The 281,909-nt window shown below is 51.8% G+C and overlaps 6 protein-coding genes across 23 annotated transcripts; 3 read left to right on the top strand and 3 right to left on the bottom strand.

Annotated features, from left to right (window-relative positions):
• Window positions 1–2,803: 2,803 nt before the first annotated feature.
• On the top strand, window positions 2,804–32,639 carry Hip1r (huntingtin interacting protein 1 related). The gene is made up of 32 exons (XM_051161494.1): window positions 2,804–3,013; window positions 19,094–19,157; window positions 19,396–19,538; window positions 19,701–19,757; window positions 20,757–20,837; window positions 21,320–21,396; window positions 21,670–21,731; window positions 24,590–24,730; window positions 25,316–25,373; window positions 25,463–25,538; window positions 25,657–25,797; window positions 25,931–25,992; window positions 26,163–26,235; window positions 26,309–26,492; window positions 26,582–26,670; window positions 26,750–26,866; window positions 26,961–27,062; window positions 27,312–27,506; window positions 28,405–28,552; window positions 28,681–28,767; window positions 29,123–29,230; window positions 29,409–29,545; window positions 29,721–29,831; window positions 29,960–30,018; window positions 30,195–30,225; window positions 30,310–30,372; window positions 30,552–30,652; window positions 30,876–30,981; window positions 31,081–31,204; window positions 31,287–31,348; window positions 31,436–31,642; window positions 31,761–32,639. Exons 1-32 carry the CDS (start codon window positions 2,921–2,923, stop codon window positions 31,806–31,808), a joined length of 3,207 nt encoding a protein of 1,068 aa, XP_051017451.1. The 5' UTR covers window positions 2,804–2,920; the 3' UTR covers window positions 31,809–32,639.
• A 2,686-nt stretch (window positions 32,640–35,325) lies between these two features.
• Window positions 35,326–63,669, bottom strand: Vps37b (VPS37B subunit of ESCRT-I). Its single transcript, XM_051161482.1, has 4 exons — window positions 63,528–63,669; window positions 40,116–40,287; window positions 37,663–37,745; window positions 35,326–36,745 (listed from the first exon to the last, which is right to left on the bottom strand). Exons 1-4 carry the CDS (start codon window positions 63,636–63,638, stop codon window positions 36,254–36,256), a joined length of 858 nt encoding a protein of 285 aa, XP_051017439.1. The 5' UTR covers window positions 63,639–63,669; the 3' UTR covers window positions 35,326–36,253.
• A 29,552-nt stretch (window positions 63,670–93,221) lies between these two features.
• Window positions 93,222–142,410, bottom strand: Abcb9 (ATP binding cassette subfamily B member 9). Of its 3 annotated transcripts, XM_051161472.1 has the most exons (12): window positions 128,145–128,292; window positions 122,255–122,929; window positions 117,077–117,191; window positions 116,481–116,611; window positions 115,353–115,558; window positions 114,183–114,380; window positions 112,808–112,936; window positions 110,923–111,111; window positions 109,824–109,997; window positions 106,848–107,007; window positions 105,197–105,333; window positions 93,222–94,506 (listed from the first exon to the last, which is right to left on the bottom strand). In XM_051161472.1, the coding sequence occupies exons 2-12, from the start codon at window positions 122,841–122,843 to the stop codon at window positions 94,246–94,248; spliced, it is 2,289 nt and encodes a 762-aa protein (XP_051017429.1). In that variant the 5' UTR covers window positions 122,844–122,929; window positions 128,145–128,292; the 3' UTR covers window positions 93,222–94,245. The 3 variants fall into 3 exon arrangements, with proteins under 3 accessions (XP_051017429.1, XP_051017427.1, XP_051017426.1); XM_051161470.1 differs by lacking the exons at window positions 93,222–94,506; window positions 105,197–105,333 and having other exon boundaries at window positions 106,628–107,007; window positions 116,481–116,560; XM_051161469.1 differs by lacking the exons at window positions 93,222–94,506; window positions 105,197–105,333; window positions 128,145–128,292 and adding an exon at window positions 142,263–142,410 and having other exon boundaries at window positions 106,629–107,007.
• A 445-nt stretch (window positions 142,411–142,855) lies between these two features.
• On the top strand, window positions 142,856–145,513 carry Ogfod2 (2-oxoglutarate and iron dependent oxygenase domain containing 2). Of its 3 annotated transcripts, XM_051161478.1 has the most exons (7): window positions 142,916–143,079; window positions 143,400–143,456; window positions 143,816–143,929; window positions 144,031–144,130; window positions 144,562–144,689; window positions 144,899–145,156; window positions 145,226–145,513. In XM_051161478.1, exons 1-7 carry the CDS (start codon window positions 142,951–142,953, stop codon window positions 145,487–145,489), a joined length of 1,050 nt encoding a protein of 349 aa, XP_051017435.1. In that variant the 5' UTR covers window positions 142,916–142,950; the 3' UTR covers window positions 145,490–145,513. The 3 variants fall into 3 exon arrangements, with proteins under 3 accessions (XP_051017436.1, XP_051017435.1, XP_051017437.1); XM_051161479.1 differs by lacking the exon at window positions 145,226–145,513 and having other exon boundaries at window positions 142,856–143,079; window positions 144,990–145,160; XM_051161480.1 differs by lacking the exons at window positions 142,916–143,079; window positions 143,400–143,456; window positions 143,816–143,929; window positions 144,562–144,689 and having other exon boundaries at window positions 144,032–144,130.
• A 1,360-nt stretch (window positions 145,514–146,873) lies between these two features.
• Window positions 146,874–148,629, top strand: Arl6ip4 (ADP ribosylation factor like GTPase 6 interacting protein 4). Of its 3 annotated transcripts, XM_051161486.1 has the most exons (6): window positions 146,874–146,895; window positions 147,013–147,186; window positions 147,493–147,765; window positions 147,842–147,959; window positions 148,383–148,452; window positions 148,542–148,629. In XM_051161486.1, exons 2-6 carry the CDS (start codon window positions 147,024–147,026, stop codon window positions 148,596–148,598), a joined length of 681 nt encoding a protein of 226 aa, XP_051017443.1. In that variant the 5' UTR covers window positions 146,874–146,895; window positions 147,013–147,023; the 3' UTR covers window positions 148,599–148,629. The 3 variants fall into 3 exon arrangements, with proteins under 3 accessions (XP_051017443.1, XP_051017444.1, XP_051017442.1); XM_051161487.1 differs by having other exon boundaries at window positions 146,878–147,177; XM_051161485.1 differs by having other exon boundaries at window positions 146,878–147,186; window positions 148,542–148,628.
• A 2,285-nt stretch (window positions 148,630–150,914) lies between these two features.
• Pitpnm2 (phosphatidylinositol transfer protein membrane associated 2) lies at window positions 150,915–280,603 on the bottom strand. Of its 12 annotated transcripts, none has more exons than XM_051161452.1 (27): window positions 280,533–280,603; window positions 248,696–248,797; window positions 185,478–185,654; window positions 173,819–174,033; window positions 172,287–172,408; window positions 170,722–170,949; window positions 167,692–167,994; window positions 166,708–166,803; window positions 164,568–164,684; window positions 164,368–164,438; window positions 161,849–162,096; window positions 161,273–161,462; window positions 161,020–161,139; window positions 159,966–160,210; window positions 159,386–159,564; window positions 157,811–157,981; window positions 157,144–157,293; window positions 156,062–156,226; window positions 155,564–155,725; window positions 154,669–154,817; window positions 154,222–154,338; window positions 153,776–153,892; window positions 153,523–153,671; window positions 153,244–153,393; window positions 152,463–152,646; window positions 152,252–152,380; window positions 150,915–152,163 (listed from the first exon to the last, which is right to left on the bottom strand). In XM_051161452.1, exons 3-27 carry the CDS (start codon window positions 185,553–185,555, stop codon window positions 151,840–151,842), a joined length of 4,179 nt encoding a protein of 1,392 aa, XP_051017409.1. In that variant the 5' UTR covers window positions 185,556–185,654; window positions 248,696–248,797; window positions 280,533–280,603; the 3' UTR covers window positions 150,915–151,839. The 12 variants fall into 12 exon arrangements, with proteins under 12 accessions (XP_051017409.1, XP_051017414.1, XP_051017416.1 ...); XM_051161457.1 differs by having other exon boundaries at window positions 164,568–164,669; XM_051161459.1 differs by lacking the exon at window positions 155,564–155,725.
• Window positions 280,604–281,909: the final 1,306 nt, after the last annotated feature.

Here is a 281,909-nt window from a genome sequence, read left to right as displayed (position 1 = left end):
TGGGATGTGTGGGTCAGGGTGGAGGAATCAGAGAGGCTTCCCTAGAGACAAAGCATCTAAACTAAGAGCTGCAAGGTAGGCAAACAGGAAGAGAATTCCAGGTATAGTGACAGCATATGCAAAGTCCCTGGGGCTCTGGGAGAAGCATGATGCATGTGCAGACTTGATAGTCCAGGATGGCGCAAGATGAAACTGCAGAGGGGCTGGGTGGATCTTATCTGTGTGTCAGGTGAGGCAGTGCCTATTACAGCATATGGTGTTTTTTCAGTGAGTCCCAAAAAACTTTGCTGTCTTCCTGAGTTCTCCCAGATGGGGCCTAATTTGTATTCCTTGGAGGCATATTAAACAGCTATTACAATTTACCAAAAGGGCATCCTTACTGTAGTGATGAGGAGGATCTCACCCAGCTAGTGACAGCCAGCCAAGGACCAGGCCCCTCCCTGAAGATGTCTGGAGATGAGGTGATGGATTTTGCATCTTTGTATCCCTTGAAATGTCCTTTATTTATTTATTTATTTTTGGTTTTTTGTGACAGGGTTTCTCTGTGTAGCCTTGGCTGTCCTAGACTCACTTTTGTAGACCAGGCTGGCCTTGAACTCACAGCAATCCACCTGCCTCTGCCTCCCGAGTGCTGGGATTAAAGGCGTGCGCCACCACTGCCCAGCGAAATGTCCACTTATAAACATAAGCCAACAGTGAAGTGTTCCCTCTGTTCTCTACTCTGTGGGGCTGATTTATTCTTTTAAAACCTTCATTTTATACTCCAACCTTTTTTTAGTCGCTGTGTAAACCAGGCTGGCCTCATAGTCATAGAGGATATGAATTCTGCTGGAATTAAAGGCGTGTGCTACCATATTTGCCTTCACACTCATTTTTAAAAATTAAATGTTATGTGTTTATTTTGTGTATGTGTTCATATGCATGCCACAGCTCAGAAATAAGGGTCAGAGGACAACATACAGGAATCATTTCTTTCTACCATGTTGGTCCTGAGCATTAAACTCAGGACATCAGTCACACTTGGCAGTGAGTATCTTTACTTACCCAGATTGTTGGCCCGCACACCATTGGCATGTACCAGGTGCTCTGCCAGGCATGGAGAACTGAAACACAAGGCAGCCTTGACCCCAGCAACTCGAAAGCTCGTGATCGGCAACAAGTCAGTGCTGTGTTTATCAAGGTGCACTGACTTGACACCCTGCAGACCCTCGACCACATCCTGAAGGCATCACTTGCCAGTCATGTGAACCTGGGCTCTAAGCTTTTTTTCTTCGATGGTTTGTAAAAATACCACCAAAACTTAAAGATTAACGGAGACTGAATGCTGAACACCATGCCTAGCACAGTAATAGCCTCTATTTACTAAAGAAAATGGGGACATTTGATAATGACAGGCCACTGTAGCAGATGTTCTAGACCCAGGGGGGGGCTGTGGCCTCTTGTGTATGTATGAAAATCACAGGACAACTGGCTGTGCCCCATGTGAGGAAAAAAACTATGAGGAAACAGCTGGCACAGAGCAAAGCAGCCCCTGTGTGTGTGTGTGTGTGTGTGTGTGTGTGTGTGTGTGTGTGTGTCCGTGGCTATTTAGTGAATTGCTGAGGATTAGGAACAAGATAATATATATAAAGGGTTTAGCCCTGTACCTGACAAATAAGTAAACATCAGCTGCTGTTGTCACTCTATTGTTATTTTGGCAAAGAAGCTTTTCAGTGATTGGTATTAAATAAAGCATGGTTAATCCCCAGCACAGGAGAGGCAGAGGCAGGCTAATCGCTGTGAGTCCAGGACAGCCTGGGCTACACAGAGAAGCCCTGTCTCGAAAAAACAAAACAAGGGGCTGGAGAGATGGCTCAGCAGTTAAGAACACTGACTGCTCTTCCAAAGGACCTGGGGTTCAATTCCCAGCACCCACATGGCAGCTCACAACTGTCTGTAACTTCAAGATCTGACACCCTCACACAGACATACATGCAGGCAAAACACCAATGCACATACAATAAAATATTTAAAAAAAAAAAAAAAAAAAAAACCTACGTTAATCTTTTAGTAGTGAAAGAGAGCCTTGTCCAAACTCTGAAATGTTCAGTGGATGTCAGCAGAGTGAGGAACGAGCAATGGCAAAGAAAGGGTCCCTTTGGGTCCTCAGAGGGCTCCTGTCAGGTGTCTAACTCAGGGTAGCGTTTCTTATGACAGGTAGTTGATACTTCATCCCAGAAAGCAAGGGGTTAGAGAGGCGTGTCTGGGCTCACCACCACCACCACAACAACAAAAAGCCGGTTGTGTGACTACAGGCCAGACTCCAGAAGACTCAGTTTGCTCTGGTTCCCCCCACCGCGGCCCCCGCGGGTGTAGAGGGAGCACCAATGTGAGGAAGGAGAGGGACTAAGGGGTATTTGTTCATGCATTTGGTCTGTCAGAATTAGAGGTCGGGCGGGGTGTGTTCCGGAGTCCTGGGGAGCTGGAAGTGTGCAAGACACAGGGGCAGGTGTGCAAGGGGGCATTCCCAGCAAGTCCTGGGGGACCAGAGGGTGCTGGGTAGGGCGTCTCAGGGGACTAGAGGGGTGCAGGGCAGAACATCCTGTGTGACAGAGGGCTGCATGACACGGTGTCCCAGGTGTCCTAGGGGACCAGGTTGGATGTAGGCCAGAGGGTACTGGGAGTCCTAGGGTTGATCTGGGGATGCAGGGGGTGGGGCAGCCAGGAGTCTTGGGGGCCCGGCAGGGGCAGGGGGCGGAGCCTGCGGAGCAAGGAAGGGCGGGGCGCCGGTTGGACAGCCCGAGTGACTGGCGGGAGGGGCGGCGGCTCCTCCCCGCGCGGCGCGGCCCGGCCCGGCCCGCGACCTCCGGGTGCCTAGGCTCGGGCCCGGCGGTGACGCCTCATTCGCTCGGAGCTGGGCCGGGATACGGTCGGCGACAGCATGAACAGCATCAAGAACGTGCCGGCGCGGGTGCTGAGCCGCAGGCCGGGCCACAGCCTGGAGGCCGAGCGCGAGCAGTTCGACAAGACGCAGGCGAGCGCGGGCGCGGGCGCGGGCTGGGTGGGCGGCGGCGGCGCGGGGTGCTCGGCCCTGCGTGGACTGCTGCGGGCTCCGAGGCCCCGGGCGGCGCAGGTGACCGGAAGCCGCGCAGCAGCCCGGCTGGGCTCGGGGATGCGGACGCTGCCCAGGTGCGCGGGGCCCGGGGTGCCCTCAGCGCCCTGTCTCCTTCCCCGGGAAGCTCCTGGCTCCCTTTGCTCCTGAGCTGTTTCTACCGCCGCACAGTATCCTATTATCTGCTGGGGGAAAAGTTTCACGTATGTCGCTAGACTTGTTTGCCTGCGCGGGGGCCCACTTATAAATAGGCTGCCACCCCCTCGTTAAACACCGGCGCCTGACAGACGGAAACTTCCCAGGCTCCTTGCTGCGCTCCCACGCGCCGCTTTCCCAGGAGAGGAACCGACCTGAGAAGGTGGCGTGGAAAATTAAATAATGGCCCCGGCGCGCATCTATTCATGCATGGGTTCTGGTGACCCACTCTCTGTGCAGGTGTTGCTTTGTCTGTCTTTTGTTTTTTCGTTGTTTTTAGACAGGGTCTCATGTAGCCCACACTAGACTTGAACGCCTAAATCTCCCGCTTCCACATCCCATGTTAAAGACATCCACCAACACGTCTGGCTCCCTCTTTTTTGTTCTGTTCTTAAGCCTTGGGTGGACTCACGGGGTGGAAGGACGAAGGGTGTCACTACTTATTTGCTAGTCCAAGTCAGCCAAGACCGAAATGGCTGCGGTTTTTTTTTTTTTTTTTTTTTTAAGCTTTAGTAATAAAGGAAGCCAAAGACTCCTCCCACCTGTGTCTAAAGCAGGTTAGTGACATTTGCATTTGTGGGTGCCACTGGCGAGTTCCTTCCCCCTTGGTCAGACCAGAGAGCAAGGACTCCTGCGGTTGCTTTCAAAACAAGTTAGCACAAGCAATCTACACTGGCTTTCGTTTTTGAAAGAAGAGTTAACGTGAGATCTAACCTTTGTGCTTCTGATGGACAGTGATAAGCTTCAGGACATGAGGGCCCCCGTGCACGCCAAGTGCCAGTACCAACCTGGCTGCAAATGATTAATTTATCCGTGTGATCTCCATCTGGCCCAGCCTGCATCGCCCACCATTAAAAACAAACATGGCGTTTGATGTGAAGTCATTAATACATAATTAATTGTGCTAGTAAACTCGCAGAGCCTAGGAGACACACTGTTGGCCCGGGGGACCTGAGTGTTGTCAAGAGCTTGATTTGTACAGTGAGTTTTAGATATTCTTCCCCCCCCCCCCCCCCGCGCGCCCCCTGCTTTTAAGCAGGTGCAGAGAAAGCTCTGATTGCTGCAGGAAGAGATGGGGGAGGAGATGGGATTTTAAAGGTCAAGTTCATTGATCTTCCGCTTACGTGATTATGTCAAGGGGAACCCTTCCTGAATGTCAGGGGGACAGGCTCCTTTAGAGGACCACGAGTGTTGAAGTAAGGTGGTTATTTTGACTTGCTTTGCCCATTTTAAAAACTCTTACTATGGTTATTTATGTATTGCGTTTGTGTGCACACGTGAGTGCCACAGCCTTTTCTGTGGAAGTCAGAGGACAGCTTACAGGAGTTCTCTCGCCTTTCACCACGTGGGCTCCAGGAATCAAACTCCCGGGTGTCAGGCCGATCAGCAAGCCCCCTTAGCTGCCGAGCCGCCTTGCCCGCCCTCCTTGAATTTTTGAGGGATTTAAAGCGGTTGGTTCATGAAGCATAACTTTGTACTGAGGACTCTCCTAGGGCGCAACCCACTCCTGAGCAACTTTTTCATAGAAGGGAGAGTTCTGAGTCTTGAGTTTTGAGTACACCTTATTTTATAGTGACTTGGTGAGGGATGTAAGAACGAGGATTTGTAAGTAGTTAATATTTAATTAGATCATTCCCAGAAATATCTAGCATGCTGCCAGCCAGACTCCTTGCGAAAAAGGCCTAGGGAGTTCTGGTTTACCGCTTCCGTGTCTCCTTTGGATAGAAAATAGCACACCCAGTCCTGGGACCTGCTTCCCTTCGGAACACAGCGCTTGTCTTGACGTTGATGGTGGCGGGGTGGTGGCCATGGGGTAGCTAGTTTCGATTCGAAGTCCTCAGCAGCCTGCCAGCCTCTCCTCCCGGCTCCTGGGGCCAGGAGGAAGAGGAATGCTTACATGTTTGCTCTGTGGACAGGCCACGCCCTGTTTTGCACAGAGCTCTGTGGTTACCTCTCAGGAGTGTGGAGGGAGGCAGCCATCCTCCTGGCAGCTGGCGCTTGAATTACGAGCTTTCTGACCCTAGTGGTGTGTCTCAGAGACACTCTGTTCTGCCCCATTACCTTAGTCCTTTCGTTGATAAGGGCCCCTTTCCAAATGATTATAAAATGCTACACGGCTCGTTGTGCCTGTGTTCTGAGTGCCATACCTTTAAAAAGACACTTTGAATCCATGGAGCATACTTGTGCACAGGGTAGACCTAGTCTCTCCTCAAGTGTTCCCGGTGGCGGGCAGGCTACCTGACTGCGTACAGAGCCTGCTCTTTCTGTGTTTCTGCAAGAGTACATTGTGAGATGCTGTGAGGTAGGTCGAAGTCATGTCCCAGCAAAGATGACCGCAGCCTAACTAAATGTTATTTTTGTAACTCAGGTTGTAGATGGAATCAAGTTGCTCATCCACTGGCCTTGACGTGGGAGCTGATTGTGAGTCACCAGGTGGGCCTTGTATAACAAGAATCCCCAAGGGTAGACGAGGGAAACGAACAGGAGAGGCAGGTGGTCACAGTGACGTGTGGTGGAACTCAACTGGCTACAGGTGGCTGAGGAACAATGGCGCCCTTTATAAACTGGAGAAGGCAAGGAGAGAGATTTTTGCCCTATAACCTACAGAAGGCAACACAGGCCTGCTGATGCTGGCCTGCTGATGCTGGCCTGCTGATGCTGGCCTGCTGATGCTGGCTTTTAGCACCCTGATACCCATCCTAGCGGCTGGGAATGTAGATCAGTGGATGCATGAACCCCCGAGTTTGATCCCCAGCAGCACATAACTCCATCATGGTGGTACACGCCTGTAATCCCACTATTTGGGATGCCGAGCAAGAGAATTAGAAGTTCATAAAGTCAGGGCTGGAGAGATGGCTCAGAGGTTAAGAGCACTGACTGCTCTTCCAAAGGTCCTGAGTTCAATTCCCAGCAACCACATGGTGGCTCACAGCCATCTATAATGTGATCTGATGCCCTGGAGGTGTATATGCAGGCAGAGCACTGTTTAATAAAATCAATCAATCAATCTTTGGGGGGGGGGGGAAGGAAGTTCAAAGTCATCCTTAGCTGTATGGCCAGCATGGGCTGTAAAAACATTTCAGACTTCCAGCCTGTGGAGCTGTAACATGTATCAGTGCTGGTTTGGTTTGTTTTGTTTTTTTTTTGAGACAAGGTTTCTCTGTGTAGCCTTGGCTGTCCCAGACTCACTTTGCAGACCATGCTGGCCTTGAACTCACAGCTATCTGATCCGACTGCCTCTGCCTCCCGGAGTGCTGGGATTAAAGGCGTGCGCTACCATGTCCCGCTATCAGTGCTGTTTTAAGGCACTAAAATTGTAACTATTGGTTACAGCAGCCAGGAGGGACCTAATACATGCTGCACAGTAAGCATAAGCAATACCTAGCAATAGTAGGGTCTCGGCAAATAGTTGGCTAACTGTTCTTTACTCCACCCACAAAGTTCGAAATCTGGGGCCTCCATGAAAGATGCAAGCCAAGCACACGATGCAGCTGGAAGCCGTGAACACAGTGATCGCATTTTCCTTTCTGAGGGAAAACACAGTTGCCCTTTACGTTTGCTTCTCCGAGCCATGGGTTTACCCACAGCATATGGAGACAGAGGGAGGGGCCTTTTCTCAGGTCAGAATGAGAGAAACCCTTTAATCATAGAGCAGGGTTAAACCCAGGGCAACATTGACTTGGGAGGAGAAAGGGTGAGGGGTTGAGGCGTGAGGCGCTCCCTCCTACGGGAAGCCAGGTACTGAGGCAGCAGCAGATGGATATAGTTCTTACCTTGGGCTTTCCAGGTCAGTGTCGCATCTCCTCAGCAGCCCCCTGCTCCCCCACCCCCACCCCAGAGACCAAAATCTTGTAAAGATTAATATTTATTGACAAATCCTGGCTTCTGGGTGCTGAGTAGATGCGGAAGAGGGGCCACATGCATAATACAGCTTAGGTCATCTACTGGCTTCTAGAAAAAGTAAGCAGGCAGGAGAAGTTAATTTGGACTGTACCGTTGACTGTACACATCCTTGACTAAACCCCTCTTAACACTGGAATGCTGTTAAGTATGAATGGGGTATTTTCTCATTTTGCTTGTCCCATGGAGCAAGGCTCAGCCTTGGGGGCCATTTAGCAGCTGCCCTTGGACAGTGCAGGTGTGAGAAGTGACCAGACCTCAGTGATGGCAAATGGGGGTGGGGGGTTGATTTGATTGAGGCAGAGCGCCAGGTGTTGGTTTTGTGTAGAGCAGGTGATTCTCAGAACCTTATCACAAGAGGCCACCCACAGGAGCAAGCAGGTGTCTGGGAACCCTCTCTGCTGGCTTGAAAGCTGTCCTCCAGTTCTGGGGTCCTTTCAGGTCCCGAGCTATACTCAGGGCTCTCACTCAGCCCAGGACTGCTCATAGCTTAGGGTGTGTCCCAGCCAAGCTCTGCAGCACAGTGCTTACATGTAAGAAGCCCCCCTTTGATTCCAAGCACTGCAGAAGGGGGAAGAGTGTAATTATAACATGTTACTACATGCTTTCACGCTCAAAATAGTTACAGTAGTAGGAAAGGAAAAACCCATCCCCAGAGTTGGAGAAGAGCCCTAACCGACATGGTGGGTAGCCAACACCACCACCCCATCCCCTCATCTGGGGGCTGGCTGAGGCCTTGAGGGCTGAGAGTGGTCCATCCTCCGTCTACTGTGTCCCCAGGAGCAGGCATATGCCTGTGTCACAACAGCTAACTGAATGAGAGGAGACAAAGTCAAGGCCCCTGTCAGAAAGGCTGGGCTTACACACTTCAGAAGTCAGTCTTTTTTTTTTTTTTTTTTTTTTTTTTTTTTTTTGAGACAGGGTCTCTCTGTGTTAGCCTTGACTATCCTGGACTTGGTTTTGTAGACCAGGCTGGCCTCGAACTCCCAGCAGTCCGCCTGCCTCTGCCTCCCGAGTGCTGGGATTAAAGGCCTGCACCACCACGCCCGGCCCTCAGAAGCCATTCTTTTTTTTTTCTTTTTTAAAGATTTATTTATTATGTATATAGTGCGCATCAGATCACATTACAGATGGTTGTGAGCCACCATGTGGTTGCTTTGCTGGGGATTGAACTCAGGACCCCTGGAAGAGCAGACAGTGCTCTTATCCACTGAGCCATCTCTCCAGCCCTCAGAAGCCATTCTTAAGGACCCATGTAGTGCTACTGGGTGGGTCAGGGCCTGACTTCCAAGTTACCAGAATTTCAAAGTCTTCTATCCCAGGCAGAGCAGTTTAGGGGCCACTTGTTGCCAAGGCTGGGGTAGGACTGAGCTGCCCATTTTTTCTCCTCCTTCCTGCCTTTGCTTCTGTGCACCCCCGGGACACACTGACTACATCTCTTGACCTAGCCCTGAAGAATTGGGGTATTCAGTAGAAGGGAAAAGGTCACCTAGTACACGCCCTGGGGAGGAGGGGTGCCAGCTATGGCCAAGTGTACCTGGTCAGGCCTGGTTGTGTCATGTTGCTGCTCTGTGCCTCAGTTTCCCACCCCACCCCCTTTTTCTAGACAGGGTTTCTCTGTGTAGCCCTGGCTGTCCTGGAACTCACTCTGTAGGCCAGGCTGGCCTCCAACTCAAAGATCCGCCTGCCTCTGTCTCCCAAGTGCTGAGATTAAAGGCATGTGCCCCCATTTCTAAGAGAGTAATAATAACGTGACTTTGGGCCCAGTGGAGTGGCTGTAGGTATTTATTTGCAGGGGTGCAGCAGATTTGTTAGCAGTTAGGCTGTGTACAGAAAAGAACTGAAGGAGACAGAAAGCGTCCCTGTGTCCTGAGTATAGCCAGCTATGAGCAGGACAGCTGAGCTGCTGGACAGTGGACCTAAGAGCTGGCTGGGGCATCTGGAGCAAGGCTCATCGCGCACCATCCCTTCAGGAGTGAGCATCAGGTTGCACCTTCCAAACACCACCCAGCTCCAGCTCTCTGGTGATGCTCTCTGCCCTAGGGACTCCAGGGAGTATGGGGTAGAGGCAGCTTGGTACCCCACAGACCTGCCCCCTTTCTGAATGGGGAAGAAGCTCCTCCATGCCCCAGCTCGGAGGCCAGCGTCCAGACGCTGCTGTGTGCCGAGCCTGTGAATGAAACCCAGCCGGCCACTTGATCCCGGCAGCTGGTTCCCAGCCGTGAGTGGAAACCCTGTGGGGTGGAGTGAAGGCCTGATTGGCAAGGAGCAGGGAAACTCATCTGGGTAACCTGAGATGCCTGGCCAGCGTGGAACTGTTTGCCAGCCAGGCTATCCTGGTCAGCCTTGCCCCTGCCCCTTCTCTACCTGGGAGCCCCTAGTTACTTCAGGGCTGACTGGATTGTCACTCGGTCTATGGTGACATCTGTCTTCCTCTGCCCAGCCTTCTCTTTCCTCCATGTCGCTGCTCCTGATGGCATAATGCCCACTTCCTTCAGCTCTAAGTGGCCTGACGGAAATTATAAAGCGGTTCTCAGCCTCCCTAACGCTGCGACCCTTTAATACAGTCCCTCATGGTTGTGGTGACACCCCCTCCTCAAGCCATAAAATGTATTTCATTGCTACTTCATAACTGTAACTTTGCTAGTTATGAGCCGTAATGTAAATGTCTGATGAGACCCCCATAAAAGGGTCATTTGACCCCCCAAGAGGGTTGTGGCCCACAGGTTGAGAACCTTTGTTTTAGAGGGACCACTCTCAGTTTGAACTGTTGAAACAGTAGACCCCCAAGAGATGGGGATGTCCCGGGAAGTTCTCGCTGAAGGAAGGAAAAGGCTGGGAGCAGGAAGGGGAGCTTGTCTCCTCTGAGATGTTTCACAGTTCTAAGAGCTGTCGGACCACCTCGCAAGATGAGGGTGGAGCCCAGTCAGCAGGCGTCAGTGGTGGCCATCCTGATTGGGTCTGCTGAGATGGCCCTGGCCCTCCACACAAACTTCAGTCTGACTGCAGGACCCTGAAGGTGGACTTGAGGAGGTCACTAGGTTGTCGTCCTTCCTTCCAGTGTGGCCACATTGGACATGCCTCTTTTTTTTCTGCTTTCCACTATTAATTTGACTGTTTCAGTCGGCTTCCAGAGGATGGGTGGGGAACAAGTTGAGTGACACCGTCATATGACTGCCAACCTGCAGGGCAGGAAGAAGTGGGCAGTGTGGGGTTGGGCACATGTTTCTGTGTAAGGTCAGCTGCTGTTCGGATACACCCACCCGCTGTGCCTGACATTCTCAGCTGACAACTGTGTGCCCTCCTTAGGGCCACACTGATAGCCTCATGGTAAGGACAGCCTTGGGAAGCAGCAAGCCTCAACCCAGTCTGCACTCTGGCTGTCTCTGTCCCGGCCTGGCTGGCCCAGAGCACCACACTGAACTGAAAGAACCATGGAAGTCTTCAGCCCTGGCAGGCGGGACTTCTTGCTAAATAAACATAAGCCTCAAATGGCAATAGGTTCGTCTGCCTGGGTGTGACTCAGGCCTCTGGCTTGTGGGACAGACAGGTCTGCGATGACAAAATCACCCAGCTGCCTTCCTGTCCATCTACGTTCTGGCACAACAGAGGTGACTCAAGACCACGTCCCAGTCCACCCACAAAGTCTGGAGCTGGGAGCCGGGCGTGGTGGCACACGCCTGTAATCCCAGCACTCGGGAGGCAGAGGCAGGCGGATCGCTGTGAGTTCGAGGCCAGCCTGGTCTACAAAGTGACTCTAGGACAGCCAAGGCTACACAGAGAGACCTTGTCTCGAAAAGAAAAACAAAAACAAAACAAAACAAAAAAAAGTCTGGAGCTGGGGTGGCAGTGGGTTGGGCTGTGAACTTGTCAGTAGTGCCCACTGGGAAAGAATCCCAGGACTTCTGTGCTGCCCTCTGAGGTATGGACTATTACAGACTAGCAGCTCGCCTCCTTTAATGGTGGAATGACAGGGAGGCCAGGACCGAAGGGACAGGAGCCTGGAATGAAGAGAGATGCATCGAATGGACCAGGGCCAGCCGCTTGCTGACTTCCTGTCTGTTGAAATGGTCCTGCCTCAAACCTCTTCGCTGCTTTGCATGTGGCCCCATCTTAGCCTCCCCAGCTACAGAACTCCTGTGTTTGTGGTCATCAATGGCCTTTGAGGTAGCGAAAGTGTTTGAATGAGAGCGCTCTGTCCTCCAAACCAGTCTTTGGAATCACAGAGCAAAATAACTCAGCGCCCTGCCAACAGCCCTGAGCCTGGGCCCTTGGAGGAACCTGCCTGTCCCTGCCAACTGCTGCTCAGCCTCGTGATAACCACACAAGGAGGCCTAAGTTGATTCATTTCAGGCATGATTTCAAAAATAGAAATTGTTTTATAGCTACCTTAATAAATAACTCTAGTGGCTCGGTTATTAGTCAAGGAAAGACACCGCCTTGAGGTTACCCAGTGCTCATGTCTGAAAGAGCTCTTGTGTCTCAAGTGGTCCCTCTCACATGTGGCCAATAAAGATTTATTGGCTGTCCTAGAGAATCCACAGAGGGGAAGATGTATGGCCAGTCCTCAGTGTCTACGAGATTGGGTCCAGGACCTCTGAAAATAATGGGGTGTGAGGGACGTGGTGATACACACCTTTAATCCTAGCCTTCAGGAGGCAGCTTTCTTTTGAGTTCCTGGCCAGCCTGGTCTACGTAATGAGCTCCAGGCTAGCCAGGCCCTACACAGTGAGACCCTGTCTCCAAACAAACATAATCAGAATCCATGGGTGTCCAGGCCCCTTGTGTAAATGGTGCGGGACTCGCACGTGCTTTACACCAGCCACTCACGTGTTTTAAACCATGTACCCCACACAACACAAAGTGCACGTACATGAGTTGTCGTCCTGTATTGCTGAGGGAACAGCAGAGACAAAGCCTGCGCATGCGGAGTCCAAGGGCAGATTTTTCTCCTTGAATATTTCCGTTGGCATTTGGTCGAATCTATGAGTGTGAAACTCACGCACGGAGGTGGGCTGCCTATGTGTTCAAGGAGTTGGAAGACAGAGTATAAGTGATAAACTAACACGACACTTTCAGATGACACATGCTATAGGTGAAATAAACAAGACACAGCCAGATACTTGATGCACAGCTTTAGTCCCAGCAATGGGCGGGGGGGGGGGGGGGAGAGAAGCAGGTGGATCTCTGTGAGTTCCAGGCCAGTCAGAGTCAGACTCCATCCCAAATACAAAAACAGAAAAATCCAGCAAGTCTCACAGCTAGAGGTAGCTTCTCTATCAGGGTTACCATGAGCAGGCCACACATAGGCTCGCTGAGCACCGGGAGGCAGCTGAAGGGAGGATGGCAGAGCTGCACTTGACAGAGGTACTCTGTGCTGAGTTGGTTTTCCTTTCCTTTTGCTGGGGATGGAGCCCAGGCCTTCATGCATGCTAGGCACAAGCCCTGTCTGTACATCACCTAAGCCTGAGCAAAGTCAGGGTCTGGGAGGTCTCTAAAGCAGTGGCTTCCAGTGTGTTGGGGACACCAGCTGAGGGCTCTGAAGTGCTCTGGGTGTGGGCTCCTGGAAAAGAAGGCAGTGAATCAAGTTCACGTTTAGCCTGTGCCCACTGGGCTGTAGGTTGCAGAACACAGTGCCGACACTGCGGGCACTATCTCTGGAGCCCCTCAGACACCTGGCCAACCCAACCACAACTCCTGGGCTCCTCTGCTCATGTGCTGGCTGTCCACAGCTTCGTGAGCCCCCTGTTGCTGGGACACAGGTGCTGCTGTGGTCTGCGTGTGCGGCCTTAGAGCTGATGGGAGGGACATCATTGAATGTCCTGCCTCCCACCCAGGGCATCTCCACTCCCATGTGCTCGTGTAGGAAGTGTCCCCCTACCTCTGCTGAAACAGGACCCTCTAGGACACCTCCTGGGAGTCCCTGGTGCAGGGCTGTTGGCAGCTCTGTTCCTCCCATGAGCCAGTTCTTCCAACCTGCTTTGGGGTATCTGTCCTAAGCTTTGACCCCTGGCTCTTCATGGGATCATCATTTTTTTTTCTCTCTCTCTCTGAATTAGAAGAACGTAGTTGTCATGGATAAGCAGGGAAGGTACATGAGGACATGGGCTCCCGTGGGCTGTGGTGAGGCCTTCTCAGAGGGCCAACCTAGACACTGAATGGAGGTTGCTATGGGGATCCAAGGTCAGGAGGTGAAGGCCAGGTCCAGCTTCAGAGAACAGCGCCAAGGCCTGAGACTGGGGGAGGATTGCTGTGTCTCTGACTCCATCTGTCTACCTGCCCACCCAGCCTAGCCAGCCCTATATCACCCATGACTTAAACAGTTCCACAGTCGAGAATCCGTGTCCCAGTTTGCAGTCGGGTCAGGTCCACTGTGTTTGGGGACTCTGGGAAGCTTGATTTCCATCTGGGCTAGAAGGACGCCTACATGGAAACTTACTCCTCAACTGTCCCTTCAGAGAACTGGAGGGGCTGCCTAGGTCAATCTCCAGAGCCTAAGGGCCTGGGGGTGAGTCCTGCCAACCACTTACAGCTGAGGGATGGTGGGCAGGCATCTGTCTCCACGTTGCACGTGGCACATGGCACACGGCCACATGAGGATCCTGTTGTGAGATGTGGCTGCCTGGGTAGAGTGACACAGTTAGCATGTTTTGTGCTAATGACCTTGGGCAAGTGGCCAACTCCTAAAGGCTCAGTGTCCTTATCTGCCCACTCTTGGGGTTCCTCCTGGAAACCTGGTGGGGTCCCCTGGCCAAGCACTTGATACAAGGATGACCACAGTAAAACTGACGGGACCGTTGTGTCACTGGGACCCGGTTGCTGGCCTGTATGGCAGCCCTGAGCTGCTTCTTAGCCTCTGCCCCTCTGAGGGTCAGTCTTTCCTGGTGCTGACCCTGCCCTTCAGTGACTGGTGGCCTCTGGGGGCACAGGTTTGGACTTGCTGCATTTTTTACAGTGGGCCATATGCTAGTAGCTGGTCACCTGCCCAGCTGCCTTCTGTGGGCCCCCTAGCAGTTTTCAGACATCTCACAGTTGCCATGGAATCTGTTATTATACCTGCTCTGTTTCCTCAATGACTGAGAAGGTCTCTTTCACTTTATTAAGAAATGAGGAGACAGGGCCAAGCATGGTGGTACACACCTTTAATCCCAGCACTTGAGAGACAGAGACAGGCAACTCTCTGTGAGTTTAAAGATGGCCTGGTCTGTACAGTGGCCAGCCAGGCCCACATCTGAGACCCTGTCTCAACGAACGAATGAATGAGGTGGGGAAGACGGCTCGCATTGCTGGGCTCCCCAAGTACACCATTCTAATTTACCTCTCAGTTGTGTGGAAATGGGCTCCTCTTGGCTTTCTGAGGAGTCAGGCGGGACTTGGGGTGTGATAAGCACCCAGACACCCGTTGTCCCTGTGACTGCTTTCTCCAGCTCTGGGTTGGCATCCTGATCTTGGGTTGTCTTTACCTGAGTTCTCTCCAGAGCGGTTGACCCCAGGAGCTCCTCTGCCTTTGCCTGAGTGGAGCTGATGCACTCCTCATGTGCCAGGATGCTAGAAGGATGTTCTCAGGGCTGGGGAGTCCCTCTGTCTCCCCTTCACCGTGTGGTTTCCCACCTGCTAGGTGAGTGTGAGGGTGACATGGTTTCAGAGCCCCATGTGCCTCTGAGGTCAGACCATGCCATATTCTCACCTCAGAGAAGAGCCATGTAGCAGAGTCTGTTAGATATTCCACACACAGCGAGGTTCCGAAGTGCCCCTAAGGCCACTCTCCCCTCCACGTGGAAGCCCAGGGGAGGTGGGCGGGTGTCACCCCTGCCTGCCTCCTGCTGCCTGGGAGGATGAGGGAGGGCCAGGAACACCCACAGACTCGCACTGTGTGAGCACTGGGCCTCCTTGTGTGGCGCCAGCCACCCCACACATCTGCCCACCAGGCACACAACGGGCCTGTGTTCCCGGGAGCCAGACTGTGCCTGCACAGGACGCCTAGCTGACACGGTCCTACCCCTTGTGGCCAGCTCAGGGATGGGTGGCACCCAGGTCCTCCACAGAAGACCCTGCCATATTCCCTCATAGGCTGTGTTCCTCGGTGCCACATGACCTCCTTACAGAATTGTGTACTGTTAGGGTGGGGGCAGCGCGGGCACGTACGTGTGTACACACACACACACACACACACACACACACACACACACACACACACACACACGCAGCCACACAGGCAGGACTCCTGCCACATGCCATGAGATGCCATGAGAAGGCATATCAGATGGACATATGGAGAACCATAAATCAAACTTAGAGCCGAGGGCAGCCTGTTGTGTGGTGAACACCTTTAATCCCAGCAGAGGCAGGAACAGCTGCTCTGCTTTTGAAGCCAACCTGGTTTTTATAGTAAGTTTCGGGACAGACAGCTGTGTAGAGAGATCCTGTCTAAACCCGACAACAAGAAGGGCTCAGCAGGGACTGTTGCTCCTTGTGGCTCAGGTCTGCTGGTGAGGAGGGAGGGCTGGGTGTGTTCACACAGTGGGGACTCGAGAAAGCATCAGCGCTGTCAGACGTGGTGATGCACACTTGTAACCCCAGATCTTGGATCGAGAATTCAAGTTCAAGCCGGGTAGTGGTGGTGCACGCCTTTAATCCCAGCACTTGGGAGGCAGAGACAGATGGATCTCTTTGAGTTTGAGGCCAGCCTGGACTACAGAGGGAGTTCCAGGACAGCCAGAGCTGTTATCCGGAGAAAACCTGTCTTAAAAAAAAAAGAATTCAAGTTCAAGGATGGTGGCGCACTCCTTTAATCCCAGCACTCAGGAGGTAGAGGCAGGCAGATCTTTGTGAGTTCAAGGCCAGCCTGGCCTACACAGCAAGTCCAGGACAACCAAGGCTACACAGAGAAACCCTGTCTTGAAAAAAAAAAAATCAAGTTCAGCCTCAATTACATAGTAAGTTTGAACTAAGCTATATGAGACCAAAAAAATAAAGGGGGGGGGGCTTCAGGTTTGGAGAGTTATTGAGATAGCTCAGCTGGTAAGGATGAGGCCAACAATCCTGACTTCCTGAGTTTTGTGGAAGGAGAGATGGGACTGATTTCCTCACGTTGTCCTGACTTCTTCACACATACACACAGATTAGTGCAAGGAGGTTTTTAGGGGTCAGACGGTCAAAGTTTGAACCAGCACCAGCTCTTGTGTCATGTTGAACCTATACCGTCTTGCTTTGTCACCTTTGGGTCGTTATTCTGCTGGCCACAGTGGTCACAGAGACCCCCACAATTTTTAATCATGTGTATGTGTCTGTGCAGGTGATGGTGGGTGCCCGCAGGGGCCAGTGGTCTGACCCTCCTGGGTCTGGGTTACAGGAATTACAGCACCTTGATGTGGGTGCTGAGAATTGAGTTTGGGATCTTTGGAAGAGCAGCCAATGCCTTTTTTTTTTTTTTTTTTTTAAGATTTATTTGTTTATTATTATATATACAGTGTTGTGCCTGCACATCACCAGCAGGCCAGAAGAGGGCATCAGATCACATTGTAGATGCTTGTGAGCCACCATGCGGTCACTGGGAATTGAACTCAGGACCTCTGGAAGAACAGTCTGTGTCCTTAACCTCTGAACCATCTCTCCTGCCCCCATTTTTGTTTGGTTGCTTTTGTTTTTGTTTTAAAGCAAAGAAAAACAGAGGCTTTCCTGTAGGCTGGGAAGGCCTGAGTCTCACATTTCATGATGGCTTCATGGTATCCTCTTTCCTCAGAGGGAAACCCCCGGCCTGCCCATTCCCAGTACTTCCAAGTATCTGAGCCCCTCCCGGGTCCACTTCATCTGGGCCACGAGGGCAGCTTGAGCTCCTCCCTTCTTGCCAGGAAATCTTCTAGGCCAGGTGGCATATTCATCATTACAGCCAGCTCAGGTGTCAGGGCAGTGAAGGTTGTGGCTCCACAGCCCAGAGAGGGGACACTCCTTGCTGTGAGCTTCATTTGCTTGTTCCATGCTCTGGGTGGCCCAGCCCACTTACCACATGACCCCTGCCCGGGGAAAGCTGTACCTGGAAGCTGTGTCACAGTCACTGTAAGAACACAGCGTGGAATCCAGCAGATCTTGCTCTGCCCTTATTACCAGTGTACACAAGACTCCAAATCTCTCTGAACTCCAGTTTTTTTCTAAGTAAGAAAACAGCACAGCAGCCACCTCCCAGGTTGCTTCTGGGAGACAGGTGGCATATGCTGGGGTCTCTGTAATTGTCCCCCTGGCCACTGTTGTGCCAAATATCCCCTCAGTAGAGGTGAAATAGCCTTGGTGTTCAGAGTGGCAGTCTCGCCACAGCTGCTGACAGATGAGACCTGGGAGAGGCCATGGGACGCAGGCTGAGTGCACATAAGAACATGTGGTTGGCTGCCTGAGGCTCTGTGTTTCTTTGGACCCTAGCTCAGTGAGGTGAGAGGGCTCGGTGATAGACCAAGGTCCCCGCATTTCACTGAGTTTCCCAAAATGGACCCTGTGTGTGTGAAAGGGAGTCAGTGTACCCTCGCTGGGCTGTGGGGTGCAGGGTCCAGATCAGGAGCAGCCCGTGCCCAGCCCTGACAGTCCCTAAACCATGCATCTGAGCAGAAAGGGACTCTCAGCCCCACCAGGCCAGCTGCCCTTAAAGGGATATTGAGCCAACCTGCTCAGCATGTGCTGAGGTGTCCACTGTGGGCCTGGGGCATCCACTGTGCACCTGAGGCATCCACTGGGGGCCCAAGGCATCCACTGTGCACCTGAGGCATCCACTGTGGGCCCAGGGCCATCCACTGTGGGCTCAGGGGCATCCACTGGGGGCCTCGGGCATCTACTGTGCACCTGAGGCATCCACTGGGGGCCCAAGGCATCCACTGTGGGACTGAGACATCCTCTATCGGGAAATCGCTTCCACACTGTCTAGCCCTTGTTGGCCTGTTGTGTCTCCAGTTCGTCTGCCTAGTGTGGCTCTTTGGCTCACCTGGGTGAAGACACTTTGTTTGGGTCAGATGTATACCTTGGCCTCTGGATCTGTGCCTGTCAGTCCGTCCCACCCTCCTGCCTGCGACCTGGGGAGCTCTTTCCCATTCACAAACAACAGTCACCTGTGAAGAGAGACTCATCTGAGTTCTTGCCCCTGTCGCTGCCAGTGGAGTCTCAGGAGTAGGCCAGGGATAGATAGTGTTTGCGCTGTGTGTGTGTCCGTCCTGCTGGCTTCCTTCCTCAAGGAAGCCTTCCTGGAAGATGTGGCCAGCAGAGGCAAAAACCACCCTCAGCACCATGGCTGTGGTTTCGGTCAGTGTGAGGCTTCTTCCTTCTCAGGAGGCAACAGCCTGGTGCCAAGCAGCCTAGTACCTTTCCCCTCCCCAATCCTCAGGGGACCACAAGCTGTCTTCAGTGGCATGAGCAGCCAGTGATAGGGCCTGGTTTCTGCGAGGTGCTGGCTGGGAGGTCAGCTGATACCCTTGCTGTGGGCCCTGCCAGACAGGAAGAGAGGATAACACTGTGAGGACAAGGAGTGCTCAGTTGGGCCAAAGGCCATGCATGTCTCTGTTGCTTTCCTTCCCCCTGTGGAGAACTTGAACAGAGGATGCTACATTGGGCCATGCCCTTCGGCACTCTTCCTGGAGTCTGGAGACCTCTGCAGGGAGAGCAATGTGAGGTAGATCAGACGTGCCTCTCTGAACCACAGCTCGGCTCTTCTCCCCACCTCCCTGAGCCTGGAGCTCTCTGTCACTTGTGGCATGGACATCAGCTACGAGTCATGTAAGGGAAGGTTCTTTGGAACATGGCTCAGGGCAGGCATGTTCTTCCTGGTCCTGCACTTGCCGTCCACTGGACCAGGCGGCCCATTCTCCCTTGGGTTGCGTTCAGCAGCCAGCTGCAGACGGGAGTGTAACCCTGCCTCTGTGTTCCGCATAGGCCATCAGCATCAGCAAAGCCATCAACAGCCAGGAGGCCCCCGTGAAGGAGAAGCATGCCCGGCGTATCCTTGTTTCCCTTGGGTCTCGGGGAGGTGTAGGAGACCGTGGGCTGAGCCTGGTCCCGACCCAGTGTGTGCTGAGATTGGGAGGGCGTGACCTAAGGACGCTAGCTGTTGTGACCTGGGGTGGATGAGAACTTAGGAAACTGGGCAAAGTGCCAGGGCCCAGTGAGGGGCTGTCTGCAGAAGACCTAACTGTCCACACTCCAGTCTGTCCTTCACTTGGCCTTGACCCTCTAAGGCATCATTCTGGGCACTCACCATGAGAAGGGGGCCTTCACCTTTTGGTCCTATGCCATTGGCCTGCCGCTGCCCAGCAGCTCCATCCTCAGCTGGAAGTTCTGCCATGTCCTTCACAAAGTCCTCCGAGACGGACACCCCAATGTGAGTAGTGACCACAGCCCTCCGGTCTCACAGGCTCAGCAGGGCACAGCCTGGCTCTGGACTGGCCCTCCCCACCCACTGCCTTCTGCCTTGTCCACGACGCCCTGTGCTGGGAGGGACCGCTCTCAGGCCTCATGTCCTCACCTCCCTTCTTGGCTGCAGGTGCTGCATGACTGCCAGCGCTACAGGAGCAACGTCCGTGAGATCGGCGACCTGTGGGTAGGTGTGAGGATGGCGTCCAGGCGATGTGGCCGAAGCGAGGGCGGCATCTGGGGATGCTCTTTCCTCCCCCTTCTGCAGCTGCTAGAACTGTCGTTGGGGTTCCCATCAGTATGAAGCTGCAGGCTTGCTGTTGGGGTCCAGCGCAGGCTGACTGACTTCCTGCTCCATAAAGCAAACCCATTAGTGCCCCCTCCCACGCTGACAAAGGCTGCAACCCCATGCCTGTGTGAAGAGCAGGGACACCCAGGATCTCCCAGACTTTGACCCTGGGCTTTAGAAGCCAGGTCACAGGTTCGAATTTTTCCATGCATTTGCCAGCAAGTCTCAGACCCAGTAGTCAGGTCCCCAGGGAGCCTGTGTCTGGATCCACTCTTAACATCCTCCGAAGTCAGAAGCCTGGGAGGAAAGAGGGCCCCAGGCCTCATTCTCAAGTTCTCCTGGGACACTTAGCCAAATGGATCTCCTAGAGCAGACCCAGAGGGAGGGCGTTGCCGGTCCAGCACCACTGCACCTCACTTTAATCATGTCCTTTGACGTAAGGAAAACAGTGTTCGGCACAGTGCCCGCTGCAGACGCAGGCTCCAGTGGCGTGGCCACACACCATGGTGTTTTGCAAGAGGGAGCTGGGAGGCAGTGTGTAGGCCAGAATGCGCCTCCCCCAACTGCCACCAGCACTTTAATGAAGTGGCCCCGCTCAGAACTGGCCTGTTGCCCTGGACAACAGGCTCGCTTTGCTTCTCACAAGACTTTCTCCGGCCAGAATGGTGAGGGCTAAGATTAAGGAACGGGGAGGAAAGCTAGAGACAGAGTTTGAGGAGAATGCTGAGGGCCACCAGGGAGTGTTTGTTGAGTGAGCGAGTGACTGATTTGTGGAAGAACGGCCCTTGCTTCTCCTCTTCCCACCTGTTTCTTCCTCTGTCAGGATGCGTGCTCGATCCTTAGGATTCCTAGGCATGCTCTTGACAGTGGCCTCACGCTGGACTCCTGTCCCCACAGGGCCATCTTCGTGACCAGTATGGACACCTGGTGAATATCTACACAAAACTGTTGCTGACCAAAATCTCTTTCCACCTCAAGGTAGTCTTCGCTGAGGAATCCTGGGGCTGAGGGACTGGGGGGCTCGGCCTGGGCCACAGAGGGGGTCTGCACCTGGTTTGCGCATGGTCTGTCCACTTGCTATGGAGGCTAGGAGGCTAGGATGACTGAGAGGTGATCTGCCAGGTCATCTGGGTGTTTACATACATCCAGTGCAGATGCCAGCCCCATCGGTGCTCCAGTGGCTGTGTGTGTGTGTGTGTGTGTGTGTGTGTGTGTGTGCGTGCGTGCGCGTGTGTGTGTGCGTGCGTGCGCGCGCGCGTGTGCGCGCGTGCGGTCCTGGCCAGGTTGCCCCTGCCTCATCCCCAGGCTTTCTATCTGCTGGGGTCTCTGGAACAAAGGGGTTGGGAAACCTTCCTGGCCACTCCCCTTCTCGTGGGAGCTGGCAGGAGCAGGGGTGGGACCAGTACATGGCTGCTGGATGATGCTGCAGCTGAGCTGAGCGGCAGTACCTCTCTCTGCAGCACCCCCAGTTTCCTGCAGGCCTGGAAGTAACAGATGAGGTGCTGGAGAAGGCGGCAGGAACCGATGTTAATAACATGTGAGTCTGTGTGGCCCCAGTTGCCTCCATGCCCCTGAGGGTTTCAAACCCAAGTAGCCACCAGGGCCCATGATGTCAAGTGAAGCCACAGCCTCTTGGGTTGAAGGTCAATGTCCCAGATGGGTCAGACTGTGGGTGAAGGGGTGCGGTGCGGTTTGTTAGGTACTTGGTGTTTCTGCCTGACAGAATGTGCTTCCTGCTCCACGGGGGTTTTGGGGATTAGGTGGGTGTGCCCTGCCTCCTTGTGAATTGCCCCCTCTCTTCTCCTCCTAGTTTCCAGCTCACCGTGGAGATGTTTGACTACATGGACGGTGAACTGAAGCTTTCTGAGTCAGGTGAGTACGTCACTCACGCCAGGCCGCGGAGACACCAGTGGTCAGACTGACGGTCGCACTGTTGTTTTTCCTGGTGGTAGGATGGAGCCTGCACAGGAACTCCCAGTAGAGCACCAGCCACCACCCAGTGCTGTGGTCTTCAGTGCACCTGTTCCTGGGGTTCCTTTCCCTCTAGGGACAGAAAGAGGGCCCCACAGCACCTCAGGAGCACAGGCAAAGGCTTCCCTGGCTTGGGGCCCCGAGTGTATGTCCAGAACATGGCTTATCTATCAGCATCACTCTGGCCCCGCCCCGCCCCCAGGTGGGCGTGGGGAGTGAGCGGTGGACAGGCTCTCTAGGCCCCTGCCTGGCCTCAGCAGCTGAGGCACTCTCCAGGAGAGACTGTAAGTTATATTTCCTACTTTGTGTTCTGAAATGCCTCTGGGTCCTGTCAGACTGTTGAGCCCAAGAACTGGCAGCCGTTGAACAGGAAGTCTCCGAGGTCTCGCCCTCGCGGCCTGGGAGGTGATTGTTCTGGCCTGCACCTTCAAAAGAACTGCTAGTGACTCAGTGTTGTCCGTGGCAAAGCCCAAGGCTAATGTCTTTTTAAGGGAAAAACGGGGAGTTGGGAAGAGGCGGGACAGCTGCTTTGTAGCCAGGGTCTGGGCCTGTGGCTCTGGTGGGTGAGAGGCCAGCTTGGAGCCTGCCAGGACTCAACATGGGTGCAGAGGACAGGTCACCAGGGATGTGGCCCAGCAGTGCAGCAGGACCAAGGCCACCAGGATCTATGTCCTGGCAGAAGAGCTAAACCTCAGAGTACACAGGCCTGGATTTGAGTCACAGACCCTGTGTCCCCTGCACCCGGCTGCTCTTGGCCTAGGAGACAGCCCAAGGGGGCAGGCTGTGGTCCCTACAAGGGAAGCGGAAAGAACCCTGAAGGCCCTCATCCTTGGTAACCTGCCATCTCAGTGGAAAGCCGGCCACAGCATGCTGCCTTCAAAGGGAGCACAAGGCCGTTAAGAGACTGGTGCAGGAGAGTCATGGGTCTAGAGTCTTCAGCTAGAGTGAGTTCAAGGTCAACCTGGGAAACTTAGTGAGTCCCAGCCTGAAAAGTGAAAGGGTGGGGCTGAAGAGATGCCTCAGTTGAGAGAAACACTGGCCTGCCCCCCTGAGACCCCCCCCACCCCCCCCCCCTCACCCAGCAGTCCATTCCCAGAGCTAGCACACTGGCTCACAACCAGCTAACTGCAATCCTCAGGCTTATGGTACCCTCTTCTGGCCTCTAATGGCATTGCAGGCATATGGCGCACAGGGCAAAACACCTATACCTATAAGGAGGGCTGGGCACGTGCCTTTAATACTAGCACTTGAGAGTCAGAGGTAAGTAGATTTCTTAGAGTTTGAGGTCACCCAGGGCTCGGTAAGCCAGGGCTGTAGCTCAGGAGTAGAGAGCTTGCCTAGCATTTAGGGGACCCTGGGAAGGATGGAAGGGAGAGAGGAGAGAGGAAGAACATTCTACCATGGCTGGGAAGATGCAGAGAGTGTTTGGCCTGAAATAAGGCAGACTGCAATCCAGGTTCACTCGCACGTTGGAAATCCAAAGCAGTCCTGGGTGCTTTCCAGCTTAAGACATACCTGGTGTGACTTCCAATTAGGATGGAAGGAGAGGTGAGGGAGGGCACCTCCCACCCCTAGATCCTCCCTGTTACTGCTAAGCCTTGCAAACATGGCCAGAGCAAGGCTCCCTGGGCTGGGGCTTCTGGAACCACTCAAGAGTCTGCCCAGCGTGGGGCCTGGCTGCTCTCCCACTCTGGCTCACTGCCTGCTCTTTGTCAGTCTCTTTCTTCCCCCAGAGAGGATGCTTGCCAGGGGAGGCAGCCTTGTGTTTGTCCTTTGTCCCTCCTTCTCTGGAGTTGTGATACAAGGCCCGATTGTCAGGGTCTCCAGTGCAAGTGGAGGTATCAGGTCACTTGGGGCTTGCAGAGTGGTGACCTGGGACAGACTCTAGCCGGTCTCCACGTCCATAAGATGAGGTTTTAGAGTGACAGTCTTTTTAGAAAGTGTCTATGGGCGTTTTGTCAGCATGTGCATCTGTGCACCATGTGCACCTGGTGCCTGCAGAAGCCAGAAGAGGGCATCAGAACCCCTGGATCCAGGCTTACGGGTAATTGTGCGGCTCCATGTGGGGCTGGGAATGGGACTTAGGCCTTGTAGAGGCGCAGCCAGCGCAGTTTAATGCCTGAGCCGCTTCCCCAGCCCTTGCTGTTGTTTTTTGAGACAAGGTCTCCCCTTGTAGGCTAGTTTTGCCTTGAGCCCAATCCTCCTGCCTCAGCTTCCTGGGCGCTTAGATCATAGGTTTGCACTAACATTCCTGGCTGGAGTGACAGTGTTTTTAAAAACAGAACTTACTACATTTTAATTCATTCTTTGTGCGTGTGTGAGTTCATGCCTGTGCCATGGCACATGTGTGGAGGCCAGAGAGCAACCTGAAGGAGTCACTTCACTCCTTCTGCCGTACAGCTTGTCAGATTTGGTGGCGAGCACTTTTACCCACTGAGCCATCGCTGTGGCCTTTGGTGACAGTCTTAACTCTTCCTTCTCTGAGGGTCGGTGTAAGTTTGGGGTCCTCAGGCGTGGAGCTGGCGCGCCTGTTCCTCCAGCGCCTTGTCCCGGGCCCACCCTGGCACAGGGGCTGCAGTCCCAGCCTAGGACATGGCGTTGAAGGCCAGGATTAGAGTCCCAGCGTCCTTAACCCATCACCATGGTTTTGACAGCACCGTGGACGGCCACTCATTGACCCCAGAGCTGTCACTAAGGTGGCCTGGGGGCGGGGCTGCTCACGCTGGCTTCCACCCACTCCTCCTCCTCCTCCTCCTCAGTGTTCAGGCAGCTCAACACAGCCATCGCGGTGTCCCAGATGTCATCCGGCCAGTGCCGTCTGGCCCCCCTCATCCAGGTCATCCAGGACTGCAGCCACCTGTACCACTACACAGTGAAACTCATGTTCAAGTTGCACTCCTGTGAGTTGCACACGTGTCCCTGGCCGGGCGTGTGAGGCCTCGTACCCGCCATGTTACTGAAAGGAAGGGCTGAAGGATTAGCTGCTAGTTTAGAAAGAATACCTCTGAGCCTCTTTCCTGTTCACATCAATAACGCGTTTCATGGGGGAGGGGAGGAAATCACAATTTCCAAAGTAGAGGGTTTTACATGTTCACGGCTTTCTGCACACCTTGTATAGGAGCAGATAGTGGCCCCTCCCCAGCTCCTATGTGGCCCGCCCTGTTTTCTGGGGAGCAGTAGTGAAAAGGCTGTCACTGTAGTGTTTGGAACCGGTCCTCAGGTCACGTGTGTGGCGGCTCAGGGCAACTTTGACAGTACACAGCTGAGGGGCTGTGGCTGAGGGCATCTCCACCACTGAGTACCGCCTTCACGTCAGAGCTGAAGCGACCCCCTGGGCCTCATCTCCCTTCCCAGCTAGGGTGGGCCAGGCCCCACTGACCCCTCTACTCTCCAGTGCGCCCAGGAATCTTGAGGGGCAGAGAGGGAGAGCACGCCTCAGGACAGCGTGCAGAGAGGAAGTCCTGTTCCCTTGTGCCGTCCCTCAGGTCTCCCAGCAGACACCCTGCAAGGCCACAGGGATCGGTTCCACGAGCAGTTTCACAGGTAGCCCAGAGGGCAGGGCTAAATGGTGGCTGGAAAGAGGGCTGAAGTCACCCGCTCCCCTGTGACCTGTCTCCCCTTTGCACTTGCAGCCTCAAAAACTTCTTCCGCCGAGCCTCGGACATGCTGTATTTCAAGCGCCTCATCCAGATCCCGAGACTGCCTGAGGTGCCCTAACCGCCCCCCCACCCGACCCCCACCAGCCCCGCCTCCTTCCAGGCTCTGGATGACTCCCCCAAAAGGCTTGTGGGGATAGCTGAGCTTCTCCCTCCCGCTGTCCCTACAGGGACCCCCCAATTTCCTACGGGCCTCAGCCCTGGCTGAGCACATCAAGCCTGTGGTGGTGATTCCAGAGGAGGCTCCGGAGGAGGAGGAGCCGGAGAACCTCATTGAGATCAGCAGTGGGCCCCCTGCTGCAGAGCCAGGGGTGAGGCCCCCAGCTGCTGGTCTTCCCATGTCTCACCCCATGAAGAGGGGCCTCCCACCCAAGGCTAAGCAAAATGTGGGGTGACTGGGCCTCCCCCACTTTGGTCAGAGGTCCGTGCTCTCTTCTATGGCAGGTAGTGGCTGACCTTTTTGATCAGACCTTTGGTCCTCCCAATGGCTCTCTGAAGGATGACAGGTGAGTCCCCTGGGGCCAGCTAGAGTGGAGGTGGCCAGACAAAGCCTTCTGTCTGGAAAGGTCAAAGGTGGGAACTACAGCATAATGAGACACCCAAACCCTGAGGGGCCACTAGTGAGATCTGAGATCCCGTGTTGGACACTGTGTGACCTTCTGGCCTCTGTTCCCAGGGACCTCCAGATAGAGAACTTGAAGAGAGAGGTGGAGACCCTTCGTGCTGAGCTGGAGAAGATCAAGATGGAGGTGAGGAGATGTGGCCAAGGGTGGTCTCCACACGGGTGGGCCAGCGCTTCATCCTCCCCTTCCCGCCCTGCAGGCCCAGCGGTACATCTCACAGCTGAAGGGCCAGGTCAACGCCCTGGAGGCGGAGCTGGAGGAGCAGCGGAAGCAGAAGCAGAAGGCCCTGGTGGACAACGAGCAGCTGCGCCACGAGCTGGCCCAGCTGCAGGCCTTGCAGCTGGAGGGCGCCCGCAACCAGGGCCTGCGCGAGGAGGCGGAGAGTGTGTGCCTCTGTGGGGGTGCCCAGCACCAGGGTGAGGGGTGGGTTCCACCCTGCCTGCCCACCCCACTCAGCCTCGCCTCCCTGCAGGGAAGGCCAGTGCCACGGAGGTGCGCTACAGCAAGCTGAAGGAGAAGCACAGCGAGCTCATCAACACGCACGCGGAGCTGCTCAGGAAGGTGGGTGGCCAGCCTCAGGCCGGGTGCCGGGCCGGGCTGGCCGAGGTCCGGAAGCTTGACCCATCCCTCTGCCTCCTAGAATGCAGACACGGCCAAGCAGCTGACAGTGACACAGCAGAGCCAGGAAGAGGTGGCCAGGGTAAAGGAGCAGCTGGCCTTCCAGATGGAACAAGTGAAACGTGAATCTGAGATGAAGGTATGTTCAGTGGGGGGGGGGGAGCAGGGGACACCCCATCCTACCCCACATCCTCCAAGCCCTGCTGCCCTACTGACATGCTGTCCTGTCCTAGATGGAAGAGCAGAGTGACCAGTTGGAAAAACTCAAGCAGGAGCTGGCAGCCAAGACAGGAGAGCTGGCCCGTGCACAGGAGGCCCTGAGCCGCACCGAGCAGGTGCCTGCTAGCCCGGGGTCTGGCCCAGTGCTGGGATCAGGGTGGGACAAGTCATGTCCCCTTGCCTGTGGATTGGGCCATACTTAATGTGGCAGTGGTTCCTCAAGGCAGCCACGTGTAGCCTTGACCCTCAGGAAGAGTGTCTTGGGAGGCAGTGTGATGATAAGACACACTGTGAGGGGTAGGCTGTAAGCACAGGGTACAGCCAGGCAGGGTCGGCACGACTGTTAACACACTTCATGTTCACAGAGTGGGTCAGAGCTGAACTCCCGGCTAGACACACTGACTGCAGAGAAGGACGCACTGAGCGGAGCCGTGCGGCAGCGTGAAGCCGAGCTGCTGGCTGCCCAGAGCCTGGTGCGGGAGAAGGAAGAGGCCCTTAGCCATGAGCAGCAGCGCAGCTCCCAGGAGAAGAACGAGCTTCGGGGGCGGCTGGCAGAAAAGGTACCAGTGGCCTCTGCCTGGCACCTGCTCCCCCTGCGGTGTGAGTCAGCGATCTGTCTGTGCTCAGCCTGACATCCTTTCTGCTGAGATAGTCTCAGCTCTCCTCAGGGATAGCGGCTCCCAGGCCAGTTGTGGCACTCAGGAGGCAGAGGCAGGCAGATTGCTGTGAGTTCGAGGCCAGCCTGGTCTACAAAGTGAGTCCAGGACAGCCAAGATAACATAGAGAAACCCTGTCTCAAAAAAAACAAAAAGAACCGGCTTCCAAGTTCTCCACATTCTTGCCACCACATTTTACTGTCTTCTCATCGCAGCCAGTTGCATGGGTACTAAGCTCTTGATTATTGTTTGGAGACAGGGTGTGTAATCCAGGTTGGCCTCAAACTCAGGGTAGTCCTCCTGTGCTCAGCCTTCTGAGTGCGGGTCGTGTCCTGTTCCTCAGGGTGGTTAATTGTGATTTTGCTTTGCATTTTCTACTTGCCTGATGGTACTGAATACCCATTCTTTAAAAGTTCTGATTATTGTGTTTGAGGATGGAGTCACATGTGTGGAGGTCAGAGAACAACTTGCAGGAACCAGTTTTTCCTAACTCAGGCCGTCAGGTTTGGCAGAAGGCTCCTTGACCTGCTGAGCCATCTTGCCAGCCCGCTGAGCATCTTTTCATGTGCTCAGTGGCCGCTTGAAATAAGCCTGTTCAGGTCCTGGCTGGGTTTCTCACTGAGCTGTTGGTCATCCCTGCCCCGCCTTAGGAGTCATCCAAGCCCTGGGAGTTAGGGAGATGGTCTAAAAGTCTCCACCCTAGCCAGACTAGGACATCCTTCCCTAGAGGGCGTCAGCGAGCCCTGGTCTGCTGTCCACTGGGCCTTGAGGGGGTCTGAAGGTCCCGCCCCCTCTCCATCAGGAGTCTCAGGAGCAGGGGCTTCGGCAGAAGCTGCTGGAAGAGCAGTTTGCGGTGCTGCGAAGCGCGGCTGCTGAGGCGGAGGCCATTCTGCAGGATGCAGTGAGCAAGCTGGACGACCCCCTGCACTTGCGCTGCACCAGCTCCCCAGGTGCGTGCTCCAGGCCACCTTCGCCCTTTCAGCGCTACTCATCCACCCACAATGCTTGCTCCTGTCACCCAGTTCCGAGAAGCAGGTGGCAGCAGGCTGAGGGCGCACACTCTTCCCTGTGCTTGCAGACTACTTGGTGAGCCGAGCCCAGGCAGCCCTGGACACCGTGAGTGCCCTGGAGAAGGGCCACACCCAGTACCTGGCATCTTCTGAAGGTGTGTCCGGCTGGAGGGAGGTACAGTGTACCTGTGGTTCCTGTAGGGTTCCTGCACTAGGGCTGCCTAGTGCGTGGATTCTCAGGTGCCAGGCACCTCCCAGGAAGTCTGTTTGTTGCCCCTCAGTGGCTTGTTCCTGCTAACTATGATTTACAGTGGGCATCTGCAGGACGTGGAGGGAGCAAGGGGCCGGGAGTCACCCGACTCTGCCTGGTAACTGACCTGCGGCCTCCTAGCCATCTCAGCGTCCCTGCTGTCCCTGTCTGTATACTGGGGGCTGGAGCCTTGGCCCAGGCTCACTGAGAAAACGCAAGTATCTCACTGTTCTCACAACCTCGGCCTCATCCACCTGCAGATGCCTCTGCCCTGGTGGCAGCCCTGACCCGCTTCTCCCATCTGGCCGCGGACACCATTGTCAATGGCGGAGCCACTTCCCACCTGGCTCCCACTGACCCTGCTGACCGTAAGTAGATCCCAGTGGCACGGCCTGGCTGTTTCATCTTGTCTCACACAAAGGTCTTCACAGTGTACAGGGGAAAAGACCTTCCCATGGGCAAGCCCTTGGGTCAGGGTTATGTTGGCCCTTATCCAAGACTCTTAAGCAGAGGCTCCCCTCACAGACCTTCCCTTAACCCCGGCAGGCCTGATTGACACGTGCAGGGAGTGTGGAGCCCGGGCCCTGGAGCTCATGGGTCAGCTGCAGGATCGCACAGTGCTCCCGAGGGCACAGCCCAGCCTGATGCGGGGGCCCCTGCAGGGCATTCTTCAGCTGGGCCAGGTGAGGCTGCCGCCAAGTCCCTGACCGTGGGCTGAGGCGGTGCTGGCAGCCTGCAGCTTCAGTAAACGGGGCTGGACCCACACACACCGCCACCCTAGCCTGCTGTCCCCTGTGCGTCCTCCCCTGGGCCTCCATGAGGTTGAATCTACCTGTCTTGACCTTTCCGTCTTCCCAGGACCTGAAGCCTAAGAGCCTGGATGTGCGGCAAGAGGAGCTAGGGGCCATGGTTGACAAGGAGATGGCGGCCACGTCTGCAGCCATTGAGGACGCTGTGCGGAGGATTGAGGTGAGGGCTGAGTGTGTCAGGCCGCCTCCGGTTCCCGCAGGAACTAAAGGGGCTAGAGGCTGCATCCGAGCAGGGACAGATAGCACATTCGTGGGATCTGCTGGCTCATTCTCTGTCACTGGGTGTAGGACATGATGAAGCAGGCCCGCCATGAGAGCTCGGGGGTGAAACTGGAGGTGAATGAGAGGTGAGCATCTCTTGGTTCCCCAAAGCCCCAGATCCATGAGCAGATTCCACCTTCCCCGGGCCCTGGGCGGGCCCTGAGGTTGCACTTACCCCCTGCCCTGCTCTGGCCAAGCCTTGCGTGATGTCACAAGGCCACACCACAGAGCTGTCTTCTCTCTCTTCCCTGATGCTCCTCAGGATCCTCAACTCCTGTACAGACCTGATGAAGGTAAGTGTGGTGCATGTGTGTGGCCCCAGGAAAGGCTCTGTGTCAGGACCACCCCGAGAGTCACACACACCTTGGTCTTGGCAGGCCATCCGGCTCCTTGTGATGACCTCCACCAGCCTGCAGAAGGAAATTGTGGAGAGTGGCAGGGTGAGCCGGAAACAGACATAGCCTCTGAGCCCCTTGACCCATTTGTGCATGGCATGCCCCCCCCCCCCAGTACAGCTTCTGTTGCCACAGCTAGAAGTCCCACGCCCCTCGGGGTGGCCGTGAGCGATCTGAAATGTCTTTGATTGGACCATCTTGTCTTGTGCTTTCATTGCCACTAGGGGGCAGCGTCGCAGCAGGAATTTTATGCCAAGAATTCACGGTGGACTGAAGGCCTCATCTCCGCCTCTAAGGCGGTGGGCTGGGGAGCCACACAGCTGGTGTATGTCGCCCCAGGTGTGGGTGGGGTGGGCAAGGTGCTAAGGTGTGTGTGTGTGTGTGTGTGTGTGTGTGTGTGTGTGAGTGTGTGTGTGTGTGTGTGTGGTGTGTGTGTGTGTGTGGTGTGTGTGTGTGTGTGTGTGTGTGTGTGTGTGTGTGTGTCGGGAGTGTTGCCGTACTGTTTGTGATGCAGAAACACAGACCCTTGACTGGCCCCCACCCCTCAGGGAGTCAGCTGACAAAGTCGTTCTTCATATGGGCAAATACGAAGAACTCATCGTCTGTTCACATGAGATTGCAGCCAGCACTGCCCAGCTGGTGGCGGCCTCGAAGGTGAGCCTGTGCTGACGCCTGCCGCCCCAGGCTTTGTGCCAGGCCTGGGCCCTCACCTGCTGCCTATGGCCAACAAACTTGTGCCCCTGCTCTCTGCAGGTAAAAGCCGACAAGCACAGTCCACACCTGAGCCGCCTGCAGGAGTGTTCCCGCACTGTCAACGAGAGGGCGGCCAGCGTGGTGGCCTCCACCAAATCGGGCCAGGAGCAGATCGAGGACAGAGGCGAGTGCTTGGGTATTAAAGGGGCTTCCCAGAGCTCGTGGCAGGGGTCACTCAGCTACTTACTTCTTCCCCGTGACCACAGACACCATGGACTTCTCTGGCCTGTCCCTCATCAAGCTGAAGAAGCAGGAGATGGAGACCCAGGTGGGTGCCCTCATGCCTGCAGCTGCCGGGGACTGCCCTGCCCTCTGGGACTCATGGGCAGTGCTGAGCTGGCTTCATGGCCTGCAGGTACGAGTCCTGGAGCTGGAGAAGACACTGGAGGCAGAGCGTGTCCGGCTCGGGGAGCTGCGGAAACAGCATTATGTGCTGGCTGGGGTGATGGGGACACCTGGTGAGGAAGAGCCCAGCAGACCCAGCCCAGTTCCCCGAAGTGGGGCCACCAAGAAGCCGCCCTTGGCGCAGAAACCCAACATAGCGCCCAGGCAGGACAGCCAGGTGCAGGGTTAGGGGAGGAGAGCTCGTAGGGTGGGGGGAGGGGAGGGGGATGGCCACACCTGGACAGTAGGTGTGCTTCTGGCCTCATCTACTGAGCCCCTGTCTTTGACCCCTGCAGCTCGACAAAAAGGATGGTGTCTACCCAGCTCAGCTTGTGAACTACTAGGCCCCCTAAGCTGCTCAGCAGGATGGCTGCTGCTCATACCTGGGCCCCGTGTGGCTGTCCGGCAATGGTCAAGAGGTCCTGAGAGGCCTCAGACTCCTGCATCTGGAGCCCAAAGCAGTATCCCCAAGGCCCCAGCCTTCACCTGCCCAAGGGGTCTGGGCCCTGTGGGGATAGTTCATCAAGATGTGTCTATTTATCTTCAGTAGGAACTGCCCAGAGCAGCCGGGACCCAGGAGGCCTGAGCCAGAGCTCTGCAGTGAACATCTGGGATGGTTTGAATATTGCAAGTTATTTCTTTTTTTTTTTCTAAGTCTAGTCAGCACACTGGGAAAAGGCCACATAAGCCAGGAGCCTCTCTGCCTCTCACTCAAAAGCTTGAGGCCATAACTGAACAGAAAGAGGGTCCCTGCTGGCTGCTGGGGACAAAGGGATGACTTGTGGCTCTTGAGAGAAGAGCAGGTGGGCTGTCCTGTGTCATCCTCCCGGGTCCTGGTGCTAGGGCGTCCATACTGGGAGCCCCAGGAGACCAGGCTTTGTGTGGGAGCCTGGCAACAGAGTGGCCTGGGCTGCTCCTGGGCTGTGCCTGTGGGCAGCCTGCCTCAGGTGCTGCCTCTACCCTTGAGTTTCTATTCCATCCCCCCACTTCCTGTTTTCCCTTCTCCTGGCCTGGCTGCTTCCACTAGTGTGGCTGCTTACCCACCCAGTGGGTAGAGTCCAGCCCTCCTAAAGCTGGGCCCTTTCAGCTCGCTAGGGAGCTATTTAAAAAAAAAAAAAAGCAGAAGCCAGGCCCAGGTTTCTGGGGGCTTAGGAAGTCCTGATGGGCCCTCAGAGGAGAGGCCCAGACTTAGAGGCCTAGCCTTGCCTGCCCTCCCCCCCCCCCCCCAGTTTTAATACATTTGTGTTTCTTGAGCCTGAGGGGAGATGGATGGTGGGTGGGTGGGGAGAATATCCAGGCCACCAATAGAGCCAGCAGCTGGACTGGGACAAGTGCCCAGCCTCCCTCCAGCTGCCTGCCCTGTGTCTAGTACTCCCTGTGTTGAGTTCTACTGGCAATAAAACACTGACTGTTGTCACCAGTGCCCTGGTGAAGGCCTCTGCTAGGCTGTTCATTTCTCCAGAGATACACACACTTGTCCAGCCCTGTGAAGGTATCTGCAGTTGACACTGGAACCTGAGGGCACAAAGAGCTGGCAGCGCTGTCACTAGGCACCAGCTTTTCTGTTGATGGCTACAGCAAGGGCCATCCTTTCCTACAGGCTGAACCAGATATTCCCACCCCCGCCCGCTCCCCACCTCCCAAGGCCTCCCTAATTGAGGACACTGCTATTCCAGTCTTTCTTGGGCCTTACCAGTGGTTAATGCCAGCACACACCACATCTGAGACCACGTGTTAACAGTTGACAGCTTCCAGTCTTCCGGGGTCTGAGCTGAGGCGGGTGAGGACTTTGACCTTCATGCCACACACAGGCTTCCAGAGAGCACCATTCAGTTGGCAGCCCCAACAGAGGTGACGCCCAGGGCACTCCTCGTCCCCACACTCGGCATGCATAGGACACAAGATGGTGCATGCTGTTGAGACAGTCAAACTTTCCTTTTCCAGAGAGAGCCAGCTTACCAGGCAGGCCGGGAGTCTGTGTCTGTGGAAGAGCTTTGCAGTCGATCTCCCATCTGATGTAGCATCAGGGCTGAAGTCAACCCCCCGCCCCATCATTCACCACCTCTCCTTGGCTCTACTCATAAGTAAAAAGGGCCCTAGGGAGAGAAAAGGGTCCAGTAGGTCTGAGTTCATAAAGGCTCATAAATCCCAGGGAGTGGTCCTGACCAAAGTCCATCTCTTGGTCAGTATTTAGTATTTAATACAGCTTGCTTTAAATAAATCACTGAGAAAGTGCAACACACTCACCAGGAGGGACTACAAATCTGGCTATAAGCCAGCAGCCATGGTGAAGGGAGCCATCAGATTCTCTTTTTCTAAAGATTGATTTACTTATTTAGTCCATGTGTGCCCTATCTGCATGTACACCTTCCCACCAGAAGAGGGCATCAGACCCCCACTATCGATGGTTGTGAGCCACCATGTGGTTGCTGGGAATTGAACTCAGGACCTCTGGAAGAGCAGACCTCAACCTCTGAGCCATCTCTCCAGCTTCTTTTTCAGGGTGTGTGTCATCAGAGGGCTGTGTACGTAAGGTAAGCGTCCTCCTCAGAGGATGGGACAGCTTGAACAGGGCTGCTCTTGAGTCAAGTTCCTTGTAGAGGCCTTGTGGTCCAGCAACACAGCTCAGCAAAGAGCAACAGAGCCCAGGGCACAGGATACAGTTCAACCAGGGGCAGCGGGCACACGAGATCAGAAACATAGCGTAGGGCAGTAGGCACACAAAGTCACAGAGTAAGTCACACAGGCATGCAGTTCAGCTAGGGGTGGCAAGTACCCAAAGACGCAGGAGCTAAGATACCTCCTCACTGCAACAAGGTGGCACTTGGTGTGGGCGGGGACACTGTTCCTTGAAACAAATGTTAAGTCCTGGAAACGGCCAGTGTCCTAGCTATTCAGTTGCGTAGCCCATGGACAGAGACTAGGGTCAGCGGTGCCCCGAGGTCAACACAGTGGCCCATTGCCAAGGCACAGTCCTGTGGCAGGAACATTTTCGTATTGCTGCTATCTGGCTTAAAACAAACCACAGCTGTTTTCTGAGATGGGCCTGAGTAGCCCTAGTTGGCCTGGGACTTACAGTAATCCTCCTGTCTCTGCCCAGCTAGCATGCCTTATGTTTGTAGCCCCAGTAACAGCCACTGACACTCATCACAAACATCCCCCAGTAAAGCAGTGGCAGGCTGGAAGAGAAAGAAATCCAACAAACTGAAATTAATAATTCTCAATTTATTAAGACGTCTACAGCTTTATAACCCTGGTACCAGATAAGGCCCTGGGCAGTGATCACAAGGTCAGCCTGGTGGCCCCTTCACCACATCATCCAGGAGCTCCCAAGTGGCTGCAGCCCATGACTTGGCTGTGGGCGTTCCTGATGGCAGCTGGTGGCAGAGGTATGAAGGTGGCCCATACAGCTTTTGTCTCTTTACAGAATAGTTCCAGTAGGGTTGAGTCCAAACCCATGAACAGGAGTATAGGACTGGTGGCCCAGGGGGACAGGCTCTCTAGTCAGCTCTGCCCGGTTCCCGCTCTGGCTTGCAGCTAGTTGGCAGTGCGATGGTACGGCTCTTAGTTCTACCAACAGGCACATGGCCACCTTCTTGGAACCCGTGAGGGCGCTGCCCCTCCCCCTGGGGGGGGGGCCCTGGGAACTCTGCGTTTGTGGCACCTGCAGACGAGATCCCAGAGAGGAAGGAGCAGCTGCCGCCAATCCTGTGGGGTGGGCCTTCCCCTTCCATGTCCTCGGTCAACACCTGCAGCACTGCCGGCTAGCCATGGCAGCCAACACTGCCCAAGAACATTCCGGTTAAAGGTGGATGGACCTTCTCTGACCTGTCACAAAGCAACGAGGCCCGCCAAAGCTGTGGGCCTGGCAGGGCAGCGATGGCTGGCACACTGCAGGCATCTGAGTCCTGGCACCAAGTGAAGCTAAGGCACAGCACGGACACTGACGGATGTGACCGTGCACTGCTTGCCTGACAGGAAGCGGCACTCAATAAATCTGCATTTTAAACCAGCTCAAAACAGTATCTGCATTTTTAAAAAGTTTCCCTGAATGGTCTTCAGAATGTCAAAAAGTCTTCTTTTGAAATATAAAACAGGAAAATTACAAGTGTAGTAAAAACACTGAGTATTTTTTTCACAGAAACCATCATGCGGTTTGAGGTGTGAGAAGAGGAATGGGCAGAGTCCAGTCACAGTGGCCTCCCACCCGGGGCACAGCTCCCCTGGCCTCTGACACAGCAGCCAAGTGCAAACTCTGTCCATGGCTTTGAACCGTGAGAGGATCCAGTTTGGCAGGAGCAGGAGGTGACTGATGACCTGCCCTGCACAGACTCAACAAACAGCACAGCTGCCCAGCGTGGCCTGGCCAGTGTAAACCAGCCTCTGCTAGCGCCATGGCAGCTGGTGGGCCAAGACTTGAAAATACATATAATTAACCATGCTTATTAAATAAAGCTGCAACGGGAGGACCACGATTCTAAATCGGAAGGGGGTAGGTTTATCTTTCCAAACACACAAAGTCCATCAACACTAGATACTCAGAGATCACACCCAGAACACAGACCGATGTGATGCATGGGCGTGGCAGCCTGTGGCCTGGCAGGCAGAGCGCCCTTGGTGCATAAAACCTGCTATTACTTACCACAGACCTACAGTTCTAAACTCAGATGGACACACTGGCCCAGGGCACCCCAAGCCCTTGGCACAGATGCTGGACCTCACAGCCTCCGTTCGTCGAGCTCGGCACAGCAGGCAGAGGGTGTCTTGCAGGAGGAGCAGGAGCAGGAGCTCACTGGAGGATGAAGCCTGGCTGGTGTGGAGCCAGCCGTGGAGGGGGCCTCTGGGGCAGGGCTGGCGGGTACGGCGACACCAGCTGTGCGGAGAATCCTTGCTGAGAGGGGAGGCCCACCCTGGGAGGCAGAGGTGGGCACTGTAATCCTGGGTATGGAGAAGCCTGTCCTGAGCCCATGGCCGCAGTGAACGGGGTGGCTATCTGTCCTGTAGACACCGGGGGTGGAGGTGGGGGTATGCGCCGAGGCACCACAGAAGGGAGCCCGGTAGCCTCCAGAGGGGGATAGGGCAGGGAGGTGGCAGGTGATGGCTCAGGCACCCTGGGGGGTAGTGGGACACCAGCCTGTGGGAGTCTCTGTCCCTTCAACACTAGCTCCTGGAGCTTCTCTACTTTGACACGTCGCATGTGTGCCAGCTTCCGCTTGCTCTGGTAGACATCGATAAAGGCATCCAAAGGAAGCTCGCCATCTAGAAACTTCTCTGCCATGTTCTGCAAGAAGCAGGAGAAACCTAGTTAGGCACACTGTTAGGAAGAAGGCCCCCTTCACAGTCCAGACAAAAGGAAAGAGGTTCTCAGCCCCCTGGAGGGCGCCTTCTCCTGGGAATACTCCTTGGTGCCTGACTTCTGTCACAGGCTCAGAGATGCGGACCTTGGTTGGAGGTGTGCCTGGGCCTGGATGATGCTGGCAGGAGCCATCACCAAGCAGAGGCCCAGGAAGATGAGGTGGGTGGTCCTGCTGTTGGTTCCACCCTCTAGAACCACAACAGACAGATGGCAGGCCCAGTAAGGCCTCTCGCCTTACAATGAGGCAGTCCTGAGTTGCCAGCCCTCCCATTCCAGAGAGGAGGCCATTGCCCAGGCCCTTGCCCACTGCTTTCCACCTGGCTGCACCCAGACCAATGACTCACCCTAGACAGGGTAAGCAGCAGAGGACCCTACTTGTGGTTATCAGGACCCACCAAAGCCTAACAGTTAGTCAGACCAGCATAGCCTGACCTAGCAATGTGTAGCCAGCCCTGACTTGCTACTGAGGCACACACTTGACCCTGACTCATTTCCTCCCCTGACAAGGCTCCAGCCAGCCATGTCTGGAAGGCTCAGCAGCAGCCAGCTGCCTCACTGACCACAGCAGATGCCTCAGCCACTGGCGCCCAAGAGGTTAGCTTGCACATTCTTACCCGGGCCAGTGCTGAACTGCCCCCCTGCCCACTGGGCCCCTGCCCGGCACGTTCCCTAGCCAGAGGCCAAAACGCTCACTTGCACCCAGACCTGCGTGCCTGGGAAGTGCCGCCTGTTGGCCAGAGAGCTCCCATGTCCTGGAAAAAGAAGATCCACTGATGAGCCAGGGTGACCTAAGAGCCCAGACATGAAGCCTGAGCTATTCCACTAAGGCTGTCCACCCTTACCTCAGTGTCTTCCTCGATCTTGGCTCCTTCTGCTTGAAGAAGTGCTAACAGAGTCTCCAAGGAAGCGTTGTTAGACTGTTTATCTGGGAAAAGCAAAAAATATGACAGCGTGATGCAGCGCATCATACAGTGATGCCTTCCGGTTTCCTGGTTGGAGAAAGTTGTTTTTAACTAGAAAGACAACAGGAAATGGCTTTCCAGGAAGCTGAAAGTAAAGCCTTAAATACACCAGAGGAATCGCAATGAACAAGTTCTAGGAGGCAGAGCAGGCCAGCATCCCACCTGAGGGCAGCAGGCACCATCTGTCCACTGCTCCCCCACCACATGTGACCGCAACACTGATCACACAGGCTCTCCTCAATACTAAGGGACGAGCGGGGGCTTCACACGTGTAAGGCAGGCGGTCTACCCCTGAGCTGTCTCACAGCCCACCCCGCTCTTGTATTGTATACAATTTCACTCAAGTGGTTGGGTAGCCTGAACCCCAAGACCCACGTCCTACGGCTGCAGCTACAGGCCTTGGTCACCATTCAAAGGAGCATTTCTTACTTTTTCTCTCAACCGCCTTCCCTTATCACCTCCTACTTTTGAACGATAACTTAATCTAGCACACTGAAGCCTTAGGGTATTAGATTAGAACAACAAACATGAGGGGCTGGAGAAATGGCTCAGTGCTTAAGAGCACAGCCCGCTCTTCCAGAGGACCTGGGTTCAGTTCCTACTGCCCACGCCAGGGAACATACATTCACAGACACCAACGTAAAAATCAATCTTAAAACAGACAAACAAAACATCACATAAATAAAACCCTAGTAGAATGGCTAGGTGCAGTGGCGCACGCTTGTAATCCCAGCACTTGGGAGTCAGAGGGAGATGGATCTCTGTGAGTTCGAAGCCAGCCTCGTCTACCAAGCAGCTCAGAATAGCCAGGACTACACAGAGAAACCGTGTCTCAAAAATAAAATAAAATAAAATCTCCCTCTCCCCCCCCAAAAAAACCCCAAAACCCAGTAGTGGCCCATCAGGTCAGACCAGACAGACGTTCTCAGAGGCCCCACCTTGTCCACTTCCCTTGGACGACACTGCCCTGGCTCTGCCTGCCCTGCCCTCCCTCCCTGTCCGAGAGGCATCTGGGATTCCCTTCTTTCTGAAGTTGCCATTCCACCCCAGCCTGTGCTCCGGAGATGGACACTCATTCTTCAACCTAACAACTGTACAAAAACAACAATAAACAGACAAACAAAACCCAATGTTTGTACTTCTTCTCATAGGCACGGTGTCCCTGCCCCTTGGGAGCATGGCCAGGTGTCCTTCAGTCAAAGGATGTGCCATGTACATTAGAAGCTCTTCCAAGGAGGGGCCCTGCCCTAACATGTGAAGTTCTAGCCTTGAACGTTTTCATTACATTCTGGGTGGGTGGGTGCCAGTACTGTACTGAAGTTACAGAGCCCGAGAGAGTCGAGCAAACAGCAGCTATAGACCTCACTAAAGGCGCGGGTTTTGTTTCTAAACATTTTGAGACAGGATCTCTCTATGCAGCTACAAAGTAAGCCCAAGTCCAAGCAGGGGTGTATGAGATATACAACACACACACACACACACACACACACACACACACGCACGCACACACACGCACACACACACACACGCACACACACGCACACACACACACAGTCCCTCCACCTTTGCGTAAAGATGAAGCGTGCTATGGCGTTTCAGCGAAACGGCTCTTGACCATTTACTTTTTTTTTTTTTTTTTTGGTTTTTTCGAGACAGGGTTTCTCTGTGTAGCCTTGACCAATTAATTACTTGAGAGCCAGGCCCACACTGGGGCGTCAGCTGACCACCCAGGTTAGGAAGACAGCCCATCCTTTCCTCTGTGCTCTCTGGAGCAGCTAGAGTCTTGAACTTAGAGTCTCTCTCCTAAACCAGCAGTGTGGCTCACACACACACTATTGCTTGTTACGGCAGTTACCGTACTGGTCTGAAACCTTTTCCTGTCATTTTCCTGGTAGGGCATTGCTTGAACTTCCTTCAGCTTTTTTTGGTTTTCCTTTTTTTAAAAAAAAAAAGATTTATTTATTTATTTTGTATGCAGTGCTCTGCCTGCATGTGTGCCTGCACACCAGAAGAGGGCACCAGATCACATTATAGATGATTGTGAAGCACCATGTGGGTGCTGGGAATTGAACTCAGGACCTCGGGGAGAGCAAGCAGTCAGTGCTCTTAACCTCTGAGCCATCTCCCCAGCCTCTCTTTTTAGTTTTTCAAAACAGGGTTTCTCTGTGTAGCCTTGGCTGTTCTGGAACTCACTCTGTAGACCAGGCTGGCCTCGAACTCACAGAGATCCGCCTGCCTCTGCCTCCTTGGTTCTGGGATTAAAGGCGTGCGCCACCACTACTCAGCCTCCCTTCAACTCTTTACTCTCAAAAGATCACCTGAAAAAAAGTTACCTAGTTTGGTCTTCTTTATCTGATAGGCCTCAAAGAGAACCTGGAGTTCCTGGTATTTTTGGGTCAGGCGAGCTTTCTGAGCATCCAGCTGGGGCTGGTACAAAAGGTTTCCTTCTGCCAGGCTCCGGTTGCTAGCCAGTGTCATCTCTTTGTTAAGCTGAACAGTCTGAGTCTGCAAGAAACACACAGGTTGGTGAGACCACCATTGTGAAGTAACTCTTGTTGTGAAGTGCTGGTGGTGGGAGGGGCACAGGAGGCCACACCCCTCCCTGCTCTCCAGATGGCCCCACGTGCTGGGCAGGCACAGCCAAGCAGAGAGAGACTCCTGCCCCTCCGCCGCCTTCTTGTGGGTGCTCTCCCCATTGACAAAGGGTGAAGCCCGCTTCCCTCCCGATGGTAACACACAGGGCTCTGGCTTCAATGGCTGCACTGTGACTTGAATTCTGCACAGCTGCCGCTTTGCTGGCGAAAGTAAACAGCTGTAAAGGCACAAGGCTGGATTGTTCAAGGCAAGCCCCTGCCATGGCAGAGGAAATCAGAGCCACTTTTATCAGAGAGTGCTCTGTTGGCAGGATGTCAGCATGTGCTTCATAGTTAGCCTCAGATCAAAAGAGCCCGGCCGGGCCCAGAGAGTGAAATATGTTTACAGTGACCGGTTCTCCCAGCTTTCCCACGCCCACCAGCAGCTCTCCTGGGTTGTCCCGTTAGCAAAGCTGATCCAAAAAGAGAGGCACTGCCTACCCAACAACGGCTCCCCTCATTGACTGGAGGCTTTCTGACAGGTACTGAAAGCTGGCTGTGCAGACTTTTGGGTAGGAGGTCTGTGAAAGGATTAAGGACAAAACTTGGCCACAGTGAGTTCAAGGAGGAAAATCCAGAGCCAGACAGGCCTGCCCTCTGGTTCCCTGCTTCCTCACTCGTGACACACTTCCTCGACAGGCCCTGCCGACTGCTACCTTATTTTCTGCATTCTAAGTTCAGCCCCTCCCCCAGAGGGCACCACTGTGTCTCTTCCAGCAGCTCCTCAGCCCCACCCAGCCATTCATCTTCGCTTTAATATTTTCTGCCGCCCCACCCCAACCAGGCTATTTTTGCTGAGACTTCCTTCCTCCCCATACTCTGTAGATAGTCCTCTGCTCCCCCACCTCCTGCCAGACCCACTCACACACAGGGGACACACACAGCAGAGACCAGGGGAACCCCCAGAACAAAGGAAAAGCCCTTGAGCAGTGGATACCTGAGCATGCAGGAGGCATTTGTTTAGCAGATGAACAGGACCTAAAGACCACACTCAGTGGAAACCAACCAGCGAGATCTCAGTCACAAAGCCACTTGAACCCCCAGCTTAACACTGTGAAACACAAGCCAGGTGCATCCCTGAGGTGGGTGGCATGGAGACACCTTCACCTCTCTCTGTTGCTGCAGCAGAGCCTGGCAATGAGGGCTGTCCTTTAAGGAGGGCTCCTGTCCCCATCTACCCCAGAGGCTCCCTGAGCTCTTTGTGGGTTTCGTGTACTGATGGCCACACCAGAGTCTACGATAGCCGTAGAAAAAACAAAACAAAACTGTGTATATCCGTTCTGGTGCTTCTTATGAAACTAAACATGGACATATGGTACTCGACCCAGAAACTGTACTCATGGGCCATTCTTCCAGAGAAACAAAAGCCCTTTCCTGTATACACACATGTGCACACATGCGCGCGCGCGCACACACACACACACATGTGCACACCTACACTTGAATTTCCCGGTAGATCTGTCCATCCAACATAATCTAAACTTGCAGCAGCCCACAGGAGAACTGTCAGCTGTGCCGAGTCCATACCATGGAATACTCCTCGGTGATTAAAAGGGAGAGCACTTCTCATACACGAAAGCGGTCCAACAAGACCCCAGGGAGCCACAAGGAGTAAGAGCCAACCCTGGAGGGCCGGATATCCCACAATCCCATGCATGCAGTACCCTCAGACATCAAGATGGAAAGATGTGGCCTGGCAGGAGGGCTGTGAACAACCAGCTTCTGATTGTGACGGTGTCTCTATTCTTTTTTTTTCTTTTCTTTTTCCTTTTTCTTTGTTTTTCTTTCTTTCTTTTTTTCTTTTTCTTTTCTTTTTTTTTTCTCTTTTTCTTTTCTTTTCTTTTTTTTTGGTTCTTCAAGACATAGTTTTTCTCTGTGTAGCCTTGACTATCCTGGACTCACTTTGTAGACCAGGCTGGCCTTGAACTCACAGTGATCCACCTGCCTCTGCCTCTCAAGCACTGGGATTAAAGGCGTGTGCCACCACTAGGTGGCACCAGGACATGGCTCCTGCTCCCAGGCCTTTGCTCTGTACCATTACTCTTGTTTGTTTGAGACAGGGTATAGCCCTGTGTCCCGCCTAGACTTCCCAAGTGCTGAGACTGAAACACCTCGAACACCACATTCATGAAGCTTGTACATGTCAATACCGGAACTGGAATTCTCTGTTTCATAAGCATTTACTAAAAAGCCACTGCCTTCCAGGCCTAAGGTACGCAGAGAAAACTCAGAAATACAGGAACAACTTCAAGATGGGCATCAGCCGGGCGGTGGTGGCGCACGCCTTTAATCCCAGCACTTGGGAGGCAGAGGCAGGTGGATCTGAGTTCGAGGCCAGCCTGGTCTATAGAATGAGTTCCAGGACAGCCAGGGCTACACAGAGAAACCCTGTCTTGAAGAACAAAACAGTGTCAATGGAACCGTGTCTTCCGTCCTCTCTCTAAAGTCACTCTTGCCCCTTTCCCACCAGCTGGGAACTCAGACTCTGGAGCCAGACCTGTTCTTCGGACTGTTGGTCAGAGGCCTTCCCGACTGCCTATGCAAGCTCACAGGCGCCGCCCACTGTCACTACACTCACTCTCACAACAGTAAGAAATGTCTCTTCTTGCTCACAGTCTGCTATGTCCCATCATAATCCAAGCTATAGAATCATGTCTGGCTCAACAGGCTGCTACGCACAGTGAAACCTGCTCCACCAGCATGCACCCTCCGCCTTAGAAAACAAACCAAAATCATCTGAGGCCAATTCTCAATCAAAGAGCAGGGCTGGGGACCCCGAGTGCTTCTGCAAGGCTCCGGGTTTCATCTCTCCCGTCAAACAACAACAATGCAAAGGGTAACAGAATATGAAGCAGGAAGGAAGGAGGGAGCTGCTGTCAAGAACACAGAGCATTATGCTGCAAAGCCTGCGCTCTCGCCGGGCTCTCTAAGAATGTCACTTGAGTCTAAGCCTACCTCGGGGCATGTGGGGTCACACTCTGTGGGTAGTTTCCAAAGCAGAATGTCCCCACAAGTTCTTAGCAGAAGCAACACAGTAAACTCATGGTCCTGATGCAGGCGTGGGAAAGGTGACATATTCAAGCACTTGCCTCAGCATTGTTAAAGGCGGCTTTACAACAAAGGCTACCCCTCAGAATGCCTCGTAAGGGGGGGCAGGTTTGAAAAGCCAGGTGCCTCAGCAGCAGAGCACCTGCCTAGCATGCATGAAGCTCTAGAACACCCCCACCCCCCATCCAGACCAACCATCTACCAGCTGACAGTCGGGGAGAGGGGGCCAGGCAAAGAAACTTTTCCAAACTCTCAGGGGATCCAGTATGCAGCTAAACTGAGACGCACTGCTTTAGTCTCTCTCTAAAATGCAAATACAAAAATATCCTGTTCCCACAGGGCACAGTCAGGACCACTTGCCCTACATAGCACAAAGTGCTGGAAGGAAACAAAGAGGCTGTGCTGAGAACAAGACAATCATCTGACAGGATCTGTACAGCGCAAAGCCACCCACCAATAAGAGACGACAGACAAACTCCCCGCGACGACAGCCAGGCTGTTAAACTGGCTGTGTTTTTATATAAACCCTTTGGGCAGCAGATGGTATTTATGTGAACAAATGACAGCAAACCCTAAATGGCCACCCAGAGAACCGCCCCACCCTCCAAGAGGGCAACGGCAGCAAGGCCTCGGCTGGGCGCGCTGCGCTGCGCTGCGGGCAGGCACACCTTCTTTCTTAGCTTATGTAACCTTGCCAGAGACTGGGGACAAGATGGAGGGACAGGGAAGCCGGGCAGGGTCGCCATGGCCCACTAACGGATCTGAGAATGCAGAAGGAAGTCAGCAAAGGTCAGGCTTAAAGAGTCCTCAGCCCCATGACAGGCGGGGGGCACACATGCAAACGGAGACCGGCAGTGGCCAGGCCCTTGCTCTTTTCCCACGGGCCATCCTTCTCCTTAACCATAAAGAAAACTTTTCAGGAAATAATTTTTCTGTGGTAAAGAACCATTTTTGTAAATGCTCTCGGTTTCACTTCAGCTTCCTTTTCCTCCCTCCTACGGAGAAATGAGCGGTGCACGACACACTTATCAGGGCCCCATTTGCATGGCTATTTCTGCCGATGAGCTTGATGAAGGCTGTCTAGGCATTGCCCGTAGTTAACATGGGCACCCTAATCTGGTGGAATTAGTTCACTTTCAAACTTTCTACTTTGAACTACCACCTGATTTTTTTAATCACTTGATTCCTTTTAATAGTCATATAATTTTACAGAAAGAGTCATTTCCTTACATTAAAAACCACACCCCTTTGATGTTAATACAAACAGAAGGCAAATACTCTGGGAAAATAAAGTACTTCCCTTTAAAAATGAGAGAGGTGGAAGTGGGGAAGGGGGAAAGGGGGCTGGAGAGGACCTGAGCTCAGATCCCCGCTGCCCATGTAAAACAGGCAGTAACTCCCATGCTGGGAGTGAGAGGCCAGCTGTTCCAGCTGGTAGGTGAGCTTGAGCACGTTAGAGAGAGGGGTGGGGGGAGAGAGACTTTATCGTAAAAGATAAGTTGGAAAACGAAAATGAAGATACCCAGAGTTGACCCCTGGCCTCCACCAATGTGTGTATGCACAGGTGCACATACGTGAGTGCAGGTGCGCGTACACACACACACACACACACACACACACACACACACACACACTCACTCACTCACTCACTGTGTGAAATGAGGCAGAAATGAGGACACCCATTAGAAAATAAGTCCAGCAAGAAAGAAAACAGACGAGGCCCCTCTGCCCACCAACACCCACGATGGAAGATGGGCAGGGGCTCCTTCTGGCTAGGGCCCAGTCACAGGGCTGGGTTTCCAGTGGACACTGTCCAGACCAGTACTTCTCCAATAGGAAGCTCTAAGCCAAGTTGGCCAGGGAGCCGGCTCCCTTGTCTATACTCATAACCACGTCTGTCCCCGCTTCCAAACTGTCTTTCTCATGGAAAACTACTTCTAGCAGTTCCTGACAAACTAAATGGCACTGCTGAACCACGTGAGCAAATCTGAACAAAAAAACGGAAATTCTGTGTGTGTGTGTGTGTGTGTGTGTGTGTGTGTGTGTGTGTGTGTGTGTGTGTGTGTTTAGACCAGGTTAGCCTCAAACTGAGAGATCCTCTGCCTTCCAGCGCTGGGCGTGCACCACCACTGCTGGCAGCTGGAAATTCTTCAGAGCTTTCAGAAGTCTGTCACATGATGCAAGCCCTGCTGAGTCACCTGAAGGTTACAGCCTGACTACCTGTTCCCGTTCTCGGCAGGCCTAGCACATACACATCTTGCTATACTTAGCAAGCAGACACGTGATTGGGCAACAATCAGAAGTCCCACACCTGGCATATCGATACTCGCTTGTTCATGTGTCTCCTAGATCCTGCCCACAGCTCTACCAGGCTTGGCAATGGTACATAGCCCCACCCCAAACTAGATGCCTCACTGCTCAGAGCGCTCTGCTATCTCTTGTACTGATGTGATTCCCAGTTTTGAGGAGCATGGCCACAACCCAGGGAGCCAGGCACAACTAGACGGGGAAGAAGTGACAAACAGGCTCTTTCCTGGCTTCCAGACCCTCCAGAGACCACAGGGACCTCATGCCAGACTTCCAGCCCCTGGACTGTGACGGCAGCCACACACAGGGCACTAGCACCGTGCTAGCATCTTCTACAGTCATCGAGGCCCACCCTCACTCCTGCTCTGTTCCTCAAAGCCTCAACTATGCCTGTGACCTCCCTCTTCTCACCCTGTGGCTCAACAATGCAGACAAAGATGGAAGAGAGCAAAGAGGGGTACTCCTCCTCACAAGGAGCCAGAGCACATCAACCCAGCCCTCTCCCTCCCAAACCTGTCATGAGAGAGGACTCTCAGCACCCCCTTCCCGCCAGGAGTCCCTCCATCCAGTGTGCCTGTGCTTGGCCAGAAGCCTGCAGCTGTCCTATGCAGAGAGGCCGTCTGAGCTCATGCTCACCCTTCTGGTGAGGGCAGAACTGTAAGCCAGGGGTGGTGCGTCTCGTGTGATCCTAGCACTGCAGATACAGGCTGGCAAGTTCAAGGCCAGCCAGAGCTGCAGAGCTAGACCCTGTCTCAAAGCAGCAAAACTACACAAAAGCGCAGAAGAACAGCACCCGCTGCCGCTGAGCACCGGACAGACGCACACAGCAGCCTCATTCCTCGGCCGCTGAGGCCGTTACTGCTCCACTCCTCAAGGGTGGAGCCTTTAATTGTCTAACATAGTTTTGGCAGCAGCATAGACGACAGCCTGTTACCACACAGCAGTTGATGACTGCCTGGCGTCCTGGTTTGCCATAGCAATGAGCCCAGCACTAAATAAAAGGAAAAGAGTAGGATTATGACGGTTATCAAGAGGAGACATGCAGGACGAGGCACCTCAGACAGAAGTGGCGGTGCAAACCTCTCCAGCTGATATGCAGCCCTCCCTACTTATAAGGCTCAGTGGGCACGGAAAGCCGAGTTATCAGATGGCCTGAGGCCATTTTAACCTACCCATTTATTTAAAAAAAGCAAAGCTTCCCGGGGTACCAGCCCTAGACAAAGAGGTAGGCAAACAAGCACTGCTGGGAAAGAGAGAACCAGCCTCCCCCAGGGCGGATACCCTCACTGGCTGTCTGACACAAAGGTTGCCATGAAACCCACACACACCGGACAGAAACATGCATATAGATACTTATACAACAGTAAGCAAAGAAAAAGAGCTGCCAGTGTGGGGGGGGGGGGGCGGGCGGCACGGGACAGATTGGAGGGAGGGAGGGGAAGGGGGAATGAGTAATTTTAATTAAAAGTGTGTTCTTACAAACGATGTGTATTTTTACAAAATCACAAGCAATTGCTCATCCTGGTCAGTCACAGCACGCTTTACCACAGGAACTGGCCGTTCGTTCATTTGGCCATTCCCCCACTCACTCAGGAAACACAGAAAGCACACCTAAGAACCCAACAGAGACCTCCAGAGTCTCATGGTCAAGTTCAGCCATGTGCTCTACAAGTTGGGGGGCCCTGCCCTGGTGCAGGTGGTGCCCAGCATCTCGTCCCTAGTGCTGTGGGCCTGGACACAGACAGCACGGTGCCTCAAGAGGCGGCCTTGAAACAGAGAGGGGGAAATGAAGCTGATGTGATCAGAAAGGCTAAGGAGTTAGTGGCGGCAACGGCAAACCTCACTGTGGTCACCATCTTCACATTTCAGTGTGTGCTATGTGTTGCAGGGTATATGAGCCCATTGTGAACCCCGAGACTGTGAACTGTGAAAACCTGTTTCTTGTTCAGTGCGGTTGAGCCCTAGCACACACGTCTAACCGAGAAGCTCTCTGCACACAGGATTCAATAAGGTTAACCCTGGGTCAAGAGGCGGAGCAAGAAACCAGCCGACAGGAATTAAAGAGTAGGCGTGGGTAAGAGCTTTGAGCTAGCAAACCTTTGGCCTTGGGCTCTTTGGCTTTTCCCTCCTGGGCAGTCAGCTGAGCCAGTGAGCTTTCTGGGCTTTTTCCTCTGAGACGTGAGCTGAGTAGGAAGGTAGCCTGGGTGCTTTCTTTGCCCCTCTGAGCTAGTAGGCTTTCACCCCAGCACCTGGCTCCTGAGTAGTTTCTTTGGTAAAAAGATTTTCATTTCTTTAAGACAGCGGCTATGTGCTGACATCTACTCGGTGTCACGCCCTGCTGTCGTGCCGTTGGGGGTTTTTTCCTGAGTGTGTTTCCTGCCCGGCTTTGCCAAGGAGCAAATGGAGGCAGAAGCTCACCGCCATCCACTTCTGAGCAGCCACCTAGAATTCACAGCCACTTGTGTCTTTTAACTTTTTTGTTATTTCCACACATTAAGCAGCTATAGAGTGTGATGCGGCCACGAGTAACCCTGTCCCAGGTTCTTGTCAACTTCTTTTTTTTTTTTTTTTTTTAAGACAGGGTTTCTCTGTGTAACCTTGGCTGTCCTGGACTTGCTTTGTAGACCAGGCTGGCCTTGAACTCACAGAGATCCGCTTGCCTCTGCCTTCCGAGTGCTGGGATTAAAGGCGTGCGCCACCACGCCCGGCTGGAGGCCATCTACACTGTGTCACCCACAGCCTTCCCTTTTAAAGTACTTTAAGCAGCGTTGTATCATCCACCCTTAAAAACTTGGTGGGCAAACTCTGTAACCTAAGTACAGTGCCACAGTCACGCCCTGCATCCATCCCCTGAAAGTGTTGGCTGAATCTGTAGAACTTTCTGCGTTATTTGATCTCATGAAACATAATTTACGTAGAACATGGTATTTGTTTCTCTCCCCTTTCGCTTTTTAAAAAGACAACTTTTGAACCAAGCATGGTGACTCATACCTGTAATCCCAGCACTCCAAGGCTGAGACAGGAGAATTGCTGAGAGTCTGAGGACAGCCTGAGCTACAGTGTGAGATTTTTTGTTTTAAAAGACCAGAAAAGGCCGGGCGTGGTGTTGCACGCCTTTAATCCCAGCACTTGGGAAGCAGAGGCAGGTTAGTTTGAGGCCAAGGCAGCCAAGGCTACACAGAGAAACCCTGTCTCGAAAAACCACCACCACCAACAACAACAACAACAACAAAAAACAAAACAAACAACCAGAAAAAACTAAAACCAGCCAAACAAAACAACTTCTAGACAAGGGAGTTAAGAGTCTGTATAACGCCCATAAACTGTCCAATTAGTGACCTTTCTTCATAGCATGAGGAGAGCATTTCTTCATTTGCCCGTTGCTCTCTATAACACAAAGATGAAGAGACAAGCCTTAGCTTTTGTTCCACTCTTCCATTCATAGCAAATGGCTGAGACTGCACTGGGACCTTAAATACTATAGAGGCTTGCACACCACGCAAGGAAAGCAGTGGCCTGTGGTCCCCAGCGCATGTGCTCAGCAGGCTAACAGCAACTTCTTTCATCCACTCATCTGAATGTAAATCTCTGATATCACAGGTTTTGTGCTGTTTCTTTTTAATTACGTATATTCCTGTGTGTCTATGTGTGGGTATGTGTGAGTGTGTGCTGGTGTTGGCGCTGGAGTTACACACAGCTGAGGCATTTTTATACTGCATACAGTGTGTGTGTGTGCGCGTGTATGTGCTGAATGAGTCAGAGGACAGCTTTTGCGAGTTGGTTCTCTCTTTAAACTCAGGTGGTCATAAGGCTTGGAGACAGTTACTGTTATCTTCTGAGCCTTCTTCCTGGCCCTGTGGTTACTAGAAAGCTCAAATTCATCTCCCGATCAGAAAGAGCTAACCAATGACAAAAGTCAGTTCCCAACTGACTTAGGGGAGGCCACAGAGGAGGCCTGTGAGCGAGCCTACAGTCCCATAGGTCTGCCGTAGCTCTGGGGAGCCTGCTCCCTTCTATTCTGTTCTCCCTAACAGCTGCAGAGTCAGACTGCTTACACGGTGACAAACGGGAGATCTGGCAGTGCAGAAGTACAGTGGAGAGCTGCAGAACATTATGGAACTGTCCTAAAATACAACCGTCCCGGGGGCTGTGTGAAACCATCTCCAAGACTACAGCCCACTCAGGAAGGAACTCACCAGCTGCTTATCAAAAGCTCTGCCCACTCGGCTGAGAATCGAAGGCTTCCTGGGCGGTGGTGGCGCATGCCTTTAATCCCAGCACTAGGGAGGCAGAGGCAGGTGGATCACTGTGAGTTCGAGGCCAGCCTGGTCTACAAAGCGAGTCCAGGACATCCAAGGCTACACAGAGAAACCCTGTCTTGAAAAACCAAACAAACAAAAGGACCAGAGGTTTCCAATCACTTTTTTTTTTTTTTTTAAATAAAGATAGCTTCTTTTGGGGATGGAAGTGTCTTTCTCAGAAGGCACACGTAGTGGCCTCTAACCTCAGTCCCGTCTGCATGGAGCTGGCCGTGTGGTTAAGGATCACGATGAAACAGAAACACAGAAACACAAAAAGGGAGGCTTGAAAATAATCGGACCAGTCACAAAGAAATAAAGTCAACTCTGAGACACACGCTTGCCAGTGTCCTAGTTCCGGCGGGATGACAGGCACACTAGGGCTTAGCGTTTCCTAGATGATTTATTTCCTAATAGTCATATAAAATTAAGCAAGCTCTTGACACTTGGAATAACTTGGATATGGTGTGAGGAGCTAGGAAGTGGACAGGTCTGAGTGCCTCTGATCGCTAGTACCCGCTTTGAGATGTGACCAGACCAGAGCTGCTGGCTTTATGGTAACTCTGGACCCTAGGTGAGGCAGGCAGGCGGGAGAGAGGATGGGGAGGCAGGATGGACACACAATGCAGGATGGACGCAATGCTAACAGCCCCTTTCCCTTGTCTCCTAAAAGCAGGGTGTGTGTGTGTGTGTACACACACACACACGTACATACAGGTTCACCACATTCCCAGACCACTGAATCCTAACCTCTGACCTCTGCTGCTACGCCTGGGAATTTTGCACTACACACAATTAGAAACAGTTAGCCATTGATTAACTAGGCAGGTTAGGTAAAGCTCCCTCACACTAAGCAAGCTGGTTGTCTTGTTTTCCTTCAGACGGCTTTCACTAGGTAGTCCAGGCTAGCCTCGTATTCATAGTCCTACCTCCCATGTGCACTGGCTAACCATTTTAAAGGCAAGAATGTGCCCATTTATTTTCCCCTGAGACAACGATCTGTCTTTGTGTGTGTGTGGGTGCATGTGTGTGTATGCACAAGTGTGTGGAAGCCAGAGGACGGAGTTAACTCTTCAGGGTCGTCATTTGGCTTACTTTTAGGCAAGGTCTCTCACTGGCTGGCCAGCGGGCCCCACGAATCTGTCTCTGCCTCCCTGGCACTGGGCTTACAAGCGCACACAGCCCACGGCACGCCACACTTGTGGGAGTTAGGCCTCTACACGTGGTTTCTGGGGATGGAACTCAGCATTTCAAGCCCCTTTGCCCTAAGCTATCTCCCTAGACACCAAGGTTTTTGCATAAAAGAAGCGATCCACTTTCTTCCTTTTGAAAAGAGACTGATTTATCTTGTGTACGGGTATTTTATCTGCATGCGTGTACGCGTGCCACGTGCAAGCCTAGTGCCCACAGCGACCATCAAAGGGCACTGGATCCCTGGAACTGGAGCTAGAGATGGCTGTGAGCCATCATCTGGGCATAGCGAACTGAACCCAGGTGCTCTGCAGGAGAAGCGAGTGTTCTTTTTTGTTGTTGTTTTGTGTTTTTCAAGACAGGGTTTCTCTGTGTAGCCTTGGCTGTCCTGGAACTCTAGCTCTGTAAACTAGGCTGGCCTCATCGAGATCTGCCTGCCTTTGCTTCCCTGAATGCTGGGATTAAAAGAGGGCACCACCACAATTGCTCAGCATGTATTGAATGGGTTTTTAAAATATATGTATTTATTTATTTTAATGTATATGAGTAATCTGTCTTCACATACACCCAGAAGAGGGCACTAGATCTCATTGTAGATGGTTGTGAGCCACCATGTGGGTGCTGGGAATTGAACTCAGGACCACTGGAAGAACAGCCAGTGCTCTTAACCTCTGAGCCATCTCTCCAGCCCGTATCGAATGTTCTTAACCACAGAGCCCTCCTGTATCTCTCCAGACCCTCTACTTCATTTTTACATGGCCAACATCCTTCCACCAAGTGAAACTCAGGCATTGGACGAGTGTCATGAGAGCGGAACCCTGGGATTCTTTAATTGGTTCTTGGTCTAGTCTACATCTCTTTCACCAGCGAGGCTCTGGGCTGTCCTTGTGAAGCACTTTATACTAGCGTTTTCTTTTAGTTTTGTTTTTCAACACAGGGTCTCTCTGTGTAGCCTTGGCTGTCCTGGACTTGCTTTGTAGACCAGGCTGGCCTCGAACTCACATCGATCTGCCTGCCTCTGCCTCCCAAGTGCTGGGATCAAAGACGTGCGCCCGGCTCTACTAGCGCTTTCTAAAGCACGTGGTTGGCCTTCACAGAGGCAGCCCTTCCTCCTCCACTCACAGTTCTTCAGCTGGAGAGCGTTGCGTAATTTCTAAGCAAATAAACCCAGAACGAAAAGGTCTGAAAGCAAATACAGTTGGCCCTTAATCCATTAGCGTAGGCTGCTCCAGCTGAACTGACAGGCTCTCCACGAAGCGGGCAAGGGGCATTGCACTCTATTGCTTTATTTATTTTGGGTTTGTTTGTTTGGTTGTTTTTTGAGCCTTGACTGTCCTGGACTTGCTTTGTAAACCAGGCTGGCCTTGAACTCACCCGGATCAGCCTGCCTCCGCCTCCTGAGAACTGGAATTACAGGTTATGTGCCACTTCACCTGGCTCTTTTGGTTTTCTGAGACAGGGTTTCTCTGTGTAGCCCTGGCAGTCCTGGAACTAGCTCTATAGACCAGGCTGGCCTTGAGCTCACAGAGATCTGCCTGCCTCTACTTCTTAAGTCCTGGGATTAAAGGTGTGAGCCACCACACCTGGCGCTATTCTGTCACTGCACTGCTGGTCTGAAACTTCTGGGCTCAAACGATCTTCAGCCTCCCAAGTAGTTGTGATGATGGGCACATTACCATGCCTAGGTCAGTCCCTTAAGACCCTAATGGTGGCTTGGAGGACAGGAGGATCACAGGAGAGGGAAGAGACAGGGACAAGGGAGAGGAGGAGGCTGAGCTGCCATGGGTGAACAAACAGAACATGGCAGGGTGGCAGAGAGCCTGTTCTGAGACAGTGATGGAGAGAAGCAGCCCAGATGAGAAACAGGTGTAAGTATTATGGGCTACTTGATGGGAAGTAGCCCAGCCAGGAATTATTAGAGCAATAGGCATGGGGTGTGGGGTTGGGAGGTAAAAGACAGCTTAGGGGGCAGTTTCGGCCCAGCTGCGGAGTTTAAGGCATATTAAAAACCTAGCAGGTGTCTGTGCCTTTTATTGATATGGTAGCAGGTTAAAAAATAATCACCATGGGCCGGGCGTGGTGGCGCACGCCTTTAATCCCAGCACTCGGGAGGCAGAGGCAGGCGGATCGCTGTGAGTTTGAGGCCAGGATGGTCTACAAAGTGAGTCCAGGATGGCCAGGGCTACACAGAGAGACCTTGTCTCAAAAACAAACAACAAAATCACCATAATAATCCATGGAGATTAATAGCTAATAACAGACCATTTTCCACAACTGCCATCACCCACTGAGCTATCTCACTGACCTCTCAGTCACTCTTGTTGATGGCAAAAGCCGACATAGAATTACTAGAACTCTTAAGTGGAAAGTTCCCCAATCTACATCTCCACCCAAACTCAGCTTATTTTCTTTTTCTTTTTGGTTTTTCAAGGCAGAGTTTTTCTGTGTAGCCTCAGTTGTCCCAGAACTCAGAGGGCTTAACAAAAAATTTCTAAACCCCATCTTTTACATTTATTTTTCTCTTTTTTTGGGGGGGGGGGAACAGCTATCTCCTCGTTGCCCAGAATGGTCTTGAACTCACAGGCTGCAGTGACTTCCTCTCAGCCTCTTGAGTAGCTGGGATATGAGGAATTGCCACCATGTGCCCGGGACTTGGTTTTTTTTTTTTTTTTTAAAGCGGTTTCTGATTGAGCCAACCACCAGAGCAGCCAGAGTTTCTTTATTGAGGTTTCCTGGGATTTTTTTCCTCTTACCCACAACTTTGAGCGCTGCGTGTGGGGGTGTTTTTCAGTTCAGTCTCTATAAAGTACAAATAAGAAAACTGTCTATCCGGGTGGACCGTGGTTTATGTGTCTTTTTGATGATTTTGCTCTTATCTTCAATATGCATCTTGACATGACCTTTCTTAACCCTGGCTCTGAATTTGGTTTAATAAACTTTCTTTCATGACATTGACTACTTACTTTCACTTCAGTATAAAGAAGAAAACCCTATTCTAATTAGATTTTTTTCTTTCTTTTTGTAGGTAGTTAGAAAAAAAAAGTCAAAAGAGAAACTATTGCTTTTTAGATCTCTAGATTATTCTACTTAAATTTCTTAACAAAACTCTAGTTATCTCCTGTAGGGAACCAGATGCCTAAGCCATCCGGATTCCTGATTTTCCATCACTATAACAAAATACCAGAGTTAATCGGCTTAAAGGGGGGCGCTTTGTTTTGGCTCACAGTTGTGTGTTTCTAGTCCCTAGCAGGGCTAAGCCACTGCCTCAGGCCTCGGGGGGGGGGGGGGGGGGGGTGACCAGATGGCAGGGAGCATGGGGGTGGGAAGACGGGGACATAAGGAAGGGCTAGGGTCCCACAAGTCCCTTTGGGGACACATCCTCAAGGAACAAAAGACAGGGATCCTGCAATAAGTGTTCTTAACTGTTGAGCCGGTCACTTCAGTGCCAATGCTAATCCTTGCCAAAAAATAAGCTAAATGTCATTTAACAGAATTTATGATGGGAGAGGGGGTTACCTGAATACCAAGGAATACATAAATTAGAACAAAGACACAGATAAGGTGTCAAGTACCCACTGAAAATCATTCTGTGAGCCGGACATGGTGGCAACACCAGGGATTCCACCCCTCAGGAGGCAGAGGCAGGCGGATCTCTGCTGAGTTTTAGGCTGGCCTGGTCTACACAGAGAAACCCTGTCTCGGGGGGGGGGGGGGGGGGAGTCTTGCTGTGGGCACTGGCAGGACGGCATGGCCACCAAGTCAGGCAATCTGAATTCTAGTCCCAGGACCCGCATGGTGAAAGGAGAGTTATCTGATCTGTTGTTTTGAGACACAGGATGAGAAATGACAAATGCAAGCTACCCTCCTAAAACAGACTACATAAAACTCACAAGGCCTTCCTCCATGCTGCGGAACTCATTCAGAACACCCAACCAGTACTGTGCTGCCACTGACATGCCAGGCCCCTCAGCAGCGACGGCAGATGGCATTTCTCCCACAAGAGGCCCCAGGGACCCAGGTGTCTATGATCTAGAACTTCAGAACGCTGCACACAGGTGCACAGCCTCCAGAACTTCATCTCATACCCTGCCATCCCCCCACCCAGGTCATCCCCCACCTCCTCATGTGTCCTCCCAACCTACAAGGTTCACCCCCAAGCTCCCCCGCCCTTCCAGAAGGAAACACAGCAACCCTTCCCAGCCCATTAACCACCAGTTCTCCAACTCTATTTGCTGGGAGCCGTGTAATCACCACCAAGAATTAAGATTCCGGGAATTAATGCCTGCTGTGTTATGACGGAAAAGGCCTTTTCTATTCGCTGTCTTATCACTGCTAGGTACCTTATTAGCGTATGCGGGCTATCTTACTTAATCCTCAAGATAACTAAACAGGATGTCTTCCTTCCTTTTCTTTTCCCAGGCTGGCAGCAAGCTCCTTACACAGCTAAGAATCCTCCTGCCTACAGCTCCCAAGTACTAGGACCACATGGGGCCTCCACATACTGTGTACCCAGTGCGGGGTGGGGGTGTTAAATGCACTACCGCCCCTTTTATACAAAGCAGCTCCCTGTCTTGTTAAATAGAAAGTCTCAACCGCGTTACCCTGTCTAGTCCTAACTCATGCTCCTAGCCGAGCGTCCCACAGCTGGGGAAACAGGCAAATGCCACGGCACCTGTTTTAGGGTGCTACTGTTGATACTACCGTGTCAATAGCGAGGAACTAGTATTTGGGAAACTTGCCCCAAAGTTTCCTTGCACCCCAACTCTTGTCTCAATCTCCCCGCTTCCTACCACATACGGTAGCTGCACCTATAGCCCGAGCACTTCGGCGGCTGAGGCAGGAAGAGCACCAGTTTGAAGGTAGAGCCTGGGCTGCGTAGCAAGAGGCTGACAGCCTCTCCGCCGCCACCAAAAAGCAAATACATTCCCAACTTTTGTAGTTTTCATAACTTATGCTGCCTTCCTTTTTATCCCCCGTCATTTCCTTGCTGAGCACACATGTATGGATTTATTAGCTTTCCACTGTATCCCTCTGTAGTGTGTGAGGACAGACACACACGACCAGTTCATTCTTACTCCATCTGGGCAAAGCAAGACCCAGCGGCCTGGGCTGGGAGTACAGCCGCCGGCGCAGTGCCGCCCTGAAGCCGGGAACTGTGGGTGCTCAGGTTCAATTTCATCTTTCAGTCCCCTAACTGATCTTCCTGTTTTCCTAATCCTACCCCCTCTAACTCATCCCCCACAAGCACACCAGAATCATCTACATAATGTCAAGGGCAGCCAACCGCAACACTCCCTGGCTTAAATCCTGCAGTGGCTCTCCAGAGGATAAGGCCAAGCTCCTTACCCCAGTGGCTGCTAAGGCCATCTGGTGCCGCCTGCCTCTCTGGCATCATCCTCTCAGCCCAGCACTGGTCCCTCTATCATATCCCAGTGCCTGCTCGCTCCAAAGACTTCCCTTGCTAGTCGCTGTCCCTGCTGCCCTCCCCCAGGCCTGAGGGCCCCACTTCCTTATCACCTGGCTAACTCTACCTCGAACTCTGAGTCACTTTCTCCTCCAGGAAACATTCTGTGCCTTCTGCCATGCCCCAAAGGCTTCCTGGGTCTCCCCTGACTACCATGGGCTAAGTTCCAGTACCTCTTAAAACTTAATGACTTTTGAATTTCGCTCTGTATACCAACACGACCCTAAAAGATGAAAACCTGGGGCGGAGGGATCAGTTTGGTGGTGGCGCGCCTGTCTCATAAGCAGAGGGCACTGGTTCTATCCCGGGCCCAAAAGAAAGAAAAAGAAAACTGTGGCTTCACTGGTTTCACATCCCCAGAGAGAACAGGTTCTCCGTAAGGGCTGAATAAATGAATTAACCTCCTTGAATTCAGCTCTGCCCACATGAATGAAACAGGCTGTCTGTAGGCAAACAGTAATTAGCACCCACTGTGTCCCTCCACCATGCTGGGCACTGGGCTACGATATGAACAAAACCTCAAGAGGCCATTTGCTAACCCTTGGCGATAAGAAAAACTTAAAAGAAAAATGTGGCCAGCCAGATGGCTTAGCATGCAAATACGACAACAACCCAACTTCAACTGTTGGGGCCTATATGGTGGCGAGAACCAAACTCAGGGGAATGTGAGTTTGAGGCTCGCTCCAGGCCAACGGCGGCTGCATACTAAGAGTCAGTCTTGTAACCTAGAGACAACAAAGGCCAGGAAGTACATCACACATCGAAGTCCGTTCTTCTTCACAAAGAAATCCCCCAGGGAGCTTTGCCTCTGCCTCTGTCCTGCTGGTAAGGACTGTTCTCCCAAGTCGGCCAGGAGGGAAACAGCCAACTACAACTCTAGTCTCAGCATGTTCTTGGCGCCAGTGGCTGCCTGGTCAACTGTCACTGAGTCTTGGTGGATAACCTTGTCCTGTGTGCCTGGCATAAATCCCATGGCAACACCCACTACAAATACTGCAAAAAGGGCCTCATGAACAACACAGCTGGCCTTCCTTAGCTCAGGGGCACAGCCCTGAGTTCAGTCAGTCAGGTTCTGCCTCAGGCCAGCCTGACAGAAGCACACAGTTAAGAGGATGTCACTGGAGTCACTGACCACCCGAGTCTTCTTCCAGTTACGTGACAGCCCCTCCTTAGCTTCTGACAACACACTACTTCTCTTCAGGATGTTCAAGCCTTACAGACTCTTTGATTTCAAAGCACCTCAGGAATATTGGCTGAAGTCAGAATCACATGCAGATGGTTCTGGAGTGCTCCAGGACCTGTCCTATCTGGAGGTGCCTTGCTGGAGCCCCACATTCCAAGAGGTCTCATTTCTCCTTTTCCACCTACCAGATCCCCTCTTCTGCACTCCATCCGGGCCTTTCTGCTCATCAACTAAAGCCAAGCCATCGCTCACAGTGGCACTGATGGGGACACTCTTTTTGTCAGGCATGATGCTGGTGCCAGTGTGGGAAACACAAAATGAAGCCATTGGGCCACAGGGAAGTGAACAGATTATAAAATGGGTATCAAATGCCACAGATGACAAAAATGAAGAGGCTAAGGGTCACGGAACCTGTCTGTGATGGAAGGAGCCGGAGAAGGAACGCTAAGTTAGCTTACACTCAGGTGACAGGAAGGACAGTGAGGCTCTGATGCTGGTCTCTTTCTTTTTTTAGAGACAGTCTCTCACACCGAAGCCCAGTCTGGTCTCAAATTTGTGACAATCCGCCTGCTTCAATCGACCAGTTCAGAAAAAGCTCTGACTAAGTATAAGGAGGGAGGTGGAGATTGCCTCTGGGGAACACTCCTTCTGGGTTTGACAAAACTTTATTTAAAAGACGGGCATGACCACTCTTCCCCCTAAAGGCTGAGAAATCGGAAGCGTACAGACTGTCATGTGACTCTTACCTATCATCTTCCCATGAGACTAACGCCACCATCTAAACAAGAAAAGAAGCCAGGCCTGACAGCTCACACCTCCAATCCCAGCACTCAGGAGGCAGAGGCAGGAGGAGCTCTGTGATTTTGAGGCCAGGCTGGTTTATATAGTTAGTTCCAGGACAGCCAGGGCTACGGAGTGTGAGACCCTCACCCCATAACCTCAGCAAGTTCACATTCCTGGCGTCTGAGTCCCACCAGCAGTGACTCAGCCTGCACGTTCCAAAGGAGTCCCGGGTTAGCGGTCCACTTCAATGAGCCATTATGGCTGAGGCAGTAGCCGCTGTCACACACAAATCACAGCCCAGCAGGCCCCGAGGATGCAGCTTGGTCCAGACCAGAGCTCTCGACTTTCCACAAAACACTCTGTCTTTTCAGACCCCCAGCATTTCTGTGTGCTGGCACTTCCATTCCCACAGGAACAAAGCTGCGGAATTTGAATCCCCTGTGAGACCGTTAGCTGCCTTGGACCAGGCAGCATTTCCTTAGAAGACACACAGGGAGAAGTAACCCACGAGGTCCCACGGACTTCCCTAATCCACAAAGCAAGCGTTCCTTTTATGGGAGTGCCTTGCCGGTCAACGGGGTTCACGGGGATAGATAAAGGCACATTCCACTGCCATGCAAAAATAACTTCAAGAAGGCCAATAGGATGGTTTAGTTCCCCATGTTGTGGTGACCCCCCCCCAAGCCACACAATTATTTTCGTTGCTACTTCCGAGGTGTAATGTTGCTACTGTTATGAACTGTAATGCGCACATCTGTGAAGCCTGTGGAAAGATTGGCCAACCTCTGATGGGGTCACGCCTCACAGCGGAGAACCGCTGCTTTAGGTGGTAAAGGCCTTTGTTGCACAAGCCTGAGGTTTTGATCCCTCCATCCCACAGAGGAAGGAAAGAGCCTACTCCTCGGGCTTGTCCTCCGACTCCTACTTGTGAATCAACTCCCATGGGCACACAAAACAAATTCAGCCAGGCATGGGCGCAGAGGCAGGCGGATCCACGTAAGGCCGCCTAACCCACAGACTGAGCTCCAGAGCAGCCAGGGCTAGGCAGGGAGACCCTGCCTCAATTCCCCCTCCCATCCAATTTTTGCCCCCAAAGAAGAAAAGGTCCACTAATGATGTCTGCATTTAGGAAGCAACATAACAGAGAGGTGAGACAGGAAAAGAGAAAATACACAGGGCTCCAGAGCACTGACATCAGCTTAATGTTTGGAGCTGTGCTAAAACTCACCACACTGCAATTAAAATAGTGTAAGTGGACACAATACCAGTGCAGTTAAGGCCAGCAGTGACTGCCTTCAACAAGCCACACTTTACAGTCACCACAAAACATCCCCTTGGGCTGGGAGAAGCCTCACTCTACAATTTACAACACTTCCTTCTGCCAGCAGGGAGAGAGTCAGTCTTAGGTTCGGCCTATGAGACTCCCTGCTGTTTAAGGCCCATTCCACTCCCCAGTGCTTCCTAGGGTCACTGAGTCACACAGCCCCTCTGACTGTAGAAAGGTATACTAATGGCAAGTCAAAGGTGACTTAAAAATTCTAAAAACGAGAGCCTGTTTATCTGTTGGGGCAACATCGGTTTTTCTTTCTTTTTTTAAGACTTATTTATGTATGTATAGGAGTGCTCTGTCTGCACGCACCATGTACGCCCGCATGAAAGGGGAGGGCGCCAGATCTCATTGTAGGTAATTGTGAGCCACCATGTGGTTGCTGGGAATTGAACTCAGGACCTCTGGAAGAACAGTCAATGCTCTTAACCTCTGAGCCATCTCTACAACTCATCAGTTATTCTTTCAAAAAGAGAACCCCAGTTCCCCCCCTCCCCCCACCTCTCTCGCATGCTCGTGTATGTGTGTGTGTGTACACACACGCACATATGTGCATGGATACATAGGAGAACATGTATTTAAGAGTGTGGAGGCCAGAGGAAACCTCAGGTGTCCCACCTCATGTGCACCCTGCCTCCTTAGGTGCAGTCAACCTTGTTTTATGAGGCAGGGTCTCTCACAGGCCTGCAGCTCACACATTAGACTAGGCTGGCTGGCCAAGGATCCTCCTGTCACCCTGTCGTGGGGGAGACAAATGGACGATAAATGTGAGCTGCCGTTCTTGGCTTTTTCCGTGGGCTCTGGGGATTGAGCTCAGGTCTTCCCACTTCCGCGCCAGGCACCTTGCCAACTGAGCTATCGCCTGGGTTCTCGCAATGACTTTTTATTGAACACTGAACTCTAACCTGAAGCTGCGATAGGTATTTTAAAAAATCACCTCATCTGACTCTTACTAACTCTATGAAACATCTCACTGTCCATCCCAAGAGCTGTCCAGAGAGGGCCAGTCACCTGCCTACAATCACACAGCACAAAAGCAGTCAAGTCCAGTGGATGGTCTGCTATTCCGTACGCTCCTTAACACTTTCTCATTAGTGCTCCATTTGGTCGGGAGTGGAAGGGTCATACAATGTTCTCTTCTGTCTGGAAACCATCCCAAAACAAACAAATGTGTGACACTGCCAGGTGAGGGAAACTTTCACAACTAAAACCAAAACAAAACAAAAAAACCAAATAAACAAAACAAAGCCCAAAATGGCTGTTGGAGTTACACCCATTCCTTTAGAAAATACCACCCATAACTAGGGAAATGGGTTTGCAAACCAGGTATTTTGGTTTTCAAGTTGCTTCCCTGTTTTAAAAGCATGACACCTTCAAAAACAACTACCGCTGAGAGGCTTCAATAACACTATGTGGTCCGCTCAGGTGGCGTCAGTCAGTCCACAGTTATTTCCATACGGTACTGTGGCAGGAAGGACACTTTTACTCAAAAAAAAAAACAAAAAACAAAAAACAACAACAACAACAACAACAAAAAAACCACTAAAAAAATTGCTACATTAATTTGCTTTTCTCTTCCTGTAACAATCCTCCAGTTTTTAGCCGGCGTACATACACTAACCCCAGCACTCCCTCACTCGGGAGGCAGAGGCAAGAGGATATCTGTTGAGTTCAAAGCCAGCTGGGTCTACAAATCAAGTTCTAGGACAGCCAGGGCTGTTACACAGAGAAAAACCTGTCTCAAAAAGACAAAAAAAGCAAAACAAAACAAAACGGAAATAAAGCAACAACCAAAAAAGAAAACCAACACTCTAAAGAAAACCCAACACTCTGTAGATTTTTCGGGAGAAGACAGGGAGGCTGGAATCACCTCCTATTTGACTCACTCCCCACCAATCCCTCCGCTAAGTAAACTGCGTAACAGTTTATTTTATTAAATGTTCCACCTACAGAGTCCCAGTAACGGCTCTGACTGAAACACATACAGCAGAGCAGCAGTCTGCAGGCAGGGTCACATGCTGAAAAGCAGACCTATCATTTTATTATTAAGCTAGAAAGACGCGCTGCCGACAGCCAACAAAAGTCTCCCAGAAACTGCAGGGAAGCCAAGCAAGGATTGTCTATTCTTGTGCAGACACGGAATTCTCATTCAGTCAAGAAAGATGGATTCTTGTCTCTTATTATTCTCTGAAATGGAAAGTGCCACATGGAGACCACAAAACTGGGTAAATTGCATCTCAGAGCAACGGTCTATCTGCCAAGCTGCAAAGCCCGTGAATACAAGGGGTGTATTAATGGAAAGTCTGATAGCATCTTACTACAGTGGCCTCTCTGTAGTGGCAGACAATGATCTGTTGAGGGTTTTCCAGGGATTCTGAATGTACAACCTTCTTACAAGGCCCCTTGGAAAGGGGCTGGCTGGGTGCTGGACAATCCCCTCTTCGGAAAGCAAGCCAAAAGCCCCCTACACCAGCTTCTGGCAGGAGGAGAAACTGGGCAACTGCCGGCATAGGGGAGCTCAGACTTCCCAGACAAAGGAGGTAGGTGAGCCAGGGAGACCTGGATCAGACAGCCCCCAGACTCAGCATCAGTCAGGACCAGTTGGGAGGGAAAGGAAAAAGGGAAGTACTCAGGGCAGACCAGCAAGGGTGAAGTCAGCCACTACTCAAAGCAAACCACAGGCGAGGTGTGGAGGAAGATAACCAGAAACATGGGCGGGTACATGCCTTCCAGAGGCTGGGCTGGCCCTGGACTATAGACAAGGGGGCGGGGGGTCAGCAGTCAGCTCCCAGCCCGCATTTACTGTTGCCAGAAGCAATTTCAGGAACCCAACGAGGTGGGCAGACAACTGTGGGGCAGAGCCAGCCATGCTAGAATTCCCCCGATCCCTTCTCTTTACACGAGGGCAGGGACGCCTGGGGAAAGAGATCCTCTTTCTACTTACAGAAGGCTCACAGAACAAGCAAAGGAAGAACTCTTGAGCCAACTCTGCGAGGGCCACTTTCACGGCAAGGGGCACTTGGGCAGCCGGCAGGCACTGGGCCCCTTCCCACCTTACCCTGGCTGCCGGTGGCCTGGAGCCTCTGCACTTCAAGGGCCCCTCTCAAAATCCCATCCAAGTCTCCGCTACAGATCTCTGCTCCCCGTCAACCCGAGCTCGTCTCCAGACGCGACCCGCATGAACTGGCTTCAGTGCCCCCTACGACTTTCCAACCTTTCCTTTCACAGCATTCCAAAATCCCTGCCTAACCTACTTGCTTTGGTCCCCTGGAGTCCTTGGGAGGCTCAACTACAGTCCCCCCCCCTCCACCCCTACAGAGCCAATCTCAGCGCCCTCATTCACCCTCGCGGGCCCGGCCCCCAAAGACCCCCATGTCGCAGTTCTAGGCTCTGATTTCGTCTCCAGCCTGCCTGGGGCCCTCAGTGCTCCCCGATCTCCGCCTCGGGGGCCCCACTCCGGCTACCGGCGCGCCTTCCCTGTACCCCCTTCCCCAGGTCCCAAGGCACTCACCTCCTCCATCCCCCGCACCATGTCGCCGAGCTGCGCGTCGTCCTCCAGCAGCTCGTGCAGCTGCATCAGCGACAGCCCCGCGAAGCGCGCCTCGCTCACGGCGCCCGCCATCCCGCCACTCGGCTGCCGCCGCCGCTGCCGCCGCCGCCGCCACTCCGGCCGCCAGGCTCCGCCGACCGGAAGCGCCGCCCTCAGGCCCCACCCCTCGCGGGGGGGCACGTGACGCCAGCGCTGGGTGTGACGTCATCGGAGCGCGAGAGCGCCGCCCAGAGAGCGTCGCGCCTGTGAGTGTGTCAGAGGTTTCTGAGGAGGACGTTGAGAGCGTTGTGACGCTATTCACGCGGTCATGATGTCACTGCGGTGAGGGTGAGTGTGTCATGAGGTCATAAGAGCCTTCCCCCGCCCCCCAAGATAAAAAAACAAAGCAGAGACTGAAGGAGCAGACTGGCTGGGCATGGTGCCTGTAGCCTTCAACCCCTGCACTTGAGAGTTCCGGGCCAGCCAGGTCTACATAGTGAGACACTGCCTCAAAAACAAAAACAAACAAGCAAACAATACGAAGAAATGCCTCTCAGTCTAGATTAAACCCCGGAGTCCTGAAGAAGGAAATTGAATCAGCTTCCTTGGAATTTAGTACAGTATCAAGGCATTGATAGAATTAAAACTCCTTTTCTATGTGTGTATGTATGTCATGTGAGTACAGCGCCCTCTGAGGCCAGAAGTTGGTGTCGGGTCCCCTGGGGTTGGTGGTCAGTGAACTGCCTGACATAGGTAACGGAACTAAGTTTATCTGGAAGAGCAGCAAATGCTCTGAACTGCTGACCCACCGCTCCAGTCCCACAATTTATATTTTTTTAAATTTTTGAAGCAGGATCACACTAGCCCAGGCTGACCCGGAACTCAGTCTGTAACGCAGGCTGGCCTCAAACCCATAGTGATCCTCTATGGCACCCTCTGAAATGCTGGAATTACAGACATGAACCACCATGCCTGGCAGAGTGTACAGTCCTTAATAAAAACAAGACACCCCCACCCTCACCTAAGTATAGCTGGGAGGGGAGGGCAAACAGACAAAAGGATTATACACTCCCAGGAACTCAAAGAACAGTGGTACCAAAAAAAAAAACATAATAGGAAAGAATTTAGGGAGGTTTGTAAGAGGTGACCTTCGGGCTTGGGGATTTAGCTCAGTGGTAGAGCGCTTGCCTAGCAAGCCCAAGGCCCTGGGTTCAGTCACTGCCATTCCTGTAGGAAGCTCAAACAGCAAGTGCAGCCTGTGTGAAGGCCCTGAGGCAGGGCAAGCTTGGGCCACTTCCTGAATGGGAGAGAAAATATGTTTGGAGCACTATAAGCAGGCCACGTGTGGTGGCCCCTTTGACCAGGGGCAAGGTGTCCACACATCCATGTGAACCACACTGAGCCCTTACAGAGACATCACACTTTAGGGTCAACTGGAGCTATCTGGAGATGGAGGAATGAGGGAATTCGTTACCCTGTTTTATGCTGTAGTCCCCACATGCGTATAGGGAAACTGAGGCCCTGGAACACGGAAATTGGCGTTCTCATGCCCAAGTCAAATAATTGGCAGGACTCCTGACTCTCAGCCTGGCATCTCTCCTGCAGGCTTCATCCCAGGCTGAACTTGTCATGTAACTGTCCTGAGTACAGTCAGGCATTCAGTAGATGCTTCGTGGCTGACTGCTGTGGCCTTTGTATATGAAAATGACACTTGTATGACTCCACAGAAGAACATAAGGTCTGAGCTGTCCACCCGTGCATTGGCTGGGCTCTACTTTCCCAGTCTTCTGGCCTTCCATGCTCAGAGCAGGCACACAAAGTCAGAAAGGGTATTTCATTTTAAGTACAAGCAGAAGGTTTTACTGACTTTAAAAAAAAAAAAAAAGGATACTCTAGCTGGGTGGGGTGGCACACACACACACACACACACACACACACACACACACACACACACACACACACGCCTTTAATCCCAGCACTCAGGAGGCAGAGGCAGGTGGATCGGTGTGAGTTCGAGGTCAGCCTGGTCTACAAAAGGAGTTCAGGGTAGCCAAGGCTACACAGAGAAACCCTGTCTTGGGGGAGGGGGAAGGAAACTTTGAGTTTTCTTCCCTTTAAATTGTCATAATTGGTCAAGAAATATGATCCTGAGGGGCAAAGGACACAGAAAGACAGAAAAGAATGCAGGAAGCTGAGTTTATGATTTTGCTTTTTGGTTTTTCAAGACAGGGTTTCTCTGTGTGGCGCTGGCTGTCCTGGACTCACTTTGTAGACCAGGCTGGCCTGGAACTCACAGAGATCCACCTGCCTCTGCCTCCCGAGTGCCGGGATTAAAGGTGTGTGCCACCATGCCTGGTGAGTTTATGATATTTTAACATTCTTCCTCTCCTGGGAAAAGATCAGACCTGCCTAAGAGGTATAGCTACACTCTCAGGAGGTATCCACGCGAGGTTTAAGATAGAACTTCTTCACAGTGCCCAGGGAAGATGAGAGTAAGCTAAGCCTAAGGTCAGAGGAGCCAGAGCAAAGAGACCATCTCACTAAGCATAGATCAGGAGCAGGCCAGGAGGCCAGAGGTGCTAACATGCATGTATAATCCCCGCACTTGGGACTGTCATAGTGGGTTATATGAGACCCTGCCTCAAAAAAAAAAGCAATTTCTGAATGGCTCATCTGCCACCCACACCCACTGACAACTAAAGGGCTTAAGTGAGGCCCACAAGGCAGCATTATAGCCTGGTTTGTCCTCAGAACTCACACCCACTTCTTTGCCACCAACCTATTCAAATCACACACCACTTCCTTTGTCAGAGCAAACCACAAAATCTTCTTGTTTCTGCTAGTCTAAAAATGTCTCCTCGCTCTTCAAAGGGACTGAGAGAAGTAGAGAAAACCGTGTCAGGGTTCTGGGTGCTGATGTGAGATCTGCCCGCCTGTAGAATGCGCTGACGACATTGCCTGCTCTTTTCTTGTGTTGATTGTGTGGTGTTTATGTTTCTCTTTGCACCTACAGCTCCTGTTATACTTGTGGGTTGTCCAGGGTTTTGCTCTGATGAATTAAGTCACACATACACACACACACACACACACATTTCTCTCTCTCTCTCTCTCTCTCTCTCTCTCTCTCTCTCTCTCTCTGTCTGTCTCTCTGTGTCTCTCTGTGTCTGTCTCTCTGTCTATCTGTCTGTCTGTCTGTGTCTCTCTCTCTCTCTCTCACCTGCCACACTCCTTCTAAAGGGAACGTTGTTACAGGGTAAGCCAGACATTGTCTGTTACAGTATAGTATCAGAACTTGCTAGGAAAGCACCCAGTACTTTTAAATATAGGTGGGGGGGTCCTATAATTTGAATGGTAAGGTCTTCTAACTCTAGGTAGAATTCCTTCTCTTCAGTGGCCACTGGTAGAATTATTTATTAATGATGTCCAATTTGAAGTTCATACCTTTGATCTCATCGTTTGGGAAGCTGAAGCAGGAGGATAGCTGTGAGTTTGAGGCCTTGTATAATAAGTTCCAGACCAGCCTTGGCTGTAGTAGAAGATTTTTGTCTCAAAGCTAAGGGGGAAAGGTTTCTGGTTGGAGAAGGTGGGAGAATATGTACGATTGCGATGTGCCTGGCCCAGGCTGCGCAGCTGCGTGTAGGTGCTGGAGGGATTGCTCCCCAAGGCATCAGGTGTGGGAGCCGTACCCTTTGAAGACTCACAGCCTGCTATGCTGTCAGTTACTCACACCTAAATACCCAAAGTTACCTACACACTAGTCATCACAAGGATAAAAGTGTAGACACACTTTTGGCTTTGGAGAGTAAGAAGATGCTCAGAGGATTGTAATGACTGTTTAAGGCTGATGTTATTTGGGCGTGCCGTGAGCATAGAGGATGTAAAGTTGTTGAGAGGGCTGGTTTTTTTGTTTTGTTTGTTTCGTTTTGTTGTTTGAGAGAAGATCTCAGTATGTAACCCAGGCTGGCATCAAAGTCACAGTGATTCTCCTGCATCAGAATCTCAAGTGCTGGGATTACCAAATGTGTGCAACCACATTTACCTCATAGTTGGTTGTTTAGTTTAAGATTTTATTTATTTGTTTGTTTTCTTTTGCCAGGCGTAGTGGCACACACCTTTAATCCCAGCACTCAGAGCCAGGTGGATCTCTGTGAGTTCCAGGCCAGCCTGGTCTGGTTTTTCGAGACAGGGTCTCTCTGTGTAGCCTTGGCTGTCCTGGAACTCTCTTTGTAGACCAGGCTGGTTTTGAACTCACAGCGATCTGCCTGCCTCTGCCTCCCAAGTGCTGGGATTAAAGGCGTATGCCACCACGCCCAGCTCTCTCTATTTTTTAATTGTGAGTCTGTGTGTCTGGGTTGTGTGTGTGTGCGTGTACAAGAACATAGGCAAGAAGAGGGTGTCAGATGCCTAGACCTGGATTTACAGGAAGTTGTGCACTGCCCGATGTGGGTGCAGGAAGCAAACCCAGGTACTTTGTGAAAGTAGTATATGCTCTTTACTGCTGAGCCATCTCTCTCACTCTGAAGTTGATTATCTTGATTTGAGGTTTGAGTCTTGGTTTTTTAATTTATGTATTTGCATGCTTACCAGGCTGAGGAAGAAACATCACTGAGTAAGTTAAAGCCTTATGTCCTTCCTCCTCAATTCCATTTTCTTTCTCTCTGTTCAGAGAATAATTAATATCCTTACTTTACACTTTTTTGTATATATCCATATATGTGTGCATGTGGGCACATGTGTTTTGAGAATTGGTCTTTCCTTCTAACTTGTTTTTTTGTTTGTTTGTTTGTTTGTCATATCATATCTTGTCATGTTTTTTCAGGACAGAGTTTCTCTAACAGTCCTGGCTGTTCTGGAACTCTCTTTGTAGACCAGCCTGGCCTCTGCGTCCTGGGTGCTGGGATCGGAGGCGTGCGCAGCCAGCTCTATTCCGTCTGCCTGGTTTTGAGACAATCTCTCTTGTCCTTTCTGGGCAACATTTCACACTCCCGACTAGCCAGCCTGCAGGGTTGCCGTTGTCTCCACTTCAATCAAGCATCCAGGTTTGTTTGTTTGTTAATGTGGACGCTAGTAAATCACAGGTTGTCAGGCTTGCTGGGCAAGTATTTTACCCACTAAGCCACCTAGCACTTCACCGGCCACCCACCCCTCGCCCCCCACTTCTCTTTCTTCTTTCCTTCCATCTTTTTAAAAAGTGTATTATAATGTATTCAGGTTACATCCCCATTGTTATCCTCTCCCTTGTCTCTTCCCATTCCCACCCTCCTTCCATCTTTCTTTTGACAGATTTCCTTTTATAGCCATGGCTAGCCTGGACTTTGTTATGTAGACCAGGCTAGCCTTACACTTGTATGTATTCTGTCTCCACTCCCAAGTGCTGGTATTAGAGGCCTGCATCATGATGCCGTTTAGCTAAAAGTTTAGTTGCGTGTCATGGAGGACACTTACACTGCATGCCGCTGTCACTGCTGTAGAGGTCCTTTGTCTTCGAGAGCTCACTGTCCTCCCGGGTTTGTCTCCACCCCTCCTCCCAGCCTGGTGACCACATTCCTTTCTGTTTGTTTGCTTGCCGGGTTCTGGGCAGACCTGGAGAGACTTGACTTCCAGGCCAACAGTCTGGGGAGAAGCTTGGAACCAAACTCTCTCCAGGGTTTTGTTTGTTTGTTTGTTTGTTTGTTTTTCAAGTTTTAAAAAGAGACTATAGGAGCTGGGGATGTGGCTCAGTGGTTCAGAGTACTTGTTGCTTTTGCAGAAGACCCAAGTTTGACTCTCAGCACCCATCTGGTGGCTCACAGTTCCAGGGGACTCAATACCACCTTCCACTTTTGACTTCCAAGGGTGCACATGGTGCACATACAGACAAAATAGTCAAACACATAAAATAAATAAAATTTCAAAAAAATTTTTTTTCGTTTTGTTTTTTTGAGACAGGGTTCCCCTGTGTAGCCTTGGCTGTCCTGGACTCACTTTGTAGACCAGGCTGGACTCGAACTCACAGCAATCCGCCTGCCTCTGCGTCCTGAGTGCTGGGATTAACGGTGTGCGCCACCACGCCCGGCTTCTTTTTTAATGTTAATATAGTCTGTCTTTCTGACAATGCCAACATTTTGGTTTTCACTTGTCCAGTCCAAATGTTGCCATGAACACTAAATGTCTAAAAACATGCATGTAGACTACTTCCTAGAAATTGAATCAAATTACTTATTAATTTTTAAAATTTTTGCTTTTTTTTGTTTTGTTTTTAGAGACAGAGTTTCTCTGTGTAGCCTTGGCTGCCCTGGACCAGGCTGGCCTCGAATTCACAGGGATCCACCTGCCTTTGCCTCCCGAGTGCTGGGACTGACTAAAGGCGTGCATCACCACGCGTGGCAAAATTTTTGCTCTTTGGTTACATTGAATTATTGGCGTTGTTGAGGTGGGGAGTTTGTAGATGCATAGATGGCAGTCACAGGAATGGATTCTCTTCCCTCTACCGTGGGGGTCTCAAGGACAGAACCCAGCTCCTCCAGCTTGTTAAGCGTCTTTGCCCAGTGAACCATCATCTCACAAGCCCATGCTTGTTGTTTTCTTGAGACGGTGTCTTGCTGTATAGTCAGTCTGGCTTTGAACTTTCAAATCTCCTGCCTCAGCCTCCCTTGAGCTAGAAGTATGGGCATGAGATGTCACACCTGGCAAATAGAGTGTATTGTACTGTACTTTCTGGAATGGGGCCTTGCTGTTTAAACCACACAGACTTCATATTTGAAGTGATCCTCCTGCCTCTGCCTCCTGAGCGCTGGGATATGAGCATGAGCCACCACACCCGGCCTTGCTTTTTTAGAACACTTTTAAATAGGCAGCAACATCCAGAAGATAACGTAGAACATCCCATCTATCCCCTCACCTTTTGACTTAATGTCAGTATTTTATAAATATTTTATACATTTGCCGTGGATAGCCAACCAGTATCACAATGGTGTTAACTCTATTAGATTTCTTAGATTTCTTTAGCTTTTTCTCTCCCTGGTGTGAAAGTCAAATCCAGGACCTTGAGGTAAGACAAGGTCTCATCTATCACAGGCTGGCCTCCAATTTGAACAAGAATGACTTTGAATTTATAACCCTCATGACCTCAGCATGCCGAGATGAGGCATGTGCCACTGCGCTTAGATTTTATATGGTGCTGAGCATCAAACCCAGAGCTTCCTGCATCTTAGGCAAGCATGCTAGCAAAGGAACTACCACATCCCCAGCTACTCCATTTAAAAATGTTTATTTTATTTATTTATTTATTTATTTTCAAGACAGGGTTTCTCTGTGTAGTCTTGGCTGTCCTGAACTCCCTTTGTAGACTAGGCTGGCCTCTGCCTCCTGAGTGCTGGGATGAAAGACATGTGCTAATTTATTATTTTTTAATTATTATCTGTGTGGTGTGTCTACACATGAGCAGAACTGCCGTTGGAGGCCAGCAGAGGGGGTTAGAGCCCCTGGAGCTGGAGATATGGGTGGCTGTGAGCTGCCCTTCCTCTGGACAGGAAGTAAGTTCTCTTGACCTCTGAGCCATCTCTCTGCACTTTTTTTTGTTTTTGTTTTTGTTTTGTTTCTTTGGTTTTACGAGACAGGGTTTCTCTGTGTAGCCTTGGCCGTCCTGGACTCACTTTGTAGATCAGGCTGGCCTCAAACTCACAGCGATCCATCCGCCTGCCTCTGCCTCCCGAGTGCTGGGATTAAAGGTGTGCACCACCATGCCCGGCCACTCTGCACTTTTTATGTTTGAGACAGTTTCACTAAGTTGCCCAAGGCTGACCTTAAACTTGCCATCCTCCTGCCTCAGCCTCCTGAATAATGGGGATTATAGACCCGCATCACTGAGTCCAGCTTCCATTTTCCTTAGTGATAGAGCAAATAGTTTAGGTTTTCTCTCACTATTATTGTTTTTATCCCATACCATTTTTAAAGTGAAGATTCTTTCCAACAGAAGGTGTTAATTCAGGCACTAAATCTGGAACATTCTAACCACTGTGAAATTTTGCATGTCTCAGGCAGGGAAGGTGTAAGGATGTGAGTTTATTTCATGACACCTCACAGCTCTTCCTGAAGTGGCTCTGCCAGTGTTGATCCTCTTAGGCCATCTCATGCTTCAGCTGCCTGCACCCCTCACCCTTCCGTCCTGTCCTCAGCGTCCCAGAAGCCTGCCCGCTGCAAAGTGGTGGGCATTCTGCCACATTCTTTTTTTTTTTTTTTTTTCCTGTCATACTCTTTCCCTGCAGTTTAGCATTATGAAAACATGTATGGAAAGTACTAGAAGCCCAAAGCAACAACAGAAACCTGTAAACTCACCTCAGGACTGGTCACTGACTCAAAAACAAAATGAAGCCAGGTGGCGGCGGCACACGCCTTTAATCCCAGCACTCGGGAGGCAGAGGCAGGGGATCGCTGTGAGTTCGAGGCCAGCCTGGTCTACAAAGCAAGTCCAGGACAGCCAAGGCTACACAGAGAAACCCTGTCTCGAAAACAAACAAACAAAACCAACAGCAAAGGCTGGCAAGCTAGCTCAGCTAGAAAAGTGCTCGCTGTAGGTGCTTGACAACCTGAGCTTGATCTCCATCTCCCATGGTGGAGGAAGAGAACAAACTCCGGAAAGTTGCCCTCACGCCTGCTATGGTGTGGGCATGCACAACACACACGTACACACGTTAAGCTACACACATACACACACCCCACTAAACTCTGTAGTTTGAAGGAAAGAGCAGATTGGGGTAGATGGCATAAGGCAGCCCCTCTTGTTGTTGTTTTGTTTTTTATTTTGTTTTTCAAGATAGGGTGTTTCTCTTGTAGTTCTGGCTATTGTGGATTCGCTTTGTAGCCCCCGCTAACCTCAAACTCACAGAGATCCACCTGCCTCTGCCTCCCAAGTGCTGGGATGCCCGGCATGATGTAGCATTTTCACTAGGGGAGAAATGTATAGCGAATGTATAGCGGAGAGGTATCTGACACCTGCTCCACTTTGCCTACCTCATCCCACGTGTGTGCTTCCACTCGTCCATCACCTCATAAACCTTTACTGAGCAGCTTCTGAAGCTGGGAATTGTCTAGAGACAGAGCCATGCTGTGAACAGAACAGGCCCAGCTTCATCCTAACGTTTACATACCTGGGTGAGGAAGTGTGTGATAGGGACAACAGGGATGGCTCAGAAGTAAGGGGCCGTGGCTGCTCTTCAGTTCCCAGCACCCACACTGGGCAGTTCTGTGGCTCCACCTACCAGGACCTGACACGCCCAGCTCCTGAAGGCACCTGTACTTGTGCACATATGCACCTGAAAAAGGAAAATGGCCAACACACACACACACACACACACACACACACACACACACACACACACACAGTTGGGAGGGTGCATTCCTCTGTTTGTGTGGTGTTTTACTTTGTCATTTCCTTTTTGGCTTTGAGACGGGGTCTCTCACTGTAGCTCAGACTGACCTGGAACTCACTATGTAACCAGGCTAGCTTCAAACTTATTCCAGCCCTCCTGCCTCAAGTTCCCAGATGCCGAGTTTACATCCATGAGACTTCTTCACTTTGATTCATAGGCTCCGTGTCCCCATCGGCAAAGTGAGACTGTCCTGTCCTTTATGTAAAAATAAAACATTCTCCTTACAGAAAAACATGTGTGTGTGATGCTGACCAGTTCGCCTTTAAAAGCCGATCTGATGTGTGTCCTTGGCACTTAGTGGGGACCACAAGCCTTAGAATGAAACTGTCATAAGTTAATTTCTTTCTTTCTTTTTCTTTCTGGTTTTTGTTTTTGGTATTTTTGTTTGTTTTATTGAGACAGGGTTTCTCTGTGTAGCCCTGGCTGTCCTGGACTCTCTTCGTAGACCAGGCTGGCCTCGAACTCACAGAGATCCACCTGCCTCTACCTCCCGAGTGCTGGGATTACAGGTGTGTGCCAGCACACCCGGTATCTTGAGCTGTTTCTAATCTGTTCTTTCAGACCCTCTCAGTTGCAGTGGTGGTTGGCTGGGTTTTCTAAACTCAAAGTGTTCCTTTTGATTCAGTAGAGAAAGCTCTGGCACAGGTGGAGCGATTCCTTTTGCTGCAGGGGAGGGATTTGGAAGATCTGAGGCTGCAAGCAGGGCTGGTAGCAGCTGAGTAGCCGGGCAGCATTCCTCCCTTGCCTGTCAGATAACCGGGGAGGCGGAGGCAGGCCCACAGAGGCTGAACAGTGGGTCAAGGACATCTGGCAGGGAGAGCGGGCAGCAGACTGACAGGCTTCCATGAGGGGCACTGGTTCCCACTGCATGCTGCCTCAGGCAGAGATGGGGCTTCGTGCCCCTGGATGCCCACATTGGAGGGCGAGGGCAGAGGCTGGGCCCACATGCAAAGACCCTTCCAGCACTCGTGCAGTTGTTCAGCAAGACTCTGGCCTTATGGAGATCTGGAAGCTGCCTGTCATTGGGTCTAGGATGAGCTCTGAGTCATCAGCTGTCTTCTGCCCCATGCTGTCTGTCTGTCTGCCTTCTCCATCTGTCTGCCCGGAACTTGCAACAAATATAGAACATAATTTCTCTTGCAATCTGCAGGCTTTTATTCTTTTTTTTTTTTTTTTAAATATTTTATTTAATTTTAACTTTTATGTGCCTTAGTATGAGAATGCCATGTGGGTGCTGGGAATTGAACCTGGGTCCTTTGGAAGAGCAGGCAGTGCTCTTAACCCCTGAGCCATCTCGCCAGCCCCCAGGCTTTTATTCTTTTACTCTGGTATTTTCTGTATTTTATTTGTTTATGTGTACAAATGTTTTGTCTGTATTTATATATGTCTGTGTGAGAACAGGTGCCCACAGAAGCCAGAAGAGGGCATTAGATCTCCTGGAATGAATCTAACAGTTACGAGCCACTAAATCAGGGTCCTCTGGAAGAGCACCTAGTGATCTAAAGTCCTTGTCTGGAGTGCTGTGGTCCCAGCGCTGGGGCTGGGGTGAGGGTGGGGGTGGCGGTGTGGGAGGGGTGTGAGCGAGAGGATCAGCATCAGGTACACAGGGAGTCTGAGGACAGAGTGAGCTTCACAGAACCCTGTCTCCAAACAAACAAGCAGAGCCAGCTGGCAGTCACTGCTGTAAACATTTAAGCATTGTTGCCTTAGAGTCTGTGTTGGAGATTCTCAGTCCTGGGCTTCATGTGGCCCGGCTCTGCTCAGGTTGCCTCGTTCCCTTATGTGGGCACCCAGCATATTCTATGTTTTCCATTGATATAGCAAAGTACCTTGGGAGAAGCACAGGGCACCATGTGACAAGAGACAGTGCATATACCTGCGTGATCCTTATGGTCTGTCCCACTGTTGATAAAGCCATCAGGATTCAACCACGGGGACTCCACTTTCATGGGCCTTCCTAAACTAATTACTTCCCAGAGACTGGATGTCTGACACTTAGCTGGTTAACTCTGCATCCTCCATGTGTCACAGTGGGGACTGCATCCGAAGTTATGAAGCCCTGGAGCTGCCCCTAAGGCAGAGCTGGCAGATTTTCTTTAGATGCTGTGAGCCTTTGAAAAGTACTTCTGGCTGGGCAGTGGTGGCATAAGCCTTTAATCCCAGCGCTCGGGAGGCAGAGGCAGGCAGATCACTGTGAGTTCGAGGCCAGCCTGGTCTACAAAGTGAGTCCAGGACAGCCAGGGCTACATAGAGAAACCCTGTCTCAAAAAACAAAAAAGTGCTTCTGGGGTGCCCTCAGACCTAGAATGAGTGATCTTGCTTCTGGGGGAGTATGTACAGTTGTTTCTGCCAACTCAGGGATGGTACTGTCATAACCACCACACATGTCTAGGCCCCGGCCCCAGACAACTATCTGAGGTGTATGGTGGGCAGGCAGGGCTGTAGCAAGAACTTCCCCATTTGCTTTATTTTCCAGGTTGGTCCAGCATCAAAATAAACTTCTCACTCATCCCCTGAGGCTGGAGCCACTGCAGTCCCCTCAGGGGTATTCAGGAAACTGATGACCAAGTGCCCACTGGCTCTGGATGTGGCTGCTGCCTATGATGCCAATCTTCCTGCCTTGGTGACTGGTAACTTTTTCCTATTTTATTTTTATGTGTACTTACGTTTTTTAAAAAAGATTTATTCATTATGGATACAGGGCTCTATCTGCATATATACACCTGCAGTCCAGAAGAGGGCATCAGATCACATTATAGATGGTGTGAGCCACCTGTGGTTGCTGGGATTTGAACTCAGGACCTCTGGAGGACCAGTCAGTGTCCTTAACCTCTGAGCCATCTCTCCAGCCCTGTACTTTTTTAAAAAATGATTATTTTGTTTTGTTTTGTTTAAGACAGAGTCTCTCTACATAACCCTGGCCGTCCTGAGACTTACTGTGTAGAGCAGGCTGCCCTTGGACTCACAGAGTTTTGCCTGCCTCTGCCTCACAATGCTGAGATTAAGGGCATGTGCCACCACATCCAGCCTATTTTATTTTTATTTTGCTTTTTTTGAGGCTGGATCCCAGGTAACTCAGACTGGCCTTATTTTTGCTATGAAACAAAAGCCTCCTTTGAAATCCTGGTCTCCCTGCCTCCACCTTGCAAGTGTGGGATTACAGATGTGTGCCACCATGCCCATCTTGTATTTTTAGCTGGCTTGGTACTACTATCAGTGGACTCCAGATGGCCTCCGATTCAAAGCAATTATCCTGCCTCAACCTGCAGATGTGTGCAACCACACCTGGTTTTTGACTATTCATTCTCTCTTTCTCTGTCTCTGTGTCTCAGTGTCTCTGTGTGTGTGTGTGTGTGTGTGTGTGTGTGTGTGTGTGTGTGTTACTGAGAGTCATACCCAATGCTAGCAAGATGCTACACATCTCAGTCTCCATGGTATGTGTGTATGTTTCTATTTGTCTATCTTCTTTTCTTTTGTTAAGACAGAGTCTCTGCCAGGCATGATAGCGTACACCTTTAATCCCAGCACTTAGGGAGGCAGGCGGATATCTGTGAGTTCTGGGCTAGCCTGGTCTACAAAGTGAGTCCAGGACAGCTAGGGCTACATAGAGAAACCCTGTCTTGAAAAACCAAAGAGAGAGAGAGAGAGAGGAGAGAGGAGAAAGGGGGGGGGTGAGAGGGGGGTCTCATTCTTTGGCCTTGGCTAGCCTAGAACTCCTATGTAGCCCTCTCTTCAGTCTTTCAAGGAGAAGTCTGGGAGACATTCTCACTCTCAGCCCTTTGTTAGGGGCCACTACAGTGCATCCTTGGTTGTGTTCAAAGGTACCTTTGCTGTGCACTCTACAAGGCTTAGCACTGGGAGCTGAGTGGGTGGATGGCAATGCCTGTGTGCATGTGTGTGTGTGTGTGTGTGTGTGTGTGTGTGTGTGTGTGTGTGTGTGTTACTGGCTATGTTGAGGGCTCCCAGAGGTCCTGCATTCTCCTGACATCTTCAGCAGAGGAGATGTCTGTGCTGTAACCTGAATGACCGTCCACAGAAGCTGGCTGAAGCAGCCTGGGCAGGAGGCGGAAGTGGTTCTAGGCAGAGGGTGAGGCTGGGTACAATCCTAGAGGCAAGACCACAGCGAGGGACAAGGAAGGCAGTGTGCCGGAGGGCAGTGACTAATAGGGAAGTGGCAGGAGATGAGGCCACAGTGGGCCCTGTGTCAGGGCATGTGAGGCCCAGGAGGTCAGCTCAGCCAGGCACAGGGAGAAGTGAAGGGTGTGGGCCAGGACTGGGAGGACCTGATTTTCAGCCTGAGCATCTCATGACTCACTGGACGAAGGTATGGGCGGGGCATAGAGACTTTCTTCCAAAAGCACAGTATGGGAAGGGGGGAGAGAAGCTCCGTGAGGAGAGGGCTAAAGAGTGCGTTGCTTTGTTTTGGAGTCAGGGTCTTGTGTACCCTAAGTTGGCCTCAAACTCACTATGTAGTTGAGGATGACTTTCAGTTTATGATTCTCCTGCCATCACCTCCTGAGGGCTGGCATCTGTATGAACCTTTGATAAGACAGATGGTACTCCCTTCTAAAACCTGCCCTCCCTGTGGATAAATGGCTTAAGCTAGAAATGATCATAATGAGTGAGTTAACCCAGAAGCAGAAAGAATCAAATGGTATATACTCACTTATATCTGCATACTAGCCCAAGGGGTATGCCCCACGAAAGTCTTCACTTACCAGGAAACTGGGACAGTGGGGAGGACATCCTATTGGGACTCTAAATGAGAGAAGTATGGGAGAATAGCAAAATAGAAGGATCCAGAGGGTCCTAGAAACCTACAAGTAGAACATTATGATAGGCAGATTTGGGCCCAGGGATCCCGCTCAAACTAAGGCACCAGCCAAGGACAATACAGGCGGTAAACTTTAAACCCCTTCCCAGATCTAGCCAATGGTCAGAACATTCTCCACAGTTGAGTGGAGAGTGGGATATGACTTTCTCACATACTCTGGTGCCTCACATTTGACCATGTCCCCTGGAGGGGGAGACCTGGTGGCACTCAGAGGAAGGACAGCAGGTTACCAAGAAGAGACTTGATACCCTATGAGCAGATACAGGGGGAGGTAATCCCCCCCAGGAACAGTCATAGGGGAGGGGAATAATGGGAAAATGGGAGGGAGGGAAGAATAGGAGGATACAAGGGATGGGATAACCATTGAGATGTAACAAGAATAAATTAATAAAAAAATTAAAAAAAAAAACCTGCCCTCCCAGGCTGATGCAGAGAAAACCAGGGACAGATCCAAAGCCCTGATGGGTGCACCTCAAAACTCAGGGGCCTCTGATGCTGGGTGTGCTGGCACATGACCACAATCATAGCACCGAGGAAGGAAGATTGCTAGGAGTTCGAGGCCAGGCAGGACTAGAATGAGACCGTGTCTCAGTTGAAACAAGCAAGCAAAACATGCAGTTGCTATAGTACTTGCCTAGTATGCACAAAGTCCTGAGTTAGATTCCCAGAACTAAACAAAACCAGACATGGTTGTGCATACCCGTAATCTTAGCATTTAGCAGGTGAAGACAGGAGGGTCAGGAGTTCAAGGTCATCCTTAATTACACAGTGAGTTCAAGGCCAGCCTGGGCTACATTAGACACTGTCTACCCTGGCAAAGGGAAAAAAAAGTTCAAGAAATAGGAAAAAGAAGTGTAAGGAGAGACATGGACTAAATGTGTGGTATCCTGGTGCTAGGACAACAGACCAAAATGGGGAAACTGAGGAAGTCCAAAATCCAAACAAGCACTAGCCTTTACTTGAAGTCTCATTAATTGTGACAGACGTGCCATGTAGAGTGCGAGATAAGCAAAGTGCTGGTGGAATGTCAAGATGGGGGCCAGGAGGCAGTGAGTGTGCAAAGCGCCATTGTGCGGCAATGAGGACCTGAGTTCTAATCCCCAGCACCCATGTAAAAGCTGGGTGTGGCAGCTTAGATCTGTAACCGTGGTGATCAGGGCTAAGATAGGGTCTCACTGGTCAGCCAAGCCCAAACAGGGGTCCAGATTCAGCTAGAGGACCTGTCTCAAAACAAAAGTAACGTCAAAGAGGAAGATACCTGATGTCAACTCTGCTCTCCACATGCACACGTGAGCACAGACACGGATCCACCCAAGAGTGTTTGAGTATATATACACATGCCACGTGGGGGGGGGGTGTGTGCGCATGTGCGCACACATGTACACACACACACACACACACACACACACACACACACACAGCCGTGAAGACTAGGAAAGTCTAGGAAATGCAGCTCAGAGACAGGATGCTGTGTCCGCCCCAGAGCTGTAAAGAGGGAAGGAGAGAGGGAGAGGAAAACGGCATGGAGTGGATAGGAACTCTCTGAACTAGCTTTATCATCTCTTCCATAAGTCTGAAACTGCTCTGAAAAGTAATCCAGAGGTTGGGAAGATGGCGCAGCTGGTGAAATGTGGACTGCACACGTGAGAACCGAGCTCAGGTTCCCAGAACTCTTATAAAAGGCACTCATGGCTCTCTGAGAGGTGGAAATAGGAGGGTCCTTGGGGCTTGCTGACCAGCCAGTCTACAGGAACTGGTAAACTCCGGGCTCAGTGAGAGACACTGCCTCAAAGAATAAGGTGGAGGTCAAGTGAGCTGGCTCATTGGCTAAAGTGCTTGTTACAACCTGAGTTCAATCCCCAGATTCCACTGTGGAAAGAGAACTTATTCCACAGAATTGTCCTCTGACCTGCATACACACACACACACACATACATGTGTACACATACAAACAAGTACATACAAAACACATATGTACAGTAAATAAAAAAGTGTAGGGTGAAAAAACAAACAAGCGTGAAAGCCTGATTGTGGAGAGCAGAGCCCAAGGGTGAGATGGCTGATCCTCGCATGAGAGAGTAATTCAGATCTAGGTAGGGCAGAGGCCATGAGGAAACAGGATCCTCTCAGGAAGCAGGAATGATTGACACAGTCAGCTCCTGCCAGGAGATGAATTCTGGGGCCTGAAGAAAGGGAGGAGTCCGTTCAGACGCCTGGACTATTTTCAGCTTGAGCAACTGCCACACGACTCCATTACCTCAGATGCACTTGTGTGGGAGGAGAACAGGTTTGCTCCTCAGTGAGTGTGAGGAGGTGTGGAAATACCCGGCAGGAGCTAGCCAGGAGGAAAGAGAGGAGCTGATCCCCAAAGGGGTTAGAGTGTAGGCACCTGCTATGAGCGAGGAGGAGCCCTCTGAGAGAGCCCGAGCCCCTGTCTTTGAGAAACATGCTAAGAGAGCAGGCACCGTGTGAGGGAAGCAATAAGGGCTAAATAATCCAGAGACTAACTGTGAAAGTAAGAAACGGCGACCTGGAGGAGGCGGGGTGCTAGAGTATGTATTCTGGGTGTTCCTGGATCAGCCACCTTCTTGCTCTGCAGAGACACCACAGTCAGTGTGCTGTTGTCACCAGCAGGAAGCCAGGCGCCTGCTTAGAGAAAACTTTCCCTTTCTCTAAGCCTTGTCTAGAAAACTTGTCAGATAACTGAGGGTCAGAGGTCTGGGAACCCAGGCAGGCCTTTGTCAGGAAAGCCTCAAGCTGCCTGTGTAACAGAATCCCTCATCTCTTTGTGGTGTGTCCACGGCTGATCTGTTGCCAGAACAGGTAAGGGTCTCTGCCTTGTATCTGTGGGGCGTCTGGTGCTGCCCGAGTCCTGGCTCCCTCAACACTTTCTGCACATAATTCCTTGAAATGTTTCAAAGAAATTTCAACTCACAAGGCTCCTCCAGTTATAAATAACAGCAGGACTTCCTGAGTGTTCACTCAGGGCACATTTCCTCATAGACAAGTACGGTAGTAAGCCCAGGTCCAGTTCAGCAAGAAGATGAGGCCTCTCTCGGCCCCTGTTCACTACATTCACCACAGCCAGAATGTGGGATTGTGTCATGCCCTGACCAAAACCTTCCAATGCCCTCCCTCTGCCTTTCTATATAAAAAGCCACCTCCAGGTGGCCCAAAGGTCCCTGCCCCACCACCTTCCTGTCTTTTTCTCCCTCACATCCTCCACCTTCTATCCAATGTCATTGCCTGCCCCACAGATGCCCCAGCTCTTCCTGCCTCATGACCTTTGACCTTGCTGTTCCTGGACAAGATAGATGTCTCTAGTAATATATTTTTTTCTTTTCTTTTCTTTCTTTTTTCTTTTTTTTTCCTGAGACAGGGTTTCTCTGTGTAGCCCTGGCTGTCCTGGACTTGCTTTGTAGACCAGGCTGGCCTCAAACTCACAGAGCTCTGCCTGCCTCTGCCTCTCAAGTGCTAGGATTAAAGGCGTGTGCTACCACGCCTGGCTCGCTTTCTTTCTTCCTTCCTTCCTTTCTTCCTTTCTTTCTTTTTTTAGGCAGTCTTACCATGAGGCAGAACTCACTATATTACTATGTAGACTTAACGCTGGCCTCAAACCTCCAGCCAGCCTCCTACGTCTGCTTCCTGAGTACTAGCATGGCAGGCATATATGTCTATGGCGGTCTCATCTTCTTTCTTTTTTCAAATGCCCCCCCCCTTTTAAGATTTATTTATTACATATACAGTGTTATGCCTGCACACTGGACTCACTTTGTAGACCAGGCTGGCCTTGAACTCAAAGCGATCCACCTGCCTCTGCCTCCCAAGGCCTGGGATTAAAGGTGTGCATCACCACGCCCGGCTAAGTTTTCCCCTCTTCATGAGATGAAAATCTCATACTATTTTAAAGCTCAAAAATCCTCAGTGTGAGGTGATCACATGCCTGCAGCCACAGGTCTCTCATTTGAAAACTCACCATCCCATAACTCCCTTGTCTCTGTTAAGCAGTCACTTCCCCTTTTCTCCCTCCCTGTTCCTGGCAGCTACTATTTTGCTTTCTCCCTCTATAACTTTGAAGATTCAGAATAGAACAGATAAAAATCATACATAAAGCTGGATGTGGTGGCTCATGCCTGGAATTCTAGAGCTTGGAAGGCCCTGTCTCAAACAAAACAAAACTTGCCTAAGCTTGTAGTGGTGAATGACTTTAATTCTAGCACTCTCAGAGGCAGAGACGGGCAGATCTCTGTGAGTTCAAGGCTAGCCTGGTCTACAGAGTGAGTCTAGGACAGCCAGGACTACACAGAGAAACCCTGTCTTGAAAAAACAAACCAAAACTTGCCTGGTATGTTCAAGGCCCTGGGTTCTGTCAACTGCTCTGGGCAGACAGAGAAAGGGGGTGGCAGTCTTAAGGGAAGAATAATTGGAAAACGGAATCCTAGGCTACCTGACATTCTGTGCCTAGGGTGTCTAGTGTCTTCCCCTCTGACTTGCATAGTTTAGAAGCCATCCATGCTGTGGCTGAATTATTTTCCACTGCATACACCGAGCACAGTCTGAGTTTCCACCTTGTAGCTCTTACGACAGATGGTGGGGATGCTTGTGTGTGTCTCTGCACCTGCTTCCATTTCTTTTGGACAAATGTCTAGGACTTGCTAGGTCACCTGGTAACTCTTGTTCTTCTTTTGGGGGGGGCAGGGGCATAATCAGTGCTGTGTACTGTACTTTGCCACTGAGCTGCACCCCCAGCTGTTACATTCTGCTTTCCCAGGAATTACCAAACTGTCATTTAGGCCTTAACTCATCTGTCACCTCCTCAGACAACCCCAGCTCAGTAGTGCTTCTCTCCTGGATCCCTTCGGTCTTGGCTCCTCTTGTCACCCCTTTGGGCTCGCTGTCCTTAGACTGGAGATGCCCCTGACCTGCTTCATGTTTGGTATGCAGCAGGCACTCAGTAAATGCTTGCTGAGCTATCCCAGTCTCTCAGGTAATGTGCTGCAATGACATGAGGACTGCCGTCATCATCTGAGGTGGCTGTTAGGACTGCCCTGGTGACTCAGCTGTTTAAATGTCCATCTTCTATCTGTCTTACCAAACAAAGCACTGGGAGCCCAGGGTGGGTGGTGTCCTCCTCTGTGCTTCCTGGTTAGTGACTCAGCACAATTATCTCTAGTTTCTCGGTGTGGAGTGGCTGACCCATAGTGATGTGTGCACATTGTTTGATATATTATTATCTCTAATTATCTGTGATGCGAGGGTGCAACCCAGGCCTTGAACATTCTAAGCTGATGCTCTACCTCTGTACTCACCGAGCCGTCTTGCTGGCCCCAGTCTGGAATTGTTTCGTGTGTTTGTTTTGTTTTTGTTTTTCAAGACAGGGTTTCTCTGTGTAGCCCTAGCTGTCCTGGACTCACTTTGTAGACCAGGCTGGCCTCGAACTCACAGCGATCTGCCTGCCTCTGCCTTCTGAGTGCTGGGATTAAAGGTGTACGCCACCACCAGCTGCCAGTCTGGAATTCTTAACCAGCAGTTATACTGAACACAGGTCTACATAGAGAGCCAATTCCCCAGCCACACAGCCTTTTCTACTTCTGACACTCCCGTGCTCCTGGCATGCGCCCCGATACCCACACCCCCACAGAATGAAAACGAGTAAACTGTGATGAAGCTGGCAGTGGTGCATGAGAGTGAGCCCGGTACTGTGGAAGCAGAGGCCGCATCATCCCACGAGTTCAAGACAGCAAAAACCGTTTCTAGTTTGAAGGGTCCATTCATTCAGGATGTCTGGGCTCCCAGTTTCTTTTTTACTTTTATTTTTGCTTGTTTGTTTTATTATTTATCTTTTGAGAAAGGGTCTCCTATAGCCCAGGCTAGCCTAAAACTTTCTATATCCCTGAGAATGACCCTGAATTTTGGATCCCCCTTCTTCTACCTCCCAAGTGCTGGGATATCAGGTGGCACCTGGACTGGGTACTGGCTGTTTCATGTCATGCGTGCAAGTCAAGGTGTTGTCTTCCCAGCTGGAGTGTGTTCCCCAGCCCCTTAGTTCCTAGTTTTGCATCTTAGCTGTGTGACTTAATCCCATTATTATCAATCCCATTGGTATTTAATCCCATTGATCCTTTTTTTGGAAGAAAGGGGGTTACTATAATGGCCTCATGGATTTGTTGAGTTAAAGGAGTTGGCGCACTGTACCCACATTTAGACAGTGTTCAGTGAAAATTCTTCAAATCCACCCACTTTTCATCATTCTCAGTCTCATTACCTATTTGGTCATGGCCTTTGAAGCCTGGGCCTTCAAATCCAGAGGAGAAAGATCATGTGTCTTTAAAAAGTCAAAGAGGGAGCCGAGTGTGGTGGCGCACGCCTTTAATCCCAGCACTCAGGAGGCAGAGGCAGGCGGATCGCTGTGAGTTTGAGGCCAGCCTGGTCTACAAAGTGAGTCCAGGACAGCCAGAGCTACACAGAGAAACCCTGTTTTGAAAAACCAAAAATTAAAAACAAACAAATAATCAAAGGGGTTGGAGAGATGGCTCAGTTGTTAAGAGCACTGGCTGCTCTTCCAGAGGACCTGGTTTGACTCCAGCTCCAGGGGATCCGGTGCCTTCCATCAGTGATGGAGGCAAGCAGCCCAGATGGAAAGAGCGAGAAATGTGGGGATGATGGCCGGGGACTAGCCAGATAGAAACAGTGACAACAGATGGCCTGGGATGTGGTCTGGGAGACAACACAGCCTCAAGGATTGCCTACCTTCTGCCCAGTCCCAGTGTGCAGGCACGTTAAAGGCGTCTGTCTTTTATTGATATGATAGAGAGTTAAGTAATAACCGTCTTGATAGTTGCTTGGATGTTAGTAACTGTTTTCTACAACAGGAAGCGTGTGAGCATGCATGTTACGGTCAGAGGACAACCTTGGCTAGCATTCCTCAGGCACTGCTCACCTTAACTTTTTCCCCCCCAAGACAGGCTTTCTCTGTGTAGCCCTGGCTGTCCTGGACACACTCTGTAAACCAGGCTGGCCTCGAACTCACAGAGACCCACCTGCCTCTGCCTCCCTCTTTGCACCTTTATATGGTTTTTGAGGGTATTGAACTTGGGTCTTTAAGCTTAGAAAGCAAATCTCCTTTACCCACTGAGCAACTTCACTGGCTTCATGCCCAGTTTGGTTTGTTTGGGTTTTTTTGTTTGTTTGTTTTTTTGCAGGTTTTTTGCCTGAGACAAGACACCCTTGGCTGTCCTGGACTCACTCTGTAGACCAGGCTGGCCTCAGAGATCCTCCTGCTTCTGTCTACTGAGTGCTGGGATTAAAGGTGTGCATCATCACTGCCTGGCTATGCCCAGCTTTTTATGTGGGTCTTAGTGATCTAATTCAGATCTTTACATTTGCAAGGGGCAGCAGTTTATCCCAACTCAAGAACTGTTATTTTTAAAATGACAGCACTCTCCTCCCTGTGGCCAGAAACAAATGTCTTCAGCATCAATGGCCATGCCAGTGCTAGGGAAAGTCCCGTCTCTGGATTTTTTTTCTTACTTTTTTTTTTTTTTTTTGAGACAGTCTCACTATGTAGCCCAGGCTAATCTAAATCTATCTGCCTTTTATATAGCCCAGGCTGGCCTCCAACTCATGATGATCCTTCAAGCTCTGGGATTATAGCTGTGAGCCACCCTGATACCCATCTCTGGAGTATTCTAGAAATCCAGATCTGCTTTTCAGACACTAGAGTAGTAGCTCTCAACTTGTGGGTTGAAGGCTCCTTTCATAGGGGTTGTCTAAAATCATTGGAAAACACTGATATTTATGTTACAACTCATAACAGTAGCAAAACCACAGTTGTGAAGTAGCAACAAAAATAATTTAATGGTCAGGGGGCCCCACAACATGAGGAGCTGCATTAAAGGACCACAGTGTTAGGAAGGGTGGCGACCACTTCTCTAGAGGAAGTGATAACACGGTAGACTGCAGCTTCCCTGCTACCCTGGGGCTCAGGGATGTTTTTGTTCAGTCAGCAGAGCCAGTAGGACTGGTTTCCATTCCTTCCAGGAACTCTTCCCAGAACAAATCCTCAAGGCAGGGTTGGTGCAGGTTCTCAGCACTCTGTCTCTCTAATCCCAGGGATCATCTGAATATTGAAAACCGTTCACAACAGTAGAGCAGACATGCGTGCCAGCACTGAGAACAGCCACTGATCATCCAAGGTCTGCTGTGTTGCCCAGGCTGGCCTACTGAGACCTTCCTGCCTCTCTGCCTGTCAGGTGTCGGGAGTGTATGTGAGTGTGTGTGTGTGTGTGGGTGGGTGTGTGTGCGCGCGCGCGTGTGTGTGTTGGCCTTCTTGCTCTGATGAGAAGATGTCTTGGGACTTTGGAGCCCAGGGACCACACAGCTCTGAGGTGGGACAGTGTCCCAATGGAAGGACATGCTGAGACAGGAGACCACACAGCTCTGAGGTGAGTTAGGGAGCCTCAGCCCACTCCTTTGCTTCTGCTCTTCCAATGAGAAAGTCACAGCAGGCAGCAAATCTTACAAAAGAGATTTATTGGAGGGCTTAGGGAGTGGAGGGACAAATCAAGGTGTGGCTGCCTCTGCTGTGAGGAGAAGGTGGCAGGAAACGGAGCAAACACAGCCTTTATATAGGATTTCTTAGAGGGCGGAGCTTTCTAGGGCAGAGGTTTCCAGTGAGGATTGGTAGGATTTCAAGTCCTGAGCTTTGAGGAGCTTAGGGGTTATGGGTTTTCTTATTCAGGGATTGGTTTCCTGATCTGGGATTGGTGGGTTTTCCTGCTCAGGGATTGGTGGGTTTTCTTGATCAGGGATTGGTAAAGTTTTGTTCAGACTTTTCATCTAAATTAAATAATCTGGGAAGGGTTTCACTTAGGTACTGAAGATAGCCTTTGTGACAGTTACAGAGGCTGGAAATGCCATTATGAAAGAGAGGCATGAGGGAGGGGCCTATTGACTTATGCCTCAAGGGGTTTTCATAGGCAAACTCTGAGCTAAACAGAACAACTTTCCTCAAATAAACTGAAGAAGTTATACAGAGGGGTCAGATTCCTGGTCCTGGTCCTGGTCCCTGGCTGGCAGTGCCAGACCACATAAAGCTCTCCTTGCCTGGGAGGAATGGCTAGTTTATGTATTGTTGCAACAAAGATGGCCCCACCAGAGCTCACAGACTATCTGCAGTTGGATACACCTCCCTCACCCTGAGTTCCCTGTCATCAGCAGCCATAACTGAGGAGCTGCGGCCTTCTCCGTGGCTTCAGTTTCTCAGATCCTCCAGGAGTCTGAGCTCAGGTCCCAGGGCTCTAGAGTCCTGAGGTGTAGAGAGGCCAGCAGCACAGGCTGAAAATTAGAGCACTCTTCTCAGGGATCACAGGGGTGGAACCCAGGAGAGCTGAAGAGGGGGTGCCCAGGGGCAAAACTTGAGGCAGCCTGGCTTGGCTGCTGAAGCTCCTCAGGCAGGGGCCTGGGCACTTTGCTACAAGTTCACAAAGTTTATAAAGGGAGTCCACGGCAGGGAAGGCTTTTCCTGCAGCTTGAGTCTGAGTGAATAGCCAACAGTATGTGCCACAGCACTGTGTGGAGGCCAGAGAACAACTTACAGGGGCCATTTCTTTCCTTCACCATGCAAAAGGCCCTGGGGACAAACTTAGGTCATTAAGCACTGTCAGGGGCAAGTCTTTACCCACGGAGCAAGCTGGCCACTCTTTATTACTTTATTTATTTATTTATTTATTTATTTATTTATTTTTGGTTTTTCGAGACAGGGTTTCTCTGTGTAGCCTTGGCCATCCTGGACTCACTTTGTAGACCAGGCTGGCCTCGAACTCACAGCGATCTGCCTGCCTCTGCCTCCCGAGTGCTGGGATTAAAGGCGTGCGCCACCACGCCCGGCTCTACTTTTTTCTTTTTTAAAGATTTATTTATTTATTATTATGTATACAGTGCTCTACCTGCATGTATACCTGCAGGCCAGAAGAGGGCATCATATCACATTATAGATGGCTGTGAGCCACATGGTTGCTGGGAATTGAACTCAGGACCTCTGGAAGAGCAGCCAGTGCTCTTAACCACTGAGCCATCTTTCCAGCCCCTATTACTTTCTTCTTAACTTAAAAAAAAAAAGATTTAGGCTGGAAATGGTGGTGCACGCCTTTAATCCAAGCACTTGGGAGGCAGAGGCAGGCAGATCACTGTTAGTTTGAGACTAGCCTGGTCTACAGAGTGAGTCCAGGACAGCCAAGGCTACACAGAGAAACCCTGTCTCAAAAAAACAAAAGAAAAAAATAATTATTTACATTTATGTATATGAGTGGTTTTGCTGTATTTGTGTATTTCCACATGCATGCCTGGTACCCACAGAAGCCAGAAGAGGGTACCAGATCCTCAAGAATTCAAGTTACAGATGGTTGTAATATGTGTGGGTGTGGGGAACCAAACTGGTCCTCTGCAAGGTCAGCCTGCACTCTCAAATGCTAATCCATCTCTCCAGCTCACTCCTCTTTTTAAATTCTGTGTATCTATACATGTTTCTGTGTGTATGAACATGAGTGCAATGCCCCTTGGAGACCAGAAGAGGGCATCAGACCCTTTGGCGCTGGAGTTATTAGTTATCAGTAGAGTTAGGAGTTAACCTGCAAGTTGTCCTCTGTCTCCACACAGTGCTGTGTCTATTCCCACAGACCCAAGTGGCAGGAAAAGCCTTCCCTGATATAAGCCGGTTAGTCACCCAGCATGGTGCTGAGTATCTCAGGTCCTCTGCAAGAGCAATATGTGCTCTTAGCCACCAAACCGTCTCTCCAGCCCCCCCCCCTTTTTTTAAGATTTATTTTTTATTATGTATACCGTGTCTGCCTGCATGTACACCTGCACACCAGAAGAGGGCATCAAATCTCATTATAGATGGCTGTGAGTCTCCATGTGGTTGCTGGGACTTGAACTCAGGACCTCTGGAAGAACAATCAGTGCTCTTAACCTCTGACCCATCTCTCCAGGCCCCCAGCCCCTTATTTTTATTCTCAATGAAATAAGTAAATTATTGTACCACACCTTCATGCTCTGTCTCCAAACCTCAGAGACAAATTCCACTGTGCACTCTGTCGGCACTGTTTTTTGGTATTTGAGATAGGATCTCATATTGCCCATGCTAGCCTCAAATTTACTATGTAGCCGTGCATGACCTTGAACTATTGATCCTCTTGTCTCTACCTGCCAAGTGCTGGGATTTCAGGCATGCACCACCACGCATGGTCCAGACCAAGTTAACTTATCATGAACAGAAATGTATTTATGTGCTTTGGTTTCAGAGACTGGCAAGGGCCTCCTGCTTGGCAGAAGGTGCCACGTGGCAAGAGCGAGTGCCAGAGCTGCTTTGACAGCAGACTCCCATGTAGACAGTTAACCTATTCATGAGCCCTTGATGGCCTGATCATCCCTCTCTGTGCCCGTGGTGTTGGAGATCAAGTTTCTCAGATGTCCACTGGGGACACATGCAGATCCCAGCATCTCCCAGATAATATGACCTGCCTACATGTCCTGTCCTGTCCTGCCTCGTGCCTTTCCCTCAGATCCAAGCGCCTGGCTTAGTGCATAACCATGAAATACATTCTTACATAGCCAACACTCTCACTGAGGAAGCAATGCCAGTTTCCAGAAGATTCGCCTGCACTCTTCCAACCCCCAATAGACACATGACAGGCTCTGTCTTTGCAGATGCAAAGATCCTTAGGCAGGGGCAGGCTTGAGCCCCAGCACTTGAGACTGAGTCAGGAGGATTGTGAGTTTGAGGCTAGGTTGAACTACATGGGAAGACCCTGTCTTTAAAAACAACCCTGTTTTTATTGTCTTTGTTTTGTTTATTGAGATGGTTTCTCTGTGTAGCTTTGGAAAAATTTAAAGTCTTAAAGCACCTTTCCCTGCAGTGCTGAATCAAATTTACCTACCTCCTCATCCTGCGCTATTTTAGCCATAACTTTGCTGCCCTGACACTGGCCCATGAGGTGTTGAGGGCCAGCCTGAGTTTTGCTCAGAGTGTCCCAGGTATCTAGCAGGGCACCTGACACGAGCATTCTGACCCCCAGAAAGGGCACCCTGCAGTTGGTGATGCAGTACTGCAACCACATCCCCAGTGTTGACCTAGTGGCCTCTGGACTCAAGCCAGCCTTCCCTGCCTTTCCAGCCCTACACGTAGAACAGCATGGCAGGTCTGACCTGTGCACCTGGTGCCCGGCTGGTAGGCCTGAGCCTCTTATGTGTGTGGATACTATACTTGAAGGTACGCCTGTGTACCACATGGATACAATGCTGTCAGACTAAGAGAGGCCCTGGGTCCCCTGGGAGCTGGGATTCAAACCTTGGTCTTCTGGAAGAGCAGCCAGTGCTGTTAACCACTGACTTATCTCTCCAGCCCCTAAAAGGCTTTTTACATTGTGTGTGTGTGTGTGTGCGTGCGTGCACACATGCCACAGCATCTGTGAAGACAATTTTCAGGAGCTAGTTCTTCCCTTCTATGTGGACTCCAGGTATCAAACTCAGATCCTAAGATTTGGCAGCGAGTTCCCTTACCTGCTGAGCCAGCAAAGCATTAAAAAGAAAAGAAAACAAACAAACAAAAAACCAATAACAACAAAAACCAAAACCCAACTTTTGCTGATTGTTGTGGCTTACAGGTTTAGTTAATTCTAGCACTCTGGGGGCTGAGACAGGAGGAGGGTCTGTGAGTTCAAACCCAGCCTGGGCTACAGTGTGAGACTGTCTCCCAAAACAAACAAATAAAACAAATATTCCAACAACAATGCCCAACAAAATGGTTTCTCTCTGTCCCCTCTGGTGTTTGGTATTTTCTGTTGTTTTATAGTTATAGGCATCCTGGAGGTGATTAGGGAGGTGAGGCTTAAAAGTTAACTGTATTTCTTTTTTTTTTTACTTTTGTGAGCACGTGTGTGTGTGTTTGCAATGGAGACAATCCTCCTGCATCAACTTCTTGATTGCTGGGTCGCAGGTGTGGGCCACTGCACACTGCTGTTCCTGAGAATGTAAACTAGTGCAGCTGCTGTGGAAAACAGTCACCCTGTGGCCCGTCACACCCAAGAGAGTTATAAACAGACATCTGTACAAAAGCACAAGTGCTCACAGCAGCACTGTTCACAAAAGTCAGGGCAGCAACAACCAGATGTCCATCAGCGGGCGAACAGACACAGATGTGGTCTGTCCGCACAATGAACTATTATTCAGCCATAAAAAGGAATAAAGTTCTGACACATGCAGCAATATGAAAGAACGTTGGAAACATGATGCAGAGTAACCGAGCGGTCAGTCACACAAGGACCCTTGTTAGATGATGTGTGCAGCTGGCAGCCTGGCAGCAAGTAGATTAGTGGCTGCAGAGGCTGGGAGAGGAAGGGGCGTGGGCTTCATGGCACAGTTTTCTTCTAGGTGATCAAAATGTCCTGGAATTAGACCGTGGTGACACTAGCCATGGCTGTGATGAATTTTATACCATGCATCACCAAATGCATCTTAGCACCTGAGTTGAGCCCTGGAACAGAGACATTAGTGGAAAATCTAATAAAGCACAAGAAAGCTTGGAATTTTCATGGCTGAGTACGCGTTGGACCCAGGTGGGATAGCTGAACCTGCCACATGATGTGCTTGTGTGCGGGAACCATGAAGGCTGCATAAAGATTCTGGGTTCTTGTGGCATTTCTGGTAGCTTAAACTGAGTCCAAAATTAAATACTTATTTCTGAATTCATAGCTATCCCCTAACGAGGAGCTAGTGCAGTCTCTAGAAGGTTCTTTCATGAGCAAAGGCTTCACTTCCAGGTTTGGGTTTATAAACTGGGTGATGGAGCTGACCAGAAAGAGGGAAGAGTCCTGGGTCCACAGCCTCAGAAGGGGGTAGAGCGGGAAGGCCTAACCCAGAGGCCGCAGTCCCTGAGCTAGGGCTAAAGATTTCTGCAGGTGTGGTTCTTGGCACCTGCTAATGGGAGACAGCTGGAGCCAATCTGGCGAAGCAGCTGACCAGTGTCCTCAGGAGGAGGAGGAGCTTCCTGGTCTCTTCAGTCTCTTCCTTCTGGCAACCCAGAGCCAAAGCATGCTTTTCCTGGTACTCTGGGCACGCTTGCTCTTTGTGAAGTGGCGGCCCTCCAAAATGCTGGCTCATCTTCTCCATTGTCCTCTTTAGGCAGCTTTGAGATTTACAACTCAAACCTGCCCTGAGATTTTCTTTTAAATTGATACTTTTGTCTTTGACTGGCAGTTGGGGGTGGGGGTTGAGGGGAGAGCACAAAGCAGCTGACCCCGGCTCTATGGTTGGTAGTGCCAACTTCATCTGGAAACATCTGAAGACCTACCCGCTCAGAACTTTTAGTCATCTGTTCTACAAGCCAATGAGTTCTGAGGTTAACGTGACCCAAGCTGCGGGCTTCCCTTTGTGGTGAGTAGTGCATGCCCCCCAAAGATAGCCTTGCCAAGTTCCAAGAACCTGTGACTGGACCTATTGGGAGAAAGGTGTCTGCAGACATGACTAAGTCAGGGCTCTCAAGGTAGCCAAACTATGGAACTGTTCATTTCTTCAGTGTGGGTCATTTGTTAACAGCAACAAGAGGAAACAAATGGCCCAGCCCACCCGAGCCCCCATCTTGGTAAGAGCACAGGGGTAGGAAGTTCTTGTAATGCATCCCCTTCTACAGCTGAGGAAACTGAGGTCCAGAGAAAAGTAGCAAAGTGGAAGAGCACCTTGGCGATCTCAGCTACCTCTAGGCTGATGTTGCTCGTCTGTGTTTCTTGTTGGGTCTTTACAACATTACAGAAATATTTATAAAATACAATCACCATAGACAAGCAAAGGCAAAACAAGAGTCCGGGTAACACCTGGGCCACGTGATACACGCCTTAAGGGGGAGGGAGGTCCGCAGTGAAGAATTGCCTCTATCAGATTAGCCTCTTGAGCGTCATACTATCCACCTGTGACCGAGAGGTCATGACTTCAAGGTCTGCTCACCTTAAACAGACCCTGTGTTAAAGCCCAAGCTGAACGACACACAGGTCATTCCCAGGCCAGGCCTAGGAACAGGCTCCCTGGTAGGCAGACAGGTGAGGAGAGGGGCCATGATTAGATAATAAGGATGTTGACATTCCAAGATGGCTGGTTTCCCCACCCTCCTCACCGGAGACAAAAGGGCAGGCGTCCTCTCCTGGGAGTCGGCCTCTGCGTGTGAACCAGTCTTGACAAGCTCAAGGTAGGGTCCTCCTTCCCTAATTCAGGGCTAGTCAGTTGACTAAAGACAGGTCCATAAATTTGGGGTAAATGGTCCTATCTTTTAATTCTTCAACAGAGAAAGAACTGGATCAAGACCCCTAGACAGTAACAATATTCTCTACCTCACACTGGGTGGGGGGGTGGGGGGCCCTCACCTTGATGGACAGAAACAGGTGGTGTCAGCTGGGCTTTAGCTGCCATGGAAGCATATGGGTATTTGGTGTTTGGTTATTGCTAACCTTCCTACCCTGCACAGGCCCCATGGAGACAGTTGACATATGATCTGTTCGATTCCTGGGGATGTAAAGAGCACAGATGGGGTCTCCAAGACACAGCAGCAAACTGCCTGTGCAGCTGTCTGCACTGCGCAGGGCCCAGAGAAGAGCCAGATCCAAGGAACACCTGACAGGGTAGAGGTCAGAGGTAGTACACTTTATTGACCCAGTTCTCCCAAAATATTGAGACCAGGACAAAGTCAGACCCTGGCCTTTGCCTCAATCTCCACCAATCTGAGAACATATCTCACAAATAACCAGGGTCCTCCGCAGAGTAGCAGGGTGGACAGGAGGGAAAGGTGCCAGCCAGGGGGAAGGATGAAGGGCTCAAGTGCTGGGTATAGGGCTGGGGGCACCCCGAGGCCCGCCAGGCCTGGCCAGCCCCTCCTCTTCTGAGGTTCTGGTGGTTCACAGTGAGACTGGCTTTGATTGGCAGGGGGGTGATGGGCAGTCGGCCACCTCCCACTCCCTTGCCTACCCTTGCCTGACTCACAGAGCAGGGAGACTGGAAGGATGGAAGGCCAGCCCTTGTGTCCCCCTAGGGGACAGGGAAACCGCTTCTCCGGAGGGGCAAAAGGTAGTGCTTCGTTCTCTCCCAGCATCCTCCAGGCGCTTAGAAAGGGTCGTGCACTCGTGGCTCAGAAGTCTTGAGAACATCCTGGTGAGCTTGCTCACTGCCAGTCCAAAAAGAAAGGGTTTTGAAATCTAGGAGTTGACTGGAGGGTGTTGAACCGAGCAGTAAAAACCCTGGTGACATGGTTTAAAAAGGCTGCTCTACCTTGGCAGGCCTGGAGGAGCCAAGAAGGGGGACAGTAGAAGGGGGTAGTCCATGGCAGCCAGTGGGTGCCTGGGGAGCAGGTGGAAAGAGGCAAGATGCAGGAAGCAAGAGGGGCTCGGCAGGTCGCTTCCACTGTGCAGCCTGGCTGTCAGGCCTTGTGTTCACTGTTGCTGGGTGGCTCCTTGTGGCCAGCTGTGTAGTCTGAGGGGTGCTCGAGTCCCAACATCTGACGCTGCACCAGCTTGGCATAGAGGCCACCCTGCGCCAACAGCTGCTGGTGCGTGCCCTGCTGCACCACACGGCCCTTGTCTAGCACCACGATCAGGTGCGCCCGCTCCACAGTGCTCAGCCGGTGTGCAATGATCAGCACCGTGTGTTTCTGCAGGTTGCCATGGATGGCCTGCTGGATCTGCAGGAACAAAGGGGAGCAGGCTCAGGGGCTGCACGGTACGTACGTACACACACACACACACACACACACACACACACACACACACACACACACACACACACACACACACACACACACACACACACACACACACACCACACCACACACACCCCCCGCTATGGCTCCACCGGCCTGCTGCTGCCATCTGACATTCAGTTCTTGGTGGTAAAATGAGGGTCAAGACAGAACCAATTCCTGGTTTCTATTTCACACAGCACAGGCACTAATATAAGTGGGTCCCTGGGGAGCTGGAGAGCTTTTACCCAGTGCCCAGCCAGGAAAAGTAGTTCCTGAGCAGGCCTCGAGGCTTCTGTGTGTTACTCTCTCCTCTTCCTTCCCACCTCTAGCTTTCCTGCTGTCCTACTCATTCCCCTTAAAATACTGTGTGTGTGTGTGTGTGTGTGTGTGTGTGTGTGTGTGTGTGTGTACACTAAACATCAAACGTGTGGTGGTCAGGGGACCACCTGTGGGAATTGGTTGTCTCCTACCACTCTTACCATGTGATATCCTGGGGTTAAACCTGTTAGGCCCCAACATAACAAGCACCTTCCCCTGCTGAGCTACTCCCTGACCCTCACTGTTTTTTTGAGACAGGGTCTTATGTAGCCCAGGCTGGCTCCAAACCTGAGAGCAACCTTCTTCCTCCTGCCTCGGCCTCTGGAGGGCTGAGATGGCAGGCGGGCCCTATCATAGCTGTCTCAAAGATTCCAGTCAGTTCTTGCTAAACACCTGCTTAACTAGCTTCTCATACTTCAGGATTTGATGCAAACTCATAGGGAGTTTCTGACATAGTGTGGCCGGTCTGTGAGGGGGAGGAGGTGCTGTGCTGCTTCTCAGAGTTCACAGAACTACACCCCAAGAATAAGTTAGGAGGGTCTTTACAGTTAGTAAAGTAAGGACTGCAGCAGGTGCAGCTTACAGATACAAGGGTCAAGGGAGAGGTGGGGTACTAAGAACTTTTATTTTCTTTAAACTTAAAAATCTTGGGGGAAAACCCTCCTTCTCTCCTCCCCATCTCTACGCACCCCAACCGTTGGCTTTGAACTTCCTGTTACCCTTGCTCCTCAGATGCTCTCAGTCCCAGAACACCACACAGCTGGCTCCTTCAGTTTCAGGACTTTGCTAAGAGGTGACTTACTACCTGGTTTTCACAGTGAGTGCCACAGAGTGCACAATAACTCCATGCAACCCCCATGACACCACCATGCCTCAGAGGGACTCCTGGATGCACAGTGCTCCTCGATGCCTTCCTGAGAAGGCTCAGCATGGGTATAGGCCGTAGGCCCCGCCCATCCTTCCCTAGTGCATCTACTAACAAGGGCTCCACACCTGCGTCTCGTTACCCTGGTCATCTGTATAGCTCCTACAAGCACAGCCGTCTTTCAAGGGCCTGAGAGCACTACATCCCAAACATGATCATAGGGAGCTGTCACCATCCTCTGTGGGGAGATACAATTCCCATCACCTCCACTGGACACAGGGCATGCTGTGTGCCCACACTGACACTGCAATTCTGTACTGCTTCTGTCCTCTCCTTACTCCCTTGCTGGTTCCCCTTTAAATGCCTGTTACCACTGCACCAGGGGAGCAAAGCTCAGCTGGCTCTAGCTTCAAGGCGTTCACTGATGCCCACGTGTGTTCATGCTGGGCAATGGCTGCCATGCCTGGCATTGAGTGACAGTTTTTCTCTGTAGCATAAAAAACCCCAGCTTAGCCGGGCGTGGTGGCACACGCCTTTAATCCCAGCACTTGAGAGGCAGAGGCAGGTGGATCGCTGTGAGTTTGAGGCCAGCCTGGTCTACAAAGTGAGTCTAGGACAGCCAAGGCTACACAGAGAAACCTTGTCTCGAAACACCAAAAAACAAAATAACCCTCCCCCCCCACCCCCCCCCCGGTGGTTTCCTTGTTGTGACCTGGGAGTAGAAATGCCATGGAGACAGAGGTCTTGTTTGTCTAGTCAGCCTTTCTCAGTAACCCTAGTGTATAGAGTGGTGCCTGGTGTTTGGGACCAGGTCAGTGACCATCTGGTAAAGAGCAGACTGACCCTTGGAGGGACGTGCCACTAACCAGCAACAGGACATGACCACTGAATGAGGATTCCAGGAAAGAAGCTGTGTCTACAAAGGCTGGTGATTAATAGTTCTAGCAGAAAGTTCTAACAGAAATGCAGGGACACAGAGAGAGTGGAATGTTGCTGGCCTAGAGCCTAATCACCACTTACCTTGGGCTTTAGTGCCCTAATTGTCATTCTTTGCCCACCCCTGTGTCACCCAACATCCCGAGACAAACAGATAAGCTGAGGTTTCTCCTCTTGTCTATAACCTGTTCCCACCAATGCATTTGAAAAGTGTTTTGATTTATGACTTTCTTTGTTCTGTTACTATAAAAACTTCATGCAACTACTTCCATGTTTGAGCATAGAATTTGGGATGACCTAACTATGTGCCTTGGCTGGGGTCACTAGTTTTTGGCTCTAGCATAAATGATCTCCCTTGAGGTGGTAGCTAGTGTGTGCCAACAACTATCATCTACTTTGCAGTAGAGCAGCCAGGCACCTGGATGGAAGGGAGGTTCTGGTAGGGACCCACTGAGTGTGAGCCGCCTAGCATTTCATCTCCGTAGGTGTATTGTGAGGAAGCTTTCTGGGGTGCTCTCAGGCCTCCCTTGGTTGGGCCCACGGCCCATGTTTATCTGAGCCAGGCTTTGCTGTTAGAGCGTCTGACTGAACATGTCTGTTGTGTTCACTGTGGAGCGTTTTGATCTGCCTGGTGTGGTGTGGTTTGTATCTGAAGTATTTGGACAGTACCTGATATCTGAGAGCACTTTGGTGTCTACTTGGTTTCTTTTGCCTTTGGAATACTTGGATCTGTTGCCAGCTGACTCTGTCTCCTGACTCTCCTCAGACACCCAGTTTTGTTCTGTGCTTCTGCTTCTTGCTGCCTTTAGCTAAGGACTTTTCCTCAGCACTTTTCTCCTGCCCAGCAGACATACTCCATATCGGGTCAGAAGGAACAGGACCGTCCTGGTGGAAGACATATTTGGCCACCCAGGTCTCAGCTCTCACCTAACTCAAGAGCCAGTTGGAGACAATGGTCTGAGGTGAAAGTGGAGGCAGTCTGTGCCCAAAGCCATATATACCCCTCACTTAAAACCGGTCCTCTGGGCTGGAGAGGTGGCTCGGCGGTTAAGAGCACTTACTGCTCTTCTTAATTCCCAGCACCCACATGGCAGCTCACAACTGTCTGTAACTCTAAGATCTGACACCCTCACACCGACATACATGCAGGCAAAACACCAATGCACATAAAATAAATTATTAAAAAAACCATCCTCGTGTTCCTAGCTAGCATAGAGAGGCTTGCAAATTGTTGGTGTTTTGAGACAGGGTTTCTCTATGTTGCCCTGGCTGCCCTGGAACTCACTCTGTAGACCAGGCTGACTTCCAACTGAGAGATCCTCCTGACTCTGTCTCCTGAGTGCTGAATTAAAGGCATGCACCACCATGCCCAGCGGGGAAAGAGCTTTCTAAAATAAATAAGGAAGTGCTTGGGGATGAAGCTGCAGTGGTGCCCAGTGCACATTATGTGAAGATTATGGACTTAGAACTTGAAAGGATTTGAAAACGAGAGATCAAACCACAGAGAACTTGGCTTTATGGTTCCCTCAGTGCACAAACTTGACATCCCAAAATTGGTATTTTTTTCATGCAAAAGTAGATGTTCTAGGCAACAAAATGATCATGAGTGGGCAGCCTGCCTTGAAGCACAGCCTATTTGAACACAAAATTATCTAAGAAAGGAAAAGAAATTATGAAAGTGGTAATAACTTACAAACATTAGTAATATCAGCTGGGTGTGGTGGCGCACGCCTTTAATCCTAGCTCTCTGGAGGCAGAGGCAGGCAGATATCTGTGAGTTTGAGGTCAGCCTGGTCTACAAAGTGAGTCCAGGACAGCCAGAGCTACACAGAGAAACCGTGTCTCGAAAAAACAAAACAGAACAAAAAAAATCCCCACTTGTGGCTAGGTGTGGTGGCAAATGCCTGTAGTCCCAGCACTTGGGAGGCAGAGGTAGGTGGATTGATGTGAGTTTAAAGCCAGCCTGGTCTATAAAGTGAGGCTATACAGAGAAATCACATCTGGCAGGGGTGGGGGTAGGGGGGGTCACTTGTGACAGTAAGACACTGGGGTAAGTCTTACAGTTTCTCCTGGAGCAGCTTCCCTTCACCCCTATGTTTACCATATGTTAAAATATCTTTATTATGCCAGCCTGTCCTGAGGCTCCATTCAGAACAGATGTTTGGCCTGAGTCCCTAAAGCTTAGGGGAACTCCTTGGGCCCCAGGAGCTACACCTCTGCCTTCGCTGCCGGTGAGTGTCCCTGTCTGTGGCTGGTCTGCCCTGCTGACTGTGGCTTGTCCATTACCTTGGGTTCCTTAGCTGATTTTTCTGGCCAGAGACCCACTTAGTATTTGTCACTGTCACCCAAAATGGAAACAAACACCGAGTGGTTGTGTATCCGTGTTTAAGCCTTATGCACAGCAGCATCTGGTCCCAGGGCTGGAGGGAGGAACGCCTGATGAAAGACAGCATGCACCTGAGCTCTGTGGTGAGCAGTGCTGGGTAAATGGCCACTGGGTCAGGCCTGCATTGCCCGCTGTGCTCATCCCAAGCAGGAAATTACATTCCAGCCTGATGCTGAGCCACACACACCCTATCTTTCCTTTCCTTTTTCTCTTAGATACAAGCACCTCCTCCCCTTAGCTATTTAAGCTCTTTTTCCCCCTTTGGTTTTTCGAGACAGGTTTTCTCTGTGTAGCCTTGGCTGTCCTGGACTCACAGGGATCCGCCTGCCTCTGCCTCCCAAAAAAGAGGAAGTCATACTAGGTCTCCATGGTGAAATTCACCTTTTGATCTTTATGCCACTAAGCTTTTCTCGCTTTTTTTTTTTTTCTGAGATAAGGTTTCTCTTTGTGGCCCTGGCTTTCCCAAACTCACTCTGTAGACCAGGCTGACCTCAGTCTCAGAGAGCTCTACCTGCCTCTGCCCCCCAAATGCTGTGATTAAAGGTGTGGTCCCACCACACCCACTTTTTAACTTAAAAAAAAAAAAAGTATATATGTGGAGTCCAGAAGAGGGCACCAGAGCCCTTGGAGCTGGCTGGAGTTTTGGGCTGTCAAGCGTTGTTGATGTGGGTCCTAGGAACCAAGCTCTGGTCCACTGTAAGAGCAGCACAGACTTTTTGTTTTAGTTTTTGGTTTTTCGAGACAGGGTTTCTCTGTGTAGCCTTGGCTGTCCTGGATTCACTTTGTAGACCAGGCTGGCCTCGAACTCACAGAGATCCACCTGCCTCTGCCTCCCTGAGTGCTGAGATTACAGGCAGCATCACAGACTCTTAACCACTGAGCAATCTCTACCATTTTGCAGGAGGCTGATGGCTCAGAGGTTAAGAGCACTGACTGCTCTTCCAGAGGTCCTGAGTTCAATTCCAGCAACCACATGGTGGCTCTCAACCATCTGTAATGAGATCTGGTGCCCTCCTCTGGCCTGCAGATAGAACACTGTATACATAATAAAATAGATGCACCCACTTTATCTAATTTGTCTAACTGTGTGTAATAACTGTTTTTGTATGTTGTTTGCCTAAAATAAAGCTAAACACTGGCTACTACAGTCAGATTTTTTAAATGAATTTTTATTGTGTGTTAAATTATTGCTGGGCAGTGGTGACACACCACTGTAATCCCAACACTGAGGAGGCAGAGGCAGGCAGATCTTTAAGTTTGAGGCTAGCCTGGTCTACTAGAGTGAGTTTTGAGACTACCCCCCACCCTGCAAAGACAACAAAAAAATTTACGAACAAAAACACGTGCATATTCCTAAATGTAGTGTTTTGGTGATACACTGAATTACCAGATAGACACAAAGTGCCTTATAAACCTGGACACTTGACATCTACTGAAATGAGACCTTTGGATCTATTGAGTGTTTCATAAAAACCTTAAAATGTTATTTATTTAAAACAAAATTAGTTATAATCTCCTTCCAGAAGAGGTTCTAAATAATTAACAATTTTATTTCATTTGTATGATTGTCTTATGTAACAAAAAACTAGACTTTCAAAAAATATTCTTACTAGCCAGGTATGGTGGCACAGGCCTTTAATCCAGCACTCAGGAGACAGAGTCAAGAGGATCAGTTGGAAGTCAGCCTGGTCTACAGAGTGAGTTCCAGGGCAGCCAGGGCTACTAGGGCTACTCAGAGAAACCCTGTCTTTGGGAGGAAAAAAACGAAAAAACCCCAGCTCTTTTAAGGCTTACAAAGACAGTTTGGAGTTTATAAATAGATAATGTGTTCTATAACAACCATAATGGATGTTCTTAGTGTGTTATATCGTGCTAATATATTTGCGACAGTTATTCATCTTAATGTTTATTTATTTTGGATTTGTAGACCAGACTGGTCTCAAACTCACAGCAATCCAACTACGTCTGCCTCTGAGTGCTGGGATCAAAGGCCTGTGCCACCATGCCTGGATATGTGTTACAATTTTAATGTAAATATTCAAAACCCTGAGACAAAATTAATGCTTCATTATATTTATTATTTTATTTATTTATTTATTTTTTTCGAGACAGGGTTTCTCTGTGTAGCCTTGGCCATCCTGGACTCACTTTGTAGACCAGGCTGGCCTCGAACTCACAGCGATCCGCCTGCCTCTGCCTCCCGAGTGCTGGGATTAAAGGCGTGCGCCACCACGCCCGGCTTATTTTAAATATTTTTATTTAATTCATGTGTGTTGGTATCAGATCTTGGAGTTACAATTGTGAACTGCCATATCAGTGCTAGGAATTGAACCCGGGTCCTTTCAAAGAGCAGGCACTTAACCACTGAGCCATCTCTTCAGCCCCATGTTTATAATTTTAAACGTTATTTTCTTTTTTAAAAAACATATAAGCTGGGTAGGGTGGTACACACCTTTACTCCTAGCATTCAGAGACAGGAGGATCTCTAAGTTGGAGGCCAGCCTGGTCTACATAGCAAGCTCCATAACAGCTAGGGATAAAGAGAGAACCTATATTAAAACACAAAGTCCAAGTATTTTGCCTGAGTGTATGTTGTGCATGGTATGTGTGTGTGTGCAGTGCCAGCCAGAGGGCGCCTGGTCTGATTCTCCTGGAACTGGGGTTGCAGATGGTTAAAACCTCCACATGGGTGCTGGGAATCAAACCCATGGCCTCTTGAAGAGCAGCCAGTACTCTTAGCTACTGAGCCATCTCTCCAGCTCCAAGTAAGGTTTTCTTAAGTAATGTTTACAAAGAAAAAGGCTTGGAAAACAAGAACTTTGTATTTCTCTGACATTTAAAACCTGTGTTTAGATTTTGTTTACTTCTTGTATGTTTTCCCATGGAAAAGCCTTTGTTCATTGGACAGTTGTTGCCGTAACCATAGGGAAATTACTCTGTTCAGAGAACCCTGTCTGGGGTGTTCTATCTAGTTACACAACGATGGTGGCACTTGAGTTAGTGGACAGATACTCAGATCAATTTAAAGTCTGACCTATTAGGTAAACAGCTAACTCAAACTGCCAAAACTAACTGAAGCTTTGACCTTCTTGGAAGGCATACACTCTGGGAACACGTCCATTAGCCGCTCAACAGAAGGACTGGGCAGCTTATTCAAAGTTAAGCCAAATTCTATGAGTCATCTCTATTAAAGAAAAGCATACGTTCTCCTTAAGAACTTTTAACTATAGCTACGCGTGGTGGCGCACGCCTTTAATCTCAGCACTCTGGAGGCAGAGGTAGGTGGATCATTGTGAGTTCAAGGCCAGCCTGAACTACAGAGTGAGTCTAGGACAGCCAAGGCTACATCGAGAACCCCTGTCTCAAAAACAAACAAAAAAGAACTTTTAGCTATGATAGAATTTAGGGCTGGAGAGATGGCTCAGAGGTTAAGGGCCCTGACTGTTCTTCCAGAGGTCCTAAGTTCAATTCCCAGCAACCACATGGTGGCTCACAACCATCTATAATGAGATCTGGTGTGCAGGTGTACAGGTAGAACACTGTATACATAATAAATAAATAAATCTTAAAAAAAAAAGAATTTAAATGATTAAAAAAACAACCCAGAGGCTGAGCGTGGTGGCGCACACCTTTAATTTCAGCATTCTGGAGGCAGAGGCAAGTGGATCACTATGCGTTCAAGGCCAGCTTGGTCTAAAAACTGAGTCCAGGACAGCCAAGGCTACACAGAGAAACCCTGTTGTGAAAAAAATAAAAAAATTGCTCATGATATTTAGTAATTCACTTGGTTTATTTTTAAGTGATAAAATACTAATCTTTGTTTTAATGAAGTCACAAATGAGGGTTTTAGCTGTCTGTTAGTCATGTTTTCCATGACTGTTACTTACTCAGAGCCCCCTCTACCTTACGTAAAATTAGTTTTCATGTTTAAAGGATTTAGGTGTTTTCACTGTCTTTGTGAAAATATTTTTCTCATTACTTACTATAATTTGGCTTTTAAAAATCTTGTTTTTAAATTCACAAACTTATTTTGAAAAATTATTTAAAATTTCTTTTTTAAAAAGCTTCTCCATTGTGGGGGTATCAATATTTTAAATCAAGTTGTTTTTTTTTGGCATTTCTGTGTGCTAGACCTGGCTTAAATAAAGATTCTTACAGCCAAAGTAAGTAAACATTTTCCTATTAAGAAAAGTCACTTGCTTTTAATCCCAGCACTCGGGAGGCAGAGGCTGGTGGATCGATGTGAGTTCAAGGCCAGCCTGGTCTACAAAGTGAGTCCAGGCAGCCAAGGCCACATAGAGAAACCCTGTGTTGAAAAACCAAAGAAAAAAGAAAAAAGTCATTGTGGTGGTGCATACCATTAATCCTTGAGGGTGGGGTGCAGGACTATAGGTTTGAGGTCAGCCACGGCTACGTGTCTCAAAAACAAAGTCCAACCAGTGAACTAGAAACAATGATGTAAACACCATGAAAGGGCCCCCTCCCAGGCTCAGGTGTAACAAAGCACTCCATTTACTGCAACTAGAGAAGAGATGGACTAACCCTTCTCCCACAGCACACAGCAGGCTCTACCAACAGCAACACTCATGGCTCATCCCTAAGTGCTGATGCTTCTTGATTCAAGTAGCCAAACGGTCCACGGTGCAATCAGCTGGGACTAAGTGAAACAATACTTGTGTTTTGCTAATGAAAAGGAAATGGATGACATACAATGACACTCCCCGCCCTATACATACGCACAGCAGACAGATCCCTACTTCCAATTATATCAAGGCAAGAAGGTCCTGACCCGCCTGAGTGCTCACTGCCAGTCACTGTGACAGCCACACATGCTAAGGATATCAAGGAGGCCTGCACTGTTAGCTAAATCTTCTAGGATGTGGCTTTGAATTTACATTTCCAGAGTAACTGGCATAATGCCAATAAAACCAAGTCAGCATCCACAGGCTCAGAGCTACACTGCCAGTCCCAGCCTTCCTAGAGCCCTAGTCAGCTACTCCATGTGCGGTTATAGCTATGCCTTCAAGCTGCCAAAGGAAAAGCTAAAATTAAAAGAGCTATACATCTACAGAGACAGTGGAGACAGTGCCAGTGAATAAATACAGGAGAGATGGCCAGTCTGGTTCTTTAAGCAAAAGGTAAATCTTGGTTTTTTCTTCATGGTCAACCTCAGTCCAAATGGCAGTCTTGCCTTTTTTTTTTTTTTCCCTGCCTCTGCTGGGGTCATGCCTCCCTGCCATTTTTGCTTATTTTAATACAATGAGCCTCCTACAAACCACCGGTAAACGTCTCAGATGGAGATGGCGACAACAAGGGTAGATGTGGAGCAGGATGGCTGGAGCCCCATCCTTTATGCCTCAGCTGCTGTCGTCCCTCTCCCCCACAATGGCTACCTCAATGCCTGGGCATGCGCCTCCTACTAGGAGGGACATAAGTGCTGCATGGCCTCACATGCACAAGGCACTGTGACAGAGACTTTCTGGAAACTGCGATGATACCTCAGGCTAGTTTCAACCCCCTAAAGTCATTCTTGCCCACTCTGTCAGATTTAACAAGCTGTGACTAACATAAAACCCTTTTAGAATGGATTAATTCAGCCGACCCCCTTTCCACCAACCCAAAAGCTCCCCAGAGTTGCTGTAACTGCCCCCTGACGTCTCCATCCATAAAGTTGAGAAGTGTCTTGACTTGTGACTTTCTTTGTCCTGATTCTATGAGAACTTCATGACGTTGCCTCCATGTTGACTTACGGGACTGAGGTAACCTGTGTTCCTGGGCCACAGTCACCCTTATTTAGTTTAGAATAAACTGTTATTCCCTTGAAGTGAGAGCTCTGTTTTTGCACCAATACTGTCCTCTTTACCACTGAAAATTAGGCTGAGAGTCAATGTTGTAAGTTGCAGGGTGGGGTGTTTGTGCAAGGCCTGGTGTTTGAGACCGGAAGGTGGAGAGGAGGGAACACAAGAGGACACCAGGGTGGCACTCCTGATCACATCCTCTGGTTTTCTCATGTCACTTGGCTGTAGTTCTACTCAGAGCTACATGCCTGGGCCCCAAGTGTCTTGCTTCCCTCTCATGGCCTGGGATACCTGTGGCCACCTCTCAGCCTGGCTACCTCCACTTACCAGGTATTCACTCTCTGCATCCAGGGCACTGGTGGCTTCGTCCAGGATGAGCACAGGTGGGTTCCGAACTAGAGCACGTGCCATGGCCACCCGCTGCTTCTGCCCACCCGACAGCTGGGCTCCCTTCTCCCCAGTCTCTGCAGGGAGGAGGCATAGGGTGAGTTCTTTAGGAGGCCCTCCCATTCACCTGGGCACCAGCTTTGCAGACATTTCTGAGGGCCCCCAGCTGGGAACACCCGGAAAGGGCAGCTCAGGAAGAGATGCCAAGATTAACTCTTCATGCAAAGTGTGCCACACTGCACCAGGGAGATGCCCGAACATAGGACAGCGCACTGCGCAGCGAGTGCTGCAAGGCTGGACACAGTCTACCTTCTTGGAATGGACAACTGCACTGTGATGCTTTGCCCTGACACACCCTACTGTGCAATGACAGTGTGTTACTGTCACAGTGTACAACCCTGTCAGCAAGCCTGTCTCAAGTAATATCCTACAGGTTGCCTCTCTCCCACCGAGGACCAGAGGCAGTGTTAGGTGTGATTACAGCACTGTCATTACAAGACGAATATAAGAACAACTCAAATGTCTGTCAATAGGAAACCGAGTCAGCAAATCATTGTAAAAGCCCACACACTTACGCAGGTAACAAGGAAAGAAAAAAGAAAGGTGGGATGGGGCAGGGTGGGGTGGGGCAGGTCCTTGCACCAGGATGAAAGGTCACTAAGATGTACTAAGTACAAAGGCCAGGTGCAGAATTTAAAGAATGGAGCTTTCTCAATACAAGGGCAGAATAAAAAGACATTTATCTTTACATAACAAAACTCCAATAAAAGACCAGTGCCATGGTGCACTTTTGTGACTCCTGTACCTTGCTCTGGGAAACAGGTGATGCAAGCTCAAGGCCACCCTGGGCTACACAGCAAGACCATGTGAGCAAATTCAAGAGAGGGTTGGAAATTGTTGCAGGTAAAGGCCCTTGCTGCACAAGCAACAGTTCAGTCCTGGGCCCCAGAGAGGAGAGAACTGACTTCTGAAAATACATCATTAAGTGGCCTAGAGACTAATATGTGCATGCACACACACTGTTGAGACACAGTCTCCTCATAAGCCCGGCTAGCATAGAACATGTAGCAATCTCCCTGCACCTCTTTGTGCATCTAAACAAACATTCTGTTTAAAACATTATGTGTGGGTGTTTTGCCTGCATGTATGACTGACTCTGCACCACATGCCTAGGGCCCATGGAGGTCAGAAAGCATTGGATCACCTGGGACAGGAATTACAGCTGTGAGCCACCATGTGAGTGCTAGGAATCGAACCCTGGTCCTTTGCAAGAACAGTGGTGCTGTTAAGCTGTCCAGCCCCCTTGTTTGTTCATTTTTGAGACAGGGTCTCACTGTGTAGCCCTGGCTGGCTTGGAGCTTGCTATGTACACCAGGCTGGCCTCAAATTCAGAGATCTATGTGCCACCATGCCTGGTGGCAAACATGGTCCTTACCAGATGTTCTAGATTAATGGAGGAGGTCCAGATGCCACAGAGGCTAACTGACAAGGTCATGTTCCTGTGATGGGAGTGTCATGTCTCTGAAAGGAAGATGGAATGGTGGGGCATGGGCACATCAGACGTCCCTAACTCAGAGTTGTCTCATGGTACCTGTGCTGTAGCCGTCCTGCAGCTCCATGATGAAGCCGTGGGCATTGGCCTTCTGCGCAGCCTCTACCACCATCTCGAAGGGCACGGTGGGCAGGCCATAGGAGATGTTGTCTGTGATGGAGCGAGCGAACAGCACGGGCTCCTGGCTTACCAGAGAGATCTGTCGGGGGAGTGGAGAGCAAGGTGGCTAGGAGAGGCTGGCAGTGAACCCACCAGCTGTCACTGGAGCCTCCCCAGCCCCGCCTGGCTGACGCCAGGAGTCTCAGGTCTGAAACCTGATCTGCACACTGGCTGCACTCAGCTGCCTCTCCCTTCCTAGCAGGGCCCTTGGTACGCAGACCTTCTGAGACCCCAGGCCTCCCAGAATGACAGTCTGGAGCCAGCAGATCTTGTTGCTCTGAACTAAGCCAAGTTCCCCCTGACCACATGGGGTGTAGGGTACAGCTTTGTGACTTTGCCAGGTCAGGGTGCGTGAAGCCATAGCAGACCTCCCTGGCAGTTGCCCTTTGTCATCCAGGCTAACCTAGAACTCAGTACGTAGTCCAGGCTGGCCCTGAAATCCTGAGAACCCGCCTATTTCCAGCCGCCACACCCTCTCCCTTCTAAGGGAGCAGTTCAAAGACAGTGTTGCCCTGTGATTGGGTTAGGAATCGGATTCACAAAAATAGCAGTAGCGGGGCCGGGCATGGTGGTGCACTCCTGTAATCCCAGCACTTGGGAGGCAGAGGCAGGCAGATCAGATTGCAGGGAGTTCGAGGCCAACCTGGTCTACAAAGCAAGTCTAGGACAGCCAAGGTTTCACAGAGAAACCCTGCCTTAAAAAAACAAAACAAGGGCTGGAGAGATGGCTCAGAGGTTAAGAGCACTGCCTGTTCTTCCAAAGGTCCTGAGTTCAATTCCCAGCAACCACATGGTGGTTTACAACCATCTGTAATGTGATCTGATGCCCTCTTCTGGCCTGCAGGTGTACATGCAGGAAGAATACTCTACACACAATAATAAATAAATAAATATTTAAACAAAGCAAAACAAAAACAAGCAGCAATAGGGGCTGGTGGGATGGCCCAGTGGGAGGAGGATGTGCCACCAAGCCTGATGATCTGAGTTCAATCCCCAGGACACACGTAAAAGAAAGAATAACAATGCTAATTGTCCTCATCTCCACATGTGTTGGTCATGTTGCCCTGTGCATCCCATATGCAAAAGCAGCAGTCAGGAGCATGTTGTAATACTGTGATGTGAATGAGTGAAAACAACCTAGCTGTCCATCATTGAGGACCGGTTAAATAAACAACTGATGCATACACACAGCACACTTTTATATACCTTTACATAAAAATAGGGAATAAATTGCCAAGGGCTTCCCTGAACAACCCAAAAGGCAAGGTGGAAGGGAACTCCCCTGTCTACACTATAAAATGCACTGAAGGGCTGGGAGGTGGCCCTGTGGTTAAAGCACTTGCTGAACAAGCCCGAGGAGCCATGTTCAGATCACCAAGCCCACACTGGTGCTGGGAAGGCAGGGAGGCCTGACCCCGACTCCAGCCTCGGAAGGCGAGCTGGGACCCCTAGAGCTGGCTAGTGGGGACAACAGTCACTGTGAACTCTGGGTGTGACTGAGAGAGCCTGACTCAAAGTATGGGGGAAGGAAAGAGTGACCTAGGGCGACTCTAGGCCTCTACACACCCTCACACATGTTCATGCACCCCTACAAACATGCATTCAAACATACATACACACATGAAAATGGAAAAAGGAAAAAAAATCACAACATGAGAAAAGTCACTAAATCACGACTACAGTTTTGTGCTTGCAATATTTTTTTTAAATATAAAGGAGACAGTATTCCCCAGAGGAAAACCAGATGATTAATAAACATATGAATGGGGCTTGAAGTCTTTTACCATCAGGAAGTGAAAGAGCCCACAAAAAACTACTTCCTCACATTCATCGCTTAGTGGAGCTGAGGACTGGTGGGTGCTGCCTGGTGCCACAGCTCTGCCCAGGGCTCTCCTGCTGCAGCTCTGTGGGACTGCAGCCCAGAGGGTCACAGACTGGGACCCTTCTCTGCTGCCCATCTCTGCTCACACACACTTGATGGACATTCGCTCATGTGTGCACATTTGCTCATACACACATGTGCCCGCTCTTGCACACATGCATGCCTTCACACACTTGTGCTGTGAAAGGCTCTCCTGGATAGATGGTGCACAGTCTGAACATCTGTACAGGCTCCTCTGCTGCAATGTCAGCACAGGATCAACTTTTTCCTTCTTTTAAAGAAAAATCTAAATTACATTTATTTTGTCTGTGTGTGTGTGTGTGTGTGTGTGTGATTTTTAAAAAAGACATGTAGCCAGGCGGTGGTGGCACACGCCTTTAATCCCAGCACTTGAGAGGCAGAGGCAGGTGGATCGCTGTGAGTTTGAGGCCAGCCTGGTCTACAAAGGGAGTCCAGGACAGCCAAGGCTACACAAAGAAACCCTGTCTCGAAAACACCTCCCCCAAAAAGACATGTAAGTAGAAGTGGGAGCAAGAGAGTGTAAAGAGGATAAATATTGACAAGACATCCCATATGCAAATGACCCGCCACCATAGGCCCGTTATTGTCTAGTGAGTGTCTACTGATGAAAACACTAAAAAAGAAGGGAACAGAGGCTTGTTCGTGGCCGCACGTCAGCGCATGGCCATCTGCACCTGCAGGCGAGGAGCCTGAGGGAACAGGAAGAACCTTGTGCACGTTGACTCTGCCTCCAGGAAGCTCAAGCTGGGTGAAGCAGAGCCATGGCGTCTGCGTATGGCCAGAGGTAAGGCTAATGCACATCAAGGAAACGGTCCCATGCAGGCCAGGGGAGGCTTCACCGCGAGGGGAGGTGGCTGCCAGAGCCTTCTATGTGGTTAGGGTCACATCAGCCACATCTGTAGCATGGCTCACAAAAAAGGGAAGGGTCAGAGGACAGGGCATGCGGCACTCACCACACGGTGCAGGTACTTGTGGTCATAGGCACCGATGGGCTTGCCATCCAGCAGCACGCGGCCACCTTGCAGTGGGTAGAAGTTCTCCAGGATGTTCACACAGGAGCTCTTCCCACTGCCTGAGGGCCCCACCAGGGCCGTCACCTTACCTGGGGACAGGCTGAAGGAGACATTCTGCAGGGACACAAGATGTTCAGGTCTCAGAGGCAGGAGGGCATCCCCTAGCCTGCCCATGCCCTCGGCCTCAGCTGGTACCGCTGGCCTCTGAGCGGTCTTCCTAAGACACCAGGACTGGGGAGCTTTGAACCTGTTTGTTTTTTTCTGAGGTACTGGGGTTGAACACAGCGCCATACACATGCTAACCAAGAGCTCAACCACTGAGATGTCTCCCGTACTGGGGTCCAGGCCAGTCTAGAACTTGTTATCTAGCCTTGACCTAGTGGCAATCCTCCTACTGCAGACTCCCAAAAAGTAAACTTGTAGCTTAGTTCTCTTTTCACCGGCTGGCCTGGCACTTACTGCTCTGCAGCCCAGGGAGGCCCGTGAATTTGTGGTCTTCCTGCCCTGGACCTCCTTGGTGGCTGCGATGACAAGCATGAGCCACCAGCACTAGGTTGGTGGCATGGCTCCTTTATATTTGCAGTCCCTTGTCTGGAGTGTTTACTACAGAGCCACCTATTCAGCTCCTGCTCCCTGGATTACCTCTGAGGTTGGCTGTTATGACCTCTCCCCTCAATAGGACCCAGATCCTTGCCAGAGCTTCTGGAGGGGTGTGGCATGCAAATTAAGGGTTGCATTTACACCAAGTGCAGCACAGCTCTAGGTCCACCAATCTGGCTTCTTGTTAAGTATCTGAAGAAGCCCCCCAACACATACCATCAGCCAAATCCTTTTTTTTTTTTTTTTTTTTTTTTTGGTGGTACTGAGGATGGAAGCCAGGGCCTGGGGCCTGCTAGGCAGGCATCTACTTGACCCATGCCCAGCCCTCTCCAGCAGGTCTTACTGGAGTTCAGTTAGGGGGACGATTCCTCAGTGGAGCCCTTGCTACATAACCAAGATGTGGGAAGGATGGTTCTGACAGACCTTGAGCTGCTCTTACCTGCAGGACCTGCGTGTGGGGCCGAGTGCGGTAGGTGAAGGTTACGTTCTCAAAGTCCACTCGGCCCTCGAGGTGGTCAGGGGCCAAACTCCCATCATGCACCATGGTTGGCTGCCGGTCGATGAACTCAAACACCTTCTCAGCAGCTCCCACGCCCTGCATCAAGCCACTGTAGACAGAGCCCACGGACTGCAGGGAAGACACACAGCCTGGTCCCACTGACAGCTCGTTCCTGGCACCCACCAGTGATTGCATGTGGGGAGGTTATGGGACAGAGTTGCAGCTTTGGGGGCGATTCAATGGAGCCCTTAGATGCCACCTACTGGTGCAGCAGACGGTGATCATGAAGAAATGAAGGTGTTAGGAAAAAGTCACGCCACTGTGTTGGAGCATTAGGTGCCAGGGCCCAGGGTTGGTCCTGATGATTCTACCACCACCCTTCAGAGGCTGTGGCGTAAGCAGTGCAGGGCAGGCGCAAGCCTTTCTAGCTGCCACAGCAGGTTCTAAGTTCCTGTGTGTGTATGCGCGCGCGCGCGTGTGTGTGTGTGTGTGTGTGTGTGTGCGCGCACGCGTGCAGGATCTCATGATGTAGCTCCGGCTATCCTGAACTCACTCTGTAGACCAGACTGACCGTGAACTCTCAGAGATGCTGGGATCACAGGGGTGCACCAGTTTGACAATTGTTTTTCAGGGCTTCATGTAATCCAGTGTCTCAAACAACCTAATAGAGTTGAAGATGTTCCTTTGAGACAGGATTTTACCATTTGGCCAGGCTGGCCTGAAACATAGAGACCCACACTCTCTGCTGCTGGGATTAGATGTGCACCTGATGCCCCAAGTCAGGTGTTCAGGAGGGGAAGCAAGTCCACAAAGGGCGAGTCATGATGTGGCCAGCTTGGTTCCCTCCCTCTGGGGACAGCACAGAGCACTGAGACACCCCAGCTGCCAGAGCTGGGGACTCTGAGTTGATGTCCAGGCTACCTGCTGTTAGTTCCCTGCTTTGTGTCCCACCCAAGGCAGAGGCCCCAGGCCCAACCTCCTGCTTCCACCTCTCCAGTGCTGTGGCAGAGGCCCACAGCAGCATGCCTCCTTGATTCATGCATGCTCAGTAAGCACTCTGCCAAGGGAGCCATCTCAGCCCTAATTTAATCTTTAAAATCAGTCAGTTATTTATTTGTTTTTTTGAGACAGGGTTTCTTTATGTAGCCTTGGCTGTCCTGGACTCACTTTGAAGAACCAGGCTGTCCTCGAACTCACAGAGATCTGCCTGCCTCTGCCTCCCAAGTGCTGGGATTAAAAGCGTGGACCACCACACCCGGCTTTTAAAATGGGTCTTATTTTGTTTGTTTTTTTCAAGACAGGGTCTCTCTGTGTAGCCTTGGCTGTCCTGAACTCACTTTGTAGGCTAGGCTGGCCTTGAACTCACAGCGGTCCACCTGCCTTTGCTTCCCGAGTGCTGGGATTAAAGGCATGCGCCACCACGCCCGGCTTAAAATGGGTCTTAATGGATACTTTATATACATTCTCTGTGGCTACAACACACCCAACATGAACATCAACAATCACAGTAGCCTCTTCACTGAGCACCTCTCTCAGAAGCACAGATCCCCACCTCACACAGAGGGAAGTGGTGGCAGCATACAGAGGAGGGCGCCTGGCTCCTGTGTTCAGCCCCTCAGGTGCTGTTGTCATAGTGATGCCATTTGCTTGGCCCAGAGGTTGTCTCTCTGGCACTGTTCTCCTAGAGGCACTGTATTTGAATTCTGAGGTGGGTCTTATGCAGTCTTACATGCACATTCTGTTTGGCTAAAAGCATACCCACCCAGTATAAATCTGAGCCTGCTCTCTCCTGCACAGCCTCACCCCGCCCCTCGCTGCCCCTCACCTCCATGCAGTCTCCCAGGACAAACTCGTAGATGATGAAGGCGATGAGGTTGCCGCTGCTCATCTGCCCCGAGATGACAAGGTGGCCCCCGTAGTAGAGGATACTGACCTGGACCACCAGGAGTGTGAGCTGCACAGAGGGAGGAGGGCGTGGGTTATGTTGTGAGATCTCAGCCAGACCTGGGCCCTGCCCTCTACTCTGTCCCCCAGCCCCTGTGAGGACCAGGGGAACAGGAGAGTAGCCTTTTTTTCTTGGACTTCAAGTTACTGGATGGAGTTGGTGACAAGTGTCTGTTCCCACTGAGCCATCTCACTGGGTGCTGGAGGGCAGCTGAACACCCTGCCACAACCGGAAACTTCACTGCCCCTTCTGTCTCTCACACTCCTCCCCCAGTAGCTCCCTACAAAGGCCCTAGCTGGAGTAGGCTGTGGGCTTGGCAGCAGAACAACGCTTTCTTTGTGAGGCCCTGGCTGGCACATGCCACCTTCAAGTTCCTCTGCTGGGCCAGGCAGGCTATTAGTCCTCATTGCAAAGAACATGGCTCAGAGAGGTTGGTTCACCAACTAAGGTCACACAGCAGCCGGTCAGGGAAGGGTAGTGAAACCTCTTTGTTCCTTTAGGTAGGCTCCTGAAGGGTGCTGTCTTGGGGACCCTGTGCTATGGACTTTGGGGGAGGGCTGAGAGATGAGACAACCTGCAACCTTCCTGGATCCTCAGCAGCCCTTCCCCACCCCAAGCCAAAGAGAGGTAACAGCTGGACAAGTGTCATCCTGAGGGCAGAAGGTGCCCTGCTGTGGATTAACTGACAAAGGCAGCAGCTGGCTGGGCTGCCTCTCTCTTCTGCTGGGCTGGCATTTTTCAGAGGTAGTGCCTCAGACAGTGGCATCTGAGTAGTCTTTGCTGGCTGGTTCCCCTGTACCCCTCCAGCTACTTCTTCCCATGAAACCGCACTCTCTACCCCCACCACTCCAGGCCAGCCTACCCCCACCACTCCAGGCCAGCCTACCCCCACCACTCCAGGCCAACCTACCCCCACCACTCCAGGCCAGCCTACCCCCACCACTCCAGGCCAACCTACCCCCACCACTCCAGGCCAGCCTACCTCCCATCTCCAGGTTATGGGGACAGGGACAAACCAAGTTCTCTGCATTCTCTAGGGAGGAGCCAGGGCCTAAGTTGGGCCTCAGTCGGCTTGGGGACGCAGCTCCTACCTACCCTGCTGCCTTGCACAGGATAGGGACAGAGGCCTCTGAAGGAAGGACACTGTGGTCTTTCCAGGAAAGACTCTGATGGCTTGACACCCACATGTGGGGACCAAGCAAGGGCTCCCTATCTGGATGCCCATCCCCTCACCCTGGCGTCTGCCCACACGTACCCCGCTGCCCCAGACGTAGGACATGTAGGCCACCGCTTCCTTCCTGTTCAGCTTGTACACCTGCTGCAGCTTTCGCAGGAATACCTCTGCCTCCTCCTCCTCATTGGCGAAGCTGCGCACTGTCTTCATGGCGCTGATGGTCTCCTCGGCCGTGGTGCTGGCTCTGGCCAGGGCGCTCTGGACCTCCTTGGAGAGCCTCTGCGCACAGCGATGGGCAGGACCACCTCACTACCCTTCTGAATCCAGCTTCACCCCACTCTGCCCTCCCTGACCCCATCTCCTCCTAACTGATGAGACAGACTCAAGAGAACAGACCGCAGTGGGGCTCTGGAGGGTGCAGGCCAGCTCCTGAGGGCTGGGTGATTCATAGTGCCTAAAGGAGACCGCTGACTACAGTTTAGGGCAGATCTTTCAGAAAAGCAGAGTCCACGCCCGGCCCCACACTGGCATTAGAACAGTAGGCCCTGGATGTTGTTCCGGCTGTACACAATACAAGAAACACCAAGCACTAGGGGCACTGGTTATCATCACCACAAGCTGGGTAGCCCTTTGCTGGTGGTTGAAAGGAAATTGTTTACAGAGAGAGCAGAGAGAGCATCCCATCAGGGCTGGAACTCCCAGGGATGCCTGAGCCTGTTATGGGGCTCACACCCTGCACAGCTCCTGCAAATCCAGGAGGCCAGGGAGAGTGAGCCCAGTTAGCAGGCAGTGGCTGAGGGTCTTCAGACTGTCTCCTACTGTGTCATAGGCAAGGTCCACTTACCATTCCCCTCAAAACCTAGAGTCAACCTCTGCCCTGTCAATTCCCCGTCTCCAGTCACCTACCCAATAGCCACCAGGTGGTTTCTCAGACACACCGGGCACATTCCTACCACAGAGCCTTCCTGCGTGCCGTGGCCTCCACTGGGAATACGTGGTCCTGAGAGCCTACTTCCTCCACCCCCATGCTCACAGCTTCACTTTGTGCTCATCCTCGGTACCTCCCTGGGCCTCGTTCTGGCTCAGGCTGTGAGCCATTGAGCCTGTGGATACCTGAGGCCTGGTGTCACCTGCAGCCTGTTGCTTCCACATTTCCCAGTGAGCAAATGAAGAGATGAGTGGGCACCGACTGCCTCAGAGGAGTGCTGCCAACCTCTGACCTGGCTCCGCCGGGGGCCGGAGGGCACCCACCTTGTAGTACTTGCCGTAGACGTTGGACACCATCATGATGATGGGGAAGCCCATGAAGGTGACCAGGGAGAGCTGCCAGGAGAGGCTGAACATGAAGACCACCACGCCCGTGACCTTGACTGTGTTCCTCAGGAAGATGTTGATGTTCTGGGAGACCAGGTCGCTGACCATGGTGGTGTCAGAGGTGAGGCGGGAGATGAGGTCCCCTGGAACACAGGCACTCAGCCCTCTGTGGCAAGGATGCCCAGAGCTGCCAGGGTGGGCGGAGGGGATGCTAAGGGACTTCTGGGATGGATAGTGGGAGTCAGACTTCTCCCCCACCATGCCTTCTGGAAACGATGGGGGGCACTTCTGGAACACTAGGGGGCCAACTCCAGCCCCTAGTACTGTTTTGTTTGAGGCCAGATCTCAAGTAGCCCAGGCTGGCCTTGACAGAGTCAAAGGTGTGTGCCACCACACAGGGTTCCAGCATGTTGTGTGAGGCACCTGCCTGTCTACTGAGAGGAGGAAACAGTGGCTGAAGGTCAGCTGGGGAAGGCTGGCCTGGTACTACACACATATACACCACAGCCAGATTTCAAACTTATTTCTGCTAGCAGTCACTGGCAGTGGGTAAACACCCCCCACACCCAAGTCAGAAGCAGCCAGCTGAGCTCAGAGAGGAATGGAGAGGAACACGCAGCAGGTGGCTCTCACGCAGGGTGGGGTACAACAGCCATCAAGGGCAGCTACTATAGGAGGGAAACAGGCTCTGGGGGTGAGGGGCGGGCAGGGGTGGGTTGGCTGGGTGCTTGGGACCATGGTGGACACTGTTTCTCTCCCGCTCAGTTCTTTCAGTCACTTGGTCATAGGAACTGGGCCTCTGTGGGTCACGCTCTTGGGCAGCACTGGCCCTGGGGTTTTCACATGGCAATGAGAGGCCTTGGTCACTGCAGAGATCTCAAGAGGCCTGGCCAGGGTCCTGTGGTGGCCACAATTCACACCAAAACCTCACCAGGCAGCTTAACATCCCCGGGCTCCACCCTCAACTGGAGCACAGGATGAGCTGGCAGGGCAACCCATGCTGCTCTCAGGCCCCACAGGCAGCTAGCTCACCCCGGACACCTGAAGTCCCCAGGAGGGACCAACCTGTGCGGTTCTCATCAAAGAAGCTTGTCTCCTGAGACACCAGTGAGCGGAAGAGACAGTTCCGGAGGCGAATGTTCAGTCTGGCAAATACGAGGGTGAAAATGCCGCCCCGAATACCTGCGGCCAATGAGCTGATTGCAGATGAGAGATGGTCTAGCCGGTGTCCTTCCGGCAGGCAACACCCCCCACCCCCCACCTCAGATGAGAGATGGTATAGCTGGTATCCTTCTGGCAAGCAGCATCTCCCACCCCCCTCCAAAGGACAGAGGACAGGCCACTCTGTAGGGACAGTGTCAGGGCCTAGAGCCCCTCCCCAGAAGGTCCAATAGCTAGGTAAGGGGCCCAACACTATCAGCCAGACCCTTCTAGAACAGAATAGAAAGCCAGTCCTTTGGGCTACATATTCACAAACTAGCCAGGGAGGGAGAAAAAGACATCCTTGGGACTGGAGCCATTTTAGGAGACAAGACGGTATAGCCCTAGGATGCGGCTCCACCAAAGGGTTCAAAGCCAGTTTGGGCGGTTGCTGCAGTGCTGGTCCTGTGCCCTCCTGCCCTCCCTCCTGCAGGAGTGATGTGTATGGGTTGGGTGGCTACCTGCCGATGGCCAGCAGGCAGACGACAACAACGGCTCTGCTGAACTGGTCCATGCTTTTCTGGATCACAATGCTGTCAATGGCCCGGCCTGTGTAGTAGGGCAGGAAGGTCTCACCTGGGGAGATAGGGCGGGCTCAGCAGGGAAGCCCATAGCAACCCTCTCTGCTCACCCAACCCATGGCCTATCCTGCAAGTGCCTACTTGCCTCTGTGGTGGCTAATCTGTCAGCTTAATGGGACTTAACCATGGAAACAAACCTCTGGTCATGGTTGTGAGGAAGTTTCTCGACTGGTTGCCTGAAGTGGGAAGACACACTGACCGAATAAACCAAACACAGCAAGCGTAGCACCAGTGTTGGTCTCTGTTCCAGGCTGGATGTCATGTTATCAGCAGCCTCATGTGCCTAGGCCATGACTTCCCCACCAAGATGGACTGTGCCCTCAACTGTGAGCCAAGGTCAACCCCAGGAGGAAAGGAAAACACCGTGACACATTCGCACGGCCTGGCTGACACTGAGGACACCTGGGCACCAAGCATAGGATGCGCCTCTTTCCCTCCACAGAAGGGCCTGCGCAGGTCTCCACATCACCCATTCCGCACAGGACCCACCTCAGCCAAAGGTGACGTCACTCTTCTGGGGGTGGAATCCACCTTCTAGAACCAGGAAGACCTTGCTTGCTCTTCTGGCAGCGCTGGTCCCACCCCTCTGGGGGGTGGAGCTCTGCAGCCAGCAGTGCAGCTCTACAGGCTTCCTGCATCTTCAATCTGCTGCTGACTTCAGTGGGTCACAGAGCAAGCAAGAGGAATGGCTGAGACCCAACACAAAGTCATACATGTTGAAGGTCACCTATGTAGGAGGTGGAGCTTTGAGGTGTGTTTCACTCAGAAGCTGGGATGGGCCTATCAAAGTTCTGTCCTTCCCTTTCTGCAGCTGCCCTCGGGTGGAGTGGATAGCACAGTCCATCTTCTCCAAGGGCCCTGTTATGCTCACTTGGATGCTGACACCAAACCCAGCAGCACCTTTTAGCACTGGGGACAGAGTAAGCCTGGCCCTGAGCTGCATTCCATCTCTCACAAGCTCCAAGGCTGCAGCTGGGTCCCTGACTCCTCCGGGGCCTCACTGCAGCTCTTGGCTTAGGCTGAGCTGGGCTTGAGGTTGGACACGACAGAGCAAGGCGCACGCTGGCCTTCCGTGGGGCTCTGGCGCCCTCTGCTGGACATGGAACAGGACCCTCAAGGTGGTTTCTAGCCACAGCTGGCTTTTACCTGAGCTGAAACATTGCCTCAATTTACCCACAGGGAAGAAAATATCAGTAAGCTCTGATAATGAACTGTGTGGTCCTGGGTGCTGGGGGGGGGGGGGATGTGGCAACCCCTTCTGAGGAACCTGTAAGCATCATGGACACTCCAAATCCCACACTAGGCTTCAAGGGTATTTTCCAAATCTGACCCCAGGCCGCAGCCCGCTCTGTGGACTGTCTCAGGGGCTGCTCCCCATCCTTGAATTCAATTCAGCTCTTGGCCACCTCACCTCAGCCCACTCATTACTCCCAGCTTACTCGGGGTCTGAGCCGAAGTCTTTGCAATAGCTCATGACAGCCATGCAGCAAGACACGGAATTCTCCTCCTGCCTCACTCACTCCTCACCCTGCCCCAGACTCTTAGCCTTGCGTCTCTTTAAAAACCTTCTGCCTCAGGACCTGTGTACGGCTGACCCCTCTGCCTAGAACACATCTTACCTCAGACATCTGTTCTCTTATCTCCTTCAAGTCCCAAATGTCACCTGGTGTTCTTACGGGTTTGGTGTTTTTGTTCTTGCTATTTGTGGAAATGGCTTTTTTCCACAAAGGAGGAGACTGGAGCTCTCAGCAGCTACACCATTTGCCCACATTTCTATACTGTTGAGATGCCAAGAAACTCGACGAAAAAAATCCTGGAGTACAGTGCTTGGGAGCTGAGGCAGGAGGATTTGAAGTGGAGGGTCAGCCTCAGTGATTTAAGACCCTGTCTCAAATAGCAAAAACAAGCCAGCTATGATATAGCACATGCCTATAGCTAGCTCACTTGGAAGGTGGAGGCAGAGAGATCTGGAGTTCAAGGCCAGCCTGGGTTACATAAGGGCCTGTCTGAAAAAGAAAACAACCAGTAAACAGGAGCTAATGAATTGGTAAAGTGCTTGCCAGCCGAGCATGCGCTCAGACCCCCGGCACTCACGTGAACAGCTGAGCATGGTGGCTTGTGCCTGTAACTCCAGCACTGGGTGGCAGAGACAGGCTGATCCTGGGAGCTCCCTGGCCTGCCAGCTGCTTTAGTGAGCTCCAGGTTCAGTGAGAGACCCTATCTCAAAAGATGGTGTGGAGGGTGGCTGAGGAAGACACCTGACATCGACTTCTGACCCACATACAGCCATATAGGTGCCACATACACATGTGCACAAAGGAAAATAAAATGGAAAACAGAAAAGAACCGGAGCTGGGGAAGGCCTGTTGGCCGAGGTTCTCTAGGACCTACGAGGTGGAAGGAGAGACCTGACGCCCCTAAGCTCCTCTGAGCTCCACTCACCAGGCATGCCTCCCCCAAAATAAATAAATATAAAATGTGATTTTAAAAAATAAATCCTTCTAGGACAGCCAGGGCTATGTAGAGAGACTCTGTCACAGAAAATAAACATTTAGCCAGGTATAGTGGCGCACACCTTTGATCCCAGCACTCGGGAGGCAGAGGCAGGTGGATCTCTTTGAGTTCAAGGTCTGCCTGCTCTACAAAGTGAGTCCAGGACAGCCAAGACTACACAGAGAAACCCTGCCCTGAAAAACTACCAAAGAGAGACAGAGACAGGGATAATGCTGATGCCCAGGGACACCTTAATCTCAGCACTTCAAGAGGCAGAGGCAGGCGGATCTCTATCTTTGTGAGTTTAAAGACAGCCTGGTCTACAGAGAGAGTTCTAGGACAGAAAGGGTTATATAGTGAGACCCTGTCTCAAAAAGATAAAGTGTGTGTGTGTGTGTGTGTGTGTGTGTGTGTGTGTGTGTGTTTGTGTGTGTGTGTGTGTGTGTATGGCTGGTGGCTTTTCTGCATTTAGGTCAGGAGCGGAAAGAAAAGGGTCATCACAGGATGAGCGCTTGTGGACTGAATAGACACATGTTCCAGGTGCCTGATTCAGTCTGCACCAGCGTCGGGTGCCCTCTGGTCTCACTTAGCTCTCACAAGCATAGTGCTCATTGCAGGCTGAGAAACTGAGGCTTGGCTTGCGGAGCATCAGTGCTACCGGGCCTCACTCAGCCTGAGCCCTTGGCCTGACATAACCTCGAGGGCTGCCTGAACTCAGTGGCACTGTAAAGCGTCTGTACCCCCTGGGCATGCCGCAGCAGCACAGAGCCACCACAGGCACAAAGTCATGGACTGACAACTGGTTCCAGGGATCAGGACCCCGAGTGAGTCGGACCTGGCAATATCACCAACACAATGGCTGAAGGTCATAGAAAGGCCAGTCAGAAGAATCCAAGATGGCTGCCCAAGAAAAGACCCAGGGCTTTGAGGCACGTGCAGGAGAAGCTGGTTAAACTGAAAGGGTCAGCCTGGAGCTCAGAGCCACTCAAGGCCAGCATGCTCCCCATGTGCTAGGATTTGTCTGAGGCATTCTATCTTCTTAGCTCCCTGTCTCCCAACACCGTGGGGACTGTTATGGTTTGAATTTGACATCCCCTCAGAAGCCTGTGTGATGGAGGATTGCTCCCATCCTGGGGCCTTCCTCTCCCCACCTCCTCACTCCCCCCTTTCATCAATCAGCCCCTCTGCTTTCGGCTCACTCTGAAGTAGGGGTCCTCTGTGATGCTCTGCCTCACTATAGGCCCCAAACTCATGGAGCCAGACAACCACAGCTGGAACCGGACTCTGTGGGCCAAGCTAACCCTTCCTCCTCTCAAGCTGTTGTCCTGGGGGCTCTGTCACAGCAACACACGGCTGACTAAAGCGGGGACTGTGAGCCCTACTTTACAGATGCAGAGACCAACAAACAAGCTGAGTAACTGGCTGATAATCACACAGAGACTAAAGGAAGAAACTGTGGGGGGGGGGAGCGGACGGGGGCACCTGTCAGCTCAGGTGCACTGGCCTTTGGGAACACCCTGGCTTCATGGCTGCCCCCAGGTTCTGTCCCTGTGAATTCCCGGGAGCCTACCATGATGTACCAAGTTCTATGCTTGCCATTCCCCAGAAGAGGGAAGCAAGGTTTAGAAAGGTTGACAGACTTAGGCCAGGTCACACAGCTCAGTGAGACCCCAGGCTCTGCCACCCGTGCAAAGCCACCTTCCTGCCCACTCTGCGGAGAGGACCGGCCCAACGGCACCAGGCAGTTCAACCTCAGACCAAGACACACTTCGCCCTTCAGCTCCATCCAGTCACATGAGGCAAGTTCATACAACAGGAGACAGCTGGGAAAAAACACCAATGCTACAGATACACAGGGAATCCCAGGCAGCCGAGAAAAGTAATGAGGTCCTGTTGGGGGACCACGCAGAAGACCCTAAGGGAAAAAAAGACAAGAAACCAAAGTGTGCACAAGGTGGGGAGTAGCTCAGGCCCTGTGCTCAGAGCTACAGTGGGAAGCATCAGAGAGAGAGACTAGGGCACTGCAGCATGCGGCTGTAACCCCACTGCTGGGGAGGCAGAGTCAGCTCCTCTAGCCAACTGGTGGGGTCTAGGTTCAGTGAGAGGCCCTGTCTCGGAAGCAAGTATGAAGAGGATTCTCATACTGACCCCTGGCCTCTGTGTACATACAAGGACACACATATACACATGTGATGGGGAATAGATGGGCCTCCTGCCCACAGGCAAGTCTATAGCCTTCTGTGGCTAGCCCTGGGTGAGGGCAATCGGGGAGGAATTAGCTAAACGCACACGTCACAGCCTTTCCAGATTTTCTTTCCTTTTCTTTGTGTTTTTGAGACAGAGTCCTACTCTTTGCCCACAATGACCACAAACTCTCACAAACCCTCCTGCCTCAGTCTCTCAGGTGCTGAGATGGCAAGGTAAGACATCATTACCCATTCCTTCTGGGTCTCTGGGAGGTGTAGATCATAAGTAAACGGCTGCACGTTTGAGAGGAAAGAGGCTGCTGCGTGCATCCCTGGAGACCAGGGCTCAGTGTGGGCCAAGACCCATGACCCCACTTACCCAGAGCCGCTACGATGAGGAAGAAGGAGGCAGCTACTAGGAAGGCCACATCCGGCTTGGTGTAGGACAGCAGCTTCTGTAGTGTGGCCCCCGACGCCTGCTCAGCAGGGGCCCCACCCTCCCCGTGGAAGCCCTCGTTCCCAGGCTCCAGGGCCTCAGCATCCTGCCGCACAGTGGCTAACAGCCCCCACAGCAGGAAGGAGGCGGCCAGCGAGATGTAGGTCCACACGAATAGCGCCCAGAACCACGGGTCCCTGATGGGCCTGCGCACCTCCGAGAACAGCAGCAGCTTGGCCATGGCGTAGATGCCCACAAAGAGGCACACAAGTGTGATGACGAACCATGAGGCCCGCAGGCGCCTTGGCCCCAGAGCGCTGTTCTTGGCCACACCGATGGTAGCCCCCAGCAGCAGGCAGCTGCGATACAGGCAGGCAGCCCAGAGGTCCAGCACCGAGTCGAAGATGTTAAAGTGTCGAATGTCCTCTAGCAGGCTGCGGTCCAGGTGGCTGAAGGCATAGATGGCCGTGGTCACACCAACGTCCATGCTCACGAAGGCCAGCGTCACTACCACCGCCTTCCACAGCCGCATCCTGCTGGCTGGTGGCAGGCGGGTGATGGGGGCAGGCTTTAGCTCACCGGGGCAAGGCCATCACTGACTGCTGGGCAAGGCCACACCTGTGGGGCAACAGACTGCATCAGGCCAAGAGGTTCAAAGGTGTTCCTAGGGCTGCGTGACCCTGAGAGAGTCTGGTCATCACAGCTATCTCCTGGGATGTTGGAGGTTCTTCTCATGCAAGGCATGTTTACTTAGCATCTGTTGTAGGCCTGACTCTTGTGTTTGGGATTTAGCAAGGAGCAAAAACTGAGCCAGGTTTAGGCCTCTAATCCCCACACTCCATTCCAGAAGCAGAAGTAGGAGGACTGCATGGAGTCTGAGTTTAGCCTGTGTTACAGAGAGAGTGAGACAGAACACACACACATACACACACACACACACACACACACACACACACACACACACACACACACGCGCGCGCATGCTCGTGTGTTTAGGGAGATGGCTCAGTGGGCAGAGCACTTGCTGTGTAAACATGAGGGTCTGAGGTAAATCCAGACAGAGCGTGGTCTTCTGTGATTCCCAGGGTGGGGTGGGGTGGGGTGGGGTGGGGTTAGAATCAGGTGGATCCTGGAGTTCACTGACCAGTTAGAATTGATGAGCTCCAAGCTGAGTGAGAGACCCAGGCTCAAAACGTAAGGTGGGGGCTAGAGGGGTGGCGCATTATTAGGAGCAGTTGTTGGCTGTCGCGCTTGCAGAAGGCCCAGCACCTGCATTAGGTGGCACAGAGCCACCTGTAACTCCAGCTCCACAGGCTCTGATGCCCTCTGGACTCCACAGGCCCCTGCACACATGTGGTGCACATAAACTAACGCAGGCACACACACTCAAAAATAAAAATATTGTTTTTTCAAAAGGTGGGGAGTAATGGAGAAGATAGCTGACATCAACCTCTGAAGCACATGTGTGGACATGCACTGACACACGCATGAATGCACACATGGACACACTTGGGCTTACACAGACACACATGCCCACACACCACCGCCACCAGACAACAAAGAGAAACAAAAGACAATGACCACGAATCACATAGATCCCTGCCCTTGTGAAAGTGACCTGGCTGTATAGGAGGGAGATTTTAAAAAGGTTCTGATAGGGCTGGAGAAATGGTTCAGTGGTTAACTTCCACAGGACCCAGGTTCAATTCCCAGCACCCACATGATAACTAACAACCATGTATAACACCAATTCCAGGGGCTCCAACATCTTCCATGGACACTGAATGCATGTGGTGCACACACACAGATGTAGGCAAAATGCTTATACACATAAAATAAAAATAAATCTTCAACAAAAGAAAGAAATGACTGGTCTTGAATGCTAAGAATAAGGCCTGTAACAGAGAAAGAGGGGTTAACAGGTGACACTTGAGCAAACTCAGAAGAGTTGAGGGAGCTAGGCTTGGTGGCTCAGGCCTGTAACTCCAGCCACTAGGGAAGCTGAGACAGAAGGCTGGCAAGTTCAGGGCTAGTCTGGGCAATTTAGTGAGACCCGGTGTCAAAATTTAAAAGTGAAGAGAGTTAGGATCAACTTAGGGGTAAGAGTGCCTACCTATATGAGGCCTTGGGTTTGATGCTCAGTACACAGAGAGACATAGACAGAGAGAGAGACAGGGACAGAGAGGAAAGAATCTGCCCCAAGGACATAGGGTGGGGGAAGCATTTTGGACAGGTGGAACAGAGGGCCAGAGCTCTGAGGCAAGAGTGTACCCCTTGTAGTTGAGGAAGGCAAGGGGGGTTCACGCAATGGGAGAGAGGGCAGTGGGGGTCACCTCACTTTGTCACCGTGAGGAGGGTGGAGCTGAGATTTGCAGAGCTCACAGATGGCCACTGGAGCCTTCACTGTTCATTTGCACAGGGGGGTGATGAAGTTCAGGGAGCAGGTATCAGGCCTGGCACACCTGGCGCACACTAACTGGGACTGATAGCAGCTGTGCACGGCGTATCTCAACTCATCTTTCACTCTCTCAGGTTCCATGGCAACCCAGAGACCTTTGTGTCTGCATGGAAGTTTCCAGAATCTTTTCAGCCAGCCTAGGTTCGCCCTCATGCCTAGTCCTAGACCTTTTTTTTCCCCTGGATTTTGCTGTCCACTTCACTGAAGCTCCTCCCACACGAGGCCCCTGGGGACTCACTAGGGACACTAAGTGTGGACCTAGCAGCCGGGGGGGGGGGGGGGGTGTAGTTTGGTTAGGTTTAGGAAGCAATGGTGCCCTGTTAGTAAAACAGGCTATGCTGTGAGCCCTCCATGGACAGGGAGGCGCTGAGTGACAAGAGATGATCCAACCTGAGGGACCCCTTTTCCCTGTTGCTCTGGTGGCCACACCATGGGGGCTGATGTTGAGCCATAGGGTCATCTAACCTTTTACACGACGTCAGTTTGTCTGCATCTCCATTTGCTGCTGGGGAAACCGAGGCACAGGAAGACAAACTCACCTGCTTGGATCACTCAGCCAACCGGGCCCAAACCAAAGGAGGCCCTGTGTGAAGGGCCCCAGCATCAGGGTCCTCTGTCTGTGCACACTTCACGCTTGACATTCAGCAGGTGCCTAATAACTGCACCGCACACTTAGGGAATGAGCGAAGCCCCACACCACCTGCTTTCCGTGCTAAGGCTATCCTCAAGATGGCTCTGTGAGGTTTGCACTGTCGTCATTTTCATGTAGCCAATGGCCAAAGTGAGGCCCAGAAGAATTTGCTCAAGACCACACAGCTGGTGGAAGGCAAAGAGTCAGTCAACCAACACTGACAGGATGCGTTTCTTTAAGAAAAATAGTTGGCATCACTGGGGGCTCAGTCAAGCAGCAGAGGTGGCGACAGTAAGAGACTGTATTCTCGATGGGAGCATGACCAAGACACTGCTAAGTGGTTTACATACATTGCTGTAAGACTCCCATGAAATATATCCTAATTTTACAGTTTAGACACCCGAGGCACAGAGAGCTCAAGTGACATGCCCTAGGTCACACAACTAAGCAAAGCTCCAAAGTCTGTCTGTGTTTCACACCTCTGTACTTGATAGCAGTCTCTTCCAGCTGGGCATGCTCCCTGATGCCTGCTAAGGAAGGGTCTGAGGTGGGGGGGCCCAAGCCTCAGGGTTTTGGGGTTTCTTTTTTGGTCACTCCAGCACTGCCAGGCAGATTTGAGTGTGTGTCAGAGCTATGGCTTGATTACTCAGCATCTACCTTTCCAAAGGGAGCCGGGGCCAACTGGGGTCACGGCAGAGGGAGGGACCAAGACAGGCAGGCTCCCTGTCCCCAGCCTTCCTCCAGCGCTGCTGGGTCCGAGCTGCCAACGCACCTCCCGGGCTCAGTCTGCTGCAATGCAGACGCCTCAGGGAGCGTGAGTGGGTGAGCTCCACTCGGAGCCCAAGAAGGGAAGCTCCTGGCCTAGCGCCACCTCAGGCCTCCTGCCAAGCAAGTGCTAGCTTCACTAGGCCTGCCAGGCAGCCAGCTGCTGCCTTGTTGGGTGGGCACCAAGGGTCCATGGCCCCTAGGAAGGGGCCAAGGCTCAGGAGTGAGACAGGAAGATCAGCCAGATATGGGGAGCTGGCCTGCAGGCTGGGTGCTAACCAGCCCCCCTCTTCTGTTTGTCAGTCATGGGAGATCCCTTCCTGAAACCCAAACAGTCCAAGTAGCCAGCTGCCCACACCTAGGAGCCCCGAGTGCCCATGTCCACTGGAAAGAACACTCCAGATGTTAACATCACAGGCTAGCTGAAGCACTTTTGCAGGTGGCAAAAATGAAGCCTGGGAAAGGATGTAGAGAGACCTATCTAGGGGTCATCCAAGGCAGAGCACCCATAGTACCTAGGTCCCCTGCTTCCCAGGAGCTGTCCCCTCCCACTCCAAGCTTCCAGGGAACTGACTTCAACTCAGGGCAGGGCAGGGCAGGGCAGGGCAGGGCAGGGTGGCAGGTGCTCATGTTAAAGAAGCTACTAAGCAACTTGAAGTGGAGAAGGGCACAATCACGAAGGGAGGCTGCTGGGAACCACATGCCTCTCCTCCATCTCCTCCATCTGCCCGGACTCTGGGGACGAACAGCTAGGTGGAATTGGAGGACAAAGTGTGGGCACACAGGTGATGTGCATGGCCCAAGAGAGAAGACGGTGGCTAGAGAGAGGCACAGCAGGCTTTGCTCAGGGGTCAGGGTGGGGGTGGGGTGGGGTGAGGGAGTGGGTGGGGGTTGGGGGGCAATAGGGTCCAGGAAGACGGGGCAAGTTGACTTGACCCAAATGCTAAGGCCTGGCACAGGCCTGGCAAATGATTCCAGGCCCACTGGGTTGTGGTTTGTTTTGGTGTTGGGGGTAGAACTCGGGACCTTGCTGGTGCTATGTAAGAACTTTCCCTTAACTACACCCAGGGCCGGGGGGTGGGGTGGGGGGAAGAGCCAGCTTTTTCTTCCCTGTAGAAGAGATGCCTGCCTGGAGTACCTCCAGCTGTCAGTTGTAGACAGGGTAAGCAGGAACAGCCAGGAGAGACGTAACTATCATTACAAGCAGAACAGCTACCCATCTTGGGTTCCCTGGTGCCTGTACCTGCCAGCTCTGTGACCCAGTGCCCTGGGAGGCTCACTGCCACCATACCCATTACAGCTGGAGGGAACCCCCAGACTTTACCCTCCGCTGGAGGAGGAAAGGTGCGCCCAGGCTAATTAGGAACTGCAGGGGAAGGTCCTGTTTCAAGTGGCTCCCATTCACCCCTCACTTTGCAGGCTTGTCACTCCGAGGGCCCAGCCCCCGGAGAGGCACTGACTGTCCTTGTTGCTTTGGGGGTCTCTGGAGACCAGGGCACACCCAAGCTGGGTCCACATGGCTCCGTCCTGACTCCCGCCCTTGCTGGGCCCATCACATCCCACTGCTGTGACTGGCACTCGTCGGGCGACGCCAGGTGGCCTCAGGGAACCTGGTGGCAAACCAAGAGGGTCCTAATACCTGTCCCCACGCCATTTGCAGCAGGGGCATGGAGGCCACCCCTCTCTAGGGGTGTGGCGGAGGGCAGCGTCAACACACTCACAGCTATCTCAATTAACTCAGGCCAGCGAGGAGGTGCCCCTGGGACCGCAAAGGCCCGCTTGCCGGCAGGGAAGGCTTGGCCGAGGCCAGGCCTGGCGCTCGCAGCCCTCAGAGGTCACAGTCGGCTTCATGCTGGGCCACAGGCCTCCAGGGTCTCCTCCAAACGCACCTCATCAGGTCCTACAGACAGCGTCTCAGAAGGGTCAAAAACCGGCCGAATTCCCGCAGCGAGCTCCACAGAGCTGGGGGCGGCCCTTACCTGCCACCTGTCACCAGGTGAGCCGTGGAGGGGGAGGGACACGCCGAGGCCCGGACGCAAGGGCGCAGGATCCCGCCTCTCACCGAACCCGCGCAGCGCTCTGCTCCGCACGCTGCCGGCGCCGCGCCGCTACAAGGTCGGAGCCCAGCCCCGCCGCCGCTGACAGGCGGGCGGCGCCGGGGGCGGAGTCTCAGGGAAGTGGGCGGAACATCCTGGGCGGGGCGGGGCCTCTGAGACAAGTTGGCAAGCCCTCCTGGATGGGCGGAGCCTCAAGGAAAGTGGGCGGGATATCCTGGGTAGGGAGGGGCCTCGGGGAAAATAGAGAAGGGAGTCTTCCAAGGGAAAGGGTGGGGGCGGAGTCTTCAGAACAGGGCCTCAGGAGAAATGGGCTGAGAGAGCCTCCCTAGTGGGGCGGAGCCTCAGAGAAGTGGGCGGGACATCCTGGGAATGGGCGGTGTGGGGGGCGGAACAAAGCCTCCCAGGATGGGGTGGAGCTTCCGGAGCAGAACACTGGAGGGACCTCCCTGGTGAGGTGGAGCGTCAGGAAACATAGGCGGGACATCCAGGGTGGGAAGATATTTAGAAGTGGGTGGGTCACCATGGGAGGCTAGGGTGGGCGGAGTCTCCAGAATGGGGTGGGGTTTCTGTGGCTGTAGGCGTCTCCGGGGCGGGGCCTCCAAGGGGCGGGGCCTGAGCTCACAGCCTGAGCACCTTCAAGAAAACCAGCTTCCACCTGGCCCGAGGTGCTAAGTGCTAGATGCTCTGCACCTGAAGCCCTCAGTACACACACAGGGCACACAGCCTGCCAGCCCTGGAGGATGTGGCGGGGTTATCAGCCTCATTCTTTTACTATCCATCCAACAAGTCTGTGTTGGGCACTAACTGCACCCTCTGCCATCCCAAGCATTTGAGAACTGGCCATAGCTTTATGCATCTGTAGTCCCAGGTTCTGGGGAAGCTGAGAAGAGAGGATCATTTTAGCTGAGAAGTTCAGGACCAGCTTGGGCAACAAAGACTCTGTCTCTCAAAGAAAAATAAAGATGGACCCAATCAAGATCTCTGCCCTTCCGGGAGTACAGTCTAGTGATGGCACCAGATAACATATGTTAGAAGTTATTGTACATAGTAGAAGGGAACACATTCTGTGGGGAATAAGGGAATTTATGGACTGTGCTGGTTAGTTTTGTAAACTTGACATATATTGCAGTCATCTGGGAATGTCAGTTGAGAATATGACTCCTTTAGATTGGCCTCCAGGCACGCCTACGGGGCATTTTCTTGACTAATGACTGATGTGGGAGGTTATCATGTGCCCTACTGTGGGCAATGCCACGTGATTTATAGTGCTGCAACAAAGCAAGCTGAGCAAGCCAGGGAGAACAAACAAGGCAGTAAGCAGCATCCTTCATGGCCTCTGCTTCGGTTCCTGCTTCCGGGTTCCTGCCCTGACTTCCCTTCATGATGGACACTGAGCTGTAAGCTGAAATAAACCCTCTTCCTCAAGTAGCTTTTGGTCATGTTTTATCACAGTGAACAGGAGCCCTAATGAGAACATGAACTGTGCTAAAAAGACTGCCGTGTGCAAGACAGAGCAAAGGAGACAGGGAACTCCCTAGAAAATATGAGAAAAAGTGTCAGGTAGCAAAAAGTGCAGTAAGCACACCTTGCTGGGGATACAGCTCAGCAGCATGGCACTTGCTTACTTAACCAGCATGAGGCCCCGAGCTCCTGTGAATGCTGAAAAAAACAAAGCAGAATAAAATAAACCCCAGTGATAGGCTTGGGACAACCTTAACTGGGAAGGCCTCTAGGAAAAAGGAGAAGGACTAAGCCATAGGAGAATGGAGGTGCATTCTAGGATCAGGATTGCAAGTATATTGGCTTTGGGTAGGAACTAGCCTGACTATTCCAGGAATAGAATGGGTCTGAGTGGTTGGATGCGTGGGTTCAAAGAGATCTTTCCACGCCCGCTTATCTGCTATCTGCAAGTAGAGACTTCAGCTGCTCTCTGAATTGAAAATGGCCTCTGCTGGTCCCATGAGACAGTTTCCTGGGAGGGGAATTTGGAAGTTGTTCTTTTGGGTGGGGTTGTTTGTTTTGTTTTGGGCTTCTTTTGGGGGATCCAGTAGGAATGTGTTCTACTGGTAGATTCCTGAAAGGGAGCTAAGATCCAGTTGTCAAACAGCTATGATTGCGAAGGTATGGGAAATAACCGAAAAGCCATCCATAGGGAACTGAGCTGATCATTAGACAGCAGTCCCTCAGCAGAACACTGGGGAGCAGGCAGGGAGCACACACATGTTGCTTACACAGAGGACGAGACCACCACCTACGTCCAATGGGTGACGTTGAACAATTGTCTGCTTGTGTTAAAAGCAAGTGCAAGTGGATACATGTATCTGAAGAGTGTCTGGAGTGGGTCGTCCTACAGGCTTGAGTGACTCAGGTAGGTCCACATCCTGTTCTCTGTGTGACATCAAGCACAGGAGAGAAAGTGGGATAGGCACTGCAATACTGTGCAAGAAGTACTGAGTACTGTGTGATAAGCATTGCAGAACTGTGAGAGTCCAATGTGGCAAGGCCTGCCAAGATAGCCCAAGCAGTTTCCTCCAGTTTTAAATTTTCCATCAATAGGCTGGGCGTGGTGGCACACGTCTTTAATCCCAGCACTTGGGATGCAGAGGCAGGCGGAGCACTATGAGTTTAAGGCTAGCCTGGTCTACAAAGCGAGTCTAGGACAGCCAAGGCTACATAGAGAAACTCCCTCTTGAAAAACAGAAACAAACAAAAAATTTCCATCAAATGGAGAAGCTCTTCAAGACACAGGGTGTTTACAGGAAGCTGACACAGCAGGTTGTTCTAATGGACGCTGAAACATTCCATCTTGCAGGTAAGCTCAGGAAGGAAACAACTCAAAGTGCTAAGGAAGTTCCTGAAACTGACCAAATATACTAAGCTCTGACCGGCCGCACTCCAACAGCATATAAGCAGTAAAGACTGCTGAGAGTTGCTCTCAGACAAGTTGAGCTGTCTAGAAGAGGATGAGTTCAGCAGAGCTGCCTGCAAAGGACACTCCAACCTGCTGAGCTGCCTACAGGCTGTGTAATGAGCTGTCACCCATGTTTGGGTGGGTTTAAGTGATGCAGCTTTCTTTTGAGTCATTTCTGCTCTTATAAATATCCCCCAACAATACTTACTGGTAGAGAAGTTTTAATTCAGAACATGGCTTCTCTGGCAAGAGATCACATCCGAAGACCTTCTAGGTCTGTGTGATCTGGCTGGAATTCAGACACACTGGTTGGTGGTGCATATACCTTTAATCCAAGGAGACAGAGGCCAGCAGATCTCTTGAGTTCAAGGCCAGTCTGTTATAGAACAAATTTCAGGTAAGGAAAGTGGTCCACGCCTTTAATTCCAAACAATGAAGGTAAAACTAGTTTTAGAAGGAAGCACACCCATGTTTGAAAGTGATGTCTAATTAAATAAGTGGCAGACAAAGTTATGAATCAAAGAAAGATTTGACAGAATAGGATATTCCCAACTCTCAGGAGAAGAGAGAGGAAAGGGAAGCTACTTAAAGGAGCAGCACAGAGAGTGGCAGAGGGGGCAGCTTTACAGAGAAAGGTTGAAGAGAGAACAAACTGGACACAGGTGAAGACAGAACGAGCCAGCGAGTGAGAAGGAGCCAGAAGATTAGAACAGATTGCCAAAGTTAATATGAGGCCAAGCAGAGCAATTGAGTCAGAAGCCGAGAGAAGCCAGTTTGAATCAGTCACCTTGGAGAGGAGTTTGAACCAGAACAGCTGAGTTCAAACAGCTAGTGAGAGCTCAGAAAAAGCTGAGTAGTGGTGGTATATGCCTTTAATCCCAGCACTTGGGAGGCAGAGGCAGGCAGATCGTGTGAGTTTGAGGCCATCCTGGTCTAGAGTGAGTTCCAGGGCAGCCAAGGCTACAGAGAGAAACTTACTCGAAAAACCAAAAAAACCGGGGCTGGAGATATGGCGCAGAGGTTAAGGGCACTGACTGTTTCTCCAGAGATCCTGAGTTCAATTCCCAGCAACCACATGGTGGCTCACAACCATCTATAATGTGATCTGGTGCCCTCTTCTGGCATGCAAATGAACATGCAGGCAGGCAGAATACTGTGTACATAATAACAAATAAGTAAAGATTTAAAAAGAAAAACCAAACAAACAAACAAAAAAAAAAAACCCAAAACAAAAACAAAAAATGAGCTCAGAAAGAAGGTGATCTTATTCAGCAGTAAATCTCAGAGGCTGAAAACATTCAGATTACATTAGATTAGATTAGATTGTATGGATTAGGCCTAGCTTAGCAGAACAGAGGCAGTAAGCTTCAGAGATGACAATTAAATCAGGCGAATAAAAATTACTTTTACACTCATTGTTTCACCAAGTTGGACTTTGGTGGTATCTGTGCTTTGGTCCCCTATCTGGGCGAGTTGACATTTGAGCTGACCTCTGTTTACATCTCTCCAGGAACAGTGGCTCACAGAAGCGGCACACAGTAAAGACTGATGGGAGCAGGGCTGAATCATGTCCAGGAAAGGTGGGAAACCTTGATGCACCTAACGGCACCAAAAGGTTTCAGCAACAACTGCCTGGGCATGGAGGCCACTCAGCAGGTGCTTTCCAAGCCTGAGGCTCAGTTCAGTCCTTGGGACTCACGGTTGTGGGAGAAACTGACTGCATCAAATTGTCATCCTGTGTATATGTGCTTGCACACACAGATTTGCACACACATAGATATGCACATGCATATACAGGAAATCACACATTTACACACACACACACACACATAAAGACAGACAAAAGGTAAGTAATAATGCGATAAAAAGTTGGGAAAGTGATGTGGGTTTCGCCATGTGCTGCATATCTACACAGGGGCTTTGCCCCGCCTCCTAAGATGGCAACTTCTCCAGCCTTTAATAGGCCATGACTCAGTATAGCTTTTTCTCTCAGCCAAGGGTAGGTTTCCAAAACCCGTGCCCATTTCCATGAGATGTAGCCTACTTTGTGGTTGCACCAAGAACCTCTTTTTTTTTTTCCTTCTTTCTTTCTTTTTGCTGCTGTTTGATTTTTCAGGCAGGGTATCTCTGTGTAACAGCCCTGGCTGACCTGGAACACACACTCTGTAGACCAAGTTGTCTCAAATTCTCAGAGACCTGCCTGCCTCTGCCTCCTGGGTGTTGGGATTAAAGGCGTGTGCCACCACACTGGCAAAACCCTGAGCCTCTTTTCAGCATCCTTTCCACTTAGCCCCCCCAGGCCATAAAGCCACCTCCAGTGCAGTTATGGAAACAGACTCGGGTGAGCTTGGACTCAGAACCTCTAGGTGAATCACTGCTAATGGGTCATTTCTTTTTTTGGGTGATGGATGTTCTAGAGCAGCCACATAATTCATCAAACCTATTAAAAAAAAAAAATCAAACCTCACTGGCTTTCCCTCTAAATTGGTGAAATCTGCCACACATGAAGCATATCTCAATAAAGTTGTCATTTAAAAAGGAAACACCATCCCTCAGCGGCTAAGAGCACTGGTGCTCTTCCAGAGGTGCCAGGCTCCGTCCTGTCAGAGGATATCTGAAGAGAGTGTGGACTGAAGAACCTGTTTCTAGTTGTGGTGTGGCTCAGCCCTAGCACACACCATTTACACAGAGCTTTCTGTAAACAGACTTCAATGCAGTTAGCTTCAAGGCAAGGGCAAGAACCGCTGTATCTCCAAGATGTTCCCGTGTGGGGACTCAGTGATGGTGAACCCGCTCATCGCAGGCAAGGAGAGTAGGGGCCCTCCTGTCTGTGAGAGCCTGCTCGCTCGCTGCCCTGCCCAAGGATGGAAATAAAGCCCTGTGGGTTTTGGTTGTGTTCTCTGCCTCTCTGAGCTAGCAGGCTTTCACTCTAGCATCTGGCTCAAGTCTACATTGGTAAAAATCAAATGGTTGGGATTTTGTTTATAAAACAACACTGTTCCCCACACCCACCACCATCTGTAATGCCAGTTCCTGGGTATGCGATGCTTGTCCTGGCCTCCCTGGGCCCGTACACAAGTGGTGCACAGATACACATGCAGGAGAAACACTTATACATACAAAAGGAAACACTTTCTAAAGTGGAGGAACACTGTGATCACTTTCCAACATAGGAATTGGTTCAAGAAGGTAAAAACTCGGCACGTTTGTTGGTTATTCTAGGATAGATTTTTCTCCCCAGGCACAGATGTAAACTAGGTATCCCCAAAGACTTGACAGTAACCCATTGGGCCTCCGTTAGAGTGACGTGGACTCATCCCAATAGAGAAAAGAGAGAGGAAGGGATGAGGCTGTAAAGCTAGGCCTGGTGGCAGACACCTATAGTCCCAGCACTCAAGGAGGCAGAAATGGGTCATCCTTGGCTATACAGTAAGTTTAAACCCACCCTCGGCAACATGAGCCCCTGTCTCAAAATAACAAAATAAAACAAGTAACAAGCCACTGAAACAACAACCAAGAAGCTAATGTCATTTGTTTATCGTCCCTGGGAATGAAATTGTTTTAAAGTTTTAAAGTGTGGGCTCCTCGAATTCACTGAACTTGGCTGGAATGGGGATTCGCACTGGGGATGGCAGGAATCCCAGAGAACCGAGAAAGGATTTAGAACCCCTCCCTGACTCCCCCGCCCCCCGAACCCAGAGACGAGGGCCTCCCACATCCCCCTGCCACAAGGTACCATGTGGAACCTACAAGATCTGGGGGGACAGGGAAGCCTCACCCTTTAGGTCATCCTAGCTGAGCCACAAGTTGCACCACGTGTGTCTAATGTGCGCCTTTTCTCTTGTTCAGTCTCTACTTCTGCCCATATGTCTCCAAACGCTTTGCTTCTGCCTGCCTGCCTGTCGCTGCTAGTTAGGACTTTGCTCACAGAGGCCACACCTCATCCATTTCCCTCATATTTCTACACCATCTCTCATTGTTATTTCTACTTCTTTTTACTTAAAAAAAAAAAGTGTGTGTGTGTGTGTGTGTGTGTGTGTGTGTGTGTGTGCGCGCGCGCGCACGTGCGCCTAAGTGCAGTACCCAAGGAGGTGAAAGAGAGTATTAGGTCCTCTGGAGCTGAAGTTGCCAGTGGCTATGAACTGCCCAATGTGGGTGCAGGAAACAGAACTTGAGTTCTCTACAAGAGCAGTCAGTGCTCTTACTCCAGATCCGTCTTTTTTCTCTTTTTTTTAAAGATTGATTTGGGCCAGGCGTGGTGGCGCACGCCTTTAATCCCAGCACTTGGGAGGCAGAGGCAGGTGGATCGCTGTGAGTTCGAGGCCAGCCTGGTCTACACACTGAGTCCAGGACATCCAAGACTACACAGAGAAACCCTGTCTCAAAAAAACAAAAACAAAAAAATATTATTTATACGGTATTTGGCTTGGATGTGAACCAGCAGACCAGAAGAGAGCACCAGATCTCATTATAGACAATTATGAACCACCATGTAATCGCTGGGAATTGAACTCAGGACCTTTGGAAGAACAGCCAGTGCTCTTAACTGCTGAGCCATTTCTCCAGCTCCATCTCTTTAATTCTTTAATTAATTTTTTTGTTGTTGTTGTTTTGTTTTGTTGAGACAGAGTTTCTCTGTGTAGCCTTGGCTGTTGTAGCACTTGCTCTGTAGATGGGGCTGGCCTTAAACTTAGGGATTAAAAGTATGCACCACCATATCCAGCCTTACTCTTTAATTTATGAGTATGGGTGTTTTGGCTGCATGTATGCCTGTGTACCACTTGTAGGACCGATGCCTGTAGAGTCCAGAAGAGGGCAGTGGATCTCCTGGAAGTTACAGGCAGTTGTGAGCCACCACGTGGGCGCTGGGAACCAAACCTGGATCTTGTAGAAAAACAGCCAGTGCCTTAACTGTGGGGCCATCTCTCCAGCCTCATCATTTTGCAACTGAATTACAACTGTACATAGCTTTAACGATCTCTAGGATCTGGGGACCATCACTTTCCCCTTCTAGCTACTTTACCCAACTCAATCTCATTTCTTTTCAAAGTCTATTTAATATTTAATCTTTACCATCACCCACCCTATTTCCCACTCCTAATCTTATTAATTAAAATCGGAGAGTACTCCACACAGTCCTTGGTTGTTTATCCTCCAACAGTTATTGAAATCAAAGAGGCCTCTGTGATTAACTGGCTAGTGTGACATTTGCTTAGTGGGAAATCAAACAGCTGAATTAATATTCTACTCGGGGAATAAAAATAGAGCTTACACCAGGCACCCGGAGCTCCTGGAGTGAGCAATTATTTTCTAAACCACATACTCAACACTGCCATATCTAAGCCCCACTTGAACACTGAAAACACTTCAATGGGAAGAAGATAGCTGATTAAAAAATAAATGAAAGTGCATAAAAAATAAAATAAAGCAAGCAATGAAATGGTATCATTTGTGTAAATCCTACACAGTAATATAAGAAACAGATAACACCAAGACAATATAACTCCTCAAAAGAAAAAAACAAAACAAAAACCCAGTCCTAGAGCAGTGACATCTAGCAAGAGTGAGTTAGATGAAATCCCAGACAAAGAACTCAAAATAATGATAAAGATGTTCAAAGTCACACACAAGCAGATGAATGAAATCAACGAGGCAACAGATGGTATGAAAGAAGAATTCAACAAACAGAGAAATGCTAAAAATTTGAAATGTTCGGGCGGGGGGAGGGGGGGAGAGGACTGTGTGGGAAGTCTCAGCAGCAGAAAGGTTAAGGAGAAGAGAGAGTATCTGAGCAGAGGGAATGGAACGATCTAACAAGGACAAAAATAAAATAATAATAAGGGGCGGGGCAGTGGTGACACGGGGCAGTGGTGACACCACGGGGCAGTGGTGACGACACGGGGCAGTGGTGACATGGGGCAGTGGTGACATGGGGCAGTGGTGACACCACGGGGTGTTAGGAGCCATAGGACCTTGCCTGACCTGCCCCAGCTGGCTGAGAAGCCCTGCTGGCTGAAAGCCACAGCTGTCTGCATACTTGAGATAATTATTCTGCCTGGCAACCACAGAAGATCCAGCCTGACCTTGAGAAAGAGAACATTCGGTGTATCGGGACTTCTGAGTAATCGCCCCCTCCCCATTTGCTGCCCTTGGGGCCTGGCCCAGAAGATTTTGTAACTTTCCACTGCATTCCTTCCTGCCCCCGCCCTCCCTGAAGCTTACTTTAAATTTGAATACCCCCTTACAATAAACGGCTCTTGACAAGCAAAGTTTCCTTGAGCCCTGTCTCTCTCTCAACCATTCTTTATCCACAGGTCGCGACCCTCCTCGCTCGCCCTCCAAATAACTGGACCCGCGGGTCGGGAAAACGGAGCAGTGGTGACACGGGCAGTGGTGACACGGGGCAGTGGTGACACGGGCCTTTCATCCCAACACTCAGAGGGCAGAGGCAGTTGGATTTTTTTAGTTTTTTGTTTTATTTATTTATTTTTTGGTTTTTTTTTTTTTTTTTTTTTTTTTTTTGAGACAGGGTTCCTCTGTGTAGCCTTGGGCTCGCTTTGAAGACCAGGCTGGCCTCAAACTCACATTAAAGGCATGCGACACACTTTCCAATATCAACCCTGCATACTAATGGTCTCAATTTCCCAATTAAGAGACACAGACTAGTAGGCCGCATACTAACTATCAATGGTACTATCATGTGGTGAGCCCTGACTGCCACACCACCAACCTGCCAGGCAAAGATGCACTCAACAGTGCAGTAATGGCATGACTGTTCTGGGGACAGCCGACATGATCCACACCAGGAAATTCATGCCTGGTGGTGTGTCTTGGTTATGGTTTTTATTGCTCTGATAAACACCATGTTCAAAAGCAAATTGGGGAGGAAAGGGTTTATTTCATGTACACACCCGGATCACAGCTCATCACCGAGGGGAGTCAGGGAAGGGACTCAAGTAGGGCAGGGACCTGGCAGCCGGAGCTGATGCACAGGCCATGGAGGTGTGCTGTCTACCAGCTGGCTTATACCTCCTGGCCTGCTCATCCTGACTTCTTTTTCTAAATTTATTTTAATTTTACTTTATGTGTGTTGGTCTGAGGGTGTCAGATCTTGGAGTTACAGACAGTTGTGACCTGTCATGTGGGTGCTGGGAATTGAACCTTTGGAAGAGGAAGCAGTGCTCTTAACCTCTGAGCCATCTCTCCAGCCCATCATCCTGATTTCTTAAAGTGTGCAGGACCACCAATCACTAGATAAGAAAATGCCCTACAGGCCCTTTTTTTGGTTTTTCGAGACAGGGTTTCTCTGTGTAGCCTTGGCTGTCCTAGACTCACTTTGTAGACCAGGCTGGCCTTAAACTCACGAAGAACCTCCTGCCTCTACCTCCTGAGTACTGGAATTAAAGGGTTGTGCCACGATGTCCCGCTTACAGGCCCAATCTTTTTCTTTAAAAAAAAAAAAAAAAAGCCTTTTCATATACTATTATGTATACAGTTCTCTGCCTGCAGGTACACCTGCAGGCCAGAAGAGGGCACCAGATCTCATTATGGATGGTTGTGAGTCACCATGTGGTTGTTAGAAATTGAACTCAGGACCCCTGGAAGAGCAGTCAGTGCTCTTAACCTCTGAGCCATCTCTCCAGCCCCCTACAGGCCCAATCTTATGGAGGTATTTTCTCAGCTGAGGCTCCCTCCTCTCAGATGACTCTAGCTTGTGTCAAGTTGGCATAAAAGTCAGCCAGCACATACTGTAAACCTCACCCAAAGCCCACACGGCTCAGGAAGTGCAGACCCTCGTGGGGAACCTAGTGTTGTTTTGCTGAATGGCATGCCAAAATGCCTTCTAGATATTTGCACTTATATCCATAGATTAGTGCTGCTCTTGGCCTTGCCCAGAGACACCGTCTTTGCGGTAAACAGCAGAGACTCATAACTGGTCCAAGTGCTGGGAATAAATGAGTACTGAGTGCTCAGCCCTAAGTAGGACATCCTTATCAACCTCCTCACCGAGGCTCCGGGAGCATCATGGAAGAGAGCAAGAGGATAGACAGGGAGGAGTGTCTGTCGTGTGTGCGCTGTCTCCTGGCCATGTCCTGGCCATGAACTCACGGACTTATTGCAGCGGGTTACAAAGAGGAACAGGAAGGAGTGGAGGGGAATGTATTGGGGTGTCTTGGGGGGCTGGGGGTAGATGATCAAAATGCATTGTGTATATGTATGAAATTATCAAAGGATAAATAAAAGGGGCTGGAGAGATGGCTCACTGGCTGGGAGCGTGAGGTGCTCTTCCAGAGGTCCTGGGTTCGATGCCCAGCACCGACATGGCAGCTCACACCTGTCTGTATCTCCAGTTCCAGAGGATCTGATATCTTCTTCTGGCCTCCATGGGCACTGCATGCATGCAGTACATAGATCTGTATGCAGGCAAGACACTTGTAGACTTAAAATAATCCTTTTTTTTTTTCCGAGACAGGGTTTCTCTGTGTAGCCTTGACTGTCCTGGACTCGCTCCTGTAGACCAGGCTGGCCTCGAACTCACAACGATCCGCCTGCCTCTGCCTCCCGAGTGCTGGGATTAAAGGTGTGCGCCACCACCACCCAGTGACTTAAAATAATCTTAAGTTAGTAACTTTTAAAATGTTACTATAAAGATTCCAGTCATTGAGGCATGGTGGCACTGAAGAAGTGTCAATGACACAGAACAGAGAGCTCAGAGATAAACCCAGAGACATATTCTCTTTGAGGAGAGACCCGAAGGACTGCGGCGGAGACGAGGCGATCCTGTCAGCAACGGTGGGAGAGCAGTTGCGCATCCATACATGCAAAGATGAATCTGAATGCGGAACCTATGACTTTCAGAGCATACACTCAAGGGGCACGGTGGGTGTCACGTCAAAGTGCTCGCTCCAATGATCCAGAGTCTGTGTCAAGATGTAAAGAAAGAAAGCTGTCCTTTGGCCCCCAGGTGTGTGCATGGGCACCCCCCCCCCCAACGGTAATAATAAATAAGAGAGGATCTGAGTTTGGTCCCCAGCACCCACATTCGGGCAGCTCTCAGCCACTTGCAGTTCCACCTCCCTGTGGATCCAGTGCTTCTGGGCTCTGAGGGCACCTGCATGCGTGTGGACACGCCCACCTACAGACACACATATAATAGAAGCTTCATTGTATTTGTATGCGGGGGCCACAGGAGACACAGCTCAGTTCCGCACCGCTGTACACATGACATATACACGTGAGCTTCCTGTGAGGTTTCGGTCGCTGTTCTCTGTAGTGACTGAGCCAGGGCTGGGCAGGGAGATGGAGGAGACACAGTTTGCATGGAGGAGTGGTGTTGGAGGGAGGGGCAATCTAAGGGATAAATGGTCCCCACTGACCCTACAAACTCCTATAAACAATGAGATTCAAACAGGTAAGCTGGGTGTGGTGGCCATCCAGAGAGATGTGCATCCTGGATCTCCTGCAGGGGTGGGGGGTGGGAGTAGTGGGTAGGCAGGACAATAATGAATTTTGACATGAGCAAATGGGTCTCTTTCTGGATGGCAGAGGCTTCCAGAGAACTTGAGACGAGTGTGAAACTTTAAACACCTTCTTGGCAGGTTGGTGTGGGCCAAGGAGCTGATCCCTGTGGAGGAAGTGGGTCCTCACAGTCCTGTTGTCTGGGCAGAGAGGCAGAGGTTGGGTTCCCTGAGGCCCAGTGACCTCACATCTGACAGAAGATGCACTGCTGGAGACTGAGCTGTCCCTTTAAGCACATCTCTGGGGTGTCAGACTTGAGCTCAGTTCTATACCTGCCACTCACAAGCTTTGTGACCCTGGATGGGCCAGTCTAACTGACCCGTCTGTTATTCACTTTCCTATGTCAAGAATGGAAATTGTAAAGACTAAACTGGACATGGGTAACATTGTTAACGGTATGCAGTGCTTCTCTGGACATGTCCAGGCGCCTGTGCGCATACGTGCATGTGTGTGGAAGTCAGAGGTTCATGTTGGGTCTCCCTTATGCCTCCCTGCCTTCATTTTTGAGGCAGAGTCTCTCACAGGTGCTGGAGCTCATTTCTTCTAGATGGGCCACTGAGCCCCAGGGTTCAAGTCTTTACCTCTCTCAGGCTGTGAGAGAAGTCTTACAGGAGGGCTGCACAAAGGAGAGAAAAACCACTGAAGCCAGCTAGAGGCTGGAGCAGTGTTCTCAACCTGTGGGTCTCGACCCCATGGGGGGGGGGTAGGGAACAACCCTTTCACAAGGGGTCACTGGAAACACAGATATTTACAGCAGCAATTCACAACTGTGGCAAAATGACAGTTATGAAGCAGCAACAAGGATTTTACGGTTGGGTGTCAGCACACCATGGGGACTGTACTCAAGGGTAGCAGCGTGTGGAAGCCCGAGAATCACTCACTGGGGTGCAGAGATGCAGCTGTGCAGGACACCACAGAAGTTTGAAGATGCTCAGCCAGGGCTACCTACCTTCTGAGCCCCTTGAAGGAGAACAGGAGTTTGTCTGTAGCACGACAGACACATTGGCCCACACTCACATGCATGCCTTGCACACTCATACTGGGGAGAGTCTCACTGATCCTGTGCAGCCAGTGTGCAAACCAATCCGGCTGTCCTGAGCTTTGCTCAGAGACCAAAGGCTATCTATGGTCCCCTATGGTTCAAGGGAGGGCATGGGGACCTAGGTAGCTGGAACCTTGGATCTCCAAAGATACTGATGATCATAGCTGGATAGGAAAAGCCAGGCCTCCCTACCCCCTCTGCCGCCCCCCCCCCCAGGCACAGGCTGTGAAGGATACCTCTGTCCCATGGGATGCAGAGTTTCTGTCACAGTCACACGTAGGACAGGGCTGGGTTTGCTGTAGAAAAATGAACTTGGGATGTGCTGTCCTGTGGGGTGTGGGCGTAGGTGGGTGAACGCCTATGTGAGGGAGTGTATGTGAGAGCACACGACATCAGTGGGAGACGGTTCTGGATGTGGAGTTTGCCCGCGAGTACGTGTGAACAGACGGATGGCAGGTGAAGACGTGGCTACACAGGGTGTACCAGTGTGTCAATGCATGCTGGCATCTATTGTGTGACCCCCCATCGAGATTCACAGAGACAGAATTCAGAATTAGCGAAAGCATACCGAAGCAGTCCAAAGAGAAGAGCCCCTGGGTTCTCCAATTCAGAGGTCACACGCTTGGTAGATCCCATCCTGGTCCTGACTGGATGCCTGGCCAAACGGCACCACTGAGCCTCAGTTTCACGATGACAGACTGGTACCTTGCGTGATGCTTGCTCTAAGGGGGCCAGCTGAAAATGTGGGTGCTGATCTCAGGGAAAGGCTTTGCCACTCTCATGCCCATTCCAAGCTGAGCAGGGTTCAGGGGTTATTTCGAGGCGACACAACTTCCTCCTTTCTAGCACCTCGGTTATCCCTGAGTGACACGGCTCTACAGACCGGCTTCGGGAAGTCCTCGCACCCTGGAAGAGGGAAACACAAGTATTAGAACGTGACCAGGTAGAGGGGCGTGGCCGCCACAGACCACGCCCACCCGCCCGCCCGCCCACACTGCATCCTACTGGAAAGCCGGCCGACTGGACACCGAACGTTCCAGAGCGTTTTCGACTAGACAAGTTCTGAAGCAACACGGAGCGAGCAGGGACCGATAGTGAATGCCAAACCCGAGCTCAGCCGCACAGCCGGCGCCTGGCCCGTCTTCGTTTTTCTCTGAAGTTCAGAAGTACCAGCGGCCCCTTGGCTGCCGGCGCCACGCCCTCAGCGGGGACGTACGCGGAAGTACTGCTACGGAAGCCTGCGGTGCCACTTCACCATGGCGACGGCCGCCCCGCGGAGGTTCTGCCGCTGCGCCTGCTTCTGCACGCAGAACCTGTACGTGGCGCGCTACGGGCTGCACCTGCGCTTCCGGGACGAGCAGCAGCTGCGCCGTGACTACGGCCAGGTGAGCGGCGGGGGGGCGGGGGGCGCGGCGGCTGGGGGGCCGGGGCGTGTGGGGGGTGGGCGACAGCGAGTGCAGGAGGGGCCCGGACACTGGGACCTGCTTTGCCCGAGGTGCAAACCGCGTCTTGCTGCAGCATGGCAGCTCCCTAGTAAGCTGAGAACACGCGTGCCGAATGCGCTGGATAAACGTTTTCACAGATCTCTCGATGATCCTGTCAGTCTCATCCCCGTGACATCAGGGGCGGCGGCGCTGAGGCTGGGACATGATTATTCACTTGTCTAGGATCGCATAGTCCTGCTAACTGGCGGTTCTGCTTGTAGCTCCTGCGGAGCCGTGGCTGCCTCAGCTCCCAGGATTTCCAGCAACTCTTGGAGGAGGTAACGAGCCCTGCCTGCCCTCTCTCTGGAGTCCCTTGGCCCTAAAAGACTTATTCGCTCTCCTTTCCTGTTCCGGCTTCCACTCCTATGTCCTGGCCCAGGAGGGAGACCGAGAAAGACCAAATTGTCTTAGAGCATCCCCTTCTGAAAAAGCTGAGTTGGACAGACGGGGCTATCACCCCTCTAACTGTCAGGACACCTTCACACCTGCAGTGAAGCCTGGCACGTTCAAAGCATAGGGCGACTTGCCTTCCAGCCTGGGCCCCACTTTGGTCCCCCTGGGTTTCGGTCTCTTCGCAGTACAATGGCTTTGGGGGTGGGAGGCCCCGATGTGTAACTAACTGCCTTTGCGGTCCCAGCTTGAGCAGGAGGTGGGCCGCCGCCGCAGGCTGGGCCAGGAATCAGCTGCCAGGAAAGCTCTGATTGCCAGCTCCTACCGTCCAGCTAGGCCTGACATCTACAGCACACTGCAGGTACCAGGCCGCTCTGGGAGCTTGGGGGCTGACTGAGGAGGAGGAGGAGGCTGGTCTGGTAGGGGTTAACTTCCCACAACTGCCCTGTGTTCTGCTCCCAGGATGCGTCTCTGGCCCCCGAGTTTGTGGCTGCCGCTAAATATAGTGCATCCCCGGGTGCGCATCTTGAGGGCCTTCTCCAGCAGCTGGAGACGGTATCAGGTGAGGTTCCATCACCAGCCAGCACAGGGGTAGGGAGCCTGAGGTGCCTGGGTATGGGAGGCTGGGTGGTTATTTTGGGGGGCAGGTGTCAAGATAGGGCTTCTCCGTATAGACTGGGCTGGAACTCACAGAGATCCTCCTGCCTCTGCCTCCCAAGTGATGGGATTAAAGGTGTGCGCCACCACCACCACCACCGCTGCCAGGAGGAGCTGGATCTGGTCTAAAAATAGGAGCTACCAGCCAGTGTGCCTGGAGTAGGGCGCCTCATCTAGTCATTCATCCAGTCACCCATTCACTCACTCACTCACTGGTCACCCAGCTAGGATCAGGGCATTAAAAGTCACTGTCCAGAGGAAACAGGCTTGTGAGGCAGTAAGGTGACAAGCTGGCTCATGAGGGCTCCTGGCCCACTGTCTGCCTCCCTTCTTCAGAGGAGAAACGCATCTACCGGGTGCCGGTGTTCTCTGCCCAGTTCTGCAGGGCCCTGCTGGAGGAGCTGGAGAATTTCGAGCAGTCGGACATGCCCAAGGGAAGGCCCAACACCATGAACAACCATGGGGTGGGTGAGGCTTTGCCTGTGAACCCCAGGGAGTGAGGGCAGTTAGTGTTGGGGGGCTCCCCTGTGGTGCTGCAGGCAAGCTGCTACCTGCCAGAGGCTACCATGAAAGCAAACGGCTTTCGCCCTTAGCAACATCTTCAACCAAGGCTTGCGGGGACGTGGTGAAGATGCCAAGGTCTCCCCTGCTGACTCTTGCGGATCCTTTGCAGGTATTGATGCATGAGCTAGGCCTAGATGACCCGCTGGTGACCCCGCTGCGGGAGCACTTCCTGCAGCCGCTGATGGCTCTGCTGTACCCAGACTGTGGCGGGGGCCACCTTGATAGCCACCGTGCCTTTGTTGTCAAGTACGCGCTGGGCCAGGACCTGGAGCTGGGCTGCCACTATGATAATGCTGAGCTTACCCTTAATGTGGCTCTGGGCAAGGCCTTCACAGGGGGTGCCCTATACTTTGGGAGCCTCTTCCAGGTGAGTGAGACCCCCCAGGTGGGGCCCTGGCAGGCATGAGTGCCCCAGCCTGAACTGCACCATCCTTAGGCACCTGCAGCCCTGACGGAGCCCCTGGAAGTGGACCATGTGGTGGGCCAGGGTATCCTCCACCGAGGTGGCCAGCTGCACGGGGCTCGGCCCCTGGGCACAGGAGAACGCTGGAACCTTGTCGTGTGGCTCCGGGCATCTGCTGTTCGAAACCGCCTTTGTCCCATGTGCTGCCAGAAGCCAGAGCTGGTGGATGATGAGGGTTTCGGTGACGGCTTCACCCGGGAGGAGCCCACCACAGTGGATATCTGTGCGCTAACTTGAGCCTCGTTCCCCCAGAGGTGTTGGTGCCACAGCAGAGGAAACTTCCACCATCTTGAGTAGGGAGGGCAGAAATAAACTGCATCATGACATTCCTTGGGTCAAAAAGACATGCAGACTTTCGGGTCACTCTTTGGATAGATGAGCTGTCCTAGCTGCTGAAAGACAAGCCTAGTTTGAGATGAATTACTGAGGGTGGAGGGTGCAGTGGGCCCAGGAAGGGGAGGAGCCACGAAAAGACATAGTTTTCATCTAGTGATGTCTAATGTCTGGGGAGCGCCCTCTCTTTCTCTCTCTCTCTCTCTCTCTCTCTCTCTCTCTCTCTCTCTCTCTCTCTCTCTGTGTCTCAGAGATGGGGCTGGGCAGCAAGAGAGGGAGGGGGCACACCAGACATCTACCTCAGGGCGGCTGGGGGGGGGGCGCTTTATTTCACTGCTCTCTCAGCAGTGCTGGGGAATGGGATCCAGACTTTCTGGGGTCATGTCTCTGTTCTGGCATGTCCAGCTGTGCGGCTCTGGACTCACTTGTGTCCCAGGTGTGGTGACGAGAGATGACATTTATAAAGCACTTTATAACAGCCTTCTGTTTGCTACTGTTATTTAAGAGCTTGCAACTGGCGGCTCCTGAGATTGGATGTGCTGTGCACTGCTGGGGTTACATATTTGAAATCCTAGGGACTTCCGTTGTAAGTCTTGAATTCTGGCTTCTCTGGGAAAGTGGCAAGATGCAGCAACACCAGCCTCCATTCTCACTGCAAAAAGCAGATGAAGCAGCGACTCAGCTGCACACCCGACAGGCCGGTGATTCATTTCCTAATCGGTTGTCACGATCTATGGCTCCTGATGGGCAACCTGTGTTTGCGACCTCCAATACTGAGTGATGTTGGAAACACCAGACGTCAGCCCAGCGGAGTTCTCAGTCTGGTGGAGTGGAGAGGATGGCACGCTAGGCAGGGGAAACAGTAGGAGGGCGGCTTTCATGAAAGTGAGAGGCCCGGGGGCGGGCCACGACCGTCTCCCACCCACGTGAGGGCGCAAGGCCAACCCTCTCGTTCTTGGAAGTAGGCGCGCCAGTGGCCGAAACAAAGTGCTTGGGACTAAAGGCAGCAAGGACTCAAATTACACCCGGACGGCATTCCGGGACGGCCCCAAGAAGGAAGTGGACCGGAAAAAACCTAACTCGCCGCCGTTTCCTCGCGCGAAGGCATGTTGTGGGCTAGTGGTTGACGTGAGACCCGTCAGCTCGAGACTCATCACTGGGCAGCCAGCTTGCCCCTCTTGCAGTTGAAGAAAACGGCGGACTTCCCGGCGCAGAGTCTAGTGCGCAGTCGTGTGGGCGGGGCAGGACCTTAAAGGGCCCGCGGTTCAGAGTCGGAAGAGCTGGGGTCTCTAAGTGAGAGGCTCAGTCGGGTGGGAATGGGTACTAGGCGCCCTGAGGACCAGGTCCCGTTGGCGCTGAGTTTGGAGTCACTCTGCGTACCTACCCAAGAGGAGTCGCAGGTTAAGCGCGTTTCTTCCGGTCTCTAGCCCGCTTCACTATGGCTCACGTTGGCTCTCGCAAGCGCTCGAGAAGTCGCAGTCGGTCCCGAGGTCGGCGAGGGTCAGAAAAGCGAAGTAAGAAGAGTAGTAAGGACGCCTCAAGGGACTGCTCAGCCTCCAGATCCCAAGGTCACAAGGCCAGCAGCATCTCCGGTGCTGAGGGTGAGGACCATGGGGACGGGGAAGGGGGTGTGTGGCGTCTGCTTGCATCTGCTGGGCCCGCCCCCAGCAAGCAAGGGATTCAGAGTGAACCTAGATTGAACCGTCCTGTGGGGAGGAGGCTCTGTTGAGTGAGGGTGTGCCCTATGCATTCCTTTAATGCGCTGGGTCTTCGAGGGCCGGCCTGGCCATCCTACCAGGCTCGCAGTGACTTCTAGAACCCCAAAGAAGGTTCCGAATGTGTTCTTGGAGGGCCTGTTGGGAGGGTCCTACCGAGTAGAGAGGCCTTACCTTCTCCCTGCATCACAGAGAGAAGCAAGCACAAGGCCCGGAGGACAGCGAGATCCAGCTCTTCCTCCTCCTCCTCCTCTTCCAGCTCCGCATCATCTTCTTCTTCCAGCGATGGCCGGAAGAAGCGAGGGAAACACAAGGATAAGAAAAGGAAGAAGAAGAAGAAACGGAAGAAGAAGCTGAAGAAGAAGGGCAAGGAGAAGGCAGTGGCGGTGCACAAGGCGGAGGCTTTGCCTGGCCCTTCCCTGGATCAGTGGCACAAATCAGCTGGGGAGGACAACGATGGCCCAGGTACCATGTGAGCCTGCAGGCGGTGAGGAGAGGGTCCGCTCCCTAGGTTTGACACCCCTTCTCTCTTCCCTTCCAGTCCTGACAGATGAGCAGAAGTCTCGCATCCAGGCCATGAAGCCCATGACAAAGGAGGAGTGGGATGCTCGACAGAGTGTCATTCGCAAGGTGGTGGACCCAGAGACAGGACGCACAAGGTGCAGAACAGCAGGCCGGGCCAGCTACCCCACCCTCAGTACAGCTGGGAGTATTGGCCCAGGATGGGCTGGGGGTGGGGGTGGGGTGAGGCTGTGACCATTTCTATAACAAAGTGCGGGGGAAATGGTCACTTGTGTTGTGACATCTCCACTGCTACCCCCTGTGCCTCTTGAGCAGTTGCAGGACTGGAAACGCCTTGGGGCTTTCCAAATGGTTGCTGTTGGCTGGCTTGGGCTGATGGTACAGATTGACAAGGGGGTCTCCATTCTGTCCCAAGGGTGGTAAATGACTGGGAGGAGCGCACAGGATCCCCCTGCTCAGGATGGTTGGGCTTGAGCCCCGAGAGCCCTTTGCTTGGGTCGTTCTGTTTCTGTGACAGAGTCCTAGACTCTGTCTTGCTAAGCTGATGCCCCCACCCCCAGGCTCATCAAGGGAGATGGTGAGGTTTTAGAGGAAATTGTAACCAAAGAACGACACCGAGAGATCAATAAGGTTGGTGTCCCCACTCCGCTCATGCTCTTTGCCCACATGGTGTTTACACTCAGTTCCTCATGCTTTCATCCTGTTTCCTCCTTCCTCAGCAAGCCACCCGAGGGGATGGCCTGGCCTTCCAGATGCGAGCTGGCCTGCTTCCATGAGGGCCCTGCCGTCGTGGGTTTGTCAACTTCTGTTGGTGGCTTGGAGACGGATGGGTGTAGCTACCTTTCCTCCTGTGGGTGACCTCTGGTCCAGCCCAGCATCATCTTGGGTGCAGCTGGGTGGCCTAAGTACCGACTGGAACAGTGTCACTATTAAATGATCTTGGTCACCGAGTTCCTGTCTTGTGGCTTTCTGTGCTGAGGGGTAGAACTGCAGCCATTCGACTGCTAGAGTGAGATCTTTGGGGAAAGCGGGCACGTCCCCTGTGGCAGTGAGCAAAGACTACCCAGCCACCCTGTTCCTCTTTGACTACCAGGACGAGCCCTGGCTGAGTCGAATTCAGCCTTGGTCCTTAGGTTGAACTCGTCAGGCCATTGCCTGTGTCCCATTCCATACATGATGACAGATCGGAGCCTGGCCAGGTACGAGTCCCAGCTCTGGCTGACTAGCAGTATCTCCTGGGGAAAAGAGGCCCACAGACCTACCTCACCGGGTCTGTGCATGGGAAGGGCAGTCTTTCTGATGTTAGCACGTGCCACTTGCTGCACTGGTGGCCTTACCTACCATACCTTCAGTGCTAAGATGCTTATGCCCTCCCCCCGCCCCACCACACTAGGAGATTCATGAGTGCTGTCGCAGTAATAAGACAGGAAGGAAGCCTCCTGCTTCTTTAATTGGTGTAACAGACTGTGACACAGTATACAGAGAGCACACTCAGGCCAGATGATGCCAGGACGGCATGGGGTGGGGTCAGGACGCGGTTCACACGTGGTCCAGAGAAACAGAAGGTTCAGGACAGATGGGAAGGGGCTGAGATGTGAAGATGATACCGGGTAGGGTGGTGGGCAGCTCACACAGAGCCAGGAAGGGGGTGGGGGCGGGGTCTTCGCCGAATCCTTCTTTAGAAATCAAAGAGAAGGCAGGTGGTTGGTGCTGGGTGGCTTCGAGGCTCAGTCCTGGGGACTGGGGGTGGGGAGGGACTGACTAAGGCTTCTACTCTAACAGACCTGGGGTGGGTGGCAGTCGGCAAGGCCTGCCTCACCCTTTGGTTACGAATGGCCAGGCCTGAGCCCCACAGGCTCAGCACCCGACACTGTAAACATTTTTTTGGTATTTTTAAAGGACGTTGACCTTCCTCTCTTAGTTTCTGTAAAAGCAGGGCTTCCTCAAGAGAATGAGCCAAAGGAAATCTTACGGGAGGCAAAAAGCAGACTTGAGGGAGGTTTTGGGGGAGGCTGCCCGTCTCGCCATCTATGGCTGAGGGCCCTGGGAGAGGCCCAGGGGACTATTGCTGTTGTCCTTGGCATGGCTGGCGGTTGGGCAGGAAGGGGCATTCAGAGCCACAGGGTGCTGCCCAGGGGAGAGCAAGCCTACTGACCCCAGGGTCTCCCTGGCCTTTATTGCAGGTGGCCCGAGACTTCTAGGCGCTTCTCCCAATGGCTGGTCACCTAGGCTGAGGCAAGATGGGTGGGGCTGAGGGAGGAGGCACTGGCCACTGGGGCCCCCAGTGGGGCAGTGATTGTCGGACCAGCAGCTTCCTGTCGGGGGTGGGGAGTGGTGGGGCAGATATTGCACGTTGACTGTGACAGTTTCATGGAATCTTGGTCCATAAAATAATCACTGCTTTATACAGATCGCTGGAAACAACACAAAGCTACACCTCAAAGAGAAGACCCTGATGGTCTCACTCCTCCAGACATTTTTTTTTCCCTCTGCACAAAATAAATAGCTTTCTTTCTGTGTAGGCCCGCTATGGCGGACCACCACACACCCCTGTGCTGTACATATATATCTACACAGCAAATTCAGCATCTCCTGTGCACCTACTCGGCCCAGCCACGCGGCTCTGATTCTGAGCCCAGCTCTGAAGCTACTCAGGCACAGAGCCTCGTGGCTGGACAGCAGGTGTGAGCTATGTGGGCTCAGTCAGGGCAGGGAAGGTCCAGGAGAATTGTGCTCAGTGCTGCGGGGAAGGCAGGGCTCAGACCCAGCCTGTAGGACGCCCATCCTTGCTTGGGGAGAAATAAAATGGCTATCTGCCCTTATGCTGACGAAGAGAGCTGTGGCTTCTTGGAGTTGACATTAAACGGAATGGCATTAAGAAAACCTAAGAGCCCCACCCACCCCAGAGTAGGAAGTCAGTGGAATTGTGGGTCAGGTGAGGCAAAAAAGCCCACACCTTGCCGAGTGGGCCAAGTGCAGGGCCCACAGGCCAGACTGAGTGGGACCCTGTCACAGTGTTGGGTGTTCCTAATGTAGCAGGCTGCGCTGACACTGAGTTAAAAGGAAGCAGCCGAAGATTGCCTGTTTAAAAAAAAAAAAAAACCTTATAGAAACCAGATGGAGAAGTAGAAAGGCATAGAAATGCGGTGGGCAGCAGCCATGGCACGGGGCCCCAGCCCGTGGCAGGCGAGTAGTGGAGGTGGAGGCCAGGCTTCTTCAGGCTCCCAGGAGCCAGCGCTGCCCTTTGCTGGCCTCGCGCCTGTGATGTGCTCAAGGCTTGGAGTGACACCAGTCCTGGGACTGCACTGAGCGCTGGGTGGGGCAGGTGGATGGGTGAGCAGCCGTCTGGGACTGCCATTGGGCTGCCGTGGTACTGGCGGGCCAGGCAGGCGGTAGAAACGAAGATATGGCCTTTCCTGCTTGCGCGAAGATTCCCCATACCGGAATATTCTGTGTGGTGACAGACCCTGGATCAGCGGATACTGGGTTTTCATGCATGTCAACATGTCTGGAGCCAGGATATGGTAACAGGTCTCTACTCTCAAAAACCAGTGCAAAACCAGTGAGGTTGGACAGTTGAGAACTGGAGTCAACAAGACGCAGGCTGGACCCCCACTGGAGCTGCTACCAAAAGGGAAAGGGCGCCAGTAGACAGGGAGGTGCCAGGCTGGGCCTAGACCCATGCCCGCCACCAGGAGGCTGAGAGATCAACACAGGGCAAGATGTCCAAGAATGCCTCCCAGGCTGGGCTAAGTGACCCATCCTGGTTCCTCTTCCATCACGGGCTGGACATCCTGCCAGCTTCCGTGACCAGCTGGGCTCCTCAGAGCCTAGGGCCTGAGGCAAGGCTGGGAGGACTGTGTTGACATGGCATGTCTTCCAAGGGGCTCTGGGACAAGCTCTAAGGCCATGTCTGTACTCGTCCCCAGCCATCTATGTGTGCCCAGGCTAGGCCTCCCAGTAGGGCCGGTGCCCTGGCCTAGCACCATGGAGACCACAGCGCCTCCTCACGGTGTCCTACTTGGGTCCTGAGGCTGCCCCTGGTTCAAGCCGGCCTGTCATGGCACGGCCCCAGCAGCTGGCTGCCACGCTCATGCTGCGCTGGCCGCGCTGCTCAGTGTCCATCTGGCTCTGTGTCCGATCGTGCCGATGGCTGGGCCCACTGGGCTGGGCTGAGATGGTGCGGAGCAGGTGGTTCCGGGAGCGCAGGAAGTCACCCTGGCCAGGTAGGCCGAAGCTGCCCTTGCGCAAGGCCATGCGTGTGGCCGTGTTTCGGGCTGGACGCGCCCGATGGTTGTACTTAAGCTGGGCCAGGTGGGCCGCGTAGCCATCCGTGATAAACTGCAGAGGAGCAATAGGGGCGGGTTGTTAGCAGCCTTGGGGTTCCCCACAAGGTGTCCACGTGTGCTCTTCAGTGTGCCCCACTCACCTGGCACTGTTGCTGTAGCTTCTTGGTGGGCCGGCCCACAATGTAGATGTGCATGGGAGAAAGGCTGATGGAGTTATAGACCGCCACATCCTTTGTGGAGCCATAGGCCGCGTGTGCGCGCAGATGCAACTGTGGATGAGACAACCATGGGCACAGCCCGGGCCTTCTTGCCCTCCCCCTTGCTCCCTCCCTCAGCCCTCCCAGGCCTCACCTCAGAGATGAGCAGCTTCAGGAAGTTGGCCTTGTGCCGCAGCGGGTCATGCACCAGGCCGTCACAGAAGGACACTACACCGTGAGGGAAGTTGTGCTGAGCCAGCCATGCCACCACCCGCTGTTTCTGCATGTCGGGCCGGCCAGTCACATAGATGATGAGGTAGCCCAGGTCCTGCCAGTGTCTGCAGAGGCAAGGGGGCAGGCATGGTGTCCCATGGCTGCCCTCCTTCCTCTTGAGCCCCCGTCTCTCCTGCCCGGCTAGAGCTCGCTCGGGATCACTCATCTTCAGCCGAGCCTTGTGGTGCTGAGCTGCTCTGATGGTAATCCCAGACACTCATGGAGCTGAGGCAGGAGGATGGCAAGTTCAAGGCAGCCTGGACAATTTAGTGGACCCTTGTCAAAAAGTGGAGTGTAGCTCATGGAAGAGTGCTTACACCTGCCTTGTGTGAATGAGGCCCTGGGCCCAGTGCTAGCACTACACACAAAGCGCATCTTGGCCAGGGCTTGAAAAGCAGTGATGAGGGTGAACAGCAGTGTCAAGGCCACCCTGGCACTGGGCTTGTGTGTTGGGAGTATCCTAGGTACCCTCAAAGGAGGCATCCTTGCAACTAGATTGATGTCAGGCATGCCAACAGCTTGCTCAAGGGCATACCAGTCAGTAGTGGCACTGGGCTCCAGACTCGGGTCCTCAAGGCTGCGCTGTGTGCAGTTTCCTCCTTCACTTATCCTGTAGCCCACCCACCTTAGATAGTTGCACCAGGCCCCTTAGGGCCACTCACCGCACCACGTCCACAGCCCCGGCGCGCACCTTGGGGTCGCTGCCCATGATGGACACACTGGCGGCAAAGGAGCCATCGATACTGAAGACCACAAATTCTGTGCCCTTGGGGAGCACAGTGACGTAGCTGTCGGCAAATGTGTGGTCTCCCCTGGTTGTCAGGGATAGCTCGTCAGAACCAGCCAGAGGGCCCACCCGCTCCCTCCCTCCCACCCTCACCTCACCCCATCCTATACCCGGGAGGCTGGCCTTGCTCTGCCTGCCCCCCAGAGGCACATACCTGACCACCATCTTGATGGGGTAGACGCCCACCCCCAGGCGGTGTGTCTCTGGAATGGTGTAGGAGACACGCCCACTGCTGTTGGTCACCAGAGTGTCTAGGTACAGCCACTCACCTGAGGGCGGCTGCATCATGATGTGCACATCCACCTGAAACCCCGGTAAGATGGTTACAAACTGCCCACAGCCTGGCCTCAGTCCCTGCTCCCTGGCCAGGGGCATGGAAGTGCTCCCTCAGATACCCATGTCCTCACCTTCTCCCCAGTCAGGGTGACCATGTCCAGGGGCCCGTACATGAACCGGCCCGTCACAACCTGTGGGCCGTCCTCATTGGCAACTGCATCATTGATCCGGTGGTTGGCTGTCACGTTCTGAGGGAGGGGAGGGCAAGGTGAGATGAGGAGGGGCATGGTGAGTGCTAGGGTCTTCTGGGCTCAGCTAATTCCTCTGTGAGTAGGTCTGAGGGCTGGGCCTGGGCCTGGGTTCCGAGCCAGGCAGCCCATGTTGTGGTCCAGTTGACAGCCTAGCCAGGCCAGGTGGAGAGGGAGCCAGCCTTGCTGTCCTTTCTTCCCTCCTAGCTCCTACCTCACTCCTCCTCATTGATCAGATGAGGCAGTTCACAGTAACGTGTCGTGGCTTCTGACTGCATGGGACTAAACAGGATGATGACTGTGGGCCTGGGTACCCGGAGGACACTCACCCGCAGCTTCACGTGGGTCCTCTTGCGCTGCCACTTCTCCCTGGGCTGTGAAGGCGTGAACACTGACACCTCTTTGCCGTCCAGCTCCAGGATACTCGAGCTGTCGTGCCGCATGACCTGGGGGACAGAGGTAGGCCATGAGGCAGGCTCAAGCCTGGGTGGCTGCTGTGGAAAAGGCCCAACCATCCCAGGAGCAGGCAATGGGCCTCTGGCAGGGTCTGAGGTACTATCAACCCCTCTAATCTTGCCTGAACCCCCTAACCCCGGCATGTTCCCATCTTTGTTGAGAGTATACACTTTGTCCCACACTAACACTCCCTAGGCACAAGGCACACCAGCATAATGTTTCCTGTCCCCCGCCTGCTCCTGGCTTGATGGGGCACAGAGACTCCCTTACACTCTCCCAGGGCCTCCTGTAAGGCCCGGTGATGTCTGGGCAGTGGGTACCTGTCTCAGCAGGAAGGACACCACATCGGTTGACTCCCAGTAGCTGGCGTGGAAGAGGTGGGGCAGAGCCACTGTGGGGAAGGCCGTGAGTGCGTCGGGGCAGTACAGGGCGTAGTCAATCCGCTTCTGGCCCCACCACTTGGCGGCGACTGCTGGGAGGAAGGGTTGTGATGGCGCTGCTGGGCTCCCACACAGAGACCCTAGTGGGCCACCTGGTACTTGGACCCATTCACCTCTGACTAGCCCTCCCTCCAGGTGCATCAAAGCAGGCTTTCTCCCAGGCTAGTGACAGGCAAGCAGTTAAGTGCAGAAAGTGCAAAGCCCCATGGCAGTGCTGAGGGGCACAGAGATTTCTGGATCAGCATGAGCTGTCCCAATGCTGAAGTGAGCGAGAAGAGCCCTGCCCTAGGCCTTGCCCAGGCCTCTCTCTCCGTGTTCTTCCTACTCCCAATGCAGGGCACAGAGAGAGAGAGAGAGACCTTGGTTTGACAATCCTGGAACCTCCAGGTAAGGCCCGCTGCCCTTTACCAGTGCCTTGCCTGCTGCAGAGGTGGAAGGGTGAGCCTTGAGGCCTAGGGACTTGAGTGTCCCGCCTCAAGGAGCATAGCATGGGACATGGCACGCCTGGTGACTGCACATAGGTGCCTATCTGATGGTGCCTGCTTCATGGGGCCTAACTCTCACGAGTTCTGCCCATGGCCTGTGAGGCAGGACCCCCAGGTAGCTCTAGCCCTGCCCTCGCCTCCCTAGAGATCTGCATCCTTCCCACCCAAGGCTGGTTCCCTATTAGCCTCAGCAGGAGCTGGCAGGCAGGGCCTAGCAGTGAGCTGGTGAGGCATGCTTGGCAACAGTGAGTGATCTTGAGTTAGAGGGGAGAGTGCTGTGAATGGGGTACCTTCTCCGATGTCCAAGTCAGGGAGACAGGGGGCCCACTCCAGGTTGGGGCTCACCTGCCTTGCCCTTGTACGGGGACCCTGGGTGGTAGGGGATGGGGGGGGCAGGGCGAGCAAGGATAGGCGCCTGATGCTGGGGGTGTGGCTGAGCGACGAGGGACCCTCTGAGAAGTAAGAACAGGGGGAACGGTTCAGCCACACACACAAGCCAGGAGCCCCTACATTGGTAGCAGACCAGAGAGGAAATGAGACTAGGGCCAGGACGCTCCGGGGGAAGACCCCTGAGAAAGCCAAAGTCTCAGAAGTCCCAGCCTTGCCCAGCTGCTTACCTCAGCCTCTTCTCTACCCTCCCTGGCTGGCACTACTGAGCAGCCACTGTGGTGGAAGTACCCTGGCCCTGCAGGAGCTCAGCCCCCACTTCCTGCTAGCCAGACACCACCATCACATCCTGCCCAGGGTCCCCAGATCTTTGTGGCAGGAGCACAAGGGACGGCACTCACTCTGGGCAATGCTGGATGCTGTGTAGCTCTCGGCCATGCCTGACACCTGACTGGCAATGCTGACCTCACTGGCCCTGCGGAAGCCACGGCTGGTAGGGGCTGTGCCAGGCGACGAGGGGGCCACATGCTCTTGGAAGACTGTGTTGTGGGTCTGAAGCACATCCGCTGTGTGGGGTAGAGAGGTCCAAGTAAGAGAAGGCCTGACCCTAGGTCTCCCAGCAATGGGAGAGGCCAGCTTGCCAGGTCCAGCATACACTAGGGTGCAGCTGGTTGAGGGCCTTGGGAGCTAAGGGCCTGAGCTGAGGCAGGGAGGGGCAGGGCTGGGCAGAGAAGGGCGGACAGATAGACATAGACAGACATGGGGTAGGGAGGCAAGGCATGGGGTCCTGCCCTCCTTGGCCACTTTATCCCTGCGTCTGACTCCACAGCTGCTCTCTTGGACCAGCCCCCAGAGCAGCAGCAGGACCTTGGGCGGCTTCCCGGGGATGCGGAGCACAGGCTGAGGACAGAGAAGATGGCAGACCCCAGAGTGGCCCTCACACATAGGCTACAGCCAGCCAGCCAGCCAGCCCCTGATGGGGTCTGAACAGAGGCAGGCACTGAGGGGCCAGGTTGCAGGCAAGGCAGGCAGAACAGGGCTCAGCTGGAGGAACCAGTCTGGATGCCCTATCAGAAGGTCTGCATATTCTCAGGGAGGGAAGGCGCGAGACCCAGAGGCCCCAACTCCTTGCTAGCTCACAGCCTCCTACTTGAGGCGTGAGGGGTGCTTGCTTGAGTCCTCACCCTATGTTGTTCCCTACAGCCTTAGGAAGGTAAAATATCACCCATGGAAAGTCACATGTTGTCTGACGCTGGGACAGCGTCTGTCCATCTCCGGGAAGCTGTGACCACTTTGTGTTAGGGTCACCTCAGCTTCTGGATCATCATACACTGAAAGGAGGTACCAGGGCTAACTTCCCGTGGCCATGTCCTCACTACCAAAATCCCACAGACTCTGAGTGGCCAGAGAGGGCATGAGGCAGGTAGAGGACCAAGGGGCAGCAGCCAAGCAGACATCAGTCACCAGGAGTGGGGGTACACACACTCAGCACAGCCCGGGCTCTGGCGGGGCCCATCCTGCCAGGTGAGCGCGGGAACAGGGATACTGGTCTCCAGGAAGCTGTCCCCGTGTGGGAGAGGGGCCAGGGGGCCGCCCTCCAGGACCAGCTCTGGGTTTCTCTGCACGGTCTCGACTGGAGGCAGACGGGAAGAGAGCAGAGAGGACAAGAACAGACACTCAAGTAGGCCATCTGCACATGTGCTGACACAAACAAGGCTCCTCGAGGACCAGGACAGGACAACAAGATGCCAGGATACACGTTGGAGCAAGGGGATGGGCCATTCTGAGGGCAGTCCCTCCCATACTCCCAGCCATCTCTGAGGTAGCTGCCTACCACAATGGGCCCAGTCTACAATGCCCCCAACTAGCTGGGTTGGAGGCCCTAGGCAGTAGGAAAGGGAGTATGACCCTAGCTGTTGCTGGGACCCCTCAGGGGGCTCTGATAAGCAGAAGTCACTCTTGCCCCACAGGGATCTGGGACCATGACCACATCTTCACCTCAATGTTTACGTGGAACAGATGTTCACTGGGGACAGGTGTCTGCCTCTCCTTCCCTTTGAGAAGACCCACGGTGTGTTGGGGGCTATACCACAGCAGTTATCCCCAACTTTGAAGAATCAGCAACCCCCCCACTTCCTGGGGAGCCTCACCCAGCAGTGTGGAGCAGCCATCCCCCAGCGGGTAGCGCTGGTATCGGGGGATGTTGAAGGGTGGCAGGGTGTGGAAGCGCCGCTCCAGCAGCGGTTCTAGGCGGGAGGCTGAAGGGTCCGCAGGGTGGAAGAGGTTGTACACTTGCTGACACGCTGGCCGCAGCTGGAAAACTGGGAGTGGAGGGGCGCAGAGAAAGGAGACTTTGGATAGTAGGTGGGGACCTGGGGCCCAGGCTGCCTTTGCCGTGTGTTTTTATCAACTTGGGATCTGTGTGGGCCGCTGTCCTTTTATTAATACAGAGGTCTATTTTCTTGCGGCAGGGTCTCACTGTGTAACCCTTGGCCATACTGAACTTGAACTCACTGAGCCTGTCGCAGTGGGCTGGGATGGCAAATACGTGCATCATGCCCTGCTACAGGTTTTCTTTTCTTTTCTTTCTTTAGTTGGAAGGACAGTGATACTGGTATGAACCAGTTTGGCAGTGAGGGAATGTGTTGAGGAGGGGGGGGCGCAGGGGAGGGCTCCTTCTGCCCAGGGTCCCCTATGGGGCTCCATGTGCATCTTCATCTGGGCCTCACAGGCACACACAGTCACCCCAGCAGTGCCAGCCCCTTCCTAGGCTGCTGTCTGACCCTGAAAGGATCAAGCAGGTGGCTTCCTTGGGGAGTGGGCACCTCCCTTCTAACCATACCCATATGAGTGCACATGAAGCTTTCTGAACTTGGCCTTTTCACCCAGGCATGCATAATTCTGCCTTCTTCCTAGGGTGTCAGGGGGTCCCACAGAATGTTCTCAGCATGTGTATGAGAATCTGTGAGACTTTTTTGAGCAAGGCCTATCTGCAGGGGAACGGTTGCCCGCTGGGGTAGGCTCAGTTGTGGGGTCCCACTCACCAAGAGAGCTGCTCTTGCCACCTTGTTCCCTTGTAGACAGGGGTATTTGGTGGGCACTGAGTCCGGGGCCTTCATTTATTTTCCAAGACAGGGTTTCTCTGTATAGCCTTGGCTGTCCTAGACTCACTTTGTAGACCAGGCTGGCCTCGAACTCACAGCCTGCTTCTGCCTCCCGAGTGCTGGGGCCTTCATTTTAGTCTAGCCCCACAGTTCACCCACTCTTGGCTTGCCTGAGCCCCCCCTGAGCTTGTTTCTCCTCTGCCACTGGGGATATAACAGCTACTGTGGGGATCACGTATACCTCTGGGGCTGTGCTGGTCAGTGTTGGCACATATCAGGGATTTCTGGGCTGCTAGGATGCCACTCCATCTCCTATCTCCAGGAACCATGAGGCACTATGGCCACATTTGTCCCTATGGGTGGACCCTACACCAGATACTGTGTCTGTTTTATCTGACCTCCCTGACCCTGCTGTGTATCCCCACTGCTTCAGGGGACCTAATAAAGCAGTAGGTTTCAGGGGATGGGAAGTGGCCGAGCTGCTGGAGAGGCAGGGAAGGACAGCGGCTTTTGGTGGGTAGAGATATTGAAAGGGCTGGGATGTGGCCACAGGCTTGTGAATGATCTCTGGAGGGCCCTGTGCAGTTTATGTAGCCCGTCCTACGTCTGCAGGGCTCTCACCGTCCAGGGAGGGGATGACCGTTTTCCTCAAGGCTAGGACCAGCCCCAGCGGGCACCCGAAGAGGAAGAGGTCGGCAATCTCGAAGTCAAACTTGCCTAGGGCCCCGGCACCGTCCAGCATCGTGGAGCTGCTTGAGCGGCGGGAGCTAGGCTCGTTCCTCAGTACGCTGGCATGGAGGCTGCAGTGGGGGACGTGCAGGTCACCCAGGGTCAGCTTCCCAGGGGTCAGGCTGGCTCTCACGGTCCCTTAGGGACTAAGCCCTGTACTGTCCTGAGTCCTAGCACCAGGTAGGACACTGCTAGTGACAGCGGGTCACAACCTCTCCAGGGCAGCCTGCTACCTTTGAAGCAGCCCTGATGGGGTCATGCTGCCCGTCTCCACCTCACTCCCACTCTCAGGACGACGTGTGTGTTTCCAGCGGCCGAGGGTGGCCCTCGTATACAGGACCACAGCACCCAGTAAGCAGGAAGTCCTTCAGGCAGGAATTCCCAGAACCCCACACGTGCACTTGGCATGTGGATTTTGCTTAAGGAGCAGCCTGGTTCCTTCGTGCTGGGGCCCTTCTCCTCCAAGGCCTACCTGGACAGGAAGGCCTGGTGTTGCTGGATGGTGTCCAGCTCATAGGTGGATGAATCGCTCCTTTTGCGGGGCAGCTGCCTTCTGGAGTCCTCAGTGCCGTTGCTCCGGGGGATGTCAATGTTGCTGCGGCTCAGGTGCCGACTGCTCTCCAGGTTGGAGCCTCCGCCACTGCCACCGCCACCGCCACCACCACTGGAGCAGTGTGCTGCATTCACCAGGATGCCCGGGGACAGCAGGTCAGCGTCCTGGAATGGCCATGGAGGCTCACCGCCAGGTGGTGCCTGGCCTAGGCCCCTCTTTAATGTTCTGTGAGCCCCTCCCTCCTGACTCCAGGCCCTGCTGCCCACTGCCTAGCTGCAGGCTTCTCATCCAACCAGAGGGGAAAGTCTTGTCTCCCACTGCCCCTCAGACTACTGGCTAAGTCCTAGCAGCCTTCGTTCCAGGACTGGGTTGGCACACAGTGATCTCTCCCAGGTGATGGCCACTCTATAGCAGGAAGACATCAGGGTTAGACAAAGAGGGGAACTGGGTGCGCCCATCTCACCTCCTAGGACCGGAGCCGGGCCATGCAATGCAAGCCCTGGTGAGTGAAGCCTCATGCTCTCCTGGACTCTAACATATTGCAATGGATCTCCAGACCCCAAGTGCCAGTCTGTCGCCTGTGGTCACCCACAGCAGCAACCTGTGTCCTTCCCATTTGTTTCCTGGGGGATACTGAGGTACACTTTCAGCTCTTTCAGGCTGCTGTTGCCCTGCTTTTGGTACTTCTTTGGCTGAGCCTGACACCCAGTGCGTATGCTCACGCTCGCCATGTCTCTCCTAGCCCTCTCATCTCTCGCTCCAAACAAACAGAATAGATAGAGCAAGGATTGTGGTGTCCCAGCCAGCTTCTTGGGGTTTGGGCTGGACACACTGCTTGTGGGACACAGCACAGGCCAGGTGATGGCTTGGTGGCCTACAGGAGGAAAGGCAGCCAGATTCCGTGGTATATGAGAAACAGCATAGTGGAGGTTTGAGACCAAGGATGCCCCACCCTCTGCCCCTGCTCAGGTACCTGCATGCTGACCACGCTGCCCCGGCGGCTGCTGCTTTGACTCTCAGACACTGGCTGGCCACTGTAGCATAAGGCATCAAATGCCAGGATGCCCCCAACACAGTCTCCAATCAGGCAGACCTGGAGGCAAGAGAGCAGAGGCCTGAGTCTTCACCCTGCTGTGGAGAAGACACCCCTCCCCTTGCTGCCCACAACCTGGTCCTTTGGCCAGCCCACCCTGAAAGGTCTTTCCCTACCTGTTGCCGCCACTCACCTGTCCGTTGAAGGTCACACCTTCCTGGGACTTGATAAAATCTCCATAGGCCAGGTTGGCCCGCTGGATCACTGTAGCAACTGCCTCCTGATATTGGGGTGAGGAAGTGGCCAGCAGGGGCAGGGCAGCCAGGGGGATGTGGTCCTGGCTGCTGGACAGACAGCCCTCATCATGGCCGTAAGGACTGAGGCTGGGGGGAAGGGGCTGGGTCAGCAGAGGGCAGGTAAACTTAGCTTGACCCAAAGGCTCTCCCCTGATCTGAAAAGCAGGCAAACCAACACAGAGCTACTGCCTGCCCCAAAGTGCTCACGGAGCCAGGGCCACTGAGTGGACTCCTATCCCAGGGCAGGCCAGCAACAGAATTGAACCGTGGACTCAGCCTGGAGACTGTCCTCCTGGAATCTGAACCTATCTTGTCTGCACGGGCTCCGCTGCCTCCAGGCGGATGGACGGCAGGAAAAGACAATCTGCAGAGGACCTAACACTGGGGAGCTATGCAATGCTCTGGGTGGGGTCGGCATGCTTCCACATCTCCCTGTGGAGCACGATAGGTGTTGGCAAGCACATGCCACTCACTTGGAGACCAGGGCGAAGGCGTCAGCACAGATGGGCGGGCAGGGCACCAGGCGGATGGCTAGGTGGCCCAGGGCACTGGGGTAGTGCACACGCATGACGGTGTCGAACACGTTGGTGATAGTATTGGTGTCACCCTGCTTGGAGCTGGGGTCCCCGGCTCCCGTGTCCAGGATGGTGCCTCCATGCAGCACCAGCAGCAGCACATGAATCTTGGAGGGCGGTGCAGCTAGTGGCTGGCTCACCTCATCCTGCATGAGCAGTGGCGGGCATGAATTTCTTGCCAGGCCCCAGGTGCCCTAGTTTTTTTTTTCCTTTGTTTTTTTATAATGCTGGGAATTGGACTTAGGACCTCATACATGTGGCAGGCAAATGTTCTACCCCTGAGCTCTATTTCCTGCCTCAGAGACATAGTTTGTGTTATCTGGTTATGGGGTTATGGGGTCTGGGGTTCACTGCCCTTCCCTTGGGCTCCGACAAGGATCAGAGACTGGAGGAGCAGTATAGCCTGATGAGGGTCACTGCAGGTCCAAGGAAGGGTATCCTCTGGAGAAACTGCCAGCTCAACCTTCTTCAGGGTCTCAGGCCTGAGCTACCAGGCCTCTGCATGCCTGCTGTACAGACAGTCAGGTGCAGAGTCATAGGGGTCTTTAGGGGTGGTCAGGGTAGGGGAAGTAGTCTCGCTCTCGGGCCCTCCGCTCGTCACTCAGTGCAAAGCCCTGTTACTTCTAGAATCTCCTCAAGAGCAGAAGCACCCTGGCAGAGGCAGGATCCTAGCACACTGCAGCAGGAACAGAAGATCAGGTCATGAGCCAACCTTCCTTCTGGCCTGCTTTACTGCTAAGAAGCCAAAGTGAGACCCTAGAAGGTACGCTGTGCACAGACTAGCTACAGGGCTATTCCTCTCTTAGACAAGGCAGAGGGTGGAGAGGCCCAGACACTGGTCACATGGCTCATCAGCACCAACAGCACCCAAAGCCCTGGCTAGTTCTCCTGGAAGGCCAGGCTGTGGCCCCTGTGCCCAGAGGCCTCTCCTGAATGCCCAGTGAGTCCCTGGTACGTGTGTGAGAATGACCACTGGTCTGTATCTGTTGAAGCATGATATGTCCAGTGCTGTGGGACTGGGTGGGGAAGAGAGTAAGTGAGATGCAGGGACAGCTGTACATACAGGGACTGCCCACCACAGGCTGGCCTGGGCAGCGGGAATGGTTGCCACTCCCCACCATGATCAAGTACAGGGGCTTCTTCAATACAGTGAGCACAAAGTTAAGGGAGAAATGTCCTAGGGCAGCCTCCCAGCTCCTGGACAGGGAGGTGCTGTCCAGCTGTGCCTTGTCACCTGGGACTAGGTGGGATTGGGCCAGTGATCTTAAGCCTTTGTGCACTTATCTGGCTAGACCCTGCACACTGGTTAACCCTTCAGGGATGCCCACAGGCCCAGACACAGCTTTCCTCACACTCAGCCTAAGACGGGGACTCCCCCTGCTCTGGACTCTAGGGGGAGCAGAGCCTCCCCAAGTCTGGGTTCCTATCAAGCCACCCTTTCATGAAGGGTGGTTCCGGTTTGGGGGCTAGTATAAGCAGAAGGGCCTGCCTTTGGATGGTAGTGCCCCAGAATCAGTGCTGGGCTCCTTGAAATGGACACCCCAAGGCAGGTCCTGAGCCTCAGGCTCTACCCCTCTCCTGGGAGACAGTCAGAGCTGTGTGCGCTGAGCTGGCTGGGCCTCTGCTTGCTTTGTTTGACATTTAGCAGCGACTGACAATGGTTCCTCTCACCTACTCCTTCTAGAAAAGTGCACCTTCACCTCAGACCACAAAGCAGAAGACCCCAGGAGGGGAAGAGGTGTCCCCCGCCTCTCCCAGGCCCTCCAGGGGCACCAGGGTTGCCGTGGAGGTGCTATTGTCACCTTGGGCAGCCTGGAGAATGAACCGGGCAGTAATCATAGCCATAGCATGGGACAGCCCTGGCCCAGCCTGGCTCCTGGCCCAGTGCAAACAGCTCTGACGGCCTGCAGGTGGAAGGGGCACGAGCTCCAGCAAAGAACCCCCAAAGCGGACACAGGCTCTATAAAGACAGCTTTATTGGACACACTGGGTTCTGCCTGGCCCAAAGGGCCTCTGGGCCTCAGCCACATCACTTCTGCCTAGGCGGCTCTGGCTTCTTTCCCTTCTTTTCTTTTTTCTTCTGGTGCCACGTAAAGAATGGGAACTTGATGGAGTTCCTCTTTTTTTTCTGGAATTTATAAGATTCTCATTTTATTTTCCCAAAGGAGGAGCGTGGTCGAGCTTTTCCCTGGGGGCTGTCTGCTGTCCCTGGTTCTTAGGGACACCAACAGAGATGGAGCTGGCTGGTGTCTCCATAGTAAAGTGGTAAGGAAAGGGACCCCAGGCCTCTCTGGTGAATGTCTGGCCAAATGCGGATGTCAGGCTCTGGGCTCTGGAGAGCTCTGCCTCTGCACCCTGCACCCAGCCCCCCCATTGCCCCACAAGCCTGGTCTCTCAGTGTCCCCACTGGCACCCACCTCGATGATGTTCAGCTGCTCCACGCTGGAGGCCACCCTGAACTCAGAGCCACTCTGGTGATAGAGACCGTCTGTAACAGAAGCCACATTGTAGCTGCTGGTGCAGGAAAAAAGGGAACTCTGGCCCGAGAGTCCCACAAGCCCCGGGGTCCCACCGTTGTGTGGGTCGCACCCTCACCCCCCCCCCCAAGGCTCATTACCTTGTGTGTCCTCAGGCTCCGGGTTCTCCATTCTGTCCATGAGGTCATTGGAGTTCCACTTAGTGATGTCCTTGGGGTACATTTCCTCCTTGTGAATGTTCTCTGGGGGTAAAGGGACTTCAGTGGAGAATGGGGACACACTGAGCCTCCTGTGTTTTGGAGCCACGTGCCCAGTGTACCCAGCTCTGTCTTATCCTTCCCCATCTTAATAGGACAGCCAGGCAGCTGCAGAGCCTCTGGCCTTCTTTCCCCATTCACACCATCTTAAAGTGGTATTTAGCATATTCACAAGGCGGCGCCTGCATTACCGTTATCCAATGCCAGAACACTCCCATCACCTTGAGTGGAAAACCTGTGCTCAGTCCCAAGCGGGTCAGGCCTCGTGGCATAACGCGCTCCCCTCCAGGCCTTTGCCTGTCCTGGACATTTTCAGTGACAACACAGTCACACATTATGTGGTCTTCCATGCCTGGCTCTGTCCTCAGAGCTCTGTGCTTGGTGGTTGTCTGCTCTGCAGGGTATGGGGACGCTTCCTTCCGTTTTAACGGAACTATACCAATGCCTTTGTTTATCTGTCTGCGGCTGATGGTTAAAGTCCAGAAAGCACAGCTCGGTGAGGATCCAGCTATGACCGCGACACCCAGGACTGGACTGACTTTTTTTTTTTTTTTTTTGGTTTTTCGAGACAGGGTTTCAGGACTGGACTTTCATTTCTGCGTCTCCAGAACCGCTCCCAGGCTCATGGAACACAGCTGCCTGGGCTGAGCAGGATCGCAGAAGCCTGTTCCTCTGGCATCTGCGCCTTTCCCTACAGTAGCCATTCTCAACCTGTGGGTTTCGACCCCTCTGATTGGGGGGGGGGTGTCACATACCAGATATGCTGCATATCAGATATTTACCTTATGACTCACAGCAGTGGTAAAATTACAGTTATGGAGTAGCCATGAAGATACTTTTATGGCTGGGGGTCACCACAGCATGAGGAGCTGTACTGAAGGGTCACAGTGTTAGGGAGGATGAGAACAGCTGCCCCCACAGTCTTTTTCGACACTAGGTATTATGTCTTTCCTCTTTCAAGGACAAAGAGCCAGCTGAGAAGGGTGGGGGCACCAGAGCCACCCTTCTCCACTCTTAGGTGCAGAGGCTGGCTCAGCAGCCCCTGCCACCCCTCCCGGGTTGCGTAATTCCAGGACAAGCCAACTGTCTCCTTTTTTGTTGCTCTTGAACACTGACTGCCCAGGTTCTCTCCATACAGGTCTGGCTAGGCAGTTAATTAAGATGTGACACTTGGGCAGCACCTTGGTGGCAGAATGAGGGGACCTTGCTGTTTAGCTGTGGGCAGCTTCCCATCTTTCCGAGCTCCTACCTTTGCACGCTCTGGGGCTGGCTGTGCTGCCAGTGTGCAGTGGGACCCATCCTTCTTTCTGGGCCTGCCTGTTGGCCCCTCTGACTTCCTTGAAAGCCCATCTGTTGCTCCACATGTGTGAGGCAGTGCATGCATCTTCCAGCACAGGTGAACACTGGCTGTGCCTCCACTGTGCTTATTTTGCAATTAGTGGGGGAAATGGGCAGTTCATCTAGTTTCTGTTTATTGCTTTTTCTTTTCTTTCTTTCTTCTCTTTCTTTCTTTTTTGTTGTTGTTTTTCGAGACAGGGTTTCTCTGTGTAGCCTTGGCTGTCCTAGACTCATGTTATAAACCAGGCTGGCCTTGAACTCACAGATATCCTGCCTCTACCTCCCGAGTGCTGGGATTAAAGGCGTGTGCCATCATTGCCTTTTCTAAAGTGTCTACATTTGATGCATATTAATTTGCATTTAATGAAGAAAAGCAACAGCAAACAATAAAGCAAGCACAAAAATTTAGGACACTGTAAGTCATACTTCTTATGGAGACAGATTCATCTGGGAAGTGCTTCAGGAGAATTCTGTATCACATGAGGTGGGGGTTCGAGATAATGGCACCCTCCATCTAAGCCCTGAGTCCTGACTTATAATTAAGCACCTAGACTCAAAGGAGGTAGCTTCCCAGTGACCTCATCTCATTCTGTGCTCTATCCCAAGCCCCAAGCTGTCCGCTGTGACAATGTTTCTTCCTGCCTGGTCCAGGGAGAGCCCACAGTGGTAGGAGCCACCTGCCTACCTTGTGCATCGAAGAACTCTTCTTCCGAGCCTTCATCGGAGTCCCTGGCGATACTCTGCATTCTCCACTCTGAGATGCTGTGTCGGGAGGGGCTGGCTGGAAGGCAAAACCCCAGTGTGGTGGTCTGGCCTGCAGAGGAGGGCTCTGTTGAGCCAGCCATAGCAATGTAAGGGAGTTGTGATGGCAACTTGGAGGGCTCGGTGGGCATCATCAGAAAAGCTGGCCATAGACAGGAATGGAGAGACTAAGGGTGGAGTGTCCAGGGCCAGGCTGAGTAGAAATGTCTGGCCTTTTCCAGGGGAGCACTCTGCTGCCTCGTGATACTACGCAGTCTTGTCCAAAGAGAGCTTAGGACATGAGCTCAGATGAGCCCTGAACATGACCATAAACAACTCCTTAGATGTGGCCATAGCAGAGCTGACAAAGAGAACGCTGGCTGTAGGGCAGTAGGAAAAGATGGGAGACCAAAGTATTGACTCATCTCACTCCAATATGGTAAGCCCAGGGCCAGGTGCACTGGGCTGGGAAGGGGGCTCCATGACTGGACACATGAGGTATTGCAGGGGCATGACTGGACATATGGGGAGTGGGGCATGACTAGCCATATGGGGGGTTTACAGAGGCATGGCTAGCCATACTGGGGGGAGGGAGTTACAGGAGCATGAATAGCTGCATGGGGTGGGGGTGGGGCTTGCTTCATCTTGTTGTCTAGGATCTGATACCCTGAAAATATTTTCTCTCACTGGCAAGTCTGCCTGGACTCACTCCCCAGATTTCCTCAGTCACAGACTGTCTGTTTGGGCCTTATAGGGAGTGTTGTTTGGGAAAGGACAGCTTCACTTCAAAGCGGAGCCCCACCTGGTACCAGTTAGAAAGTGAAAGGCTCCACAGGAAAGATCGAGAGAGATAAGGACACAGCGGTGGCATGGCTACCCTGGAAACTACAAGCGAGATTTTGCATCAGAAGACAGGAACCCGGCTCACCTCCCCGCTTGGAGGACCTTGAGGACTTGGAGGAGGTGGACCACTGCTTCTTCAGGCCCCGGCCCAGGGGCTCCCCATTGGTGTTGTTGGGTTCAGAGGTCACTCCAGGTGCCTGGTCCTGGATAGTGTTGTCCTTGCTGAGTTCTGTGGGTCCTCCTTCCTCTGAAAACTGGGCCATTCTGCGGGACAGCATAAGCTGTACCTCCCTCTCCAGTTCCCGGATGTTCTCCATGCTCAGCCCGTACCACTCATCCTGCCAGCACCAGGCCTGCCGGTGGGCCCGCACCATCACCCGCCGCAGGCCTGCACAGAGCCAGAGGACAGAGGTGCGCTCACGTCAGGGGCAGTGTGCACCAGGGCAGAGCTGTAGGTCAAGCTAAAGTCACTATTCATCTGTGCCTCAGTTCCTCTATTGTCAACCTAGAGGACTGGCTCCCAGTGTCCTCAGGGGCTCACAGTGGCTCTACACTTGGAAGGCAAGCCTTGTAAAGTAATGGCTCTGGTCATAGGCCCCAGTTCACTGAAGGGGATTCACACCCCAAGGGAAAGTGGCACTGGACTTCCCAAAAGTCTCAGGTCTCACTGCCTGGTATACTTTTCTTGTTGACTTTCCCATAGGAGAATAGATTTTAAAGTGGGCTGCATTCTCTCCCCCTGGACCCCGTGTGTGTGTGTGTGTGTGTGTGTGTGTGTGTGTGTGTGTGTGTGTGTGTGTGTGTGCAGTGTATGTGTACGAAAAGCAGGAGTCAACAGTGACTGTCTTTCCTCTATCATTTTTCTACCTTATTTTCTGAGGCAGGGTCCCTCATTGAACACAGCTTTGTCATTTGGCTTGACTGGGTACTAGCAAGTGGCAGGAATTCCTGATTCACAGTCACTCTGAGAGGCAAGCTGGGGGCTTCTGCTCACCCATGGGACACGATTGAACTCTCCTTCAGGCAGGGCTACACCTGAGGGTGGTCTCAGATATAACACTTATGAACCTCTGTTTCCTTTTCTGGGCTCACAGTCTATTCTAGCCAAACAGGGAAAGGCTTCCTCTTGGGCTTGCTGGAAGGGAGGGGACACTGCACTACAAGTGGGGCCAGGCACAAAGAGGACAGCTTAAGTTTAAGAGTGACTTCTTCAAGAGCACTTGTGAATTCACAGCGCTCAGGGCTGGGTAGTGTCTGCCTGTAGCACTGCACCCCCAAGATTCACCCCCACAGCAGGTCTGCAGAACTGCCACTATCACATCTGCCTCAGGTGAGGAAGACAGGACTCAGCAAGGCAATGTTGACACTGCTATGGCCATGTGGGGACTGCATGTCCCAGCTGTCCTAACAACTGTACCCCGTCCTCTCTTCTGAAGAGAGAGCTGACTTTTAGGAAGCTGAGCAGGCTGGGTTTCGCCAGACTCTCAGGGATATTATCTGAGGACAGGGGAGGGCATGGGGCCTACACTCTGCGGGACCAGGAGCCCCCAAGTGGGCTATACTGGGGAGATTAGAGTAAGGGGTGGGACAAGCCAGCAAGACAGTGGCAAGAGGAAAGGGTCAGAGCAACCCCACAGTCCTCCCGCCCTCATACTGCCTGTTAGACGAGGCCTGTGCTTCCCTACAAACAGGAGAGGGAAGGCCTAGTAGGGCAGGAAGGCTGATGAATACCCAGGCTGCTTCCCTCTATGACAGCGCCCTCCTGGCTAGAGGTCTCAGGGTTAGGGAAGTGGGAAGGTAGTGTCGGGGCTCTCTTAGGTCCGTCTCAGCTACCATGAGGTTAGACAGACAAGACTGCAGGATGTGTCCCATCTGCCTCTTGCCCTGGACCCTGAAGAAGCCTGCTGGGAAGGGAGCAGGAGATGATGTGTCTGAGATGCCACTCTGGGAACAGAGCTGGTAAAAACTGTCCCACACCATCAAGGCTGATGTACACACATCACCTCTACCTCTCCAGGTGGGAGGCCCCCTCCTCAGAGCCCAGTGCACTGGCTGCTCATAGCACGGATGCCTTCCACAATCTCTTTGTCTTTGCTGCACGCACAGGTTGGCTGATGAGACCTCTACTGCCAGTGTGAGGACCCCATCATGGGTAATCGTGAGTCAATGTGACCAGGGTGGAGCATGTTGTCAATGTTGTGGCTCCATTAGTGCCTAAAGTAAGTCTCCCTTGTTTGTGACGTCTCAGGGTGATTTGCCTGGGTGCTTCTGTGGGAAGAAGACAAGAAAAGCCTTGTGCGGCATTCCTTGGCTGGGAGCCCCCAGGCATCTGCTAGGCCACCTGCTCCTTGGACACCTGCTCTGGGTGTGAAGGGCCATGTGGGTGTGAAGGGCACTACACTGGAGTCGCTCTGCCATCTGGACCTTCCAGCCTGTGAAGAGGCAGAGCTATGGCCCAGCTAGAGTCTGGGCCTCCTCAGGTAGAGGAAAGAAAAGCCTGGGAGCCGGAGGCCCCAGTGGCTGATGGGGGCTGTCTACAGATGCCTGAGTGTGCTGCAGGCTACACTATCATATACCAGCCAGGTCAGGGACACGTGGACGGTGCGAAGGCATCTGCATGGACAGCAGACATACTGGTCACAGATGGCAAAGATAAGAGTGGGGAAGCGGGGACAGGAACAGGCTTTGGGGTCTGTGGTGGCTGTTCCTGTCAACCTGACTACAAGTAACGAAAGCCCAAGCATCTGGGCACGCCTGTGAGAGATTTTCCTTCATTGGATCTTTTAAGGTAGAAATCCGCTCTAAACTGGGGCCATACCTTCTGGTGGCAGCCTATATAAAGGGCATGAAAGAAAAAAGCTTTTGCCCTTTGTCTGCTCATCCTCACTGTCACTGGCAAGTCCACATCTGCATTGGTATCAGAGCCTACATTTTTGGGATTCCAGTGTACACTGAAGACTAGGTAAGACATCCAACCTCATGGACTGAACAAACTATTAGGTTCTTGGACTTTTTTTCATCAGGAGGCAGCCATTGTTGGAATACTTAACACGGCACGTGGAGAATAGAGGCAGACAGGCAGGTGCATCCCCCCCACCACCACCGCCACACTTACCTGTGTCGTGGATGAACCTCTCGATCTTGGACTGCATGCCCCAGTATCGGAACTCCACCTTGCAGAGCTTGTAGGCGCACATGATGGGGAGGAGCTGCTTCTTGTACTCCTTAATCCAGTTTTCAGAGAGAGGTCCCCGACGAGTCTTGACTGACTGGAACAGCTTAGGGTCTTCTTCTGTCTTGTACTCATTGGGGGGCACAGGGTCCTTGACAATGTCGATGATGTCTGTGGGGACACCCTGCGAGTGGTCACGCCTGCCTAACTTCTACCCACCCTTTCCAGATCCTCTACTCTAAGTCCTTGCAGGGCCTAGGTCTCATTATGTATGATGCTCTGTGTGTGTGTGTGTGTGTGTGTGTGTGTGTGTGTGAGAGAGAGAGAGAGAGAGAGAGAGACTGGGGATTGAACCTAGGGCTTCACACATGCTAGATTAAACACTCTATCACACTACTCAGAGTTCTACTTTTATTTTTTTATTTTGAGACAAAGTCACATACTAAGTTGTCCAGGCAGGCTTTGAACTCATGATCCTCCCATCTCAGCCTGTAAGTGGCTTTAATAACAGCCCATGCTATCTGGCCTGGATCTTGTAGCTTTTTCTAAAGTCAGCTTGACAAATCATGGTCTACGTGTGCAGGTAAGTGGGTCAGTGAACCAAGGAGATAATGGGAAGAGAATTCCCACGAAGAATATGGAATGGCAAAGGACAGACAAGGGTGTAGAAGTCTTTCCAGAGCAGGGTGACATTTTGGACAAAAGAGTAGAACTGGGAGGCTTAGGTGGCCCATGCCTCATTGATGCTGGGCTGAGGTGGGATCTTGGGGACCGCTGGGATGCCTGCTGGGGCGGGAGACTATTGTAGAGGTGATGGAGAATCAGGGGCAATGGTCCCTTCTCTCTAAGCTAGGCACCTAAGCACACAGACTTGTGCTCAGAGACCACCCTACAGAGGGGGCCGCAGAACCGTGTTAGGCCCTCAGATGTACTTTGTTTGACTGCTGTAAGTTCACTTTACCAGTGTTTCAGAACTGGGAAATTTCCCATGAAAATCCCCATCTCTGACTTTTCTTTAAGAAGATTTAGCTGGGCTCAGTGGTATATACTTTTAATCCCAGCACTCAGAAGGCAGAGGCAGTTAGATCTCTGCGAATTCTAGGCCAGCCAGGACTACACAGTGAGGCACTGTCTAAAACACACACACACACACACACACACACACACACACACAACAAATGAAGACAGCCTTCTGCATGATTACATCAGCTGGAGAGCAAGGCAGCAAAGGTCACAGGTCACTCCAGGCACAGACAACATGAGGCATGGCATTCTCAAATGGCTTTTAGCCAGACAGCACCCCAAGAGACCACATGTACATTTATGGGGAGGAAAAAGTCGACATGTAAGGTGTGGAAGCCTGCCCTTCATCAGTCGCACCCGCCCCCTTCTCGCCCAGCTGAGAATCCAGCCTACCATCAGGATGGGATCGGGCAAGGGCAGAGGGCCACAGCCAGAGTGGCCTGGGGTGGGAGTGCTGCCTGTTGGACTTCCACCTTCATGCTCACCTGTTATCAGCTGGTTCCTTTCCACAGGAGACAGGTTGAACACATTATTGTTTTCCCCGGTATCAGTCTTATAAAAGGTTTCAATGTCAATGGAGAACTTCTCCACAAAGGGGCAGGTGAACCTGAGAGAAAGAACAACCATTAGGGCTGCACCCTGGATGGACTGTGGCTAGTCAGCAGTCTGCTGGACCACGCTGGAAACCAGTCAAGAGGTGATACAGTGGTTTGAATGAGGATGGCCCCTACATATGTCTGAGTGCTTGGTCCTTAGTTGATGAAACTGTTTGGGAAGGATTAAGAGGTGTGGCCTTAAAAAAAAAAAGAAAGAAAAAAAGAAAAAGAAAAGAAAAGCCGGGCTGTGGTTGCACACTCCTTTTAATCCCAGCACTTGGGAGGCAGAAACAGGTAGATGGCTGTGAGTTCAATTGAGGCCAGCCTGGGCTACAAAGTAAGTCCAGGACAGTCAAGGCTACACAGAGAAACCCTGTCTCAAAAAACTAGAAAAAAAAACCCCAAAACAAAAAACAAAGGCGGCGTGTCACTGGGGCTGGCTTTGAGGTTTCAGAAGTCCACACCATTCCCACTTGGTTCTGTCTCTGCTTCTCTGCTTCAGCTTGTGGAGAAGGTATAAATTCTCAGCTACTCTGCTCCAGCACCGTGGCTGCCTACCCGCTGCCATGCTCCCTGGCATGCTGGTCATGGATTCACCCTCTGAAACTGTAAGCCCAAACGAACTCTTCCTTCTAAAGTTTCTTTGGTCACAGTGTCTCTTCACAGCAGTAGGAACGTCACTAAGACGGGGTGTTGGCTGAGATGTGATGACGACACCTAGTTCCTATATATATTACCATCTTGTCCTGAGAATAGCCAAGCTAGCTTAGGGGGGAGAGGGACAGGGGTGAGAACTGCTGAACTCACTTGGTAGCTTCTAGAAGCCCCACATATGGCCACCGCGTGAGTATGGTGTGGTGGGAAATGCAGGCACAACTACAATGGCAGTGTGCTATGAAGTCAGTGGATCTTGGCAGACACTCCTGGCCCATGACACCTGCAAGAAGCCCTCTCTGACAACAGAACAGCTCCTCTCTGGGACGGAGAAGAGTTCTCTGAAGTCCTAAACTAGCTCCCAGCATTTTTCAGGTGTGAGGTTAATGGGGAGGAAGGCCTGGGAGCCTAGAGGAGCACCCTTGCTCAGTGTGAGCTAGCCCTTCAGTTCACCCTTCTTCCCAGCACGCTGTCTCTGCTCATGGGAACTCAGTGAATGTTCACACCCTGAGCTTTCCTAGGTGGCAGCCCTTGTTCAATTCTTGGCCACCATGACTTATAATGGCATTTCTGGGAGGCAACCAGCTGGGGAGGGGCATCCTTCCCTTTCCTGCATGCGACCACTTGTGAACCTCTAGGGGACACATGTGAGACGGAGTTTGATGCTTTCAGAGGTACAGGGGTTGAACCTGTCAGTAGAGTTCCTGGATACATGCTGCGGAGTTCCCCCAGCAGACGGCATGCTGAGGAGGTAGAGGCAGGCTCACCTGGTTCGGGTGTAAGGGTAGGCGTTCCAGGACTCCTCCACCACCCGCAAGGCTGCCTTGGGCAAGATGGCACGGAACCAGCTGGGGATGTGCATGCCCACGTGATACACTTTGTGGGTGTACTGCCCAGAGCCACCAGGGCCATCTGTGTAGGGCCGGTTCTCCAGGATCTCCACGCCACTGCCTTGGCCATAGGTCTCGTTTCGGCTTTTCTTCTGTGGGGGGGGGAGGGGGACATGTGGACATTTGGTCAAAGTGCTCTGCATGAGACAAAGGGCTCGGAGGGCTGAGAACAGGAAAGGTCTTTGGCCTTGAGGCGGGCTCTCTCTGTGTCATTTCAGGACAGCCCAGCCTAAGTCTACACTGTGGCTCCATGAGCCCCAAGCCTCCTGATGAAAGTGAAGAAGAGTTCTGGGTTTCCTCTTTAAGGTCCAGGTATTAAAAAGCATAAATCATCCATTCTGATCCCATCTAGCCTAGGACTGAGCATTTCCAAGATACACACTCCCCCACCCCCCTTTTCCTCTTCTTTGCGAAAGGGTCTCTGGCTGCCTGAACTTTCTATTTAGACCAGGGTGCTAAGCTTTTTTTTTTTTTTTTTTTTTTTGGTTTGGTTTTGGTTTTTTGAGACGAGACAGGGTTTCTCTGTATAGCCTTTGCTGGGCTGGACTCACTTTGCAGACCAGGCTGGCCTCGAACTCACAGTGATCTGCCTGTCTCTGCCTCCTGAGTGCTGGGATTAAAGGCATGCGCCACCACCGCCCGGCTGAGTGCTAGGCTTAAAGGTGAGCACTGCCACCTCAGGCCTCTTCTTTCTGTTCTTTTTTCTTTTTCTAAGACAAGGTCACGCTGTGTAGCCCAGGATGGTATTGATCTGCATTTCCCCTGATTCAGCCTCCTACTGGGATCACAAGTGCGCGCCATCATGCCAGTGCCGGGCGCCTACTTTCCTGCTTCCACTCAGTTTTGTACTCTTTGTTCCAGGCACAATAATTAGGCAAGAGAAAGAAATAATAAGAGGCACCCAAACTGGAAAAGAAGAGGTAAACCATCTTAGTTTGCTGAGTGCATAATCTTTATATAGAAAGCTGCAAAGAACTCTCCCTAAGTCTCTTAGGCTTAGTGAGAAGGATTCAGCAGCACTTCAGAATACAAAGTCAACGCACAAAGGTGAAAAGCACAAAAGGGAAACTGGTTGCATTTGCAAGAACAGACAGGGATACATTTAAACAAAGGGGGGGGGGGACCCTGTACACTGAAGACCACAAAACCAAGAGAGATAAAAGACCTAAAATCTGGGAAAGCATCCTTTCTTCAGAGGTTACAAGACTTAATACCGTTGAGACAACAATAATCCCCAGAGGGCTGCAGAACCTGTGCACTCTCCAGCAAAATTCTACTGTTAAAAAATTTTTTTGAACAGCAAATGGGTGCTAAAATTCACATATTGTTGCAAGGGACCCCAAACAGCTGAAACAAAAAAAAAAAAAAAAATAGTAAAGCAAGCTGGAAACTCATCACACAAAACGTTTGCTTCAGGGCCACGTTCCTCACAGCAGCCAGAAGGTGGAAGCCGTCCATCTGACCGCTAGCTGGAGAAAAGGCAGACGCTGGACTAGGGAGATGGCTCAGTGGGTAAGAGTGCTTGTGTGCACACATGAGAACCTGGGGTTTGGAACCCCAGGAGCCATGTAAAGCCATGTGCGGTGTATGCTTACCCGTAACCCCAGCACTGTAGAGGGCAAAGACAGGAGGCCATGGGGCTTGCTGGCTGCCTCCAAGTTCAGTGAGAGACCCTGTCTCAAAACAACAAGGTGGCGAGTAGTAGAGCAGGGCACCTGACATCGTCCTCTGGCCTCCACACATGAAGAAACTTTGCTCAGAACTCCACGAGTCCTTGGGACGCACAGGTTTGCTGGGCTGCTGAGAAAGTTCTGTTTCCAGACCTGGCACTGCTCACAAGGTCACGCTAACTTGATAGGAGCCCACCACAGTGGTGCTTCTGACTCATGAACTTTCTGTACATGCAGATTCTTCAAATCGAAAGTAAGGAATGATGGTTGGAGTGCTTGGCACCAACCCCATCCAAAGCTCAAGGAACACTGTGGAATTGGGGACACCCTCTCCCAGGATAGGGAGATGTGCTGCAAAGAGTTGTTTTCTGGCCATTATGTTCATAAACTCATCGCAGCCATGGTTACCACACAAAGCTCTACAGGGCTGGGGGAGGGGCTTAGGAGGGGCTTTGGCAGTTAACAGTGGCTTGGGGAGGGCTGTCACTTTCTTCAGTGGTGTAGCCATTGATCAGGAGGCTATGCTCCAGTAAATAATTTCCCACCCATGCTCATGCGAGCAACCTTAATTAAACTCAATGGGCCACGCGTGCACAAAAAGACATGAGAGTAGGAGGGGTCTTGTTCTGAAGAAGGGTTTTGGTGGCATGGAGCAGGGCTGAGACAGTGTAACAGCAAAGGGGAGAAGACAATGAAAATGTACTGTGCACACGCTAAACCTGTCAAAACTTAAAATGTAAAAGTGAAGAGCCCCCAGGCATGGTGCTTATGAATTCCAGTTAAGTCTGGGCTTACTTCACACAATCTCTCAGAAAACACCACTACCAGAACAAAAAAATCAAAGATGGCTCGGTGGGCAGGGCGCTTGCCACCAAGCCTGGCAACCTGAGTTCTACCCCCACTAGGACCCACATTGCAGAAGGGAGAAATAACTCCTGAGAGCTGTCCTCTGACCTCCACACATGCATCATGAAATACACTACCACCCCGCCCCCCAAAGAAAAGGGAAAAGGTCTTTGTGTAGTCCTGGCCCACCGTGTAGACCAGGCTGGCCTTGAACTCACAAAGATCAGCCTGTCTCTGCCTCCGAAGTGCTGGATCAAAGGTGTGCACCACCATGCCTGGCCCAAATAAATGCAATTTTTTACAAAGTGAACAGAAACCTAGAAATAGACAAACCAATGAGAAGTCTGCCTCAGACTCACACTGCAAAGGGACGTTCTACTGTCACAGGGAGCTCCAGCCTCTGAGGACAGCTGCTGGTCCCTGTCTGCCTCCGGGAGTCGGTGAACTCTAGCTGTGTTAAGTAAGGAGTGTGGTATGTGAGGCTCCAACATGCAGATATGTGGGACCCCCTCAAGTCAGGTTTGTTTCTGAGAAAGGAGTGAGAGTGCTGGTCAGGATGTCTATACCCACGTGACTTTTCTGTGCACGTTGTGACACAAGCATGTATGGGCGTATGAGGCAAGAGACCATGGGTTCAGGGCTGTGCTAGGTAAGACCGAGGACAATGTTCCCAGAGCAGCCTGCAGGGGGGTGTGGTGCTTTACACCTGTGCTCTCAGCACTGGGAAGCTGAGCCGGGGAGGAGTGCTGTGTCTGAGGTCAGCTTGGACTACACAGTGAGACTCTGTCTAAAAAGCAAGCCAACCTGGATGGGGGGCAGTCAGACCAAGACTTACAGGGAGGACGTTTTGTCATTCACGGAGAAGCTGAGGAACAGGGATCAAGTGTGATCCCTCTCACTCAGCGAGAGGGACAGAGAAGCCGAGGAGGCGGCAGAGGTTTTGGGAGGGACTCCAACATCGTGCAGAGCCACAAACTCCCTAATGGACGTGACTCTCTTGCTGGCTGCTGTTGACAGCTCATTAAAAACACATTCCCCAACAGGAGAGCTAAAATTCTTAGAAGAAAATGCAGGAATAAGTTTTCACGACCTCAGATTAGACAGTGGGTTGTAAATGTGACACAAAACTTGTTAAGATTACTTTTTTAAAGTAACTGGAAAGAAAGAAAGGGGACCCTTGTCACCCATGTGTGTGGGCGGCCAAAATGGTTACACGGGAAGATGGAGGGGGATGCATCTTTTAAAGGCAGAAATGACCCCCACAGTCCACAAGGGAAGCTGGGAAACTAGAAACTGGAAAAACTGGAAAGCATTCAGCAGAAAACTAGAAAAAAAAATCACAAAAGACAAACAGATAAGATAAAAGATAAACAGAACTTGATAAAATTTTGTAACATACTCTAAATAAAGTTAAAAGAGCGTGTATAATGAAAGGGAAAACTTGTCGATAATATCTGATGCCAGGAGTTTGTGTCCAAAATATAAAGAGAACACATTCCACCCAACAGCAAATAGCAAACTTCACAAATGGTCCAAAGACTTGAACAGTCATGTCTCCACAGAAGGCATACAAATGGCCAGTGAGTGCTGGAAGGATGCTTGACTACACAACTGGGAAACGCAAACACAAACTGGAGAGACAGCGCCTTGTACCCGCTGGGGTGGCTGGGGGGATAAGCAGCAGCAAATGGCTGGAGCAGAAACCAGGGGTGGAAACAGTGTAGCAGCTCCTCAGTTAAAAGCAGTGAAGGAGCAAGTCTACAGGCATGCTCACTCACAGAGTTCTAGATGATGCTTATACACAGTCACCAAAAGGCAAAGGCAGTTCACATGTCCACACAGACGGAAACAAATGTGGTACATTCAACCAATGGAGAAGCATCAGCCATAAGGAGGAAGAAAACACTGATACTGCCTGAAAGATAGGTGAGCCCTGAAAACCTTAAGTGACAGAAATCAGACTGTAGGGCTGCATATCATATGAGCCCCTTCATAAAAATGTCCAAACCCAGAGTTTAAAAGCCAAGTGGTGGCTGCCGATGGCTGGAGTGAGGACAACTGTACATTCTAGAAGGACCGATGTCCTACACTCAAGTTACTATACAAACTAGTGATTTCTACTCCCCATTTTCTTTTCCAGACAGAGTCTGTGTAGCTGTCTTGGAACTCACTCTGTACACCAGGCTGGCCTCGAACTCACAGAGATCTGCCTGCCTCTGCCTCCAGAGTACTGGGGTTACAGGTGTGCACCACAGCACCTGGCTTATGATTTCTACTCTATTTTTTTTTTTTTTAAGATTTATTTATTATGTATACAGTATTCTGCCTGCGGGCCAAAAGAGGGCACCAGATCTCATTATAGATGGTTGTCAGCCACCATGTGGTTGCTGGGAATTGAACTCAGGACCTCTGGAAGAGCAGTCAGTGCTCTTAACCTCTGAGCCACCTCTCCAGCCCCATGATTTCTACTCCTAACACACTCAAAACATAGGAAATGATATTGAATCTCTGTGGTGGTCAGTTTTAACTGTGAGTGTAACACAATCTAGAGTCACCCTGGAAAGAAAGCCTCAATGAGGGCTTCTCTAGAGCAAGTTGGCTCTGGGCATGTCTGTGGGGACTGTCTTGATTACTGCAAATCAGTGTGGGAAGACAGGCACAGCAGGCGGCATCATTCCTTAGGCTTGGGTCCTGGACTGTGTAAGAGCACAGGAAGTTAGACGGGTACCAAGCATGCACACATTCATTTCTCTCTGCTCTTGGCTGTGGATGAGACCACGTGACCAGCTGTTTTGAGCTCCAGCAGGCTTGACTTCCTACTATGATGGCCTGCAAGCTGGAACTGTGAGCTAACCCTTTCTCTCCTAAGTTGCTTGTGGTCAGGATATTTTATCACAGCAACAGAGAAAACTAGGTCACCAACAAACACACAGCTAATATTTATATACACTATCCAGAAGGTGGTTTCTGTACAATCCTGTACATGTGCTAATAACCACTGACCTGCCCCATTCAGATGGGGAACCCTACGGTGTGAGACTTACAAAGGTGTTATAAAAACAAACCCCAATCTTGCCTCTTGTATTTACTACGGTTTAAGAAAAGCCAAATCAGAGCAGGAAGGGGCTTGGTGACACTGTCTGACACAGATAGCACATAGTCATCTTGAAGGGTCCTTCCAAGTGCCTGAAAGGTCCATTTCTTGTTTACAGAGAAGCTATCTTTGAGGGACTGATAACTTCAATCTCCGCCTCGGCTTCCATGGTGATATTACAGTCATTCTCGGCCAGCTTCCTGAGCAGCATGTATGTCCATGTGCACATACGCTCAGTACCTCTGACCCAGGTGCTCATACTGATATGTGCGGAGACATGTGCACTCCCGGGTACACACACACACACACACACACACACACACACACACACACACGCGCGCGCGCGCGCGCAAATCTCCTCAGTCACCCCAGAGAACGATCTCTGTAGGACACAAATTGTGTCGTGCTCCAGGGTTTTAGAAAGAAGGATGTTCTGGTGTGGTGGCGCACGCCTTTAATCCCAGCACTCAGGAGGCAGAGGCAGGCGGATCGCTGTGAGTTCGAGGCCAGCCTGGTCTACAAAGTGAGTCCAGGACAGCCAAGGCTACACAGAGAAACCCTGTTTCAAAAAACAAAACAAAACAAAGCAAAAACAAAACAAAACGAAATTTTAAAAAAAACAAAAAAAAGAAAGAAAAAGAAAGCAAGCAGGCAGGCAGGCAGGCAGGCAGGCAGACTGATCCTGAATTGTGGACTGTATTTGAAGCAAGCAGCTGTACTGTGGCAGGCTTTTGCCTTGTACAGCAGTTCTGTAGCCTCGGCTGTGGCAACTGAACGTCTATCACCCTTTAGTTCTCATGCCCTGGAGCACAGGACGATACTACAGTGACCCACATCTGCAGATGGTAAGAGAGATGGTGACTCTAAGGGTAGAGAAAAATCCAAGAGTCCACTCCTGCAGTTAGGGGCCACTTAGTGTGCGGTTCCTTGGACAACACCAGAAGGCTAATATACACTTGCCTGCTGGGAAGCTTGGTGAAGAGACGGGTCAGCCACAGGGGTCAGGGGTGAGGGGGTCAGGGGTCAGAGCACCACTCAGCAGGATCAGGGAAAGCTTCTCCATCAGGACTCACGTAGCACATACCCTGTCCACTCAAGCTGACCTAAGCCTGAGCCACCTCCAAGGTTCCTGCTAGAATGGCCAGTGTGCCATCCTTCCTCCTCACAGGCTCAGGGAGACGCTCCCATCCTTCTAGCCTCTGTGGTATGTGGCTGCCCCTCTGCTTCTATCCTGCTTGCCTCCTCCCTGAGTCGCTCTGTCCCTTCCTCTTCCTATAAGGACAACACTTGGTCGACCTGCCGCAGGCCCTAAATCCAAGACGATCTTATCTCCAGAGGCTTAACTAATTACATATGCACAGACTAGAATCTAGATGAGGCCACACTCTTGAGGGTTGTATGTGACCATGACCTGGGGGCAGACACTAGTCTACAGCTAGCAATTATCTTGATGACTTCCTGTAGTTAGCCTTCAGCCTGTCTGTCAGAGGAAGTGTTAACTGTTGGTCCCTCCTGCCTAACAGGGAAGGCTTTGCCTTCTGCAATGGTCCCCGTGTCTCCTGCACAGTCACACAGGCCTTTCCCCAGCGACGGTGACTCCATGGGCAGATTACAACCCACAGTGTGCTCTCAAGTTACATGAGTATCCGAGCGCCGGGGGTGGAGTGTGACTGAGTAAGGGGCAAGTGGATGAAGAGCATCCTTAAAGTCGTGACTTCAGAGAAGGAAGAGATGTGGCAGACTAGGAGACCCCAAGTGGTCCGTCCAAGTGCAGAAAGGCAGCCACCTCCATCTCCAGATAAGGACTGGCTTCCTGGGGCCAGCTGTTTGCCCCTGGACAAGCTCTTTGACATCTCTGACCTGCCTCATTTGTGAAGAGGAAGGACATGACCAGTTCTTCAGGTCCCCATGGGGGCTAAAGCAGGGGATGTTCTTTGGGCATAGGGTACCTAGGCTGCTGCCATCACCAGGTGAGGGCCATGGATGGGCAGTCACTCAGTGAGATGGGTATGGAGACTTTGGGGCATCAAAGGCAGGTATCTATACGGCAGCCCCACACAGCACTAGGGTAATTCCACGCAGTAGATGCCAAAGGAAGGCTAGTCAAATGAACCAATAATCAGTAGGGTCTAGTCCTCACAGTCGGCAGGAATTCTGAAGGTGGTGTCCTCCCGTTAAGCCAGTTCTCCACAGGCTGACCCCTGGGTCTCCGCTGGCCATAGTAATGAAGGGGGCAACATACCCTCATATAGCTGTGGCTTAGCGATACCAGAGAAGCCAGCTCTTCTCAGCTTCCTCTGCGCTCTGCCCACACAGGAAGCCACTCTCACATCCTTGCTCATGACCCTCCTTTAGCAGTATGTAGTGTTGCCCACCCTTGGAGCCTTGGAAGGGGCAAACAGCCCCTAACCTCCATGGGACCTTTGAAGAAGGAATCCCTCCCCAGCAGCCGCTCTCAGGGCTGTCCAGGGTACTGACCCAGCCTCTCTGGTCATGCCCAGGACAGAAAGGTCTTGCTGAGCACCCTCTAGAGGACAGCATAGATAGTGCAGTGGTTTTCACTAGCCTTTGCATTGTGGGTACAGAACCTCTAAGGCAGGGGAATGGCTCTGACTTGTCAGCTTGGTCTTTTCCACAGCCTGTTCCAGCTGCTACCAGAGGAGCCTCCTTTCTGTTCTTTCTATGGAAACATAGCTGTCTGCAAAGGCCCTGCAAGGAGTATCTTACAGCAGCTTATAGCATCTACCTAGGGTGTACCTAGACCTGCCTCCCATTTCTCAGCCCTTGCCTGGTTTTCATCTGGTACATCTATAGTCTTCCCTGAAATGGTCTTCACACAGGTGGGGACAGAACGCTGTGTTACTGTGGCACGGCTGGCACACAGTGAGCTACGCACACATCCAGGTACAGCCTGTGACTGTGACATATGTTCACCCTGCAGTGGCACGGGCCCCCGGGAACTCTGGGTTCTGAGGCACAGAAGACAAAGCCCACACAGCAGGAGCAGAGAGGCAAACAGGAGAAGGAGCTAGGAAAGAGGCCTCTAGCAGCAGAAGATGATGGGGACAGAAATGATCCGCTGGTCCCGTGAGATGAGTGAGGCCTCCAGAGAGAAATCCGGCTGTGAATGAGTGGGCGTCTCGGGAACAGGAAGGACACAAGCAAGCACCCAGGTTCCAGCCCCCACATCTGGGTTGCCTGAACTGACCTCCTGCTGAACCACCTGCTCTGCCCTCAGGCCTGTTGGCTACAGCTCACACCATTTCCAATGAGGACCATTCTGGGAGAAGCGGGGAAGGCAAAGCAGGCCTCCCTCCCTGTTCTGGATGAGCAGGACTCCCTGTCTTCCCCCCTGTACTGTGGCCAGCCATTGGTTCCCTAATCTCTGAGGCTGATAGTGGACTCTGCCTTTAATCCCAGCACTCAGCAGGCAGAGGCAGGCAATCTCTGTGTTTGATACCAGCCTGGTCTACAGAATGAGTTCCAGGACAGGCATGGGCTACACAGAGAAACTCTGTCTTGAAAAACCAAACCAAACAAACAAATGAAACAAACAAACAAACAAACAAACAAAAAAACAAAGAGTGATTGAGACCCAGGGAGACTCACTTCCTTGTTCCCTAAAGTCAGAACTCAAGCTGGGTCCCGCTGGGAAAGCCCACACTTCCTCCTATGGAGCTAGACCTTGGCTGTGCTGTTGTCTGGAAACAACATATACTGCATATACTGGGGTCCCTGATATCAAGATGGAATCATGGTCTTCTGCTACTCAGGGACTCAACCCTCCCTGCCTTTGTGCCACTGTGGGCCATGAGGAAAGGCTGGAAGACAGCCTTAGTTATTTGGGCAGAGTATGGGGTCCTCTCACAGGGAACCCAATTTTAAAGATTTATTTATTTTATTTATTGCATATGAGTGCTTTATCTGCAGAAGAGGGTGTCAGATTACATTATAGATGGTTGTGAGCCACCATGTGGTTGCTGGGAATTGAACTCAGGACCTCTGGAAGAGCAGGCAGCACTCTTAACCACTGAGCCATCTCTCCAGCCCCAGGGAACCCAATTTTAAAGGGGCTGCACTGGCCATGAAAGCTTGCGGAGAGATACATCATACCTCTATGGGCCTCTCAAGCTGATGGGGGCTGGAATGAGACTGCGTGTCTTATATACACGCATGATGCGTATTTGTGCACGTGTATACACCTATACATGCATATGCTAAGCATGCTCCTCAGCCTCCCTCTGGGCATGATAGCAAGCACCTGGCCCAGAAACTCCTCTCACGGCAACATCTGGCTTGTTCACCATTCTGTCTTTTGCACACACACTTGCTCACTGGAAGGGGCACAGGGAAAGACTCTGAAAGCTCAAAGCAGCATAGACAGGCACTTGGGAGGGTGCAGACTGCATGACTTAAAAGGTAGGAGAGGCTCCTTAGTACAGTCGCAGCCGGCACATCAACGTTCATCAAAAGACATTGTATAAATTGGCCCGGTGGACAGTGTGGCTCAGATACAGATCTGAGTGGGGTCTGGGGGTGGGGGTAGGGGGGTCACTTCACAATTAAACTGACTGGAAACACAGGGACCGATGCTGGGACGTGGCAGGTGTTCGGAGCGGCACAGTAACAGCAACTGCACGCTTGGGAAATACTTTGGGGGCACTCCGGCGGCTAAAGGTCATGTTGCTAGACCCTGAACGTCCTCCTCGGGAAGCCAGTGGGGCTGCACTGCCATGGCGATCATCACCGCTGCGGAGAACTAAGAAGCCGCAGGACAAATGGCGGCATCTGCAGATGAGTCTGATCCTTGAACACACTGTGTTATTTCCAGAATGCTCAGAGCTAGGGCCTGATTTAAGCTCTTCCTCTCCCCGCTCTCTAGAAATAATTAAGGGGTAAGTGGTTCAAGAGGGAATTGAGTGGCGCTTCTGAGCCAGCTCAGAGCAAACAGTCCCCCAAGAGGCTGGGGGCACTTCCTGCTCTTTTCCCAGCCGAACCACTCCTATGGGAGCTGGCTAAACCCTAGTCACTTCAAGCTCTTCTTAGACAGGTTCTGGGTCCCTGGGCTGAAGGTCCAAATCCATCAGAAAGGGGGAAGGCTGGGCGTGGTGGTGCACGCCTTTAATCCCAGCACTTGGGAGGCAGAGGCTGGCTGCTCTCTGTGAGTTCGGGGTCAGCCTGTTCTACAAATCAAGTTTCAGGACAGCGAGAGCCTTAAACAGAGAACCCTTGTCTCAAAATATAAACAAGCAAACAAACAAACAAAAAAACAAAAAAACAGACCCAGGCAGGAGGTGAAAGCTCTGAAGGCTGCAGCCAGCCCCCAGTGCTATGTACTGAGAGTTCAGGGCAATGCAATGACTAGAGGTCTATATAAGGAGAAGCCAGCAGCCGGGTGTGGTGGCGCACGCCTTTAATCCCAGCACTTGGGAGGCAGAGGCCGGCAGATTACTGTGAGTTCGAACCTGGTAGCCAGCCTGGTCTACAAAGCGAGTCCAGGACAGCCAAGGCTACACAGAGAAACCCTGTCTTGGAAAAAAAAAAAAGTTCCCCTCAGAAACCCACTCTGCCGGATCTTGATCTGGGACATGGCTTCCAAAGCAACGAGGGAGGGGTCCCTGATGTTTACGCTAAAGGGCAGGACACCATGTGACAGCAGCCCGAGCTGAGACCTGAAATAACAGCTCATCCACGAGGTGATGGGTGGTAAAGGCAGAAAGTGCTAATGTTATGGCTGTGGAAAATACAGCGATGGCAAGACAGGAGAGCCCAGTGTGTCTGCATGCCTGGCATCTGGTTGGAAGCCAGATGTACAGCTGAGGTGCAGCACCTCACAGGCACCGACAGCCGTTGGCGTTCACAGGTAGTAGCCTAGTAGCGTAGGCTGGGACCATCAAACGGAATCAGGTGCAGTCCCCGGACTCACCTGTATCATGTACAGCTGGGCGATGCGGTACTCCTCCACGGTCATTGGCAGGGGAATCCGGTATTCCTTTATGATCATCTTGGAGTCCACGCCTACCCGGCGGCAGGGAACTGCGTGCTTGTAGGGACTTTCTAGGCAAGATTCCTTAAATAACCATGACAGAAGTCACTGAGGACCCTAGGGAGACAGGGAGAAAGAGAGGGGACAGGAGAGTCACTTTCTGCAAAATCTGGGGGATATGCTCACAGGAAAGCCGAGGGCTAAGGCCTGAGGCTAGACTTCTAGTCTCCCGCCCTCTCAAGCCAACAGTGACCTGGAGTGAATTCCTTACCTCTCTGGCCTGCATTTCCTTGTTTGCTAAGCAACCTACAAGAGCTATGGGAAGGACTAAGTGAGAGGCTGTGTCAACGACATCACAGCCTCCGGGAAGTAAAGGGTCAGCTGTCTGTGGTTGCCTCAGAGGTTCAGTACCGTTAAGTGGAGGCTTAGCACAGGTTTCCCGGATAGGGAGGGGGTGGACAGGATCACACCTAGGGATGGCAGTCATGGTTCATGGTGACCCTGGGCTGGACAAGTGGTAAGAGCAGCTCAGGGTACCGATCTATACATAAACATGGCTCTACAGCACGACGCAGTGGTTTCCAGTGGGCTGAGATCAGACAATAGGCCAGAAAGAGGCCCTTCCCTTCACAGCACATAGGGAGAGAGCCCTAGAAGTGGGCCAGAGCTGGCCTGCGGCAGTCTAAACACGACTTCTTCACATAAGGCAGGACTATTAACCCAGAGCACCCAGGGCGACCAACTCAAGTTTTCACGTTCATTTGGGTTATAGTCCACTTGAAGATCCTTTCATCCAATCAGAGTCCCTCTCTTTATAAAGCCTATGAGGCATCTGCTGGCCAGAGAAAAGACAGGGCCTAAGCCACAGGCGATCACAGACCAGTGTTTTCCCTCAGTGCACTAAGGTTAAAAACACTAACCCTGAGGAAGTCTCACTTTGTCATTTGAATTACGGAAACTCAGTCACACTTTCTAGACAGCAAACAGTCTGCACTGCTACCCTTTCAGGCTCTTAACCAGTCACTCACACAGAGTGTGAGTGTTCTCTTGGCTTCCTGGCCCACCAGGCAAGACTTCAGGCTTCCAGTCGAGGGTCAGAATAGGATCCGCAGGCTAGGCAAAGCATGTTCCTTAAAGGTCTCGGTCTCTCAAAGATGTCCAGGGCTGAAAACTTAGAGCCTCGCCAGCCTGTAGACACCACTAGTCTCTTGGCTTTCAAGCCTTTGTGAGCACATTTCTAAAAGAAGCACTTAATGACATTCTCCAAAGACAAGATGCCAGGTGAGCTGTAACCACACAGATAGTGTCCACACTTTGACATGCAACCCCAAGACAGAGACGCAGCACCAACATGAAGGCATAGGCTTCTGGGTGGCTCCCAGCACTCACTGGAGCTGGGTTATGAGCAAAGCTTAGTCATAAGAGCATTCAGAGGACTGTCAGACATGAAGGCCAAGACTGCAACTCCACTGCCCACTGGGTGACATAGAGGGGCTGTGCTCTGCTTGTAAGGAACTATGGAAGCGAGCAGGCAGGCAGGCAGGCAGTAGGAAGGGACAAGTAGCTCAGTACTGTTTCCACCAAGTAGACAGCGACCAACAGCACTAGAGGGACTCAGTTCCGAGAGTGACAAATTGTGACAAGAGGTCACAGTTTGGCATTCCCTGTGGGACCTAACCACAAAATGGAACATTACTTGCCTAGCTGTGTGGCCCCCAGGACAAGTTGCCGTGAGGGACGGAAGAAAAGAAGCATAAAGACTTAGTGTATATGCCGCTTAAGTGGGCAGCACGGGAGACAGAATGAGGAATAATTCAACAATAGAGAGATGAAAAGCAAGCTAGCTGAGCTCAGGGGGAACGGAAAGAAAGAAAGCCGGTGTCATTAAAGCGGTACACAAAATCATGGATAAACAGGCAAAACTTAACGAACAACTAGAGATGCTGTGGGTGGGTTTAAGGTGCTCACACAAGAATAATAAAAACGCAGCCGTGGAAGCAACAGAGCCTAACCAACATAACTGAGGTGCACCTGGAGCAAAGAAGGGTCACAGAACAGGGGGCTGAAGTACTGAAATAGGCCACAGGAAACCTTCTTTTTAAGCAATTAAAATGTGTCATGTGAAGCCGGGCGTGGTGGTGCACACCTGTAATCCCAGCACTCGAGAGGCAGAGGCAGGCAGATTGCTGTGAGTTCGAGGCCAGCCTGGTCTACAAAGTGAGTCCAGGACAGCCAAGGCTACATAGAGAAACCTTGTGTCAAAAAAAAAAAAAAAAAAAAAAAAAAAACCAAAAAATGTGTTATGTATATCGTGGTGCATGTACGTACACACAAGCCGTGCACATGTGAAACCCCAGGGGTCTTCCTCTACTGTCCTCCATCCTATTTTGAGACAGTGTCACCGAACCTGGATTTCAGTGTTTTGGTTACAGGGGCCGAACAATGAGTGCTCAGGGTGGTCTCGTCTCTACCCATTTCCCCAGTGCTGAAGGACAGCTGTGAGCAGTTACACCTGGGTTTAATGTGGCTACCGAGGAATCGGAACTCAGGTCCTCATGTTTGTACACTTCATCCACTGAGCCACCTCCATAGCTCCTCCAAATGTTCTTAAAAGTAACAAGATAATAAATTAAATTCAAGGCTCAGTCCTACCGATTAGCTCACAGTCATGTTCTAGGGGAGGAAAAAAACAAGAGGTTATGTTACAAATAATAGAAAGGCACATTCTAAAAACTTCACTGACCTTAAAGGATAGAGAAAAAAAGAAGTGCAAGTATATGAGGTCCAGAGAGGTGGATTGAGGAGAATCAGACTTCATAACAACAATTTTAGAAGCTTGTAGAATAATATCTGCAGAGTTCTAAGAGGCAGAATTCAGGAACCAGAACTTTATATACCCAGCTAAACTGTCATTTAGGCATGATGTCAGCAAATACTCTGAAATATGAATTTATAGGCTGAAATCCCAGCACTTGGGAGGCAGAGGTAAGTGGATCTCTGAGTTGAGGGCCATCCTAGTCTACAGAGTGAGTTCCAGGACAGCTGGCGTTCCTTATCTAGGAAAAAAAATATGTATATATGGTATATATACACATATATACATATATACATATACATATATATATTTCTGGTATTAAAACCCAACAAATTAAAAGATAAAGCAATCATGGAAATTTCATCCATGCAAAATCATGATGTAAAGAAAGAAATTTTGTAACCATGGCAATTATGGTTGATGAAGTATATGAAAAGCTCAACAATGTACACAAATAATAATACAATTAACAAAAACCGGGAGTGAAAGAATGAAGGCAGAAGCGTAAATGCCCCAACTTTCACAGCATGGAAGCTGGTCCATTCCACAGGTAAAGAAATTAATGAGGGATGAACGGGTGAATATGGAGGGCTTTTGGGAAAGTTAAACAGCTCCATATAATGTGGCGGAAACATGACATCATATATTTATCTGAACCAGAGACTATATAACCAAGGGCTTAGTCATTAACAACACTTGATTCTCTTACACACACACACACACACACACACACACACACACACACACACTTAAAAATAATGAAAATAAATCTTCAAAAGGAATACAAACTGTGGACTCTGTGTGAATGTGTGTCAGTTCATCAGCTGTAACAAAAGGACTTCTCTGGGTGCGCAGGACTGCTCAGTGGGTAATGGCACTTGCTGCCTGATGACCTAAGTTTGGTTTCCTGAAATCTATGTAATAGGAGGGCAGAACTGACCTCACCAAGTTGTCCCCTGATCTTCACACATGTGCTGAGGCACACATGCCCATCCCCATGTTGCACATATATCATACACATACTCACAATAATAAATAAATATCTGAAAGGACCACTTTGCTGTAGGAAGGTAGAAGCAGGGGATGTTGGTGTGGGGCAAGGATCTTTTTTTTTTTTTTTGGCTTTTTCAAGACAGGGTTTCCCTTTGTAGCCTTGGCTATCCTGGACTCACTTTGTAGACCAGGCTGGCCTTGAACTCACAGCAATTCACCTGCCTCTGCCTCCCGAGTGCTGGGATTAAAGGTGTGTGCCACCACCGCCCGGCAGGGCAAGGATCTTACCAGACTCGTTTTGTTTTGTTTGATTGATTTTTTTGAGACAGGGTTTCTCTGTGTAGTCCTGGCTGTCCTGGACTCACTTTGTGGACCAGGCTGGCCTCGAACTCACAGAGATCCACCTGCCTTTGCCTCCTGAATGCTGGGATTACAGGTGTGAGCCACTGTGCCCAGCTCTTACCAGACACTTGATTTCCACTTAATTTTAATGTGAACCTGAAACTCCTTTAAAAATAGAATTTATTATTTAAAGAACTAATGACTCTGACTTTTTAAGAGCCCTCTCTTGAAAGCAGACTAGCGGTTACTAAGCACTGAGGGACAGAGGCAAGAGGGAGTCATCCTTTAATGGTCACAGTTTTCACTGAGGTGAAGAACACACTTTGAAAGTGGCAGTGGTGATGGCTGCAGAGCACTGGGGATGCTCTTAACACCATGGAGTGGAATGCTAAAGGGTGGTTGAAATAGAAAATTTTTCTTTTTCTTAAAGGCTGTCGATGGAACCTAAGGCCTGTGTCTGCTAAGCAAGCATTCTACCACAGAGCTATGTAGCCCAGCCTTTTAAGTGGAAACTCTTTTAAAATATTTATTTATTTATTATACAGTGTTCTGCCTCCATGTACACCTGCAGGACAGAAGAGGGCATCAGATCTCATTATAGATGGTTGTGAGCCACCATGTGGTTGCTGGGAATTGAGCTCAGGACTTTTGGAAGAGCAGGTGGTGCTCCTAACCTCTGAGCCATCTCTCCTGCCCTTAAGTGGAAACTTTTTGTTTTTGTTTTTCGAGCCAGGGTTTCTCTGTGTAGCCTTGGCCATCCTGGACTTGTTTTGTAGACCAGGCTGGCCCCAAACTCACAGCGATCTGCCTCCCAAGTGCTGGGATTAAAGAAAGGTATGAGCCACCACACCCGGCCTTAAGTGCAAAATTTTATGCCATATATCCTTTAGCACAAGTTAGAAGTCCAAAATATACTATACTAAGACCACTGATGCATAATACTATTTTTTTTCTTTTCTTTGTTTTTACTGAATGTATGTCTGTGTGAGGGTGTCAATCCCCTGGAACAGAGGTTACAGACAGTTGTGAGCTGCCATGTATGTGCTGGGAACTGAACCAGGGTCCTCTGGAAGAGCAGCCAGTGCTCTTAACTGAGCCATCTCTCCGGTCCACATAAAACTATTTTTAAAAAGACTTTTTCTGCCGGGTGGTGGTGGCGGCGCGTGCCTTTAATCCCAGCACTTGGGAGGCAGAGGCAGGTGAATCTCTGAGTTCGAGATTAGCCTGGTCTACAGAATAAATTCCAGGACAGCCAGGACTATACAGAGAAACCCTGTCTCAAACACCACCCCCCAAAAGTATATATAGGAAAGTCTTTTTCCTTTAACCTTTTGGGGACTATTAGCACAATGAAAAAAATGTTTTTCTCAAGTTTAGCAATTCTTTCTCATTTTATTTTAGATATATGTAAATTCTTGGTTGTCAGCCTGAATCAACTAACGCCCAAGCAGCTGGGCACACTAGTGAAAGATTTTCTCGACTGCATCATCCTCCGAGTTGGGAAGATCCACCCTAAGTCTCAGTTATTTGAGGTCAGAAAGTACATCCTAAATCTGGAGCATACCTTCTGGTGGCAACCCATATACAAGGACATGAAAGAAGAAGGCATTTGCTTTTTGCCTGCTTGCCCTCACTCTTGCTGGCAAGTTCATCCGTCCTGCAGCCAAGGCCCATCCGGCCACCTTCCCCTGGTGTTAGAGCCTACTTCCTTGGGATTCTGGTGTATACTGAGGACCAGCTGAGATATCCATCCTCAAGATTCTTGGTCTTTCCCATGAGAGACAGCCACTGTTGGACTAGCTGTACTTGCCTGTGAGTCAACGTTCTTTTTAAAATATAGATAGATTCATTCTATTGGCTAAAATAAAACTGGTAAAATAAATTTGATCTTTTTTTTAACATTATGTAAATTGACCCATTTATTGCAGCCTAGGCAAATCTCAAACAGTAGCGCTTCTACTGGTCTTCCAGCTCCTTGAGTCTCTGATGGCAGACTTCACTGTGACGGCAGAAGTGGTATTGTAGGTCCAGGCCCCACCAGCCACTGTTTTCATGCAGGAACCACAGTGCCAGATGCCAACGGCTTGTCTCTTCATCTTGGTCTTGCCACAGAAGGAGCAAGTGTATTTGGTGTGCTGGCTGATTTCAATTTTCTTCACCATTTTCCAGAGGGAGGCACCATAGCGGGTCCTCTCATATTTCCCGACAATCCCGACCTTCTTGGTGTGTTTAGCCATCTTGCCGGAACCGAAGCCAGAGCCCGAAGAGCAAATTTGATCTTTTATGTGCTGGGACCAGGCTCAGCTTGCACATGTCAGCACAGGTCTGTCTGTACACACGTTTGCTGGATGCTAGTGAAGGAACTGCCTCCTGCTAGTAGACTTTGAGATATGTTGGACTCGCAGTTTTCTACATGACTTGACCTTGGACAGCAGAGTTGGAGCTGTGTGGGGGCAAAGGGGCAGTGATGAAGGTCGTTGGCCACACCTGCCTCTCTTGGCTGTGACTCACTCTGGGCACAATTACCTACTGTCTTTGACCTTTTGTTCTACCGTCTACAAATAGGGGTGAGAACAGCTCTTGGGGTGTCCTGTGGATGAAGTGTGATATAACACAGCAAGTATCAACCCACTGTCACAACACTCAACCCACTGGCATTGCTACCTGCTTATCAGGGTCAGCAAGGCCAGTCACAGGCAGATGGCCATCCCTGGCTTGGCATGCCACTCCCAGGAGCAGACACTTAAACCCACTGACCTGGACCCCGAGGCTGGGTCCTGAGGAAGAATGACCTGCCAGCGCTTTGCCGGCTAGCCTGACAGCCACAGGAGGTCCCCGTGGTCTGGCTGATTAATAATAGTATTGCCCTTATCTGGCCAGACAGCCCCCAGTGTGGAGAAGGAACAGGACTTGTGTCTGCTGTCCCTGCCTTCACCTCAGCCAACCTCATGGCATCCAGTCCAGCAGCCTGGGTGTGAGACAGACTCACTTCTTGGTCTCATCCCTGCTGGAGTCGTGACAGCACAGACAAAATTATAGCTCCCACTGGCCACAGGGTGGCTTTTGGGGCCTGGGACAGCAAAACATAAGATGGAAAATGAAGGTCTCCAAAGGCCAGTTAGTGGGAACCAGACCAGTCTCTGCATGTCCACCTGCACGTCCACACATGCACACTCCTCACAGAGTCTCTGGAGCCTCAAACAGGCCCTAGCCGTTACTGACACCTTCTGGTTTCAGGCCCTGCCTTCAGGATCCTAGAAAGGAGACCATCTCCAGAATCTTCAGTGTCCTTGATGGTCTGACAGGGTCAAAGCATGTCAGAGTAGGGCCACTTGGTGTGGTGTCCAGGAAGGCCATGGAAGCAGTAGGGTGGAGCCATAGACAGAGTGTAGGCTATGAGCTGCTTCCAGGTCATGGACCAGGCAGAAGGGAGGTGTGCTGGATGTCACCCTAGAAACCAAGGTCCTAGTCTTTCACGAGAACATAGGAAACTTGGCTGGGCTCCTACACTAGGAGCCTTGCAGAGGAAAGGCAGAGCCGAGCTCCATAGGTAGAGCCTACTGGCTGAAGGCACACATGAGAGCTTACGGTAGATTACAAGGGTTTGGCTCCAAGGGAAGGGAGCAAGCAGGTCTTCGAGACACCTTGAGCCAGAGGGAATGCGGGAGAATTGAGTTTACAGAACTTAATCTGTTTTTCCGGGATTAGCTGGGGTTTGACGTCACAGACTGGAGTCAGGAGTGAGGCTGAGCAGACACAGAGGATGGAAGCCATCCAAAAGCAATTCATTGCATTCTGGCTATTAAGTCTGGAAGCTGTTGGAAGTCGGGTCAGCAGGAGCCTTGACTCTGGCAGCTTAGAGAAGACGGGGAGCCACACCGGGGGTGGGGGTGTTGGGGGTGGCTAAGACTCACTTGTGTATGCATGCACAAGAACCTGCTAGTCCCTTGGTCACCTGTTCTAGAAAAATCCTACCACTTCTCTCTGTTTCCCAAACCCCTGGTCTCCAAACAGGAGGCAAAGAGCATAACAGCAACCTGCTACCTTTGTCCCTCTGTATCTAGTGAGGAAGGAGTGACAAATGGGCCACCGTAGGGTGGAAGGGGAAACTGGCCCCTACATATGGACTGCAACAGGTGCAGATGCTCTGGATATGGACTGCAACAGGTGCAGATGCTCTGGATATGGACTGCAACAGGTGCAGATGCTCTGCTCTGGATGTATGAGATCAGCCTTAGGAGAACTCCAGAACCCCTAATGCCTACCCCTCACTCTCTTGATATCAAAGATTGTACCCAGAGTCTCTTACAATGCCAGGCAGGTATCCTGTCACCGAGCTACACTCCAGCCCCGAGAGGATTCTCCTGAGGAACGTGTGCTGAGCTAAGGAAAAAGTAAGGCCCTGGTCTGTAATGAAGAGGTTGAAGTTGCCGCCTCATGCTGGATTTCAGAGGCTGATCCTGGCACCAGGTCTCTTTTTCTCTAGGTTTTGCCATCCTGTGCAGGGGCCAGGGTGAAGGAGAGCTAGAGTCCCTGGCCACTACCCCGTCCTTACCCCAGTGTCCTCCAGCACTCTGAGTAGCATACAACCCTCCCTTATTATACACAACGAAGGGAGGGGTTCAGAGAGCCCCCAAGCCCTGAGGAGTACTGCTGTACTCACCTGAAGTCCCATAGAGAGGTCCTAAATCTCACCTACTGTGCACATTGGGATGACTGCCAACCCACTGTGGAACTTGTCACCAGACCTCACGGCCAAGTGACACTTGGGGGTACCACAGCGGTATGGAGCTCTACAGGGCATTTCAGCTGTGACACTTCACCCCCGGGGCAGCATCAGGGAAGCAGCAGGTACTGAGGACCAAACAGTCTTGAGAAGGTGTCATCCTGCTTAAGACCAGGAGCGGGATAGAGAAGCCTCATTTCTTATTACCCCCAGTGGAGGCCAGTGCTGCAGCCTCAACTAGGAGGACAAGGGTAGAGGACCCCCGTATGTGAGAATATCACACTAAGTCCCGGACACCAGGGCCTGGCACTTGCTGAGACTATCCTTCCCCAGTCTGCTGGAGATCTGCTGGTCATCGCAGCCACTGCCATCGGGCCTCTGGGGCTGGTGATCCCACTGAGCAGTGACCATGGCCAAAAGGTCTCTGTGGCTTAAGCTGTGACCACAGGGAACATGGGTGCTGCTTAAGAGTCCCTCACTCTTAGTCCCATTCCTCCCCTGGGGCACCTCCACTTTGGCAGCAGTAGCTGACATCCTCCAGCCTCAGGGAGCCTGCTCACCTTAAGGACAGGCCTACCTTTAAGGGACCGGGTCCTTAGTGCCTGGGCTTTTGGGAGGGAGGATCTCTGAGACAGGAGCACCTCCAGGGCGAGGAGGTCTGGGGAGGATCTGTAGGAAGTTTATTGGGCTGCAGGCCTTATCCCAAAGCCTCCCTCAGCTCTACCAACCCTAAAGGGAAACTCAAGCTTTTGAGAGGTCCCAAAAATGCCAGGGTTTCTAAGAGGCACAGTGGTGATTTTACTGGGGAGCTTTTGTTCCCAGACAGGCAAGAATCCTGCGGTGGTGAGAAGATGAGGGGGACTCGGCATTGTGAAAAAATCTATTTAAAAACATTTCTTACTGCTAAGTTCCCTAAAGTCCTGCTGTAGGCGTTGCTGCTGATGCTCACTCTGCTGTAGATAAGTAAAGACACGGGCTGGGACACAACTCCCCAGGCGGCAGCTGTTGGATCCTCCCTCGCTGTCCTGGCTGCCTTGAGCGAAAGGACTGTCAAAGTCCAGGCTGAAGAGCAGCGGTCCTGAGCACTCCGTGGAGCCTTGGGGAAGCTGCGCGGTGGTCGCAGCTGCTTGCTCCAGCTCCTGCAGGCAGGGCGGGCCCCCGACCAGGCCTGTTGCAGTTTGCACTGGGCCCTTTGCTATCCCAGGCTTCCGTGAACTCTCCACGGCTCTGCAACCCTTTCCCTCTAGATCAGACAGGGCATTCCCCTGGTGTGGCTGGGGCTAAAGAGGCAAGCTGTGATAGGTGCAAGCACACACTTTCGCTTGTGAGTGAGGTCCGGTGTGACTGGTGCAAAGCTGCTGCTCTTCTTTGGCTATACAAGCTGGCTGACTGTTTGGCTCTTTCGGGGTGCTGTCCCCCTTGATGTTACATTCAAAAGGCTTCTTAATAAGAGTCTCCTCTTAAGTGGGTTTTCTTGCTTAGTACTTTTAGTAGTGCAGACCAGGAGTTGACAACAGAAAGAAGACGCAGAGACGGAGGAGTCACACAACAGTGGGAGTAGAGAAGCCAGTGCCCTGAGCTGTGGAGCAGGCAGCTGGTTGACAGCCACAGGCAAGGGAGCAGCCAGGGCAAGAACAAGGGAGATGGGAGTGGAGAGGGCGTGAGGCTGCAGAAGGACAGAAGGCAGAAAAGAGCGAGAGAAGAGAAGCTGCAGGCCCAGTCATTTGAGTTCAAGAGAGCTGTTAAGCCTGCAGGGACAAGAGCCTTGAATACATCCCTACAAGCAGGAACTGGACACTTGCTGTCAAGGGCTGAGGAATTCCCATACCCAGGCCCACCAGGAAGCTGTTGTTAGTCAGTGTTTAACCCTGACAGCCAGGGTGTTGGGGGGGGGTGAGGGTTGGGGGCTGGGGGGGGGGGGGGGAAAGGTCATCTTTTACCAGAGGCAAGCACTAGGGGGCGCCACCTGCTGCTACTCCTGCCTGCTGTTGCTGCTGTTAAAATAAAGGAACACAAACGCTGACTAAGACCAGCCCTACAGGAGCATCCATCTCATCACCTGCCCACAGTTCCTATCCTGGTAACCCAGACAGCTGACTGGCAACAAGAGCTGTGACACGTTATCACACCGCTAGCTAGAGTTTACCAGTAACCACCTCGCCATGGTGGCCAGCCTTATTCCAGAGTTTGAAGTGATGCCTCAGGAGGGCCCAGCCCCTGTGATCCCGCTCCGTTGAGCAATTCTCCACACACGCCACTTGTGATTTCGTACACTTTGCTTATATCCTCCAATCCCCTCCATCAAACTGGAGTGACCCCACTGCACAGAACCCACTATTCTAGAAACAGGTGAGATGTCTCTCTTCCTCTCTGAAGGCTAACGTGGGCAGCAGGTCCTATGTCCTCTTGTTATTCAGGGTTCCTCTCCCCCAGCACTGCCCAAGGTCTCACACCTGATGGAGATGCCCTCACGCCCATCGGCATCCAAATGTGGACAACTAATATAATTGCAAAAACCAAAGCCAAAGCCCCTGCCCGCGCTAGCTCTGGCCTCCTTGGTCCCATCCCACTCTTCTGAGCTGAGTTAACAGGTCCCCTGAAGGTTAATGACACTTGCCATCCCCACTGTCTCTCTCACACCTGGTCTCTCTGTACGATCCACTTTGGCATACCCCAACCCATTGCCCTGAAACCACACTGACCAAGGGACTCCGTGGCCTCCCTTTGTCTAATGGGCGGGGATGCTTATTAGATCCCACCTTTCCTTAACTGCTGCATTTGACAGATAGAAGAGCTCTGCTGCAGGGGCCCCTGGAGCAGACGGCTTCATCCCAGGGCTATATTTCTGTCTGATCAATGTTTTCCCAATTTCTTGGCCAACACACCCACCAGTGAACTTCAGCTGGAGTCCTCTGGGTACAAGACTCCAGCACCAGGCTCTCTGACTCATTCTGGGGCTGTCGGCTGCGAGTTCTGATTTGTCTCTGTTCCCAAACCAGCAAGTGGTAGGAGGTCTGCAAGTAGCCCTGTGGGCTTCGCCTCAGTCTAGAGAGCCCAGGAACTGGGGTTCGAGTTCCCGCCCTTTAAACCTTCCCCACTTATGGACCACAGAGGAACACAACCCTGAGGCTCTGATTCCCCTAGCTGGCAGGTGCAGGCCCAGCTGCCCCTGGGCATCATGGGAAGGCACCGGAACTCTTTTATTCTGAGAAACTGCCCGGCGATCCTCAACTGCAATCGATGGGATGTTTCTCCAAGACAGACTCTAGAGCACTCAGTATGACTAAGGGCTGCTGCATCAGTCTTCGCCCCACCTGCCCTTACTTCCTCATGTTTCTTTGAGAATGGAGGAGAAAGCACATAGTGTGCCCAACACGCTCCCGGGGGGCCTCGAGCAAGTGCTGCAGCCCCACTGAACCCCACATGACAGACCCACCCTGGAGCGGCACATCACGAACACCTCACCTCTTGATTTACAGACACTGCCCATGCTCAGGCCTCGTCAATTCATTTTCCTACTACACGGATTCAGAACGATCACCCCACGGACTTACTTCTGTTGTGGGCATAGAACTCACACACCCTGCAGTTCACTCTCTAAAAGTGGCTGTTAATGTACTCTGAGCTGTGCAACCAACACCACTAATCCCAAAACAATTTCTCCACTCACAGAGATGCCCTGTAGTCACCAGTAGTCCCTCTGCATTGTCATAGCCCATCCCACCCCCTGCCCCCATGGCCTCCACTAACCCGCTTTTCTGTCCGCATGGATTTGTGTATCCGGGACCTGTCCTATACCCGGAGCTCACGCTGTATCACACCAGGGCTTTGTTCCTTTTTATGGCTGAATGAGTTGCGCTGCATGGCAATAGCCCTCGGTTTACAATCTAGGCGACCGTGGCTCTGTGTCTCTGGGGCACCTCACCCAACAATCTCTCAGTAGGTGAAGAGTTAGGTTTATCTTACTTCCCAGCCAGGAAAGCAGCTTGAGAACTGAACCATCACCTTCTTAGTGGGCCCCCCTCCGTATCAACATATATCTCAAGTATTGACAGCGCTATATGATTCACAGATGCCCTTAGCTTTTATACCCTTGCTTTCCCAGAACAACCTTTCCAAATGTGAAAGACAAGGTGTTGGGAAGGAATCAAGGCCACCAGAATTGAACACTGTACGTTGAGAGCTGGGGACGTCTAACCGAAGGTTGAATGCAGATGGTGTCTGATCTGCACATGCAGGAGGGAACAGAGCAGCTTGGAGGCTTTCCCCAAAGATGCGCTGCTTAGATGACTTGCCTCATTTTCTTTCAGTTCACTTTCTAGGGGGTGCACACTTCCTGGCTGTGGCAGAGCTCTAATTAAATTACATCGGAGAGGGGCTACTTGGGGTTTCCGTAATGTGCGGAATGATATTATGGTAGAAACCAAGGCTGACAGGGGGAAGAAGGGGACCAACCAGAAGAGGGGAAGGGAGGGCTGGATAATAAAGTATAGTGATGTACATGTACTAAACACCCTAACGAAGCCCATCATTTGGATGCTAACTTTTAAAATTAATTGAAAGAGTGAGCAAGGAAGAAAGAAAGAGGTGGTGTCCCTTTCTAAAGAGACCTCTCTGCTCCAGCTCTAGTCCCCAGCCAGAGGCTGAGAATGTCTCATGTTCCCCCAGGTCAGCCTAAAGACCACAGCCTTGCAAGCACAGTTTTTTCCCTCTCCTCTCATCTCAGCTCCAGCCTCATGGAGTAAGACTCAACCTTGGCCATCTCAACTTCATATCCCTAGCAAATCCAGGCAGCCACCAGGGGCCAGGTTCAGGGATGGGCACGGAGGGTCCTGTGGACTGAGACAAGAGTCCTCAAAGGAGCTTCCAGCTGCTGGAAGACAAGTAGCATACATGTCATCAAAACCTGGCAGGAAACAATTATTTTGTCTAAAATGGAAGTACTAACAGCCATTAACATAGATGAAATGAAAAGACCAGATCCCCCAAAGACGGGCGGTTCCATTTCTACATGCCGGCTAGAGCAGTTACGTCATCTACAGAGATGGGAGAGCCAGTGGTTAATGGACCTTGCATCAGCATTAAAAGGTGGGATGCTCTGGAGGTGGTTGGGGATGATGGCTCACACCGTATGGCTGTTCCTGCTACCGTCAATCCCAGACAGGGTTTCTCTGTGAGGCCTGGTTGTCCTGGAGCTCAGAGATCAGCCTGCCTCTGCCTCCCGAGTCCTGGGACTAATGACATGAGAAACTGCTACCTGTCTGTGTGCATGGTTTCTCTTAAAGCTGCAGAACCTGGCAGAACTCAACAGAACTAGACCAGTACACATTTTGAACTTTCAGTCTTTGCTACAATTACAACCCAAAACTCAGCTGAGGGCCACAACAGAGAGCTGTGGAAAGTCCTACAAGAGGGTACCCGGACCCTTAACTCTCCCCTCCCTCCCCAGCCCGAGGTAAGCCCAGCCACTGCTACTTTCTGTGGGTAGGATTTTGCTCAGGGCTCCAGCTGCCCTACCTGTCCACCTACGAGCCACAGCTCCTCCTCTGCACTGCCCTGGCTGCTGCCTTTCTCAGATACGCAGACTCCCTTTCACTGCTGTTGAGTTGCTGTTGTGCCCTGAGGTGCCCATCAATCCCCAGGGCCTGGGCCCCAGTCCAAACATCACACAGTCGTCTTGCCCCTCTTCTGAGTGGTCCCCCTTGGAGCCTCCTCTGAACCTGAACTGCCCTGAAATGACTTGTTTACTCCGGGCTCCTCCCTACCCCTCACAGGGAGAGAGCCCTTCTGGCTCAATGGTTGCTACAGGTCAGGAGCTGGAGGAACTATCTAGCAGGGGCCGCCTATCTGTGGGGCTCATTCTTTATGCAGCAGGCCTTAGGCAGCACTTAGCGGGCACCTAAGAAAGGTGGCCTGGCAAAGGCTCCCTGCTCCCTCTCCAGGCAGACAATGCTCCTAAGCAGGCAGCGTGTTCATCTGAGCTGCTCTGTTAGCGGTTCCTTAGAGCGACTGTAAACGTCTCTAAGAATAGTGCAGCCTCCCTGCCTGCTATGTCCCTGCTGTTTTGTGACAGCGTCTGTGACTCAGACTTCTCATGGGGCCAGACTTGCCTCCCCAGGGGTGCACGCAGGGGCACGAACAACAGTGGTGGTGAGGGGACAGCCAACTCCTTGGCTCCCTTCTGATGGGGTGAACTTGGAGAGGCCTGCTTGGACCTAGTGAAATCCAGCAACAGCAGGGTACATGGAATACTCCAGTCAAGACAAGACAGCAAGAGGGTACCCCCAGGGTGGGCGGGCTATCATTTGACAGCACACAGCATCCTAGAACAGAAAGCTGCAATATTCGGTCCCTGACCAGTGATCCGGGCCTAATCAACTATACTCTTGGGTTCAGCAAGCATCCTGGGTGTCACAGGTTGGCAACAATGGTACCCCAGTACCCATCTCTGAAGGCGGTCTCCTGACCCCCTAGAGGACCAGAACGTCCAGGCAGTGTCTTTGGGGTAAGTCAGGACAGGCACGTTCAGATATCTAAACACTTGGACCTAGATCTTGCTCCATCTCACTGTGAGCGTCGTGGCCTTTTCCACCAGTCCTCCCGGGGCTGCCAGGAACACAACATGCCTGGAAAGACTCCCAGGTAACTGGCTCTTCTTTACAGAGCTATTAGCTTCCTTTCATAGCACCCATAAAACCCTCTAGCTGATGATGGATGCCCATCCCTCTCCATGGAGGAAGAGAGGAAGGAAAACACAAAGGAAACACCAAAACTACCGGCCAGATCTGGAAGAGCCCGTGAGTGCACGCTCGGGAAAGCAAGCCTGTCTCTGAGCTATGTGAGGGCAGCTCTGCAGGATGCACCCCAACCAATTCCCTCCCCGGGCTGTGATACAAGCAGCACTCCTTTGAATTAGGCAGTGCCAGGAAAGGGCCCTGCCAGATGCAGGTTATGTGGTCAAAGCTTACCCCACCCCCAGGCTCCCAGCCCAACACCTTGTCCTAGTTTGACAATTGCTTAAGTTTTCAGGAAAGGTTCATTGGGAAACCTCAGCCAGGGAGAAATGAGCAAGCAGAGAGGAGTCAAAGCCAAGTCCTTATCATTTTGTTTTCCCTGCCTCAAGGGTCAGAGCTGGGTCCTCCTTCTAAGCTAAGGATGCTGGAGACCTAAGTATCAGCCATCTTTAAAGAGCTAGCTCCCACTTAAGTGGACTCCAGCTGCTTCTCCTCTGTGTCCTTGTCCCCTCTGTGCCATCCTTCCCACCGTGTTGCATCTCACGGGCTGCCCTCACAGTCTGCTTCCACACATAAACCCTTTCTTCAGCAGGGCCTCTGTTAGGAACTTCTGTGTGGTTCCTTCTCACATTGGCTTCATTGTCTTCAGCGCCTTTTATCTCCCCTCACTGATCTTCAGTTCTGCCTCCTGCTCACCGAAATGCATGAGCATGGGCGCTTTACAGGCCAGGCTGCGGCTGCAGCATCTGAGGCACCCCCAGAGCCTGTATCTGCGGACAGTCATTCCTGCTGGTCCTGGCTCATGACCAACTATCTCCTCATGTCTTTTTATTTGTTTTGTTTCCTGCATAACTGTGGTGCCAGACTCCAGCCCAAGGCCTTGTGCATGCTAGCTGAGCACAACCCGCGGAGCTACACTCTTAGCTTGTTTTCTAGAAGTTACTGGAGAACAACATCTTGAGAGAACTTCTATCTGCCTTGTCGCCTGCCATGAGATCTTAAGTCGGAAGTTGTTTAAGTTGGTCACTCTTGGTCCTTCCCTTTCCTCTTCCCCCTGAACTGACACTGGGTAGATTTGTTTCCTAGAGCTGCCATTACAATGCACTGCAAACTAGGTGGCTTCAAATAATGTCAGTTTTTCCGCTCACAACTTTGGAGGTCAGAAGTCTAACGCCAAAATGTCAGCAGCAATGTCAGTGCCTTCTGGAAGCTCTGAGGGAGAATCTGTTAACACCTCTTTCCTAACTCACTCATGCATGTTGCCTGCGACCTCTGACCATCATGGCTGGCAGCCACATGAACCTACATCTGCCTCTGTTATAGGGCATATTCTCTGTATCTGTTGTTGTGTCTTTACATGGCCTTCTTTAAGACATGTTTCTTAATTGTTTTCCTCAAGTCAGGAATTCTCTGTGTAGCCTTGGCTGTCCTGGACTTGCTTTGCAGACCAGCTGGCCTCAAATTCACAGAGATCCCCCTGCCTCTGCTTCCCAAGTGCTGGGATTAAAGGTGTGCACCACCACGTGGGAATTTTTTTTTTAAACTTTATTGCTTGTGTACAAGTATGTGTGGCTTTCCCACTGAACCATCTCTCCAGTCATAGATGAAAATATTTTCTTTAAATTTTTTAAAAATTTTATTTATTTTATCTTATTTTATTTTATGTGCTTCAATGTTTTGCCTGAATGTATGTCTGTGCACCAGCAGTGTGCCTGTTGCCCACAGAGGTCAGAAGAGGGTGTTGGATCCCCTGGAACTTGAGTTACAGATGGTTGTGAGCCACGACATGGGTGCTGGGAATTGAACCTGGGTACACTCTGCAATAAGAAGTTCTTTTAGCTGCTGCCCATCTCTCTAACCCCTAGAAATCTTTTCTAATACTGAATCTTCCTTTCATCCTTGGGCTAGTCTTTTTAATTGTATATGTTACTCTTGTAATATTTGGCTGGATTAAACCTGCCACTACCTTACTTAGTTTTATATTTTTCTTGAGTTCCTGGGTTATTATTCTTCTGTGGTCTTTTTTTTTTTTTTTTTTTTTTTCGTTGTTCCATGGTTTCTATAAGATGAGCTGTAATACCTTTGTGCAGGCTTGGAAATAATTAATCTTCTACAAGAATTCACTACTTCTTGAAGGTTGGAAAAATTTATTCTTTCCTGGGGCATGTTTTTCTTTCTACTGAGCCAATTTGGGTCATTTACATTTACTTAGAAAGTCATGCATTTCATGGCTGGGTATGGTTGCAAATGCCTGTGATTTCGCAGACAGTCTAGATCTATAGATTCTATAAGAGAATTAAGTCAAGTCAAATCATGTATTTCACTTAGGTTTTCCAACTTCTTGGCAAAAGTCGCATAGCCTTTTCTTACCCCTTCCTTAGCTATGTCCTCCTTGTTAGTGCTCTGTCTCGTATTTGTTGTTGTTGTTTTTAAATCAGACTTCCAAAGTCTTTCCTCATTTTTTAAGTCTTATCAAAGATTCTTTTCTTTTTTGAACATTGGTGAGTGTAAGGCTTTGTGACCTTGCATTTGAAAGCTGACTTCTGCACTAGTCTTTCTTGCCTTACTACGGACTAGAAAGAATGCCCATCATTTCCCAGACTTTTGACCTATGACCTGCTGCCATCCATTCCCCACACTGCAGCTGAAGGCTTCCTTCAGTTCCCCTCCTGGTTTCTGTCTGTCCCAGTGGAACGTGGCAGCGCACGCTCTGGCAGAGGAAGAAATGGGGCAGAAAGAGAAGATGGTGGCACAGCCCCCACCACACCTGTGATCTCAGCACTGCTTTGAACTTCTCTAGGACTTAAAGTTGGGGCCAAAGAAAAACGAGCCAATCCCTGGACAGTAGCCAAGGCTATAGAGTTATAGGCAGCCACAGCCACGGCAGTCCAGGGGCCATGGGGCTCCTGCCACGGGGAAGCTGGATGCATTCCCGTGGCAACATGAGCCTTCTAATTCAGTTCCCTTTTCACCTGAGGCAGCTCAGGTGGGGGTGTCTGTTACTCGAAGTGGCAAATGCCTGACTAACCTAGGGTGATACATGTTTGGAGCCTGTTCACGTTATCTGATTGCTAAGCAAACCTGCTCCTCTTAATGGGAAGAAAGATATAATTCATTCTACCCCAATGCTGCGCCCCCCAAAATGCTTACAGATTCACAATTAGTTCCAAATTTGCCTGTATCATTCTGAAATCCTCTACACTACCTTCCTATAAAATGTGGTGTGAATCTGGTTCTGGGAAACACACCACACATGTCTATGGGTGGAGTGCACGTGTAGGGCAACCTGATGCACCATATGTTGGACATATGCCACCACCTGTCAAATGTGGTCACTTTCTACACATCTAGGGAATGACTCTAGGGCAGCATTTCTCAACCTGTGGGGTTGTAACCCCATTGGGAATCAAACCACCCTGTCACAGGGGTTGCATAAGACCATCACAACACACAGATGTTTATACTACAACTCGCAACAGTAGCAAAATTACAGTTGTGAAGTAGGAATGAAAATAATTTAATGGTCAGGGGTCCCCACAGCATGAGGAACTGTATTAAAGGGTCACAGAACCGCTGCTGTAGGGCCTGGAACCACCTCAAAGAGGTCACCAGCCCAGGGGGCCTCAAACACTGCCAGGTTTGGCCCACCAATTGTGCATGGCATTATGCAGACTGGGTGCTAAGCAGATACACTACTTGGGACTGAAATAACACCCGGCTTGGTGACATCTTGATGCAGCTTTGTGGGAACAGCAGGCTCCTGTGTACACATCGTTCCACTCTGCATGCCTATTTGTAAATTAATCTCACATCAGTACACTTGGCTCAGATGCCCGTGTCCCTGGACCACTTTGAGACTAGAGTGGGCTACAGGAACCTCTGTTCCACCCTGACCAGACCCTTTCAACAGATTCAGTGGGCCTCCATCCTGTCAGGGTCTATCCAGGTATCCAGGTCCCCTCTCCTCTTGTCATCCTCCTATCAGGAAAAGCACACAGGATGGGGGACAGGGATTCACTAGGAGTCCTGCCAACAAGTGCCCCCAGTATACTAACATAAAAGAGACATGAAACATGCTGGCTGTCAGCAGGTCCTCCTGGGATTTCCTCCTGGGATGCTACCAGAAGCACTGTAGTGCCACTTAACCCAATCTGCCGTGACTATGGCAGTGATGAGGCTTGGCTGTGGGTCAGGGAAAGAGTATCATGTTGAGCTGGCTGCCCTTGAGGCACACTCCTGGCCTCAGTTACGGGCAGAAAGGTAGTGCCCGAATTTAGCCAGGCTTTCAGGCAGTGCTGGTAAAGTGCAGGCCTGTGTATTACTTTCCTGTCACCTGGGAGACAAATACTTTTTTCATTTAGAGTGCTCTGCGCTGGACTGACCACGAAGGCCTCATCCAGGAAGACAGGTGTGAGGTCAGTGGCGGCTCACCCTGGAGGCCTCCTTCACAGTCCCCGTCAGGTAGTCTGCCAGCAGCCTGCCAATGCTAGGAGGCTGGGGGCCTGGCATTGCTGCTTCCACACTAAGATGGCAAACAGCTAAATTGTGTGGCCCTCCTCTTCTGGCAGGTCCTCCTAGTTTAACAGAAAGGCTCTTGCTACCCTGAGGGATATTAGACGCCCCCCCCCAGAGTTTCTATATTTCACTGAGAGTGGGCCCTAGTGAGGGATGAGGGTGACCTCAATGTCAGGCTCTTTGCACCCGCACCGCCGAGGACCCACATCTTCACTACAACAGACACCGTGACGACAGAGGGTGGGAGAGAACATCAAGCTTTCCCCACAGGACTTTGTGGGCCCTGCACCTAATGCTCACTGAGGTACTGCCCCAGCCTGGCATGGAAAGCAGGCAGTGGAGACTGGGAACAGGGGCGCCTTGTGCTGCTGGATTTGAGGCAGCTCAGAGCTGGGTGCTAAGATTCCAGCAGCTACCGGGAGGTGTGGTAGCACACTCCTTTCATCCCAGCTCTAGGAAGGCAGAGGCAGGCAGATCTCTGAGTTTAAGGCCAGCCTGGTCTACAGAGTGAGCTCCAGGACAGCCAAGTCTACACAGAAAAACCCTATCTCAAAACAAAATCCTCTCAAAAACAAAAAAACCAAACCAAAACCAAAACAAAACAACACCCTCACAATTCTAGCAGGAAGAGTACGGGCAGGGTGTGCCTGAGAATGGTGCATGCCTGCAGATCAGCGTCCTGCAGAGACCTACGTGACTAAGGCTGGGGCAGTGGGGCCCAAGGCTTCTGAGAACTGTCCCTGCTGCCTCAGACAATGGCTTCCGATGCTGCTTACTCGCCTAGGCTGCTAGGCACTCTAGAGCTCATGGAGGCCAGGACACTGATGGCCATCACTCATCTGAAAAATTCTTCTTCCTGAAGCCCCACAGCTATCCTAGCTGAGGAACAAGGCAGGTAGGCTGCAGCAGAGAAGGTTAAGTGGCCATCTGCTGGCCCTGAATTGTTAACTGAGGATGCGGGAATAGGAGGGAAACAGAGGATTTGGGGAGGGGACTAGGACCCTGTGGTTGCACAGACTCAAGGGGCACAGAGGCTTAGAGGTGGCCTTCCACACACCCCAGGGGTCACTCCTGGACACCAACAGGTTGGTGCTCCTCCGTGGTGGGCAAGCTCTGACCTTTTCCTAAGTGTGGAGGAACCAGTGCTCCACAGTCCTTCAAGTCAGCCCAAGGCAGGCAGGACCATACAATTCAGGCAGATGCACAGCTACCAGGGACCAGGCCACAAGGCATACCATGTGCCTCAGTGCCACCATAAAGTGGACTTCCTGTCACTGTGGCCTCATCCTAGATTGGGGGCTTTGCTCTAGTTTGTCCCATACTTTCTCAGAATGGATGACAGCTCAGCTCTTGTCTTCCCTAGCTTTCCTGTGGTAGCAGAAATAGCCTCCAAGTTCTAAGTGCTCCAACTTAGATTCCCCGAGGGCCTTCTTCCAGAAGCTAACATGGGCACCTTCTCAGGGAGGACCTGGCTCACTCTTCCCAAGAATGGTACTTAAGACCTCTAGGCTACGCTTTCTGGGTTCCCCTCCCCATGATCTGCTGGGATGGCGCTAAAAGGATGCTCTGAGAAAGTACAGGCATATGGGGGAGGTGTTGGTCCCCCGAGGAGGCCCAGTAGCTGGCTCCCCTGCCCAAGGGAAGCACCTGAGTCTGTACACCCCTTCTTCCACATGTACCTGGGTCCCCAAGCACTTCCTCTCCACCTCAATTTCAATTGGACTGTAAATTCAGGGATGCCCTGTGCCCAAGACTCCCCAGAGGCAGCATAGTGGGGAAAAGCCTAAAAGCATCAAACTGCTGAGCACTCTGATGGATGCATGCAGGGTGGGTCAAGGCTGCCATGGCTGGCCTTACCTCCTTAGCTCCAAAAATCATAGGAGGCAGGCTGGGGGCAGAGACCTTTTACAACTAGTTTTTTTTTTTTTTTTTTTTTAATCACAGAACGCTCACCCCTGGGGCAGATGTGTGTGGGATTGCAGTTTCCTGAATGTCAGACAGGTAGCACATTTCCACACCTTTCAATAATCGAATACATTGAAACCTCTGCCGTGAACTCGTGAGTATAGGATATACAACAGCTATAAATAGCTTCACGTGGACTATAAATAGCCTCACCCCAGTTCACTCGGGGCTCTGCTGCCAAATGAGCTATGACAAAGCACTTGGTTTTCAGAGCTTGCTGCATCTGGGGATAGAGAGTAAAGCATTGTGGGTGTGCACGTCAACGTTCTTTTTACATGCCGTATTATCAGGCCTGGCTCAGCCTGCAACCTAAATGGTTCTAAGCAGGGTTAGGTGGGTCTTGGCCTTGAAATTCACCAGGCCCCTTTGGCCTTGCTTGAGTGACAGTCCAAGGACATTAGTCACATATAAAGGCAAATGCATGTGCATACAGGGAGGGATGGAGGGAGGGGGAAGGAGGAGGGTAGGGAGGGAGAGCACAATGTCTATAAACATAACCATGAAGGCTGGGTGCAGAGGGACAAGTAGGGAAGCAGAGCCCGGGTCTGGGGTAAAACCTGGGCAGCATCCTTTGGCCAGCATAAGGAATGGGGCTGGGGTCCAGCAGAGCACAGCTTTCTGGTCTCTGTGTACAGAGCAGGGGATGGAGCACCAGGCACGGTTCAGCTCTCAGAACCTGGAGCCAGGTTGGCCTGGATGAGCTGTATCTCTCCTGGCAGCCATCACTATAGGCTGCACAAGGCTTTGGTGGGGAGCTGGGGGTCTGGGAGAGAGACCGTGAGGCTTCAGGGCTTCATGGTAGTGTCTCTTAAATGTCTGCACACTGACTGCTGTGTGAAGCCATTTGCGTGTACAGTATGACAGACACGGGAGTTTACACAGCTGGCCCCTTCATCCCGGAAGTGCCTTCTCTACCCTGGGGGCATCTCTTTTTGAGTAGGAACTTAAGAGGAGCTCAGCATTTTGGAGGGAAGAGCCCAGGATGTGCACTAAAGGCTTTCTCTTCGATGAGGAGGCACGGCATCAATGACAGGCACAGGCTTTGAAGTCGGGATGGAGGTTCCAGTTGTGACTCCACCCCTCACCGGTCTGGTCTGGTTCAAGCTTGAGCCTCCGTTGCTCTATTTATAAAACTGGATGTCTCATAGAGGGTGAACAGGAGAAACAAACAAGAGACAAGGCTGACTATCCAGCGTGTGGCACCCAAAAAGGTAGCCACCATGATGGCAACAGTGCGAATGGGGAGTTCCCCTTGCTCTCACACCTCAGGCCACTCTTTCAGCAGCAGCCAGAAGTAACTGGTTGATTTTATTACTACTCGGTCACTCTGTTATCAGGTAGCCCGCTGTCCTGCAACCTCACTCACACTTGATTTTATTACTACTCGGTCACTCTGTTATCAGGTAGCCCGCTGTCCTGCGACCTCACTCACACTCCCAGAAACTTTCTGAACAGCTGGGAAGGTGCCCCACCCACTGTAACTGAAGCCACAAAAATGACAGGGACTTGGCTAAGGTCATCAAGCAAGTCAGTGACAAGGAGGGGTAAGAACTCCTCATGGTGGGCATAAAGAAACACCAAAGCCATGCCAGCTAATACCCTAAAGCCAATGGCTTGCATACTCCATGTCACAGGTGTCGAGAAGCATCCAGTGGCCCAGCCTGGTGGGTGTTTCAGGGCAGGGGAGCGAAGAGGGGAGAACAGGGAGAGGGGGTGGGTGGGGTACAGGGAACTGAGTCATCTTCCAACTGGTCCAAGCCCATCGCACACAGTCTGGCTCCTCTGTCTTTGGCGGGGAGCCGGGGGCTATTCTGGGAAGCTCTGCACACAGCCTGCCACTTCCCTGCCAGGCTGACTGGGTCAAAAACAAAACCAGCCCAGCAACAGCCCTATGTCAACAGGGTGGGAGGTGAAGAGGCGCCGAGCAGCCCTGAGCAGAACAGCAGGAACGGGGGCAAGTTGGTGGAGGCTGGGGGAGCACAGTCACTCCCACCTTGAAAAAAGAATAGTGCAGTGGGGGGGGGGGGGGGGAAGCAAACGAAAACTTAGTTGAAGGTCACAAAGCACTGTGGGAAAGATTGGAGTCAGAATGACCTAAGTTCAAAAATATAAGCTCTGTGTGTGTGTGTGTGTTTTCCTGGCAATGGAACCCAGGACCTTGTTATATGCTAGACGTGCTACATGCCCAGCTCCAAGCTCTGTCTTTGAGAAAGCCGCTGTGCGTGTAGGGGCAACATCAGTGCCATAGAACTGGGGGGATTAAACACTGTCAGGATGTCAGAGTAGGTACTGGGCACACATCTGAAGGCTGACTCATGCCTGCCATCCACTTCTGTCCTCAAGAGCCCTGGTCATCCCTCAAGACCCTTCAGTATCAAGGCCACCTCTGTGGGTAGCCCAACTCTAGCTCTTGTCTTACAGTCATTGGCTGCCCAGGGCAGCTGAAGCCCCTGTGGAGTAGAACAAAGCACTTGTCCACTCTTGTGTGACCACAGTGCTGAGGCCGTAGCAATCTGCCAAGCCAGTCTATGAGAACTGCCCTGCATCCAAGGAACCAGGAGAGAAAGGAACAGAGTCTCCTCACGCCAGCAACACAGCCGCAGGACAGCTGAGCCAAAGCTGCTGTTCTTAGCTTTCAGGGTGGAGGGCAGTGTCCCATCCAGAGCAGAAGTCTACAGTATCTGTGATGACAGAATGGGGGGGGGGGGAGGTGTCTGGGAGCAGAGGAGAGAAAACCAAGGGCTGGGCTTCGCATCTGTGTGAGGAGCTGACACAAACTGTCACAGATGATTATGTCTTTTTGGCAGACGAGAGGAAAGGGCTTGCGGAGGGAAAGGAAAGGACATGCCCGAGGTCACTCGGCAAGTGGGGTGTGAGGCTTGGCGGCAGGCAGCTGGATCCAGCAGGATTGAGGTTCTCAGCAGGCTGTGACTACTTCCTGCATGGGAAACAGGCCTCAGGCAGCAAGGATACAGACTAAGAGGATAGGATAGGTAGAACTCTCTAGAATGAACTCTTTAACTGTCACTATGTGGGGCTTCGAGGTCTAACTAGCCCTGTCAGACACCAGTCCTGTGCTTTTCTTACCAGGATCTCTAAAAACTCCAGGGTTGGATTAGAAAATAGCTAGAAGGTAAGAAAAGCCCAAATGTCTACTGGTGGGTGACTGAAGAGATGCCTATCTGCACAAAGAAATACGACTGTGCCTTAAACAGGGAGACCCTCTGGCATAGGCTACAATGCAGAAGAACCCTGGGTGGTATCGGGCTCCTCCCTGGCCCAGCCCAGCCTATGGGAGATTACATGGAGGGCATCATCACTCTCGCTGCCCAAGAGGTGTATGGTGCTCCTCATAGGAGATAGGCCTGGGCTCTTGCACATGACAAATGTGCCGATAGCAGGTGCCAAGTCCAGCGGCTCAGGATATTGGAGCTACATGTGAGGCTAGCATCAGCCAGCCCGAGATTCTGAGAGGGCTGGGCGGGCGGCAGCACTTCTAAACAGGGTAAGGAGGAGATCTGAGCAGAGGAGGGCCCCAGTGGCTTCTCAACAATGTAGTGGCGCCTAGTATACAGGCCTGTGGTTGGTAACGCCCTGGACTGGACAGCTGGGGCCTTGCGTCCCACCCCCTAAACCCACAAATGAGCCAGGAGCAAGAGCTGGGGCCAGGCTTGCAGGGGAGACCTCAGGGCCAGGCTGGCTCTGCCACCACAGTCTTCGATGGTCTTGGGAGTCCCTGGCCTCATCCAGCAGTAGTCAGCTGAATCTCTGGGAAGAGCACAGACAGAGCCGGCCAATGGGGATCCTCTTTTCAAAGCTTACTCTGTGAGAGAGGCTCAGCCACCTCTCTGGGGAGAGCTGCTCGCCACCCATAGGTATTACAAGAAAGCTCTTATGCTCAGCAGTTCGCCTCCTCGCAACCAGACTCCTGTCAGCACTTTACAGTCACCTTGGATCTTCCTTTTCGGGGAAAGCTTGATGGAGGTATTGAATGACACACCCTCTCCTGGTCTCTCTGGTTCTATTCTTGGAGAGAAATTAACTTAGCTGGTGATGGTACAGGAAGCCGCTAACGGCCCCTGATCTGTTTCCTGGCACCAGCTACCAGGCCACTGTTCCTTAGCTGGTACAGTAGGTTTATCCTTTAGGGACCTTCTGCCTACTGTGTATAACAAGGAGTAACGTTTCCCTACCACTCCAAGGTCATAGCTGCATGAGACGTCAGAATGGGACCTTACTGGGGTCTTTGCAAATAATGAATCAAGACAATCTTGTGATCAGATCGTATCGATTGAGAGTGGGCTCAAAATCTAACTAGCAGCTGGTGACTGGAGAAAGAGAGGGAAGACAGAGAGACACACAAGCGGAGGAAGTCCTGGAGCCACCAGAAGTGGGAAGAAAGCGGGCAGACACCAAGCTCCAGATTCCCGGTTGTAAAGCAGTGGTGAAATGCGGGTTCTAAGGCACTGTGTCACGGCACGCAGCCCCGGCCTGTGGGCTGGAGAGACAGCACACAAGCTGGCCTTCCCTGTGTCTGCCAGCCAGTCTTCCTGCTCTGAGATACACTGTGGGAAATGACCAGGGCTGCACTTAGGCAGGACTGAGCCAACCTGTTGCTGGGCTGTTACCAGGACTACAGTCCAATTGAGTTGGGGCACTTAAGGAGCATTCTCATGGTAATGAGAAACCTGTCTGCGTTCAGGTTGTTAAGAACTGGCCACTCAGCAGGCCATCCTCTCTGCTCTCCCTGCTTCTCAAGCTCCCGCCTCGTAGGTCCCTGTGTTGGGCAGACCAGGCCAGACATTGCCAAAAATCCTGATAGTGCCAGCACTATTCAAATAGTTTTCAGACTTAAGTCAAGGAGAAAGGCAAGCTTCACACGCTGCCAGGGCCACACAAGACGTCACATCCTGCCCTTTAGTCCTCAACCTACCCTTAGACTGGGGAAACGGGGAAGGCAATAGTTAAGGCTTTGAGAAGCTTTAGGTCGCCCAGCAGGGGTTTCTCTGATTGCTGGCAAACTGAGGGTACAGGATGCTGAGAGATCTCTCCCCTCTCAGTTCTATGGGTTTCCCCCAGCAACAGTCATGGTCAGGGGGGCCACAAGGGCTCAAAGGGTTGGAAGGCAGCCGAGTCTAGCAAGACCAGAGAATTTAGAAAAATCTAGTGTTAGCTAGTGTGTTTCTTTTGTTGTTGTTGTTGTTGTTGTTGTTGTTGTGAGGTTTTGTTTTGTTTTTGTTTCTGGGGTCTCTTTTTGTTTTGTTTGTTCGTTTGCTTTTTTCTGAGACAGGGTCTCTCTGTATAGCCCTGGCTGTCCTGGAACTCCCTCTGTAGACCAGGCTGGTCTCAAACTCAGGGATCCACTTGCCTCTGCCTCCCAAGTGCTGTGGTTAAGGGTATGAACCACCACACCTGGCTTCCAGTGAGCATCTTTAAAATACAGACTCCTGGGCTGGTGCGATGGTTGAGCAGCCAGGCCTAACAATCAAGAGTTCGATACCTAGAGCTCACAAGGTGAAAGGGAAGAAGTGACCCCTCAGTTCGTCTACAAGCAGGGAGTAGCAGCAGTCTACAGGTGCAGCACACTCGTGCCCCCCACCTCCATGAAAATAACCAAATAAGTGTAGTTTAAAAAACTCAGAATCTTGATTCTCCCTCCCTGGCTCTCTGAATCACATCTCCAAGGAAGGCTCAGCAACTTGTGTTTTAAACACATCTCCCCCAGAGTGATGGAGAAACTACCGGAAAACGACAACAAGGGTTTGGATCCCCTCCCTTCCATGTACAGATAGAGACAGCAGAGGCAAGACAGGCTTGGGAAGGTAATATACAAGAGCCAAGCTCCAGTGTCTCAAGGGTCAGAAGTTCTCCATGCAGATCTGTCTGTCCAAGGAGCACTTCCTTACTCTTTCCTGGCCCTGGGCACCATGTGCCAACTTTGCTATTATTATTGGCCTAGTCTTTGGCCATGTGTTTGCTTGTAAGCTCAGGCCATGAGCCTTGTTCAAAGTGGCCAGAGCAGTTGCTCAATAAAGGTGCCCAGTAAATATTGGTTAGGAAAATGATTTTAACCCTGTTCCTCAATAGTTCTCTGACCTTAGGAGGTTACTTAACTTTTATGGCCCATATGGAACAGACTCTGGCCATCTGCCCTAACCATGTCACAGGCCATAGTAAGGGTCAGCTGACAGACCCCACACAACTGCAAGGTGGCAGAGAGGCCTCAGCCTGCATACCTGGACACCACATAACGGAGAGATAGCACCACGCCCAAAGAGCCCAAGGTGTGAGACCCAGCCAGGAGACTGCAGGGGGACAAGGTCAGCGGGAAAGAGTCAGGAGGGCAGATGAATCTTCAGCCTGAGGTGGACAGGTAGATTTCAGAAGCTCAGCTTGCTCCATCCCGACACAGAGATGGGTGGGGAAGAGACAGCCATGTCTTGGCCTTGCCCTAGCATGGTCCACTGACAAGCCCCCAAATGCTACCAGGCTGAAAACAGGAGGTTATATCACATAGTGGCCTGGAGGCTGGGTTTGTGCAGGGCCATACCCAAGGCCCCAGGGTTGCACAGCCAGCAGTACTGCCATCACTTCCAGCTGTTAGTGTTCTCAGAGCAACTGTGCAGCTGTGAGTAGTGAGAAAAGTCTGTCCCTGCAGAGAGGCCTCTTGAAGCCCTAGGTGAGGCAACTAAAGGAATCCACTTTTGTGCTGAATCTGGCGCGCACAAGGCAAGGCCCTTGCTAAGGCCCTGGAAGAGCCTACACCTGAGCCCATCTATATCATCCCAGGGGACCAACTGGCTCTTCAGCCCAGGCTGGCCACTGGGGGCATCTCTGAGGGCTGAGGAGCAATATGCCCTTTCTGGATCTGCCTAGCCTACATGTTACAAGTGTCTCCTGCTGTGGCCTCATGTGACTCATGCATGACTACTGGCCTCTGCGCCTGTGATGGCTCCTCCTTTGCACTGTGGCTATATATACCTGAGCTCCAGCAGTGAGACACAGAGCTGCTACCTGGATCAGGGATGGAGGGACAGTCAGAAGACCTGAGTGTTAGGAGGTACCAATGCTACCCCTCCCCTCAAGGCAAGCCTAGTCTAGAGAACACAACACTGGAGTCTGTACTGCTGAGGTGCAGACAGTTTGGAGGGGCTGTCCTGGCCTCGATACTGGGACAAATTTGAATGCAGAGTGGCTATTTGAAGGTAGGCCCTGTGAAATCACCACCTGTGTCTGCACTGCTCTTACGATGGGGAAAGGAGTAGAGGCCTGGAGTTGCACACAGCATGAAGGACTTCCACCCTGTTCTACACGGCTGGAAGCTAAGGCACAAGGAGATGATAGGACTCAAACCTGGGTTTATGTAGCTGTCACACTCTGTGCTTCCTACTGCCTGAAGAAGTTCCTGTCCCCAAACAGCCCGGTCTCCATCCCAGAAGCCGCATCCAGCCCTGTCCAGGAGACAGGACTTCAGCTGCTAGCAGCACATCCCACACCCCAAGCAAAGGAAACAAGGTAGCAAGGATGTTTTAAAATTAACTGATCCCTACTCCCTGCCTGAGCAGCCTTAACAAAGCCTGCTCACAGCCATGGGTGGCGTGCCCACGCCTAGGACACCGTGAAGTATTTTACAAGGGCACACAGTGCCAGGCATAAGGGCACCAACACGGAGGAAAGTGTTCTGCAGAGACCTCTGCCTTTTGTCCTCTACAGCCTGAGAGGGTGCCATCACTAGCCCTATCATGTAAACCAGGAAACAGGTTCAGAGAGGCGGGGACCTCAGGAGCGAGCGGGCTGATGGCCGCGTGGGGACAAGGACGGGGCCTTTGACTTGCTTTCTTCTTCCCTCAGCCCTGCTTTTGGAACTAGTGAGGGGTGTTCTTGCTATAGCAACAAGGTGGGGAAACTGAGGCAAAGCATGAGGAACTGCTGAACACATGGACACTGAGTTAAGCTGGTTAACTACCCCTTGCTTTTCCTCCCCCAACAGCCCCCTGCAATCTTTTTACACAGGTCGTTCATTTCCACCAAGCCTAGTTTTGTAAAGGGACGGTCAGCTCAGAGCAGATCCCATGGAACAGAGCAGGGATCCCAGCCTCTTGATCTGTGGGTCCTGCATTCCCTTGTGACAGTTGTCAAGGTTCTGAGGTCGAACATTTATGTGAAAGGAGCGCACAGCAATGAGAGGGCCACAAAGCTTACCTTACAGGGGAACCCATTACTGCTTGTTAGACCCAAAAAACCAAAATAAACAAATGAACAACAACAACCCAGCACCCAGTCCTGACACGCGTGTGCGATCCTGCTTCCTCTCACCTTGCACAGGGAAGGTGTGATTAGGGCCACTCTGGGCATCAGAGCCTGGCTCTCATGCCAGACCCTGGAGACTCTTGGGTTTAGGGGAAACTGCTTCAGGCTGGTAACCTAGAAAATGCAGTCAGTCCTTGTCCTCCATGGCTCCGTCACCCCACCCCACCTAGGACTGCACAGCCACCTACAGTTTTCATTCATTTGGCTTCTGGCAGATTCTTTAAGATAAGGACACTCCTGTGCTGGCCCACATTCTATCAACCTTTGAGGAAGAGTCCTCAAGTGTCTAAAGGCTTAAAAACAAAACAAAACAAAACCAAAAAACCACAAACCTCTCTTCATAATCTCCAATTTTCAGAGACATTACAAAATGAAAACAAGAGTTCCCGCTATCTACCAAGAATTACTGATTACTCTCCTCTGCCAACTGTCTGCTTTACGTCAGTGCCCTCTCCCTATGTACGTTTAAATGGGTGTACTACCTGTCCTGGCCCATTAAAGAAGCTACTGGAATGTTTTGTTTACAACAGCCCTACCCCCTCCACCACTGAGGACACACACCACTGATTTCCAAGCACATCACATCTGTTCTAAATGCTAGGCATGTGAAGCAGATCATGTTATTTCCATGTTACAGGCAGGAAACTGAGGCATAGGTCCCATGATATACACAGCCCCTCCCGCTACACAGGCTGTTGATCTTTAAGACCCTAGTATAAGATAAACAGACTTTGTAATGCATTGTGGGTAACTTTTATACTCCCAAGCCTCCTCCTCAGTCAGCTGAGGTGGAGGAAAAGGGAGGCCAGGTGGGACAAGCACTGCTTTCTTGGGCCGCCTTCCTGCTTGCTTAGCCTGCTCCCATGCAGTCTTCCTCCCAAGGCAAGAGCCAGGTCTGGTCTTCATCTAGAGCCAAGGGCCTGCCACACAGAGCAGCTGCTTGTGTAAATGGTGAATGAGTTAGTCAAGAGAACTGAGTTCTGGCTCCATCTTCATGGCGCAGGCTGCTCAGACCCTGCGATGGCTTGTGAGCATGTGAAATGGGGTATCTGCGTGTCATTCAGTGAGGTGCAATGATGAAGGTACGCGTGCAATGATCAGTAAGATTACACGGCAGTCACTCCAAAAGCACCTGCACAGAGCTGCTCTGGAAACTGAGCCAATAAATGGAAAAGGGATAGAAATACAGAATGCCCAGACATCCAAAAATGAGCAATGTAGAAGCACATATAGACATACGTGTACACACAGACAGACACACATCACACATGAACCACATATTACATATAATACATAAATACCCCACAAACACACATACATGAATTACCACACAAATACCCACATGCTCACAGAACACATGTATGTGCACATACACACATGCTTGCACATACCCCAGTGCACACACAAACCTACCACCCACAGCGTATCACACATATATACATTAGTATACCACCCACATGTATATAACACAAAAACCATACATGCACACATGCATTCACACACACACGCCACATACATACTATGTTTAAGCACCCTCACATATAACAAACCACATGCATGTGGACACAACACCAATATATCATCTCCACACACATACCATGCATATGCACATTCACACACACAACACCACAAACATAACACGCTTTCACAGAGCCCTGTAGATACACATAATAGTCAGATACTACCAATCCAACGAACATACTACACACTAACACCTTGAACATAGCTTACACGCACATACACAACACACTACACACGCCACAAATATACAGGCATATACCAGACATATGCGCATATCTCCACCTACCGTACTACAGTCAAACAAATACAAAATATACACATGCACGAAGCCTCAATCATACATATCACAGATTATCTCACACACACAGAGACTACACATGCTGCACACAGATAAGTGCATGCACCCACACATTCACATACACACACAATGTAAGTGTTTCACAGGCCGCACACTCACATTACAGTTACACACAAAAAGCACATATTCAAGCAGATGCCCCACATCTGTATACACACCTCCGCACATACACACATCACAAGCCACAAACACAATGTCATCTCAGATGCACACACACACCAGCGGCACATGCACACCACACACAGAGGCTTGCCTCTCAGCACATCTTAAGCTCATTGACGTGTCTCTGACAGTTCCCCTCCCTCGGGGCTGGAGACCTTCACTGACCGAGCATCTCTTGCAGAAAACATGCCAATCTCTGTAACGCCCCAGACACTGTCACACAGGATAAGGAGAGAAGGACAGGGAAAGAGGGTAGACTCTCTTCCTAGAAGTGGACAGAGACAGTTTGCCTTACCCAGGTAAGACAGCGAGCTGAAAAGAAGCGAGTAAAGGCACAAGTGTGTGATCCTGGCAGTGCTGGGAACAGTTATTAAGACCGTGCGAGCAAGAGCAGAATATGCCAGCAGAATATATGCGCTCCTGACAGCAGAGGGGCACATGTGCTTGTGTGTGGTTCAGGCTTACACACATGTCGATATGCACATGCATGGGTATGTGTGTGCACTCACAGCAACAGGATGAACCAGAATGCATGTGTGCATGCATGTATACACGTACATCAGTGCACAAGTGTGAGCATATGTGAATGCATATGCATGTGTGTTCAAGGAAATCACAAGAGCACAGGGGAATGTTTAACTCTTTCTTCCTGCACTGTTGAGTTCTTTCAGGTAATACCCCCAAGAGACTTTTTTAGAGCTGTGCACAGAGTGCCCTACGTGGGGACAGAGGCTCAACCCTCCAGAATCCCCGGACTGCCTGTGTACAACCCGAGTGGTCAGCCTAGCTTGGGAGAAAAGCATCGAACTTTCCCCTTACAGCACCAGGGCCTCCTGAGGTCTGTGTGAACCATAGGCTCCCCGGCTTCCCGCCATGCCTTCCCTGAATCCCAGGCGCTCCTGTCAAATTAAAGAAGGAAGAACCACTCACCGCCTGAAAGCCAGCCAATACGGTGATTATTCCACTTTTCCTGGAACGAGCCTTCCACACTTTCGCTGGCTGAAGCCATCGGCAGCCAGGGTTCCCACCTCTCCAAGCTGCTCTCACACCCTCTGCAGCTCCCCAAGATGCTTTCAAGTAAGTCAGCACTATGTGCAATCTTGCAATCACAATTACACTCGGGAGCATCCACTAAGCAGGGACTTGGGTGGGAGGAGGCAGGGCTGGTGGGCGGCACTAAGGGTCTACCTGGGATACAAGGGGCAAGGGGTGGAGCCTGCCTCTCCTTCTGAGCTCAGCTCTGGCTGTCCTTTCTGGGTCTGCCAACTGAATGATCCGGATGGGTGTTCAGCTGGTCCTGGGGGAGCATGAACGACTCCGGGCAGAGGGACCCTTGCTGTGATAGCAGTAATGGTCCGGTGGCAGCACTGGACCAGCCTCCCACCCAAGCTGAGAGCAGAGATGAGAATGGAGCTGTACTTGAGGGCTTGCCTTTACGTTGTCACATCATATTTTCCCATCCTCAGACAAATGAAACAAAACCAGCACACAGCGTCCCCAGCATCGTCAGCTCGTAAACCCATCAGAATTCACAGCCAGCCAACAGACCCAGACATGGGTGATGCCACTGAGAAGCCTGCACAGGGAGCGCGCCAGATGCCAGGAGGGTCGTGGTGAGTGCAGCGCCTGGGAGCTCTGCTGCAGACACACACACTCCTTGCCCTGCCCGCTGGGGCTGTTTTCCTGACCAGGAGGGAAGCACTGGGAACACAGAGTCTGTGGCAGTTCACACAGTTTTAAGGAAAGGGGTCATGGAGGAGACACAGCCAACCGCAGAGCTACACAGGCCTTGAGCTGCTGTCGAGGCTCTGGTGCCATTATTAAAGCAATCTGTCAAGGAGAATGTGGAAGACAGAAATAGAGCACAATCAGGTGGCCATGACCTGACTTATCAACACAATCTTGAATCCTACTATCTTCTTCTGGTCACTTGGAGAGCTAACGCATGCCTCAGCCTTGGCCGCATAGCACTGACAACTCAGGCCCACACCCGAACGGCCCAAGTCCTCTGCAGGCAGTCCCCCAAGAGCTGTGCACCTCTTTCAAGAGTTGGATACAGATTCCCTGAGACCACACCACACTTTGATGCTCCCCGTGAGTCACACGGGGCTATTTGGTGTGCGTTCTTCTATTTAAAGATCAGACAGGGCTTACACACAGACACCATTCAAGCCTGTAGCTTCTAAGAACTGGGTGCTAAATCTGGTATCTTCGGCCCTCACTTTCCATCAACACAGAAGACGCTCTTGTTGACAACCGAGGATTCTTTTTTCCACTGCCAGCTGCACAGGAAGGAGGGGCAATGGAGGAGCGGCCTGTCCCCTGGCTGGGCTGTGGAGGGGCCAACAGCACCAACTCCCATTCTGAATACTGTTGCCAGGGGGGAAAGAGAGGGAGAAGGCTCACCCACCGGGCAGCAGTCTTAGCATCCCAAGCCGATAGGGGTGTCTGAAGATGGACACAGGGCACACCATCAGGACCAGTCCACCTGAACCCAGCTGGGACATGAGTCTCCTGACAACACCTTCTTGAAATCTTGGTGGAGGGACAAAGCATTCCCACACTGAGTGCCCATTTCCAGAGGACTAAGGACCAATCAGTCAGAAAGCCAGGCAGCTTGTAGCCAGAGCTCTGCCCGCTGGGGGGCACGTGAGCGTCTCTAAATTTCTTCCTTTCCTTGGTGCCACCACGCTCTAGGAAAGCAGACTGTGTGTGCTCTAGCAATCACAGGCAAAATTGGAAGTGCAGCAGCGCACTGTTCCCCATGCCGGGGGGCTACCCGGGAGAGGAGCTGTGCATCCTGACTCTGTCTTTACAGGCAGTGCCTGAGCAGGCCAGGGCAGGCCTCTCCCTCCAGCTCCCCCTCCATCCCAGCTTTTCGGAGAGGAAGCAAACAGACCCTTGACCAGATGGAGCCTTCCTCACTAATAAACCTAGCCTAAGGCTGAGACATGTTCAAGAAGAAACAGAAAATTACCTTTCAGGAAGCCAACGTGAGGTAAGGGGAGGGGGGCACCAAAGTACCAGAGCTGGAGCCTTACACAGCAGGTGCTGGCTAGGACCCCGCTCAGCAGCCCCATCCTGCAGACTCTGCTGGCTGCCCATGTGCAGGTCTCAGAGAGCCGCCCCCAGCCTGCAGCGCTACAGGCAGCTCATGCCTGGAAGTGCCAGCACACAGTTCCCTGGCTGTGTGAGGAGCCACCACACAGGGACAACGGAGGCAAAGAGGAAGGCAAGCGGGAGAGGAAGGGGTGGGGAGTGGAGCGGGAGGGCGGGAAGGAGGGAGAATTGATTCTCTCTCCTCCACTGGGACCACTGAGCTAAGTTGCCATGGAGAAAGGGGAGCCGCTGGCAGAGCTTGAGGCGGGCGGAGGAGCCATATGCCAGGGGAAGGCGTCAGCAGAGCCAATCCCACAGTTCTGCTGTGGCAACCTCCCCAAACAGGCCTTGGCCTGCGCATTCAAGGCAGGGTGGGGCACGGCTGGACGGTGGGCAAAACCAGCCCTCCACTACAGCTACCCTGAGGACAAGGAGAGCCCAGGAAGCTGACTCAGGCTGCTCACCCACCCTTCAGCTGGGACCCTGGACCTGCCTCCTCATGCTTCTAACCTCATGCTAACCACTCAGAACCCAAGGTCAATGTCCAGGGAACAGAGACCCAGCCCCTCCCCAAGTTTTTCCGAAGCACTGCCTCTCTATCCTTGCCTCCTGTTTCTAAAACTCAGCCACCAAACCCTGAGTCATAGTTTCCCACCCCCAGGAAGGAGGGGATGCCCACCCACAGGAAGGCTTCTGTGGCCCACAGCCACCCAGGCAGGAAGCCAAGATGGGAGGCTGCTGGGCACCTGCTGGTTAAAGAAGGGACTGTATCATGGGCACCCGAGACCTGGCCCACATTGGGCTGTGTCTCCCACCTGCACACTAACAACCTGGCTGTAACTGCTGTGCAACTCCGCCCCTCCCCGCAGGGCTGGCTTTGCCATGGCCTCAAGCAGGCTCTGTGCTGCAGAGGTGGCTGGGGAGGGCAGCAGCTTGGGCTGGAGTCTTTCTCCCTTTGGAGATTGCAGGGCCATTACAAGTCTGGTCACATCTCTGTGCTTTCATTTCCTCAGTACAAACTGAGACAGGACCATTTTCTCTACCAAGCTGCACTCTGGGGCACTGTGATGCTGGCAGATTCTGGAAAGGCTGAGCCTGTGGACGCTGTGTCCCTTCCTGTTCCAGTTGGAAGCATGAGAGCAGCATCCAGAGCCCTACCTCCCCTTGTGCACTTGGCTGGCAAACCTTAGGGCAGAGCCTGGAGCCATTAGCAGTATCCCCAGGCCTGTTGCTCTTGAGGGAACATCTGAGGGGTCCCATGCCTGACCCTGCCTCTGAAGCCTATAGCCAAGAAGACACTTTCTCTTCCTAGCCCCACTCCAGCAATTTGTTGTGAAAATGTCCCAGCACATGAATAAATCAGGAAAATGTTATAAGGAACACAAATACTCACTACTCAGATTTTTATTGGCAGGGCGTGGTGGCGCACGCCTTTAATCCCAGCACTTGGGAGGCAGAGGCAGGAGGATCGCTGTGAGTTCGAGGCCAGCCTGGTCTACAAAGTGAGGCCAGGATGGCCAAGGCTACACAGAGAAACCCTGTCTCCAAAAACAAAACAGATTTTTACTGTGTCCTTTGACTTTTCTATTGTAAAACACAAACAAAAAACGTACAACACAGAATTTACCATTTTCATCAATTAAGAGAGCACACTTTTGTGGCATGAAGTACAACTGCCACCTCTATCTAGTTGCAGACATCTGCACCCCAACATGAGACTCATGGGAGAGCTGCTCCATTACTGCTTCGCTCTGGCCCCCGACCACCACTAATCTACTGTCCACAGGCATGCTTGCTTTGGGTGTCTCATACAAATGGAATTACAAAGTGCACACAACCTTTTGGGGTTGGCTTCTTTTACTTAGCATGGTCTCAAGTTCATACAACGTTGTAACCTGTGTAGGTAGCTTCATTCCCTTCCTGGCAGAGTAATAGTCTGTTGATTATACAGAACTCGTTGTATACACCTGTTCATCACAGGATGGACATGTGAATTATTTCTACATTTGGGTTCTCCTCTCATTTCTCCCCCACCCCCAAAAACCCAAGGAAGTGTTCTGGACAGTTAGTCTCTTAAGCTGCAAGCCCCAGAGACCACAAACTGAATGTTTATCCACTTGTCTTTCCAATAAGCAAAGCTCATCAGTGCCTGACATGGGGACAAAGGCAGAAGACTCCAAGTGGCCTCAGTCTCCTCTGCCCAGGGAAGCTGCCAGCTGGGCAGGAGGACTCACAGGTACCCCAATAGGCCTAGGTGCCCACTGAGACTCAAACTGGCTAATGCTGGTGGGAAATGGTGTTTTACCTTTATTTACAATGGAAATTAAAGACTTTGATGGAGCTGTGGTGATTGCCGGGGACAGGACAGCTCTAAGGGCAGAGGAAACCAACGGCCTGGCTCCTTGACTGCCATCGTTCCCTCTCCTCTCTCCACTTACCTCAGCTGTGTGGTTGTGGGGAGGCTTCTGTCTACAGCTGGGACCGAGACCTGTCTAGAAGGACAGAGGGTATGTGGTAGGGCTCTCTGGGAACCAAACAGATAGCGGCTGGGGAGTAGGCTCCTCAGACTCCATAATGACAAGAGTCTCTGAATCTCAGACCTGGGTTCCCCTCTCTGCCCTGTTCTAGAACCACTCCCTTCCCCGTCTCCCCCAGCAACTCCTGAGGTCATCCCCGGAATGCCTGGGCAGGGGCTGCAGGATTGGAACCTCCCTACCACCTCCATGAGGCAGCAGAACACTGAGTGGTTATGCAGCCTTGGCTAGGCTGAGTGGCAGGTGCTCAGGGAGACGGTCCCCCACACAGCTGCCCTCTAGACAAGACACAGATGGTCCCACAGTAACCCAGACCACACTCTGATCCCGCCTTCTCCGTCTGCAGGTGCATAAGGACAAACTCAGATGGTAAAGTGGCTTTCCCATGCTCATCCAGCTAGGCTGGTCCCAGGCCTATGGCCGTCCTAGCATGGACAGCCGCACAAGCTCGCTGTCCTGGAACCTCCACTGCTGGCCAGGCAAAGAGCTATCTGTGCCAAAGTCAAGACAACAGAGATGAGAAACAGAGTATAGCATCACTGTCCTGTCCCCAGATACTTGAAGCTGCCTAGTTTGTGTGTGATGAAGGTGGCCATGAAGAAGACTCCAGCAAACAGGGCAAACTTAAACACTGCCACAAGGCACAGTTGGCCTCCATCTCTGTGGCTTCAACATCCAGAGAGTCAACTAACCACAGACTTAAACGGAAAATATTGAGGAAAAAGAGCCGTGTCTGTACTGAGCTTGTGCAGACCTTTTTTTTTCCCCCCTGTTAATGTGGGAAAGGTGCAGTGTGAAAGGTCTTCACGCAGCTCTATACAGTGTTCAGCACCACATATAATCTAGAGATGAGTTGAGGGGTCCAGGAGGATTGTCACAGGTCATATGCAGTACTCTGCTTTCTACAGAAGGGGCTGGCACACTCTGATAGAACCGATGCCTTCAGACACTGAGGGGCAACTGTCAAACACTCAACTCCTGCTGCCCTATCCTGAGCTGGCAGGCGCTGCTGAGGCCAGGCCTGTTCCCTTCCTGCAAAACCTTTCCTTGCCTCCCAGCCTCCCGTGCTCCGGTAGTAGAAAGCCCAGGGGACCCACCAAACCTGTAAGGACATCTTGTCTCCCACAGCTAAACTCCCCAAGTGGCCTCCTGCCTCTTATCCAGGCTGTCCAGACTGAGTCCATCTCTTCCCTCAGGGCATTTGCACCTGCACAATCTCTTCCTGTTCGCCTCTACATAAGCACATTTTACTCAGGCCTTCCTGACCACTTACTTAGTTAACCCTGACTCCCGCCTTGGATTTCGTTTTTTTCCCATTATTGTTATGCATACAGTAGTCTACCTGCATGTACACCTGCAGGCCAGAAGAGGGCATCAGATCTCATTATAGATGGTTGTGAGGCAACATGCGGTTGCTGGGAATTGAACTCAGGACCTCTCGAAGAGCGGACAGTGCTCTTAACCTCTGAGCCATCTCTCCAGCCTCTCCTTTGATGTTTTTCCTTTTCAAATGATGGTAGGTGTTAACATTTGCTATCCTGATAGCTTGTTAAGTGCTTGGTTCAGGGGATTAACATGGCTGTGCAGCTCTTGCCAGTATCTCTGCAACCTTTCCGTCCCCTAACCCAGATCTGCACTCATTAAATGCTAACTCTCCACCCCTCCCCTGGTAACCGTCCCTTTCACTTCTGTCTCTGTGGATCTGATTCCAGGGGCCGCCTCATGGCATCATCTCAGTATATGAAATTACACCACTGTCCTTCTGCACTTGCCTCCTTTCACTTAGCAGCTCATCTGTGTGTGTTCCATTCTAAAACTGTCTGTCGTACTGGGCAGGGCAGCACATGCCTTTGTTCTCAATGCTTGGGGTTTAATATAGTAGGTGGATCTCTACAAGTTCAAGGCCAGCCTGGTCTACAGAGCAAGTTCCAGGATAGCCCGGCTACCCAGAGAAACCCTGTCTCGAAAACCCAAAACCAACCAAATTAAAAAAGCTGTCCATCTCACTAGAACGGAGGCTTCTAGAATGGTAGTATTCACTGTTGTATCCTAGGGTGCGCCTGTGAGGATACCTGGTACACGACAGGCACTGAGCAAACGTATTGAGTTGGTGAATAACGGGTGAGTACAAAGGCAGGTGGATGAATGAATGGACAGATAGGTAAATGGGAAACGGATGATGACGGGATGGCTGAATGATGGCAGGTAGATAGATGGAGAAGCTGCACAGCTAGTACCTCGTTTCACAGCTCTGTGCCCTAAGTTATATGCGGACTTAGTTCCTGGTCCTGCCCAGTGATGTAGCCACTCGCCCGCTACCCCTAAGATGTGGCCACAGTCGGTGTGGCAGGACTCGCCCCGGAACTTCACAACGCCTTCCGAGTGCTCCCCTCAGATGCGGCATGTTCAGGGGAAAATGTCTAGAGAACTAAGTATTCCTAATTTCAGTGTTTATTTGCTTTGTTTCTTCAACAGGGTCTCACTCTGTAGCCCTGGCTGGCCTACAACTCCTGTCTCTGCCTCCTGAGTGTTAGGATTAAAGTCTGGAACTACCATGCAAGGGTCCCAGCTCCAATGTAAAGGTGCCTAGGAGCCTCAGGCAACAGCCACGAGTACAGGGCGAGGCAGAGGGGAGAGTAAGAGGCTAGGAAGTGCCTGGAGCACACATTCCATCTGAGGAGCAGAGCTGCAGGAGGCCAGGGCAACAGCCCAGGTAGGCTGAGGGCTAGACCTTCAGAGCCCTGCTCTGCAGCTGGGCCCACAACCTTGGCGGCAACTCGCCTCTCACCTTTTCCACATCCTGCCTAGCTATTTATAGCCATCCTTTCTCTGAGAACTACTTTACCCTTTATTTATTTATATTTTTTTCCCCCTGAACTGGATAGACTTGGTAAATTGAAGTCAGGAGGACCCCACCTTTGTATTCAGGAGGCTTCATGATGTGGCCATACTTGGCTGGGTTGCCTGCAACCCTTGTCCTTCGATGGGTCCTCAGGGGCAGTGAGAGTCACAGGTGACTCATCCTCTGCCAGGTGTGTGGTGCCACAGGGAGGAGGCATCCACACAACAACCCAGGCAGACTTCAACTTTGGGTTGAAGACGGGGACCCTATAAAGCCCAGGTTACCTCAAAGTTACTCTCTGCTCTAGAAGAAATAAACATATTGTGACAGTGGAAGACCGGCTGTACCTTTAAGTGATCTGGCCCACAGATATGAAAAACATTTGCACTGTGTGGCTGTTTGCATCCTTGGTTATTTTTAGGGTGAACCCAGTTGCCTCCCCTTGGAACCGGATGAAGCCCCAGAGAAGGCACGTCGTCCTTTTTTCCCAGATGGGGGGTCCTGCCCCTGTTTCCCTGGGAATGAAATATTGAATATGGGCTATCTGGGGGGAACCCCCCTCCCCCAGCACTACACACTGTAGTCTGCTCAGGCTCACTTGAGAACAGTTTTGCTACTATCGTGAAGGCCGAGTGCTGACATCAGGGCCGCCCACCTGCACCTTGAGAGCCCCTTGCCAGCCCCCAGAGTCTGAAGAAAAGAAAGTACGATGCAATCCCCTGCAGAGCCCAGCAGTCCCAGCCGATGAGAATGTCTGGCTGGTGTGTTTCTAGAACAAGCAGCAATTAGAAGCGATCTTCTCTCCTGCCCCCCTTCCCCAAAACAGAAATAAATCAGTGCTACCAGTCTCCCAGCTAATGATTTCCTCCATTAAATTAAAAAGAAGAAGAAAATGCTTTTTAAAATGGATTACCAGCCCTGTGCTTTCAGAGACCACATGACCTGTCAGCTCCTCTCAAGTCCGGATGCATCAAAGCCCCTCAATTAATTTTTAATAAATAAGACAATCACAGGGTAAGGCTCGCCGCCAGCCTCTTCCCACCACACCCCGCCCCCTTCACACTGGCACACAGGGCTGGCCCTCATCTCAATCAGGCCACCAAAACCTCTTTCCATTTCACAGATGGGAAACACTTAAGCACACGCGTGCCCTAGGACACCATGAAGCACGGAGCACGATGTGAAGTAAGGCATGGTGGGGGTGGAGGGGGTGGAGGGGGTGGGGGCGGCGGGGGCAACGGGGACTACTGATTTCCAGGAGTGCCTATCTAGAACCTAGAGCTGAGGAGCCGAGGCAGGGGCAGTGTGAGTGATCGCCACCTACTGTGGTACATACCTCACCTTATCTCCCTCCTGCAGCACTCGGTGACATAGCACTGAAACAGCCTGTTTTAAAATGCCTACCCCGAGCCTCAGTAGGATCTCTGTGAGTTCAAGGCCAGCCTGGTCTACAGAGCAAGTTCTAGGACAGCCACAGCTACAGGGGAAAACCCTGTCTCAAAACACAAACAAAAGAAAACAAAGGTCTACCCCAGTAACATGGGCATGCCCAGAAAACATATTGCCTAGCGGTAGAAGGTAGATTCTAACAGCCACAGGTCCTGTGAGCCACTCGTGTGGCTTGTCCAGCAGAGGGACATCTATAGCACAGTATGGGAGGCACAGAACTTATTAATAGGTAAAGTGTCTGTTGGGAAAACAGGCAGAGTAATACCACACAGCGTGGTGAAGGCAGTCCATGAAACTGAGGCCTGTGCTTACAAGAGCCTAGCATCGAAAAGCCCACATTATGTGTAAAAATGTCTTGAAAAACTACAAGACAACAGAAGGCCACTTCAGAAATGCCATTCAGAAACACAAGAGTGACCAGCCACTCCACGGTGACTGCTACAGGACTCTTTCTTACCAGGGATTGACTCCTTGTGTTGGCCAGTGTCCCTGAACCAAGACTCTCTGTTTCTCTGATAGTTTGTGGCATCTGCCAGATGCCAGAGAGCAGGCAGGGGCAGAAGGCCCAGGGGACACCTTCTCTGGGAGGGACTGCAGAGGCCTGTGCACTGGCCATGTCCTCTCTGGAATGTGTTGCCCCAGATGTTACATAATTCACTTCTTTTGTTTGTGTTTTCACAGAGAACTTCTCTCTGGCCATCTACAATCAGAGAGAGAAAGAGAGGGGCAGGGAAGGTCACTGGGGCCAGGGAGGGACACCATGAGCAAGAACAGGAGATCTGAGCCTTGACTGGCCGTGACAACTACCCAGTCCTGTGGCTCTGGCTGGAGGGAGGCCATTCACAGAGGGTGGCCAAGGGCTGGCACTACAGGTGAACAGCTTCAGGGCCTTGGCAAGTTCCCTCATCCCTCTAAGGTTTAGGTTTCCTTCTACACTGTGGGGAAAGTTTATAGTACTTAGCTCTCCGGCTTTTCTGAGGGCTACATAAATGACGCACAAATAGCGTTTAGCATATGGCAGGGCCCTGGTCAAGTCATAAATGGTAAGGGCAAATGGATTATGACCGTAATCTCCCCATCATGCGGGAATGTTCTTCTTAAGAGGATCAGGGCAGCCACCCCAAAAGCTCAAGAAGGCCACCGTGTCACACTAATCAGTCAAGGCTGGCCAGAGGCAGGGCCGCCCTGGGCCACACTGCTAAGGCTCACAACATTCAGATGAACTGATTTGATCCTTTGCTCCACATTTTGCATGTGGGGAAACCAAACCCCCAGAAGGCTAGTGATTCACCCGCAGGTCACGCACCTAGGAAGTGATGCTTTAAATTCAAGTCCATCGAAGCTGGATTCACACCCTTCCAGGCCCAAGCTGGTCAGTGCTGCTCCATAGCACACGCCATGAGAAGCAAAGGGTGAAGAGAGCGAAGAGAAGCCTGGAGCAGGCAGAGGCTGGCCCCAACCGCTCCCACAGCTCTGACACCGGGAGACTGCAGGAGCCTCAGGAAGCCTGAGGGAAAGCTCTCAGTGTGGGTCTCCTGGGAACCCCACAGGATGGCCGGACAGGCCTGGTGCATCTTGATTCTCCCCAGGGTCAGGACTAAGAGCTCCTCACTGCATTCCCGGAGGCTAGCTGCTTAGGTTAGCACAACATACAATTAACTCCCTCTGAGCCAGGACTGGGTAAAGCCACATCCCTGGCTTCTGAGGTCTTCCGTGATCTGAGACCCAGGGAAGAGAGGTTTTCACACAGGTGGAAGACTATATGCACAGCAGGAGGGGAAGCTGCTTCCAATGTGGTGGGAGGGTGCTAGGCGCCCTCCAAGCAAGTCCCTAGAAATACCTAGACACTCCTAGCTGGTGACTCACAGGTGGCTGCAAACAGAACTTTTAAGTGGGACTCACTAATCCCCTTGCTCCCATGAGGGGCCCACTGTGAGCAAGTTAAGATATGGATGCACAGGAAAAGCCTCCCAGGACTCCTTTCATGTTCGAACCAAGTCCAAAGTCCTTTCTGTGCCCTGAGTGGCCAGGATGGCACTCACTCTGGCTCTCTCATTACTTCCTCTGGCCTTTTCTCTCTTGTTCTATTCCAGTTTCCATGTTTCTCAAACTCACTAAGCATACTTCTACCCCAGGGCCACTGCCGCTGCCACTGCTGCCACCACGACCGCTGCTGCCGCTACTTTCCTGACTATCACGCAGCTTTGTTCCCAAGTGTATATAGGTTCCCAGAGATTCCCTTTCCAGCCACCTCACCTAACACCTCTCTCTGTCTGCTGCCCTCGCCTGCTTTCCCTCCTGCATTTACACTACTGTCTCAGTTACTGTCCTATTGCTGAGAAGAGACAGCATGACCAGGGCTACTCATAGAAGAAAGCATTTAGTTGAGAGCTTGCTTACCATGTCACAGGGTGAGTGCATTATCATCAGGGTGGGGACAGGGGAAGCAGGCAGGCACACATGGTCACCTCAGTGACACACATCTCCTCCAACAAGGCTACAACATAATCTTTCCCAAAACAGTTCTACCAACAAGGGACCAAAGAGTCAAATATATGAGCCTATAGGGGCCTTAGCCATTCAAACCACCACAATGGTCAAAAAGTGTATTTCAGGCAGGGATTTCCATGTGGCTGCCGGATCAATCTCCAGTGCTCTAAAGACACCTGACACACTAGTGGCACCTAAACTGTTGGCTGGTGGCCTTAGGAGGTGGAAGTAGGGTAAAGGTGGGAGTGACAGGTGCTTCTGGGTGAAAGAAATACAAAGCTTAAATACACAAAGCAGATCTCCATCAAGCAAGCCTTAAAGTGGGACAAGCATGAAGCACAGCAGTAAGAACTTGGGGTCCCCCCAGGAACCATAGGCAGTGTCACTTCTGTGACAATGTTGCCTGCTCCAGAAATGCACTTCTCCATCTGGAATCTGTCTCCCTCGGCCTAAACTCTCCATCACCCTGGTCACTAAAGCACAAAGTGAGTAACCTACAAACGTCAGTCACTGTTAGACGCATTGTTTATATGTCTATTTCCATCTAATTAAAAAGCAAGACAGGGTGCTGGGAGTGGCGGTGCATGCCTGTAATCTCAGCACTCAGAGGCAGGCGGATTCACTGTAAGTTCAAGGCCAGGCTGGTCTATAAATCAAGTTCCAGGACAACCAGGGCTGTTACACAGAGAAACCCTGGCTCGAAAACAAACAAATGAACAAACAAACAAAGCAAGACAGGAATTATATTTCCTTCATCCTGGTATCCCTGATATCTGAAAACGCAGCAAGTATTCAGACATAGTTAAGAAGATCTATAGCATATATGAAAGGGTCAAGGCAGCTGACACTTAAGAGAAGCCTTCAAGAGCTGCTGCTGTGGGCACACAAACCACGGTGCCTACACTGCCTGGTTCTGAGCCATCCTTTCCTTCAGTGGGCTCAGGTGGCAGGGCCGTGGGGAAGCGGAGAGCACTAGAGGCTGTCTTTCTCAGGCTCCTCCTGTGAGCAAGAAGTGACCAACCGAAGCCACACCTCCCTTCCATGGAAGCTGTCTACTTCCTCTTTATGAAGCTCAGTTTGAGGTGGTGGGGGCTGGAGAACAAAGTGAGAAAGAAGGCAGCAAGACTGGCACCTCAAGAAGCCTCCAGGCTGAGCTGAGGGAGAGGGAGAACACAAAGGGTGGAAGAGGACAGGCCCTCCACACTCCCAAGGGCCCAGACATGCCCTCTTTACCCCCAACTGTAGCTGTCTATCAAACAAGACCAAGAAGCCCCGCCATTCAGGAGACTTCTGGGACTCTACAAGTCACCCTCAGATGCAGACCAATGGCTGCAGTTCCATGAGGCAGGGGCATAGTTGGGACCTTTCAGGCCATAGATACAGCAAAGCATGGCTCTTTATGGGAACCCTGCTGTGGCCATCAAGACCTGAGGGTGCCTATCAGAGCTTTTGCAGTCAGTAGATAAAATGGTATTGATGTGGAAACAGATGCAGGAGAAAGGGAGCTGGTAGGTGTGGAGTCCTGGGCAAGGTCGGGCTCTATGGCTGTGGGAAACAGCACTCCCACCCCCCAATGGTTCAGACAACAGCCATGCACTACCTCACCCTGGTTCTGCTGATTAAGAAGCCTAGAGTGGCCTGGCTGGGGCTATGGTCATCTGAAAGCTTGGCTAGAGCTAAAAGAGCCACTTCTGAAGTCACTCATGTGACTGGCATCAGGTGAGGGCTGATGGGCAGAGGCTATCTCTGCATCTCACCATAATTCCAGAGGTTTCCAGATGACTTCCCAAAAGTCCTCACAAGACAGCAGCTTCCTGGAACAAGCGATCCAAGAGAAAGAACCGTGGAAGCCACGCTTGTCTTTTATAGTTTTGCCTTAAGAGAGACACTGTGTGTCACTTGCAACACCCTACTAGATACACAGGTCAGCTCTTCTGTGTAGGAGAGGACAACGTGTGGGTGTGTCCCACATGGCAGGAGGCAGGATCCTGGATGCCACCTGCATGGCCACACTGTGCTAACCTTTGATATAACCTCTCTCCTTTCATCTTACAGGTAGCCCTTGAAGACAGGTATTTTATCTCTGCTTTACAGACACAGACACAAAGGTAACTTCCTTGAGTCCTACTGGCCGTTAAAGGCCAGCCAGTGTCTGGTCCTGTCTGGCTAGTTCTTGATGACAATCCTGTGGGTAACTGAGCCTCCAAAGGGAGCCAGGGGCCCAGCTAGCAATACAGCCAAGTTACAGGACTGTTCCTCAAGGAACCATTAGTTCAGAACCAACAAAATGGCTCAGTAGTGAAGGTGCTTGCCTCTAAGCTTGAAGACCTGAGTGTGAGCCCGTGGACCCATGATAGGAGAGAACTGAGTCCACACATGTGCCGTGGGCTGGGCACTCCGCCCATGTACATATACAAAAACACCTGCAGAGGCAGGTGGATCACTGTGAGTTCGAGGCCAGCCTGGTCTACAAATCGAGTCCAGGACAGCCAAGGCTACACAGAGAAACTCTGTCTCAAAAAACAAAAACAAAACAAAAGCAGCAGCTGCTCTAAGTGTCTTAATTTGCCTCCATCCTCCATGACTGCTGACCTTCTGCTGGCCCCTGCCCAGCTTCCTTGGGCAGACAGACCTAGTAGTGAGCTAGGTGGTAGGTCGGCCATAAGCACACAGCATACAGGTGGCTGAGAGAAGCAGCAAGGGCTTGGATCACTCACAGTCATTCCCTTGCTGCCTCAGCCTGGCTGCCCAGCAGCAGGTGGCCTTACAGAAACAGCCAGGAGCATCTCCTCTCTCTATTTGGCCACCTCACCCCCTACAGAGGTGCCTAGCTTCACAGCAGGGTCCCTATCCTACCCACTTCATTAGGAAGCCACCTGCTCGAGGTGCCTGAGTGACCTGTGGCAGCAGGTGCCACCTCATGGGGTGTGCAATTTACAGCCACTCAGAGGTACAGTACCCAGGTGACAAATGCATTGGCCCTGCCAGCTGCCAGAGCAGCCTGGTCTCACAGCTGAGGCTTATCTGTTCCCGCTTTGTCCTTAGCACTCAGGAGAAGAAAGAAGCAACTGGATCTACAAATCTAGCTTCTCCACCCAGAGCTCCATTGGTTCGGGATGCAAACAACTCATCCGTTGCATGGTGAGAGTCAGCTGAGGTCAACGAGTCAGAAGCTGGCCCACCATTGGCCCGGGGAGCCAGCTCTAGCTCCTGAGGCTGGGACACTGGCATGCCACACGCAGAGCAAGCACTAGGAAGAGCTTTGCTGGTAGCTGTGAGGAGATGCTGTCACTCTCAGGTGGGCCACGCTGACTCACACAGGGAAGGCATCTTCCTACTGTCCCCAGCCCTACAGAAGCCTGGCTCCTGGGCCTCATCTCACCAGCCTGAAGTTCCTCACAGAAAACAGGCCACCATCTGGGCTGCTCCCTGACCTTGGAGGGTTAAGCCATCCTGTCCGCCTACAGCCTGTGAGGTCACATTATCTTCTCTCACTCATCTTGCAGGTGGATGGAGTGCAAGGAGAATTCATTGCAACAAGTCATGGCTCCTGTGAGGCACCTGCCAGGGAGAGACATTCCCTGATTTCTTCCTTCTTTCCCTTTGTTGTGGAGGCTGAGGGATCCCTGGGGTGAGGTAGCCCCTGTGTGGAGGGCAATATGGATATGAAGCTGATATTTGAGACCCCTATGGTATCTCTGAGCCTAACAATTAGCAGAAAGGGGCTTTTCCTTTGAATAAAAGGACCCCATTCTCCAGAAAGCACTGCTACCAGTAGTAAACAAGGTTAGTAGTCACTGTTCAAAAAGACAGACAATCAGAACATGATTAAACAAATATTTAACTGCCCTTCCTCTAATCTCTAGGCTGTTATCAATCACGGTGGTTCTAATCTTAGTTCAATTTCCGGATCTGCCTGCAAGGCTCCTCCAGGCCTCAGATCTGCTCCTCAAAGCAGAGCCTCCCCAAAGAAGAAACTGAAGAGGCTCCAGGGCTCCCACCTCCTGCTGTGACCTCCTCGGCATAATCACAACTGCCTTGGATGTGCCCCGTCCTCACAACCTGTGTAATCCTCGCCCCCCAGTCCCGGAAAGCGAAAGAACCTCCAGGCAACCCAAGAGACCCCATCCTTACAGGCCTCGGCAATGTTCCCTGTCAACTAGCTTCATAAGAAAGGATGTCATACAGTGTCCAGGCTCAGCCTATAATTTGATCCTGAGGGCCTCTGGGAAGTTGCTTCTGCTTACATTCTTCACCAGTCCGTCCCCCTCCCCCCCCCCCCCCCCCCCCGCATGCCCCCAGCTGACTCAGAACTGTATTAAGATGTAGAGTCATCCTTTAAAAACTCACTGGTCACCAAATGGGGTCTGTTCATATGGTGGAATACGACTCAGCCATAAAAAGCAATGATGGACTGATCCATGCCACACGGGTAAACTTGAAACCATCACACTCTGTGACAGATGCCAGAGTAAGAGATACTACGGGAATCTATCTTGATATGACACCCTGGCTGGGCTAGGGGAGCCGATGAAGACAGAAGTGGATAGTGGCTGCCTGGGGCAGAGGGTCTAGAGAGAAACAGGGCATTTGTGAGGTGATGGAAGTGTTTTTGAGTTGACTGTGGTGATAGCTACATAATTCAGAACATTTTAAACAATGCCTGGATCAGCACTTTAAATGGGTAGATTGTATGGTATGTGACTGTATCTCAGCATTTTAAAATATTTATTTTAAATAAATATTTGATTTAGAATGCTTGTTTTTAAATGCAGGAAATAACAAACTAGTCCTAGACAATCACTTACGGGTTGGGGCAGCTGCTGAAGGTGACTCTGGATAGAGAGTCTCCACTCCCACATCCCTTCTCTCCTCTGGCCCTCAGGGAAGACACACACACACACACACACACACACACACACACACACACACACACACACACACACACACACACACACACACACACACACACACACACACCTGGGGCAGGCACAGGGCTGGAGGACAACAGAGATGTTGCTCTGTGGAACGAGCTCGATGGAGTCCAGACACCCAGTACAGAATACCTCCCCCCATGTATTTGACTCCTCCCTACCCTGCATACAGCTGGACTGCCAATGAACAGGGCTGACTGAAAGTAACATCAACGACAAACAGCCACCCAAGCAGAGACATGCCTGGTACAGCTATCAGCCCTGGGCAGGCTCAGCTACATCCTGTCCCCCACCCTACTTACTACCAGCACATGACACCCAAGAGTCTCTCTCAGGGGCTGGAGAGGCAGGGTCAGTGGGGCTTAGGAGAGTTTGAGATGACACAGAGCCAGCAGGCCTGGGCTGGGCTGACACTGTTGCAACACTCTGGCCAGAGGCATTCCTACCTGCTTTCCTAGGACCAGCCCCGCAACTCAGAGATAAGACCTTCTTTCTTCTCCAGCCATTTGAGTGAGAGACTGCTTTGAGCTAGCCTCGTGTGGAAAGCATGGGGACAATGGAGCAACTTCTGCCACATCCTGGGGTCCCCAGCTTTCTGTTGTGGAGCTGCCAGCCTGGCTAGTTGACCCCGGGCAATGATTTTCAGAAGTATTTATCTCACGTGAAGCTCACTATACCAGGCTTACCACAGTCTTGAAAGAGTTGACCTGGGCTCAGAGCAGCAGCTTAGTCTAAAAGGGACAGAACTGAAGTGGTCCATGGCATCTGGATCCCTGAGAACCCATCCAGATGCTCAGAAAGCTCAGAGGAGGCTTCCCAGACTGGCCTGAAGGCAGCCTGCCAAGGCCTATGCTTGCCCCCATCGCTTAAAATCCGATGCATCTGGCTCACGCACAATGACACTGAGGTCTCTATCATCTTCTCCGGCCCAGGAAAGCCAGCTAAGTACTCTGGGGACATTATCCAAACAGCTGCCTTCAACTCTGGCCATAAAGCAAGAAATTGTGGAAGCTGATAACTGGAAGAGCCCTCTCCCTCACAGAACCACACATCGCGCCCTCCATCTGCACTGGCCAGACAGAGCTCTGTCAAAGCCCAGCCCAGGGCCCTGGAGTCCTCAGGCCTGCCAGCTTCCAGGCGGCTGAGGAGGAGGGCAGCAGCCTGCAGGAGATGTGTCCATGCTTCATCCAGACCCGTCCCCAGCCTAGAACAAGGTCCTCGCAGCTCTATCCTTAACCCTGGGCCAGTGGGGATGGGGTCAAAGGAAGGAAAGGAAGAAGAAACAGGTTTCGCAGGCTCCCCCACCTTCTGGTGCGAGCACCATACTGACCCTTAGTGCCCAGGAGGGAGTAAGGCAGCAGCCGCTTACTCAGTGCCAGCAGAAACTGGCTGGGATTCGTGTGCTCAGCCCCTTGTGCAGACCAAGAGACTGAGCTTGGTGTGGCTTGCTCAGGTCATCTGGCTGGACCCGGATCTCTGAGCAGACACTTCTTGTTCTTGTTAGCTGTTCTACCACAAGCCAGGGAAAGAGAATGGGACCTCAGCAGGCAGGCACTAACCCCTCTGGCTTTCACACAGCCTTCCTCAGCCTTGGTTTCTCCCTCTGAGCCACCATCTCCTTAAAGGTGCAGCAGGATGTCCAGTGAGTTCAGCTGTATTGCCTGACCTGCCTTGGCCTGTTTCATCCAAAACTGCACATCTACCTGGTGTGCAAGCGTTAGGAGGGACAGAGCCAGACTGCCCAAGGCCACAGAGTAGCCTTCTCTCAGACCCCTAGACAGAGAAGGCAGATACAGACAACAGAGGTACAGGTGGCCAGAGGTACAGGTGGAAAGAGGCAGCCTGATAAAGAAGCCAGGACTGTACAGCAAAGTGGAGCATGGACTGCATGACCTTTGACTAGGAAGGGGATACAATGAGACAGAGAGTGTTCTAGAAAGCCTCTGGGGTTCCTCCACACCCCAGCAAGTTCATGAGCTCCCCACCTCCTTGCTCAGGGGGAGAACAGTAGCCACGGGTATCAGAATGGCCTAGGTTCTCTGTGGGCTCCTGGTGTGCACCCCTCCCCATCTGCCCCTCGGGTGAGTTTCGCCATCTGACAGGCGGGGGAGAGGGCTCTGCGTAGGACTTCTTATCTACCAGATACGAACACTGCCTCTGTCCCCAGGCCCTGACTATGGCCAGCCCCAGTTTCCTTCCATCACCCCATGCGTCAGTCCACCCTGGCAAAAGCACACATACAACAATATTGTCATCGTGAGACTGTGGTCTGGTCTGCACTCAGGGCTCTACGGTCCCTGAGAAGGTGCGCTGATCTGTTCCTCACATGCCTTCTTTGTCCACCTTTCTTCAGAGGCTGATGTTCTGGGTTCTGCATCAGCACAGGGGTGAATGGGCCCAGTTGGCAGGCAGGGATTCAAAGGCTGGGCTGGAAGCAGCCCGTCCAACTTTGGGATCCGGGAGCTTGTGAAGGGAGCTCAGGCCAGTCCCTGGGGGATTGGTGATCTCTGCTGCAGGCCTGGCTACTGGCTTAGGCCAAGCTTACTGGACAAAGTCACCCCTGAAGAGGACAGCTAAGCAAATTGGAACCGATGGCTCTGTGTTTGTCACAAGCCCTTGTGAGCCTTAGCTCATGTCTGCTATGCACTGCCATCTTTAGAAACAACTGTCTCTTGGGCATGCAGCCATGTGCACACATCCCAGTTTTATAGGACCCATGAAAAGATAGAAAAGAGAGGGGGAAAAAAAAAAAAAGAAGAGAAAAGAAAAGAAAAACCTTCCAGGTGCTTAACAAGTAAGACACTGTAATGTCACCTTGCCCTCCCCTATCCCCTGCCTCCAACCTGCCACACTCACAAAGTCAAATGAAACTTGAAAACATACATCGGCACCTGGCATTCCTCTAGTTAAAGCCCCTCCACATCCTCCTAGTCTCCAAGATGACATCTAAACTTCACCATGCAAAAGGCTCCACTTGGTTCTTCCATCAGTCCAGCTTTCTCTGGCATAGTCCTGACCAGGAACCACAACCAGGATTCCAGGCTGTCCATAGAGACATGGGCCCGCAGCGCCTCTCAGCCTCAGTCTTTGCACAGCCGTTCCCCTCCATGTAGGGAATGCCTTCCCTTGCATACCCAACCCCATTTAATCTGTGTTCAGCAAATACAGCCTACTCTATGCCCAGTGCAGGCATCAGTGTAAGAGCAGACGCCCTAGCCCCCACAGAGCGCGGCTGTCATCTGCATGGGCATCAGAAAGCACAGAAGTTGTCCTCTCCTGCAGATCAAGTGCCTTGAAGCCAGAGCCAGACCCAGTTCATCCTGGCGGTAGTGCACACTTAGGACTGAGCAGCAGGTCCTTGCACGTGCTGTGGTCCTGTGCTGTCCATCCTTGGTCCCAGAAGCCCCTCAGCACTGGGGATACATGGGGAAGGGGAACATGGTTTTCTCCCTCAAAGCTACTCTCATACAAGACAGCTACTCTTCATCTGCAATCTGCAAGGATGCCCAGGGCATCGTTTACACATGCAATATTAATACCTGCCACTTCTCACCAGACCCAGCTTGTACGCTCCACTGCTCGGGCCCTTGTTAAATGAGGCCGCAGAGGGGGCTCGCGGGGCGCCACTTCCCGTGATTGCTCTCTACATGGCCACGGTGCTTTCCTCTTGGTGAGCTCCCAGGATCCTTGCCAGCTTACCGACTTTTATCCTTTCCACAAGAAGTGAAGCATCTCTTGAGCACAGTGCACGTCCCATCCAGCAGCCCCAGGTAATTGCTTCTGGCTGAGAGGAGGCGGAGGAGGAAAAAGACAAGGGAAGAGAAGGCGCAAGGAGAGGAGCCACAGGATGCCAAGAAAGGCAGGAAGATGGAGACAGGCATGAGGAGGAGGGGGGCAGGGAAAAGGTGAAGGGCGTGGCTACAGGTCAGGTCGGGGGTAACATCTGGAATCCCTGCTCAGCCCAGACCCAGGGCCACTCAGTAGGCCGACCTGGGGTGTGGCAGTGAGAACAAGGGGGTGGGGGAAACCAAACTGCTCTTACAAATAGGTCTGGACAAGGCAAAAACAAAATAAACGAACAAAAAGACACCAAATAAGGTACACGACAGTCTTGAGCAGAAGCGCTGCCCGGGGGCTCTACAATCCTCTAGGCCAGCCTCTTCCTTCCCAGCTGTTACCCCAGGAGAAGCTGAGAGGACTGCAGGCTGCAGGGATGGGGCCACCATTCTCAGCACAGTGTATTTGCCAAGCCATGTGGCTGTCCTCAAGACCCTTCTTGTTGGGTCACTCACCATTTTCCTTCCACAACGGTTGACTTTAGTGGCCTGCTCTGAGGTCACAGTCCCCCACATACAACATGCCTTTCCTTCCCTCGCCTAAGTGGAACCTGCCCTACCCCTCCTCTACCCGTGACCCCCACAGGAACAAGTGTGCACAGGCAGGGAGCTGGGGGGAGCAAGTGGACCTCTCCAAGCGCACACATGCAAACACGCTGGCCTGGCAGCAGCCGCGGTGGCATGGCTGGGGAGGTGTTCCAGCAGGCTTATTTATAGCCAAGCCCCCGTCCACACGCTCCCCCAGTGCTGCCTGCCTGCCTGCCACCGGGGCTTTTCAATCTGTGTCTATATTTATCACTTCAAGCCGTTGGGATAATGGCAAGGCCAGAAATAGCCTCGGAGACATTCACGTGAAGCCGATGGGCAGGTCCCCGGCTCCCAGGTCGACCTCACCCCAACATCTGCCACTTGGCAGTAGGGAATGGGGAACAGCTGGATAGGGCTGGGCAGACAGATGGGAACAACATAATCCCTCTTCCCCTGCTGGCCTTGGCCCTCTGTAGTGAGGCAGGGGACACGTCCGAACTGATATATCACAGGCGCCAGGCTGAGGGGAGACCGAAGGTGACACGCTTTCTTGACGTCAGTGTGCTAATCGGAGCAGACCGTCCAGCTCAGAAGGGAGAGGACTAAGGTAGCAGGCTGGGCTCACTGAAAGCAGGTCAGTGCTACTCTGGGGAGCAGCCCTCCTGCTTGACCCTCAAACTGAACTTGGCATGTGCTTGCAGGGGGAAACTGGGTCCTGCTTTCTGTGTACCCAATGCCTTCCATCGCCGAGTGGAAAGAAGATGCACGGGCCACCCTGAGGCCGGAGCACTACGAACCACTCTCCTCTTCTTGAGGCTCGCTGTCCAGCCAAGGCCTCCCTGCTGGAAATGAAGCATCTGGAGGACTCAACTTTCAGTTCTGAGACAAGGCCCTGCTCTATCGCTGATTGGATAGTGGATGAGGCTCAACATTTTGGAGGCCTAACATCTTCATCCAAATAATGGAAAGGGGGCTGGGTGGTAGCGCACGCCTTTAATCCCAGCACTTGGGAGGCAGAGGCAGGCGGATAGCTGTGAGTTTGAGGCCAGTCTGGTCTCCAAAGCAAGTCCAGGACAGCCAAGGCTACACAGAGAAACCCTGTCTTGAAAAACAACAACAACACAGAACAAAAAATGGAGGTCAGAACCTAATGGCACTGTATTTAGGGTTCTTCCATGCAACGACCTGGTACTCTGAGGTGCCATACAAACGCTGTTCTTCATGGGGAAGAGGGGGCTGGTCCACCCAGGTCTTTGGGTGCTGGAGAGGCCTGGAATAGGCCAAGAGATGCTTCTGGGGTAGTCAGAACCGTAACCAGGGGCTAAAGACACAGGCAGGGTAGGGCATCAGCAGGCCCTATCACAGCGGGGAGGCCGAGTAAGGTCAGAAACATATGGATGCAGAGTGAGCAAAGGATCCTTCCTGCTGGTAGCAAGCACATAAGAGCCACAGAAATAGTCAAGGACAGTGAGTTCCTTGAGTCCCAAGGTGTCAAAGCACACCCCTGACACCTGTGCTGCATGCCCAGCCTGCCCTGCCATCCTCTAACCTTATACTGCAGCCACCTGGGTGCTTCCTAAAACTCCAAACACAACAAGAACTTGGAGTACTAAAGACACTGGTTTGTACGGTTCTGTCTGCTTTTCCCTCCTCCTAGTAAACCTATCTGCACTCTTCCAAGGCCAGCTCGATCGCCCCCTCTCCTACGAGCTCTCCCCACATTAGATAGTTAACGGTTGTCTTCTCCCTGCTCTGGCTGCACTACTGCCCTCTCCGGCCATGAAGCACCAGCTCTAATCTCATCCATCCCCTCCATCCCAGAGGGCATATTTTCCTGCCTCATTGCATCCTGCAGCCTGGCCAGATGAGAGCATGAGCTGATTCTGCCCCTCGTGTGCACCCTAGAGCTGTCATTATACAACACACCCCGGGGGGGGGGCGTGCCCAGGAGGGATCTGGGTGCTCTCTCAGTCTGCCTTCAGTGCTGCTGGGCTGGGAGGCTGGTGTCCCATTGGAATTTGTCAACAGAGCCAGCAGCAAGGGAGGAGACCTTCCTTCCTGCATGTAGGCTGGCAGCCACACCTTCAGTGCTGGAGCTTCCCAGAGGGCTTTCTTCTTCCTTCCTTCCATCCTTTTTTTTTTTCCCCCTTAAAAAAAAATATTTACATGCCAGGCACAGTGGTGTATGTCTTTAAATCCCAGGATGTGGGAGTGTGGGAGGAAGAGGCAGGAAGATCTCTTTGAGTTCATGGCTAGCCTATCTCCGTAGAGAATTCCAGGCCAGTCAGGGCTACAAAGCAAGACCTCGAAAAGGCAGCTCCCAAAAGGCCAGCTGTGTAGGCAGTACCGTCAGGCAGGGCCAGGAGCCGGCACAGCAGCTGACACATGCACAGTTTGGTCCCAGGACTCCACAGGCACTTGCCTGCTCAGTCCTTACAAGGACTTACAGTAAGCTCCATACTGCCTCATCTCACAGATGGGGAAAGTGAGGCACAGACAGCTGAGGGGATCTGTGTCAGGCAGTTTGCCACAGGGCCAAACCAGCCAGCAGACTCACAAAAGAAGGTTCTCAGCGGTAGACTTGCTAAGGCCCCTACACCTCAGAGCTCCAGGAGCGTGTTCCTGTGTTCCTTTGCCACCATCTTTTTCAAGTCTGAACTATGCCCAGGGGATCCTTCTAGGTTCAAATGCTGCACCTGTCTTCCCCTCCCTCCCCGCTTCAGGCCTATTATTTCCAGCAGAAAGGGAGAATACGCTGGGGGCCAAAGGTACAGATGAGAAAGAAGGGTGGGGAGCCGAAGGGGAAGTCGGGGGAGGAGAGAACCAACCAAAATGAAATACGCATCGAAACCCCAAATGGAAAGCTATTACTTTGTAAGCTAATTGAGAAACAAAAGTTTTTTTTTTTAAAGGACGCCTGTGACATCAGATGTGCCTTGAGGGGAACATCTGATGGCCCAGCCCTGGGTGACTGGTGATGCAGAAAGTCCCCTGCTGAGATGCTGCCACGGTGTTCCCTAACTTGTGCTTTATTGAACTCCTCCACAGTGAAGTATGAGGAAGTGACCCCCTGTCACCCTTCTCCCAAGGTCATCTGCCCTCTGAATGACAAGTGGGGAGAGCAATGCTTAGGGGATGGGAGGAGGGGTCTAGAGTAATGGGGGACTCTCTCTCCTTCTTGAGCCCCTCACAACACAACCCAGCACTGAGCACATTTCAACCATGCTGGTCGGATGACTGGCCTACTGAGGCCACTCCTCAGTCCAGGGGTAAATCAGCAACCCCCTTTTCTTAGAGAGTAGAAGCCCAGAGAAGGATAAGCCCTGAAGCTATCACAGTGTGGGAAACAGCGTCTGCCTTGGGGGTCCCAGACAGTCACAGGTGTCCTAGCATCAGTCTATGCCTGAGAGTCCCAGCTGAAATGGCGGAGGACCCTGGGCAAGGCATGCACAATCCTTTGGACAGGTAGCTCGCCTGTGGGTTTGTTTGTTGGGGTTGTACTTTGCTTTGTTTGGAGACACAGTGGTCCAGGCTGGCATCAAACTCGAAATTCTCATGGTTCAGCCTCCTGAGTGCAGTTCCAGCCCTATGCCACTGCTTATCCTCTTAGCTATATTTTCAGGGCAGAAAGCCTGCCTCCAGCTGCTTTGTGGCCCTCGCTCCCTATCCTCCGGGAAGGTGCCAACAACCCTTTCCAGAAGCTTGTTGCGCACAGACGCCTGGAATCTGGCCAGGCCTCCCAACTACACGGTACCTGGCCCTGTTGCTCTGCCACGGGCCCATGTTCTTAGCCACGCCCTGTAACTGCCGAGCTGTCCACCAGAGTATAGGGCAGGTGCCAGGGGCAGTCTGTAAAGCAGTCACGGCGGCAGTTTCCATGTCCTTACAGTCTGTGTACTGGGAGTGGAACAGGTCCAGTTATACAGCACAAAGACAAATCAGACTGGATGCTTGCTCTCACTTTGGCCCACAGATTCATATTTCCTCAAAAGACCAGAAACAAGACCTTCTCTGCCTTCTCCAGGTGGCCCTCCTGCTGAGGTCTGAGGAGGACACCAGGTCCTACTCTTTGGCACAGGCCTCTTCTGTCTACTGGCTAGAGTGAACTGTAAAGCCTGGCTCTGGAATAGTCTCCAGTGCCAAAGCATAGTGACCAGCCATCGTCCCTTCCAAAGAAGCACCAGGGAGACACAGAAGCCTCCCAGTAAGAGGGGCAGCATCAAGAGTACAGCAGGTCTTTCTAGCTGTAAGTGATGTCTGCTCTCAGGGTCACGGCTGGCCTTCCGTGATAGCACAGAATGACTCGGACCACCACGATAGACACAAGCTCTGGCTGTGCATACTGGGGCATTTAGGGGCTACGGAGACTTTTTCATACCTTAGATCAATAGTCCTCTGACCTTGGCCTGTCTTGCCCATGCCTCAGACATGGATATTTTGCCCCACCTCCACCACACACCCCTTTGGCTGTCCTGTCAGTGTTAAGACCTGTCAGTTCCTGGACAGCACAAAGGTCTCTTCCTGGCCTCTGGCCTTACCTCAGCGGAAGCTCAGTAAAAACTGAACGAAGAACACTGCAAGCTTTGGCTTTGGTATGCCCAAAGCCTCAGAGATCATCAGTACTGCAGTCCAACCAGAGTCAAGATCTTGGGCAGTGGCCCAGAGAGAAAGAGCCGCTGAAGGCCTGGCGTGCCAGGAACCTTCAGTATGTAAAGCCTCAGGCCCTGCCCATAGCAGAGGCCACCACCCTTGGTGCTGCTGGCACTATCAGGTCTCGCCGCTCAGCCGCAGCAGAGGGGAGGGGCAGCCCTCCCTTCTGCCTGTGGCTCACAAGCCTGCACAGGCCTCCTCCAAGGGACCACCCAGGTCAACTGCAAACTACCGGATTTGGATTCTAGAATCCCAGTGTTTAGCTCTGCCACTAAGCATGCTGATTGTGGACACAAAGCTTCCTTCAGTTTCCCTACAGATTACATTAAAAGTCAGACCAGAGGGCATCCGACAAGAACCTTCTTTTAAATGTGGGTGAGGACCTCAGACAGTCCTTCCGGCCCTACTGCAACACACACCTAAAGTTCAACACCCTCTCCTAGGTCCAAGCACCCGCCCCCCCTCCCATCACTGCAGTTGTCCCCACACTCTTCCTGCTTCCTGCCTCCACCTCTCCCACCTGTTTACAACACAGCAGCCACAGGCTCATCCTGGCCCTTAACTGCCCAAATGCCTTTGTGGCTTCATGCCAACGTGAAGGTCAAGGCTTTTAGCACCAACCTATAAGGCCACGTCCTCCTCGTTCTCTGACATTTTCCCTCCCCTTCTATGCTTTGCTTAGCTCCCTCACTCTACCCACAGTCAGCCTCACGAAGTCTCTGTCCCTTAGCCTCCCTCAGCCCCCACCCCGGCCTCTGACACTACAGAGCCTCAGACATGCTAAGCTGTGTCCCTAGGCCTCACTATCCAGCTTGTGGACCATCCTGAGCAACGGAGCTACTGGGTTATTATCGGGTGGTGGTAGAGATGTTTAAGAGGTGGGGCCTAGTGGGGGGGCGTGTCTTAGAATACTGAGGACTTGCCTTCAAAGGGGGAAAACCTCCGCCCCCTTTCTCTTCTCCTGCCTTTCATTCCTGGCCGTGAGGGACAAGCTCTGCTTTGCCACATGCAGCACCATGCTGTAAGACCTAACACAGGCCTAAAAGCATCAGGAATAACCAGGCATGGACTGGGGCCTATAAACCATCAGCCAACCCAAACCTTTTCTCACGATAGGTTGATTAGCTCAGGCATCTGTCACCTTAACAGAAGGCTGGCTACCACAAAGCATGCTTCAACAGGTGCTCATGAGCAGGAGACAGAAAAAAAAAAACAAAAAAAACCAAAAATGCCAGCCAGGTTGTGCCGCCTTGCTAGGCATAAAACACATCTGCAGGAAGCAGCGCTCTGCCCAGGCGGCTAGGACCCAAGGAGAATGAAAAGGACTGTCCTCGGGGAGTGCATGCCAGGAGAGGGGAGGCCTGCAGGCAGAGAAAGTGAGTCCTGGAAGGCTTGTGGCCTAAGTCTGTGTACTATATACTGCTGGATGTGAGTCAGAGTGGCCCATCAGACCACAAGATTACAGACAGGACAAGCCAGCAGGAGCAAAGTGCAGAGCTGGCCCCAGCATGGCTTGGCCATCAAATCTCACCCAGTTTTTCCACCAGCACTGCAGGGAAAAGCACGGAGCTGAGGACAAGCTTTTAGCCCTCAGGAACCTCAGGGTGGTGTCTTTATTCCATGTCATTATGTCACTTAGTGCTTTCCATTTTCTCTTCTCCTGTTCTGGGATGTGATGTGGCACAGACCCAAGGGAATAAAGTGGCCAGCTCTTCTCCCTGGGCACAGGCTGCCCACAAACATCGATGAGTGCAGAGGTTCAGCTGCCCAGGGAACACAACCATGGCCCTGGCTTCAGCTTAGGTTCAAGCAAGGTATGAGTCTGCGTCCATTACTGCTGCACTCTGAGGCCCTAGCCAGGCCCTTTTCCTCTGGAGGAGACAGTGACCTTGCTGAGGCCGGTCAGGGAGACAATGGCAGGAAGTACCCCTCCAAGCATGAGCTTACACCAGGATGTAGGAAGGAAGCCAAGACGGCCTGTGCCGGAAGACCCTCCTTGCTGCACTCCTGCCTCAAGGACACCTAAGTGCAGCCAAGGCTAAGGCTCTACTCTGTCACTCAGAATGAAGCATGTTCAACTTGCTGAGGGCAAATGCTCTCCTCATCCAGGACCCTCTTTGGGGCAGACTCTCTGTAATGCCCTACCTCGGGGCCAGGTAAACGCAGAAGATGCCAGGCTGTTGAGAAACAAACCAGTTGTCCTGCCTAGCCCTCCAGCCCACCACCCTTTTGGAAGAAAGAAGCTTGGCGTTCCTTTGGAACAAGAGGTTTCTCTAAAAATAAACTCTTTGCTGGGCCCTTTCCTTCCTTACCCTGGCAGAGGAAGACAGGGGGAGCACTCCTGTTCTCGGTCACCCCTGACAGGGCTGCTCCCCACCCAGAGACTTGCTATCTGCTCAGACTGCTGTGCCCACCATGTGACTACAAACTCCCCAGGCAGCTCAGAGGTCCACAGTGAGCAAATGTAATCGCCCCATTCAGGCCTGTTGTATTCCAGATCTGGGTTTGCGGGACAGGCTGAGGGAATAAGGGAGGTACAAAGCCTCACCCACGAAAAGGCCCGCAGACTGAGGGCACAAAGAAACACAAATGTTTCAGAGCTTGTTGTGACGATAATATTATCAGGACAATATCATTCGGCAGTGTGTTGGGATAATATGAAAAGGTAGAATGGGGTAGCATGGGTTGGGGGCTTATAAGGAAGTACTTGAAATGGGCTCAGGAGGGAAGTTGGCAGAATGGGTAGAGGAGACTTCAGAACACCAGCACAGCACAGAACGCACCAGGATGCAAGCTGCTCACATGGGGGCTTTTGCCTCTTTTGTTCACAGCTTCGTCCCTGGCACATGGAGTAGTAGCCCCACCCCTTCTGCGTTTACATGCTGGCACAGCACGCACAATACACCTAACGTACATCAAGTACTTGATAAATGCTCGCAGGATATACAAGTGGTGCAGGGAAATCACTGAGGACCCTGGGTAAGGCGGGCTGTGAGGCCATCACCTCTGCAAACTCACTGACAGCAGCTGCTAAGCAGGAAACAGCCCCTTCCTGTGAGAAAGGAAACAGGAAGTAGAGGCCCCAAGCCAAAGCAGGGGAGGGTCCATCTGAGTACCAAGAGATGACATCAATGTTCAGGTCCAGTGAGGCAAAGTTCTCTGAGGGCCCTGCCTCACGTTGGAGGCCACCTCTACTAGCTCATGGTCAACTACAGGGCTCAGCCCTGACCACAGAAGCCATGAGTTGGGGCTGAGTGCTCCGATGTCACTATTCCCATAGCCCTTCCTGTGCAGAGACACCTTGGAAAGCAAAGTAAAACAAAACAAAACCAAACACAAAACATAGCACACTCTCGCCTTAGCACTTGGAGGCCTTTTCTTGGCAAGTGAAGGAAACGAGCAATTAGAGAAAAGAACAGCCCTTGGTGCCAGCCTGCAAGCAGAAGCAAGAGGCTGGGCCCTGGGAGTTTCCCAGGGAGGAAAGGGCCCAGAGGAAAAGAATCAAGAGCAAGTCAGGGCTGGACCCAAAGGCCCCGGCATCAAGTTAGGAAAGCTGGGCTGTGGGCTCCGGGTCAGGAGTTAGAACAGATCTCAAGCCTGCTGCTGTCCAGTCATGCGAATGAGTGTAACAGCTGAGGCGTCAGCTCCCTCAGGTGAGGTGATGTCCAGTGGCCTCAGCAGAGGTTGGGGCCGGTTAGCCTTCCCCCTCCCAGCTTTCTTCCCCAGAAGGAATGTGCAGCCGCTGCAATCCCAAAGTTCAAGCCTTCTGATCAGTGTTCAACAAGTAGAGTCTGTGGGAAGTTAGGGACAAGGGAGTCACTTCACCACCTGACCTATCCACTAGAGGCCAGAGTAGGCCAGAGGAGACACTGAGGGGGCTCAGAGGGACAAAGCCTGAGAAAACAATGTGGAGGCCGGTTTCTGGGTCACTGATGCAGCTTGTGGGCAACAGGGTGAGCAAGCAGCCCAGTCTTGGCTCTCCACAGAGGCCATAGGGTCATTGGGGTCCCAGGCAGGACTCCCCAGGCAGGAAGAAGCCACCTTCAAGTCAAAACTCCTTCCTACCTGGTCCCATGTCCGTCACGTGGAGCGGAGGGCCCAGACTGAGCCTTGAGAACAAATAACAAAGAACTCGCACGGTGTGTTCTGTTCGTCAGGGAGCAACCGCTGCTACCAGAGACGAAGCACCTTTCCAATCGGTGAAGATAGTTTCACTTAATCAATAGATCGCTGTCTACCACAGCAATCAGAAAGGCTTTTTAGGGGGAGAAAGAAACGGCAAAAGCTCCATAGCCCACCCACAAGCTTTACAGGCTGGGCGGGGAAGGTGGGGCCTCTGCACACCCGGTCTTTACCTGTGGATCTGAGCAGCTCTGTTGATGTCTCCACCACAAGAGGAAGAATTACCAGTGTGGCCGCAGAAGGGAGTCAGGGACCAGGACACATGTGCCAGCATCCTGCAGGGAGAAACCCAAAGGTAGAGGAGGTGAGCCGCGGGAGCTCCTCATCTCTATGCCAATCAACAGGGGAAAGGCAGAGCCAGCCTCAGCCTGGGCAATATCAGACCCAAAGCCTTAGGGGAGCAGGAAGGCCAAAGTAGTGTGTGTGCCAGGGAGGTATCCATTTCACAAAGCCTGAGGGATGCCTTCAGGGATGCTATACCTCCACACTGGCCAGCTAAGAAGGGTGCACGGGAGTGGGGCTCATAACCCCACACAGCTGCTTATAAATAACAGGACTACTGGCTTCCAGCCTAAGGGCTTCACTCAGGACCCTGTTAGGATTAGAGGACAGCAGGTCTTGGAGTGGGGGTGGGGAAGGAACATCTGGAAAACTAGGCAAAGCAGGAAGGAGCCAGAGAACTTGGCTGGACATTTGGTTGGAAGATGCAGGCCGCCTCCAGCCTTGCCAGGAAGCCTCCTGCTCCCTTCATCCAGATGTAGTAGGAGCAGATGCCCACTTCTGCTGAGGACCCACAGGCCAGAGCTGAGCTCACAAAACAAGATAAAAATGATAGAGAATTGGGTCAGCTGATGGTGGCGTACGCCTTTAATCCCAGCACCCTGGAAACAGAGGCAGGAGGATCTCTGTGAGTTCAAGGCCAGCCTGGTCTACAGAGTAAGCTCCAGAATAGCCAATGCTACACAGAGAAACCATGTCCTGAAAAACCAACCAACTGAACAACAAATAAATAAGAAAGATAAAGAATTGGACTTTCAGGGATTCCCAGTTACAACTGGCCTCACAGACAACAGAATAGCTATAGATACCAAAGAAGCCGTTGCTCAACCTGGGGCTGCCACAGGAACTGAGACATGCCCAGGTCCACAACACAAGTCAGACACATCGAGGAGCCCACTCCACCGTGCTTGTACCTATACCTTGGGAGCAGGCAGCTATCTAGGAGGCCCTCCAATGACCTCCCCTGCAGGTCTCCAGCAGGCTACAGATACTGGAATATTCTAGGAACCAATGACCAAGTCCAGGACAGTCCTACCTCAAAGGCTGAGGCCAGGCACCAGGACTAGTAAGGCAGGCACCAATTCTGGGTGCAAAGGTGAGCAGTCTTGACAGGGGTAAGCGTAGAACCCAAGGGGTGTTTAATGGTGGATCAGGGTGACAGAGTGGTCAACTGCCAGTGAGCAGCACAGCCAGCAAGAGCCAGAGGGGGGAAAAAAGAGGGCATGGGGATGTGCAGAGAGCTAGTGATGCACAGTAGTGGGAGGTGTGGCTGCAGGGAACGGCGGCTCTTCACACACCGCCCACACTACCCATCCTACGCCCTAGGGTGTAGGTAAGGGAGCAAGCAACTTTTGGGGGCTGGCCTTCAGAGACACAGGCTCCTTGGCAGTCCTGCCTCTGACCCTTGTGTTCACGCACACATCCTCATACTTTCCTGACCCCTGAGCCAGCAGACATGCCAAATTCCCCACAGCCCAGTGCAGGCAGCTGCTCAGGCTGCCCAGTTCACCCTACATGCCCCTGGTACCACAGCTCACCAAGTTCCACGCAACCATACCATCCTGAGTCCTGGCTTTCCCCACCACACTTCTCAACAGCTATGAGGTCATCATTTAGTGTCCCCACATTCGAGGTAAGGGGAACTGTGGGGAATGCTGAGGGTTTGCCATGATAACACGCCTGTCAGTGGTGAGCCAGCTTTCTCAGTCAAGTCTCTCTATTGTACGTGACTAGCTTCCCCGTGGGTGAAAGGAAAGAGGGGTGCTGTGTGACCGAATCCACTGGAGATCTGAGATGCCTGTAGTACCAGGTTAAGTGGCAGGCTTCACAGACAATCACCTATGGAACAGAGCTCAGGATAGGTACACAGAGCCCTGTTAGAATGAAACAAAACTATGTCACTGGTCAACCCAAACTCCCTTTAGAGACCTGAAACATACACAGGGAGAAGCTAAGCATCCCTCTAGCTGACATCTGTTGCATGGACCCCAGGTCTACATTCAAACACCATCCCTAGGAGCAAGAAGAAAACATATCGCTCCCAAAAGTATTACACTTAAATCTCCTCCAGAATGCCCTTGGAAGACGTGGACAACTGCAGAGCAGAGAAAACGGAAAACCAAACCAATCCCACCTGAGAGACAAGAATGGCCAGAGTTGGAGAAATTGCTTTCCTCAGAAGTTTTCCGAGCCCTGATGCAGTCTCGGTCAGTAGAAGGGAACAGGCAAGCGAATCTGTTTCTCTATACGGTTTCCATCAACAGAACATCAGTTTCATCCTCACTAAATGAATGTCAAACAAACACTTCGAGAATACCGGTTTGATGACGCGCCAAGTAGCTCCCTTGCCCAGACGTCCTCATGCCTCAAGCTGGCCCCGGCTGGAAGCAACTACGAGTGGGTAGTGAGACTGAAGCCAGCACTGCTGTCTCCACCCCCGTTGACATGGAGATTGAGGCAGGTGGCTGGCAGAATGGGTAGAGAGGACGGCATACACGGCAGGTGGCTCCAAACAAACTGTCCAGGGCCTTGGAATGCCATGGGGAAGCAGGGCCACTGATTCTTAAAAACTTACATATACCCTACGCTGTCACAAAGCTTGTCTTTTTTTGTTCATCAGTGTCTATTGGTCTGTTCACAGGGTTGTACAGCTATCATGCTGTCTTAATCTGCAGCATTTTTGTCACCCTTCAGAGGAACCCAGTACCCATGAGAGTCACTTCTCATTCTCCCTCCCTCCCAGCCCCTGGGGACCGCTAATTTGCCTTCTGTCTGTGTAGATTTGCCTATTTTAGACATTTCACATCAGGGGAGTCATACAGTACGCGGCAGTCCTTGCACGGCTGGCTTCTTTTTCCAGGGTCATGTTTTCAGAGACCACAGCATGTGGCAGTATGCTAGTCTTCTTCTTCTTTTTTTTTTTTAATGTCTTAATTTTTAATGTAATTTCTTGCAGTGTCCGTGACTGTACCCAAAGCCTCACAAATGCCAGGCAGGCTCTCTGCCTCTGAACCATATTCCCAGCTTATTCGTTCCATCTTATAGCTGAGCAACATTCCACTGAATGAAGAGAACACTTCATTGAAGTTTTGCTCCTCTGTGCATCTGCCCTTTGACATCTGGATGGTGCTGGCAATTATGGAGAAGCTGCTGTGAACATGTGGGGACAGGTTTTGCGTGGACATGGTTCCAGTCTTTCTTAATCTTTAGGTAAATATATAATTTAGTTTGTTTGTTGCTCCACTGGGCATTAAATCTAGAGCCTCAGGCATGGGAGGCAGGCGCTCACCATAGGCTATATCCCCAGGCCAGTGCCAGTCACTTCGCTTACACCAAGGAATGAATAAATTTCCATTTAGAAAGATATCAAGACTCAACAGATAAACTGGTTACTGGGTGATGTGAGTTCTTCTCTTGCCCCTGCAGAACCAGGCTGCCTCTATACCACCCTGCTTTGCTGTAAACACAGTGCCTGGGAGGAACAGGGTGACGAAATCAGGCAGGGATAGTAAGTACACAGGGCAGAGGATGAGTTCCATGTGGGTACTCTATTTGGAGCTGCACCTAGCCTAGAAACAGGGGATGGGGTAGGGTGGGGGTGGGAGGCGGGGAGTCCTGTAGACAGATGGGCTCTGAGGCCTCAGGTGAGCTGCTGTGACTCTCTGGGACTTAGCTTTCTTATCTGAGAAAATGAACACTAGCACAGACCTCATACACCCACAAGAATGAGTCTGTGAGGGCAACCATTTAGCGCCTTGCTGGGCGTGTACTGCTGCTAGCTTCACTTCCTTGTAGACTTACGGACACACACCAGACCCTGATGTGACAGCCACTTCTGGGCAGAGGGCTCAGATAGTCAGGCAGCTGAGCTGTACACCCAGCTCCCTAGCTGTATGCCCAGTTCCCCACAGACCATTCCAGCTCTAATTTCCCCCACATTGAGACAGGGTCTCCCTCTGTGACCCTGGCTAGCTTTGAACTCACTATGTAGATGAGGCTTAGCCACTAATTCACAGAGATCATCCTGCTTCTGCCTCCTGAGTGCCGGCGTGCCACGCCTCTCTGTGTTTTCCAGGCCTTCCACTGTGCACTGTGTCGTCCCTGCACCAGCCGAGACCAGGAAGCGCCTGCCTCTGGGACCCTTGTCTGGGCAGCTTGGCTGAGCATCTCACTGCTTGGCTCTCACAGCTCTGTCTTCTGGACGCACTCACCCACCATGCTGCTCAGGAGCCGAGCTGCTCTTTCTCAGGCCCAGTGTGCTGCAGACAGTGGGGACTCTCAAGACCTTCTGAGTGGAGAGCCCTCAAACACAAGCGGAAACATGAGTGGGGCCGTTGGGAAGCCATGAGGAGCTCTTCTCCCAACTGGTGGACAGTGCGTGCTGAGCATGGTATCGGGAGCCAGGAAGGCAGAGCCAGGAAAGAGGGACCCAGCACTGTTTCCTTGAGAGTGCAAGAGTGCATGGGGGAGAAAACGTACACACACACACACACACACACACACACACACACACACACACACACACACACACACACACGAATGCACAGAAAAAAAAAGAAAGAAAGAAAGAAAAAAAGAGAAATTCTTAGCCTGCAGCAGTTGGTACCATTATGTAAAATCCCAAGCCCACAAAAATATCATTTGGATGATAAAAAGTTAAATTTAGCTAAGTACAGAGTGACTAATACTATGAGGGAGAGGCAGCACCCCCAGTTGCCTGGAGCTGATTCAGCTGGCTTTTAGAAACTTCTGACAAGTAACCGGGGCCTGGTGCAGCACAGAATAACAGATTATGTAATAGAGGCCCAGCCTTCAGCAACACAAAACAGTGCCAGTGGGAGACTGTGGCCTTCTCTAGGGGGAACCACTGTAAGGAGAACTGAGGGATAGCCTGAGCTGATCCACCAGGACCCTCTCTTAGAGAGCCTACCCAGGGGAATCTGTGTGCTCCAGAGGCATTAGCCATCAGTGCCAGCTCTTAAACGGGTCTGCGAAGACCTTTCCAGAGTGGTTATGACACTGCTATTTTGATGGCCCTCAAGAAGCCAGGACCTTGTGGTGTCCCCTTCTTTTGAATGGTCCTTTGACCTGTTGTAACCAACAGAGTGGGTTGGAAGTGACCCTGCGCAGGGTTTGAACCTTCGCCTTGGGAAGCTTGGCTAAAAACTGCAGGCAGATATGCAAACAGGTGTGTGTCACCTAAATTTGTGGCAGCACTCGATCCAACAGCCAGAAGGTAGGAGGAGTCCCAATGTCCAAGGAAAGAGGTCCAGATAAGAAAATGTGGTCATCGGTGCAGTGAACATCCACTGTAGATAGGAGGGGAGTTCAGATGCACCCTGCAGTACCTGAAGATACTCTGCCAAGTGAGTTAAGTTGATCACAAGAGGGCAAACATCATCCATCGTATGAGACAGCCAGGTGGTCAGGCTGCTAGAGATGGAAAGTGGAATTGGGGGGTGGGGTAGAGGGTGAAAAAAGGAGACCAGGGAAACAGGGAGACAGATGTGAAGAACGAGAGTCAGTTCCACGTGAGACTGTTCCACGCGGGGACTGGGTGCCCAACAATAAAGATATACTTTAATATCACTGTGTTGCACACTTTAGAGTAGTTAGGTGCTCAGCTGCATGGTGTGTGTGTGCGCGCGTGCGCGCGCGTGTGTGTGTGTGTGTGTGTGTGTGTGTGTGTGCATGCATGTGTGTGTGTGTATTTACAGTGGAAAAAATAAGAAAAGAAGGAGGGAGCAGAAGAGGCAGCTGTGGCCTGGATGCTTCTGAGTTTGTGGCCTGGGGGAAGCAGCAGCCAGTTCCCTGGAGGTCACTGAACTGGGAGAAGAGGCCTGGCCCAGGCTGCCAAGCCCTAGCACCAGTCTCTCTGTCACAGGAGTTGGGCTGGCTCGGAAGTGGGGCTTCTAGCCCAAGTCAAGCTATTGTAGCTGACACCAGTGAGCAGAGATGTTGCCAATCGCCAGGTCCTGCCCAAATTGCTATGTTGAAAGCAAACACACGAGAGATGGAACACGAGCGTTTGGGGTCACTGTTGGGCAGCAACAGACAACTGGGGTAGCTGAGGGGTTTTCAGAACCTTCTGTTCCTAATGGGAGACTAGGGAGGACCTTTTGTCCACTTCAGAACATGTGAGTCACTAAGAGGAGCCTGTGCTCCAGCGAGGCTTGGGAAGAGCCTGACTTTCCACGCTCGGCATCCCAGCGGGGTGGGTGGGTGCTGAGGTCCCGCAGCTGCACTGAGCTTCTCTAGGGACTCGGTGGAACAACCAGGCTAAGCTGTCCGCTGACTAGCTCCAGCTTTTTGTAGTCATGTGTTGCACTGTCCAGTGTGGGGACTTGAATATGGGCAGAGAGTGACACTGATGGGATTCCTTAGTGTGGGGCTGAGACCAGAGTCCCCACTGGAGAGTCTCTGTCAGTCAGCTCTGCCTGAGCCTCAGGTTTTCCTCATCTCCTGAGTGTGAGTGTGACCTCCACTCAGCTCCAACATACCACAGTGCTACAGCTCTGATGGAAGGAAGTGTGGGTGCCTGATCCAAACCCAAAGCCGACCCCAGGTGAGACCCTGGGATTAGAGCATGCTCAGTACGGCACGCTCTCCCTTCCAACCCCAACTAACCATCCAGCTGACTGACAGACAACTCCGGGGAGAACTCCAATGGCACCCCAGGGGATGGCAGAACAACATGAAAGAACCGCAGGTCCCTACTTCCCCGCACGGAAACCAGATCCAGTTCGATGAAAAGCGGGAGTGACAATAAAGCTAGGTGTGGGGACAAATGCCTGCAGTGCTGCTGGCATGGGAGAGGCTGAAGTAAGAGGATGGAGAATTTGAGGGCAGTCTAAGCCACAAAGTCGGTTCTCTCCCTCTCTCCTTCTACACACACACACACACACAATTTGAGGGCAGTCTAAGCCACAAAGTCGGTTCTCTCCCTCTCTCCTTCTACACACACGCACACACACACACAGACACACACACACACACACACACAATTTGAGGGCAGTCTAAGCCACAAAGTCGGTTCTCTCCCTCTCTCCTTCTACACACACGCACACACACACACACAATTTGAGGGCAGTCTAAGCCACATAGTCGGTTCTCTCCCTCTCTCTACACACACACACACACACACAGTCTTTACTGTGAAAAGCAACTAAGCCTGGGAGGTTGACTGTTGCTAATAACCAGAGAGATCCGACATGGAACAACTGGACACTTGGTAATCCTACTAAGAGCACATGCTAGGACCTTTGTTCACGAACTTCACTACCACCTGGCTCCAAAACACTTACAGGATATGTTCTCTACATGAGATGAAAACAAACAGGGAAAGGAACGTCTGTACCAAGATCCCGAGCTGAGGGCAATCTGCAATCAAGTGAACGAAGAGAAAAGCTTAGCTGTGCGCTTCCTGGTAAACAAAACAGGGATGGAGAGGAGTTGGGCCACAGAGCTCCAGCAGCCTGGAAAGCAGTGGCTCATAGAAGCAAACCTTGTGTTGGTGAAGAGCTGAGGAGAACATGGTGCCTTTTAGGGCCTGGGTATCTGGGGAGGAATAGAGGAGATGCTTGCCTGAGCCACTAGGGTGACAGGGGTGGCTTCGCAGCCCTGCTGTGACCTGACTGGCTGTCAGGAGCTCCTCACAGTTACTTGCTAGTGTCAACAGGGCAGCACTGTGGCGATGACGGGAAATAGTTACATACCACACCATGGATGGGCTGTTTGGGCCAACTGCCTCCTGGATGTGTTAAGTACTGTCAAACACAGGGCCCTTCCATGAACACTGCTGGAGGCCGGAGCACAGAGACTGGAACGGCAGCCCACCACTCTCTCTGCCATGGAGAACCGGAAGGGCCATCTCCTCCTTGTATCTCTGTGGCTCATGCCCATGGGCAGCCTCAGCCACCTGCAGCCTGGGAGCAGGGCCCCAGGAAGGGCTTCCACCCCTGATGCAACTGAACTCAGCAGCCATGACAGTCGAGCCCCAGCTGAGGGCCTCGTCAGCCGTCAAGTGTTCCAGATGCGGTTTGACGTGGCCAGGCAGCAGAAGGACTGCAGCGATAGCTGGGAATTCTCAGAGCAGCACATCAGTCCAGCTGTCTATCCTGACGGCAGCTTCTGACTGCACTGTCACTTTATAACATGGCTCAGGCTTCACAGCTGCGGCCGGTGGAGGATGGTAGCATCAGCCTCGCTCAGGGGATGCCTTTGCTCTGCCTATGCCCCTGCCAAGTTCTAACTCCAAACTGGGCCTGTATAGAGATTTTTTTTTTTCCCCTTCCTGGGTTGACGTCAACTTTTTGTTCTTCTTCTTCTTTTTAAGTTTAGGGTGTTGGGTGGGTTGTTTTATTATTATTTTCTTAATTTTAGTAAAGGCAAAAGAGTTCTTTTCAGAGCCTGTTCTAAAGTAGCAATTTTCTTAATGAGGAGCACATGCTTGCCACCCACGTGAGGAGGCTGTGTCAGAGCTGATCACATTGCCCGGTCAATGTGGCAAGTCATGTTGCCTCCCTGACAGCTGGTGAGTCAAGGAGAGCTGCTCGGCTATGCGCTGCATGGCCAGCTGGGGTTTACTTCAGGCACTGGCATGGGCTTCCCTGGGGCGTATCAGCAGGGGAAGCCTGGCCGTGCTTTTTCACACGTGAGCCCAAAGCAAAACTTGTTCTGCCAACAACTTCAAGTCACACACACACACACACACACACACACACACACACACACACACACACACACACACACACACACGCTAGATGCAATGGTATCTCCCTGCAGTCCCAGCAGCACTTGGGAGGCTGAGACAGAGCAGAGGTCAAGGGCAGCCAGGGCTGCACAGTGAGTTCCCGGCCAGCCTAAGCTACTTAGTGAGACAGTGTCTCAAACAGAGCAAAACAAAAAAAAAAAAGCAAAAATAAATAAATAAATAAATAAATAAATAAATAAATAAATCCCTATTTGAAGGGAACAGAGAATGATCTTCTCCGGGGACTGGTTCTGCCCGTCATCTCAAAACAGCCAGAAGTAATAATGGTCTTAATGGAATATCATAAAATAAGCCCCAGGCATGGTGGCTCACACCTGTATTCCCAGCACTCCAGAGGCTGAGGCAAGATTGCAAGTTCAAGGCCAGTCTGAGATAGTGAGCTCCAGGCCAGCCTGGAACAGAGCAACAACCTGTCTCAAAATATAAAGAAGCAAACACTCGGACAGGAATGTTGTGAGGCCAGAAAACAAATGTGCTCTGGCCTGACAGCTCTGAGTCCCCATGCTGTGTGGACTCGAATGATACCAGCTTCCTGGGATCTGTTTTGGCCATAAAGTGGCCATATTGTTCTCTATTTCCTGGGTGCTAGGATGAGCTAACTCAAACCAGGGCCTCTCTGTGTCAAAAACACCCCATGGAAGGTCACTGGTCTTCCCTTTGCTTTTGGCTTTGCAGTGGGCGAGGTCCACAAACCTCCCCTATGGGCAGAAGAGCATGACCAAAGTCAGAGCCCTTGGCCAGAGGTAGCAGAGCCCCATCCACATCTGACACAATCCCTGACCGTCCATTGCAGCACTGCGGCTTGACGGCAGTGTCCCCTGAGAACAAGTACAGCATGGGGAAGGGCCTTCGCTGACAGACCTAGCACCTCAGCGGGGCGGGCAGCTGTGAGGGGCCAACATGTCTCCACGAAGCTTCTCCTTGCAGCTCGGAGCCCTGAGCCCAGCAGAGGGGAAAGCATCTGTGAGGTTCTAAGTAGACACCTGCTCTGCCACCTGCATGGAGAAGAGCTAGGCAAATGCTCTTTTTACAGATGTTGTCTGAGCCACTGGGAAAACCGTGAGGAGGACCACGGCTAGGTCACCGAGAGCATCGGTTGTCAGGAGCCATACCTACAAACAGTAGAACAGGTCTCCCTGTTAGGGTGCATGGGGGCCCAGCTGGCCCAGCCACTCAGTTTTTGGGGCACCTTCTTTGACTCTGGTATCACTGACTCCTCTACAGCTCAAAAGTAGACCCCAGGGAATAAGCGATTCCCAGGGCTGGCCAAGCAGAGAGCACTCGGTACCCTCTCTTTAGGATGACCTCTTTTCCTTCTTCCTGTCCCTTCGCACACAAGAGGAAGGCACAGTGAGCTGTGGCTTTCGTGCGCAGTTGTACAGATGGAACGTTGCCGCGCTGACCGTTCTCAAGCGTACGGTGCAGTGGCACTAAGCTCACTCATCATGTTGTGCAAGCATTGCTGCTGCCACCCTCCATCTCCAGCGTCTCATCCTCCAAACTGAACTCTGTCCTCATTAAACATACACGAACCATCCACTCCCAGCCCCAACAACCCCTGGTAACTCTCGTGAACGGCAGCACTTTACAATGCCCTTATTTGGAAGATTAACTTCAATTTTACAGGTCTGTGCAACCCCAAGCTTGTTGAAGGTCCTTCTAGGTCCATATGGGCTCCTCCTAAATGTTTTCCTGAAAGAAAACTTTTATCAGTCTAGAACACTGGGGACCCAGAGAGCTCCAGTTGTTTCCTAGATACCCTGTGACACACAAATGGACAGAGGAGGGGCAAGGCCTCCCCTTCCCTGCCTCCGATGAGGAAGGAAGTTTTCAGGATAGTCTGAAGACAAGACCCCTGAACATAAAGGCCCCCTCTGCTGTGAACACATAGGCCCAATGCACAGGGCAGCTTTTGCCTGCGGGCTGCAGCCTGCCTCCTGAGTGGACAAGCCCCTCAGCCAGGGCTTGTCTCAGATTTTCATTTTACTGAAAACCTCTTTCTTCACCTAGAGTTTTGAGGTCTAAAACTAAACCTCTCATATTCACATGCCCTCTGTTGCAATGCAGGCTGACACTACTTTTGTGGAAGCAATCTAGTCACAAAAGTCCCAAGCAGAAGGAACCCCCGCCCCCACCCTGCCACCACCAACTTGGCCGTGCAGCCTCGGGAACTGTGCTTCACAGCTGACAGGGTGCCTGCATGAGAGCTGCGTAAGCCGGAACCCTCACTTCCCATCTTGTGGTACCGCCCTGAACTCCACCAACACTTGCTCCAGTAGGGCCCATCTGCAGAACGCACAGCTGATCACCTGAGGAATCTGGCAAGGCTAAGTGAAGCAATAGGAGGCTCTCTTGGCAACTTACACTTGGGTAGCGCTCAACATTCAGTGCATGAGAGTAGGCAGCTGTTTCTGTCCTTTAAGACAATACACATTGACATATGCAGAGAATATCCTGGGAAGAACACATATTCACACATAAACATACATATACAGACACACAGACAATATGTAAACACAGTCAAACATGCAAGCACAGATATACACACATAAACATGCATACACACATCTATACATTCAGCAAGCATTTACAACTACACACACACACACTTATACATAAACACACACAAACACATGCTCATAAACATGAACACAAATACATACTTGTAAACACAGACACAGACATACACATAAACATCTATACACATACACACAAGCAAAGCTATTGTCCATCATTGTCTCTGGAGAGGAAAACTGAGACACTGAAGACAAGGGTGTTAAGAAGTCTGGCGTTTGCACATGGAGTCTTATCAAGTTGCTATCAAGTATAAAATGCATTGTTTACCCAAAAAATTTTAGGGAAAACAACATCAGGTTTTCTCATTTTATTGTTCCTATAATGTATATGTTTTAGTTCCATAAATCACAGACATTATCAAATTTATATTTAGAGTCATATGCCACGCACAACTTTTTCAATGTTTTGCCATATGTTTTTTAAAAAATGAATGAGTGAGCAAACGATTAATGAATAGCAAAGAAAAAAAAAACACTGGAAAAAGCATATTCTTTGGATACTAGAAAACTCTCTAAATCTTACGTTGTCAGAGAAGGCAAGGTTACAAAACTGGGATGGATTCTGAGGCACGGCCAAGATACAGGACATTAAGGGTGACACATGCCACTCACAGTGCAATTAATAGACTTTTACATTGTTTGTTTGTTTTTTAATGGTTATACCTATATTCCCAGAAGTTGGGAGGTGGAGGCAGGAGGACCAAGAGCTGAGGACCAGGCTAGACCACACAACAAGTCTGAGGCCAGCCTGAGCTTCAGGAAAGCCTGTCTCAACCCCCTGGCTCTCACCAAGGAAGGAGAACGGCAAGGAAGGTGAGGTAATGGGAAAAGGGAGCACAAAATGCAAGGAAAATAATGAGTGGTTCAACTATCTTTAAAATACATTTTCCGGAACATTATGAACCAATTCTGCAAACCTCCTCCAAGGATCCAAAAACAAAACAAACCCCCAAACAAAAACAAACCCCACTAAACCGCCCTGTGAGCTGACTCAATTACAGGGCCTCACCCGGGATCGCTGAATGCCTGGACAGGGAATTTCTACATATTCACCTCCACCTCCTGCCAAGCAGACGGCGGCAGCCCTACCAGGCTGACCAGCCAATCATCGAAAGGCCTTTGAGAAAAGGCATGGCACAGGACTCAGTCCTACGACACTCATACTAGCCCCCTGAGGTGACATAGAAACCTCCTCTGATGAAAAAAGGTAGAAGTGAGGAATCACAAGACCAAAGGAGAGAGCTAGGGAGGGGCAAGGCCACGGAGAAAGGAAGTGTGGAGTCCTGGTGGCTTTAGTCTGGGAGCTCATCACTCATCTGTGGTCTCAGAGAATAGGCTAGCTTACGATGAGGGAACATTACTTACCATCCCATAGGTCCCTTCAGTCACATGATTCAGCCATCAGCTGAAATACCTCCAGTGGTCCCTACTACGTAAAAGATGGGCAAGACTCGCTTTTGAGAAAGATCAGGAAAATGGTTAAGAAATGTGATGGGCGGGCTGGCTGGCAGGGTGCTCTTGCACAGATGATGCCGTGGCAGTAGCTGAGCTCTGCTGTCTGGACATTCTGAGACCCACTCTGGGATGGAGCGTGGTTCATCTTTCTCGGAATTCCATTCATCATCCAGAACTGACACAGTGGACATCTGGCTTCTGTAATGATGACTTAATGGTGCACAAACATGTTCTGGAACATTCTGGGAGACTCATCAGAACAACTCCATTGGGAGATCTGGAGCACTCTGCCATACACCCCGCACATCCCTGTCCCTCTGTCTGCAAATCCTGGGTCCCAGTGACGCAGTTGCCTCAATGCCACTCTTATTAACTGGAAAATGGGGCCTCATCTCCTGACATCCAAGCAAACAGGTGTCAGAGGTCTCTTCCCCACTAACTTCGCCAACCAGTTTCCGCTGACACGTTGGAACAGCAGCTGTTACCTTATCTTCTGACTGGACACCATATTGTCTGGCTACCATTTATCTACATTACAAACCTAAGACAAGCATATCCGTTCAGAACACCGATTTTTAATTAATTTTAAAAACCTGTTTTCTAACAGGTATATGTGTCCCTCTGTTCCAGACTATTCTATTGCTTGATCTAGATGTTTGAGGGACATTCCACGTCTCTAGCTGCACCCTGCGACCCTGCCTGTCTTACTGCAATGCCCGGGAGCAGCTGCTCTTCAGGCCTGCCTTATAATTTTCATGAGAGTGTTTGGCTAGTTCCTAAGGGGGAGTGAGAACTGACGGGCGACGCTATCATGCAGGAGGCTTCACCTGCCCCTCAGTTTCTGTGTTTCAGAGTGAAAAACTTAAACTCCATCAATTGCTTTGCTGTCACCCAAATCATCTTCATGCTTTTGGTTCCTTCTTCTTCTTCTTCTTCTTCTTCTTCTTCTTCTTCTTCTTCTTCTTCTTCTTCTTCTTCTTCTTCATTTAGTGGGTCACCTAATATTTAGTCATCTTTTATGTTTATGAGGCTGTAACAAGTCCTGGGCAGAGCTCCTGCCCACGGAAGAGAAGAGCACAGAGAGCCGCAGCAGGTCCACACGCGCGCGCGCACGCCTGCACCCCATGGGGACAGCCAGCTAGCCCCTGTGAGTCGATGCACCGTGCGCAGGGCACAGTGAGGACTCTACACACAAATAACGCTCGTGACGGAGGGTTTCCTGCAGGAGGTGACGCAGAGAATTGGGCAAAGAGGAGAGAGTGACGGCCTCTGGGTTGGAGTCCAGTCTCACAGGCCCTCCCCCGAGGCATGCTTCTTGTCTACAATTTTCTCGGCTGGGAAACAGTGGAGATAATTACAAACCGAAAGGACTGTGGGCTCCAGCCAGCTCAGACTGAGGCCAGGAGCAGAAAGGAGGAGAACACCCAAGAGCCATGACTCCCGTGTCTGAGGGCGGCCATCATGCTAGCCTCAGAGCGGTGGAAGAGGGAAGGGGGGAGCTCCTGAAAACATCCCACCTTACACCTGGGTCAGGAGAGATGTCCCTACTTAAGCACCCATGAACAGCTGCGCAAGGATGACCGCTCCTGCTCATGCAACCCAAGTCGAGCAGCGTCACCCCGAGCTCATGTCCTTCTCAGAAGAGCTGCCTGGACATAGGGTCTTGGAAGATACAACTAGCTAAGGTGAGGTCACAGAGAAGTAGGGGCTGTCCTCAACAAGTGTGACTGTATTTAGTCCTTATACGAAAACAGACAGAGGGTTTGGTCTTATCCTAACGGCAGAACACAAGCCTAGCATGCATGAGGATCTTAGGCTTAACCCCTAACATTGCCAAAAAAAAAATAAAATAAAACTAGCTTTTGCGCTGCAAAAGCTTGCAGGGATTTGCAAAAGAACTGATGACCCACGTCTGATCCTCAGGACAAGAATCCATTTCTATAAGTTGTTCTCTGACCTCCACAGCATTGCCGTGGAATGCATACACAATAAATAAAGTTTAAAACAATTAAAGAAGAATGTAATTAATTATTTATTTAATTTTTTTTGTAGACCAGGCTGTCCTGGAACTCAGAGATCCACCTGCCTCTGCCTCCCGAGTGCTGGGATTAAAGGCCTGCAAAACCTCAGCTAGAAGAATCCAATTTAAAAAAAAAAAAAAAAGAAAAAAAAAAAAAAAAGCAATCCATGTACTAACAAGACACAATGTAGCCATGAGTCTGCAAGGCCCAGCCAGCAGCAGCAGCTAGGATGCCTGGACCAGATTCTCCCTGAAGCTTCAGGACCAGCACAGCTCACACAGCATTTGGGCTTCTGACTGTGTGAAATAAATTCTGAGTATTGGAAGTCACCCAATTTCTGGTACTTCGTTATGATACCCTGAGATACTAACAAAAAGACACAAGCGAGATTGGGCTCTGTAGCTTGCCCTTCGGGGCTCTAAGAGACAGAGGAGTCTGGTTGCACATGGTGGGCCTTCCCCTGGCATGATCAATGCTGCCAGTCTTGTCTTCCCTGTACCTGAGGTCCTGATGAGCACTATGGTCACTCACGGCAAAATTGGTGGCCTGGCTAAGCCCAGCTGGGTACTCTCACCCTTGTTCCTTTAAGCCTCAGGCCCAGCCAGAAGTGGGAGAACACAAAGGTTGTGAGGGAACACAAGACCCACTTGAGATCTACCTGGAGGTCTGAAGCAAAGACTCCCCAAAGCTGCGTACATCACCCACATCCACTGTCCCAGTCAGCATCCTGTGACCCCCGGTGGTGCAATCTCCCACCCACCCTGCAGCTGGGGACCCAGGCAGGGACCGTGGGCAGCTGGCATCTGCTCTTTGAAAAGGTATTTATCTTTCCACTTGCTGAGAACAAATGAGAGCCATAAAAGGACATGCCCAATGTCAGGTGCACAAGCGCTCCACAGAGACAGATGTTCACACGTGCATGAGGCTGTTAACTGCCGGGACTGCCCTTGCAGAATAACCTGGGGCCCTCGCTGTGCAGGAGGTCTCAGGCAGGCCACAGATGTGAACACCGTCCCCTTGTGTCCATAAAAAAGTGAGGCATCAGCTAGCTAGCCCATGAGCACTGGAGATTCTAAAATTATCTGGGCCAACCCCCTAAGCTTGAGATTTCTATTTGTTTTCTTTTGTTCTTTTAGCATCATTTCATGATTTTTAGTTTACAGTCCAGCAGCCTTTAGAGCAAGCACAAGGCGGTGCAGCCACTGCTGCTATTCTAGAACATTTCATTATTCCACTGAAACAGTTCCCAGCTTCCCCCGACAATGACCCAGGCTAACCGCACTGTATTTTTCACCTCTAGTCTGGGGACTGAGGGTGAGCGGTGTCACATGGTATTGACCTTGCGTGGTTATCTTCTTTCAGTTAGCAGAGCTCTTCAAAGCGTCATCCCTGTGTAGTGTGTTAACGCTTCATTCCTTTTTATGGCTGAATGCTCCACCGTATGCACGGACCATGTTCTGTTTATCTGGCGCTGCAGAGTCCAAGCTGTTCTACCTGATCTAGCTATGATCTCCGGCCCTGCTGTGGACGCTGGAGAGAAGTTGCAGCAGCCTCTACTTCCACTTCTCTCCAGGGTGGCCCACGCAGGGGACTCACTGGTCACGTGGTAATTGTCCTCCACAGCTGCTGCTGCAGGTTCACATCCCACCACCTCCTCCACATCCTCTCCAACACTTGTTTTACTTTATTTTTAAAGGTTTAAGGTCACAGGCAAGTCCAAGATTCTGAACAGATACAACCGACAGGATGTGTTGCCATGGCCCACAGTGGTCAGGCACCCACTGTAGACCGGTAACCACCCAGCACAGAACTGTTGGTGTAGTCAGGAGAGTTTCCGGCTCCTGCTTTAGGGCTCACTGGCTGTGTGACTCTGGACAAACACTTTAACCTCTCTGAGCTTCGGCTACTCTCACTGTGGAAAAGCAGCTCATGTGGAAGTGTCACATCCCCTGACTCTAGAGTCTTATCATATAGTCTGCAGGATGACACATAAGAGGGAGGACGGGGCTGCTTCCTCATCCTTGCCCTATCTTTTACCATAAGCATGAAAAGGGCTAGAATATTTTCTCTTCCACCTCCTCTTCCCTGCCCTCAAATGGAGAAGACAAAAGAAAAAAAAAAAAGAAAAACAAGTAGTGGGGGAAATCTAAATGTTCTCCAGAGGACAACCTTAGCAGCACACATGCACATGCGCACGCACGCATGCACGCACATACACACACACACACATACACACACACACACATACACACACACACACACACACACACACACACACACACACACACGCAGCTATATGACACTCATCCCCCCCCCCCAATCATAAACTCAGTGTCCCCAATCATGTCATCAGATCCAAGCAAGTAGGGCATGGATCCTTATTGTGAAACACGAAGGTCTAAAGAGGTAAAGCAACCCCCAAGTTACATAGCACCCCCAAAATGGGGTCTCCACTCTTCTAGACCAGTCTAGCCAATACAAGAGATGGTTGTGGGCACTGTCCACACATAGGGCCACACCCCAGAGACAGGCCTGCTGCCATTACACTATTACTCTGTCCCTGTCTCTGTGGTGTGAGAGTGCTTTCCCTCTATCGAGAGGTAGAGAGAGGGGGAGGGAGGGGGAGAGGGAGAGGGAGAGAGAGAGGGAGAGGGAGAGGGAGGGAGGGGAGGGAGAGAGAGAGAGAGAGTATGTGTGTGTGTGTGTGTGTGTTCATGCTGACCAAGGTCCTGACTGAGAAGTTCCAGGAAGGAAGTAGGGCCCCTGTCCTCACTGCTAGTGGAGGCATGCATCCTTATGGGCCACAAGCTGGCATCTCCATAGTGACGAGTGACACAGGCAGTGGGGCTAAAAATAGAACCTCTACCTGACAAAAGCCCTGTCTGTCCAGTTCCAGCGGCGTGGGACGGACCAAGGTCTCAACAAGAGAGGCCCTCGGGCCATCAAAAGGGTGACAGCGCACCCACCTCATCCAGGAGAGCAGCTCAGCCTTGGACAGTCCTGAGCAAATGGGCTGTGTGGGTGGCTCGGCAGGCCTGCGGTCGCCAGCTCTAGTGCAAGCAAACTCCCCTCCGCAGCAGGCCCTGCCCAGCGACGGAGCTCCTCTCAGCCTGTGACAGGCTTCCAACCCAACATAGTTCAATGCTCAGACCAGCTCCCACAAAGGAAGCTCAGCAGGCTATTTTGTAGGTAACCCCAGACCTGCTCAACCCCAACATGGGTACACAAGATGGTAAGCTATCCAAAGCAGTAGTCAGTGCAGAGCTGCCGGGTGGCCAGCATCCAAGACCAGGAGCCAGGGACCTTGAGGACACTGCCTTCCCTTTGGCCTCCGCATTCTCTTCTCTGCAACAGGGCTGACCACAGGCAACCGTGTAGTAACGTGAGTACACGGCATGGAGCAAATGGTGCAAAAAGCACACAGTGCCGTGAGAGGGGGTATGCTGTGATAGTGGGCTAGCCTGGAGACTTCTGTGAACGGACATTTCCACGTGCAGCAGCTGGACACTGCCACATCTGCTAGAACCTCACACACGGACAGCAAGCTTAGCCTGGTCCAGAAGAGCCCAGGGGTGAAACAGAGACACCTGGGACAGAACCTTTGCCAGCGGCAGGAGCAGAGCAGCAAGCCAACAGCTTTGGCTGTCACTAAAATACAAACACGGCGGCTATAAAGCTCAGTGCAACGATCCTTGCCCAGCATCACGGCATCCTTCTCCATCCTCCACACTGAGGGGATGGAAAGTTGCTTTTGTTTTGGTTTGGTTTTGTTTTTTAAGGTCCATAACCAGGAAATGCCACTTTTCATTTATATATTCTAAAGTGACTTGATTATTTAAAGCCATTTTACTTTTTAGTTACTTAGCTTTAATTTTATGTATGTGGGTGGTCTGCCTAAATGTATGTCTGTTCCCTGTGTACGTGCCCAGAGGCTAGAAGAAGGCATCAAACCCTCTGAGACCAGAGTTATAGATGGTTATAAGCCACCGTGTGGACGCTGGGAGTCGAACCTGGGTCCTCTGGAAGTGCAACCAGTGCTCTTAATTGCTGAGCCATCTCCCCAGCCCTACTTAAAGCCTTTATTAAAGTGACAGAGAAACACTCTCGGAGTGAGACTACTTCACATGGGCTCTGTCCCCTCAGATTTTCACATGTGCAATATGTCACAGACTTCAGGTTCCATGTCACCAAAGTTTTCTGCCTGTTGTGAACACCTCCCCGTTACCGCCGATTCCACCCCCATGCGACGCCACCACTCCTCTCTGGATGTCAGAGCTTGGCCTCTCTCAGTACCTTGCCTTGGTGGAACCATGCAGTATTTTTTGTGACTTGCTTGCTTCACTGAGCAGAACAGCCTCAAGTTGAATCTGCACTGTCCTGTATCACACATCCATCTTGTGGCTATACATACCTGTTCCATCTTGTGACAGACTTTATAAAACTACCTGACTTTTAAATCATCTTTGTTAACTTACCATGAACGTCTATTACTTTGAAAAGTTGGGTGATTTAATTGTGTCTGGGTGTGGATGGGTTTGTACATGTAAATGTAGCTTCACAAGAAGGCCAGAGGCGGTTGATCAGGAGTCAGCGGCAGCTGAGCCTGATGAGGGTGCTGAGAATTGAACTCAGGTCCTCTGCAAGAGGGGCGAGTGCTCTTAACCACCAAGCTCTCTCTCCAGCCCTGAAAGTTTTGTTTTTGTTTTTTGGGTTTTTTGTTTGTTTGTTTCAGGATTTTTGGTTTTTTTTCTGAGACAGGGTTTCTCTGTGTGCAGTGCTGGCTATCCTAGACTCCCTTTGTAGATCAGACTAGCCTTGAACTCCCAGAGATCTGCCTGCTTCTGTCTCCTGAGTACTGGGATTACAGGCATGTACCACCGCACCCAGCTGCCTTGAAAGTTTTTAAAACTAGGAAAATAATTAAAAATTTAACTTAGGACTAAAGAAAGAAGCCACTTGTTCCCCTCTCCCTCTCCCTCCCTCCCTCTCTCTCTCTCTCTCCCTCTCTCTCTCTCTGCTTCTGCCCTCAGTCTCAACCTGTCAACCTGCCAGTCTCTCTGTGTCACCATCCCCCTCCTGCCAGACCCTCTGTGTCGCCCTCTCCTCCTCTTCTCTGTGATCTCTAGCATGGATTCCTAGCATGACTATGTTATGGCAAGTCCACAGAGGATGGTGAGCAGGACTAGCCGTTCTCTGTGGTCTGGGTAGATCATTAAGTATCCTTAATCATGAATGGGAACCACAACTGGCCTCGCTGGCCACTGAAAATGAGCTTCCCAAGTCCCCTGCTCCTCAGGCACCCAGACAGTTAATTAGGATAATGAAAGCAAGTGCGACTTTGTGAATTCCAGGCTGACTTCCTGCTCTCACTCGGCTACCCCAGAGGCTAGTGATGTCATGTCATTCACTCCCCCAGTTACGGGTGAGTACCAATGGACAATGATCCATGGGGCACGTGTCCCCTGTGTTCCCTTCCATTACCTCCTGGGAATCAGCGGAAACGCAGGTCACTGAGAACCAGGACATCTGCCGACTTCTGCACCTTGTTCCAGGTCCTCAGGGAAGGAAGGAGTCACCATAGATCCAAGTGAGTCCCTCCAGAATGCCCTGATGGGGAGCCTGAGACCAACCTACATACCTGAGACAGAAAAGCCCAGTATACACCCAATCAGGGTGACAGTGCATGCCCAAAGCCACCCTCACAGGTCATCTCCCACCCAGCATCCCTAGAGGTGCACACGGAGGTGTGATTATTAAAGGCTTCTGGCTCTCCATCTCCTGGCTGAGTATCATTTTTCCTTTTTGTTTTCAAGACAGGGCTTCTCTGTGTAGCTCTGGCTGTCCTGGAATCTGCTCTGTAGACCAGGCTAGCCCAGAACTCAGAGGTCTGCCTAATTAATGTGCCATTACCCAGCTCATTTTTCAACTAGAAGTAAACTGAGGCCAAAACCTCCCTGACCCAAAAACAACCAAACAAAATATGGCCTATCTACACGATGCTGTTCGCCCCTGAAAAGATAGGCAATTCTGGCACATACTATAAGTGACTCCTGAGGCCATGACACCAAGTGAAAGAGGCCAGTCCCAAAATGAGGCATGGTGGCACCAATATGACATCCCTACAGTAATCAAATCCATAAAGACAGGAAGTAGAAAAACAGTTACTGGGGGCTGGGGAGGAGGGTGAGGAACTGTCTAATGGGGACAGCGTCAAGTGGGAAGATGAAAGAGCTCTGTGGATGGACAGTGGGGACGGCTACACGGCCACCTGAGTGCGCTCTTAAGGCTGTTAAACTGTACGCTTAAGACGGTCAGCGTGATGGGTTTTTATATTGTGTGTATTCTATCAGAGGGAAAAAGGAACGAGCCTGACATATGTACAGCTTGGTGGGCGCTGGAAATATGACGCTGAGTTACGAAGAAGCCAGACACAAAAGGTCACACGTTATGTGATTCTGTTTACAGATGTCCAGAAGAGTTGACTATGGAAACAAAACACCCATTCCTTGTCGCCAGGGGGCTGGAGGAGCACAGGGACTGCCAATGGGTGTTGGGTTCCTCTTTTAGAGTGTCCTGGAAAGAGAAAGAGGCTGGGTGTGTGCCACTGTGAATGCACTAAATGCCACCGAGTTGTTTCCTTTGGAAGTGTTTATTGAATGCCACCATGCTTCACCACATGACTTCCCCTGGAGAAATGTAAAGATGCGTCTATTCTCCCCACATAGAGAGGGCGCCAAAGGAAGGATTTCACACACTCCGGCTGGGCAAACCCAGCAATCATTAGAGTTATTTACAAGATTGTGGGTGACTCAAAGGCAACTACACCAGTGAGAAAGTCCACTGGGTGACAATGCCACTGAAGAGTCACACATGCTACGTGGACAACTCACAGAAAGATGCACCTCTGAAGAGACTCACTGGACACCGGATGGCAGTTACCCCACCCAAGTGCACTCGCTACCTCTCCCAAGGTGACCTCCCAGTGGGGAAGGGACCTGTGAAGATCCCCTTGAAGGCTGTGGACACCAGCAGCAGCAGGACATTCGTGGGCGTCCCCATTCCTTGAGTGTGAACAGATCCAATCACAGAAAGATCTCCAGTCAGGGCCACAGCAGCGATCAAGTGCAGAAAGAGACCGTAGCTACGCAACCTGCCGAGTTAGAAAGAGGAAACCCTCACATGGCTGCACTCTGCTGTGCTCCTCTTTTCTTCCCAGACCCTTTCTTAAGTTTTACGTCGGAGCCCACTCCACCTTCTCTGCACCCAAAGGCTGGGATCCTGGATTTCCTAGTGCTCTGTCAACATATAGGGGGAAGAGGAGGAAGCTGGCAATGTACAGCCTAGAGGAATAGGCGGGCCCAGTCCTCAGGCTGTCGGCCTCTTCTCTGAGTCCAGAACCAGCTCAGGCACTCGGGGAACTCCAAGAGAAATGGATCAGCCCGTACTGTCTGACTCAACTCTTAGGCCCCAGAAGTTAAACCAAGAAGCCAGCAATGCAAGTGTGACCTCAGACGATCAGTGAAGCTCTGCAGCTCTGAACACACTGCCTGGGCATCCGGGACATATCCAACTCCTGCCTGAGGTGCCTGCCTTGGTTTGCTTTCTGTTGCTGTGGTAAACACCACAGCCAAAAGCACCTTGTGGAGTGTGGTGGTTTGAATAAGTATGGCTCCCCGTAGACTCATATTTGAATGCTTAGTCCCCAGGAAGTGGCACTGTTTGAATGGGTTAGAAGGATTGGGAAGTGTGGACTTGTTGGGGGAAGTGTGTCACTGGGAGCGGGCTTCTGAATGCTAAACCCTGAGTCTCTCTGTCTCTGTCTCTGTCTGTCTCTCTGTATCTCTGTCTGTTTCCGTCTCTGTCTGTCTCTGTCTATCTCTCTGTCTGTCTCTCTATCTCTGTCTCTGTGTGTGTGTCTCTGCCTCTGTCTGTGAGTGTCTCTTTCTCTCTCTGTGTCTCTCCCTCGCCCCCCCCCCCCCCCCCCCCCCCCGCCTATGGATCAGGCTATAGTCTCAGCTACTGGTCCATACTTGCCTCCATGCGCCTCACCATGACCACAGTGGACTAACCCTCTGAACACTGTTAAGCAAAGCTCCCATTAAATGCTTTCTCCTATAACAGTTGCCTTGATCTGTCACTTTTCACAGCAATAGACCAGCAGTGACTAAGATAGGGAGGGAAGAATTCAGGTCAGGAATTCAAGCAGGAACCTGGAGGCAGGAACTGAGGCAAAGGCCACGGAGGAGTGATGCTCACAGGCTTGCTCCTTCTGGCTTTCTCTGCTAGACCAGGGATGGCACTGCTCGTAGTAAACTGGCCCTTCCCAACCAATCAGTCAGGCAAATGGAGGCTTCTCTTAAATGACTAGCTTGTGTCAAGTTGACAAAAAGCTAAACAACACAGGGCCTGAGTCCATGGTTCCTAAACTGGGCCTACCACCTCACTTTCTGTTTGAGGTCCTCGTCTCAGCGGGTCCAGCCTCCTCCTCTCCTGGCTGGCTGCCCATTACCACCTTCACCACACCCTGGGTCCTGTGCGCTCTCTAAGGAGGAAGACACCAAGAAGACTACACAAGCACAGGAGAATGATGGACGAGAGGACCCTGGGCTCCAGAGGTGTGGCCTCCTCTCCTGAACAAGGCCAACCTCACTCAGAACTTTTATAAAGTCCCACCACACACCCCCTCTAGAAAGGAGGCTACATACCAGAATCCATTGGCCTCCTGTGTTTTTTCTTCAGGGCAGAAAAAAAAATATACCACCTACTCCCAATTAACTCATCTCCCCAGGACCTCTAGACACACACCCCTGTGCCTGACCTCCGACCTCTGGCCTCCAGGGGCACATGGCTGGAGGAATGGACAACAAGATCAGGATTTGGCCTCAAAACTCCATAAATAGATAGGATCCCAGTGCACATGATCCTATCTCAGGGAATCTGCTGTCAGTCTACAGAGCCCTTTGGCCTCTTTTTGGAAAGCAAAAGCTTCAGAACAAGCAGAAGAATTCTATTTCCCTCTAGAAAAACAAAATACAAAAAAAAACAAAAACAAAAAAAACCCACAGAAAAGAAGCAACACACACAAACTCAAACCTCGAAGTTCTTTGCACTGTTTAGACACAGCCAGATCAGGAAAACATTGACGGATTCAAAGCAACAGCAGCATCACCCAGAGTTCGGTGACTTACGGCAGCGTGACTCAACACAGACAGGCACAAGAGGAATCGGAACCTCCATACGCCTGCAGTCTGAGCCCGTAGCTAACACACTGAGTGCTGGGGTCTAAATTATGACCTCTGAGTCACAGGGTCTCCATCTGGGAAACAGCACTGGTAAAGCATGGATGACTACCAGTGGTGACCTCAATCCCTTCGTGGTGCCGTTTTTTGAATCAAGCACAGTACCAGGGGCTGAAACATCACACAAAGGTGGCTAAGTGGCAACTGGCTCCTTACCTTTGCCTCCCACACAGGCCCAAGACACCAAATCAGCACCAAGCCACTCTGTCAGGCACCAGTGACCCCAAGACAAACAGGCTACATCCCCTCACAGTGTGTACAGCAGGGTGGGCAGACCTGGGTTCCCTGTGGTTGGGAGAAGAGCAGCCTCCTAGAGGAATCTCCATAGCAGGAACTCTAGAGCCCAGCCAGAGTAACTTGGCGGGGCATGGTCAGGACGCTACTGGCATGTACTCAAGTAGCCACCACACCAAGCCAGGCCACCAGCACAGCCTCTAGCGAGTAGGACAGCTCAGATTTTACGAGCTGACTGAGTGCTAATCCCACGCCACTGTCCTGTGCCAGCCCCTATGATCCTGGGGTTTCTAGGACAGGGAATGTCATTGCTCATTATGGAAAGGTCAAACTCTTACATTTTTCCCAGTGCTCCTCTGGCTCTCCTATTTATTTGACTCCACATTCCCTCCTCTCCTCTGGCATCCCACCGTAAAGTCAGACAGACCATTCTTCAGGAAAGGCCTTGGCGGGGTGGGAATAACCAAGGTGAAATGAAAACAGCGGGTGAAGTCAGGAAACGTGACTCCCTCCTGCCCCAGGAGCGCAGGACAAGCGGCACTGGTCAGCGGTCATCACCATGAGCTCACGATGCTTCCGTGAGTCACCCACGGCTGGCAACTGTCATCAATCTAGAGCTCCCAGGCACCGTACGGGCTAGAAGCTCGGCTGCTTGCTGATGGCAGGAGTCCGTGACACACATCCCTTGCTACTCCAGCAGCCAGTGCTCAGGCTCTGTGGCGCCGCCAGGAGTGTAAATTAGCGAGCTCCTCACTACCTTAATACAAATCGTCCTCCGGGCCAATTAAATGTACACTGCTTCAGGAATCTGCTTCATTGTATTGGAAAATGTCAAGCAACGGGGGGAGATGAAGTCTCGGGTGATGCATGTCCAGTTGACAGCTGAGCAAGGGGGAAGTGCTGTCGGAGCTGAGGCTTTTGTTATTAATGGTGTTTTAGTGTTGGGTTCTTAAACACACCAAACAAATTTCCTTAGACTGGTAGTTACTGCCTGCCACAGGGAAGACTGTGGGCCTCCCACCTCCCAGATGGTCGAACCACAATAAACGTTTGGCCTGTCAGATGCACAACACTGACGAACTAATTGAAATATGCTGCTAAGAGCAAACCCCAAATAAATGTGAAATCATTGTTTCCTTGTGCTATAGCCCACCGAATCGCCTGCGTGTCTGGCTGGCCCTGTTGATGGAATGTGCCTCCCCGCCAGCCTCACTGATGTGCGGTTTTCAAAAGACTTAAATGCTTTTTTTTCAGTGTGATTACCCAAGTGAGGAAAAGTCTAATTGCAAGAAAAGAAAAGAAAAAAAAAGTTTGGTTTTTCTCCCTCATTGAAAAAAAAAAAAAAATTACTGCAAGTGAAGAGTCGGTTCTTACAAAGTGGTAAGAAAAGCAATTACGGCCCTGGGCAAAGGAGAGGCCGTGTGTGCGCCTCCTCAGGAGAGATAAGCAGGGGCTTGACCAAGGGCAGCCCTGCCCCTGCACCAAGGGGAGCTGTTCCTCTTGATGGTCACAGGAATGACCACCCACTTATACTCAATGCCCACTTCTGACAAGACACTCGTGTCCCCATGGGTCCTCCTCAGGGGGCCAGGAGGATGATATAGGGTCTGACACCCAACCCTAGGAGGAAAACAGAGGGAAAGAGAACAGATTGCTAGGGCAGGCCCAGGCAGGAAAGGCCCTTGCCAGGAGCCACTCTCTAAAACAAGCTACCCAAGCCCAGGGGGAAGGGGCAGGAGTAATCTGGAGACCCATGAACTTTGAAGAGGAGTGCACAGCATCTCTGGGAAGACTCTGCTGTGAGTCTGAGCTATGGAAGCTCCAGCTTGGCCTGACCACCCCCTTGGGAAGACCACTCCTTTGGCTGAGAGCCCGTCCCCCCCCCCCCGGAAGCTTGTAGCAAGAGCCAATTCTGACACAGGTGGGTGCTGGGCTGTTGTCACCCCGTGTGTGACCACCTGGACACTATCCAGCAGGAAGTGGGACTCTCTGGGAGAAGAAGGACAGGTGTCCCTTCTTCAGCATCTATAACAAGCAAATGTGAGAGTCGGCCAGCGGCTAGGTCCTGGTCTTCCACTTCCATTCACGGAGAACACTAAGAGCATGCTGCAGCAAGATTCCCTGAGGTGGACAGATGTCCAGGACCGCAGGACCACCATTATTGAGGGACTGACTGCATACTTGTGAATGAATCTAGTCACTCCTCCTTCTCCAGGTGGAGAGATGGCTCAGAAGACCCACGCTAGGTTCCCAACAGCCATGTCCTGTTGGTTCACAACTACCGCTCCCGACGCCCTCTCTTGGCCTCCCCAGGCACAGCACACATCACTGTGTGGTGCACGCTCACACAGACAAATAAACATAAGTAAAAATAGATTAAAAAATAACACAAAACCAGATCTACTTGTAACTCCTAATCAAGGCTCCTAATGTCTTCAAGGTCATTTCCCAACTTCTGCAGGTGGCAAATGTAGGTCGCCTGATGTGCAGGCTCCCCACTGAGGAAGAACAAGGTGACGACGTTCAACCTTCTGTTTCCGCTCTTATATTGTAAACAAGTACCCTTCCGTGGCTGGTTTAGTGCCACAGTTTTTTGTTTTTTTCTTTTTTGCATGTCTGTGAGTTGTGTTGATTTTGTCGTTTAAAATGCCCCCCGGCACCATGCTGAGGTGGTGTCTGGCGTCCCTGAGCACAGGTTATGACATGCAAAAAAAAAAGTGTGTCAGATGAGCTCCCTTCAGGCCTGAGCTGGTGAGCTGAATGTCAGTGATCAGGTGATGTACCTTAAGCAAGATGCCTTCTCACAGAAATACGCACGTCAAACCAGGCAATGTGTCGATTACCTGATGAAAATGTCATGGACAGAGGCTCCCAGGAACCTAACCCTTCATTCTCCCAGGCAAAGGCTCAGTGTCCCCCAGTCCAGTGTCCATTGGGACTTTGGGCAACAAGAGTACTTTGAATAGGCCACCTCAGCTGTCCAGGTAACCATGCAGCATGGTGGATTTCACTCGTACAGCGGTGTTCCCGCTGCAGGGCCAGCTGCTCTCATGCCTGCAGGTGGTCGTAATGGCCAACAGGAAGAAACGAGAGCTACCAGCTTGGGCCCTGAGTTCAGAATCAGCCTCCGGGTCTCCCCTGCTGCACCCCACCCATGATTCCTTGCTTGCTCTCCATGATAGAGAGGCAGGGCGGCAGAGTGAGGTCACTCCGGGGGAAGCTGTGCGGAGCAGGCAGGACTTCAACCAGGAGCAGGTGCTGTGGTGCTAATTCGTCAATGTGTCATTTCTCCCAAGGTTGTGTGTGGCTTGGGGTTTTGGTGTCTGTTACCAGATCTTTGCCTGCTGGTTAACTTCCATTTTTATCCTCTGGCAAGGGCAATTGTGGATATGACTAATTTCAGCGAACGCCAGCCTCGCTCCTCCTCACACACAGCTCTTTGTGTCCACATCATAAAGGTTTAGGAGAGGTCTGTCACATCGTTTGCTGGGCTGGGCCTACGGAAACCAGCTCCTTCTATTCATTAAGGCCCAGAGCAGAGCAGTAAGTGCCGACGCTGCCGCCTAACTCAAAGGTACAAGAGGACTCCTTGGCAAACAGGGACCTTGGCTCCAAGCTGGCAGTGTGGCCTTGGGATATCCCTGCCTCTCATCCCTAACAGTCCCAATCTACCTCTGGCATCGTCACGTGAGACTTTCGCCAGCCTCCCCCATCAGGTTTCAGAGCAGTCTCCCACTCCCTGCCCCAGAAACCCTCCTCTGGTGGGGTCATGCTAACTTGCACAGAGTTTAAACAAAACCCTATACATTTATGTCTTTATCATTGCTGTGACCGATCAAAATTCTGCCTAACCGCCACTCCGCCTGTTCCCTGGCCCGCCCGTGATGGGACCCTCTCTGCGCCCCCATACCTTTACTACTAGAATGAAATGAATCCTCTAAACTATAAGCCAAAATAAAACTTTTGTCTCTTAAAAAAAAATTCTTCAACTATAACGCCTCTGAGAAGTCATGCCTGGGGACTTTCTTCTAGCCACACTAGGAGTTGGCGTAAGTATTAGGTGAGATGCTCCTTGTCATATTCAGCTCACACCAATCCACTGTTTTAGGGAGACTTACCGCGATGACTCACACAGAACATAGATGATCCAGGTGTGACAGCTTAGACCTCAAACCCCAGCATCCCATAGGCTGGGGCAAGAGGATTTTTGAGGCCAACACAGGACCGCTGACTTCCCTCTTTCCTTCTTGTTACCACAGAAAAAGCAGCCTGGTTTCCCAGGGAAGACGAAGTGTGCCTTTCCCTAAATTCTAAACAAACAAACAAAAACCCCACAGAGACTAGAGAGATGGCGCAGTGGTTAAGGCGCTTGCTTCTCTTCCAGAGGACCTCAGTTCGATTCCCAGCACCCACAAGGCAGTTCACAAGCTAGCACAAACAAGTTATAATCCACAAGCTACAGGCATCTGTCACTTCAGCCCCAGGGGAGCCAACACCCTCTTCTGGCCTCTGTGGACATGAGGATGCATACAGTGCACAGATATGCATACAGGCAAAACACCCAGAGAATAACTTAAATACACATTTAAAAATTAATCACAAATATTTTTCACGTGAAACACTATAAGAAGCTGTCAACGGATGGGTAAGGCCTATGGTTGGGTTTTAGAACTAACCAGATGAGAATCTATCCTGACTCCATTCAAAAACATCCCTGGATAGCCAGGAAAGGGTTAATAACCATTAACCACATGACCTGAAGAGAAGCTGTGCAAAGACCACCTAGCTATTGGGGACCTAGAAGCAGGGGGGTCCTATTAATCAGTTCCGAGGTCACTGTGTGCAAAGCTGAGATCTGGTCCCTTGGGGTGGCCCGCCGCCTGGTCATCAACATCAGCCTCTCCTGCCCAGTGGCAAATGGTGCTGCCCAGGAGCCTACCCCTGCCCTCCCAAGCAGGGCTATGTGGTGCCTGGGCTCTTCCTAAAGCAACAAGGTAGCAATCTTGAAGCAACAGATGCTCCCCTCTGCTAACCTCTACAAATAACTGCACATACATCTTCATGGGCTCTTCTTAAAGATTCAGCTGGGAAGCCTCAACCAGATGAGCTGTTTAGGAAATCTGCCTGTAGTACGGCCGGCCTCTGGGCAGGGAGGAAGGCGGTGAGAGAGAGCTGTAAGAGCTATACAGTGGAGGGCTCTCGGCAGTCATTCTCTAGACAATGTCTTCCCAAGTGACTACTGGGTGTGACGCACTGGGGGACAGAGGAACAGGATTTAGCCCCGACCATCTGGGACGGTACAGTCTAGCAGGGAGGCATGTGGAAACAGAGGTCCTCATTTCATTGTGGTAACTCAGATTAGGCCAGCTCAAAGGCGGAGGGAAGGGATCCACCTCCAGCCAAGGCCAGGGATAAGCTCAGTGTCCTTCAGGGAAGAGGTGAAAAGGCACACAGGGGCTTGGAAGAACTCAGGGGAAAGTGGAGGGCTGGAGGTTAGAGCACGAGAAATGAGGCGTCCAGAGGGGAGACAGCTCCGAGAAATAGGGATAAATAAATAGAGGGTTTTTGTTTGGTTGGTTGGTTGGTTTGTTTTGTTTTTCAAGACAGGGTTTCTCTGTGTGATAGTCCTGGCTGTCCTGGACTCTGGCCACAAACTCACAGCCATCCACCTGCCTCTGCCTCCCAAGTGCTGGGATTAAAGGCATGCACCACCACGCCCGGGCATGAGTAGGGAATTTTTGATTCCATAGGAGACATCCAAGAAGAAGCAAAGCCATTCAACTGTGTAACTCACACTGCAAGTTCAGGGAGAGGCAAACACAGAACCCAGACCTCTGGACTCCTCAACGCTCGCCCATGCGAGCCTCTTGTGGTATTCACAGGCGCAGAAGGCAAGGAAGGGAAGAGAGCTAGCTTCGCACGCCACATTCACCACCTGGAGGACTGACAGCCAGGCCGTGGTCATCTCCACAGCAGGGAATGTGCTGTCTCAGTCATTTGGCAAAGTCACTCCGTCCAAGAGCAGCCCGTCCAAGTCACTGTGTTTCTCTGCAGTGGGAGTGGTCTGGGCATCTACTCCAATCCCACAAAACAGTTTCTTCACAGGAGAGCAGAGGGAAGAAGGAAAAAAAAAAATTGACCACAGCAGTCCAGGAACCAGATAAGCAACGGTCAGAGAAGCAAGTGTCAGAGGGAATTCTGCCGGAGCGGAGGTTGGCTCCACACAGTGGGGCTGCCCAGGGTGGGAGGCCAGCAGTGAAGCAAACGCCACCTGGGAGCACTGAAGCCAGCGGAGTAACTACGCTAGACACAGAAGTACCTAGAAGGCAGGCAGTGATAAGAGCAACACAGATAAAAGTGGTGGGGGTTGGAGGGGTTCAGAGCAGAGAGATGAGCCCTGGGCTGGGTGGTGGCTGCCATACAAATGAAGAGGCACATTTATTACCTGGATAGGGTACCAGGCTACCCTATCAGTTGGGGGTGACTCTGAGATGGGGCAGAGGTCAGAACTGTTAGTGGCCAAAGGATGTCCACTCTTCTGAAGAATCCAGACTTGGGAGGCAGGTAGGCCTACCTCAGAGTTTCAGAAATAAAGAGGGGAATAAGGGAGGAATCTCAAGGCAGAAGCAGAAAGACTAGTTTGGGGTGTGGGGTGGGGGGTAGGAACAAAGCTAGAGGCCTTGCCTTGAAATGGCATTTATACAGAATTTTTACTTGGGATGAACATTTAGGTTGGGGAGAGATGGTAGTTAGTATACACTGGGGGAAGGGGACATTAAGTTTCCCTCTGGCAAGCTCCTCATCAGTCTTTTCCACTGCTAAGAAAGAATGTGGGGTGGGTGGAAGAGGAGGTCGCCCCACGCATCTTAAGAATTTAGCATCTCTCAGGACATCAGGAATGGGAGCTTCGGGATGGAGAGGGACCACACCCCATCCTTAGGCCCCAGTGCCCACTCAGCCCGGCAAGACCGCAGGGATGTCCTGCTGTATGGATGGATGCAGGAGAAACCCAGACCACGGCTCTGCCCCGCACTTGCTGCCAGCCCGAGAGAGTAGGGGGCCTCCTGGGTCAACCCCTGCCCTGCAAACACACCTGCGCCCTGACCTGCTGTGACACTTGTCACCGGGGGGGAGGGAGGGGGGGTCCTCCACAACTGAGGAATTTAGGAAATCAACATTAATAGTACGACTAGGAAGGGGGTGGTCACGAAGCGATACCCGGGGCGAGGGTGCCGCGCCTCCCACGGTTCTCCCACGCGGCGTCCCCAGGGCCCGACAGCAGGGCAGCAGGCCGCGCGCACGGTTGCCCGGCACTGCGGGCTCCCCCGGAAGGGCCACCGTCCGCCCGCCCGCCCGCTCGCCCGCTCACTCACCCGCGCTCCGGGCTCCTCGGCCGCCGCCTCACGCCGCGTCCCGGGCAGCGCGGGCCCCACGACCCCGGCCCGGCCGGCTGCACCCCGTGGCCCCGCGCGCCCCCGCCGCCAGCTGGCCCCGCGCAAGCGTCCGGACGGCGGCGGGCATGCTCCGGGCCGTCGGCGGCGGCGCACGTGCTGGCGCGGGGCTCGGGCCGCCGGCCGCTGTGGCCTCGGTGAGCGCCGGGCTGAGGGAACGCGGGGCCGGGCCGGCTGGAGCGCTCTGAGCCGCGGCGCCGCCGTGCCCCCACGCGCCTCAGCGGCCGCTGCCTCCCGCGCGCGCCGGCCGGGCTCGCATTCCCTCAGTGGAGGCGGCGGCGGCGGGCGGCGCCTCCTCAGGCCGCGCGGGGGAGCCGCGGGGGCGCGTCGCGGAGGAGCCCGGCCGCCGCCTGCGCCGGAAGAGCCGCTCCGACTCTGGCCCCGCACCGCCGCCGAGCCCGCGCGCGGGAGGCCGAGGGGCGACCGTGATCGGGGAAGGACCCGGGAGCTGGAGGCTTCGGGGTTTTGTTTTGGATCAAACTCCTCAGGAGTCAGACGACACACGAAAGCCACAGGACGCTGAGAATACTGGGGCGGGCCCTGCGTTGGGTCCCTGTGGAAACCCGAGGTCTTTGCCTCCAAGCCGTCGAGTAGTCTGCACAAGACTCTGGGCGGGAAAAAGTTAAAAAAAGAAAAGAAAGAAAGAATAAAAGAAAAAAAAAAAAAAAACCAAGCCCGTTGGCCATCAGCAGAGGGAGCAGTGGCCGCCTACCGGTGTGCAGCTAAGGTCCCCCACCTTCCCGGAGAGCAGGTCCTAAATAGCTTCGTCTGGATGCTTCAGCTGCCACATTAAAAGGCCAAGAGGGTACTTGGTGAGCCTCTAAGAAAAGAGGGTTTTTTGTGGGCTGCACAAGGTCAGCCCTGTTTATTAAAAACTTGAAGTGGTGGTGCACGCCTTTAATCCCAGCACTCGGGAGGCAGAGGCAGGCAGATGACTGTGAGTTCAAGGTCAGCCTGGTCTAGAGAGTGAGTCTAGGACAGCCATGACAACACAGAAACCCTGTCTCAAAAAACAAAACAAAAAAACTTGAAGTCATGGAACTAAGAAGAAGCGCACACCTAGGGCTGAAGAGATGGCTCAGAGCACTGGCTGTTCTCCCAAAAGTCCTGAGTTCAAGTCCCAGCAGCCACATGGTGGCTCACAACTTTTTATAATGAGATCTGGAGCCCTGTGCAGGCCCTACATGCAAGCAGGACACTGTATACACCATACATACATACGTCTTTTTCAAAAGTATTTATTTGTATTTTATGTACATTGGTGTTTTGCCTGTGTGTATATCTACGTGAAGGTGTCAG

Source organism: Acomys russatus, chromosome 19, assembly GCF_903995435.1.
Source record: "Acomys russatus chromosome 19, mAcoRus1.1, whole genome shotgun sequence".
Classification (NCBI taxonomy): domain Eukaryota; kingdom Metazoa; phylum Chordata; class Mammalia; order Rodentia; family Muridae; genus Acomys; species Acomys russatus.
This window is presented reverse-complemented; position numbering and strand designations above follow the sequence as displayed.

Bases quoted from the DNA above. Each gene is read 5' to 3' on its own strand.
- Hip1r (XM_051161494.1), top strand. From the start codon at position 2,921: ATGAACAGCATCAAGAACGTGCCGGCGCGGGTGCTGAGCCGCAGGCCG. The intron at 21,732-24,589 runs GTGAGTACGTCA...CCTCCTCCTCAG, and splicing joins ACTGAAGCTTTCTGAGTCAG to TGTTCAGGCAGCTCAACACA. The intron at 28,553-28,680 runs GTGCGTGCTCCA...CTGTGCTTGCAG, and splicing joins GCGCTGCACCAGCTCCCCAG to ACTACTTGGTGAGCCGAGCC.
- Vps37b (XM_051161482.1), bottom strand. From the start codon at position 63,638: ATGGCGGGCGCCGTGAGCGAGGCGCGCTTCGCGGGGCTGTCGCTGATG. The intron at 37,746-40,115 runs GTAACTTTTTTT...TGCTTTTCCCAG, and splicing joins GATAAAGAAGACCAAACTAG to ATAAACAGTCTAACAACGCT. The intron at 36,746-37,662 runs GTAAGGGTGGAC...TGCTTCTTGCAG, and splicing joins AGATCGAGGAAGACACTGAG to AACATGGCAGAGAAGTTTCT.
- Abcb9 (XM_051161472.1), bottom strand. From the start codon at position 122,843: ATGCGGCTGTGGAAGGCGGTGGTAGTGACGCTGGCCTTCGTGAGCATG. The intron at 117,192-122,254 runs GTAAGTGGGGTC...CTATCTCCCCAG, and splicing joins CCTCATCGTAGCGGCTCTGG to GTGAGACCTTCCTGCCCTAC. The intron at 112,937-114,182 runs GTACGTGTGGGC...CCCTCTGTGCAG, and splicing joins CCTACGTCTGGGGCAGCGGG to CTCACACTCCTGGTGGTCCA.
- Ogfod2 (XM_051161478.1), top strand. From the start codon at position 142,951: ATGGCGACGGCCGCCCCGCGGAGGTTCTGCCGCTGCGCCTGCTTCTGC. The intron at 143,930-144,030 runs GTACCAGGCCGC...TTCTGCTCCCAG, and splicing joins ACATCTACAGCACACTGCAG to GATGCGTCTCTGGCCCCCGA. The intron at 144,131-144,561 runs GTGAGGTTCCAT...TCCCTTCTTCAG, and splicing joins GCAGCTGGAGACGGTATCAG to AGGAGAAACGCATCTACCGG.
- Arl6ip4 (XM_051161486.1), top strand. From the start codon at position 147,024: ATGGCTCACGTTGGCTCTCGCAAGCGCTCGAGAAGTCGCAGTCGGTCC. The intron at 147,187-147,492 runs GTGAGGACCATG...CCTGCATCACAG, and splicing joins CAGCATCTCCGGTGCTGAGG to AGAGAAGCAAGCACAAGGCC. The intron at 147,960-148,382 runs GTGCAGAACAGC...CCCCACCCCCAG, and splicing joins CCAGAGACAGGACGCACAAG to GCTCATCAAGGGAGATGGTG.
- Pitpnm2 (XM_051161452.1), bottom strand. From the start codon at position 185,555: ATGATCATAAAGGAATACCGGATTCCCCTGCCAATGACCGTGGAGGAG. The intron at 167,995-170,721 runs GTAAGTGTGGCG...GGCTCTGTGCAG, and splicing joins GAGGTTCATCCACGACACAG to GCCTGCGGCGGGTGATGGTG. The intron at 153,672-153,775 runs GTGAGGACATGG...CCGGGGTTTCAG, and splicing joins TCACCCTGACTGGGGAGAAG to GTGGATGTGCACATCATGAT.